Source organism: Spea bombifrons, chromosome 4 (assembly GCF_027358695.1).
Source record: "Spea bombifrons isolate aSpeBom1 chromosome 4, aSpeBom1.2.pri, whole genome shotgun sequence".
NCBI lineage: Eukaryota > Metazoa > Chordata > Amphibia > Anura > Pelobatidae > Spea > Spea bombifrons.
Genome location: NC_071090.1, coordinates 28,557,019 through 28,845,376, shown reverse-complemented (window position 1 = coordinate 28,845,376; position 288,358 = coordinate 28,557,019). Strand labels below are relative to the sequence as shown.

General features: G+C 38.4%; 2 protein-coding genes across 4 annotated transcripts; one reads left to right on the top strand and one right to left on the bottom strand.

Annotated features, from left to right (window-relative positions):
• Window positions 1-118,715: 118,715 nt before the first annotated feature.
• Window positions 118,716-249,016, bottom strand: KCTD16 (potassium channel tetramerization domain containing 16). 2 transcript variants are annotated; one of them, XM_053462557.1, is made up of 4 exons: window positions 248,524-249,016; window positions 247,124-248,233; window positions 190,894-190,959; window positions 118,716-120,019 (listed from the first exon to the last, which is right to left on the bottom strand). In XM_053462557.1, the coding sequence occupies exons 2-4, from the start codon at window positions 247,953-247,955 to the stop codon at window positions 119,568-119,570; spliced, it is 1,350 nt and encodes a 449-aa protein (XP_053318532.1). In that variant the 5' UTR covers window positions 247,956-248,233; window positions 248,524-249,016; the 3' UTR covers window positions 118,716-119,567. The 2 variants fall into 2 exon arrangements, with proteins under 2 accessions (XP_053318532.1, XP_053318533.1); XM_053462558.1 differs by lacking the exon at window positions 190,894-190,959 and having other exon boundaries at window positions 248,524-249,013.
• Window positions 249,017-276,395: 27,379 nt separating this feature from the next.
• On the top strand, window positions 276,396-280,597 carry YIPF5 (Yip1 domain family member 5). Of its 2 annotated transcripts, none has more exons than XM_053462560.1 (6): window positions 276,396-276,506; window positions 277,257-277,361; window positions 277,934-278,100; window positions 278,858-279,003; window positions 279,599-279,780; window positions 280,214-280,597. In XM_053462560.1, the coding sequence occupies exons 2-6, from the start codon at window positions 277,267-277,269 to the stop codon at window positions 280,374-280,376; spliced, it is 753 nt and encodes a 250-aa protein (XP_053318535.1). In that variant the 5' UTR covers window positions 276,396-276,506; window positions 277,257-277,266; the 3' UTR covers window positions 280,377-280,597. The 2 variants fall into 2 exon arrangements, with proteins under 2 accessions (XP_053318535.1, XP_053318534.1); XM_053462559.1 differs by having other exon boundaries at window positions 277,931-278,100.
• Window positions 280,598-288,358: the final 7,761 nt, after the last annotated feature.

Genomic DNA, 288,358 nt, shown 5'->3' with positions numbered 1-288,358 from the left:
GTAATTGGTGGCCAAAACAGTGCCTAAAAACCCTTATACGATAGTCTGGGTTGTCTGCTTTACAGAATATATATATACTTTTGTGGGTATTTTTGGTTTATTTGTTTAAAATTAGAGTTGCAATCCCATCATACCTAATGTAAAAATTCTATGAATAATGTACACCTTATAGTATGTTCACTATAAGTGCTGGAAAAGTATGGAAATCCTATATAAATTAGGTATTTATGAAATCAGGACACCTGAATTGATAAACTTGGAGGGGATTTTCCATCACTTTACCTAATTTTGTGAGGATTCAGAGGAAAATATATAAAAAATAGTTTTTTTTTCCAATTTTCGCTAGTTTTTACTAAATTTCTCATCCTAAACTTTCAGCTAATCATCTAACTATGGGATCAAAATACAGCTTTATCTCTTCTTGAAAAAACTATTTATAGTTTACATGGGTACACTATTCGCAGGAAAGGAGAATACTCGCTGAACCGACATACGGCAAAAATGGCAAAATTGCTCCGGGCTTTGAGGTACCAAAAACCCCTGGGACTGAAGGGGTGAAACTATTTTTGGAATAAATATTATATTTTATTTAAAGGACTTTTTGTATGCACCTCCTTACTTTTTTTGTTTTCTATAAATGCTTTCCTTTTGGAGTTAGCTAGAGCTATATGAATGCCTCTCTCTCTATAGTTTTTCCTAGTCTGTAGGATATATACGGAGCTGAACTTCTTGCAGGTAGGATATGTTAGTAGTAAGAGAGTAGAACAGCCAAATACCACAGCAGGAGGGACCAGGTAGTCAAGATAACCTGAGGTCAATAGCAAGAATGTCTCAGTAGTCGGAGTCACTAGCCAGAGGAACTCAAAAGATAGGAGCACGGTCTAAACAAGCTGATGTCAGTTGCCTAACCAAGGATAAGAATAGGGCAGAGAAGAACAAGAACTGGTAACAAGAACATATGTATTCGTTTTCAGGGGACAATCCCAAGTAAGCTGTTTGTACCTGTTTGTTATTGATTCCTAGAACTATTCCCTGACTAATAGAATCTAATAGTAGTTTCCAAAAGTAACTTTTGATTCTACTGGCATGGAAGGTTTACATCATTGTTAATATGATTATAAAATATCCCCATTAGCCAAATGATTTTAATAAAACCCAAGGGGTGAGCCTGGAATTAGAGGCGCCTGGGTGTAGTATTTCTTTGACATCGCCTCAGAACTAAGAAACATGGACATGCTAACACGTAAACTAACTCTATACATTTACCCATACTACCTTCCTCCCTCCTCTCCTTTTCACTACTAATCCTAGACTCACCAATAAGACACAATCACACTAATACCAACACACACTAACACCAAATACTAACACCCATTCTCATGCTAACATCATACACTGATAAATACATATACACACTTTAACAGAATTTGCAGACATACACTCTAACACTACTAAGTAACACGCACACTCACATTATACACTCACAAATCCTAACACCATATGCTCATGCACAAATACTAAAGCCATACACTAACATACATACATATACACTGATGCATACATATCACCATACCTGGGAACTTCTGAGCTCCGGCTACCCGGAGCCTTCCCTTGGCAGGGAGAGCGGAGTTCCCAGGCATGCATATCACTGCAGCTCAGACAGCCCCCCTTACCTTGTGGGGAGCCCTGTCTTTACTTCAACCCATACTCAGTTCGAGCTGCTGTGCCCACTACATACAATATGTGACCCTGCTGGGTGCCTTGATTACTGGGACTCTGGGTGCCATGCACCTGAGGCACCCACATTAGGCCACAAATATAACTTTTATACAATAAAGCAATGATATTGAATGTAAGAAAAAATACATATGTATGTTCATAAATGTTTAGTTACAGTTTGTTATCGATGCATTTTTACTATTACTAATATATTCAAAGTTGCATTTAAAAAAAATGCATTGCATATTGGCAATGCATTGGGACTAAAATATTAATTGGGATTAAGATATTTGAATCTATGATTTACAGCACAGAGTTGCTAATAAGCGCAGGAAAAGTAAAACAAGTTAATTGTCATTTCTAATTTATAATAAAAATCCCATTTAAAATATCCCGTAATTTTTCAATGTACTGATTTAATACATTTCTCGTCTGCCCTTCAGTAAAAGAATGACAGCAACAGATGGAAAAAACATCCCTTTTGATTTTCGTTTATTTTTATCATTAAAAACAAAATTATGCTTGGAGTGATATTTCCTTACCAGGCACTAGAAAGTAGTATGTTATTTCGAGCAACAATTAGTACAAATTATTATCATGCATAATTTCAGTGATTGACAGAATCTTGCCAGATGGATTTGCTGAGAAGGAGAGGTGCAGCAAGACTTTATTTAAGCCTTTTGGCGTACTTCCACAATAGGGTGGAGAAACGGTGGGTACTACAGTGACAGCCTCTCCCCATTTCTCAAATTGAGGAGAGGTTGTGGCTTTTTGACCACTTGTCTGTTGGGGAATGACCTCTCTTGAAGTTTCTCTTGGTTGTGCTGAGCCTGGGCCCTGAGACGCTTTACACTTGCTGAGCTGAAACATATGGGTGGGAGTCTGTTTCCAGTGGACTGTCATGAGGCATGGGGCTCTCCTGGCTAGGGTCTGTACTTGGTGGGGTCTTGAAGACAATTCTGTGGGTGAGGGACCCTGCTGGATTCTAGGTTCCTGGGGAGTACTGCTCTTCTAAATGGAGTGGGCTTTCTTGGCAGAGGTCTGCCCTAGGATTTCAGGAAACTGAGCCAATGTCTTAAGAAAGGGGCCTGTCCTGAGCATGTGTGTCAGGAGCTGTCCAGGAATCCAAGAATGCTGTGACTTTTCTTGGCAGGTGTGGATTGAGGGTAATCCTTACAACCACAATGATATAATTATATACCCCTTTCAGGCACACACTGCTTCATTATACAAATACATTAAAGGCACACCAATTAGCAATGAATAACTAAGTATATAAGTATGCAGGAATATGGTGCAACACTCAAAACAGTGCCCACCAGGTATAAGTATATCCAAATAGATAAATATTGAGGTGCACTGAAAAAATAAAATAAATATGCCACAATAAGCAGAACATTGTTCCCATAATATGAAGCATACCACAATTATATCTGTATAGGTAAATGACCAGGTTTCAAACAATGTTTTACAAAATGAAAGACGGAAACATTCTGAAAAATGTTTTATGAAGTACTTAGGTTAATGGTCATTGTCAGTAACACAAAAGGATTGGGACTCATTGTGTATTACATACATTTTAGATTATGATTCATCGTAGCATTGAATATTTTGTAACTGTTATTTTTGTCTGCCTTCCACTCTATTGTTTGAACATCAGTTTGTAAGTAAATAGTAAACTGCTTGAAATATACAGCTTACATCAAAAACTAACAATACTTCTGAACCTCAATAGCAAAACCTGCAAATCAAGAGCATTTTTCAAACCATGGCTAGCTAATGATAATATTTTCCAGCTGCTTTAACCTAATGGGCAGTCTCCTTCCTTATACCAGCTATTACTCTAGATAGTGATTAATACTCAGACTCTTTAATAGAGCTGCCATCACTGTGTAGTTGGATGATAAAATCACATCAGTAGGTCTTATTGCTGTCTGACAGCACACAATGGATTAACAGTTTTTCAGTAAATAGGAAAAAACATGGTAGAATCTTGCTGTCCGTGCACAACTAAATCCATTCAGATAATGTAATCACTATATGAACAGAAATGACTTTTTATGACTTTTATTTAAAACATCTTTTACTAATCTGCAAAAAAATGGATTTTAGAAAATTTCCATTGCTAAATTGATTTTAGAAAATTCCCATTGCTTTTATTTTTATTTATTTGTTATGTATTTTTTCAGGTTATAGGGCAATATGTACAAGTAGCATATTGCTATTTCAAAAGATTTTTTCTCAGAACAGGTCATTCTGCCATCATGTCTTATTTGGGACATCTTTAAAGCCAGACAGTTCAATTTACCCCATCAAACCATATATATCTGAAAACTAGACACCTCAGGGTATTTCAAATGCTAGCATTTTAACTCTTTCCATTCACTGCTACCAGCCTTTGTCAAACCTTTTGTGTTTTTTTTTCACACACATTTTACTTCGGGTATGAATTTACAGTTCCTGGTATATGTCACTGTCAAATACACCCCAATATGTGTTACGCAACATCTCCTGAGTACAGTGATAGCATCCATGCACCCATGTGGTCATCCAGCCCCCATGTCCTATTTGTGACATCTTTGAATCTGGTCAATTCAATTCACCCCATCAAATCATATTTGTTTGAAAACTAGACACCCCGAGGTATTCTATAGGCTGGTATTTTAACTCTTTCCAGGCACACAATTTTCTAGGCGTTTTGTGTTGTTTTTCCCAACATAATTAGTTTTCTACTTTATATCATTCAAATCTATAACAAGCATCTGCTCTATAAGAAAAGTTACAACAGTGGCTTTTTATTTTGTAATTATAAATTCACATGTCAGAATCTCATATGGCAAAAATAATCTGGGTCTTGGAAATCTCCTTAATGTAGCTAGTGGAAAATGGTAATTGGTTGAAAGGCTATAATTATTGTTAGATAGAACAGAAAATAAGAATTGACCTATGGGGTTAATGTAGTAAAATTAATGACAATAAAACCAGGAACTCAGTGACAGGTTTTAGATTTACTGTATGTTTGAAAAAAGTAAACAGATTTATTTAAATTCTTTGTATTCTGCAGGATATTGTGTACCAGACATATAGAAGTCAAAACTTTTTTTGACCCTGATCTACAGAGCCCTTAACAACTCTGTGTCTGCCTACATCTCTTCTCTACCCTCTTATCCAAATACACTCCTAACTGCCCTCTTTGTTCCTGTCATGACCTGTATCTCTCTTCTACCGTCGTTACCTTTTCCACTCCCATATTCAGGATTTCACATGTGCTGTAGCCCTTCTCTATTATCCCCTACGCTACTCCCTCATACACAAATTTCAAAAGCTCTCTGAAACATAGCCATAGCTAGCCCATCATTATATTTTACAGAGGTTATCTTACTGCCCTTACACATAATTCCCTGTACACACTGCCTGCACACACATCTCCCATTACACTGCCCATTTACACACGTGCGCTGTCATATACACACATATGTACGGCCCTTACACGCCTGCCCATACACATACTGGCTCACAGCTTACAACTTTCCTCTCCATCATCTACCCCTTTCTCCTTATTTTTTACCCTCCCTTTGCCCAACTAGATACCTTGTTCCTCCCTATCAACAACCGTCCTTTCTCCCTATCTTTTTATTTTCTCCTCCTTCTCTTCCTCTCCTTCTTATTTCTTGTCGTGGGAGCAGGAGCTCTGTCGATTCAGACCTTTAAATTAAATTAAATTAAATTATTTTATTGACACTGTTGTATCAGTGCTACATAATCTGCTGGCTCTTTATAAATAAATGTAATGTAATAATACTTTGAATGTGCATTGAGTTAAATTTATATTTTTAATTTATCTTTTAATCCTGTGACCGACACTAATGCATTTCTGCATACTTATGAGGGGACCGTGCTATGTGCCTCTCCTACGCCCACTTTCTTGTGTCTCTATCTATGCCCCTTCCACTATGTGAAAACCCATTATCCCTATCCATATGAACACACATGATGACAATACTTAAGGTGAGACTTTGTCTGGGACAGTTGGTAATTAGTATTGTTCATATTTTCTGACACAATGTGTGGTATCGCAGAATAAACATGGATATATTGCCCTGTTGAAGGCATGGACTTAAGCTCTGCCTCTTATTTACAACCTTTTTTCCTGCTCCCAATTGGGCATTCTTAGGGTAAGGGGGTTAAAGAATATTTGCCACTCTGAAGGAACATAGATCCCATCCTGCATTCTCCTTCCCTGCCATTTGTGATGTGGGGTCCAAAAAAAAATCACTAACTACACCCCCATTCCAAAATTGGGGAAATGAGATCTATCCAAACTCAGTTTGGGTGAGACAAGTCTGGACAGTACAAATCACAGCCCACCTCTTGGTACTGAAAGTGTGCAACCTGCAGAGGAGAGAAAATACTGTGTGCTAATGAGATTTGGCTGTAGTGAATTTGTGAGTTGGACTTTTGCCCAATTCATGCAAGTTTGTTGCTGCAAACTCACATTTTTAGCCAATTAGCAAGCACTCAAAGTTTAATGAACAGAGGCAAGGGTTCTCTTCAAGAGGTTTTAAGAACATATGAACAGGTGAACACAGGTGGAAATAACAGAAAAAGTATTTGAAAAATCACTCCTCTGTAATATATGATACTGAAATATGAAACCAATGCAAGTTAGCATAGAAAATACACAATATTCATGTAGGGATATGAATTAAGGGCATGTGTGTACCAAAGCAGGTAAAAAGCTAAATGTTCAATTATGCTTTCAAGAAGCTTTGACTAATTATACACCCACTACCAGTCAACGTAAATCATGTATTTAGTCTCCTGCTACTTTGGGTCTTACAGTGTGTTACAAAAGGCTAAAGACTTTCCAGCAATTGTGGAAATGACAAATAGACACCTGGACAATAAGTAACAATTACATAAAGACTGACCAAAAAAAGGAGATATAAGCTATTAAAATAAGCTAAATGTGCTAACTTTTAAAAAATAATATTTGAACGGCATTTTGCAGAAACAAAATTAAAAAAAAAAAAGGAATTCCATGGAAATCTGCTTATTGTGATGAGATAGGTGAGTGGTACAAAATGCATTACATTTCCCAAAAGAGCTAAATGTTTTAATTGCATATCTTTTGTGACAGCAGGGAGAAAAGGCCTAAAAAAGAAATAAAACGAAAAGAAAGACACACTTTTACCTGGATTGTTTAAAACACGTTAAGTTTAGTTCAGGGTTATTCTACAAGTGGCAGTTCATTTATATTGTGATGTTTTGTATAAAATAATAAAACAGACTTTTAAGTATATCTTATTATCTAATGCACATCTACAGTATAACCTACTTTTTTCAGAGAGAATGTTCTGTATGGATGACAGATTATATAATTCTTATGCTTGTTAAGAAAGTACAATTTACTACCACGATTTTACAGTACATGCCTTGGCAGCACTGCCAGTATGACCAATGCTACATTAAATGGCATAATTATAGATGGTATAGAAAAGCAAAATGCGTGTCCAAACTAAATTTCTTAAAGGAGAAAGGCTGGCAAGAAGACATCAGCTCCTCTTGGACTCCTTTGATGTTTTTCAATGAGGATATGCCATAGGCCCTGCCCTTTTGTCACCAGGAGGCCAGAATAATGAAGACAGATACGTTGAGAACTCTTGTGCAAACTCTCACTTTAATGAATTATCTTCCAAGAACGTGCCCACAGCTTTTATCTTACTTCCCTTTTTGCTAACTGTGAAATGTCATTGTTCTGTGCAGGCTACACAGAGACCTCCATACTTTAAATGAACCAGTTACAAGGAAGATCAGACTTATTTTCAAGGGGAGCTTCCATTGTAAAGCGGGATAGGTGCTGATCCCCTCAGATCTGATGCCACTAGATAGATAGATAAACAGATAGATTTGTTTTATCTCAGCATTGTACTGCTGTTTGTGTAGAGTCTTTTATGTAAATATGTTATAATATCACTATTGTGAATAAACTTTGCTGTTCTAGTGTGGAATTACATATTTTGTAATTTCTGGCATTCCCTATAAAAGAAAGAAATGTGCATCCTAGGTGTTTCTGGTTTTCTGCACAACAGTTGTATTGATGTTTGGGGTAATTTCTATAAGACTTATACACATTGTAATGAGATCTGTCAAATGCAAGACTTTTCATTACAAATGAAATATGAATAGACAGTCACATTACCAGATAGATATTGCTATTATAGAGAAAGAGAAAAGGTGACAGTTATGTCCCTATTTTGGTGAGCAGCATTCACATTTCATTTTAATTTAATTAGAGGCTATTTGGCACTGTAATCAACATGGCTTTCCACATGTCTAGAGTGTTTACATGCAGCACACAAGTTTGTAGATAACATTTGTTCCTCTGTGAATAAAGCGAAGGAATGAATACTATAGGAATAGGAATTGGAAGCCCGGAAAGTAGATGCTTCTGTAATCTAAACACAACGAGGACATGCTAACTAGTTGCACAAACAACTTTGAAATATGGCACAGGATCATTTTTCTCAATTTTAAAAATTAATGATTTGCAATTAAAGCAGATTAAAGTGTGAGTAATGTTGGTCATTAACACTAACATGCATAATAAACACTTTATAGCTGACAATATCATGTTGGAGGGTACAGTAAGTATGATATAAATATGTTAATGTATTTATTGGAATCTATTCAAATTGGCATGGTGGTTATAATGCGTACCTTGCTTGTGTGTATGTTAACTTGCTAATCTTTATTTTTTTAATAGAAGACTGAATTAGTAATCGATCAATTCCAAGAAATCACGGACTCAAAAAGAATAAAGTTTGTGTTGGCTACAATACTTTTTAATGTGTACAACTATATACAAACATATCATGTTACAATACAAATGAGAACTGATAGAAAATGCTAAACAATATGAATATATATATATATATATATATATATATATATATATATATATATATATATATATTGACAGTTAGGTGAGAATGCATTTCTCATTATTAGCTTCATAATGTGAAACAGTAAACTAGCCAGTTAGATCCAATCTGAAATATATTTTGACATTGCATATTTTTTGAAAATAAGATCAGGAATATTTTTGTAATTTAGTAATTTCTCTATATTTTTCTCATACAGGATACTTTAGAAATATCTAGAATTAATTCATCGTTCTTAGAGTAGAGGCAATTTATTTCACTAGATTGTATTTTTGAAATGGGAGGCTTTAATGCCATTTATCAATATTGTGTTAAAAATACATATAGCTATCCATCTGTATACCAAACTTCATTCATTTCAATCACTCCTGTATTTATAAACCTTATACAGTGTTTGACACCTTTACCATGACTAGAATTATTATAAGAAAGAACTTTCAAATAAATATTTCAAATATCTAAACTTCAAAATTATTGTACTCAAACCTTACAGAATACCTCTAACTAGGGTGACCACATTTTATTTCCGATGTGTGTATATATATATATATATATATATATATATATATATATATGAGTTAGACATGCATTTTTAACTACGTAATATGTACCTATCTCTTTGAAGTAAAGAGATTGAAATATGATTTCAAAATAACAGCTGAACTGGCAGTTAGTTTTAATTCTTTAATATTAGCCCCTGCTGACAATATATATTAATATTAGCCCCTGCTGACAATATACATAAATATTAGACCCTGCTGCCAACACATTTTATATTGAAAATATTGGACTCTACGCAAGCATTTAATTGGGCCCTGCTCCACGCTCCTTAGTATGTAATCACTCCTGCACCTAAAATAATATTTGCCACACTGACTGCAGATTGTGAGAGTCAGTTCAGTCTTCCCTCCTTCTGACCCTACCATGACATTGAGAGGTCCTCTCCCCCGTAATCATCCCAGTGTACCCCCATTGACTAAGCAATACCTCTCTTTTACTTACTCCCTGTAGTTCAGGTATAGATCAAATAAACAACACATGAAACAGCACTTGCATGTATAGATCAACTTAATAAGACATACAAACCCTGTATTTGCAGGTAAACATCAATAATGTATGACATAACATGTATAGATCAACAGATTAACACAAAAACCCAGCTTTGCATGTATAGATCAATTGGAATTCACATTGAACTCAGCACTGAAGGTATAGATCAATTAAACAGACCCAGACATACAAACCATGTATTTGCAGATATACAATAATAATGTATGGAAACATATCATTGCAGGTATAGATCAACAGAATAGCACACAAACCCAGCATTGTAGGTATAGATCATCTGGAAATCACATGTAACATCATCACTGTGGTTATAGATCAAATAAACACATGGAAACAGCACTACAGGTATTGATCAACTTAAAAAGACATACAAACCCTGTATTTGCAGGTTTACATAAATAATCTATGGACACATAGCAGATATAGATCAACAGAATAACACACAAACCCAGCTTTGCAGGTATAAATCAATTGGGATTCACATACAAACTCAGCATTAAAGGTATAGATAAAAACCCCTAAATTGCAAGCATAAATCACAGGTTGCCCAGCCCAAAGCCAGCCCTGGCATCCACACTGCCCACGTAGAACCTGACTAGCACCCAAATTACACACATAGGACTTGCCATCTTTGTCCCTAAGCAGCCCAGCATTAGTCCCCAAACAGCCCATCCTATGCCATCTTTGTCCCATAAACACCCTGTCTGTGCCATCTTGGTCCCCAAGGCTCAAACACCCTGCTTGTGCCATCGTTGCCTTTCTACAAATCAATTCAAATCTATTACACATCTATGATGCATACAAATACTTTTACAGTCACTCACTAATTCACACTTTCATTCACATAATTAATTTACACAACCATGTTTTCTCTCACTCATTAACGCAAATAATTTACACATTCTCACAAATTCATCCACACATTAATCCACACTCTCACTCATTCAGACAATTCACCCACACATTCATTCATACTCTCACTCATTCTTACTATTTCAATACTCTTACTACCCCATTCCTCACTATCTACCCCTTCTCTCTCCCTTCTTACTATCTACCCCCCCTCTCTCTCCCTTCATCACTATCTATCCCCCTCTCTCTCCCTTCTCACTATCTACCCCCTGCCGTGGTGCATGCTGCTTCACTGCATGAAATGCCGGCACCGCGACCGAGCTAGAGGCCTCCCGGAGGAGAGTGAGGGGCGCTGAGTGCTTGCTGAAAACTCATTCATGAGTTCATGAGCGACCCCTTAGCGCCCCTCTCTCTCCTCCACATAAAAAAAAAACAAAAAAAAAACAGCGTTCTAATTCCGGTACAATGCATTGTCCCAGATTGAGGCTGCCTGGGCAATCTGGGACATGTGGTCACCCTACTTCTAACAAATAACCTTATCAAATGTTTAAATAAAAATTCAGTATTCAGTGCATGTCCCTACTTTCTTACTTGTAATAACAACATGCCTTCAGCTATTTACTATAGAAACTGACATTACAATACAATCAAATAGAGATGAGCAAACACTAAGACATATGTCAGATGTGGCTTTAGACCAAAATAAATAGCATTAAACTATTAAAAAGAAATTGCGGTTAGCAATTTATACAGACTAGGAAACAGGTGCAGACCTAAATATTGCATACAAAAAGGATTTGAGAACAGCTCAAAGTAAACATTCCACTCTCCAGGTGGACATAGAATCAGAAAGATTCTTTGTTATAGTCCAAACACCCTTTTAGCAATTGCATTCTATATGGATTTCATTATTTGAGAAATATATAGAATTCAAACAAGTAAACTCATCATAAATTTGGTTGTGCCAAATATTTTTCTAAAGGTTGCCAAGTTCCTGGCTCACTATTTAAAATTGTAAAACATGCGCTCTAGGGTGTAATAAGTATAAATACTTCACGTTTCTGCATTAGAAATGTAATCTCTGCTTTTTTCATGCATTTAAACAATAATCCATGTCTCTGTTTGCAAAACCCACATATTTGTAAGAATAATAACCTTAACTTATCAAATGAACAAGTAATCACAGATTCCATTATAATTTATGATGAAGCGATATTGTCATGTTACGTTGTCTGATCATTACGCCAGTTGGATAGGGTTTTTCACCGGTTTCCAGCTCTACCTTTTGATCATCACAACAAAGCAAATATTTGTATCCCAGCTGTTACATTTTGTAATTTGGCACAGATTTGTTAGCATGGCTTAGGCAATCTCCATCCTCTAGAGGGGTATATCTACAAAATGGTACTCATTTATGCATGTTCATTATCTTCCCAAATACGAGTTTAGATGTTACTAGCTATAAATCCCATCAAAAGGTTTCTCTTGGCAAGCCACCTGAGAAAGTTTGTGGAGTCCGGAGATTAATGGTAATTGTTTGTTTCCAAGTGCATATCCTTGTAGTGTGCGTGATAAGGACATTATAGCATTCCTGCAGCATTCTATAGCTGTAAAAGTACAATGATCAATGAAAAAGGTTTGCTAACAGACGCTTTGGAAAGATTAACCTATATCCAGTTACCAAAAAGTTCTAACATTAAAGGATATTTATAATTTAAGTGTTCTGGTCCACGTACTCAAAACATTTGCAATCTCCAGTATGCTTAGCAAAAAAAACATAGCAAATTTGCTACACCCCCCCCCGTGAATGATTAATTGCATGTTAAGTGTTCCTTGTTAATATGGAAAAAAATACAATTTACATTTTTAATTAATTATTTGGAAAAAACCTTGGTTATTCCATAGTACTAGGAATTATGTTTTTATTGCTGCATTTAGTTACATGTTGGTATATTGAGCTGAGCAGACTCGATAGCACCTTTAACAATATTTTGCCCAATATAAAATTGAAAAACAATGAGGTAAGGTCAAGCAAAAAAGATAACTTTGAATATGTTTGTTTAGATTTTTATTCAGTTATTTTAACTGCCATTAGGTTTAACGTTCGCCCCTATAAACCAAGGATGTTTTTGTAAATCTGGGTTGCTCCAATTGGTCGAACATTTCAGCTATTTTAGTTTTAGAAAAAAAGCATATTGTTGTGAGAAAATGTATACTATTGATTTTTGTTCATAGCATAATAATAATAATACGAAGAAGAAGAAGAAGAATATGAAAAATATGCATAAAAACAATGTTAATTGCAAAGAACTTGAAAAATGAAATTGATAAGGTAATATCTGGTTCCGAGATTCAAGTAATTTAAATTTGAAACAGTAATGAAGTATTAGATATTTGTTTGGGAGAAATCATGGTAGTTCTTATTCTGCACTATGTTAATGGATGTTTATTTTCTTATTTCTTATATTATTAAAACTAATGTAAGGCTGGTCTGATTTTAATCTATATTCCCATCAACATAACTGCTAAATATTTCATTATGAAATCATAATGTAGCACTCCTTTATGATTACAAAATTCCCATGGCCATCTATACTGTCAAAAAGCCTGATATGCAAATCTAAATGTATGAGATTTAAGGAATAAATGAACCATGAGAAATACACAAGAGCCCCATAAACTAATCAGTGACACATCTGTGAATTTTCTCCAGAGCGGCTTGTGGGAATAAGAAACTGAAATCACCCATATTGCTAATCTATAGCATCAGTTTTAAAATAAAGGAGTTTACTTTATAAGCCACATCATATTTTAGCCTAGGGTAATTGGGTTCATGACTAAAGTGAGAGGTGGAGGAGGCTATTTCCCTGTACTGCATTACCAGTTGCACATTATTATACGGAGCAATGGGTCTTCCGGGAGCACTGCTGCTCAGTGGGGTTATTGAAGAGATCTCCTAACAGACCTATTTATACTATAGAGGTCTATGCCCAGCCAGGCATGCCTGCATACTATTGTTTTCACTGCGAAGTGGATCCTTTTGTGGAGGAGTGCCAGTATTTGATTTTATGTTCTAAAACAAAGTTCAAAACAAAGTACGTGATGGGAGAATATGAGACCCTGCACAAAGTGGTTATTAAAAGGCACTAACCTGGGCCAGGCCTACTGCAGAGACTTCAACCACTGTATATTAACAATGTTTTTTTTTAGGTTCATTTATCCTTACATATACAACGGCGTGGGTTGTGTATATTGGGCAGTCTGTCTTCACTGTCACCTGGGTGCATCAGTTTTGATGCCATCCCACCGCGGGTAAACATGAGAGGGCACCTCCAAAATGGGTCAGTGATCTTGTAGGAAAAAGGAGGAATATCCATGAATATGTATTACCTGCTGGGTTAAGAAATTGGTAGTTGACTAGACAGATAAAACACTGTATTAATAAACACAAAAAAAATAACCAATCTCCGGTGCTGGCTGGCCTTGGAAACACAGAGATAATTGCTCCCCTAGGCCAGCCTTAACACTTTACTGACCTGCTCTAGGAAGGACATATAATGCATCCATACATGACTCAAACTTGTAGTGGGGTAGCTGATATTAAACGCAACTAGGTGTCAGATAGGTAAACTGTTTTTGTAAGTGAGTGAGTGTGTATTTTGTTGTTTTGTCGCATCTCCGAAGTAATTAACATACAAAGACAAATTCTCTCGCTGGAACAGATGGATTATGGGGGACAGACACCAAGAATTCATCATAATACAAATTCTACTTATATAAATAGATACATATATATAAAACAGTGAAGGAGCCATATTATATCTGCATTGCTGGAGGCAATACCATACTATCCAAAAATGGATATTTTAATGGTTAGGGTGAATCTAGTGCAAAAGAACAGGAACAAGCTACAGAGGATCTGCTTTTTCTCTTGCCTCTACTTGTTCTTCTGTGTTATTTCTACTATCTCCTTTCTTCCTCCACTTCACTCCGGTATCAGCTTTGTTATCCATGCCTCCAGGAGCATTTCCGCGAAAGGGCGGTGCCTCTGTGTACACTCTAGTTTCAGAATTGAAAAAGCCCGAACTGAAAAGCCACTAAATTTGTTGTCTGAAAATGAATATGGACCAAAAACTAAAACTTTGTCTGAATTTTTGGACAAGTCTACAATAAGACTTTGTTTGAATGGTTATCTATGATAATGTTCTTGTATTATGTACGTGTGACTTCGGATTCATACAAGCTTGTTTTTTAACAAAAATGTGCATTCCTACGAATCACCGTAAACGAGGGCAAAAACTGTCTTCTCTCTTTCATCTTCCATCTTTTATCTCCGTCCGTGTCAAGGTTACCCAGCTGATTTTTAGCTGATTTATCAGGCTACTCAGCTTATGTCTAATGAACTGCCTTTACATTTTGTTACCACGGTAATTCACCTGGTTGGTTTCAGCCAACCCCTTCCAGGCTTTTTAAGCAGCTTAGCCTATTCCCTCCCTTCCCTTGTGTTTGTTTGATTTCCAAGTGCAATCCGGGGTTTCTGTGTATTACCTGGCTGCATCCTAGTTCCCTGATTACTGATTACTTTGTCTGATTACCTCCTTTGGCTTGTTTCTTGTTTTTTGTCTTTGGATCACGATTTTGACTATTTTGTTTTTAATTTAATAAAGTATATTTATATTTTATTTTTACGTGTCAGTCTGTTTCCTGGTCGCTAACAGTCTGTTGAAAACTTCAGTCAAAATGATGGCGCTTCTGGTGCTGTCCTCTTGCCCCATCCACCAATCAGGTGGGCATCAAAAGTGGCACAATTTCTGCGAAAGTCCACCTTAGGGCAAAGTTGCAGCACATTTAGTGATGTCTTCTCACCCAATTGGAGGATCAAACATATTGGGGTGCTTTCAGTAATATTTGAGAAATTCAGTCCTGCTCCAGGGGGCTGCTACTGTCTCAGTGTATATAAAATGTAAAATAAATGGGAGATTCACCTCCCAAAAGAATTAGGTGGTTACTGAAAAAACATAATGTGCGAAAATTCAGAAGTGTTCATTAATATTTCAGCTCCCAGAAGCAATTTGTTTCAGTAAATGTTGTCTTTTTCCTCTGAATAAGAATGTCATTAATACATCTCCCTGTGCATACATATGTTCAAAGTTAGTCCATAAAACCTTACACTACATTTTTTAGTTAATCATTTCACATAGGTACATATACATACAGTATATCGTGAAATGAGTCAAGTTATATCTACTATGATTGTAAATGGATATGAAATAATGAAATACAATCTTTATACTCAGGCCATTCCATGATGACACAGTGAAATTCTAAAATATCTGACATGACATTTAGAGAATAATCCAAATCACTTAATACTGTGTATCTGAATCTCAAACTAAAAAGAGTAGATAAAGTGAATAGAAATTCACTTTTAGAGCCAAAGTTTATTTTATGCATTACAAAATAATAACTGGAATAGAAATGTTGTACACACATTTGAATGCATCGTGCAATAAGCAGTATCTGTGGGTGTATAGAACCCTACGTTTCTTTCAACCACAATTTTGCTATAGAGATAATAATGTCAGCCCCTCGATTTTCTAGCATATTATTAAATTCCATATTTCAGAGGGATATGGGCTCATTTTGGGGTATAGGTAAGGTCTGAGCTTACTTTTCTAATCAGGAATGCAGTTAGCATAGTTTGGAACACTTATTTGGCATTTTTATTGACAATTTTATTCATTTTTTGTGTCTTCTGTAGAGTTATAGTCATGAAAGAATGAGGACACAACCTCTGTATTTACTTACAGATTTATTTCATATATATCCCTGCCGTAATGCATTTCAATTATTTGGATTGCTCTGGTGATGTTCAGAAAATGCAAAATCTTTCAAGATTTTTTTTTTTAACTCAGACTAGAGATGTATGCCATTAAATGCAGTCCCAAGATATTAAAACGGTGTATTGAGGCTGGTAAAAACCTGAAAAATGCAAAGTGAAGTTTTTTTTTAAAAAAAAAAAAGCTAAATCTTTTTAGCTGAATTGCTCTTGAAAACCATTATCCCTACACGTATTCCTTTTCATACATTGTAATTGCACAGCAACTGATATATCAGCTAATCATATCTGGCTATCTTAACCCCTTAAGGACAATGGGCGGTCCCAAAACCCATTGAAAACAATGCATTTTGAGCCCGTACATGTACGGGCTTTGTCATTAAGGGGTTAAGCTATGATCAGGGCCGGCGCAAGACAAAATGCCGCCTGGGGCGAAGTTTAAAATGCCACCCCCCCCATTATCTACCCTTCCTCTCCCTGCTGCCCCCCCCATCCCCCATACTTACCTTTCAGCAGTCCTGCGGTGAGTCTCCCTGCTCGGTCTCGGTGCCGGCTTGTAATGCTGAGCGCCGGAAATGACGCCATCTTCCGCCACTCAACATTACAAGCCTGGAGCGGTTGCCCCACTCGGCTCCATTGTCGGGCCGGCCCTGGCTATGATGATTCACTAATACATTGTGAAAGTGATTTAAGGGCATTAAAGCCCTAATGCTCATGATGACAGATAATAAAATAAAAGAGTTAAAAAAAAATATTACTGTTTGGACAAGTGTTTAAATTGCTGGGGTAAGAATGATAGATCTGCCCAATTGTTTTTGCTTATTGTGATACTGCATATAATCAATGGTTTATCTAAGCGACTAACACATTTTATGTGTACGCAAAATATACTTAAATAAGCAATCTTAGAAATATTCATGGTGATGTAATGCTTAGCAAACTATTTCTTGAAGAAGAAAGCGATAAAGATCAAAGGAGAAATTCTAAGGGACAAAAACTGTCTGCGTCACATATAGCTCTATAATTTTGAAGCAAGCCGCTTTTCAAAGTAATTCTTGGCAATTGGCTTTTATTCACAACACAGTTTCTATTCTTCAAAGAAAGCTCAAATCAATACACTTTTGCAACATTTTCTAACCTAAACAATTATATGTACCCTATAGAGCAGAACAATTCAGTCTATTTTTTAAACCAAGCCTAGTAAATGTCTTTAAAAGAGAATCCTCTTTTACTATCGATCATATTTTTTATTTATAATCACCACCAGCTCATCCCTTTACTTTTATTTAAAGTCACCTAAAAGTAAACAATTCATTCATTTTCTCAAACAGACTCCATATATCTGGAGGTTTTTTTTAATGTATTGCTTTTTACATTTATATAGTAAGAGAGATACAAGAATGTAACACGGTCAATTACACACGTATTTATATAGTATTCATGCATAGAAAATTGAACCCTATTTGTTTAGAAACCTAAATTACAAGATTTTCTGAGAGATGAAAATGGGAATCCAAATCACAACACTGACAATGAAATATATTAAATGTTAGGAAGATTTTTTTCTATTCAATTCACATTAAATCCTATTTCCACGTTACCAAGGGACAGTAATAGATAAATAGATAGATACATAGATAGATAGATAGATAGATAGATTTAACCATAGAATAATAATAATAATAATAATAATAATAAATGTAATATAATATTTTAGATTGATGTTGTGGTCACTTATTCAGTTTGATATGAATTACTGTATTTGCTCGATTATAAGACAACTCTGATTATAAGACGACCCCCCAAAATCTGAATATTAATTTATGAAAAAAAGAAAAAGCCTGAATATAAGACGACCCTATAGGAAAAAAGTTTTACCAGTAAATGTTAATTCATGTAAACTATGTGAACTATTGTTTGTTAATAAAAGCTATGATTGAGAAAAATAGTTTGTTTTTATTTCCTTTTTTTTCAACCTGCCCCCCCAGTTATGCACATCTGCCCCCTGGCTTGCCACTCTGCCCCAGAAATGCCTTATACCCCCTATATGCCACTGTGCCCCATGATATGCCTTTTAACCCTCTAAATGCTACTGTGCCCCATGATGAGCCTTTTAACCCCCTATATGCCAACTGTGCCCCATGATATGCCTTTTGACCCCCTATGTGCCACTCTGCCTCCAGAATTGCCTTATACCCCTATATGCCACTCTGGCATTTAGGGGGTTAAAAGGCATATTATGGGGCAGAGTGGCATATAGGGAGGTATAAGGCATTTCAGGAGGCAGAGTGGCATATAGAGGGTTAAAAGGCATTTCTGGAGGCAGAGTGGCATCACAGAGCATTCTGCACTCCAGAAATGCCTTATGCACCCCCATTTAACACTCCCTCCCCCTCCCTCCTCCAAACATCCGGGCAGCATGTAGAACTCTTGAGCAGAAGTTGAGCTGTCCACTGCAGCGGAAGTTGTCTACGCGAATCGCGTAGAGCGCTACACGCTGCCCGGACGAGGGGTATTTTTCAGAACATTTGCTCTGGAAAAAACCTTGTCTTATAATCGAGCAAATACGGTACAAGTCCAACAACTTATGTTTATAACTTATATAAATTGATATAGGATGAGAAAGTGAATAAAAGTGAAAGGAAATGTTCATCTTATTGGAACAATATTTATACCAGTATTCTGCTTTAGAAAAGCTGTTCAATGTATTTATAGTAAAGTAATGAAATATATATTTTGTGGTATAACACAACATACAAACATGATTCACAGATGCCACAATGATCTCATTTACAGCATGTTGGTCACGTAAAGAGGAATCCATATATAATATACGAGCAACATCCCTGTAAATCTATTTTTATTAAGAGCTTGTGTTTGAAAAGGTACTCATACAATGCATGATGACGTGACATACAAAAAATTGTAAACTTGTAATAAGGAATGTCTATTTTTCTGTTTATCAATCTATCTATTAAAGCTAAGCCTTGTGTGTACACCACAGGGAAATACATCATAATTAAATTTCATTTCCAAAATTATTCCTGCACATTATGTTAACTTACTGTTAAATTACTGATTGCTATTGAGGCAGGGTGGGCAATGAAAGGGGAATTATAACACAGTTTGCAACACAAAAAAACAATTAGCTAACACAAGTCTGCTTAACCCCTTAAGGACAATGGGCGGTCCCTAAACCCATTGAAAACAATGCATTTTGAACCTGTACATGTACGGGCTTTGTCATTAAGGGGTTAAATCATTTTTTTAAAAATGGCAAGGTAACTTTCAGTTTTTGGGTGTCCCAGATGTCCTTACCTAGATTAGCTGATCATTAGCACTGGCCACTGCAATTTGCCAGAGGGAAGCCATAGGGCAACTGTCTTTCTTTTATACATCTTAATTTAACCCAATCCTGAGCTGGAATGAGGTTTAACTACTTGATTCGGTAGTTTAAAGTAATTCTGTCACTTGTCCGAAATTGTAAATTTTGACGCTCATCTCACTAAATACGCCCATTTAATTGTGATTACAAATTAATATGTGACATTAAACATTAATCAGAAGCTAAAATCAGTTTGTATAACTAAATTTAGCCATGAAGGTGAAAATTTTCTTTAAGATATAGACTCAGTGAACACAAACCTTGCAAAATGTATTGGAAATATGTTTTGGGGGCATGATTATTCTTTGATTATACACAATATGGACACACCTCTTAATTTTTGAGTTCAGGTGTTTCAATCTGACCCATTGCCACAAGTATATAAAATTAAGCACCTGGCCCTGCATTATGGATTTACAAACGTTTGGGGAAAAATGGGTCGTTCAGAAGACCTCAGTGAATTCTATATTCAGTACTGTGATAGGCTGCCACTTTTGCAATAAGTTAGTTTGTGAAATTACATTCCTGCTAGATATTCCATGTTCAACTGTAAGTGGTATTATTGGAAAGTGGAAGCGCTTAGGAACAGCAGCAACTCATGAAGTGGAAGACCACATAAAGTCACAGAGCGGGCTCATCGAGTGCTGGGGCGCATGCTGTGTAAAAGTCACCAACGCTGTACTGATTCCATAGCTGAAGAGTTTCAAACTTCCACTGGCATTAATATCAGCACAAAAACTGTGCGGTGGGAGATTCATGGAATTGATTTCCATGGCTGTGCAGATGCATCACCAAGTACAATGCCAAGCGTCGGATCGAGTGGTGTAGAGCACACTGCTACTGGACTCTAGAACAATGGAAACATGTTCTGTGGAGTGACGAATCACGCTTGTCTGTTTTGGCAGTCTGACGGGCGAGTCTGGGTTTGGCAGATGCCAAGAGAACTTTACCTGCCTGCATTGTGCCAACTGTAAAGTTTGGTGGATGAGGAATAATGGCATGGGGCTGTTTTTCAATGTGTGGGCCCCTGTTTTCCAGTGAAGGGAAATCTTAATGCTTCAGCATACTAAGATTTTTTGGAGAATGCTATGCTTCCAACTTTGTGGGAACAGTTTAGGGAAGGACCTTTTCTTTTCCAGCATAACTGTGCCCCAGTGCACAAAGCAAGGTCCATAAAGACATGAGTTTGGTGTGGAAGAACTTGCCTGACCCTGACCTTAACCTCATCAAACACCCTTGGGATGACCTGGAACAGAAAACATCAGCGCCTGACTTCAAATTTGCTCTCACAAAAGCCTTCCCAGAAGAGTGGAAGCTGTTATGGCTGCAAACCGGCGTCCAACTACATAATAATGTCTATGTATTTAGAATGTGATGTCAAAAAAGTCCCTGTTGGTCAATGGTCAAGTGTCCCAATACTTTTGTTCATATAGTGTATACTGTATGTGTACATATTTGTTCATACTAGTAAACTGATTTTCTGTTAGTAAGCATGTCTGTAGATATATTTCCCATTAATTTACACTGTAAAATAACTATGATAGAGACATTTTTAAAAAGTGCCAGCTACTGAATTGATTTCATGTTCTTCTAGAGGAATATAGTGTTTCCAATTAACCTGCTTTTAATAAATAAATATGTATTTTGTATATTGTGCATGTATATTGTTGTTATTGTTATCAAGAAACAGGTTGAAAAAATTTGGTATACTTTATTATTAAAAGAAAAATGAATTAAGTAAAGAATTTTCATTTAGCGTTTTATATTTGACATTGTTTATATTAATTTCATGCAAATTGTTTCAGGTAACAAAAAGAAGATTTAGATGTACAAACTGTTTCTTTTTCTGTATCACGTTACTCCCTGGTGTCTAGTGGGGGCAGCCAGTGGATGTCTGCGCAATGCCCGTAGACAAACTCTGCTGCCTGTTAGCTCCGCTGGGGGCTTCTATGACAGAGCATCGGCGTGACGTGACCTTCCGGTGCTCAGTCATAGGAGCCCCACCGGAAGTGCCGGCAGCAGTGGAGGTTATCTGTGCGTATCGAGCAGACAACCTCCTCTGCTGCCGTCACTTCCGCCTGGGCTTCTATGTTGGAGCACTGGAAGGTCACCCCGGCGCTCCGTCATAGAAGGCCCCAGAGGAAGTGCCGGCAGCAGCAGAGGTTACCAGAAAGGAGGATCCAGGTCCCCTGCAGCGCTGTGGAGGATCTGGATCTTGGTCTTATAATAGATCTCGAAGGGAGAAGATAAAATATAGAAGATGAAAAATATGAAGAAGATGCAGAGGTAGTAGGCAGAAGCAGATATGATAAGCAGAGAAGGTAGAGAAACATTTAGAGGGCACGAGAGAAAGAGTGAACAAGAATAAGAGTGTGAGTGAGAGCAGGGGCCGGGGTGCAGGATAAATATGCAATGTGGGGCTATCTGGGGGATATACACAAGGGTGTGGGCGCATTAGGGTGATTGCATTGGCCATGTTTTCCAGGACACATATAGCTTTACATCCTGCTGACCAGCCCAGATAAAATGCTGCCCTGCAGTATGGGGGAAGGAACAAACTAGTCAGATATACATCCCCCATGCTGCAGGGCAGCATTTTATCTATGCTGGCGGCATCAATACACAAGGGTAGCAATTGGGGCCATTACGCAAAAGGGGACAAAACACTAAAAGGGGGTCAACGACAAAGCAGTATGGAAAATACTTTTTTTAAATTATTGTTGTAGCTTAGCCCGTCTGGTGGGTGTCAGAGCCTGTCCTGGTGTGTGTGTGTTTGGGTGTCGGTGTGGCAGAGCCTGTCCTGGTGTGTGTGTGTCGGTGTGGCAGAGCCTGTCCTGGTGTGTGTATTTGGGTGTCGGTGTGGCAAAGCCTATACTAGTGAGTGTTTGGCTGTTGGTGTGGCAGAGCCTGTCCTGGTGTGTGTGTTTGGGTGTCGGTGTGGTAGAGCCTGTCCTGGTGTGTGTGTTTGGTTGTCGGTGTGGCAGAGCCTATCCTGGTGTGTGTATGATGACTTTTTTTTATGTACTGACGTACTCCCAATCCCATCACATTACATCAACATGTGTTAGGAAATCAGGAAAAGATGGGCATGGATGGTGGGTTGATTCGGTGGAGCAATGGGCCACTTGACTAGACTTGGCCCCCAGACCGTAGGCAGCCAGCCCTCCCCTGAGTGAAAGTGTGAGTGAATGTGAATTAATGTAGGCCCATGTATTTCAGATGAAAATTCAGATCTTTTTGGTTAGTTTTGTCTGATTCATGGGAGGTCTGGCCTCATTTTTGTGACTTCATACGATATGCAGAATTAACCAAATTTCTGTAAATTTGCAATTCGGACAATGTACATCTGAATACACAGGTCTAGTTTCAACAATAAAGGTACATGGCTTGACATGATACCATTTTTGTTTAATTTAAAATATATAAATATAATAGTGTAATATAGTTGAAGCTGTGCCTTCCACAATCACGTAGACTTAATGATATTAAACAGTACAAGTAGACTTAAAATAAATACGGCCACTTATTACATATACACAGTGTAAATCAACATGGTTTGAACTTTGATCAGAATGTAAAGGTCACAATTTTTCTCTGTTTTAATTTAAATTAGAAGCATTATAGATCCATTAACCTTTCGTTTATTTGTGTTCACTCAAAAGGATAAAACTCATCAGTTTAAAGGCTATCTTTAAAGTTTTACAATTAAAGATCATTTAGAATACATTTAACATTTTTGCATTTTATCAAAGATCTTTTCATTCAAAGCTGCACTAATAAATCACAAAGAACTGTGCATTTATCAGAAGATCAATTTTGAAATGTAAAATGTTTCTACTATTATTATAATGATAATTGTAATAATCTTTAAGCAATCATATATGCACATATAATTGGGCATGGTGGCAGGTGGGCTAACCAAACCCATTTTCACCAGTGATGTATACAGAAGTGCTAGCATTATATGATGTGTATCTATTGTATGTCACTTAGCATGGACATTTTAATGTGAAGGAATGATCCTGCACATCATGAAAAAGGGAAATCATTCTCATTTAATGAATTTAATGTGGGTATATATATATATATATATAATTTTTATAAATATTGTGACAGAAAGCAAGGCATTGTTCTTGATGATGTATCTATTTATACCAAAAATGCTGTAGTGCCACGTTACCTGAGTTTAGCCCTGCCCTTTTATACCTGCTCTGCCCTTCAGTCTGGGCCTTTGCATTGTTTGGCTTGGATTCCTGTTAGTCTGCTTGCAGCTAAAGCTCCGTGTACTTCGTTCTGATCTCCCATGTATGACCTTAGCTACGTTCATGATACAGATTTGTGTACCAGACCTCGGGGTGTCCCAGACTTACCTACCTGTCCAGCCGTTTCCAAGCCATGTGCCCTGACTGAGGGCTTCCAAGCCGTGTGTCCTGCCTGAGGGCTTCCAAGCTGTGTGCCCTGCCTGAGGGCTTTGAAGCCGCGTGCCCTGCCTGAGGGCTTCCAAGCCGTATTCCCTGCCTGAGGGCTTTGAAGCCGTGTGCCCTGCCTGAGGGCTTCCAAGCCGTGTGCCCTGCCTGAGGACTCCCAAGCCGTGTGCCCTGCCAGTGGCTTCCAAGCCGGGGGCCCTGCCAGTGGGCTTCCAAGCCTTGTGCCCTGTCATTCTGAGTTCCCCTGTCCTCGCTACAGTTCCCCTGTCCTCGCTACAGTTCCCTTGTGCATGCTACTGTTCCCTTTTATTCTTTAATTCCAGCCCTGCATTTCTGTCATGTGCCTACCTACCAGTCATGATGTATCAAGGGGTACAGACAGGGCCACTGGTATCCCTTGCAACTGGGCTCCTACCCAACCTGCTTGCCCGGGTCCTGACACCTTGTCAAAGTCGCCCTGATCAGTATGCTTGCTCATTTTACCTGCTTCTAACACATCAACTTTGAGGATGAAATGTTCACTGGGTGCCTAATGTGCTGTGCAAACGACTCTATTGGTCGCCTGCAGGGGCCTCCTCTGGCATCAACCAATTAAACCCTGCGATGCTGCGTAGATAACGGCAACGGAAATCCGTAGGTTGGCCATCAGGAGTTAAAGACCTTTAACTCTTGGAGCGGGGAGACAAGCCAAGTTCCCCATCAAGAGTTAAAGGGCCGTACAAGCAACTCTTTTGGTCATTTGTACAGACCTTTAACTCTTGGAGCTGTGAAACCAGTGGTCTCTCCCGGCCAAGTTGCGGCACCAGGATTATAAAAGTCTGTACGAGCGACTCTATTGGTCGCCAGCAGGGGGCTCATCTGCCATCAACCAATGAAGTACAGGTGCACTTCATTGGTTGATGGCAGAGGAGGCCCCTGCCGGCGACCAATAGAGTTGCTTGTACAGACATTCTGTCGCCAAAGCTGCTGCGTAGTGCGTACCGCATTAACCCTGTATTAACCCTTTCTACAAAAAACGAAGAAAAAAACGAACACGAATAATTTACACAAATATTTGCCCGAACCGAACACAGGAATGGACGAAAATGTGTGGAATACAAAGGTTTTCCCCCCCCTCGAAGATGAACACAAAGACGAACACGAAGATTTGGCCGGCGCCCAAGTCCAATACTTTGTATTTAAAACAATTGTCTGCTAAGCTTACTATGCTTCTATGTTTACTTTCTTTTCGCAGAGATTCTGACTTCAGAGCTCTGGAAGCTGATGCCATTTCTTTCTCTCTGGAAGGTGTAGAGTTCAAAGTGCGAAGAAGTACAAAAACGTATTTTTCTTCCATTTCTTATCCGTATTTAATGGACGATCCCAAGATTTGTATAGCTAGATGTATTCGTACCTATTTAAATCCACAGCTTCTCTCCGCTTCACAGCTTTTGCTGTCTTATGCTAAGCCTTTTAGCCCTGTCTCTTCTCCTACTTTGGCTGGATGGGTTCGGTGGTAGCTTTCTTTAGCAGGTATAGATCAACAGTTTGGTGCACATTCAGTTATAGGTGCAGCAGCTTCTAGTGCTTTTTTGTCTGGTGGCTCGTTGGCTGATATTCTGAGAGTGGCTGATTGGTCTCGAGTATCTACATTCCGCAAATTTTATTTTAAACTTTAACTTCTGCAGTTTTACCTCTGGTTTATCTATGTTAAAATTGCAAACATGAGCCTCCCGTCTAGAGTCTTGATGACCGAATAATTTTAATAAAGACACGAGCCAAATATTTCCCTCCCTTTATGTCTAGTCTGGTTTATATTTATTTACCATTAGATACGTAGACAAGGTTTAATACTGTTTATTATTTCTTTTGTCAGTGTTTACGCTGTTATCATACACTGGTACTGTTATATTTCCCTTTTGTTTTTCCGTATGACTTCCTGATCATGTGGATACTCACGTTTGGTTTCCAGTTTTTCATTGGATGATTTTGTCCCATGACATTCCAGTTTGTGTTCAAGAGTTCCGGTCCTTGGTTCACGGCCTTCAGAAATAGGAGGACGGAGGGCCTGTATTCTGCTATATTCCTTCACCTTTTGTTTTGATTGGTTCAATGTATTTTCTATTTTTAACCTTTGCTGCTATGGTGAGAGTAAAGGATGATAATGCAAATATTCGCCTCCTGTCTTTATTAAAATTCTAATTATTTGGTCATCAAGACTAGAATAATTGTATAATTATCAGATATCAACCCTTCTTGTTCGGCTTCAGGGGGCCGTAGTTGAGCAGTTAGATAAGTTTATCCAATGACGTATGATTTGCAAGTCAGCTGAGGTAACATCATACACTTGTTCTCACCAGAACATACTGACTGTGCATGGCGTTATTTTAAAAGATTAAGTCATTCACAATGTGGACTGGCAATATTTTTATGAATCTGTTGGCTGCTGGACCTTTCCTTCTCAAGATTCTTGGTGAATATGTGGCTTATAAAAAAAAGAATCAGCAAGGGTATTGACTAATAATATAAATTATTAAAGTCATCTGACAGGCCACCACATAAAATATTTTTACCTTTTATTATGTTAGGCTATTCCCCCACACAAACACCTGTAACTGTGGTGAGCAAACTGATATAAAATAAATAAAAATAATTCCCTTAAGTAATTTTAAAGTTATTGCAATTTCATATATTTTCTTACTTTACTGTCTGACTGCCTTTAAAATACACAATGAGTAGAAATGCTGACAAATGTAATACAGTAGCTTCACTACACAGTACAGGTATCAAATCCCAGAGGGGCTGACAACTCTATCTAGAGCTCATAAAGCATAGAGAAGTATGTAATTTAACATTGCTTCCAGTGCAAGGGGTCAAAAGAAGCCACAGAAGCATCAGAGATCTACAGATGCAGTCTGATTTACTGGATACTTTCTAGTTTGAAAGACCACAAAGTAATATCCACAATGCCTTATCCATGAAAAGAGATAATGCCCTTAGCACTTGTTAGTTTCATAGTGGACAATGGGATTTAAATTGACAATTAAATGACAATAATGTAAGGCTTACAAATATTCATAGCGTGATATGGATGTGGTTTGGAGGACCAGCATGCGCACATCAGGTTTTATAGGGTTAACTATTTGCTTATGCCTTATGTGCAGTGACTTCCAGTGGTAGTGTGATCTATGAAAACATCTAAATGCCTTGAAAAACATATTGACTGGCGCCATTGTTATGTAGAATGGCTTGCCAGTATCATAGACATTTAAATTCTAAATTCACATTGGTTCTAGGTCGACACCAGGGTTGTGGTTATATTTCTTGTTTAGGTTTTTGGATGGCATATGTCCATAAGTGCCAAGTCATCTCATTGACTGACCATCCAGTGAGAATGAGAGACAAAAGGAGCATAATCCAAAACTTTCCATGTCTCTGGCATTATGCATGGAGCAGGAGAAAAGCGATATGTGCTAGTGGAAGCACACAACACACTGCTCTACACTGGACTGCCGCCATTGTGACTTGGTGGATCGACTGGATCTATATCCCCAAGGATATTATATTATTACTCTCTCATCCCACCACATGCAAGAGTGGGAGAAATGGCGGCACCCTTTCCCATTTTGATTAACAAGGGTTTTTTGTTTTGGAAGTTGCCTAATTCGCTAAAGTCGGTTGAGGAGCAGAGACACCATGTAGGGAGCAGGAGTAAAGAGATCCATGCTGGTGGAAACACACATCACCCTGCTCCACACTGGAACACCTGAAATATTCAGCGCATCTGGCCCTCAGCTGTGTCACAACTGCCTCCTAGTAGCTATTGACTGTTTATGGTTTACTGCTTGTATAAAGAAAGCTATCACATGTAAAGCAAATGAAATACCTCTTCCTGTTACTTCAGATCTGGACTATGGTTTCCTTGACCTCTATGCCAAATAAAATTAAATGAAGACCCTCCAAGGCATTGTACAATTGCACATATACCCGTATCTCTCCTTTTTCAGTTCAAAGCGTTCAGTTTCTAATAAGATCAAGCACATGCCCTTTACAGTTTTGAGGTATTTCAGTTTGAAATGCAAGTTGCAGTAGGAATCAAACAATATAATTGGCACAGTGTTTATGAACTTGTAAAGTGATTTGAACTAAGTGATCTAGTTTATAACTTAGCAGCGTTTGGAGAATTCAATTAACTTTATTTATGTCCTTAGATCTAGGCTGGAGTCTGCAGATTGGCATATTGAAAGTGAAAATGAAAACAATATTAAACAAACTTTAGTTGGAAGAAAAAAAATCTATATAGTCTTGAAAGGATGAGTAAAAGCAAAACCTGGATGGAGTTTTCATTTGTTTCTTAAGTGCTAGCACGCATCAGTACATCACAAATATCGATTTATATTGGCTTGCTAATTGTGACAACCAAATGCCCAAACAATGGTCCTCAAGAAAACCACTTATCCCGATTTGTATCACAACAGGTACTGGACTTTTACACCACTATAAGGCACCTTCCATTGTGCCCTGCATAGACAGTGATCATTGCCCAGTCATAAATATAAAACATAGAGTACAAATCACTAGCATATGGTTCTCTTAAGCGACCCACAGAGTGTATTATACATGAGCCTGTTTTTAGCTTTTCTTCTACTTGTGTAACTCTATAACTAAATGCATGTAGAACTAGTAATGTTGTACGGATCGAAAACCGATCAAGGCACAGAAATGGAGGAGAGATACTCTTGAGAAACACTGCTGGTAACTGAAAAGCCAGAATCCCCCTATCTGTTGTGTGCCCAAACATGTCCGAGCAAGCTGATTTGCTCAAACCTATGTTAGTGTGATATTATCCGGTGGGGGGGCATTTGGTACACACTTGTTTAAAGACGGAAAGCACTATGATTTTTGTCTGTTTTTTATTTTCTACATGCTAATACGTTCCTGCTACAAAACGGATGGACTTCTTGTTTACACAATCAATGCAAATATATGTATTTTATAATTTTTTTTTATTGTGGGATATACACTGTGTTTGTATTTGGTGGAATTTATTTACACAATTGCCACTTCATAAGTTCAATATTTTGTGCGCAGCACTTTATCTTTCACTAATGTATATATTTAGCTAAGAGAATGATGGCCAATATGTCAAATGGTCAGGAGAACTGCTCTTCCAAAAAAAGAGACTATAGTTGAAGTTGGTCCAACTTTGATCGAGTCAGCTAAAAAAGGTATAAAATCTCATAAGCTCTCATTATTAAAGAAATACATTAACATTATTATTAGAATTATTGGGCTAACCACTAATTTCCGCATCAGTAAGGTGGTGGAAAACTGCCCCAATACACAAAAAGCAAGATACTGATGCACATGTGGGCTACACAATGAAATGATTACTTGTAGGACTTTAGAGTCCTGTTATGCATATTTATGTAAAGGTCACTTTTTACAAGGACCTAACTGTACCAGATGGAATTTTATATTTGCAATGTTGGAAAAAAAAGGCATCAGAGGGAGATGACTGCAGACTATGCTGTTTCTGTTTAGTCTTAACAAAAATAGATAATTTTCATGAAAGTACCCTATCTTTGTGTGCCAGGAGTGAATAAAGAGCTTATAAGCATTAACCCCCTGCCCTTTTTGCACAGTAATCATAATGTTTACAGATTTGCATGGATAATTTTGAAACCTCTAATACTAATTCCCCACTTTGTCCTGAAAAGATGGGTTTCTATTATATGAGTATAAGTACCACGCTCAGGTAGGGATAATGCACTTGTTATCCTACTGTTAAAGTAGGTACTTTGCATATAAATTTAAAGGCAAAGTACGGAATCAATAAATGAGGTAAACAAGCAAAAATCTGTGTTTGCATCTTTGTTATATGGCAAATTATCTATATTTAGGGGTAAATTTGTCTTTAGAAATTTATATCTGGCAACAATTACATGTTTGTGCATTTATTTTTCTCTTTTCCCCCCATTGCATCTTTGTAATATACCTATGATACCACATAAAAACATCTAAATAAACTATACAGCTGTAATCATAAACCCACTGGTCTTTGCTAATAACAATAATAAATAAATGATAGTCTGTTGATTGCATTAGTGTTTATAACAAGTGTTGCGTACCTAAAAACACACACATATATATATAAAGCTGTACAATGTATATATATATATATATATATATATATATATATATATATATATATATATTGTACAGCTTTACACATATGTGCAAAGTAACGAAAAAACGAGGAAAAGGGAAATACTTTCAGCGTCACAAAAGAGATTCGATATGCGAAATAAAGGGAGGGAGATCTAGGTAAGCTTCTTTGACCTCTATTGACATGTAGTATATACATTATTGCAATGGAATAAGGTAAAAACATGAGTTGTAATGACATGAATAATAAATATGGACAGAAGATGTAACTGAATCTAGAGGTGAAAACCAAGACATAGATAAACATAGTTTTAGGTTTAAGAAAGCAGAAAAAGCTCAATGAAGGGAGAATACCAAGGAAGAAGAACTATTTCTCAGAACAGGAAACATACAGCACATTATATTTTGCAGGATAGTGTAGGTTGAAAATAGTATAATTAATGAAGAGAGTATATAAATCTTCACTAAAGGACTTTGGCACATAAAACACAGGGGATGTTCCTCTAACAACTCCGAATAGACAGGTGCAAATTGAAGCGCTGTGGTTAAAACACAAGGCAGTGTCCTGATTGATTGTCTTTTTATGAAACATTAAGCGTTACTGATATCTTGCTTGTACAAACAGTTATAATAACAAGCATCTTAAGGCTACATTAAATTAAGATCAATTTCCTCAACCACTCATGGTTTAGCTGTCATTCAATAATATGAGGAACCGGTTATTAAAGCACTCATGTGACATATGCAGAACTGGAGGTAGGTAAAAAAAAATAATAATAATAATAATTATGCTTCTATTCAAACATTAAATAATCAAAAATAGCTAAACTTATAGGAGGATATATGTGATATCTATGCACATTTTATTTAAAAAAAAAACAGAAAACAAAAACATTTTTGTATGCATTAAAAGATGTTAGTGGTCTTAGGTAAGTAGGCTTTGGAAGTGTAAAACTGGGACAGATCCTGCTTTAATATTATTTTTTATATTTTTTGTGTTGGCAGCACACTTTTATAATAATATCATCCTTTCCTTTCTTGCCTCAGCCTTTTCAAATAGCACTTCTGTAAGAAACACCGAGAGAAGAGAAAAGGAGAGAAGAGAAGCAGGTAATGAAGAAAGCACTATGATCTAACAATGCTTCAGGAGAAAATGTTTTTTGGGGAGCACTAACCAATGAGAGGTACAAACATCTTTTTTTCTCGCTGCTATTGGAAAGTATATTTATGATTTTCTGCTCAACATAAAACTAAGCACTTAATTACCCATTAACTAAACAGCCCATTTTGCTACTATAATCTATGTCAATGGTTCTGTGAATTTATCCCACTGCTTTGTTAATGGTTGTACCTTCAAAGCCTGTTTTCTTGCTGGTTTGATTTTATTATCACCACTTGCTTATGAGAATCAATATATTACCAGGAAGCAAGAAAATTGGTTTTGCATGCAGTATTCAATAGGCTGTGATTAGTGTAATAGCTTCCATCAAGTTTAAAACCTAAAAGGAAAATTAGAAAAGATGATCCAAAATACAGTTAATCACTCAATAAACTTGTAAAATATAGCGTTATGTGGCATTTGATAACCACATCTAAGTACAACACAGACCATATAGTAATTTGAAATTATGTTCTTGAAATATTAAAACACACAATTTAAACAATCTAGTCCTTAGTTTTATTTTTAGTTTGCGTTGGTTTTGCAAGAAGTATACATACAAATTCCATGTTTAGTTTAGTTTGGGTGACCTTTGAGAACCGCACAAGAGTGGACTAGCATGCTGAAAATATAATATTTTAAAGTATAGATGAATATCTGTCTCAGGGACAGTTTCTCAGGGACAGTTTTCCTCAGATCAGTCTGGAATGTTTTGCTATTTTTAACATAGTTTTATTAATCCATGATTCCCACTTTTCATACCTGATTTCCCTGCACAGACTAGGCATTGACAAGTAGGGCCTTATTAGAAATCATCTAAACACATAAAACATACCTTTTAGTGCTAGTATGTAAAACAAAACCTAAACAAAAATAAACAATATTTTTATATGTATTTTTTTCTACAGTAGGTACCACTGCTGAACCATAACTCAAATTATGTCCAGCAACTTCCATTGATTAAGCTAATTCCTCAAATACATCTTTTATGTTCTAGAGGACCTCATCCGTCGACCTCATCCATCTCTATCTAAAATGCAATATACTATCTTATAATGTCTTTTAATACTTATGGCTTCAGAGGTTTGAGTTGGTAAAGGTTTATTTCTTTTTTTAATGGGGATCTCTCTCATATCTTGTGGATGCAAATGATAGAGGTATTTTTGGGAAGCGGGGTATCCTTTATACTCTAATACCTATGATCAGCCAGCAGAGGAAGCAATCAGAGATCCCTGCAGCTTCTCAACAGTCCTGGGTCTCTATTCTTTCCCTGAGCCACAACATGTGATTAGGCATTCAAACAGCAACGGTGTACTTGCGCTAATGGCAAGCACCATTATATCAGCTTTGTTGGCATGAATCCATCAATGCTGGCTCCTGTCGTCACGGGAGGATTAAAGAATGTCTTTAGAGTTTGACGCTCTTAAAAACACTCCATGTACCTAAGGGCAATCCTGACACATTATTGTGAATGCATAATTACGTTTAGAAGGACACCGATGGGCTAAAGTATACTCTTTGTTTTGTTCCTCTCACAGAGTACATTAATCTTTACTTAAAATGTATGTGGCTGCGTAGTCATTTTTATATGTTCCATATTACAAAATAGCAAACATAATTTGTGCAAGTGGTGAGGATTGCATCATTTCCAATTTTATACTGCTGTTGCCTACCCTGAAATGCATGTCAATTCTCTTCAGTTTCTAAAATAGGTCACCGGCTTTTTCTGCTTTTTCTGTTAGGAAACTCAAATATTGCTAAGGTTTTATTAAAGACGAATGCAAAATATGAAAACATAATATTTGTACAGTAAATAGTTTTACTTAATTATATTAATCCAGCAATCAGTGCTGCCACCAAACTGTCTGCAGTAATAAGCTGTTACCTGCTGACCTCAATTATCTCTGGGTTACTGAACATAATCCTGCCATTTGAAACATAATCAATTTTCCAGCCGAAAAAAAAAAGTGAAACAATGAAAAGAATGAAGAAACAAACATAAATGGCAAAGTAACCTTATGTGAAGGCTTGATTGACTCAAAGAACATGATCCGCACAAGTGAAATATCTCATTGTCTCATACTTAAAAGGGCAGTGAGTTCTTTTTTGTAATAAATACAAAATCATTTCAAATCATTATTGACACCATGACTTAAGTTTACAAGAGGGAAGGCAAAGGGGAATTGACGAACACATTTCAATACTTAAAGGGATTTAACAAAGTACAGGAATTTAGTTTATTTCAAAGGACGATAAAGGTTACAAACAAGAGGTCATAATCAAAAACTAGAGGGTAACGTAAGGAAGTTTTACTTTATTGAGTGGGTAGTAGAAAAGTGGAAGAGCCTCTCAGCAGAAGTGGTAGTCTAACACAGTAATATAATGCATGGGATAGGCATTTGGTTGTCTTAAATCCAAGAAAGGACCATGGATTGATTAAAGTTTAGAGCAGTAAAAATGGACAGACTAGATCAGCTATATGGTTCTTATCTTCTGTCAAATTCTATGTTTCTATGAGCTGTCTGGCCAAAAAATATAACATTTATTCATAGCTCACCACAAATTGCATGAATGTCAGTAAAACTTGGATATCACGAAATAAATATTGGAGCTATGCCTAAACAATGTCTACAAAGGTTGAAAAAAAGACCATCAAGTGTACATCTCACTAAAGTTGCTGGTGAACGCACCTCTGACTCATTCGATTCATTCATTATGAAGGTCCAGTGAGTTTATTCTGCAACAAGGGTTGAGGGGTCTCTGCATACTTCATGATTCAATGGGTGATATAACTTTCAAGAAATCTCACTGATTTACCAATACATTATACAGTTGTTATTGTAGGGTAACACCATTGATATTAACTCTTCACAATGCATAGTGAAGTCAGAGATGCATAAATGCAACCTTTTCACAAGCTCGTTCTTTTGTGAATAAACCCCAGTTTGGAAAAATATTGGCCCAAATGGATAAAACAACTCCCTGTTGCCTAAAAATACATTTTGATCTCCCTTTTCTCATCCAAGCCAAGAATAAGCTGTTATAACCTCAAATGACCTTTTTTTGCTAGCAGTGCATTCAACCTTGGAATCTGCAAAAACTACTTAATTTGCTTGGTTACATTAAACAAAGTGTAAAATTGCATACTATGTGTAAATACTCAGATTAATTACTAGCCAAGAAAAATTCATCAACATGCAGCTTGATAAGGTGGCAGAATGAACCTAGATTTATGGCAACAGAACCAAAAAATATTTGTGTAAAAATGTACTTTTCTAGATACCACCAGAATAAAATTGAATACTTTTGCAGACGTTAGTTTCATGATACGAACTGACTTTGTTCTACCATGTTATTCCAGCAGAGTGCACTGTCTGAGCACTTGTACAAGCCCCAATAAATTTTCAAACATACAAATGAAGAAATTTAGAGCCTTTTTATTACTGTTTCATATGAACTACATATGTTATCCATAATAAATAACCAAAGGTCATTATTGTATTGTATACAAACTACTTCTCTTAGATGAAGTCCTTTTTTTGCACTATACCTTAGCTAACATTTTTAGGATGCACAGTTAACTATACAGTCATTCATACGCTTAATAATGCCATCATCCACCTTATTGGACGTCTTCAAAGAGTCACATAAGCAAAGACCTCAAAGATAAAAAGTCATAGCATATGCAAGCTTTCAAACTCAGAGATTCAATTTCTCAGATGTCTCTATAGCCTCTTAGCCCTTGAGAGCCTTTGTGATTATTTTAAGACATCTGCCGTTAGCTCGGCCATGGCCATATTACTCCTCCCTTCAGGAACGGTGCCAAGCCTGGAGCTGGGTTTGAGTCTGTCTTCAGCCATTGCCAATACCATAGTCACTTGAGCACACATATTATCTAGTTTATTCCATTGAATTTTTATGATGTTGTATTATTACCTGAGCATTCAATATTCAAGGATGATTAACTTCCATTAAACTCCCTCAAGCTATTTCATATTGCGGGCATAATCAAATACTGATCATAAATGTATCATTAACTCGTTTGTAGGATTCCATCAAAATTTTAATCTCTTGAGAAAAATAAATCACTGAGAAAAACAAAATCATCTCAAGTATTTTAAAATTCTTTAAATGGAATTGGCCACAAAAGTCAATCTCAGATCATAGACACATTCCACATTCCATTTTAAGACCTTCTGTAGAGCTGTTTTCACCACTTAATTGGATGTTTAAATGTTCTACCTTTAATCATACAACAGGCTATACCATTCATACAAGGGAAATTGCCCCGTCTTTGTGTGCTTCCAAAGTACTTGCTCATTAGTTTCTCCTTCTGCCATAACTGGCAAATTCTTGAATAGTGGGATAGGCACATTGAAAAGTATACCAATACTTTTTGACTATGCTAGTCAATTCATTGCTATGAGTACCATATTCCGAGACATATACTAATCTTTTTTTTATGAGAAGGATACAATTATCACTATGTATGTTACAATAAATAACATAGTAAATTCCTGTAAGCAATAGGGAATGCTAAAAAGGACACTATTTTCTTATTTGAATGATTTGAATTTACATACAGAATGTAATGATAAAGAGATGTATTACATATTGGTGGCCATCACTTTAAAAATAGATTAATTTAATTTTTAATTGGGAGATACACCCAGGTGCTGAGCTTCATCATTTTTTTCTGTTTTATTGAATTTGGATTGTATGGAGTCCAGTTTTGACATCTGAATTTTGAGTGCCGCCTGACACAAGTGTTAACTCCAGGAGGTCACAAAAGAACCAATACTAACATGTAAAGAACTAACATGTAAAGAACATGTAAAGAACTAAAGAACTGTTGAGGTCAATGTTCACAATTCCACAATAGAAAAAGAAACTGTGCAAACATAGCTTCCAAGGGGAAAACTACTGCTGACCAAAAAGAACACAAAGGTTCTTCTCACATTTGCCAAAAAACATCTTGGTGACCCTAAAGACTTTTGAGTTAATATTTTGTGGACTGATGAGTGAAAACTGGAACTTTTTGGAAGATATGAGCCCCGTTATATCTGATGTAAAGCCAACACTGCATTCCATGATAAGAATATCATACCCACAGTCAAACACGTGGTACAAGTATGATTGTCTGGGGCTGCTTTGCTGCTTCAGAACCTGGGCAACTTGTCATAAGTGGTGAAACCATGAATTCTGCTCTCTACCAGAAAAAATCCTGAAGGAGAATGTCAAACCATCATTTCTAAAGATCAAGCACAGCTAGGCTATGCAGCAGGGCAATGCACGTATACCTCTGAATGACTCAAGAAAATTAAAATCTGATTGAGATGCTATGGCATCACCTTAAAAAGGTAGCTCATGCTAAAAAAACCTCCAATCAGTGTTCCCTCTAAGCTGTGCGCTTGTGCGCGCGCACATAGCTTTCAGAGGGAGCGCACGCGAACAAAAATTGTGCGCACAACCAGTAGCGTACCGAAGGGGGGGGGTCTGCTACCGGTTGTGTGCACAGCAGATCAAGGATCTCCCTCCAACCGGCTTAAAATCAATCAAGGGAGCGGGAGGTCTCTTAATACAGACCTCCGATCCTGCTCCCTTGTGATGCGTGCGGCAACTGATGCCGTGCGTCGGGATTTGATGTCAGATCCCGGCGCACAGCACTGAAGCCACGCCCACCGTCTTTACTGCACCGGAAGGAGAGGACACAGAAGAGGAAGAACGAAGAGGAGGAAAAGTGACAGAGAAAAGGTAAGAAAACATTCTGTGAGAGTGAATTAGTAAGTGTGTGAGAGTGATGGGTGTTATGCTGTAGTTTAAACTGAATGTAAATGAGTGTGTGTGTGTGATAGCATGGATGTCTAAGTGTGTGTGGGGGGGATAGCATGGCATAGGGAGGCTGTAATCATATTCCTATCATGCTCAGGTTTCAGCATGTACTGACTGCCTGGGCATGATAGGAGTGAGATTGCTGGTAGCAATTATATATTTTTTTGTTCAATTTTGGTGTGTTAACCACACCTTTATTAAAAGTAAGTTACACACCAAAATTGGACAGAAAAATTCGATAACATTAATATATATATATATATATATATATATATATATATATAATTGCTAACAGCAATCCCACTCCTATCATGCCCAAGCAACCAGTACATGCTAGAACCTAGGCATGATAGGAGTGTGATTGCTGTTAATCATATATATATATATATATATATATATATATATATATATCGTTATTGATTTTTTTGTCTAATTTTGGTTTTACTTTTAATAAAAGTGTTTTTTTTTTGTTTTTGTTTTTAAATGTGTGGGGGGGGGGGTCATTTTCGGTTTCATTCAAGTGAATGCTAAATTTTCAGGTCCAGAATTTTCATTTCAGTGCATCCCTATATATATATATATATATATATATATATATATATATATATATATATATATATACCGTATTTGCTCCATTATAAGACGACCCTGATTATAAGACGACCCCCCAAAATCTGAATATTAACTTATGAAAAAAAGAAAAAGCCTGAATATAAGATGACCCTATAGGAAAAAAGTTTTACCAGTAAATGTTAGTTCATGTAAACTATGTGAACAATTGTTTGTTAATAAAAGCTATGATTGAGAAAAATATTTTGTTTTTATTTCCTTTTTTTTTCAACCTGCCCCCTCAGTAATGCACATCTGCCCCCAGGCTTGCCACTCATGCCCCATGATATGCCTTTTAACCCTCTAAATGTCACTGTGCCCCATGATACGCCTTTTAACCCTCTATATGCCACTGTGCCCAATTATATGCCTTTTGACCCCCTATGTGCCACTTTGCCTCCAGAAATGCCTTATACCCCTATATGCCACTCTGGCATTTAGGGGGTTAAAAGGCATATTATGGGGCAGATTGGCATATAGGGAGGTAAAAGGCATTTCAGGAGGCAGAGTGGCATTAAAGGGGTTAAAAGGCATTTCACAGAGCACTCTGCCTCCAGAAATGCCTTACACTCCCCATTTAACACTCCCTCCTCCTCCAAACTTACCGGTGCTTCTGAGTTGGGGGGGGCGAATCGCGTGGAGCTCTACACACTGCCCGGACTAAGCACCGGGGACTCAAAAGCACTGGTAAGTTGGAGGGGGGGGGCATAACACAGGAGGATCCAGGTCCCCTGCATCTGAGTCCCCAGTGCATAGTCCGGGAAGCGTGTACAGCTCTACGCGATTGTATCGTGTAGAGCTCTACGCGATTATATCGCGTAGAGCTCTACACGCAGCCCGGACTAAGCACCGGGGACTCAGAAGCACCGGTAAGTTGGGGGGGCATAACACAGGAGGATCCAGGTCCCCTGCATCGCTGCGGGGGATCTGGATCTTAGTCTCATAATCAGACCTATTTGAGGTCTGATTATAAGACGACCCTGATTATAAGACGAGGGGTAATTTTCAGAGCATTTGCTCTGGAAAAAGCCTCGTCTTATAATCGAGCAAATACGGTATATATATATATATATATAGATGTGCCTCAGTATATAGTGATAGATGTTCTGCTGTACCACTGTCAGTGTTTGCCTCAGTAAATATTGATATCAGTTATGCTGTAACACCGTCAATGTCTGCCTCAGTATATAGTGATAGGTGTTATGTTGTACCACCGTCAATGTCTGCCTTAGTAAATAATGATAACAGTTATGCTGTACCCCTGTCAATGTTTGCCTAACGATAGAAGCTATGCAGTTTTAAAGTGTGTGTGTGGGTCCCACGTACAGGATCCGCCCCAGGTGCCAAATACTCTAGGTACGCCCCTGCGCACAACAGTTTTCCCCAATTTTTTTATTTTATCCTTTATGCGGCCTGGAGCATCCGCTCGTGATTCGCTCATAATTTACTTATGCAGTGAGAATTTCACCTTTAAAAAAACATTACAGTAAGTAATACTGTTGTGTAACTAATACTACATTATCACACTATAATGTAGTGTTATTAACCATGAGCGAGCTGTACCAAAAATATAGAATAACAATTTAAATTTAACGTTTGCAGAAGCATATTGTGCGCACAAAATGTTGGCTCTGGGAACATTTTTGCACAAGAAAAAATTTCTGCGCACACCACCTAAGAAAAATTAGAGGGAACATTGCCTCCAATGTGGCTGAATTAAAACAATTCTGCCAAGGGTGGCACAACTAGTAATTAGGGTTAGGGGGACAATTACATTTTAACGTTTTAACCTCAGTAAATTAAATGAAAGCTGCATTTGTGTTTACTCCCGTTGTCTTATATTAAAATTACAGATTCTGTTGTATCTTAAGGATACTATTAGTGTTCTTAATATCATCGACAATATCAAATGGGATAATATTTTTCTAATATCTCTCTACATACACTATCATACAACATGAGATGGGGTGTTGAGCAATTAGGAATACTCTAGAAAGAGGGAAAATTATACCACAAGAATAAATATTTTTTTTTTTTATCAATGGTATTGAATTGATTCTTAACAATATGTTATTTGTTTTTTTGACAGTTTTTATAGTCAAAAACAAGGAACAGCTATGGGGACAAGGTTTGTGCCAAGCTATGCTAATATCTTCATGGCCAAAATTTCATTTGGTCATGGCTGGAGGGCAAACCTTGTCACCTGCCATAGATATATTGACCATTTTTTTTTTATAGAAGGGAGATACATTAAAAGAATATCTATCTTTTTTAAATAATAATCACTGGGGAATTGCATTAAACACTGATTATAGCAAGAAAAAAGTTAATTAAGTATATACTATAATATATTATATATAAGATAAGATTGCATTAACACTATTGGATGTCAATAGTTTAATTGACGAAGAAAGCAGACACTTCCCCCACTTGCTGAATGGGGTTCCCAAAAGCCAGGCCATTAGAAGGCAATGAGGAATGTATTCATGATGATCAACTTTAAATTTTGAAGGGTAGATTATTTGAAAAGAACTATTCTGAACAAGATGTGACTAAAGCAATTGATGACACCCTATTGTTAGACAGAAAGACTCTCTTAACATATAAAGATAAAATACCAAATTAAGAATTCTCCCTTCCAATAGTTTTAGATTTTAATAATAAGAATAGGCTTTTAAAGAAAATAATTAACAAGCGCTGGCACATTTTACAACAAGGTGACCTAAAAAACCTAAAATTGTTTTTAGGGGAGCTCCCAATTTAAAAAGGCATTTGGCAATAGCAATAAAACAAACCTTACTGTAATAATTGTATAGCTTGTAGGTCTACAAAAAAGAAAAACAAAAGGATAGAGACATTTGTATGTAATAGTATAGGTAGTCAATATAAAATTAAAGATGTAATACTGCAAATGTAATTTATTTACTGCAATGCACTTGCGGCCTGCAGTACGTTGGTAGAACAACCTGCAAATTAAAAACAAGAATACAAGAACATTGCTCTAATAGCTAATAATCTTTCCAGCATGCCAATAACCCTTAACGCCTCACCTTTTGCGCTATTGCAAAGGGAAAGCTATTTTGGAGAGGAGGTGATAGAGTTAAATAACTTGGCAAACTGGAGATGGAGTGGATTTTTAAATTGCAGACCTTGTCTCCAAAAAGATTAAATGCTGAATTTGAAAAATGTTTTCCTTTTTAATAATTTATTGCACAAATGATTGTGGCACTTTAAGGATTTGTTTTATAGCAGTGTTGTAATGTAGTCTAACAATGCACTTTCATGGTTTCAAATACTTTTTATATCTTTATATTTTCATACTTTGATATATTGTCTCTAAATATACATTTTATGTAAAGTATATTTCTAATATTTACATTTTGTGTGTATATATATATATATATATATATATCTATACATTTTTATATATATAGTATAAGTGATATTTATACTTTATACTATTTATACTATTTATACTAAGAGGTACATTAGTCACACTAATTGTATATTTTATAATATTAATGATTGTATATGCATTTTATAAACCCATGATTCCCTGAGTGATATCATGAAGGGTTAATTGGGCAGTACCTTAGGTACAGATTCATGTTCGTTGGTGATTCCTGGGAGGACTCCTACAGGCTGTGATGCAATTAGAATATATGAAACAAGAAGTGTTGGCTGTATATATTTGGGACTTTCACTGTGAGTCTGTTTGCCTGGGTTAGTGGAACCTGGGTTGCACACAAAAGACAAACACACATACTAGCAAGCAAACTTCCATTCAATCTATCACAATACATTTACATACGTACACCATCTTCCTCCCTCCTGTCCTTCAGACCACTACACTGACACACATACTCTTAAGATGCTAAGACCATACACTAATTGCACACACATGCTGACACCAAATAACACACACACTCATTCTAAAACCTTACACTAACATATGCATGTTCTGACACCATGTGGTAACACACACTCATGTTAACACCACACCCTAACGCCCATACACATGCTAACACCAAATACCAACACAGACACTCCAATAAAGTAAGACACAAACACACCCATGCTAACATTATACTGTACAGTAACACATACACACACACATACTAACACTATATGCTAACATTATACACTAACATGTGCACACTCTAATGTCACACAGTAGCACACATACACACGTACACCATACATGCACACACTCTTACACCATACACTTACAGTACAGCAAAAACTCTCTGACCCTAACACCATAAACCTAAACATAGATACATACATTCTGTCCTTCTCCTATCATCCATGCAGCTCATACAGTTCTCACTCCTCATCATTCCCTCCGTCTTAACTCACAGGCAGCCCTGCAGCTCTCTGTGTATTACGTGACCCCGCTGGTTGCCTAAATGTTTTGCACCTGTGACATCTGCCTAATGCACTTCTGTGTGCTGCCAATAGCTACATAAACATTAAAAGGGAGCCTGAGCAGGTTAAAATACATCTGTGACTTTCCTAGCATCTTACATCATGCAATTCAGCACACCATGTAAGTCTATATACATTTTGCAAAATACCAATAAGATGAATGGAAGGATAAGTTCTGGATTCAAATGTTTAACTAGAAGCATCAAACATATATAAGCATATAATTCTTTCTCAAGGATTAGTTTATAGAAGTTGTAGTAGAAGACAAAGAAAACATACTTAATCCATGTCAGTTATAAAACTCATGGGACCCATCATCATTATTATAATGTTTTCAACACAGAACTCAAATTTGGTCTGGAATATTTTCCTTTTAACGCTGCTCTTTCCTCTCTTTAACACAATTCATGTCCACTCTCTTGTAAATTCTTAATTCTCTATCCTGTCGTTAACAGTGTCCTCTATTTAAATTAAACCTCATTCGCATGAGTCAGTGGGCGGTCCCATGATGTCGGTGGGAGTTCCCGCCGACGTCGGGGGAGCGGGGGCATGGAGGATTCGGGTCTTGACCCAGAGAACCGGAGAAGCGGTGCTTCATCCGGCAATCTCCGGGTCAAACCCGGAGAGTTCCCAGTTATGCTAATTTGTGGAATTTAGCAAATAGACTTACATTTTGTAATATGATTTTGCTTTGACAATTCGTTAGAGACTTTGCCACAGATGTACAGTATATCGGCTTAAGGGAAGATCAAATAATTTCAGAAATATGCTCCAGAACGTCACATAATCTATACAAATTAAGAGCAAACAAACAAAAATCCTTTATGTGTAGGAGAATGGGTTTTAACCAAAAGGTTGGAAACAGATTTTCAAATCTAAATCTGTGGATAGTAATTTAAGTTCTCCACACTACCTTGTAAGTGGATTATCTCTAAGAAAAAAATTAGATCAAATTTCTTGGAAAACTACAATCATACAGCTTTTGTCCTTGAGGGCCTCTTCAGTTCAGTGAGAGGGTTCTTCCCATTGCTATGGGCAGAATACATTAAACCAAGAAAATCATATTTTTTCCTGCAACTAGAACAGTTAAAAAGCAACACTGTGCTGTTCCCCATGTATCTCCATTTCTAATACTAACTTGTGAGGCTACGTAAACTCTGGGGATTGTTATATGCACTCTGTTCACCGAAGATTACACATGTAGGTAAAAAAAACATCCTTCAGTGTAAGATTTTTGCCCCAGGTTTTTGAGGCATAATATTATATACGCTAGTAGGATATTTATAGGGAGTATTGTATATGTTCAAAATTCCCACTATTTCTTTTGAGACAGCCATACTCGAATATTTACAAATGCCAGCTCACTTACCAAAAAATCACTCTCAACTCTCAAAAATAAAAAATAAATATTTAAAAACATGTGTACCGGTGTGCAGTGGGGTGATGGTAATACATCATTCTGGGCCCGTCCCTTAACATATGCTGACCCAGACTTCCCATCCCCTGGTCAGTGGAATGAGGAGTTCAAATATATAAATCCCTTATGGGAGACATGTAACCATCTCTTATACCCCTTTCCCATCCACAGTGGGATGAGGGTTAACAGGATTTTTAAGGAGCTTTGGGGGGCATAGATTTCTAAACTAGGCTCAATCAAACAAAAATAAGGATGGATGGTAACTCCACTGTGCTGCAACAAGAAGCATTGACATATGACATAACCTGGTATCTGCATCATCCATCAGCACACAGGAAGATGAGAGGTGGTGGTGATAAAGGCTTGTGCTGGAGAAGATACTTCATGTTCTCTTTTGACAAGGCTATGAAACCGGAAAAAAAGGCTTTATGACATTTTTGTTTAATAAAACCCTTTTATGCAGTGAAATGGGACATAGGCAGCTGTAAAATATAGGAACCTGATTCATTTTCATAAAAAATCCTAAGCCACTATCCTTGATCTGTGACCCATCGAGAAGAATTCTCATGAGGGCTACACAGTTTCATTTATCACTGGAGACAGCCACACTGCAAACCTTGTTTCTGGTGGTCCATCATTGATAACTGAGACATCTGGCTATACTTGTACACATCTCTCTTGCACATGGTCAAGAACCCAAGCAGTATTTAGTTATTATGTCAAACACAGAGATCCCCATTTGCCCTCTGAGGTTGCATGGTAGCAGGAGATAGTTCCGTGCTGACACCAATCTCAATGCTCCACCATGAACCATCAGGGACTGACTGCCCGATAACATCCTTCTTTCTTCATGTTAGATGGTTAATGTGGAAGTGCAGAAAATATAATGTAGAGTAAGTGGTAAACCAGTAATTAATTAGGAATATATAAGCCAACTACCTTGTTTATAAAATTGGTGTAAATCTCCCTACCTGTGCCCAATATGAAACAATCAAATACAGAAAAGGAGACTGCACACCAAAAATGATTATATGCTCTAAAATATATGCAACATCACACCACAATGCAGCACTATACTCTACATAGCGCGCATATGCATCATGTTATATAGATCACTTGGGTATGTGATCAATCTAAAAGTGCAGGTTACAAACTGCGGACCTACCTAGCACAAGTTATCCTCAGCTCCTAAGGCAATGACACAGTAGCATGTCTCATGAGTTTCCTGTCAAAGTGCTTGTGTTCTGTTTATCCACAATTAAATACGTCACTCCCGTGATCAACATATACACGTATCTACATATAGATACACACTTTTATACTGTACATTTGCATTTTTATTGTATATATTGTTATCTTGTGTGGAAGAGGCAATTTCTTAGTTGGTGAGTTCCTCTGTTCAACCCAGTCCAAATCCATGAAGGTAAGCACTGTTCAAAGAAGATGAAGACCTTCCATCCACATTAGAGTCTTAGGTTTCCTGTCATCAGCATAAAAAAGGGTTACACTAATATTATAGAAAGTAGACTGAAACCACCAGAGATACTAAATCTAAATGCTGCTAACTTGTCCTAAACTTGGAGAAGCAGAAAAGAGAAATTTACACTGTGTGTGGATATTGTACTTGCAGACAAAGGTGAGAATCAAAAAGTAAAGTTTTTTATTACCTGATTGGTGAGAGATTAAGCGTTGTAGCTAAAGTATTGAATGCAGGAAGTACTACCGATTCTATAAACTGAAAGATATTCTCCAAGGATTTGAAAATGAGAAATCCTTGAGAATAAGCATACCCTGGAAAATGTCTCCAAATATGCAGAGATGCTGAACTACATAGAGTGTATGTAATTCTTGGGAAAAGAAGTAAACAAAAAAAAAAACATTACACCCACATGAGATTTAAGGCTGGCTTTGGCCAAAAAGTTGGCTCAAATGTGTTCACTGAATGCAGCACAGTTTAGGCAGAATCATTTAAAGGTTTTCATGAATAATCGGAATTCCAGCATCAGGCATTCTCTCCTATGTACTTACAAAGTAAATAGGAAGTAGAGTAGGAAGTGAGAACAGATCAGGGCCTGTAGCCGACTTATGAACTCTCTCCTGGCAATCCTTACAAACAAACCATACTTGTTTAGTTTTTCAAATTGTACTGAGCCCATTGGAGTATGAGATGTAACTGACAGTGGAGTTCATTTGCTGGGACATGCACTCCTGGGAAAATATCAGTTGTCTTGAATGTTTTCTACTTTTGAATAATCTTTCACATTGTAGAATGATAGACTTGTTGTTCATAAATAGTCTTATAACCCTTGCCTCATTGATTGGCAGCAACAATTGCTTCTCTAAGATCATTGCTGATGTCTTTCCTCCTTGGCATTATTTTAATACACACCTCATAGAGGTGGTCGCACTTGCTGATGATCAATGAATCAAGAGCATTTGATTAACAGCACATGTCTGCTGCTTAGCAGTAAAGGTATACTAAGTTTTTCACACAAGGCTTCTCCATTTTGGCTTCATTTTTGTTGAATAAATGATGACACAGTATAATATGTCATGTGTTTATCTGAGGTTGGATATACCTAATTTTTAGACCTGCTACGACTATGTACAGTATCTCACAAAAGTGAGTACACCCCTCACATTTTTGTAAATATGTTATTATATATTTTCATGTGACAACACTGAAGAAATACTCTGCTACAATATAAAGTAGTGAGGGTACAACCTGTATAACAGTGTAAATTTGCTGTCCCCTCAAAATAACTCAACATGCAGCCATTAATGTCTAAACCTTGGCAACAAAAGTGAGTCCAAATTTGGCCCAAAGTGTCAATATTTTGCGTGGTCACCGTTATTTTTCAGCATTGCCTTAACCCTCTTGAGCATGGAGTTCACCAAAGCTTCACAGGTTGCCACTGGAGTCCTCTTTCACTCCTCCATGACGACATCACGGAGCTGGTGGGTGTCAGAGACCTTGCCCTCCCCCACCTGTCTTTTAAGGCAACATGATACAGATTGCATATTAATTGTTTAGGGTATTTTGGGTCAAGAATAACAGTTAGGTGTATGCTTTTAAAAAGCTTAATAATTAATCTAATACATGCACTGTGCAGCCTTTGCTACATGGAGAATCACACTTCTGTAGTTATATATTATCATAAAGGACAATATAGCAATCACTATATATTTTGTTATATTTTAAACCCTGAACAGATTTGTGTGTACTATTTAGACAATACTCAGTTTTCATTTCCATGTGCTTGATGACTCTATCCCTAAATGCATTGTTTTAATCTCAAAATAGCCACTTGTGTTTGATGGGGCTGGTTGGTGAGATGTTCAATGTAATTGCATTTCAACATTAATTTTCTCCTGCTCTGCTGCTGTCTGACACCTACATGCAAATAAAGAAACAATACGACACGGTTTATGGAAGAAAGCATGAGATAATATCCCTAAGTTTGATATGTGCTCATGATAAAATACATTTAATTACAAGGGGATTTATAAATATATATATGCACACAACTTCCTCAAGAAAACTCCCCTGGATGCATTCTCCAGTCAGAATAAACAGATCAAATAAAAAGCACACGAGGGTTTTTTTAAATAAAGAATTTCTATATTTAACTTAACGTTCTTCTTTGATATATACGTGTGTGTGTAACCCCATCAGTAGAACTCCTCCAGTTGCCATGGTGGCATTTACTATTCACCATAGAGTGCTGAGTATAGCAAAAGAGTCTGCTCTCCATCAGCTTGTGTTATGGATGTCTCTGGGAGCCAATCAGGTAGGTGTTTGAAAAAAGACCTGTGAAGATATCCGTCTTAGGAAGAGATTGTTCCAAAACTCCTGGAGAGTCTAAGCCAGGCCCACTGTATTTCTGTTCCTAAAGTTTAGAAAGAAGTGGGGTTGTGGGAGCTGGTCCATTTTCAACACCTGAACAAACATCAGCAAAAACTGCTAGCCTTCAGGGGATAGCTCCTGGAATGTTGTGTGTACTATTACAGTTCCGGCCGTAGGATCTGTTATCTTCAGCTTTTAAACCTTTTAAACCTTTTAAACCTATTACATTCAAGGGCCCCACCTGATTCCACCACCATTGTTCTGGTTAATCTGGAACTGGATTTCTGCAATTGGGAACGGACTCCATTTTTGGGAGGGTGTACTGTGGGAGTGGGCATTATTGTATAAAGGTGTACAACCTTGCATTAAGAATTGTTGATTTCTAGCATACTTTATAGGTTACAACTATTATAATATTATGTGAAGAATAAAAAATATGGGTATCATTCCCATGAATTGCCTTTGCACTCACTTTGAACCCACATTGCAAAATAATGGACATGCCACTGCACCCACTTTGCACCTTCATACGTTGCACCTGCACCCATGTTGCACCTAAAGGACTAGTTTTAAGTGAATATTAAAAATGTGTGCAGGGATGGCTGCCGCAACTCATTGTAATGATATTGCCAGTTACCAAAATGGCTGCCACGCATGTGCAAAATGCCACATACAAACAGGGACACACATCTTCAGACAGATCCAACAGAACTATTACTCAATATTAATGCGCACAGCAGGCTAAATGGATAGTGTTGATGTTGGGAAAAGGGTATTTATTATATCCTTGCATTAAGGTTTAACAACAGCACTGATGCTATTATAGTTTAAAGGATTTAAAGAAACATTTTCCCCCACTACGGTTGCCCTTTCATTTCCCTCAGTTTATAAGCAGCATCCATTATTTATTTAGCTACATTCTTAACTTATACATTATTTGCAATGAGATATGTCCAAGAAACTGTGGGTGCAAGTCTTGATGATGGCACCATCCTGATTTATATTAGATTTAATCTTGTCATCATTCACTTTTTGTTTTCCCTAAAGTTTTTACTCACTAATATGCAAATATTTCAAATGTGTCCGTAGTTCAGGATATAAACTTCTCCCCTTATCTCTTTTTAATATTTCACCATAAGCTGATTAAGACAGTGTATGGATAGCTATACAGTATAATTAACTGCAATTTATTCTGGCTTGTAATACACACACACATCCAGTTGTGCTTTTATAGCACTATTCCACATGGCTTATAAAACATGACCTACATTTTCTGCTTAAATGAACAATATACACTGTTGGTATTTTGGTATATCACCTGCATCGCATACATAAAAATATTTTCTTTATATCAAGAATGGCAAAATTCCCTATTATCATAAAGCCTGTAAGCTTCATGCAGATGTGTCTGCATACGCCACATCTTACATCTTCTCCCATTCTGACACATAAATTACCTGCCTACATAATGATGTAAAAGTATTTTTTCAAATTACTATGTCAAGGTCAAATATGTCAGCGGGGCCTTCGTATTGAAATACTTATATTTTGGTGGAATTTAAATGATGATGGGGAGAGAGTCTGTGTGTATGTCATAAGCAGATCCAGGGAGCAACAGGGCAATTGCCTTCCCTAAAAACCAGAACATTCCTGAAATATAGTACAGAGTCGGTAGGGTTTAGCGGGTCACATAATTCAAAGTTCCACAGTAGCAACATGACAGCTCACACTGTATGGGAGCTGTATTAAAGATAAAGTGAGGCTTCATACTGGGTGAGTTACATGAGGGTGTGGTTGGGTATGTTTGTATGTTGGATTGTGTATGTTAGTGTCTGGGTGGGCATGTGTGAGTGGTCTTGGTAGTGTGAGTGCCTCTCCCGAAATCAGGTTCTGGATCTGCCACTGGTGTATGTACAGTATGTATGTGTAAGTGTATGGTGTTAAAGTTAGTGTGTCTTACTGTAGAGTGTATGTTAGTGATGTTAGCATGTGTGTGTTACTCATGGTGTTAGCAAGAGTATATGTTACTGTATGGTGTAAAAGTGTTCATGTGTTAGTGTACAGTGTTAGTGTGTAATCGTGTGTAATTGTTTATGATGTTGGTGTGAGTGTGTGCATTAGTGCATGGTGTAAGCATGAGTGTTTGTGTTAGGCATTAGCATGAGCATGTGTGGGTGGGTGTTATCTTGATTGGGTGTCGGCATATGTGTCAGAGTGTGTGTGTGTGTATGTGTGTATAATATTAGCATGGGTGTTGCTGTTAGTGTGTCTGTCAGGGTATTATATTTTTGTAGTGTATGGCTTTGTGCATGTGTGTGTTTTAGTGGGGGTAACAGCTGCCTTTCTATGAAATTAAAGTAAGAAATCAAACGGATTGTCAGTTAGCAATAACTTAGACTTTGATAAATAGTCTCATTAGGGTGACCAGGTAAGAGATTTTCTGAAGTTTCTAATTGAGACAACATCACCTTTAACAAAGTTTTGGTTAAAGCAACGTGGTCTTATAGTCAATTTCAATGTTATTGTCTACTGTCCCAGAGCTGTGGAATATGTTGACGCTCTATTAATAAATGTGATATAATTTAAAATTGCTGCAAGCTAAAAACATAAAGAAACATTGAGCAGTCCAGTTGGAGCACATTTTTAACTTGATCAGCTTGAACAATTTGCCTAGTTAAATCAACTGCTCATGCATGTTTTAGATGCTATGCTTTGCATTGAACTAAGCTCAGGTTAGGAGTTTGGAATCTACACTTCGATCTTTAGTGAATAGATAGAATTAGTAAGCCATTTTGGATGTACTCTAGAAAAGAGGCACCGAATGACCTAAATGCAGAAAAACAAGACAACAATTCTGTTAACAAGATAACAAGAGACATTTTGCTATCAGATAAGCCATGGCTGCAATCTATGTCATGCAACACATAGAATGCCTAACATCTTCCTAGTTGAGAAACAACTGATTTTAACACGTTGGAAGTAATTTGTCAATTACTGTAGGTATATAATCACAAATTTTGAATTCATCCTGTCTCTCTTTGTATATTGTGTTTTCTCCTTACAGGGAGGTTGTATGGTTAGATATACCCTAGACGTGTGATCAACTTCTGCTTGTCGGGCATCATATACAGTAAGCTGCCCTGCTGAGAGTATATAATTGTTAGTAAAATTTGAACACCACTTGTATCTCTAGAGCTGGGATAACTTGACTGTTAGCAAATATATCCATCTGTTTCTGTAAGATGTAAAGAGTGATTGATGAATGATCATTTTTTCTTGTTAGTGGTTGCTCGGGTAATGTAAATATGCATTGGCACCAAACCTGAGAAAAGTAATTCCTTTAAGACTAGAAATGCTGTTTTGATCAAATTCATTTTCATTTTATTGTTCCCCTTAATTGGCACGGATATGGTATTGCATTAGTAAGTCAACAAGGAAAAAAATTGTAATATAAAAAAATATTTGCCCACTCCAAATCAACATTTATGTATAGTGCAGAAATGCAGTATCTCACATTTTTGGAAATATTTTATTATATCTTTTCATGTGACAACACTGAAGAAATTACACTCTGCTACAATGTAAAGTAGTGAGCGTACAGCCTGTATAACAGTGTAAATTTGCTGTCCCCCAAACATTACCAACAAAAGTGAGTAAACCCCTAAGTGGAAATGTCCAAATTGTGCCCAATTAGCCATTTCCCCTCCTCGGTGTCATGTCATAAAAAAGTGCTATACAATATCTACTGGAATAGCATTTAAAATGGATTTGTTTTTAATAAAAGATTGTTGTGCAATATGGGCATTGTTTACTATGTGACAAACGCTAAAATCCTGTTAAAGAAGGGTTTTTAATGGCATTGAACTAAATCAGCCAATTTTTCCTCTACACTCCGAATCAGCAGTTCCTCACAGTATGGGAATGTTGAGACTTTGTGTTTTGTTGGCAACTGTAATGTTTCTCTGTAAATGCAAAAAAAGAGAATGGCATGAAATTTGCATGTTATGTTAATGGAACATCTGTGGACAAGGCAGCTGTGCATATTCCAATCTGCCACCAGAATAACTAAAGACTTGCAATATAAAGAGTTCATGTTTTGAAGATCAATTTACCATGAATCAGTTCAATGAATTCGGATGATTATGAAACTGTGGTTAGTTGCTCAGAAAAAAAATATTTCATAAGTTCACATTAACAAAACATAGAGTTGACACATAAAAGAGAAGTTTATGAGGGTTTCTATGCAGTTTGTTCATTGTAAGCAAAAAAAACAGGTATTAATTGTCATATGGAGGATGATTTTTAACTTAACTGTCTCAGTTGATAACGCAACTAAAATTTCAGGTTACAATGGAGAAGGAGGTCTCTCGGATTCTGTATACTTCATTTAAGAAAACTCAAACATGGGAAAAGTGCCTCCAAACAATAAATAAGATAAAGTCAGACAGTTAAATCCTCTTTACATAGACTTACCTCTTTTTCTTTTCTTCATGACCGAATACCTCATTGTCCTTTTTTTTTTGAGTATTAACGTATTTTTAGGTCCTGTTGTATAGTTTACTCGATAAGAAAAAAGGCAAACAATAGGACAATTGTTTCATTACTCTAACGTACATATCGAGCTATTGCCTTATTATATTTTTGTATGTATGTTGTATGTAAAATTGTATTTTTGTATTTATGGTCTGTAAATTTTTGTCTTTAATATCTTTTTTATATAAGAAAATAAAGATTATTTACAAAAAAAACTTAACTGTTTTATGGCTATACAAAAACACTAAAATTTAGAGAGACATGAAGAATATGACTATAAATATAAACCTACAGTCTACTGGATAGCAGAGAGCTGTGCAACATAGGAGCACTGTGTTGCTCCTACCTAAGTCAAGAGTCCATCTTTTTCAATATCTAGTGATTAAGTAAAATTACTACAATATTAACTTTTCCTTACTATATCTCAATGTTTTTTTCCATATGATGAGTACTAAATTAATTGAAGATTTGCTAATACATCATACTAAGGAAGTCCCTTAAAGGGAAAGTACCCTCCTTTCATTGTATGTGGAACACCTGGGTGATTTGCAATCTGTGTAATTAATTGATCTAAGCACAACATGAGATGTGTTAGCAGCACCTGGAAAACATTATTTAAGTAGATTTGGTACATCACTAAGGGGTGTTAATCACAACCAGAAAGTTAAAATATATGTTTGAATAAGAAGCTATCCCTATGGAACTGACTGAGAATAAGTACCATATTTGCTCGATTATAAGACGACCCCCCAAAATCTGAATATTAATTTATGAAAAAAAGCCTGAATATAAGACGACCCTATAGGAAAAAAGTTTTACCAGTAAATGTTAATTCATGTACATTTTTTTTTTAATAAAAGCTATGATTGAGAAAAATAATTTGGTTTTATTTCCTTTTTTTTTCAACCTGCCCCCCCCCAGTTATGCACATCTGCCCCCTGGCTTGCCACTCTGCCCTAGAAATGCCTTATACCCCCTATATGCCACTGTGCCCCATGATATGCCTTTTAACCCTCTAAATGCCACTGTGCCCCATGATATGCCTTTTGACCCCCTATGTGCCACTCTGCCTCTGCCCCATAAAGGCATATTATGGGGCAGAGTGGCGTATAGAGGGTTAAAAGGCATTTCTGGAGGCAGAGTGGCATTAAGGGGGTTAAAAGGCATTTCACAGAGCACTCTGCCTCCAGAAATGCCTTATGCCCCCCATTTAACACTCCTTCCCCCTCCCTCCTCCAAACTTAACGGAGCTTCTGAGTTCTGGTGCGTAGTCCGGACAGCGTGTAGAGCTCTACGCAATTTGCATAGACAACTTACGCTGCAGCCGGGAGGAGGTGCGGTTAGCAGCGGGGGTTGTCTGCGTCCATCGCGCAGACCTTCCTAGGCTGTCAGAGATCACAGGGAACGCGAATCGCGTAGAGCTCTACACGCTGCCCGCTGCTTAGTCCGGGCAGTGTGTAGAGCTCTACTCAAATCGCGTAGAGCTCTACACGCTGCCCGGACTAAGCACCGGGGACTCAGAAGTACTGGTAAGTGGGGGGGGCAGGAGGATCCAGGACCCCTGCATCGCTGCGTGGGATCTGGATCTTAGTCTCATAGTCAGACCTAGTTGAGGTCTGATTATAAGATGACCCCGATTATAAGACGAAAAAACCTTATCTTATAATCGAGCAAATACGGTATATGTAAGTTGTATGGTTTATTTCTTATGCTGCAGTCTATGTGTTGAAAATGGTTTGTCATGTGAAGGGTGTTTACTTTAGTTCTCTACAATGTATTTTTTGAAGTTTAAAGACGTGCCGGTCCTGGCACGTCAATTGTCGTAAACGTCATGATTTTCGGTGACGTGCCCGGACCGGCAATTGTCATCAAGGGGTTAAGTTTATTCAATGAAGATGACAAATGATAAATGCCAAATATTGGAAAGGAGTCATAACTCCAGTCATCTAGGTATATATGAATTGCTATGAATATAGATGTTTACGATCCACACAAGTACACTAATGTTTGTGTAATTAGAATCCCTTTTCAGAAATACTATATGTGTTAAAATACAAAAAGTTATTAGTGTTAAAGCAAGTGGTGGGATTTGCTGATACAATATTTTCAATGGTACAACATTTGGCAGAACAGTATATGAAGATTAATGTTAATTTTTAAATCTATTAATGTTGTAATAATAATAACTGCCAGTTTGCACAAAATCCTGTTTCAAAACATTTTTACATTTCACTGACCCCCTCAATCTTTACCAGTGGTGATTTTCAGAAGGTGATATTCATAACCTGAGTTCTTTAAGCGGTGAGTGCTGGGGTTAAAACACATTTTTCTCTATGGTAGGGAGGCCCAATTTTCGTCAATTTGCTAAAGTTATAGTTAGACAACAATCTTCTAAACTGCTTTCACTTTACCTAGGGGAGCCTGTACATATGTTTTAGGGCAGGTTGCCCTGTTTATAGGTACCTAGTTTAGGACTAATATGCCTCACATAACATGAATATGTCAGTGGTAAAAATACAAAAACATTTTATCTACCCATAATTCCCAAAGCAAATACTAGAACTAAGGGAAATTATTGTGGACGCTGCACAGTGAGAGAGCTACAACAGGAATAATGAAGACGGATCTGAGGAGAAAGAGAAGCATTTCTGCACTTCTCCTTCTCCATGGATCCATCTGCATTATTCTGGCCTGTTGGAGGAACAGGGAGGATCATCTGCGCACTCTACGGGGATAACCACTTCTCATTATTTTAATCAGGGGAGATAGTATGCCAGAAGGCTCTGCCTAGGGTGACCACACATCCCGGATTGCCCGGGACAGTCCCGCAATGGGACTTTAAGTCCCGGGTCCCAGGCAGCCTCAGTCCAGGACAATGCATTGTCCCGGAATTGAAGCTCTGTCTTTTTTTTTACACGGAGGAGAAAGTGGGGTGCCAAGTGGTTTTCGCTCACAAAGTTTTCAGCAACCGCTCGGTGCCCATCAGTCTCCTCCGTGAGGCCTCTAGCTCGGTTGCGGAGCCAGCGTGTCATGCTGAGCACATATTGACATCATATTCCGGTGCTTAGCAGTGAAGCAGCGCGCACCACAGCAGAGCAGGGAGACAGAGGCCTCGTGCTCTCATCACAGAACTTCTGGAAGGTAATAAGGGGGGTAGATTATGAAAAGGGAGGGAGAGGGGGTAGATAGTGAGAAAGAGGGGGATAGATAGTGAGAAGGGGGAGATAGTGAGAAAGGGGTAGTAAGAATATTGAAATAAATAAAGAGTGAGATTGAGTGAGATTTCATTAAAATGATAGTTCATATAAATCCAAATGCACAAGTCAAACTGCTTCTGAAGGCAAGATCAAGATCAAACACTGTGGATTGTGAGCTTCATAAAATGGGTTTCCAAATATCACAATGCACAATATCAAGCGTCAGCTAGAGTATTGTAAAGCACACCACCAGTGGACTCTGGAGCAATGGAAACATTTCTCTGAAGTGATGAATCATGCTTCACTGTCTGGAAGTCCGATGGTTGAACCTGCATTTGGTGGATGCCACTACCAAAATGCATACTGCCTAGTATAACGTTTGGTACAGGAGGGATAATGGTTTTTCAGGCTTTGGGCTGGTGGAACTCAAGCAGTCTCCAGAGAACACTGACCTTAACCCCACTGATCAACTTTGGAATAAATTGCAAGCCAGGCCTGATCTTGTGGGAAGCCTTCCCAGAAAAATGGAGGCAGTTATAGCCACAAGGTGGGGGCAGCTGCACATTAACCCCTTTGTACCCTTTGTGACAATGGTTGTTTTAATATTTCTGCGGTGCTCGTATTTAGCTGTAATTTTCTTCGTTCCTGTTTACTGAACCCACACTAGTTATATATTGTTTTGTTCAGGACAAAAAGGGCTTTATTATTTATTATGTCATTATTTTGATTGTATCATATCATTTATTAAAAAAAATCTGAAGAGACCCTTTTGTAAACTTTGCCAACTCTTTTATTTTTTAAAGAACACGCCGCCATCTTGCGAGTGGCAAAATCACTGAATGCCTCGCTATAGAGACATTTCAGCGACATCATTGACGTTTAGGAGGTGAACGTTGATCGCCTCCTAAACTCTTTTAAAACAGGTGTCCGGGGAGGGGCCAGACATGGCCCCTTATGCTGATCTCAGCGTTCCTGAATGCCTTGACATTGAGGCATTACAGCAACCCTGTGTGGGTGCAGAAACCAAACATAGATTGCTTTCTGCACACGTTTAAAGCCATGACGGTCCTGGCATGTCAATTGTCACTAACTGTATGTTAGTGCATGACTTACCAGGACCGTCAATTGTCATCAAGGGGTTAATGGAACGCGCTACCTAACAATAAATAGGGTTGATGGTCAAGTATCTGCATACTTTTGGGGAGTATCCAACAATACTAGAATGTTGAAATTTCAAAAAGGGGAGGGGTATGTCTGTAGGAGGCCAGAGGGGCAGGGGATCAGGACAAAATAATGTGCAAATAGGTAAATACCAAACTTTGGTCAAAAGAGAAACCCATTTCGACAAAAAATGTCCCCAAAATACATATGTGGTACATATACAGGAAAACATGCATACTTATAAAAAATATAAAATAACAAACTTGCCTTCGGCTCTGGCATAGTGGTCTGAATGAGTTTGAATACCTTTTCTATCATACAAGAGCTTAGTTTAAAATGGTTGAAAGCAGGCTGTTTGCTATGGTTCATGAAAGCTTTTCTAACTTGTAAGAGTGTGGTTTGAAATTTAGGGGCAGAATTCATTGCCCTGTGTGTTTACATTCACTCTCATTTGCTTTCACTAACTATCTCACACTCTCACTCTCTCACACTCTCGTTCTCGTAACTCTCTCTCATGCTCGGCCCTGGCCCAGCTAACATCTTTCTTGACCACTTCTCCTCATGGCTGTCTCTCTTTCGCTCTTCTGATATTCCTTCTGTTATCCTTGGGGACTTCAACATCCGAGTTGACACCCCATTAAGTCCCATGGCTTCAAAATGTCTTTCTATTACCTCCTCTTTTGATCTCACACAACATATTAACTCCCCTACTTATGATGATGGTCACACCCTGGACCTTATTTTTTCTAGCATGTGCTCTCGCACTAACTTCTCTAATTCCCCTTTCCCCCTCTCTGACCACCACTTCCTTTCCTGCTCTTTAATCTTGCCCCCTACTCACTCCCCTGCCCCTACCCACTCCCCTATCCTCACCAAACCAGAGACCTCAGCTCTATTAGCCGTCAGATGTTCTGAACCAATTTACTCTCTCTCCTATTTCTAACATGTTGTGCCCTAACAAAGCTATACTTTCTCTATAACTCCACTCTCACATTTTCTCTAGAGGATGTAGCCCCAGTTACTACTCGCTCTTCACGAGGCTCACGTTCCCAACCCCGGCACACGACTGTAACCTGACACCTATGATGTTGTTCAGGCACTGCTGAGCCTAGTTGGCGAAAGTCTCATTCCATGGCTGACTTTCTGCACTACAAATTTATGCTACGTTCCTACTACTCCACTCTTAACCTTGCTAAAGAAACCTACTTCACCTCCCTCATCCCCTCCCTGTCTCATAACCCTAAATGACTCTTTAGCACTTTCAATTCCCTTCTTTGACCTATCCCTACTACCCCTTCCACTAACCTTAATGCCTCTGACTTTGCCACATATTTTAATAATAAAATTGTAACTATCAGATATGACATATCTGTACAGTCACCACACCTTCCCTCTGACTATGCGTCCTCCTACTCACTGACCTCTCCTCCCTTCACTACATTACATCAATTCTCTGCTGTCACTGAAGAGGAGGTACGTTCTCTTCTCCTTTCCTCTTGTCCAACCACATGCCCCCTTGGCCCGATCCCTTCCCATCGTACCCAGTCTCTTTTATCTACTCTTGTCCCTACTCTAGCTCACATCTTCACATCTGAGAATGTCACAGAAAGCATTGTCAGTCTTGCCTATTTAATAACGCTGATCTCAGACCTTTGTGTGCTCTTCTTTATGTATCTGATGTTTGCATTGGCTGTTGAGTATTCAGGTGCTCAACTTCTAAAGTAAAAGGGCTATCACAGGTGAAGAGTAAAGTGTAGTATGTGTAGTTTACCTGTAGAAGGGTCCACTCTGCATACACCAGTTCGTTATACCTGAGAGGGCACACTAATTGCTAAAGGTAGCCATAAAAAGGGCCATCAAGACCAACAGGAATTTTACCTATCCACTATTAAATGAAAAATTTGAAGAAACACATTTTGGCATCAAAGTTATTCATACTGTATACATTTTAATAACTGTACTGGCTAATAGCTCTAAGGTGTTTATCCATAGTTATTTTCATAGCCTCTTATTTAGTAATAAGCTGGAAGCATAAATGCATAAACCAATGGCACAATACTTTTTCAAGAATCACACATGTTGACCATACAAAATAAACAATATTTTCATATTAATTTTTAATTTTCAGAACTGTATTTTAATATTACTACTTCTTTGTCACATGTGCCTGTGTGGTATTTAACATTCCTCTTTATTTTAATGCACTCCCTAAACAGTTTCTGACAAAAACAAGCAAAACTAGGGGATTTTGGTAGCCTGTGAACGCTTCGTGCTAATCTAGGCAGAGATTTTCCATATGTAGCCAAGCAGCCTGACTTTATGATGTGGAATTTAGAAATACAGAAATGTATACTCCGATCAACCATACCATTATGGTCACAATGCACAATATCAAGCGTCAGCTAGAGTATTGTAAAGCACACCACCAGTGGACTCTGGAGCAATGGAAACATTTCTCTGAAGTGATGAATCATGCTTCACTGTCTGGAAGTCCGATGGTTGAACCTGCATTTGGTGGATGCCACTACCAAAATGCATACTGCCTAGTATAACGTTTGGTACAGGAGGGATAATGGTTTTTCAGGCTTTGGGCTGGTGGAACTCAAGCAGTCTCCAGAGAACACTGACCTTAACCCCACTGATCAACTTTGGAATAAATTGCAAGCCAGGCCTGATCTTGTGGGAAGCCTTCCCAGAAAAATGGAGGCAGTTATAGCCACAAGGTGGGGGCAGCTGCACATTAACCCCTTTGTACCCTTTGTGACAATGGTTGTTTTAATATTTCTGCGGTGCTCGTATTTAGCTGTAATTTTCTTCGTTCCTGTTTACTGAACCCACACTAGTTATATATTGTTTTGTTCAGGACAAAAAGGGCTTTATTATTTATTATGTCATTATTTTGATTGTATCATATCATTTATTAAAAAAAATCTGAAGAGACCCTTTTGTAAACTTTGCCAACTCTTTTATTTTTTAAAGAACACGCCGCCATCTTGCGAGTGGCAAAATCACTGAATGCCTCGCTATAGAGACATTTCAGCGACATCATTGACGTTTAGGAGGTGAACGTTGATCGCCTCCTAAACTCTTTTAAAACAGGTGTCCGGGGAGGGGCCAGACATGGCCCCTTATGCTGATCTCAGCGTTCCTGAATGCCTTGACATTGAGGCATTACAGCAACCCTGTGTGGGTGCAGAAACCAAACATAGATTGCTTTCTGCACACGTTTAAAGCCATGACGGTCCTGGCATGTCAATTGTCACTAACTGTATGTTAGTGCATGACTTACCAGGACCGTCAATTGTCATCAAGGGGTTAATGGAACGCGCTACCTAACAATAAATAGGGTTGATGGTCAAGTATCTGCATACTTTTGGGGAGTATCCAACAATACTAGAATGTTGAAATTTCAAAAAGGGGAGGGGTATGTCTGTAGGAGGCCAGAGGGGCAGGGGATCAGGACAAAATAATGTGCAAATAGGTAAATACCAAACTTTGGTCAAAAGAGAAACCCATTTCGACAAAAAATGTCCCCAAAATACATATGTGGTACATATACAGGAAAACATGCATACTTATAAAAAATATAAAATAACAAACTTGCCTTCGGCTCTGGCATAGTGGTCTGAATGAGTTTGAATACCTTTTCTATCATACAAGAGCTTAGTTTAAAATGGTTGAAAGCAGGCTGTTTGCTATGGTTCATGAAAGCTTTTCTAACTTGTAAGAGTGTGGTTTGAAATTTAGGGGCAGAATTCATTGCCCTGTGTGTTTACATTCACTCTCATTTGCTTTCACTAACTATCTCACACTCTCACTCTCTCACACTCTCGTTCTCGTAACTCTCTCTCATGCTCGGCCCTGGCCCAGCTAACATCTTTCTTGACCACTTCTCCTCATGGCTGTCTCTCTTTCGCTCTTCTGATATTCCTTCTGTTATCCTTGGGGACTTCAACATCCGAGTTGACACCCCATTAAGTCCCATGGCTTCAAAATGTCTTTCTATTACCTCCTCTTTTGATCTCACACAACATATTAACTCCCCTACTTATGATGATGGTCACACCCTGGACCTTATTTTTTCTAGCATGTGCTCTCGCACTAACTTCTCTAATTCCCCTTTCCCCCTCTCTGACCACCACTTCCTTTCCTGCTCTTTAATCTTGCCCCCTACTCACTCCCCTGCCCCTACCCACTCCCCTATCCTCACCAAACCAGAGACCTCAGCTCTATTAGCCGTCAGATGTTCTGAACCAATTTACTCTCTCTCCTATTTCTAACATGTTGTGCCCTAACAAAGCTATACTTTCTCTATAACTCCACTCTCACATTTTCTCTAGAGGATGTAGCCCCAGTTACTACTCGCTCTTCACGAGGCTCACGTTCCCAACCCCGGCACACGACTGTAACCTGACACCTATGATGTTGTTCAGGCACTGCTGAGCCTAGTTGGCGAAAGTCTCATTCCATGGCTGACTTTCTGCACTACAAATTTATGCTACGTTCCTACTACTCCACTCTTAACCTTGCTAAAGAAACCTACTTCACCTCCCTCATCCCCTCCCTGTCTCATAACCCTAAATGACTCTTTAGCACTTTCAATTCCCTTCTTTGACCTATCCCTACTACCCCTTCCACTAACCTTAATGCCTCTGACTTTGCCACATATTTTAATAATAAAATTGTAACTATCAGATATGACATATCTGTACAGTCACCACACCTTCCCTCTGACTATGCGTCCTCCTACTCACTGACCTCTCCTCCCTTCACTACATTACATCAATTCTCTGCTGTCACTGAAGAGGAGGTACGTTCTCTTCTCCTTTCCTCTTGTCCAACCACATGCCCCCTTGGCCCGATCCCTTCCCATCGTACCCAGTCTCTTTTATCTACTCTTGTCCCTACTCTAGCTCACATCTTCACATCTGAGAATGTCACAGAAAGCATTGTCAGTCTTGCCTATTTAATAACGCTGATCTCAGACCTTTGTGTGCTCTTCTTTATGTATCTGATGTTTGCATTGGCTGTTGAGTATTCAGGTGCTCAACTTCTAAAGTAAAAGGGCTATCACAGGTGAAGAGTAAAGTGTAGTATGTGTAGTTTACCTGTAGAAGGGTCCACTCTGCATACACCAGTTCGTTATACCTGAGAGGGCACACTAATTGCTAAAGGTAGCCATAAAAAGGGCCATCAAGACCAACAGGAATTTTACCTATCCACTATTAAATGAAAAATTTGAAGAAACACATTTTGGCATCAAAGTTATTCATACTGTATACATTTTAATAACTGTACTGGCTAATAGCTCTAAGGTGTTTATCCATAGTTATTTTCATAGCCTCTTATTTAGTAATAAGCTGGAAGCATAAATGCATAAACCAATGGCACAATACTTTTTCAAGAATCACACATGTTGACCATACAAAATAAACAATATTTTCATATTAATTTTTAATTTTCAGAACTGTATTTTAATATTACTACTTCTTTGTCACATGTGCCTGTGTGGTATTTAACATTCCTCTTTATTTTAATGCACTCCCTAAACAGTTTCTGACAAAAACAAGCAAAACTAGGGGATTTTGGTAGCCTGTGAACGCTTCGTGCTAATCTAGGCAGAGATTTTCCATATGTAGCCAAGCAGCCTGACTTTATGATGTGGAATTTAGAAATACAGAAATGTATACTCCGATCAACCATACCATTATGGTCACCGACAGGTAACACTAGTAATCTTATTATCATGGCACCTGTCAGTGGGTAGGATATATAAGGCAGCAAGTGAACATTTCGTCCTCAAAGTTGATGTGTTAGAAGCAGGAAAAATGGGCAAGCATAAGGATCTGAACGACTTTGACATGGGCAAAATTGTGATTTCTAGATGAATGGGTCAGAGTTTCAACAAAACTGCAGCTCTTGTGGGGTGTTCTTGGTCTGCAGTGGTCAGTACCTTTCAGAAGTGGTCCAAGGAAGGAAAATCAGTGAACTGGCGACAGGGTTAAGGCTTATTGATGCACATGGTGGGGCCGTGAATAGCAGAATAGCTACTGTAGCTCAAATTGCTGAAAAAGTTAATGCTGGTTCTGACAGAAAGGTGTCAGAACACACAGCGCATAGCAGTTTGTTGCGTATGGAGCTGCATAGTCGCTGACCAGTCAGGGCCACCAATGCTGACGCCAGTCCACTGCCAAAAGTGACTACAATGGGCGCATAACGCACAGAGATATGAAAGAAAGTGGCCTGGTCGGATGAATCATGTTTTCTTTTACATCATGTGGATGGCCGGGTGCCTGTGCTTTGCTTACCTGGAGAACACATGGCACCAGAATGCATCACAACTTACAGGACTTAAGTGATCTGCTGCTAACATCTTGATGTCAGACATCACAGCATAACTTCAGAGGTCTAGTGGAGTCCATGGCTCGACGTGTCAGGGCTGTTTTAGCAGCAAACGTGGGACCCACACAATATTAGGCAGGTGGTCATAATATTATAGCTGATCTGTGTATATCATAAACATAAGTAGCTTTTTACCATTTATGGTAGCCTCACATGTTCTAATATTATGACTAAGCAGGTAGGGTTTAGTTAAAGTATTTATTCTTTGCCCAGATGTTCAAAAACATGCGTTTGCAGCTATTTTTAGTTTGGAAAATAATTAGCAAACCACTTAAAAATACTGTAGTCTACTCAGTAGCTTCAGATATTTTATCCAGTAGCAGCATGATGCAAAACACAATATGGAAAAATGATTTTGCTAGTATCACTAAAAATCAATTTGGAAACAGAGCACCTTGTCTCCAAACACTGTCAGAGATTAAAGAATGATGAGTTAAGAGCTTGTGAAAGCAAAACCCAATGGGCACACATTCAAATAATAATCAATTGCCTGTCTGTTCTTGCTTGCGTGAATGGCCCTGGTTTTGGTCTGACTCAAGGTCTTTATTGCACAGTAGATAATAGCAGTAAAAGGCTATAATTATACCATCCGTGGATCCTTCTTTCAGAACAGTATTTTAATATTTAAAAGTACATGGGCTTCAGTAATGTAATTGCTACCGTCCTGTGGTAATAAAATTCATATATAACATTAGCAAATAAAAGGCTAATAAATCTAAAACATTTATGAAACGCTATAGAATGTTTCTTCAAATAAAAATTGTCATTTTTTTGTACCTATATTCAAAGTCTGATCATTTCAGATTTTTCTTAAAAGGTTTAACAACACAGTAAACAATTAGTTTGATTTTCAGTGGCCATTTGCGTCACATGATTTATGACATTTACATAATACTATACCTTGTGACCTGCCAGTTTATGCCATTCTGTAGGTGTCTGTGCCCATCGGAGTTCATTAGGGAAGGGTGAAATTACCAGGTTTCCATTATTTTAGTGCAGGGAAATGGATACCTGATATTTAATCTACGATAGGGGCATTATTACTTTTTTAACATATCTTAACTGTATGCAGATAATAATTTTTGTACCAAGTACATGCAATAGGAGCAACCAATAGTGCCTGTGACAAGGTTGATTTTACATTTCCATAAAGCAACATTGTATGATCCTTGCTTACGAAACAAACAACAATAGGTCCCAGCCATACCAGACTGTAAATGGGAATGGACCTGGCTCCTACGCTGACTGTTTGGCTTCTTCTCTACTCCTCCCTCTAAATCCCTTCGGTCTTCAGTGTACATTGCTTCTGCCCTTATGCATTTCAAATTTCTCTCACTGTACAATATATTCCCATATATTAAATACTATGTGCTTGGTGCAGAACTCTTAGTAAACTCTGGAATTTTACTTTGGGTGAGAAATGATTCATTAGGTATATTTGCGCAATCATACACTGTCATATTAGAGAGACATTTTCACTTGCTTGTCCTCCTAAACAAAATTCCTCCAATACTGTGATACTGGCTGGCCAATTCAAGTAAGGAACTTAGCTGGTACCAGAAATATTCTCCCTTCTTAATATTCAAAATCCAGAATTTAGAGATTCTTAAGCAGTTTTGCTCCCAAAACAAGTAACAACACTGAATTTAAAAAAAGAAGGTTATTTTCTGTTTTATGAACATAATCAGTCAGTATTTCTTGAATAAGTTAGCTGAACAATTTTTGGGATCCTCAACATTGTTTTACATTTTTCTGTTATGTCAATTTCCATTTAGCAATTCCCTTATTTGGATGTATGTGATTGTTTAGGTCATACACAGAGAACATTCCAAACCTTTATCTCTTTAACCATATACATTTTTGGTTTTGTTTTTCATCTATTTGTTTTCATGTCTAGCCTTTTGGTTCGGACAAAACTCTGTCACTCTCACTCACTCTGTCACTCTCACTTATTTTCACTCATGTTCTCCTTTAATGTTTCTCTACCTTCTCCGCCACAGCTTCTGTGTCCTCTTCTCCTTTTCCGCTTTTATTCTTGCCTTTTCTTGAAATATTTAATATCTTCCTCTGAAGTGATCAAGCCCTATTTTTATCTTTTTTGCAACACCCTTACTCTTATAGTGTCCACAATATATCCTGTCTGTTGGTGTTAGACAGGCTTAAACTTAGCATTCTGCCAATGTTCCCAGAAAAGATGGTTAAGATTCAAAGTAAATAAGCCCAAGGAGAAAAAAACACAGATAAAAGTAGCCCAACCCTTGGAAAATAAACCCAACTACAGGTGAGCTGAGAGTCATTTGGAGAGCAGAGCCTAAATTCTTCAATGCTAAAAGATAGCTTTTATTGACCACTTAAGGACAGAGCAGTTTTTTATTTTTGTACCCTTCGTGATAATGGCTGTTTTAAAATTTTCTGTGGTGCTCATGTTTAGCTGCAATTTTCTTCTCATTTACTGTACCCATACAAGTTATATATTGGGGGGTTTTCAGGACAGAAGGGCTTTCTTTAAATTCCATTATTTTGATCTTATCAGTGGCATAACTACAGGGGTACCTGTGACCCTTCTTCCTGTCTCCTCATTCTAGTTCAAAATTGTTTAGAAAGGGCTCTTCCGATGTAGACCACACTGATCCAGGCCAGAAGGGCCCTTTATAAACTACTTGTAACTTGCACGGGGAGACAGGAGCTTATTGTGGGTCACATGAGATCACATGACTATGCGCTGAAACCGGATAGCAAGCTGCAGAAGCAGTAAGAGGTAAGCCAGGCGGGAGGTGGGTTGTATGTACATGTGTTTATATATATCCCTCTGAAGTCCCTCGACGCCAGCAGCTGCCGCCTGACTGCATGGTCTCTGGCTCTGGCAGGCTCGCGCGCGCCCCCGGGCGGCCAATTTCAGCTGTACGGAATCGCGTTTCCTCCAGGATCTGTACAGCCTCTTAAAGGGACATGTCTCCAATGTGTTCCAAGACTCCTTTTCACCCTGGGCAGGATATTCAAATCTAATTGACTATTTAAACCTGGCAGGGTTGCTTTATCAGTGCCTGTGATAGTGCCTTGTGCATTTTGGCTGTGCTTTATTAAACGCTTGAGATTTTGGCTTGACCTTTGGCTTGTATTGACGTTCCTGTCTGTCTCCTGCGTCTGACTCGGCTTGCTATTTCGACTATCCTGTTATCTTATATCCCTGACCTCGGCTCCGTGTATCGACTATGTCTTCAGTTCAGTATTGCTACCAAGTTCCTGCTTCGCTGGTCCCCTAGCCGTGACAATCTGGTCAGTCTGTGCCCGTGTCCTAGATGGGACATCTTTGAACCTGGCCAATTCGATATACCGCATCAAATCATAGATTTTTTTAAAAATATTAGTATGTACCGTATTTGCTCGATTATAAGACGACCCTGATTATAAGACGACCCCCCCAAAATCTGAATATTAACTTGGGAAAAAAAGAAAAAGCCTGAATATAAGACGACCCTAAAGGAAAAAAGTTTTACCAGTAAATGTTAATTCATGTAAACTATTTTTTTTAATAAAAGCTATGATTGAGAAAAATATTTTTTTTTTGTTTTTATTTCCTTGTATTTTCCAACCTGTCCCCCAGTTACGCACATCTGCCCCCAGGCTTGCCACACCAATATGGCACTGTGGCCCATGATATGCCTTTTAACCCTCTATATGGCACTGTGCCCCATGGTATGCCTTTTGACCCCCTATGTGCCACTCTGCCTCCAGAAATGCCTTATACCCCTATATCCCATTCTGGCATTTAGGGGGTTAAAATGCATATTATGGGGCAGAGTGGCATATAGGGAGGTATAAGGCATTTCAGGAGGCAGAGTGCTCTATTAAATGCCCCCTTAACGCCACTCTGCCTCTTGAAATGCCTTATACCTCCCTATATGCCACTCTGACCCATAATATGCCTTTTAACCCCCTAAGTGCCAGAGTGGCATATAGGGGTATAAGGCATTCCAGAAATGCCCTATGCCCCCATTTAACACACACATACACACACACACTTACTGGTGCTTCCAATTTCCTGCTGTATTGCCGGGGCAGCAGGTTGACGTCTCCTTCCGCTGCAGCCGGAAGGAGGTGGAGTTGGCAGCGGGGGTTTGTCTGCGTCCGTCGCGCATACCTTCCCCGGCTGTCAGAGATCAGAGTTCCCCGCACCGGTGCCGCAGGATCTCTGATCTGACAGTCGGGGAAAGTATGCGCGACGGATGCAGACAACCCCCGGTGCTAGCCACACCTCCTTCCGGCTGCAGCGGACGTTGTCTACGCGGATCGCGTAGACGTCAACCCGCTGCCCCGGCAATACAGCAGGAAGCACCGGTAAGTGTGTGGGGGGGTGTTAAATGGGGGGGGAGACAGGAGGATCCAGGTCCCCTGCAGCGGTGCGGGGGATCTGGATCTTAGTTTCATAATCAGACCTCTATTTGACAACCCCGATTAGAAGACGAGGGGTATTTTTCAGAGCATTTGCTCTGAAAAAAACCTTGTCTTATAATCGAGCAAATACGGTACTACTGCTGTAGGAACAGCATAAGATTCTCCAAAAATAAAAAAGCAGTGCCTTGCATAGAAAAAAACTAATAGTTGCTACCCTAAAATATGATATAATCTAACTTAACCACTTGAAACACTGACACACTCCCCTTTCCATCTCTCCTGTCAGTATCTTTCTGCAGCTTTACAGAGAGGTCAGAGGAGACCAGACAGAGGCTTGAGAAGGTGAGTGAGCAGGTGGGGGTAGATACAAGGCAAGTGCACAGACAAGGTAAGGAGGGCAGAGATGGCTGTGGGGAACGAGTATGGGATGCCATGATTATAAACTCAGATTGGAAAATTTAATTGCACCTTCCCCAACACATTAATAAGGCTTTGGTAGCCGTATAGACTGCTTTGTGTGCCCACTATGTAGGAGGTGAGAGTAGGTTCTCACCCTATTGAGAGTGTGCCTTGACGTGGCGGGTGAGCTTAATTATGCTTTGGCCAATTCATATAACCAAAACCTCTCATTTATATTATGTTTATATATTTGTTGCCAACTTTATTAGGGTAAGAAGCGCAGACAGTTTTTGTTTTTTGTGATCAGATTGGAAAATATTTATATTAATTATTAATAAAATAGTAGTGTCTAAAACCATGCAACATACATCAGTAGGTACATTTAATCTTAAAAGGTAACTGTGACTACAATATTCTTTTTAACACAAATCACAAAATAACTTGACGTTCAATCTAACCACAGACTAAAATACTCCTGAACCTAATTCTAAGGCTAAAGTATTATTGTTCGAAAACAAAATGCATCCGCTCTTGCAATGTTTAAATTAGATTAATTAGGTAATTAGATTAGGCACTGTGTTTCTTGCCCTATTTTAGTGTTTTTACAGTTAAATGATCTTACCATCATATTTAAACCTATGTATCATTAAAGATCATCTTGAGAAACTCCTATCGTATTCTCTATTTGAACATATTCTAATCTAAAGCAAACATGCCCCTTTCATGTAGAAAAAGGCCAGACTTCAATAAATGCTCCATCTAATATCATTGCTCTGTATGTTTTTAGTTTACAAAGATACTTCTGCGCCATCTAGTTGTTCTCACTGCTGACTTGCTCCATTATATGACATATATGGCCTTTTCTGGGAACCCTGCTGACATTCATCATGTTGCTGCACACAACAATTACCTTTTCCATGTACATGTGCAGTATTTCAGCTTCCCATCATGAACATTAAGAACAATCTTATCGCATGCTACCAGGCTTTCTACTGCTTTAACATTTTAAAATACAAATTGTAAGGTTCCTGTCCGATTTTAAGGACATACATAATTTAGAGATAATGAAATAATTATCTACCTTTCATATATGTAAAGTATAAATATATATATATATTATTTTCATATTCATATTCAAGAAAATCATATTTTTTTCCATTACAATAACATTAAGTGGATCTTAACTGCATTGTTTATGATGTAAATGACTATTGTAGCTGGGAACAGCTGATTTTTAATGAAATTCATTATTACATATACGATTCTGTATGTTATCATGTTTTCTTATCTACTTTGCTCATCCATACAAATTATCATACATGGTCATATTCATTTACGTAAGTAAATGTGTAAAATTATACTAAAAAAATGTAAAATAAATAATTTATTAAAGTGCATTTTTTTTAAAAAAAAATGTTTTAATTATTATTGCATGTTTTCTATTAGAGAGTCCTATTAGTCTTGGTCATTCACTGGCAAAGCCAAGATGTTTTTTCAGATAACTTTATTCTGTCTTTTAAAAACCATAAAGTTTTATACAGCCTTTGAGACTATAATGAAAAAGTAATTGGTAATATGACCTTTAGTCAACGGAGTTAGAATAAAATGCGTTAATAGATGTAAATTCTTTTTAAAACCAATTTAATGAGTAGATTTCAATACATTTATTTCCCTTTCAACCAGAAATGCTAGTGACTGTATCTGCAGATTCTTAATTAACTGGACCTGCTGCTCTTATGTCTCGTGGGATAAACAATGTTATATTATGTACAACAAACCATCTGTGACAATGGAATTTAGAATGAAGGGACACACGATAGGCTCTTCCAAATTACATTAAGTGTGGTAACATATAAAATAATCCTTTAAACTTTGAAGTCCAAATATACTGTAAATCTAAAAGACAAAAGCACTATAAGCCCAGAAAATAAATAGAGATGGACAATTTATTTGGCTGAGAATAATATTTGAGGACATACTTTTTCAATAATCAACAACACAGTAAATAATGTCTGTAGCATAATCTGTATTGTTCATTATGTGGAAAAGATGGAAAATACATCTGGTAAATAAGATAAGGACTAGATTATATAGCCTGTGATCTTTGAGTTGAATGAGGCTTTATGATATCTTCCAGACATTTGTCATCTGTTTGGTTGCTTGAAAATGAATGCAAGCATTCCGAAATTTGACTGAAAATATGACCAACTTTAATTGTGAATTTAAACACCTCACAGAATTTCATTAACAAAAAATGATTTAATCAAATCTAAACTAAATGTTGTAGGAGCTGCAGCATTCCATTAACAGCCAATGGCAGCCATTACAGTGAATTACGTTCACTTCGCCTTTCGGTTCAGCTGAAAATTTGGGGGCAGGGTAGTTTTATTTTTATGGAGCCTCCAGTGGCGTCCTTAATTGAGTGCATGTAGGCCTGCTAATAAGTTGTCGCATATACAGCTTATAAAACACAAAGAACAGGTAATAAGCAAAAGCAGGACTGCACACCACATAACTGATTTCAAAATAATAATTTTATTTCATATTAAAATGATTTTTTTAGGTCAGTGGCGAACAACTCCAATAAATGTATGTTAAATATAAATCAGCAAAAATATATTTTTTAGAAAAAATAGAAAAATCATATACAAAATAAAGGATTAGGATCACGTAAAAAGAATAAATACAAAAAATTTAAATCATTTTGCAATTTATGTGCATGTATAGTTGGTCCTCCAACTATTAGTATAAAGCTACGACTTCTCCTTTAAAAAATAGGAAATGTGTGTCCTTTGAAACATTACAAAATCATAAAAAAAGCATTAATAGCAATAGTCCAAAGAATCAGAATCCTAATTAAAAAAATCATAAATCCATAATATCATTAGACTAGAAAATCACAGAGTTATAGTTTCCAAAGTTCATCAACAAATGTCTTAATGGCAATAGTCAAGAATGAAAAAAATCATTAATATTACAAAATTAATATATGATCATTTATATATACTGACTTCTGTTCTGTAAAAAATTAAATATTAATAGTACGTGCAAATAACCCATAAACCATAAAGACAATAACCAGCAAATATTTAATACACATAGACGATTGCTTTAAATGGAAATATCTCACACATTGAAGTTTGTTTTGATGTATTGTGAAGGAAAAACATGAATGCCTTGTGGTGGGCGTCTTTATACATAAAAGGATTGATCATTATACCCCCCTGATAGACGGTGCCAACTGGTTTCTTTGAATTATACTGAATATCCGGAAGTGATTGCTTAAAGTAGAACAATCATTGCATTGCCTAGGTAACAGTAAATCAGACACTTAAAGGGCTTGTTGAAAATGAAAAAAGATTAGTCTTAGAGTCATCTACATTTCAATGGCTAAAATGAAATAACAATAAGATCCCATGTTTAAAATCTATTGCTACTGAACAAACCTGAAGAGCCATCTATGCTCCAAACTTGGACAAACTTAGAAAAAATATAAAATAATAAATAAATAAATGGTAATAGATAAGTAGTATCTCCAGATTAATATAATATAACCTAAGATGCAGGCAGGCCCAAGACACCAAGATACTGACTACTGCATATATACTAATCAGCCATAACATTATGATGACCACCTGCCTAATATTGTATAGGCCCCCCTGACCCATCATGGCATGGACTTCACTAGACCTCTGAAGGTGTGCTGTGGTATCTGACACCAAGACATTTGAAGCAGATCCATTAAGTCCTGTTGCTTATGGATCGGACTAGTTTCTCCAGCACATCCCACAGATGATCGATTGGATAGAGATCTGGAGAATTTGGAGGCCAAGTCAACACGTTGAACTTGTTGTTGTGTTCCTTGAACCATTTCTGAACAATTTTTGCTTTGTGGCAGGGTGCATTATCCTGCTGAAAGAGGCCAATGCCATCAGGGAATACCATGTCCATGAAAGGGTATACGTGGTCTGCAACAATGTGGTACATGTCAAAGTAACATCCACATGAATGGCAGGACCCAAGGGTTACTGGCAGAACCTTACCCAAAGCATCACACTGCCTCCGCCAGCTTGCCTTCTTCTCATAGTGCATCCTGGTGTCATGTGCTCTACAGGTAATCGACGCACATGCACCATGCCATCCACGTGATGTAAAAGAAAACATGATTCATCAGGTCAGGCCATGCTCTTCCATTGCTCCTTGTTCCAGTTCTTATGCTCACGTGCCCATTGTAGGCACTTTCTGCAGTGGACAGGGGTCAGCATGGGTACCTTGACTAGTCTGCGGCTATGCATCCCCATACAAAACAAACTGCGATGTACTGTGTGTTCTGATCTCTTTCTATCAGAACCAGCATTTACTTTTTAAGGAATTTGAGCTACAGTAGTTTGTCTGTTTGATTTGACCATACGGGCCAGCCTTCTCCCCCTACGTACATCAATGAGCCTTGGCCGCCCATAACCCTGTCACCAGTTCACCCCTTTTTCTTCCTTGGGCCACTTTTGATAGGAATTAACCTTTGCAGACTGTGATCACCCCACAAGAGCTGCAGTTTTTCGGAGATGCTCTAAACCTAGCCATCACAATTTCGGCCTTATCAAAGTCGCCTAGATCCTTATGCTTGCCCATTTTCCCTGCTTCTAACACATCGATTTTGGGGACAAAATGTTCACTTGCTGCCTAAAATATTAACGAATGAAAAAACCTGCTAAATAGATTCTACTATTTGTTTAGAAATACCCAATGTTTTTTTTAGGCAATAATTACAAGTACCTGCATTCAACCTGCAGGGGGAGCGCAAAAGTTCTCAGGCGGGTCTGGATAGACCCTCTGTGAACGCATTGATCTGACAGTTGGCGCCGCCATCTTGTGAGTGGCAGCAACGCCATCCACTGATGGTGCTTGTGGTTGCTCTTCTGAGCAGTCACAAGGCGATCGGGGCAGAGGGTAGTGTTACTGACATGCCTCGATATCCACTGATGGCGCTTGTGGTTGCTCTAATGATATCGAGATCAAGGCGCTGTCAGCCACACCGATTATGCAATTGCTGATTTAACCGGGTGAGAGCTTTCCTCCCATGATCCACAGCCTCCCTGTGGCAATGCAGGTATTAAACAGCAGCCCGTACAGGTACAGGCTTTTTCACCAATGCATTGCATTGTGACCCCGTACATGTACGGGCTTTGTCCTGAAGGGGTTAAGTGAGAGGTGAAAAGCCAAAAATAACAAATATGAAGGGCCCAGGGCTCATTTGGTGCTCTTATCAGCCTAATTGCTCATTTTTTATATTTAAAATTGTTTTATTAATACAAAAAAAACAATTAACAATACCCTGACTGTCTATTTAGTTTGGTACATTTAAGTAAGCAGATTTTAAAATGATGTTTAGGCCCAGATTTTTTCTTTAATATCATACTATTCCCATATTGACTTTGTCACCTCACATGTAGTGCATTGTTTACTTTATCTTATATTTCACATCAGAGTGAATGTATAAACAACTCTGTTGTTGCTTAAGTATTTTCAATAAATTGAAGTCACTACCTGAAGTAGACAGAGACATATGCGGCATGAGTGGGACAGATTGGATGTCAATGTCAATTGCATATTAGTTTGCTCTGTTTGGTGGTATTTCAAGTTGGTCTTGTACTGTGGTGCTACAAAACAGCCAGACCTCAAAACGTAATCCAACAACAACATAACAATGTTGTGTGTTCCAGTCGCAATGGACATCTGTTGTATGTAGTATAAGGTTTTTGATATCACAACCATCTATGTTTTTATTTTATTGACTAATATGTACAGTATGTATCTGTGTATGTATGTAAGAGTGATCGTGTATGTACAAGTGTGTGTACGTGTTAGCATGAATGTGTATATGTAAGTGTGTGAGTGAGCATGAATATGTGCGTGTGTGAGCATGAATATGTATGTAAGTGTGTATGTTAGCATTATTGTGCAGGAGTAAGTGTATATGAGAGGCAGTGTGTGTTAACAGGAGTGTGTAAATGTGTCTGTTACCATGAGTGTGTATTAGCCTAACTATGTGTGTAAGTGTGAATGTTTAAGTGTGTTAGCTTGAGTATTAAACTTGGCTTTATGTGCTCCCGGGTCATAACGTTCCAGCTGTACATTGTTAAAAACTACAAAAATAAAATGTACTTAGCTTATTGAGAAGCTGCAGCTTCCTACCTGCTTCATGGTCTGACGCATCACGTCACTGATCAGTGGCAGGAAAGTGATGATTACATTGAAATCAATGGGAGAGCTTTCCGTGCAACTGGATGTGGGTCTTGTTTGTTCCTCTAAATAATGGATAGCAGCACAGAAGTGCTATCATCCGGAACACCTGGCAAATGCTGGTTGAGCGAGTGTCCGTAACACCCCATAATTACCCATACTGCTGCTCCAGCAGCAGATCAGGTCCTGCAGTATGTATGTAGTAAAAACGTGTCCAGCAGCCGTATTTACACCCTTTGGTGATTGCTAGCTTTAAAGTGCCACGGCCACTTAGTCATCCCCAGTCAGGCCCTGATGCATATTAAAATTCATGATAGTTCCTGGAAATTATCTCCCTGATTGAACTATGCATTATGTAGGGAGAGCTCATCCCTTTTGACCAAGGAACTTGCCAAGCCTTGACATTTTAGCCATCCTATTAAGTCAGTGTCTATTTATGCTCCATTGTCACTCTTTTCATGTTCTGAGATAGAAATTGTTATTGGAGATGTGGTCTTCTTCATTAATCCTATCAATGTAAGAAGTATGCAGTGAGCATTATAGAAAACTGTTTTCAGTTCCAAAGAAGAATCTATCAAAAGTAATTGCATAGCAATATTTGCATGAAGTACAACAGAACAAAATAGATTAAAACAGGCACATTAGCCTAGATTATTAAACTAACAGCAAATGTATCACTGTTTTGATCTTTAGTTTTCCATTACAATATATGCATTTATCCAAGACATCTAGCCCAGTATGTCCAAACAATCCAGTATATTTCAAGTATTTTTCAAGTACTTTACAATAATCAGACATTTCCTTTCGTGAAAGAAAAATAAAATGTATTGGAATTGCTATTTAAAAAAATTAGAAGTAGGAAAACAGTAAATCCTGCTTCTGTCCAAACGTAGAGCATTAAATACCTTGTCAGACTATATTAAATACAACTGCACAGCGCACATAATGATTGTCTTTTCATGTTTTCTTTTTTTTATTTCAATGTAGAGTTCTTTATTATTCATATCAATCTGCCTTTCAGATGATCTTCCGTACATACTCCAGATTAAATTCCCTGCATTATCGTCACAGAACTAGATGAATAAGTGGCACATCTGTTCATGAAGTGGTTGATTATCTGTTCTGATGAGGTTCTGGATGAATAGAGAAAGGACTTAAATACAGAGCAGACAAATGCACACAGGTTTATGCATAATCCTATATTCATAAATAGTTAAGCTAACTAACAAATCTGATTTTTAACTGAAGAGCCAATTAGAAGATATCTCTTTGAGCCAACAAAGGGCTTTGCTCATACATTGTGAAATCTGGGACCTGTTTCAGTTCTGAAGATGAAGATGTTTTATGTTCAATGTCACTCTGCATCTCAGAACTTCAAAATAACATCTGTAATGAATTTTATAATCATTTTTCCCTTACGTCTAGTTCTGAAATAATAAAAAAAAGATATTTAATGTTGATTTAAAGGGATTTGGACAGGTCTATATTTTCACATTTCCATTTCTCAAAGTACTATGAATGGAACAGGCTTTAAATTCCAATTAACTATGTATTCTACATTTTAATCCATCATCATTCGGGCATTAAGTATATGGTTGTACACAGCACTAGATGTGCTGACAGTCCAAAGCCCTATAATTTATCATGGCAGTTTAAAAAATACAACTAATTTAATTGCTTTCCATGCTTGTCCCATTTTTTAATTAAAAAAGTATTGCAATCTTCTTATTGTCAAAATCAGCTGCTCAAAACTATTCAGCAATATGTTGAATAAATGTTTGTTCCTTAATATTTTTATTTTAGAAATGGAAACTGATATATATACAAGCTATAGGAATAAAAGGTATCAGGGGATTAGTATTACTATATGATGAAGCGGCATGCCCGCTGACTTCCAAAACCTTGCCATGGACAACATATTTCAAGCATAATTATTACTAGCATATCTCACCCTACAATCTGCAGGGACAGGTATGGAAAGAATATGGCAGAACATCACACTTATACACATTGGTTGTGCACTATACTTTGAACCATGCACGTTGTCATGAACGCACCCAACTCCAAGCGTGCGCATGACTTAAAATTCACTACCTAGACTGGAAATAGTGATAAAACAAATAATCACCCTTAATACCACCCACAGTTAACTATAATGATATAAGCAATATGATAACCCTGCCTTGGTCCCCCAAGCGAATTAGACTAAAAACCCACACAATATGCTTTAACACGATACCTATGTGATTTTAAATTACCAATAAATTGGTCTAATCAGGTAATATTTATTATAAACAAAAAAAATAGTCACAGTACATATAAAAACAGATGAAAACAGATTATTTACACCAACCAGATAAAATAAAAAGGAGAAATTAACAGAAAACATTACTACTCAATTGAAGGGTAAAGTAATGTTTTTTCTGCTGGTCACATGTCTTATGCTGTGGAGATTCTAATTTCTTAGCCACCTTCATTGCTTTGTCAGTCCTGACATTGCATCTTTTGTTATCCCTAAGTCCAGGAAGATGTTGCTGCTCACATAAAGCAGCCTGGCAGCACTGACATACTAACGCGGGAACTGGCAGGAGAAATTGTGACTTCAACTTCCAACTTCAGTCAACATCTACAGCATAAATAGCTTGGTTGGTTCTGTATAATGCATAGCTAAGGTTTCTTCAATATTCCATCATCCATTGAATTATGAATTATACATGGGCAGTGATGCCTTTATTTTTGGAAAAAACTTACCAGTGTCAGCTATTCATGATGCAGGAAACTGAAGTCACAACTTTTCCCTTGATGCATAAACCCCAGAAAGGGACTGACAGAAATAAAGCACTCCAGTGGTATGACTGACATTAAAGGATTATTGTCCAGCCAGCCCTGGGCAGTTTCCATGATGTACCGTATTTCCCCAAGCATAATACGCTCCCTTGTATAAGACGCACCTTAATTTTGGGGGCCGAAATTTAAAAAAATATATATTACATAAAGTTATTGTACTGGCTGCCTGGGCATGATATGAGTGTGATTGATGTAAGCTGCTAGCACTTGTTAGCAATCACACTCCTATCATGCTCAGGGAGCCAGTACATGCACATCACTTTCAGCCTCCCTGTGCCCCCTCCCTGTGCCCCTACACACGGATCCATGCTAACACACACACATTCATTCATTTACTCCCCCACCTTACCTGAACTGCAGATCTTCTGGTGCCGCTAACAGACTTCCGTGGGGGCCCCTATTTCCCTCTGCATTGCTCGAACAGGAACTGAGCGGAGTCATGTGATGGGATGTGCATTCACGTGACTCCACTGGGTTCCAAGAGACACTGCTGAGCAAAACAGGTAAGCAGCAGGTCCCTTTTCTGGTCCCCTTTCCAGTAAAAAAAGGTGCGTCTTATACATGGGGAAATACGGTAAATGTGGCCATAGAGAACTTAATCAGCTAACCAATTAGTAGAGATCATCTGATCCTACCCAACTAGTTCCATGCCCCTGCGTCTGCTGCAAAGCTGTTTTCTTTACTGGCAAAGGCTGTCAGCATTAGTGTTCGGCCTAATTCTATGGTGATTAAAATCAGAGAAAACTCCAGTAACAACTTATATTTATTAAATATGATATTCTCAGAATGGCATAGCTCCACTCTTCTTTAATCATACATTTGATTACGAAACTGGATTGCAATAGGTGATGTTTTAAATACAAAATCCATTTAATACAGATTATCTAACAAACATTATTTATGTGTTCTGTCATAACAGCAGATATTGCATTGAACATTCTCTGCTTATTTTAAAAGGGAATATCAATCACTTCGATTCATGACAAGCTGTTACGAAGATATAATTACAGTGCAAAGTAAAAGGAAACATAAAATTATGGGGCTTTTGGTCCCCTTACATAAAGAAATACATATGAGAATGCAGCACTAGAGGTAGTTTAACAAAATATGCAAGGTATGGACACCAAAATATAGTTGTTTTTATGTTTTAGTGTTGTGCTTTGGCCAGTGGTGCTACAGTATTACTGTAACTACCAGCCCAGTACAGGAAACAAGAGGATATGTGTAAACTTCATAGAATTCACACAAACCCCATATTCGAGGAAAGGTTTTCACTGCTGCTGCCATAGCAGAAGCATGAGTTGTATGTGATGATGATAATCAGAGCCTGCCTTAGGTGTTCAGTTGCCCTGTGCCGACTACTTCTCTGCCCCCCCCTTGACTAAAAAGAAAGGGAAAACATCTTGTAACAAACAACTAGTTTTAACCCCTTAAGGACAATGGGCGGTCCCTAAACCCATTGAAAACAATGCATTTTGAGCCTGTACATGTACGGGCTTTGTCACTAAGGGGTTAATTAGAGATTATTATGTGCAAGTGCAAACAAGTACAATAATATATAACTGGAAACACTGGCAACAATAATGTACCTTAAATACATTAAATAGAGGAGGGGAAACAATCTTTGTAACAAAAACATTTTAAAAAAATTGGACCCTAGGCAATTATTTTCTTTGCACTCCCACAACGCACCCTAGCATGCAATCATTCCCCCTGCTCCCACTGGGAGTCCTTCTGACTCTACCGTGACTTTGAAAGGTCCTCTCCCCCGTAATCATCCCCAAAGTCCCTTTGTCCCCTCATTCACTATGCCACACCTCTCTTTTCCTTCCTCCCTGTAGCTCAGGTATAGATCAAATAAACAACACTTGCGTGTATAGCATTGCAGGTATAGTCCAACAGAATAACACACAAACCCAGCTTTGCAGGTATAGATCAAACAGGAATCACATGTAAACTCAGTACAAACAGTATAGATCAATTAAACAACACATGGAAACAACACTGCAGGTATAGTTCAACTAAATAAAATATACAAACCCAAGTAAGCATAAAAAATGTATGGAAATATAGCGATATAGATCAACAGAATAACACACAAATCTGGCTTTGCAGGTATAGATCAACTGGAAATCACATGTAAACTCAGCATTAAAGGTATAGATAAAAAAAAACTAAATTACAGGCATAGATCACTGGTTACACACCCCAAAGCTAGCCCTGGTGTCCACATAGAACTTGACCAGCACCCAGATTACACACACAAATGACAGCCCACGGTGAGCCCCCAAACAGCCCAGGGTAAGACATATTTGTCCCCAAACAGCCCTGCATAAGACATCTTTGTCCTCAAATAGCCCACCCTGTGCCATAATTTTGCTGCCCCCTGGCTCAACCCCCACAAGCCCTTCCCCTTACCTTATAGTGTGGCTTCAGCAGGACCGTGGGTAGAGGAGCTTCTATTCCTTTACCCAGTCTGACAGGAAACTGCCCACTGATCTTGGCGAGCACCTTTCCTGTCAGACCGGGGTATAGGAACAGAAGTACCTCTACCCTGTCTGCTTCTAATGAATGACTGCAGCCGGCGGTTTGTGGCTGCACGGCTGCCGGCGTCACCTATAGACAAAGTAGGCGCCCGTGCCATCTTTGCCTTTCCCCAAATCACTTATACATCTATGATACACACAAAACACTTATACAGTCACTCACTCACTTACATACTTCCTTCAAACAATTATTCATTCTCTCACCCATTCAAACAAATAATTTACACATAATCATTAATGGATTCCCACAATTCATTCTCACCATTCATCTACACATTACTTAATTCATTCACTAATTCATTCACACATTTCATCCACACATTAATTCATTAAATCTCTCTCATTCACACAATTTATCCACACAATTTATACTCTCACTCATTCATTCAATTCACCACCTGGCCTTGGTGATGGGACGGCCGCATGATGCCCCTGCTGACATGGCGCCCTGAGCGGCCGCACAGCTCACACACCCCTAAGGCCGGCCCTGAAGATTTTGCCACTCGCAAGATGGCGCATCCTTTCAAAATATAAAGGAGTTGAAAAAGTTTCCAAGAGGGTCAGTGGAGCCCAGCTTTCTAATCACAATGTGATTAGTAAAATAAATGAAAACAAACAAAAAAGATCATAAAAATTTAATAAAATGGTAACATGTAAAAATAATTTTCCACTGAGCAAGTCCTAAAATGAATGCTTTATCTTAAAACTATTCTCGCATGAAGAGTTAAAATACTGGCATGTTAAATGCCCATGGGTTGTCTACTTTCAAAAATATATGGCTTGATGGCGTAAATTGTATTGGCCAGCTTTAAAGATAACCAAAAGAGCACATGGGGGAAGAATTACCAGATTTGGTAGAAATGGTTTTGAAATAGCAAAATGCTACTTGTACTTATTGCCTTATAACATGCAGAAAAAATAATGACATCTAAAGAATGCTGTTCTTGTCCTGGAAAAAACAATATATAACTTGTGTGGGTTCAGTAAATGAGAGAGAAGAAAATTACAGCTAAACATGAGCACCGCAGAAATGTTAAAACAGCCATACGAGGTACAAAAAATTAAATTGAATTTAACAACATTTCCTGAACAGAATCACGTCACATAAATATGCCATGTTTTTGCTATAGGGTCTTAATTAAAATAAACACATTTACATTTCCAAATTAAAACATTTTAACAATCACTTTAATGGGCCCATGCCTCATTTGAGGCAATATGGTGGTCCCATATGTCAATTTAACACAGGGTATTTATCTAGAAGCATTATGGCATGTTTTACACAGATGTTTTAACATTGGAAGATAAAGTGGAAGTAGAAGTTTTTCCCCCAAAATTTCAATTTCTAAATGTTTCTGGATATGCATGTGTAAACCCTCACAATTTGCATTAGGCAACATCCGCCTAGTCCAGTAATGTCCCACATGCATAGGTTTGTCATGCTTATTGACATTATGGGGTCTAAATTGTGCAAATAAAATTATAAAAAAATTAAAATTATGCAAGTCAGAGTTGAAAATAATCAACAAATGGTGAAGTCTGTCATACCGATGGTTTTCTTTGGTCAGCACTTGCCACCCACAAAATCATTCACCCACCAAATTATCTTATTAAATAAAATTAATACAATTACCAACTTCCTCAAAATGTGCACAGAACTTATTTTTACAAAACGTACTAAACAAAAATACTTCCAAATTAAACCAAGTTTTACACCAAATTACACCAAATTTTTAAACCAAGACTAACCCTAACTAACTAAATGATGACCCACCACATATTCTTAATAATTAAAATTTGATTGTTAAAATAAAAATCACTATGAGTAAGTAAAACAAACAAATGTACTGGTTGTTTATAATCAAATTTTAAATAAAAATAATAAAAGATAAGATTCCCCACTAACTAAATTTAGACCTAAAGATTCCCAACTCCCCAATGTAACTTACTAGCTAAAGTAACCCTAACCCTAAAATTACCAACTCTGTAAACCAAACCACAAACCTACAATTACCTACTAGGTATTCCTAACACCAAAATTAAATACTAAGTAACCCTAACCCCAACTTAATGTAAAAATAAAGTCCCTAGGGACCCCCAATTAATTTGGTTAATGTCATATTTATTATTTTAAAAATGCAATTAAATAAAAACATAAAGGGAAAATTATCACTGAATGTAAAAATATTTAGTATAAATACTACTGATATGATCACTGTGACCATCAAAAAAATAAAAATAAAATGTTTTATGAAAAATGTGTTGTAGATGTTTTTGTGTTACGCTATACTGTTCTCCAGTCCCTGTCCCCATAAAATGTTTCTTAATTAAAGAGTAATAGGTCAACATATGTGCAGAAATACCCCACTGATGATTCCCGACCCAGGGTGACACCTCCTCATCCATTGTGGCAAAGACTGCCATTTTTATTACAAGATTTCCAAATGGTTAAAATGATTTTGTGAAAACCTTTAAATTAGTAGTATAAATATATTTAATTTACTTTTTATTATACTTATATGCATATATAGATGTGAAAATGTGTGTTGTTGTGAAGATTTAAAATCAAAGGTTAAATGAATAGTCTATTGCACCTGAAAACTGTAAAGACATTTTATATAATCCACTAACTATTACGGTATATATGTAATACAGCAATGATTTAATTGGGAACTTGATAGATTTAAAAAAATGTATGTTGTCTCAAAACCTTGGCTTAAATCAATGAAGGATTTGATGTTTTCTTTTTAGATAAAGAGAATTTAAAAGTGGAAAAAAACATGTGCAGTTTATTATAATAAAAGTTTTTTTTATTGATTCTGCAATCTAAACATGTGGGAGATGAAACATTCTTTTGTGCTGTGAAAGTGCAAAGTCATTTATTTCTGTTCTTTCAAATCAATGTGTACCCCCAGGTCCAACACAGTGTTCTTATCTATTATTGTTTATCTAGTGCTTCAGCATCTTTATTTTAATCACAAAGCATAAAAAGAAATATGAACAGAAGTGTTCAATGCTTTCAATTATTTCTCTTCTATTTCTTAAGTGACGGATCCTGGTTATTAGAGAGGAGACAGTTTAGCACACCGTTATGTTGGAAAATCCATAAAACATCTTGATGCACAAAGAATCAAAAACACAAAAAGAGTCAGAAGTACAAACATTAAGTGATGAGCTGGGACCAAATACATGTGGGTTTATAATATCCAAACATGGTAAGAAGCAAGAAACAAATGTTGTTCCTTGGGACTTCAACAGGGCAACAGAGTTATGTTTTGTCATATAGTCTTATAAATATGATGTCAAGTAACTGGTGTTGGATTTGTTTCTCTGTCCTTTTCATTTGCCCCTTAGCCACCCACCCACCTTACCCGCCCACCTTACCCGCCCACCCACCTTACCCGCTGCCTTCCTCTTAATCTATATCAGTTTCCCTAAGCCAAACTTAAGTTCCTTTTCTCCTAACCCCAAACTTGTACATTTGTACTGATACATTTTACTGTTGGCTGTTCTCCATTACCTATTTGAGTTAACCACATTTACTGCTAGACTACTACTAGACTATTAAGCTTACCATTTTTTTTACCTCAATATATTTAAAGATATAACAGTAGAAGACATTAAGAAAACAAAATTACTTTTTACAAATTAAAACACTTTTCAGAGGCACACCAGTTCTCTGTGGCCATATGTATTTTGCATTATTACATAATAAAAAGTGCATAAGTGAATAATATATTTGGTACTATTCCTAGAATGTAAGTTCCTGCGGGAACAGGGCCCTCCATTCCTCGTATGTGTATGTCAATTGCTTGTCATTTTGTACTTGTTGTTATCTGTAAACATTTCTACCTTGTACAGCGCTGCGGAATCTGTAAAGTAATAATAAAAGTATAATAATCTGTAAAGTATAATAATAATAATATTAAGGCATGTGAATTTAATTTAAGAGCTTGCTATTTTAATATTTTAATGTACAGTATTTTTTATTTCAGGCGTAATAGTGTACACCAAATTATATCACCATATAGTGGTACTGAAACTAGTATATAATAAATTACCCATATTTGTTTACATATATACACCAATCAGCCACAACATTATGACCACTGACAAGTGAAGTGTTTAACACTGATACCTTTGTTATCATGGCACCTGTCAGTGGGTGGGATATATTAGGCAGCAAGTGAACATTTCATTCTCAAAGTTGATATGTTAGAAGCAGGAAAAATGGGCAAGACTAAGGGTCTGAGCGACTTTGACAAGGGGTAAATTTTGATGGCAAGACGATTGGGTCAGAGAATCTCCAAAACTGCAGCTCTTGTGGGGTCTTCCCAGTATGCAGTGGTCAGTACCTATCAAAAGTGGTCCAAGGAAAGAAAAGTGGTGATCCAGCAACAGGGTGATAGGTGGCCAAGGCTCATTGAGGCACATGGGGGGCGAAGCCTGGCCTGTGTCCTATTGTATCTAAAAAAATGAATGCTGGTTCTTTACAGAAAGGTGTCAAAACATACAGTGCATCGCCGGGTGCCTTTACGTCGCTTAAATGGAGAACACATGGCACCGTGATGCACTATGGAAAGAAGGCAGTGATGCACACTGGAGGCAGCCTGATGCTTTGTGCAGTGTTCTGCTGGGAAACCTTGGGTCCTGTCATTCATGTAGATGTTACTTTGACATGTACCACCTACCTAAGCATTGTTGCAGACCATGTACACCGTTTCATGGACACAGAATTCTCTGATGGCATTGGCCTCTTTCAGCAGGATAACGCGTCCTGCAACAAAGCAAAAATGGTTCAAGAATGGCTTAAACAACACAACAATGAGTTCAAGGTGTTGACTTGGCCCTAATGATGATGTTATTAATGAAGATATCATTATGAAGACTTAAAGGTCAAAGAGCTGCTTAAATAGAAAAAATGTAACATAATGAACATTAATATAAGTTTTTTGTAAGAGCTAATACTCCTAAAGTCTACAAAAAAATAATAAAAATAAAGATAAAAATATAATTTGTCAACGGGAAAGGAGAGAAGATGACAAACAATTAATAAAAACAGTATTTTTGGTTTTATATAGAAAAATAAATATATTATGAACGTCAGAGCCGGCCATAGGCGTTGTGGCGCCCTGTGCGGACTACTCCTCTGGTGCCCCCCTTCCCCTTCAAACTACCCCCTTCAAACTACCCCCTCACTACCCCTCCCCTCTGCCCCTTCAAACTACCCCTCTGCCCCTTCAAACTACACCCCCCCTGCCCCTTCAAACTACACCCCCCTCTGCCCCTTCAAACTATCCCCCTCCTCTGCCTCTTCAAACTACCCCCCTCAAACTACCCCTCCCCTCTGCCCCTTCAAACTACCCCCTCACTACCTCTCCCCTCTTCCCCTTCAAACTACCCCCCTCTGCCCCTTCAAACTACACCCCCCCTCTGCCCCTTCAAACTACACCCCCCTCTGCCCCTTCAAACTACCCCCCTCCTCTGTCCCTTCAAACTACCCCCCTCAAACTACCCCTCCCCTCTGCCCCTTCAAACTACACCCCCCTCTGCTCCTTCAAACTACACCCCCCCTGCCCCTTCAAACTACATCCCCCCCTCTGTCCCTTCAAACTACACCCCCCTCTGCCCCTTCAAACTACATCCCCCCCTCTGTCCCTTCAAACTACACCCCCCTCTGCCCCTTCAAACTACACCCCCCTCTGCCCCTTCAAACTACACCCCCCCTCTGCCCCTTCAAACTACACCCCCCTCTGCCCCTTCAAACTACACCCCCCCTCTGCCCCTTCAAACTACACCCCCCCTCTGCCCCTTCAAACTACACCCCCCCCTCTGCCCCTTCAAACTACACCCCCCTTACTTACCTTGTTGCCGGAGTCCTGCGGTGAGAGCGGGAGGCATCCGTCTCTCGCTCTGCCGCGGTGCCGGCATTTCATGTTGAGCGCCGGAATAGTCCGACGCTCAACATGAGATGCCGGCACCGCGACGGAGTCACGGAGAGTGAGGGGCGTCGAGCGGTTGCTGAGAACTTCACGAGCAACCTCTCGGCGCCCCTGCCCGGGACTTAGATTAAAGCATCGTTTTGTTTTTTTTAAACTCAGGCCGGCCCTGATGAACGTTAATGAACCTAAGGACAGAGCCGGCCTTAAGTGTTCTGGCGCCCTGTGCGGATTACTCCTCTGGCGCCCCCCATCCCAAAAAAAGAGAGGAAAAAAATCTTGTAACAAACAAATAGCTTTCATTAAAGATAGTTTATGTGCAAGTGCAAACAAGTACAGTAATATATAACTGGAAACAATAATATGCATTGAATACAAGGAAAAAACAGCTAATCTGCTGTAACAAAAACATTTTGCCACACTGACTGCAGATTAGGGGAAGACCATGAGAGTCAGTGCAGTCTTCCCCCCTTATCACCCTGACCATGACTTTGAGAGGTCCTCTCCCCTGAAATCATTCCCAGTCCATTTGTCCCTCATTCACTAAGCCATACCTCTCCTTTCCTTCCTCCCTGTGAACTATAGATCAAACACATATAAACAGAACTTGCATGTATAGATCACATACAAACCATATATTTGCACGTATGCATAAATGATGTATGGAAACATAGCATAGCAGGTATAGATCAACAGAATCAACACAAAAACCAAGCTTTGCAGGTATAGATCAACTGAAAATGTTAACTCATACATACAAACCCTTTATTTGTAAGTATACAATAATAATGTATGGAAACAGAGCGTACCAGATACAGAACAACAGAATAACACACACCCAGTTTAACAGGTATAAATCAATTGGAATTCACATATAAACTCAGCATTAAAGGTATAGATAACCCCCTAAATTACAGGCATAGATCACAGGTTGCACAACTCAAAGCCAGAACCTGATCAGCACCCAGATTACACACATATTACAGCCCAGCCTGAGCCAACTTTGTCCCCTAACAGCCCAGTGTAAGACATCTTTGTCGGCAAACAGCCCACCCAGGGCCGGACTGGCCCACTGGGATACCGGGAAATTTCCCGGTGGGCCAGCCAGTCTGTGGGCGCGGCCGGCCGGCAGACCAACACTCACATAGCTGCTAAGTGGCTGCAAGCGTGATTGAAAACAGCAGCCGGGCTGCCTTATTCGGCCGCCGGCACCTAATGAAGTAAAAAGTTGTTGGCGTGCACGCCCAGTGGCTGCGCCTCAACACTTCCTCCCACGTCTTAAAAGTGGTGGGACAAAGAGCTGAGGCACGGCCATTGGGCGGCGCAGTCGTGCACGCCAGCCCCTTTAATTTCATGAATGCCGGCCTCCACCCGCTGCCCTCACCGGACACCAGGGAGTTTGAAGCAGTGGTAAGTCGGGGGGGGTGTTATATGGGGGTTTAAAGGCTTTTCTGGAGGCAGAGTGCCCATGATATGGCTTTTAACCCCATTTATGCCACTCTGCCTCTAGAAATGCCTTTTAACCCCCTATATGCCAGCACACACATTTATACTTCACATACAGAATGTAAATAATAAGGATAGATAGTAGTATTTATATGATAGATAGACAGATAGATAGATAGATGACATTGCTGTCTAAAATGAAAACTAGAACATACATGCATTACAAAGCATTTAAATGACAGTATTTTGAATATTGTTTTTTCTACTATTGCCTTATACAATGCAATATAAAATGACTGTGGTGGTATCACTTGGTAGCACTGCAGGGAATAAAACTTTCACAGCAGTGCTACTAAGTGATACCACTTGAATAATTGCAAATAGGAAATGCCATGCATAAACCACCACTTCTAGTTTGAGGAATAGCCAAAACAATCAACCACGCTATGCAGACTAAGACAGCTTTATGTCTCCACAATAAAATACTTTTATCGTGTCATTTTTTATAACAGAGGTGGACAGTTTGATTCTTACAATCCTCTAGACTTCTATACAAACAGCATCTGATTAGTAAAAGCCAGCATGAATCTGCTCGGACATTGAACTGTATTTATTTATGTAAATTTAGCAAAGCAAATGTATGCCTAATCAAAATAGCGTATATACACATATACACTATATGAACAAACCTTTTGGGACACCTGACTGTTACACCAGCAGGGAGTTTTATGACATTGTATTCCAAATACATAGACATTAATATATAGTTGGTCCCCCACTTTTCAGCTATAATAGTTTCACGCACTCTCATATGTGCTCCTTAATTAGTAACTCAAAAAAGTATGTGCAGCCCCAAATTGATTTTTGTTTTTCATTCTGAATTCAAGGACTTCTTTTACTGTTTCTTGCAGGTGCTGAATTTTTTTTCCATTATTTGGATCAATCCAATTAAGGACCTCACACAAAGCTGAACTTGATAGAGTTCTGGAATAAGGCCAACCCTATTTAAATGTATAAATGAGGGGCTGCCATGTAGTGTGCAGGAAGTAGAGGGACTGTCGGATTGTGTTTTGTGCAGGAGTGGGATGAGGTAGATTAGTTGCTGTTGCATTCTGGGTAGCAGCCATGCAGTAGACTAAACAAAACTTCTACTGCACAGACATCCCTGAATTTGGTAAACAAACCCAATATAAAGTCCCCTCAAAGTACTTGAAGTGGAGATGTATTGAATATACACTGCATAGCCAGAAATTACATAAAAAGTATCTTTTTTGTATATGAATTTTCTAGAGCCCTACAAAATACAATAATGTGTATAGAAACAGCAAATGTCTTTATAAATTAAATTGTGTAAGTCACAATAGATCATTCTTCTTCTAAAGGCCTTTCTCAGTAACATAAAAAAATAACTAAGCGGTCATAAAAAATATTGGGAACGCATTGCCCCCTAGCCACATCCCTAACCATACCCACTAAAACAAAGGTCAAAGGTGCCCCTCTTTGGCTATTTCAAAAGTTGGGAAGTATGTAGTTGTACCTGCTGCAAAGTATAATTCATGGTTTGTGGTGCAGTGTAATGGTGGTCTGTATAGCCAGCATCACAGTGTTCTACAATATCAATTACTTGTACTTGCTGGGTTCTGGGATATGATGTCATATGCCATTATTTGACAATATCAGGTTATGCATAGACCATGAAGCAGGAATGCATGGTGGAGAGATCCATGCTTGTGACTGAACAGGCCTCTATTGGTGAATCTTCCACTCCAGATCCAGGTAGCTAATGAGGAAGCTGAAATGACTATTGTCCAGGGTAACTAGATTATGCTAATGTAAGAACAGTCACTCCTTGTTTCTTTGGTTAGATATGGTCTTCAAATGAGCCACAGCAAAATAAGCTTTTTTTAATAAAATGTACTTATCAACATCTAGCTCCTTCTTATTATGGCAATTGAATGATAGATCAGTGTGTGGTACATATGGCACTTAGCAACCCCTGCTGGGTTTCCACCCTGCTTTGCCTTTTGTGCATATAGTCTCTTGTGTATTTCATCAAACCTTTTTATGCTTTGGACGAGTGCTGCTTAGCAATATTTAGAATTCATACACTGGGCTATGCTATATTTTCCTGTAGGTGTATTTTGCATATGACCTGGCTGTCCTGGCTGAGTCTAGTTTTAAACAGAAAATCAGGCAACCATTAAACAAGACTCCTTGTGAAAAAAAAAAAAAAGTCTGGCATTTACAATATGTAACATGTAACATGGCGGCATAGGTCAGTAGGCTAAAATTTCTAGTTTTTAGTGAATTTAATAATGACTTGAAGTACATAAGTGTTCGTATAGCCTGCTGAGTATCATAGCATATCACTGGCAGACGATGAATAGTACAGATATTAGGAATATGTTTTATGTGTTTTTGTAGCGTCAAAGAACGTACAAAGTTTACAGTGTGATCCAAAAAAACACATAGAACATTACAATATATTCACAGTCAATCTGAAACAATATAGTTACAATTCCTAGGATGTTTTAATGCTTTGCAGTGTCTGCTTTCAGTCATTTCCCACAGAGCACAGTGTGAGCTGAGTCTCATTCTGAGATTAATGATATATTTCTTGGATCAACGAAGAATGAACAAAGATATTTGTGGAAACGATCTGGTTCATTCAATGGAAGTTGAATTTAATGGGACATTCAGTGGCCCTAGCTTGCCAACTAGATCTGACATAACCAGCATAAACAGCATTTGTGTTTCCTTTGGTAAATAGGCACAATTACATCAATTGGCTGTACATTTTAGGAAATTCTTAAACAAAATTGCATGGCCAGGACCAGTGATGTATTTACCTTTGGGGCTGCCCTAGGTTGACCCTACTCTGCATTAAAAGGCAATCCAGCCTTTAATACATGGAGCACTGGAATATGAAGTCTTATCTCATTATGCCATTTTCTAAAGGTTTTAATATAGTCTATGGAGGCTGTGCTGAGATCAAAGATCTTCCTTGTAACTGGCCCATTGCAGGACACCAGGGGGCATGATGGCCCCCAGTTTTGTAAAAAGAGAACTGATGCCACCCTGGACCTGCCAATCTAGACCTACTCAGCTTAGGCCAGGATACGTCACTAGTCAGGAGTACTTTATAAACAGTTTAATGCTAGGCACAAACATTTCATTTAATGAAATTCTTGAAACCCTGGTTAAAATATAAATATCATAGACTGACCAAGAGCCATACCCAAAGAGAGATAAATTATTTCTGAGCTTTTTAGTTTGTAGTGATATGCTAACCAGCTACAGTATCTCAAAAAAGTGAGTACACCTTTCACATTTTTGTAAATATTTTATTATATCTTTTCATGTGACAACACTGCAGAAATGACACTTGGCTACAATGTAAAGTAGTGAGTGTACAGTCTGTATAAAAGTGTACATTTGCTGTTCCCTTAACAATAACTCAACACACAGCCATTAATGTCTAAACCTTGGCAACAAAAGTGAGTACATCCCAAATTGGGCCCAAAGTGTCAATATTTTGTACGGCCACCATTATTTTCCAGCACTGCCTTAACCCTTTTGGGAATGGAGTTCACCAGAGCTCCACAGGTTGCCAATGGAGTCCTCTTCCACTCCTCCATGACGATATCACGGAGCTGGTGGATGTTAGAGACCTTGCGCTCCATTTGAGGATGCCCCACAGATGCCCTCTCCAGACCTAAACAGATAGGGTTTAGGTCTGGAGAGATGCTTGGCCGGTCCATCACCTTTACCCTCAGCTTCATTAGCAAGCCAGTGGTCGTCTTGGAGCTGTGTTTGGGGTCATTATCATGTTGGAATACTGTGGTCCAGTCTCCAAAGGGAGGGGATCATGTTCTGCTTCAGTATGTCACAGTACATGTGGCATTCATGGTTCCCTCAATGAACTGTAGCTCCCCAGTCCTGGCAGCACTCATGCAGGCCCAGACTGTGACACTCACACCACCATGCTTGACTGTAGTCAAGACACACTTGTCTTTGCACTCTTCACCTGGTTGCTGCCACACACACTAGACACCATCTGACCTCTTCGGACCAAAGGACATGGTTCCAGTAATCCATGTCCTTAGTCTGCTTGTCTTCAGCAAACTGTCTGCGGGCTTTCTTGTGCAACATCTTTAGAAGAGGCTTCATTCTGGGACAACAGCCATGCAGACCAATTTCATGCAGTGTGTGGTGGATGGTCTGAGCACTGACAGGCTGACCCCCCACCCCTTCAACCTCTGCAGCAATGCTGGCAGCACTCATACGTCTATTTCCCAAAGACAACCTCTGGATATGACGCTGGACACGTGTACTCAACTTCTTTGGTCGACCATGGCAAGGCGTGTTCTGAGTGAAACCTGTCCTGTGAAACCGCTGCATGGTCTTGCCCACTGGTTTGCAGCATAGTTTCAGTGTCTTGGCAATCTTCTTATAGCCTAGGCCATGTAGAGCAACATTTCTTTTTTTCAGATCTTCAGAGAGTTCTTTGCCATGTTGAACTTCCAGTGCCATGTTGAACTTCCAGTGACCAGTATGAGAGAGTGTGAGAGCGATAACACCAAATTTAACACACCTGCTCCCCATTCACACCTGAGACCTTGTAACACTAATGAGGCACATGACACTGGGGAGGGAAAATGGTTAATTGGGACAAACTCGGACATTTTCACTTAGGGGGTGTACTCACCTTTGTTGCCAAGGTTTAGACATTAATGGCTGTGTGTTGAGTTATTTTGAGGGGACAGCAAATTTATACTGTTATACAGCCTGTACACCCACTACTTTACATTGTAACAGACTGTTATTTCTTCAGTGTTGTCAGATGAAAAGATATAATAAAATATTTACAAAAATGTGAGGTACTGTATGTTAGTGTTCTCTAACAGGTAGCTCACAAGCTACCGGTAGGTTTCTAGCTACAGCTGAGAAGCTCTTTAGTGGTGGGGTCAATGTCCAGAATAGGTTATATATATATATATATATATATATATATATATATATATATTCTAGCACAAGTAACACTCGCAAAATAATACTATTAAGCAAGTCATCAGTCTGTGCTCAAAAAAGGTGAGAGTTATATTCTAGATTCATACTTTATCTAACTATCTTTATGAGAAATAAAAATACACTACTGAATTACTGGACTGATAGAAAGAAAGTTGTGCAGTGGCGTCGGCAGGGGGGGCCAGAGGGGGCCATGGCCCCCCTACATCATGCTGTGCCCCCCCATGCCCCCCCCAATTGAAACGCCGCCCGGAGGAAGCGCTAGATTACGGAGGAGAGAGAGGGGCGCCAAGAGGTCGCTCAAGTTTTCAGCAACCGCTTGGCGCCCCGCACACTCCAACGCGAAGCTTCTGTCTTCAGTGTCTTCTGCGCGGTGCCGACGTTTCATGCTGAGCGCCGGAATATGACATCATATTCCAGAGCTCAGCAGTGAAGCAGCACGCACCGTGACGAAGACACTGAAGACAGAAGCCTCGCGCTCCCGCCACAGGACGTCTGAAGGTAAGTGAACTACAAAGGGGGAGAGGGGGGTACATAGTAAGAAGGAGGGGGAGAGGGGGGTTAGATAGTAAGATGGAGGGGGAGGGGGGTAGATAGTAAGAAGGAGGGGGAGAGTGGGGTATATAGTAAGAAGGAGGGAGAGATGGGGTGGGATATGTGAGAAAAGGGGGGAAAGGGGTAGATAGTGAGAAGCGGGGAGAGGGGTAGATAGTGAGAAGGGGAGAGGGGCTGGATAGTGAAAAAAGAGGGTAATAAGAATATTGAAATAAAGTCAGAATGAGTGAGAGAATTAACACATTAATTTGTGTATGAATTGTGTAAATGAGTTAGACAATAAATTAATTAATGTGTGGAAGAATTGTGTGAATGAGTGAAAGAATTAATGAATTTGTGAAGGGTTCACAAAAGGGGGTTAAAAGACATATCATAGGACAGAGTGGCATATAGGAGGGCTATAAGGCATTTCTGGAGGCAGAGTGGCATATAGGAGGTTAAAGGGCATTTCTGGAGGCAGAGTGGCATTCAGGGGGTTAAAATATCATGGGGCACTCTGCCTCCAGAAAAGCCTTATGCCACCCATACAACACTCTACCCCCCCCCCGACTTACCAGTGCTTCTGACTCCCTGGTGTCTGGTGGGGGCAGCGGGTGTTCCGCCGGAACTTCTATCACTTCATGTGATGCTGGTGCTGCGTCATAGAAGCTACAGCGGAAGTACAAGCAGTAGCGGGGGTAGTCTGCATTCATCGAGCGGACGATCACCGGCTGGCAGAGAAGAGATCTCCCCACAACACCCATATGTGTTTCAGGTGTGTTGCTAATTAAGTAACCTTCTCTGTGAGTTCTGCTTGGCTTTTTGCAGTTGCATTTAGCTTGGACACACAAGCGAATCCTGAGCTGGGGCGAATCTCCTAAGTGACATCTCTAAGTGAGGAGTTACAAGCAAAGAAGGAGTTAAAAAGCAAAAAGGAGGGGAAAGTATACATCCTTGTTATTCCATATATATTTATATATATTTTGCACCTTACTGTCTGTTTTTGCTAGTTATTTGAGCTATCCCCATTGCCAAGATGTCCTCCATGTTTGACAATGCGGTCAGGTGTACATCTTGCTCAATGTATGCAATCCTTGATCAGCGCTTCGAGGGTGCATATTGCTGTGCGAGATGTGTGCAGGTTGCTCATTTGGAAGCACAAATCCTGAGTCTAGAGGAGCAACTGGCAACACTGAGATCTATTGACAACTTGGAGAGGAGTCTGCTGCTCACTGAGCAAGCTCTCTCGCGGGTAGAGGTGGGGGAGGATAGCGGGATGGAGGTACAGGACAGTCAGGCAGCTAGCTGGGTTACAGTTAGAAGGCGGGGTAGGGGGAAAAGCGCCAGGGAGGCTAGTCCTGATCTAGCACACCCCAACAAGTTTGCCCGGTTGGCAGATGAGGGGGATGTTAGTTCAGAGTTAGCAATACTGCAGCAAGTCACTGCCTCTGACCTCCAGAGCGGTGTCTGCTCCAGTAAGGAGGGAAGGACGAGCACAGGGCAGGCCAGACAGGTGCTGGTAGTAGGGGACTCTATTATTAGGGGGACAGACAGGGCAATCTGTCACAAAGACCGGGATCGCCGAACAGTGTGTTGTCTGCCTGGCGCTCGAGTTCGGCACATCGCGGATCGGGTTGACAGATTACTGGGAGGGGCTGGAGAAGACCCAGCTGTCATGGTGCACATTGGCACCAATGACAAAGTAAGAGGTAGGCGGAGTGTCCTTAAAAATGATTTCAGGGACTTAGGTAGCAAGCTCAAGGCAAGGACCTCCAAGGTAGTATTTTCTGAAATATTACCTGTACCACGTGCCACACCAGAGAGGCAGCGGGAGATTAGGGAGCTAAACAAGTGGCTCAGAAGCTGGTGTAGGAAGGAGGGGTTTGGGTTCATGGAGAACTGGGCCGACTTCTCTGTCGGATACAGGCTCTACGGTAGGGACGGGCTGCACCTCAATGGGGAGGGTGCAGCTGTACTCGGGGAGAAGATGGCCAGAAGGGTGGAGGAGTGTTTAAACTAGGGAAAGGGGGGGAGGGAAACTACAATATAGAAGGGGAAGATAGTATAGATAGAGAGCTGGGGCATATAAATGTACCTGGGGGTGGAGCGGAGGGAGGGGTTAGAATAGTTAATAGGGATAGGCTTGATAGGAGAAAAAACCATACACCTCTAAATTGTATGCTTACTAATGCCAGAAGTCTGACCAATAAAACTGGCGAACTGGAGTTAATAATGTCTGCAGAAAATTATGACATAGTGGGTATAACAGAGACATGGTTGGATGATAGCTATGACTGGGCGGTTAACATACAGGGTTATAGTCTATTCAGGAAGGATCGAAAAAAACGAAAAGGGGGAGGAGTTTGCCTTTATGTAAAGTCCAGCCTAAAGGCCACACTGCGGGAGAATATATGTGAGGGAAATGATGATGTGGAGTCATTATGGGTAGAAATATATGGAAAGAAAAATAATAAAATACTGATCGGGGTTTGCTATAAGCCACCAAATATAATTGAAGCAGCAGAAGATCAATTATTAAAGCAAATAAACAAGGCAGCAAATCACAATGAGGTGGTTATTATGGGGGACTTTAACTATCCCGACATAAACTGGGAAACCGAGACCTGGGAATCTCATAAAGGAAACCGCTTTCTGACTATAAGTAAAGATAATTATCTGTCCCAAATGGTACAGGACCCAACCAGAGGGGGCGCTCTACTGGACTTAATATTAACCAACAGACCTGACAGAGTAACTAATGTGCAGGTCAGAGGGCACCTAGGAAATAGTGATCACAATATAATACATTATAACTTGTCGTTCAATAAGGGAACTCTTAGAGGAGCCACAAGAACTATGAACTTTAGGAAGGCAAAGTTTGATCAACTAAGAGAAGCCCTTAACACTGTAAATTGGGAAAATGTCCTCAAAAACAAAAGCACAGATACTAAATGGGAGATTTTTCAAAATATCTTAAATTCTCACTGTGAAAAGTACATACCGTATGGGAATAAAAGTGTCAGGAGCAAGAGAAAACCAATGTGGATAAATAAAAATGTAAAGGTGGCAATAAATGGCAAAAAAAGGCATTTAAGCTACTAAAACAGGAAGGCAGTGAGGAAGCACTAAGAAGCTATCGGGAAAAAAATAAAATATGTAAAAATCAGATAAAAGCAGCAAAAGTGGCGACAGAAAGACTCATTGCCAAAGAGAGTAAAACAAACCCCAAAATGTTCTTTAACTATATAAATAGTAAAAAGGTTAAAAATGAAAGCGTCGGCCCCTTAAAAAGTAATGAGGGAGACGTTATAGACGGGGATCAGGAAAAAGCGAATCTATTAAATATATTCTTCTCTGCTGTATTCACAGAGGAAAATGAAATGCCAGGTAATATACAGCAGGATGAGATAAATGCCCCAGTACATGTCGCCTGTCTAACCCAGGAAGAAGTGCAGTGCCGCCTAAAAAAAATCAAAATAGACAAATCACCAGGTCCAGATGGCATTCACCCCCGCGTTCTAAGGGAGTTAAGTAATGTAATAGACAGACCCCTATTTCTAATATTCAAGGACTCTATAGTGACCGGGTCTGTTCCCCAGGACTGGCGCATTGCAAATGTTGTGCCAATATTCAAAAAGGGGACAAAAAGTGACCTGGGGAATTATAGGCCTGTTAGTTTAACTTCTGTTGTATGTAAACTGTTTGAGGGTTTCCTAAGAGATGCTATTTTGGAGTATCTCAATGAAAATAAATGTATGACTCCATATCAGCATGGGTTTACAAGGGATCGGTCCTGTCAAACTAACCTGATCAGCTTTTATGAGGAGGTGAGCTCAAGACTGGATCGGGGAGAATCGCTGGATGTCGTATATCTTGATTTTTCCAAAGCATTTGATACGGTGCCACATAAAAGGCTGGTACATAAAATGAGAATGCTTGGGCTGGGGGAGAATGTGTGTATGTGGGTAAGTAAATGGCTCAGTGATAGGAAACAGAGGGTGGTTATTAATGGTACATACTCTGAGTGGGTGACTGTTACTAGTGGGGTACCACAGGGGTCAGTTTTGGGTCCTATTCTTTTTAATATATTTATTAATGACCTTGTAGAGGGATTGTATAGTAAAGTATCAATCTTTGCAGACGATACTAAGCTCTGTAGCGTGGTTAACACAATAGAGGACAGTGCACGATTACAAATGGATCTGCATAGGTTGGAGGCTTGGGCTGGGATGTGGCAGATGAGGTTCAACACGGATAAATGTAAGGTTATGCACATGGGGAAGAAAAATCCAGGCTGGGAATATGTATTAAATGGGAAAACACTGGGGACGACTGACATGGAAAAGGACTTAGGAGTCTTGGTTAACAGTAAATTTACCTGTAGCGACCAGTGTCGGGCAGCTGCTGCTAAGGCAAATAAAATCATGGGGTGCATCAAAAGGGGCATGGATGCCCATGACAAGGAAATAATTCTACCATTGTACAAGTCACTAGTCAGACCACACATGGAATACTGTGTACAGTACTGGGCACCAGTGTACAAGAAAGATATAGTGGAACTGGAGAGGGTTCAAAGACGGGCAACCAGAGTAATAAGGGGAATGGAAGGACTGCAGTACCCAGAAAGATTATCAGAATTAGGGTTATTTAGTTTGGAGAAAAGACGGCTTAGGGGGGACTTAATAACTATGTATAAATATATAAGGGGGCAGTACAGAAATCACTCCCAGGACCTATTTATACCCAGGACTGTATCTATAACAAGGGGACATCCTCTACGGCTGGAGGAAAGAAGGTTTCTACACCAGCACAGACGGGGGTTCTTTACAGTAAGAGCGGTGAGACTATGGAACTCTCTGCCAGAGGAAGTGGTAATGGTAAACTCAATAAAAGAGTTTAAAAGGAGCCTGGACGTGTTTCTTGAAAGCAATAATATCACAAGTTATGGATAGTAGATTAATAGGGACAGAACGTTGATCCAGGGATTTATTCTGATTGCCATATTTGGAGTTGGGAAGGAATTTTCCCCCTGGTATGGGGCAATTGGCATCTGCTTCATAAGGGTTTTTTGCCTTCCTCTGGATCAACACGGTAGGGACACAATATGTATATAGGTTGAACTTGATGGACTTTGGTCTTTTTTCAACCTTATGAACTATGTTACTATGTTACTATGTTAACACTGCAGGGAATTCTCCTCTCTGGGAGCTGGGGAAGGTATGCGCGTAGACAACCTCTCCTGCTGCCGGCACTTTTGCCGGCGCTCGGTGATAGATGCCCGGTGTAAGTGCCAGCAGCAGCTGAGGTTACCAGATAGGAGGATCCAGGTCCCCTGCAGTGCTGTGGGGGATCTGGATCTTAGCCTCATAGTCAGACCTCATTTGAGGGAGAAGGGACGGAGAAGGGGTTAGATAAGGAGAAGGGGTAGATAGTGTATATATACAAACACACACACATATATATATGTGTGTATATGTAGCGTTTTATAATTGCCCCCCCACTTTGGTCCCTGTGCCCCCCTAAATATGAAAGCTGGAGATGCCACTGGTGTGCACGATTATGTCTGCATTGCTTTGAAGATGCTTATAAGCACAGTTCCATCCATACAACAAAAGGGGAAGATAATATATTGGTCACTGGTTAGTGCAACTTCATGGCTAAACTAGCCCTCTATTTATAAAAATTACATAACAGAAAGGTTTTCTATTGTTACAGACTCCAAATCTCCTAGTGTCAGCTCCTACCCTTTTATGGACAGGGTCACTTTAATAAATAACAGCCATTGTATAAAGAACATTTCTATAACACAAAGTCTAATCTACTCTATTAAGAGTACATAAAAGGACTGTGGTGAAGAGTTCCAGCAAAAAGAACATACAGAGTGCACTTTTTAGAGCAATTCCATTTTAATTTAAAATATGAGTTATGATTTAGTAGAATATTTTGAAAGTCTAAATAATTTGCTTTCAACAATCCATTTTTCATGCATAAATAAACCCTGTGTCATTACCACTCGGAAAGGTTATTTCTGACAGGAAAATAATGCCATCTATTCCAATATAACTTCATGACTGGGACTTTGAGACTCAAGTTTATGTGCTTCTGGCCCAATTATTTTCTTAAAAACTAGAGAGACTAGAAAGTAATTTGAGTGAACATTTGTGTGCAAGACACATAAATAATGCAGAGAAGGTAAATAAGGGACTCTCTGCTAGATTTACAGTATTTAACATTTCTAGTCACTGTTGGAGCATTGTTTATAGGAAAATAACATTGATAGATCAGAAAACTATATGTTATTGGTTGGTTGATGGCAGATGAGCTGCCTACAGGCGACCAATAGAGTCGCTCGTACAGACTTTTAAAATCCTGGCGCCGCAACTTGGCCAGGGGGACCACTGTCCTATTGGTCGCCTGCAGGGACCATTGTCTATTGGTCGCCTGCAGGGGCCTCCTCTGGCATCAACCAATTGGTTGATGCCAGAGGAGGCCCCTGTAGGCGACCAATAGAGTTGCTTGCACGGCCCTTTAACTCTTGGAGTGGAGAGACAGGCCAAGTTCCCTGTCAAGAGTTAAAGGTCTTTAACTCCTGAAAGAGAACCTACAGAGTTAAAGGGTCACCTGCAGGGGCCTCCTCTGACATCAACCAATGAAATGCGCCAATTGGTTGATGCCAGAGGAGGCCCCTGCAGGCGATCAATAGAGTCGCTCGCACGGCCCTTTAACTCCTGACGGCGAACCTATGTATTTCCGCTCCCGTTAACCCCTGCGATGCTGCGTAGATAAGGTAGGCTAGATGGGGAAGGGATCAGGGAGACTAGTAAACGAAGATGAACACGAAGATTCTTCGTTTTGTTTCTTCGTCTTCGTATACGTTTTGGCGCAAATGCTGGTCATAGAGGTCTCTGTCCTGTAAGTCCTGACCTGATGGAGAGTAACACACCACGCATAAAAACCCCTCCCAAAAAGCTGGTACGCCAAATCTGTGTCCAATTGGGGAAATGTGTCATGTGTCTGTACCAGGGGAAAGAAGCAGTCCGCACACACCCCTTGTATCCACCTCCCCAAAAACAGAACTTCTTCCAAGGCCATAGTCTGTAGGGAGGAGGCAGAACATCACGCCCCTCCAGGAGCCCAGGGCACAGAGGCTTCCGTGACATTGTCCTTTTAAGGTCTGTGTGTGGCGTGTGGTCTGGAAACGCATGCAGCAACCTAAATAACCATGTGATTAACAGGGATTGCTTAGGATTGTTGAGGAAAGGCTTGTTTCCTGCATGACTGAGCCCCTGTGCACAAAGCATCAGTGCCCGACTTCCAAATGATGGTTTGGTTGAATGGGCACAAATTTTGACACATGCCAAAATTTTGTGAAAAAGAAGAGTGGAGGCTGTTATAGCCTCAAAAGGGGGGCAACTCCATATTAATGCCCATTGTTTTGGAATGGTTTTGCTTATATAGTGTATGACACCACAAAGTCGCATAAAGACCTATAGACTTGGGCATTTGGATTAGTATGCACCTTAGTTTTGACAAACTCATTTGTAAATTCGTGAGATCCCCCAACGAAACAAACATAGAAATAGAAATTCTCAGAATTGTCATTTTATTTACTTTGCTTCATTTTTCTGCTGTAGCTGAGTACTACCTTCCCTTAAGCTCACATTTTTTGGGAGCCTTTCCAGCAGTTAATTAGTATCTGTTACATTTCAAAGCTTTTTGGTAAAGTTCCCAGAATATCTAGGTAAGCTTTCAAGTGGTTCTACCTGATATGCTTTTATGATCTAGTGTTGGCATCCTTCCCAGAAAATAATTAGGGCCACTGCCCAGGGGTTACACACAGGGTACAAAAAATACGGTAGTTAACCACTGCAATACCGGAGACACTTATCCATAAAAAATCTAGAAGTTCACTCTAGTACTAAATTTATAATAAAATGTTTAAAAATTATCAACCAAAAGTTTCTCAAACTCTATTATACAGAAATGCAAAATTAGGAAGAAAATAAAAGTACAAATCGCAGAGTTTTTGAACACTTGAAGCTGCTAGTTGGAAATTTTAGTCTGTACTACCGCTGTGGGAGCAGCACAAGATTCCCCAAAATAACCATAGATTCAATAGAAAAATAATGTTTCCTCACACAGCTGCCCTAAAAATATAATCCTTGCTGATCTGCAGAGGTTATAGGAAAAGATAAAGCTACAATGTTAGTCACAGGGAAACACGTGATGGGCTTAATGGTTAACATTTATACTTGGGAGCCCTGTTAGTTGTCTGATCTCTGCAAACAAGCAATGATTTTATTGTATTTTAGGGCAGCTGAATGAGGCAGCATTGGTTTTCTATTCAAACCACTAGTACAGAACATCAGTCTTCCTCATGTCCACTCCATTGTCTCACATATTGCTCCAGCCATCACTTGGCCTTCAGATCCGGGGTTAATGCCACCTGAGTCGAAGCTAACCTCATAAACCAATACACACACTTTAGTACTACATGTGGATATACACACAGGGGCTGACTGACCCATCGGGCACTTGGGCATGGACCGAGGCCCTGGGAGAGTATGGGGCCCGCGAGGGTCGGAAGGACCACGAAGGTCAGAAGGACCGGGAGTCGGGAGGACCGCGAAGGATAGAAGGACCCCAAGGGTCTAGGGGAGGGGCTGCAGGAGAAGGGCAGGTTAGAGAGGGAACAGGGCTCAGCGGACAGCAGGAGGTCTGCTTACACCCCCTTTGTATAACATGAAGAGCACAGGGTGCTTACGCTGTGCGCTGGGATTTGATGTCAGATCCTGGCGCTCAGCACTGAAGCGAAGCCACGCCCACCTCCGGACCAGAAGGCCACATGTTCCTTAAGGAGGAAAATAAGGCAAGACAGAAGAAGAAAAGGTGGAGAAAGAGGGCTACAGGAGAGGAGGCAGACATAGCAAAGGTAAGAAAACATTGTGAGAGGGGCATCACCACGGGGGGCCCATGGCTTTTTGTTCCCTGGGGCACTGGATGGTCTCAGTCCGTCCCTGTATACACACTAATGCCAATGCCATACAGTAACACACACCACCATAGAAAGACATGCTAACACCATACTCTTATATACAACTAACACATACACTAATGCAAATCAACTGAATCTAACACTATAAAAATATATTCTAAGTGTTCTTGTGTGTGTGTGTGTATATATATACATATATATATATATACTTTGCATACATATTCACTCTAAAAGTAAAACACACATATATGCATGTTTACACATATACACACATACTACTCACCCTCTTATCTCGCTTAGTCCTGTATCAATGCAGCTCACAGTCCTTGTAGAAGCTGCCACACACCACACAGCTGCCTCTACAGTAACATACACACACTAACATACTTACACACACTAACAAACCTACACATGTAGTAACAAAGTAACATACTTACACATACTAACACACACATGAACTAACATATACACTTGCTAACATATGCACACACACACAGTAACATACTGACATACTTACACACACATACTTACATACACAAACACTAACATACTTACACATACAGTAACAAACTGTGACAGGACGCCATGTACCCCGACTGGGTACTCCTGCCAAATGTTGCTTCCTCCTGCCGGGACACCAGCAATTAATCCCTTCAACCCAGGCAGGGCCAACGTTGTAGAGAGAATTGGATGCTGCTCCGCTGGAGCTGCATTGGTGCTGTGGTGCTGTGGCTTAGGTACACAGCTGACTATTGTCATAAAAAGGAAAATAAAGGATCATAGCAGCCCATCCCAAGCATCAGAAAGCACTCATGTTCAGGTGGATATCAGATCCTGGTGCAAATACAGGCCATGGAGGTCTCTGTCCTGTAAGTCCTGACCCGATGGACTGTAAAACACCACACATAAACCCCCTCCCAAAATGCAAGTGCCCCAAATCTGTGTCCATCTCTGGTACTTGGGGAAACTTGGCACTCTGTACCAGGGGTTAGAAGTAGTCCCAATGGACCCCCTGTACCCACCTCCCCCAAAACAGAACTCCTTCCAAGGAAAGGGCTTTAGATTATAGGAAGGAGGCTGGCCTCAGACCCCTCCACTAGCCCATGGCACGGAGGCTTCCATTACATACACCTACACACAGAGTATTATACGTGCACACCCACAGTAGCATGCTTACATATATGTACTAAGATACACAAACAGAGTAACATAACATACTTACACACACAGACTAACATTCTTACTTACTTACACACATACAGTAACATAATTACACGCACAAATATACTTATCTATACTTACACACACATACAAAATGACTTAACTTAGCAGTTAGTAGCTCTGTGCCAGGGTTTCTAAATGAATAGGGATACTAGGCCACTCTGCCCTCATCTCGGCCAGGCCCAGTACACCAATATCAGACATACCCCCCGTTGGTGGCCCTGGGTATAAGGCAGGAGTAGAGGGCAAGGGTACAGACAGGCCAAAGAGAGCAGAGACGGTTGTGGGGAATGGGTACAAAGAAAACTAGGAGGCATAAGGGCAGGGGGCGTAGAGAGATCTAGAGAGAAACCCAGAGGGAACAGGCAGGACTGGGGCAGGGGACACAGGAAGAGAGAGAGACTTGTTTTTGGGCAACACATTCTGTTTTCTTAAGAAAATAATCTCTTCAAATTCCACCTTAACTGAAAGAACAAGAAAACAAAATTTTGTCTGAAAATGAATGAGCCCAAAATAAAACATAAACAATTTATCTGAAATGATTTTGGGCTTCATCTACAAGTCTAATGATCTATTTGTGACATAAGCAAGCCGGAGATGACTGGACTACTAGGTTTCCTGTTGCTCTGACCAAAAGAAAAGCAGAGGCCAGTTCCTAAAAATTCTCCTTGTGACCAAATCCTTTACATTTAATTAAATAATATAAAACACATTGCTAAACAGAATGAAATATCTATTCTACCTTATTTCCCTGTCATTGATCTTTTCTTAGACTGAGGATAGGCATGTGCCTATACCATGCACGATTAACCCCTTTACATCTCTATGAAGAGTGCATCCACAAAAAAGGTAATAGGATGCCCATTTTTTTTTTTTTTTCGCTTACTGACGACAGCTTGGGTGTAAAGGTGCTTGGAGCTCACATTGGTACAATTAAATGTTAAGGTATTTTCTTCCAGTAGGTATCAGTGTTCACTCCCACCAGTTCTTGAGAGGAGAGAAGAGACCCAAGAAGGTCGTTTCAGACCCTGCTGAATCTCTGATTACTCCTCCAGCTGGTTGAACACACATTGCAATTAAGCCCTGCTTGATGATCACAGAGTGATCAGTACGGGAGCGATCAAAGGAAGAGGTGACTATATACGTATAAATGTATGTGGAACATACATAGCTTTGTGCTCTGATTAGCTCTTGTGCACAGAGACCTCCACAACTGAACGCTTTAACAGCATACCCTATTTTCCTCATACTGTTTATATATATAAATATATTGTAAATATTTTTGAAAAATGAAAAAAAGCTCAAGAGCCCAATGATGTCCTTAAAATATGAGAGAAATCACCTAAAGGGTCTAGCCATATTGCAATGGGTAGAATGCAAAAGAAAGGGGGGGGGGAGTAAAATTTAAAAAATAAAAAATACAGGTGAAATATTTTTTAAAAATCCCCAAAAAACAAATATTTCACTACCCCTAAACTCCTTAAGCCAGTAGTATTAAAAAAATAATATATAAGGTAATATGGGTAATATGTAAGGGATAGGTATGACCCTCTAAAACTAAAATATGTATACGGGGTAATACTGTAATGAAGGAATGTTGCCTAATATATATTGGGTCATTGTCCAGCAGTGACACCTACTGTGTAGAAGAATTCATAAGCGACAATTTGTGTTTTTTGCTATTCAACCTGGGCAGACCCAAAACAGATGTGGAGGAAACCAACTCTTGTAAATGGGAGATTTAAATGGAAGAGAAGAATTTTAGGGTAAATCAAATTTTTTATTCTTGATAATTCAAGGAAAAGGGAACAGAAGAAAAAAGGGGAGGGGGAGGATACAAGGAAATAACACACAGTATCCAGGAGGTATCTCCATTCAGAACATAAAACAAAATGTAACAGTAGTAATACTGGGCACCTGTTAACACGAGTGAGCAATATAGTGTGCCTTTGTAGTCGACGATAGAAACATTGTGCATTGAGGAAGCACGCACCGCGCCGCCCATTGGCCGTGCCTCCGCTCTTCGTTTGGAATGTTGGTCTGCCGGCCGACAGACCAACCGGCCCACCGGGAAATTTCCAGCCCTGGCTGCAGGCTGTGCGGCTGCCGGAGCCCCCTCCAAGTTTGCCTATAGGGGCTTTTCTCAGTATCAGGTATCACTTTCCACAAAAGACTCCAAGCCCATTAAAAGTGAGAGAAGCAGATATTGAGAGTGTTCTGTTATTCTATTAATGAAAAAAGGCTTGTTAAAACGATGCTAATTATTGTACATCATTGTACTTTAGTTTATGACCATATTAAACATTGTCCTGCTCAAACGTAATTTCCAGATTGCCAGATTAACTCTATAGATTCTTTGTTCTTTGGCTGTTACATTGTTGCTTGCCAGGTATTCGAGCTGTTAACTCGTTTGTTTATAAATAAGTACATAATCAGTATGCTAAATTGTGAATTTTTTAGCTCTGTAATAACTTCATTCAAGCAAAACTCTATGAACCAGATATGTTAGACATTGTGCAACACAGCTCTACAATAATAGTAGAATATTGTCAGTTTAAGATAATTGCTCCTCTTTTTCGACATAATTGTAATAGCTTTGGGCACTTTTAGATCACGGCTGTTGGTTCTGCTATAATTAGTTCATGGTCTTTTTGGACAAAACTGTAAATTCTCTTATATTTCCCAGGAGTAGATAGAATCAGATTTGTTTATAGTAATCAATGTCAAGAGAAAAATGTATTGATTTGATAAATTGTTGTGATATGTGATATATACTGAAACATGTATATGAACTCATTAATGTTCATATAGCATATACGCAATGTTACATGAACCAGCGGTAAAATTGAGCCTGGAGCCAGAAAGATAGCTGCAAGCAAGGTAAGGGGTGAGGGGGTGAGAGAGCATGTCCAGTCTTGTAAAAATGAAAGTGAACCCTCTTTAAATTATGTGGTTTTACATATCTGGACATAATAACAATCATCTGGTCTAAACATTAGATAAATAGAACCTCAGATAAACAACAACACATGACATATAACACATTATCATGATTTATTCAACAACAAAAAAAAGCCAAAATGGAGAAGCCATGTGTGAAAAACATAGTACACTCTTACTGCTACCATAAGAATTAAGATGCTAAGTAGCAGACAGGTGCTGCTAATCAAATACCCTCCATTAATTGATCATCAGCAAGTGTGATCACCTCTATAAAAGCCAATGTTTTAGCTGTTTGGTGGTCTGGAGCATTCAGGTGTGTAGTAACACAATAGAGATAATGAGGAGATGAAAAGAAGGTGGCAGTTCCTCTGAGTGCAACTTGGGTGTTGGGGCAAGTCCTCTGAGGGCAACCTGGATGCTGAGGCAAGTCCTCTGAGGGCAACCTGGGTGTTGGGGCAAGTCCTCTGAGTGCAATCGCAGTACTAGGGCAAGTCCTCTGAGTGCAACCTGGATGCTGGGACAAGTCCTTTCAGTACAATCTGGGTGCTGGGGCAAGACTTTTGAGTGCAATCTGTTTGCTGCCCAAGTCCTATGAGGGTAACTTGGGTGCTGCATCAAGTTCTGGTTATGTAACCTGGATGCTGTGTCAAGTCCTGTGTATGCAACTTAGGTTCTGGGCAAGTCCTATGAGTGCAATCTGGGTGCTGGGTAAGTCCTATGAGTGCAATCTGGGTGCAGGGCAAGTCCTATGAGTTCAATCTGTGTACTGCAGCAAGTCCTTTGTGTGCAACCTGGGTGCTGGGCAAGTCCTTTGTGTGCAACCTGGGTGCAGCGTCAAGTTCTGTTTATGTAACCTTGGTGCTGTGTCAAGTCCTGTGTATGCAACCTGGGTGCTGGGAAAGTCTTATGTGTGCAACCTGGGTGCTGGCAAGCCATATGTTTGCAACCTTGGTGCTGGGCAAGTCCTATGAGTGCAGTCTGAGTGCCATGTAAGTCCTGTGAGAATAATCTTGGTGGCGGAGCATGTTCTGTGGATGCAATCTGGGTACCAGGTCTGGCCTTTTGGGTGTGCGGCCTGTGAGCTATGCCTGCTATGTGGGTCAATGAATACTAATGTGCATTTTTCAAATTTTTTTCATAGATTTCTGTTTGGTTTTTTTATTCTAACTTTGTTAAAAATGTACTTTGTACTGTGATGAATCTTTGTTTATATTTTTAAATATGCATTCTGATGGGCGAACCTTTCATAGTTTCTTCTAGCTGATATCTTTAAACTAGTCCTTAATAATGTATCATTATTGGACACGTCTCACCTACAGCTACTTGGTGGAAAACTAGGAAAGCTTCTACCAATGGCTCAGCACATATAATTAAAAAGTGATATTAATATACTGATGTGATATTGGGAGTTATATTGTACCATCGTCAGTGTCTGGCTCAATATACAGTTATGGGAGTTATGGTGTATAACTGTCAACGTCTTGCACAGTATATAGTGATGGGAGATCCTGTACCACAGTCTATGTCTGTCTTGCTATAATGATAAGAGATACACTGTACCACCCTCAGTGTCTGGATCACTATATAATGATAGGAGTTACACTGTTGTGGTTGAAGTTCATGACAGTACAATTAGAAAATTACTGAACAAGTATGGTTTGTTTGGAAGGGTTGCCAGACGAAAGCCTCTTCTCTTTATAAAGAACATGGCAGCATGGCTTAGGTGTCAAGCACGTTGGTGGAGGGGTGATGATTTGGGCTTGTTTTGCAGCCACAGGACCTGGAAACCTTGCAGTCATTGAGTCGACCATGAACTCCACTGTATACCAATGTATTCTAGAGTCAAATGTGAGGTTATTTGGCTGAAATTGTGTCATGCAACAGGACAATGATCCCAACATACACACCAGCAAATCTACAACAGAATGGCTGAAAAATAAAAGAATCAAGGTGTTGCAATAGCCCACTCAAAGTTCAGACCTCAACCTAATAGAAATGATGTGGTGGGACATTAAGAGAGCTGTGCATAAACAAATGCCCATAAACCAAAATGAACTGAAGCAACATTGTCAAAAAGAGTGCGCCAAAATTCCTCCAGTGCGTGAGAGGCTGATAAAGTCATACAGAAAACGATTACTTCAAGTTATTGCTGCTAAAGATAGTTCTACAAGCTATTGAATCATAGGGTGTATTTAGCTTTTCACACATGGCTTTTCCATTTTGTCCATCAATTTTCAATTGTTCCTAAAAAGGGGGGAGGGATTATTTTTACTTCAAGTGCCAGTATAATTTCCACTGGATCAGCAAGCTGTAACTAATCATGTCATTACAACCAATTATATTCATGTATGTTCTTACTTTGTACAAAAAATCATCTAGTCCATAATTAAATGCATGTATCGAATTCGATAACACAACATCTATGGGTAGTGAATTCCACATAACAAAACAGTATATTTGGTTAAAACAATAACTATGAAGCTGAATTATAAAGCAGAGATATTAAATATTTTAAAGTAAATGGCCAGTTCATTGACTATTTTGATTTATCCTTAATCATTCATCAATTTTATGCAACTCTAGTCCATAATTAAATGCATGTATCGAATTCGATAACACAACATCTATGGGTAGTGAATTCCACATAACAAAACAGTATATTTGGTTAAAACAATAACTATGAAGCTGAATTATAAAGCAGAGATATTAAATATTTTAAAGTAAATGGCCAGTTCATTGACTATTTTGATTTATCCTTAATCATTCATCAATTTTATGCAACTCAGTACTTAAGAACATACATACAATACATGATTATGCAAAATAAATGTGATAAGCATAATTGTTTGAAAATTATTTCTATTATCAAATAGTATTCCATAGAAAGAGACAGCCAAAATAAATCTCAGCAGACTGACCTTTATATTTCAGAAAATAATTTTTAAATTTAGTCAGAATTACAAAAGGGTTTTTTTTATCTGCACAACTGCCACAAGACATCAGAGTCATCACAATACTCCTGATGGAAGTGACTTCATTTTAAATGAAAACACTTGGATGCAGATCTGTAAATAGTCAAGCCCCCAAAAACACATAATGGTATTTGTTTACTCAAAAACTGGCACACAGTAAACTGACACTTTGTTAATCCCTATAAAAATTAGAAGGAACATCATTAAAGCATGCTGCAGTGTGTATAAAAATACTGCATTATCAATGGACAGAAATTATTATTCCCCAACTTCAAAATCTAAAAAACCCTGTTTGTATCTTCTCTTTGAACCATCATTTCAAAACATAAAATAAGGTAAACAATTATAAGATTTAATTCAAGTGGCTCTGGTGTCTCCAGTTTCAAAATATACTCTTCTTTCAGATTTCAATATGCACAAGATTACCTCTATACTGCTAGGTTATGGTAATTATAACTGTGCAAACATCCATGTGCTTTCTCCATTACTACAGCCATCCTGTTCTGTACTGATGTGGATGTGTGTTGGAAACTGAAGATAGAGAAAATGGCAGAGGTAATTTACAGTCTATATAGTAATGTTGTACAAATTTAGCCTATGAATGAAAAAATACAAAAATTATTAAAATGAAAAAGAAATAATGGATTTTTACTATACCAGGATATATTCTAAAGTTAAAATATTTTCATATAGCAGTAGTATAAGAATGAACACGTTATTACATAATTTCATTATTACGTGAATAATTGTTGATTAAGAATTCCTATTTTAGGAATATGGGTTGTATGTTGCATCTAAGCAAACGGTGATTACTGCCTTGGAAACCCCTTTGTAGATGCCATCCTTATTACTGAGCGATGACCTTACATCCTGGTTCTTCTTCCTCATCTTCTACCTTTTATCTTCTCTCTTCTATCTTCGATCTGCATCAGCATCTCCGCAGACATAAGCTGGCGTGAACTTTCACCAAAATGGCGGCGCTTCCGGTGACATCCTTTCCCGATCCTCCAATCGGGGGAGAGGACATCCCAGAGAGTGCTGTCATGTTGCCCTAATGTTGCCTATACTCTCCTGGCCCAGACAGACTAGCCTAAGGGTCCTCTCTTTTAGCCTCTCTTCCAGTCAGGCTCTAGAAAAGCTCCCCCAAACTGAGCATATGGGTCGAGGCAGGTAATGCCACCCTTTAGTCAGGGATTTTTCTTCAGAGCCTCTCCTTGCCCTAGGAGCACCAGAAAACTTTATCCCCCTTCAGAGTGGTGATTTGGTTGCTTGAGGGAATTTAAATGTCCATGAGAATGTTTGAGAATTTCCGGACTGAATCATGCAAAGTTACAGTTGGAGCATTGGTGTGCCCCTACTCTCCAAATGCTCCATCCATACACAAGATTTGCACATCATGTGTGCCCAAAATATGCACAACACATCTCCATGGGGCTGTACAGTGTCACAATATAGATTTATATTATGTTTCTGACAGCACATTCTAAATACATAGATATTAATATACTGTTTGTCCCCCATTTGCAGCTATAACGGCTTCCACTCTTCTGAAAAGGCTTTCCACAAAATTTTTGACTGTTTCTGTGGGACTTTTTGCCCATTCATCCAGTAAAGCATTTATGAGGTCAGGCACTGATTTTGGAAAAGAAGGCCTGGCTCGCAATCTCCGTTCCAGTACTTCTCAGAGGTGTTTGATGGGGTTGAGGTCAGGGCTCTCTGTGGGCCGGTCAAGTTCTTCAACACCAAACACATCCAAACATGTCTTTATAAACCTTGCTTTGTGCACTGGGCCAGTCACGCAGGAATAGAAAAGGGACTTTGCTAAAAAGTTGGAAGCATAGCATTGTATGTCATCTTTGGACACATTTTTTATGATTCATTTTTTGCACTTCATTTTTAGGCAACAAATTATGTTCCCTGCCAATTTGCTTTAGACAAAAAAATGGGGGAAGGGGGATTGGAGGATCGGCTGTCACTGGAAGCGCCACCATTTTGCCCTAAGGCGAACTTACAGCAAAATCGTGGCACTTACGGGAGCGTCCTGTACCCCGATGAGCTGTTTTAACCTAAGATAAACTTCTGTCAAAAAAGTGACGAATTTGGTTACATCCTCCCCCCAGATTGGAGGATCAGGGCAGGAAACATGACTGGAAGCACTGCCATTTTGGTGGAAGTTTGCCCCAGATTATATCTGCAGAGATGTTGATGAGGATAGAAAAGAGAAGATAAAAGAGAAAAGATGAAAGGGAGAAGATGAAGAAGATGCAAAAGCAGGATTGGTCAGCAGAGAAGGTAGGGAAACATTTAAAGAGCTTGAACAAGAAAGAGCGTGTGAGAGAGTGAGAGTGTGAGAGATTATGAGTGGAAGGGCCCTCAAATTTCAGAGCTTTTTGCTTCAGTAAATTTGCAATTCGTACGAATCCAAACAAGTCTAATATATATACATTTTGTATTTGTATACATATACAAAACATTGCTATTTCTAAGACTTTCATATTAAAATAAATATAAAAACAGTGTTCATAACTATTAGTATTGTTTTTTGATGGGAGATTATTGACATTTAATGTATTGATTATATTTAAGACAATGCATTTACCACTTTAGAATAAAGGGATTATTTTACCATACTGAAGGACATATGTGAGAGGATGAAAATCTCCAAATCAAAAGCCAATACCATAATTATTTATTAGCACTTATATTACATTTATTTATTTTTTTGATTCATTAATAACAGTTGAGGTAAAATTAAGGGAGGGTCAACAACTGAATTATCATGATCAGATTATATAATTTACTCAGTATTCCCTAAACTAAAATGTGTATTGACCTGAAAAATCACGTCATCAGAGTGAATATTAAATTAATATAGCTTTATGATAGCATTATTAATACATGATGTGGTACTCAGCCAACACTTCAGAAATCATACAACAAGGCTGACTGAATGTGACAGTTTTAGCTCTGGTGCACAGCAATATACGAACACAATATCCAGGCAGAGTTTCTAAATGTTCATTTACTATGGCCCACCTACATTGTATATTTGTGTTTCAAATGTATTCATGCATCATATTTCTTAGATATGTTTATGTCTAAATGTTTCGGACAACTCCATGGTTTGACTCAGAGGTGCTCAGCCTAAGTACCAGGCAGGCCTGGACTGGGACAAAAAATAGGCCCGGGCATTTAAGAACCAAATTCTGACAAAGTAAATATATAATTTCTTGTTGTGTATTAGTTATATTTCAGTGTAATCAATTAGCATTACATAAATATATAATCAATGAATCATAACGTCATGCAATTTATAAAGTGCTATATCTTTAATGAAAGATTTAAAGCAGTAACTAGTCTGTGACCATTTAGTTAGTACTTAGAAAAAAAGACTAGTGGCAGTGTGGCACTCCTTGGGCCTTGGCTGGTCAGATCACCCTTACGATGAGCGAGTCTGTCAGTCACAGACTCACAGTCTCAGACCTCAGACCACCCCAACTGAATTGCGGCGCTCAGTCAATCCTTTAGGCGGAGCAATGTGACGTCAGGTAAGTATAACCCATGACCAGCCTCCCAGGACTGCAATATGGGAACAGCGAGATGGCCAAAACTAGTTATAGATTTATTTACTTGCCAGTTACAGTTTGGCTGGCCCAACTGAGCGCCGCAATCGTGGATGTGAGCTGAAGTCTGAGTTGACTCCCTACAGTGCTGTGAGTTACAGCATTGCAGGGAGAAAACTCAGACCAGCCCAACTGAGCCTGCCACATATGCGATCGCGCTGCACGATTGCGGCGCTCATTTGGGCAAGCCGAGCTCTAATTGGCAAACAAAAATTTAGAACGAGTTTTGGCGCAGCAATGCAGGGAGGAAACTCAGACCTCAGATCAGCCCAACTGAGCCTGTCACATCACGCTCAGCCAATCCTCTAAGTGGAGCAATATGACATCAGGTAAGTATGCAGCCCCATGACCAGCCTCCCAGAACTGCAATATGCAGACGACCAAAACTCATTATGGATTTTTTTTCCTCAATTACAGCTCAACTGGCCCGGCCAGGGACGGATTAAGAGCATCATGGGCCTGGTGTTGAGGATTTTGGTGGGCCTTTTTTTGGAAATAAATAAAATAGACAGAATGGACAGAATCTTAACTCCTGGACATCCATGTGTACTGGATAAAGAGAACATCAGTGCTCGGCAGATAGTATAAGATATAATCTTATGTGATGGGAGTGGGAGTACATCAGTACACTAAAAAAAAGTAATCATACATGGGACCCTTGAAGCCACAATTTAGTGGCACTAATCCTTTTTAATAAGATACACAGGTTGAAATGGAGTAAATAACACAATACCTTTACTTTGCTCTCGCTGATTTCTGGGCCTAGAAAGTTTTGTCCTCTGAAGTGACTACAAATTCAGAAGGGCGTTTTATCTCTGTATAAGTAAAAATTAAATAGTTTAATTTATTCCTACAGAAAGTAAAGGGCCAGAAAACAGATGACTAAATACACACCAGGACAGGCTCTGCCACACCGACACCCAAATACACACACCGGGACAGGCCCTGCCACACCGACCCAAACACACACACAACAGGACAGGTTCTGCCACACCGACACCCGCATCTGGAGGGTTTCCACGGACTGGTTCCCTTTGGTATTGATTTATGTGATGGCTGCAACTGGCCCTCTTGTGTATTGATGCCACCAGCCCCGTGTATTTGTGCACTCCAGAGAGCCCCCATTGTGTATTTATGCCCCCAGCCAGCTCGTTATGGATCATTGTATATTTATCCCACCAGACAGCCCCACTTTAGTATTGATTTATGTGATGCCCCAGCCAGCACCCGCTTGTGAATTAATGCTCCACACCCTTGCGTATTGCCCCCAGCCAGCCCCATATTTTGTATTTATGCCAGCCATCCCCCCTTTAGTATCAAATCAGATCTGGCACCCAGACCTGCCTAGGACGCAGACTGGAAGAATAGGACTTGCCTGTGGCATCTTTGCCACCAAAGCAGCCTGCCTGTGGCATCTTTGCCCCCCCTTACACATCCATGTTATCACACACACATATTCATTCACTCGTTCACAAATATTTATTCACTAATTCACAGATAATTATTCACTCATTCAGATATTCATTCATACATTGATACCCATTAATTCCCTCATTCAGATACTCATTTACATATATTCATTCACAAACATTCTTTCACTCACTTCTTCACAGATACTCATTAATTCTCTCACTCAATCTCACATACTCCTTCATACAGCCTCCCCCACCCACTTACCTGAACTGAAGATGTATGTGCCGCTCACAGACTTCCACAGGGCCCCGCTGCTTCATTCTGGGTTGCTCGCACTCTGTGCGAACAACATGTCTTACTGCACAAGGGAAGCAGACGCACAGCAGGGTCATGTGACGTACGTGGCGTATGTTGGATTCCTGCACCCCCCTGGCGGTAGAAGAGACGGTAGATGCGCGTGAGCAACAAGTAAGTAGCGAGCCCCTGTGGAATTGATCGTGGGGGTTGCCTGGGCCCCCTAGAGTGGCAGGCCCGGTAGCAGTTGCGGCGGGCTTAAAGGGCAGGTGCCCCTTTTGCCCTGTGTTAAGGACAGCCATAGAGGCCGTACGGGCCCAGTTAGTCCGGTCCCGCACATCCTTGGGTCCCGCTACTAGCAGGCAGGGAGCTGCCAGCCGGCACGAGGTCCCCAAGAGACCTGTACTTACCCACCCTCGGCACTCTGTAAGATCCCGCAGGATGATCACTGGGGGCGCGGCTATGTCACGTGCTGGAGGCGTGGTTCTGATGGGGACTGGAGGTGCCTGTAGATGGGGCTTTGGTTGGCGCCGGGTGTAAAGGTCTGGAAATGCTCTCTGCTGGTACCTTGTTGTTTGACCCTTTGCTTGCCTGACCATCCCTTTGCCTAGCGAATTTATGCTTCTACCTGTCCTCCACGTGTACCAGTTAGGCTTTTCTGACTACCTGACCTTTGTGCTAACCCTTGGCTTGTACCTCTGTCTCCTACGTATACTGACCCAGCTATTCTGACCTTCCAGAAAGCTTTAACCCTTGGTTTCCCGTATCCTAGTTTTTTCCGCCTATCCTACATTTTGTGCCCAAAACTTATATTCACGACTCAGTACCTATACTTACCTGCTTTCACCAGGCCTCTGTTGTTGGGCTCCTCCAAGGCCTGGTTTTGTCCAACAGGGGGCTCAACCCCTTGTTGAACGCATTCCAGGCAGAGGAACTTCCACGGTAAGTGGATCTGGTGTGCGCAGATTTGCCAGATAGAGGCAATGACTAACTGGCCAGTACCCCACACAGGTCCTTGATTTCCAGGGTACTGGGGGGTCCTACAGGAAGTTTATACCCAACTATAGCACTCTGGCTAAACCCCTGACTGACTTCACTAAGAAACGTTCCCGGCAGGTCCTGTGGTCCTTGAGGGTGATTCTGCCTTTAACAATTTAAAAACTGTATTAACCAACGCCCCTGCACTGGCTGCTCCCGACCCTACAAAATGTTTCCTTGTGTACATAGATGCATCCATCTTCTGGTTGGAAGCAGTCTTAAGCCAAGTAGGAGACAATGGTATTGAGCAGACAGTGTAGCTTGGCCCTGCAACCCTTTAATTTTACCATCCAATGTAGGCCCGGCCAACAGAATGTGAATGCAGATGGACTAAACTGGAGTGAATTAATTTTGTGTTTCTTTCCAGACAGCCCAAAGCAGACCCGTGAAGATCTTGTTGGGCCTGCCAGACTAAGGACTGTGGGGAGCCCTGTCATGGACCCAAGGTTTCAGGGCATGGTTCTTATTGTACAATATATATTCAGCTATTTAGACAAAATGTGCATAACCACAAGGTCCAATCAAAAAATTTCTTAAAATCAGCAGGTTAAAGCATTGCTTTATAAATATCTTTCCAGATTCTTTGCTAAAACTTAATTCACTGAAGAATCCCATGCCTTTCTGTGAAATATACATGTTTAATCATTGTAATAAATACAATTACAATTTTCAATAAATGAAAAGTTTAAAGATTTCTTCAATTCCCATAGGGCATCATACAATAAACAAACCAGCAACTTGATACCATGAATTAATCAACTTCATTTTTAATCATGTTTGACATTTAAGGCTCACTTGTCATTGTCTCTGTGGCCAACTGACCCATCATAATTGATCTTTGGCTGTTTTATTAAAAAATTAATTAAAAATAATCCGCTTCCAACTATTATTCCTAAATAAAAAGCCATCCGTTTCATTGTATTTTCAATTCTAAAAGACAGTACATATTATGTACTTTTAATGTAATTAATCATGAATATGTGGGAAGCCTGATCTGCAGAAGGATTAAATGTAGCATCACATATATTATTGACTTTCTTGACATACGTGATATGATTAAAATAGTCTATATTTTATGTATGGATATGATTAAAATAGTCTATATTTTATGTATGGATATAGCTCATTCTTTCATGATAGTATCTTCACACTAATGACTTGATAACTTGAGTGCAAAAAACTCAAGCATAGATCAAAAACAATTCCAATTTTTAGTTGGTCTAATTGTTTTCAGAGAAATAATTTAGATAATTTGAAGGGCTTATTTGATTTGCAAACAAAATGAATTGTCACTTGCACTCTTTCATTCTCTGGGGCCCCCAACCAGGGGAAAACTCCTTTGTGTCTCCCTACCTTATCCAACAACTGCTGCCATGTCTCCATCTCCGCAGCTCCTCTTTTTCTGCAGAGTCCTTTCAAAAGCATTTTCCTCCTTCTGGCTCACTTATTAATGCCTTGCAGGATCTACATTCAGCTGATTGCTTCCACCTGCATGTGATGTACTCACCTCCAGTCATCTCTAGCACTGGCTCTGCTGAACGATATGTGCAGTGGATTTAGACCAAAATGCACATGTGCAAAGTCTTCTCATTGATTTCAATGGAAATACTTTACTGCCACTGATTGACAGCTTAGGATCATGGAGAATTAAAGGAGCATGGCTGGAGATTCTGTCAGGTAAATTTTTATTTCTTGTTGTTTTGGAAGAATGCATAATAACCCCTTGACAACGATTGGCCTGCAAGGTACGACAAGGAAATGCATTCCCCTAACAACTGACGTGCCTGGCAAGTCATGCGGTTAAACAAGCTTAGAAAGCGATCAATCAGCTGTTTTTTTCTGCAATGCCTCAACATCAAGGCATTCAGCAACACCAAAAAAGATTTGGGGACCCTGTTTGATCTCTCTCAAGAGCAGTCACATTAGCCATTTTCAATATGGCGGTGCCCGTCTGCAGTAATTAGTTTAAGAAACAATTGCCCTCCTAAGCTCAGCCAGTGTTGCTGAAATGCTTTCACATCGAGGCATTCAGCAACACACACAAAAGCAACCAGGGCTCCTTAGAGTGATCAGAATCATCTGTAACAAATGGATGAGGAGGACCCCCGGATGGCGGATGAGCCAGGCAAACAGGAACCAGGAGTAGCCAGGAGAGCTGGAACCGAGAATCAGGTCTGGTAACCAGTAAAGCGGGAAGCCGAATCAAATCCAGAAGAGTCAATACTAAACGATCAGTAAACAGGAGTGAAGACAGCAAAATAGCAGAATACACCAACCAAGGGTGACCCAGAAGAGGAAGTCCAGGTTTAAATAGGGAAAGGTGGAGGTGTGTCCTGCATTAAGAGATCACCCAAAGTTATAAGAACACGTTACAGTTGTAACGGGTAATATTATGTTTTGGCGCTGTGCTACCTGTTTGCTGCGTGGCCGGCAATGCGGTGAAGATGCCGACCGGGTAGCGGTGGTACTCCCTGCCCGGGAAGCCGTCCTTACATCATCATAGTGCTGCCTCTCACAAGATGTCAGCACCCAGTAAAAAGAAAAGAGTTCCCAAAAGGTCTGTCTACTATGTGATTAATAAAATATAAAAAATATACAAAACTATAAAAAAAAATGTAAAAATAATTAAAAGTTTGGTTATATCATGAGGGGAACTTGCCACCTCCAAGAAAATGTATAAAAATATGTCACAAAAATAATAATAAAAAAATTTAAGCAAGTACTAAAATTTGCGCTGCATCTTTTCAAAAATACTGGCACAGAAAACAATTTAAGTGCTAGTATTTTAAACACCCTGGGTTGTCAAGTTCTGGTTTAATGGCATAATGCTCCAGATAGGCCACGATGCAGGATGACAGATGTTAAAATTCCACATTGAAATATTGAATTGCGCATATCACAAAAGTGGCCTTTTGGAGATATTGCTAAACACATTCCTGAAGAACAATGTGTGTGAAAAAAACCACCAAAACATTATTACCCCGAACTTTGACATCATATCCCAGTGCTCAGCATCAATAGCCAGCGTGCTTCACGAGGGACCAGTGAAATAGAGGTCTGTATGAACAGATCTTGTGTTCCCTTCATTTAAGGCTGGTTAGAGGGCCCGGCTCTGTTTGGGTCCCCCAGGAATGACGGCTGACCCTTTTGCCCTGCATTAAAGATGGCCCTGTTAGCTTAGTTTCTGCTTGAAAAAAAATATATCATAAAAGCCCTTTCTCATATTAACTACATGTTTGTTTCTTAGTGCCCCTTCAATTTAATTCATGGTTTTGTAAATATTTCATAATATTTAATTTCAACAACTTTTTTCTTATTATAAAAACATTAGTCCAAAAACACAGGCGAGCTTTGTATTCTGATTGCATAAGAGACAAGAGGCAACTTCTAATACACACCTCAGTAGTTCAGAACAGGGGATTTACTATACCATCAAGAAATGTGGCAATTGTTTAAAATACCAGAAATGCTTGCACTAGAGCTCTACATTTTGGTTTGTTTGTTTTAAGAACAATCAAGTTGTGCTTATTACACACAAGCTTCTAAATTACCATGATGGTATTTTTATCATTAAAATCCAAAGAAAATAGTATTGCTCACAATTGCTCACAATAACTGTGAAAAAATTCAGTCATCTTAGTGTAAATCCAGGCATCTTTACCATTATTTCATGCATAGACCCCCTTCATTATATTAATTTAGATTTTCAGACTATAATAAAATTTTGAGCAAGGCTTTCTTTATTTAATGTATCCGTTGGTCTAAGTCTCTCAATTTTATTTTTTGTATACAACTTGAATGTATCTACTGTAAGAAGTTATGTGTGAATTGTTGTCACTATATAAATACACAGGTTTATAAAAAACAAAAACAATGTTTACTGTGTGAATGAGCACGTAAGACTTTATTATGCACTTGTACATCTATGACATTTTACACATCATTTGTCTCCACAAAAGCCCTGTAAATCACAAACTTTGGTCACAGTCTATATGCTTTCCAAGGCTGAGTGTCCATAAGAATGAAAATGTTTCCCTACTTGGAGTCCATAGAGATGACTTTGCTAGAGACCAAAATAAGGGGGCAGAGAGGCTTTTAAGTTGGAACACCATTCACACATCTCATAATTCTAAAAAAATAGATAATCAAGCAGCCACAGATAATATGACCCACAAAGCAGCTGTCCTTGAAAGAAAGTGCAGAGTTATAAGCATACTATAAGACCAATCATTTATGTCATAATATATTCATGTAAACCATCATAGCATAATTATGCTATTTTGTCTCATGTGCTTACCATCCTCCAGTAAGGAAACATGCATTTTTGAAATCACACAACCTTTCAAATGCTTTCTGAACACATTGACACCTGGATAAATGGGAAAAAAAAGCAAAAAACCCCAAAACGTAACAGTAGCTACTTTTTAACCATGTCTCTATTATGTTTGTGCTATTGGTATCTGTAGAAACCAACTTAGTTAAATTACAAAGGAACATAATACATTGTGCTTGCACAAAGAGAAAAATGGAATACCCTGTACCTAAAGAGGCTAACTTCTTTGCAGCTGGTCTGATGCATAAAACTGTTCTATGCCCAGCAGCAATGAAGTTAAGATGGATATGGTATGTTAGGCAGTACATTAGTGGGCATGGTCATCTACCAAATGAACAATAAGTTTCATGTACCATACAACTGTTATTCATATAATAATGTGTTTTGTTTTATTTTTATAGATGATATTTTCTCAACAGGTCTGATTGCCATGAATATTTTCTCTCTGGGAACCTGTCTGGTATTTTTATCTTCATGAAATCTTGGATACATTTTTCAAGCTCTTCTTCAATAGAAAGCTTCTCTTTCACCACTTTTTTTTTGCTTGTGTTGGACTCCCGTGAACCAGAGGTCAGAGTTCTTAAAAGGTCACTTTTCCGTCGAATTTCAGACTGTTGGACAATCTGCACTGGTCCCTTCTTGGCTGGTCGGTCCAGAGTCTGTATATTGGGTTGGCGTGTTACTGGACCACAGATGACCGTTTCTTGTGGAGAACTGGCTTCAGATTGGCTGTCGCAGCTAGAAGTGGAGAGTTCATTGCAAGAAGTACCACTTTCCCCTTCTTTATCCCCTTTTGTATTTTTACAGCAGCAGTCACAATGTGTAGATGGCCATCTCGATGGTCCCCCTGAAATAAACAAAAGTACACTGTAAATATATGTATATGAACCATATTTATATTACCAAGTTATTACTTAGCATGTATACTGTTATTAAAGTAGTATTCATGTTCCCAGCTGCAGAACAGAAGAGAATAATTGCATAACACTGATTAAGATGTAATATTCAGTAGGAACACATTTTTAATATATTGAATTTAACATGTTTGCATTTTACTTTATTTTATTTTTAATCTACAGGTATAAACTACAGGATATAGATATAGAATATCTTTGCCATTAAAGGCCAAGGCCAATGTGACCTAACTATGAAAAGAAAAAAAATCCTCATTGAGCATAAAATACAGTACTGAATATAGTGATGTAAGTTAGCATTTACAAAACGAATTATTTCTTTGTCTTGTGTAGCATTTACAAAACCCTGGTTTTATCTCATTTTGTTCCATTAAATGTTTTTCATCTGCAGACCTTAGTCTGCCATTGTTATGAGCATACCTAGGAACTCTCTGGCTATAAAGACTCTGGGTGAAGCAACACCCTACCTCCCCTCCTACCACTTTTCAATTTTTCTGCACGGGCATTCCAAAAAGGAAGCGCTCCGGGTAGATAAATGGATATTCCCAGGTATGGTTATCAGTCAAGATATTTTGGGTGACTGGAAATCCATTCCTCCATAGACTTTTACTGGTTAGTATCTCCTGTAAGATTGAGACACTGTATTGTTTCCCATAGGCAGTATAACAAGGACAACAGAGCTAAAAAAACATACAAATGCTAATATGCAGCGGTCTGAAAACACTTTATTATATTATTAAAGAATATAACAGCACAAGATTTTAGAAAATATATTTTTTTTATCTGATACCAGTAATAAAAGTATACTTGAAATGTATTTTTCTGATTATATAATATAAAGAGGATAAACACCTAAAGGGGTATTTCCAACTGAAACACTTAAGTTAAAGGAGCCAAAAAGACTATTCTGCTGCATGCAACTCATTAACCACAGCAATGCAAGGTTATGGCATGATTTCTTCCTAACATCTTTAATGGTGCAAACTTGGAATCACATTTCCTATTCACATAGTCAGCTGATAAATAATGAATCAAGCTGTTTGAGCAAGAGTGGGCCACCATAGTGTTATCACTATAATAATAAATAATGCTAGTTACTATATACACTGTAGCATGCACATGTAGCACTATAAAATACACTATTGCAACCTTTGACATGTCACAAAGACAGAAAATATGTAAATATGTCACTTTTTCATTCCTTACCCATGTTTACATGGGCTCACTGCTGTTTAAGCACAACATAGGGTTAGAGATGCATGAGCCAACATACAGCTCTTTGTATGTAGGATCTTTTTAGATCTCTTCAGTACAGGATAAGAACACCCAACTGAATCTGTATGCTTATGATAAGCCAAGTGTGACAAAATCCCACCACTAAGACTAAGCATCCTTTAGAAAGACCCAAGATATGTCACTATGGGTAAGGAATCAAAAAGTGCCCATGTGGACAAGAGTTTATTTTACTGTCCTTACTTTGTTATTCATATAGTTGGCACCCAGGCTGTATTATTTAGAGTAAAAGTGTAAGTTTTTTTTTAAGGATCTTTATGGCAGCCAAATATAGATGAGAATCCAGTTGCTTATACAAAATCCATGTAATTATTTGATTGTTAAATATAACCTCTATCTATTTTATAACAAAGAATAAAGTGAAACCATTGGTGTTTACAGATGACACAATATAATGAAATATAATTTTATATTCTGTGGTTCATTTGTTTTTGTCAGGCGGAGACTGAACAAGATCTGGAGCAAAGTCCTAACTATTTGGACAGAAACATTCCATCAGTTTCCATGGTGAGGTGCCCAGTATGTGTCAAGTGTTACCATAATGGATAGTAATGGAAACATATATTGCATCTCACAATATGGTGCTAAGTGTCACTCTGTGTCAGCCAAAACAAAAACAAAATGCTGAACAATGAACCGTTATGTACAGTTTGACAGCTTACAACTGCATTCTATACTAAAAATGTTAATTCCAGTAGACTTAATTGTGCTGGGTTTTATTTCCTCATTACTATCATATGACCTTGGTGAGAAAAGCAACAATAAACGTAGAATAGCCAGACCTATCTTTTCAGTTAAAGGGTTATGGGAAATGCATTGTTTTGTGTTGCTGGACTTGGAGGAGTTATTCTGTAAGCATCCCAAGCTAGGATCTTAATGGCTTCACAACCATAGGATGTACTATTACACATGGACAGCTAGATGACCAAGGACATAATAGTTTGCCCTATAGGATGTTTCCTGCTGGCACACAGGAGATCAGGCTATCATTAGAAAGCTTGAGGTCTCCCGTATCAGCAGGAGCTGGCTTCCTGCTGAGTGTTCTGCTGTAATGGTGCTCAGCGTGAGCGTCTGTTACGTTGGAATAACAGAGAATGCTAAACTTCAGTGCTGACACTACTGAAAACAATGTTAAAAGTAAAAGGGTTCCAAGATGGTCTATCCAGACTCCCTGAGACCTCTGATGAGCTCCCCTGCAGATGATTACAGGAACTGTGATCAACAATGTAGGTAATGATCACTCGGTGGTAAACAGCAGTGAGGATTGGAGTGAAATGAGGGAGAGTATTTCTCTCTTCAAAAAATATTGAGGAAAAAAAAACATTGAAAAAAGAGAATCATGCTTGGACATAGATCTAGTCACGAAGAGGTTAATGTTTTTGCTTATTTGCTTGCTTTTATACTACACACTGCTAATGAGAGGTTATACTGCTGTAATGAGCAATTTGGTGAACTTGTTCCATTTTTGGCCAAAGGTCCATATTAGAGGCTTAAAAAGAAATCTTATTCAACAAAACAAACTAACCAGGGAAAACAATCGGGGTACAAAAATGTAAAAAATATAATTAAGGCAGAAGACTAACAAATGTATCCCTCAAAACTAGGCCTGGTCTTCTGGTAAATATCCTGTGGATTGATGACCAATCGATGCAATAGAAACATTTAAGTACTTAAACTCGTCTCCTGTACTTTTAAATCCATTTATTTGAAAGAAGGAGCAATGTAAGAAGAAAGTCCTACTTTACTGAGAGGGTAATAGAGAAACGGAACAGTCTCCCAGCAGAAGTGGTGGAGGCTAATACAGTGAGGGAATTTAGACAGGCACGGGATAGACATAAAGCTATCTTCACACAAAGGACCCAACCAAGCACTTATAGGGGTTTAAACCCCTTACATCAGGAAAAAGTGGTTTGGGACAAATGGTTCTTATCCGCAGTCAAATTGTCTTTCTAATAGTCCCCATACTACTGCTCCAGCAACAGGTTGGGTCCTGCCATGTGCATGGGACTATTCAATGTATTATTTTTTTTCACTAAAATAACAATGTTAAACAAAACAAAAACAAAAAAAAAACCAGAACATCCACAAAACTAAGTTCTTTGCCAATTGCAATCATTCCAAACTTATTGAGTTCTTTGTTTTAATAACATGTTTTTTAGAAAAAAAACACCCATTTGAAAAAAGGTAGTATTTCTATTTGTTAAATACTATATCACATTAGGATACATTTGGGAGCCTAGAAGTCTGCAAGTATTCAAGCCAGGGACAGGAAACGATCCAGTGTTAACCATGTTCTAAATAAAGTAAGAAAGAAATCAATATTAGCTAAATTGAAAGTTATTTAATTATTGCCTAAGGAAAGTTCAGTAAGTGAAACCTGGTAAAACTGGATGTGTGAATTTTAAGCACACATATGTCATTTATTGATTAGCTTCTTTATTTTATTTAGTTTACATTTCACTTGAAAAAAGCCAACACCATCGCCATTGTCATAGCCACATCAATTACATCAGCATCAATAACAAAAATAAGTAAATTGTTACTATAAGAAATACCACAAAAAACTCAATGCTTTTTAAATACTTGAATACTATGGCATGTTACATTTATATATGTATTACTGTAATGCAGATATTTTACTTTATATATTGAGCACTTGAAGTGCAGGGTGGGCCAGTGCTCCATTCTATATTTTGGAGGTTGCTGGTAGACTGCAAGTGAGGATTCTGATTCCAGAGTTCCAGCACCGTGTTTTATCTCACCTGCAATAGCTAATTACCGTATTTGCTAAATTAAAAGATGACCCTGATTATAAGACGACCCCCCCAAAATGTGAATATTAATTTAGGGGAAAAAGAAGAAGCCTGAATATAAGACTATCCTATAAGAAAAACGTTTTACTAGTAAATATTAATTCATATGTAAGCTATTTTCTCATATTTACTTAAAATTATGAGTGAGAAAAATCATTTTTTTTATTTTATTTCCTTTTATTTGCCAACCTGCCCCCAGTTATGCACATCTGCCCCTCAGATATCCCTTATACGCCACTCTGCCTCCCTGATATGCCTCTTGATCCCCTATATGCCACTCTGCCTCCCTGATATTCCTTTTAACCCCCTATATGCCACTCTGCCTCCAGAAAGCCCTTATACCCCCCATATGCCACTCTTACCCTCCCCCAACTTACCAGTGCTTCCCTAGACTTGTCTCCTGTGCTTCAGATTCCTTGGTCTAGTGGGGCAGGCGGTGGAGGTCTGCACGATGCGCGCAGACAACCTCCACTGCCGCGACTTCCGCCAGGGCTTCTATTAATGAGCACCAGAAGGTCATGTGATGCCGGCACTCCGTCATAGAAGCCTCAGAGGATGTGCTGGCAGTAGCGGAGGATGTCTGCACGCATCGCTCCAGAGAGGAGGATCCAGGTCCCCTGCAGCGCTACGCTACAGGGGATCTAGACCTTAGTCTTGTAGTCAGACCAGAAAAAGCTGATAATTTGGTTGGGACATGGAGAAGTCATCCAACTCGGTCAATTCTTGCTCTATTGAGCATTAACTAAGCAATATGAAATGTATTGCTTAGTTAATGCTCAATAGAGCAAGGATTTTGTTTTTTTCATACACTGCAATTTTCTTAATTCTGCAGCAACAATGGTGACAGGGTTATGGGCGACCAAGGCTCATTGAGGCACATGGGAGGAGAAGGCTGGCCTATATGGTCAAATCAAACAGACCAGCTAATGTAGCTTAAATTCATTAAACAGTTAATGCTGGTTCTGATGGAAAGGGGTCAGAACACACAGTGCATTGCAGATTGTTGCGTATGGGGCTACAGGCTGTACACTCACTACTTGACACTCTGCTACAATGTAATTTCTTCAGTGTAGTGACATGAAAAGATATAATAAAATATTTACAAAAATGTGAGGGGTGTACGCACTTTTGTGAGATACTGTATATATAGTGACACTGTAAGCCCCAGGGAGATGTTGTATGCATATTTTGTGCACAGATGATATACAAATTTTGTATATAGGTCTCTGGGGTGAAGCATTTGGAGAGCAGGGTAGGCCAAGGCTCCAACTCCAATATTGTAGCAGAATGGATGCTGAAGCCGGGTTTCAGGATCCAATCCACTGATGAATTCTATATCAGGCACAAACCCCCTTGAGCCTGACAATCAGTGACAGGCCATGAAGAAGATCTTCGAGCCAAATGTAGCACTACCTGTCTGGGCCCATTTTTACTGCTTGAGGGAGGTTTCCAGAGCCTGGCTTAGCTGGATCTGCAGGGAAGTTATGTGATTAGTTAGACGAGTCAGTCTTGGCCAGCAAAGCAAGAGCTAGGCTTTTCTTTTATGCTTTTGTTTTGGGGTGTTTGATTTGTTCACTAGTTTGAGCCTTGGTGCCCTTGTTTAAGGATTGTGCTTAAGATCCTTCCCTCAGCTAACAAGGTTTTCACAATATTGATATATATATATCCTAAAATTGGCATCCTTGGTAAATATGAGCAAATAATGTTGTGAAAAACTGTATTCATTGTTTAAACCTTTGATGTTTTCTTAAAAAAATACACTGAATATCAACCAATTACAAACACAACACAAGTTTATTCTAGAAAATTGAGACATATATGTGTGGCACAATTATTGGCACTCTTTTTCTCAATGATTTGTGCTACCTCCCTTTGCCAAGATAACAGCTCTGAATCTTCTCCTATGATGCTTGATGAGGTTAAAGAATACATGCCAAAGGATAAGAGACCATTCCTCCATACAGAATCTCTCCAGCTCATTCAAATTTTGAGGATTCTCTTCTTCAATTTACTCCACAGATTTTCTAAAGCGTTCAAATCAGGGGACTGGGATGGTCTTAATTTTGTGGTCAGTAAACCGTTTTTGTGTTGATTTTGATTTATGTTTTGGATCATTGTCCTGCTGGGAAATCCAACCATGACCTATTCAAATAGCTTCCTCTCTGTGTGTACCAAAAAGCTTTATTTTGATTTCATCTGACTCTATTTTATTTGAAGTTCTAGTAGTGTCTCACAAACTAAAGAAGGTTGAGCTTGTTTTTGGACAAGAGTAGAGGCTTTTTTCTTAAACCCTTTCAAACAACTTGTGATGATGTATGTGATGTCAGATTGTAGTTTTGGAGACTTTCTAACCCAAGACCCAACTAACTTTTGCAATTCCACCCTTTTTTCGAGTGCGTTGAGACAATATAGACACACATCCTTTTCCAGGCTGATTCATAACATTTCCAGTTTACTGGAACTTCTTAATTATTGCCTGTTGGTGGAAATGGGCATTTTCGATGCTTTTGCTATATTCTTACACCTACTTTCCATTTTGTGAAGTTCAACAACCGTTTGCCACACAAGGGCATCTAGATTCATATATGAATTTATAGTTCCTGGTATGTGTCACTATCAAACAACACCTCAATATGTGTTCAGCTACATCTCCTGAGTACACTGATACCACCCATAGGTTTGCATAGGTTTTTTTGGCTGGTAAAAGGTCACATTTAGGAGGTGCACAATTTTTTTTTTACAAAAATTTTATATCTGGTTGGTTTGCGCCTATGCCTTATTTGGGACATCTTTGAAACCTGTCAATTCAATTTACCCCAGCAACCATTTATTTTTGAAAACTAGACAACCCATGGTATTTAATATGCTGTTATTATAACGCTTTCCATGACAGGAGTTTTAGGAAGATACAGTGCCAATTTTAGGACTTGCTGATAAAATTGCTGATAAAATTATATATATATATAATTGATATATAATTGAATATATATATTCTTTTTTTTAAAGAAAATTGGACATTCTGCTGATCGTCTCCTAAGTACCTTTTTTACCACCAGGCACCATGATAATTGAAAGGCATATAGCCATCTATTATGGTGAATATGAGTTTTTTTGGTGTTGCTGGATTCTTTATGTTGCAGCAATCGTTGATTGCTTTCTATGCTTGTTTAACCCCATGGTATCCCAGGCACGTCAATTGCCGTTAAGGGGATGTTTTTCGTGATGTCGTCAAAGGATGGGCCTTGGAGTACCACCTCTTTGTGTGTGAAACATGTGTCATAAAATTTTAATTTGAACAAATCTCTATAAGATATATTATTTCAATAGTCAAACCAAAATTAAACAAGGTTGATTTTATAAACTAACTAAAACCACTCGGGTCAAGATCTACATATTTTGAAATGTTCATTTCATATATGCAATTTTTTTTAAAGAAATGTGTTATTAAACTGGATTTTAGCAACACTTTCAGAGTTATAATTACTTCCACAACAAAAAGTTTTATTTTTCTATATCATTTTCATTAATCATAGGTGATTTAAGATATTCAGAAATTTCAGAAATCAAGTATGCCATATACTTCCCTCTGAGAAGGGCCACCAGCATCAGATCAGTAAAAAATATGTTACATAGAACATTAGACATATTAACTGTCAACACACAACTCAAACTGCAAATGGCATTAGAAAGAAAAAAAAGTGTAAACATTTTTGTTACTTTTGACACATCGTAAAGGTGTGACAGCCTACCAAGAAAAAGCTTTATGATTAAGTCTCCAGGTGGAAGGAAATTTCTCTTAAGTAACTTCAACCATTTTAAGAGCCCAAGCAGCGTGAAATACTGAACTCCCTCTGCATCATCATCATTATAAAGGAAACATCATGCCTGCATGATGAATCCATTAGGGAGAATTCTATAGTCTAGAAGCACAGAAAAACAATAAAAAAAGAAAGTGTAAATTGCCTTTAACTTTTACATTTGTTGAACACAAAAAAGATTGCAAGTTTTTATCAAGCCATCATACAGAAAAAAAAGAAAAGTTTAAGTTTTGCAAGACACCTTGTGTAGCAAGCGCTTTAAAAAAATACTGATTGAAACATTAAATAACAAATATAATGAATGCATTAGGGTGTCCTGCAAGAGGAAACCATTTTTCTTGTTGAGCTCTTAAAAAGTGATATAAATTTAAATCTCCAGCAGTGAAATGCATGCTGGGCTTTACCCTATATGAGGCAAAAAATGTGATCTGACAGTTTTGGATTATTACATCCCATTACTGTTATCAGGTGTTAGAGGTTAAAATTGTTGCTAGGAAAATCTGAAGATGAATGATGGACTACTCAAGAGTTGCTACAAAAGTAATCTTTTTTTATGGAAAATGTGGTAGTATAACAAGGATAGTGTAACAATAACCAAAAAAGGTTATTACATCCCTACCATTGTTTTTTGGGGGTTTTTTTTGCACCAATCATAATCACAAGTTGAGTGGCCACGGGTCTTTTTATCTCACTAATAAAATAACAATAATAATAATCTGCTTAAATGTAAAAATATCCATATAAAAACTCATTTTGGTTATAAAGTAACCAAATGAGCTAAATCTCTACTACAGTATACTCTCCTCTAGAACAAACACACGTCTCTTTCAAGTAGACTTATATAACACCAAATCTTTATTATACCTAAATTTAACTACCTTCCTGATTTCCATATGAATCTGTGATTACATTGGACTTATTGTGAGTGTGTAGCATCATAGGAGGAAGCTGCACCACTCTGGATTTAATACTCACAGCTTAAACTATTAAACTATTATTTAATTGGCCTATAGCATTTGCTTACCTATTTCCTTACCTACATTAGCATTTTTTCGTACATATGGTATTCCCATAGGTAATAAATACTGAGAAACAATCAGAACTTTCCTATATCAAGATAAATTGTCAGTATTTATTTACTAGCACGTAACGTTTGGTTATCATGTTAAAACTAAAGCTCTGGTTTATTGCACTACTCAGTATCTGTTGTCTTGCTAATAGTAACGCGGGGATATTTCACTTGAATTCACCACAACTAAAATCGGGAGTATGTTTCTCTTAAGCTTAATGGAGGAAAATGTTCACAATTTATAGAGAAGTCAAACCTGAAACATATTTCATTGGAATCATTTTATGTTAAAGTCATCATTGATAACTTAACTGATAACCAGCTCAATGTATTACTGAATAAATATGTGTGCCCTTGGACATGGACAATTACATCATATTATAGATCATACTTAAAAAAATTACAATGTACACAAGTTGTCATAAGAATATTTCTGTGATTTCCAAATGGCATTTCTCATTCTAATAGAGGCAGAATATGCGAACCATCACACTTGAAATGAGACCCTAAGCGTTTGCTTTCCATTTGTATTCATCTCCTTCCTCCCATCACCCATGGATATTATCATTAGAATAACCGTATTACTGTGTCTGAAAGCTGTGCTCCACTGACTTCATTAGCCACTGCTCGTAGAGCCGGCACCAGGAGTATTAGTTAACAAAACTTCAATTATTTAAAAGGGGTTTTTTCTGATTATTATGCTAAATGTGCATTTTTTTTTGTAATTGTGAGATTCTTTACCATTTTTTCATCATTTAATATCTACTTCCCCTTTCCTTTTGGCAACAATACAAAAGTCATTTAATAACAAAGATCGACTCAATTCATAGCAAATTGCTCTTTTGTGGTTTAAATGAAAGTAGCTGTCACAAGAGTAAAAATAATAGGATAACACCTTTTGATATTACAGATAATTCACTGGTTGCATCTTTAAGGTAAACTTGGTCTTTATAATCTTATTTGTTGTTTCTCAGAGGGAAAACTGGCTTTATATTTTGCAAGCTAAAAAACATAAACCAGGTTATTTATTATAATCTAGTAACAGGGGCAGATATAAGGATATGAGGAAAGCATCCACGCGTTCAGGATGAGCTTTTACTTTTCATATGCAGTAAACTCACTAATGGCTTTTGCAAAGCCTTAAGTGTGTGATATAATAAGTAACCATATATTCTACTATCACTGAGGACAGAGCAAAATCATCAAACTGGATTTAATGAGACCAAATCTGCCTTAACAAAAAGTAAAGGGTCAAAGTGTACTGTTCAGGTAAAGCTAATCTTATTCAAAACTATATTTTTACAACAGTTACACGTCATAGGTATATTTTTACCAACAAAAAACAAATACATAATGTCAACCTGAAATAGTTTCAGGATCATTTTGGCACAGACTCTCTCTCATGGCTAATAAAACTATATTGCCATATTTAATATAATAGACATATAAATAAAATCTTACTTACTTATGTAGTTAAAATGTTATTATATACTTTAAAGCTTGAACTACTTTGTTCAGTTGGTTGTTCCATTAAATAAAATAAGGAAGATTATCCAAATATCCATCAACTTGTGCATATATTTATGTGCTAGGCATTAGAGTGGGTGTGTGTATGTATTTGTAAGTGTATGGTGTTAGAGCGGCTGTGTGTGTATGTATGCATGCATGTGTAATTATATGTTATAAGACTGTGTGAATGTATCTGTAAGGTGTAAGGTATGTAAGTATATGTAAGTATATATGGTTATGTGTATAGTGTGAGAATGGGTGTGTGTATATTTATGTACGTGTAAGGTGTTAGAGTGAGCTCCTGATCATCAACATCCCCCCCTCCCATAATAATTCCTGTCCCTCACCACAATCATTCCCCAACCACCAAAATTTCCATCCCCTACCATCATCACCCCATATTGCATCACAACCACCCCTCTTTATCTTCATGCCCCCAACCATAACTTCTCACCATCTCCATACCATCATCTACGGTGCAGCACTGACTGGCAGACGGCAGAGGAAAACCACATTTCAAACTGCCACACTCGAAGGCGAGGAAGTGAGAGCAGAAATATGTTTGTAACCTTTTGTGCGCACATAAAGTTTCTTTATGTGCTGGTTGCAAAACGTGTGTGCACACACATGCACAGCTTAGAGGGAATAATGAAGACAGGCCTTTGTGCATCTCTTTCTTTAAAGGGTCATCCTCTGCTACCAGGCAGTACCAGTTACATTTATGAGCAGATATTATCCCGCATATTTATTAATTCACATGCTTCTTGCTTTGCAACAAAAAATACAGAACCAATTTAATGTTTCTATATTGCCACTTAGATCCTTACATTTCATTAGGTCTCTTACAGAATCTGAATGCTATATAGTTTAGCTTACTTGATACCTACCTGATACCTACAGCAGGTCGGTTAAATTAATATGACGTTGATTTAAAAAGCATATCTGATGAATTTGCTCAGTAAATGCAGAATACTGATAACTCATGCATGAGCACAAAAGATATCTAATAGATATTATCACATTAACATTTTAAATTTGTGTAGTTTATTAGGCATTAAATACTACTACAATTAAATTAAAATGACCGATAACATTATTCAAGTGTAACAGAATCAGATAGTTAAACTAAGTGGTAGCTAAACTGAAATACAGACTTTTGTACTTATATACGCTGTATCAGCTTCTATCTGCTTAAGCTCTAGGACAATTAGCAAAGATATTTGTAATCGTTAGATCTAAAAAAAAATAAAAAAATAACAGTTATCATGTATTCATTGTATATAGGAGAGAATTCTATTATCATTAATTCACAATGAACAAGATGTTAGCCTTGCAGCATCTACTTACAGTGCATAGAACATGCCCTGAACGGAACTGTTAATATTAGCCTGTAATCCTATATTATAACATATTTCTAAAATAACATATCTATAAAGAAACCCAACTCTTTTATTGCAAAATTTCTAAATTATAAAACATCTACGAAACATTATAATAAATCTGCATCCCATTGTAAAGGCATCTACCCTGAGATTCTTAAGGATCATCTGTATATCAACAAGCCCAAAACATCTGTTTATACTGAATTTCCACCTATACATATGGTCACAATACTAGGTGGATATAAGGTGTGGGTAAGAGATTTCCTCTGAAGCCACAGAGTTGAGCAACAGGACAACAGGGGGCCTGATCATCCTAGAGATCTGCTGAAGGTTTTGCTGCCACTTCCCTGGGCCTGCAACCATATGCTTACATGTTATATGAGTGAAAGCAGGTAGTGGCTATGCATTGTAGGCTGCTGGTATCTACAAGTTTAGTTAAGTGAATAAACCTCTATGTTTGGACATGGGCGTAGAAACCCCTAAGAATCTGGGGGGACAGCATTTTCCCCCATCAGATCCCCACTTTCTCCTCATCTCTCACATTATCTACCCCCTCTCCCCCTTCTCACACTATCTACCCCCTCCCCCCCACACTTTCTTACCATCTACCCTCTCCCTACCCCCCTTCTCACTAGCTACCCTCTCCCTATCGCCCCCTTCTCACTAGCTACCCTCTCCCTACCCCCCTTCTCACTAGCTACCCTCTCCCTACCACCCTTCTCACTAGCTACCCTCTCCCTACCCCCCCTTCTCACTAGCTACCCTCTCCCTACCCCCCTTCTCACTAGCTACCCTCTCCCTACCCCCCCTTCTCACTAGCTACCCTCTCCCTACCCCCCCTTCTCACTGTCTACCCCAGGGGTGTCCAGTGTTTCACTGTGAGAAAATATGGCCTTTAATAAAATATGCAGATTAAAATAAAGTAAATGACACAAAACCTTTACTTTTCCTCTCACTGATTTCTGGGCCTAGAAAGTTTTGTGACTACAAATTCAGGACTCAGGATAATTAAAAATGAAATAGTTCTATTTATTCTAGGGATGCACCAAAATGAAATTTCTGGACCAAAACATTCACGGTTTACTAAGCCAAAACCGAAAATGACCCCCCACCTTTAAAAATAATAACACCACAATTGGACAAAAAAATAGCAATATGACTTGGCATGATAGGAGTGTGATTGCTAACAGCAATCACACTCCTATCATACCCAGGCACCCAGTACATGCTGTTACAGGGTGGCTGTAAGTGATGTGCAGACCCCATATTGCTGGCAGCAGCAATACACAAGGGGGGCGGCTAGCTAGGTTTCAGCATGTACTGGCTGACTTGGCATGATAGGAGTGTGATTGCAAACAGCAATCACAGTCCCATCATGCCTAGGTTCCAGCACTTACACATCCAACCAGTAAATGCTGGAACCTAGGCATGATGGGACTGTGATTGCTGTTACCATGCATGATGGGACTGTGATTGCTGTACCATGCTGGTACAGGGTGGCTGTAAGTGATGTGCAGACCCCATACTGCTGGCAGCATCAATAGACAAGGGGGGCAGCTAGCTAGGTTTCAGCATGTACTGGCTGACTTGGCATAATAGGAGTGTGATTGCTAACAGCAATCACAGTCCCATCATGCCTAGGTTCCAGCACTTACACATCCATGCTATCACACACACACTCATTCATTCATATACTCATTCATTCAGATTAATTCCCTCAATCACGCATACTCATTCAAACACCCTCCCCACCCCCTTACCTGCTCTGCAGCTCCTCGATGCCGCTCACAGACTTCAGCAGGGGGCGCGGCCTCCCTCTGCGTTCTCTGGTACTGCACAGAGGAAGCAGGATGTGATCTCACGTGAACTCTGCTGGGTTCCGCTTCCTCTCTGCAGTACAGAAGACCCTCCCACAGGTAAGTAGCAGGGCTCTTGTTGTAGCAGGGCTCGAGGTGCAGACAGCGTAAGATCGGTTGCCCTGGCTGCCGATCTTACGCGGGCCACACCTCGAGGTCTCGCCGGCCGCATTTGTGACGTTTCTATTGGGGGGGTTTCCTACAGCCCTGGGGGGGATTTCTTCATTATCGGTTCCCCCCGCATGAGTTACTGGGGGGGATCTGTCCCCCCCGTCCCCCCCCTGGTTCCTACGCCCATGTGTTTGGATGCTGGAGACCCCAGCAACTGTGTTTTCTGACAGGGGCTCAGCAAGGATTTCTTATGGAACAATTAGTCCAATGAAACGGCATTCTTTCTTGTAAATCAGCTCAAAGCAAAATGTTTCCCACTTTATGGTTTTGAGCTTTAATAAAATATTAAGAAACCAAGAAAAAATCATTAGAAAATAGAAAATCATGTTTACACAAATTTCACCATCTGTCCTGTCTTATTTTCAAATGTAAAACATGGATTATTTGCAGATACAGCACACAAGGAAGCTAGAGCTGCATCTGTAAAACTTATTTTCATACAAGACACATCTGCTTTCTCTAGAATTCAGATGGCTTTTATTAAACTCAAGGAGAAAGCTGCATCACTTCTAAACCAGGTATTTGTTAACAAGACAGATAACGCAATAAAAGGAGTTCTGCGAGTGGGAGGGACATGTAATTGTTATAATATTTCTTTGAAGAATGCTGTGTTTTTTTCTTGCTGTAAATCCACCTTTAAATAAATCCACCTGCTAGCAAGACCAAAAGTAGTTGTATAATATAACTATGGTAGTAGTTATATTATATCTGGATTACTGCACAATTTTCATAGCATGGATAACATTGTTGATAAATGCCCAGTAAAAAGATCATCTGATTGGGAATCAGGTCTCCAAATTACTAGGAAAATGGTTTCTGTAACGTTTTATTTCCAGACAGGTCTTCACCTCAGCCCCTTTGAGCCTAAGCTTTATGGGACCATTGGGTCTTGGAAGTCCATAATGGAAAACAAACTCAAAAGAGCTCAGGAGAAATCTAAGTTAGCACACTGAGAAATAGGAAGCCCGGGACACCAGGTCAGGGAATTACAAATGAACCTTAAACCAGGAACAACACAACAGCAACAACATTTTATTCTGTAATGGGACATTTGTGTGACAAAAAGTAGTTCTAAGGAAAAACTACACAATTACACTATATACAATGGCACATTCTGATTATAGATATAATTAAACAGCTATTGGAATTTGGGGCACCAGTTGGCATGTATATTTGTGCATGCATCTAACAAATGAAACTGAACAAAACATTTTCTTCATAAGAAAATTGATTATTTCTTTTGTTGGAAACTGCTTAAGCCGATCACATATTTTCAAATTATGCGTAAATAATGTAACCAGCTTATGGAACCATACATTTTTCAGAAGTTAAAAAATGAACTGTTTGGCCAGCAGGTGAGTAATTTCACTGCACGCAGGCTTGGATCATTTGATAGCCTGTCACATTGTATAGAAGCAATTAGCTTCCAGTGTACCGGAAAGCACTTTCACAGATTAACAGAGTTTAATGCTGCACTATAGTGATTTTTAAAGTCTTTTCTTCTGCAGTCAAACAATAAAATGAAATGATTCATCATTCACAGTTAATTCATTATGTTAAAAAAATCCAATTTTCTTCTACAGCAAATATCAACATTTTCTTATTATACCACATGGTGGAAACTTACACACCATACAAAAGGGCTATTAGGGCAAAATAAATAAATTATCCTACACAGTCAAAAACAATGTCAGTGGGTCATGAAGACAGCAGCAGTTTCTTTTATTCTTACCTTTATTAGATTTAAAAACAAATTACCGTATTTGCTCGATTATAAGACGAGGTTTTTTCAGAGCAAATGCTCTGAAAAATACCCCTCGTCTTATAATCGGGGTCGTCTTCTAATCAGACCTCAAATAGAGGTCTGATTAGGAGACTAAGATCCAGATCCCCCGCACCGCTGCAGGGGACCTGGATCCTCCTGTCGTCGCCCACCCCCTCCCCACCCCTCCCCACACACTTACCGGTGCTTCCGGAGGTGAAGTTGGCAGCGGGGGTTTGTATGCGTCCGTCGCAAATACCTTCCCCGACTGTCAGAGATCAGAGTTCCAGAGTTCCTGATCTCTGACAGCCGGGGAAGGTATTTGCGACGGACGCATACAAACCCCCGCTGCCAACTCCACCTCCTTCCGGCTGCCGCGGAATGAGACGTCAACCCGCTGCCCCGGCAATACAGCAGGAAATTGGAAGCACCGGTAAGTAAGTAAGTGTGTGTGTGTGTGTGTGTGTGTGTGGCATTTCTGGAATGCCTTACACCCCTATATGCCACTCTGGCACTTAGGGGGTTAAAAGGCATATTATGGGGCAGAGTGGCATATAGGGAGGTATAAGGCATTTCAGGAGGCAGAGTGGCGTTAAGGGGGCATTTAATAGTGCACTCTGCCTCCTGAAATGCCTTATACCTCCCTATATGCCACTCTGCCCCATAATATGCCTTTTAACCCCCTAAATGCCAGAGTGGCATATAGGGGTATAAGGCATTTCTGGAGGCAGAGTGCTCTATATAATGCCTTTTAACTCCCTTAATGCCACTCTGCCTCCTGGAATGCCTTATACCTCCCTATATGCCACTCTGCCCCATAATATGCATTTTAACCCCCTAAATGCCAGAATGGGATATAGGGGTATAAGGCATTTCTGGAGGCAGAGTGGCACATAGGGGGTCAAAAGGCATACCATGGGGCACAGTGGCATATAGAGGGTTAAAAGGCATATCATGGGCCACAGTGCCATATTGGTGTGGCAAGCCTGGGGGCAGATGTGCGTAACTGGGGGACAGGTTGGAAAATACAAGAAATAAAAACAAAAAAAAAAATATTTTTCTCAATCATAGCTTTTATTAAAAAAAATAGTTTACATGAATTAACATTTACTGGTAAAACTTTTTTCCTTTAGGGTCGTCTTATATTCAGGCTTTTTCTTTTTTTCCTAAGTTAATATTCAGATTTTGGGGGGTCGTCTTATAATCAGGGTCGTCTTATAATCGAGCAAATACGGTATTTCGCTTTCTTTTAAATGTTTTTTTTTAAAATTGAGAATTCTAAGCCCATTTAACCTTATTGCCATAAGAGTAAAGTTAATTATTGTTGGTATTGTTTCTTTAAACTTTGTAAACAGAAAATACCTGGTCAATGTGAAATAAAATGTCAAAGCAATAGAAAAAGGATATGATATAATGTGGGATGAAAACAGGGCAAGATTGGCAATGATGGGGTAGCCCTGGCACTTTACGTCTGATGAAGTAAGTGGGGCTGCCGCACACTACGCTTTTATGCTTACACAGCGTGAGGCTGGGCATATCCAGCCACTGGTCGCACACTCCAGGAACAACACATATGTTGAGTTTCCCATAGATGTCCAATGCTGAACAGAACCACTAGCAATATCCGATGCTGAACAGAACCACTATCTCTGCTCTACACCACTGTGTCTGTTTTGAAGTAGATGCCCTCACTAACAGTTCACATCTGCAAAGCATTCATCTGTATTACAGGCTTGCTATCCGTACATTTAATAATCTTTGTGCATGTAATCTGTACAATACAATAACACTCACATATACAATTTGGATCACAATCACATAGAAGGGGCTAGGCAGTTTCTTCTGAAGTTGTTTCAGACATTGTAACTGCCATATAATAACCCTAATCTCCTTTAGGAGCCCAGGCATCTATATTGTTGCCCCTTTGTCTTGTGCTACTATCTGGTTCTTTACTATTGGCTTGATCTTTGGATTTCATTGCCCTTAATGCTTGTGGCTTCTGCTTACCACTCGCTTTGCGTCCTTGGGTAGAGAAGTTACAGGCGTTATCTTTGCCAGGGATGGATGCTGAGGGTGATAAGGTAGTGGGACTACTTCCCTATGTACTGTTTTACTTGAAGATTTTGGGCCATTGCCTTAAGCCCTTTTTATGAGTTTTACTTGCAATTTCACATATGGCCACTGGGTTTCTAGCACAGTAACAACAATAGGCAGAAATAACACCCTGACCTCTATGGTATTAGGCCACTAAGCTAGACTTGCCCCTGGGCTGAACATTGCCAGTTTCTGCTTGCTTTTATCTTCTGTTTTTTGTTTCTAACAGAATAGGATTCTAAATTTGTAACCAACAAATTACAGCCCACTAGAAAAATTATTTCCTGGAATGCACGTGTACATAATGGAAGTATAGATCAGGTGCCAAGAGGCTCACATCCGCATCCCATTATCAAAAAAACATTATGTATATTCCAAATCAATGCTAAAATTCAATTGTGATAGTCTAGTCTGTTTATAGCTTGAAATGGGAATCTCAATGGCTTTTACCATCTGCTTGAAAACAAATGATCTTAAACTTTGGTGTCTATATTTTCATTTCATGTGGGATTCACGATTAGTTTTATTCAGTTTCCTGATGCTATTTATTATTCATGTACAAGGTTCATGTTCATTACAAAATATTCTACAGGCTATTTGAAATGGAAGGTCTGGAACGGACCTTTGACACTATACATATCTGGTCTATTTTATGCTTAACTTTTAGATCTAATATAAATATAAAATAATAGCTAAATGCAGAACGTTTTTTATAAATATATATACCATATGGACAAAGGTATTGGGACACTTGACCATAACACCCACAGGAACTTTTTTGACATTTCATTCAAAATACATAGACATTAATATGTAGTTGGTCCCCCCTTTGCAGTCATAACAGCTTCTACTCTTCTGGGAAGGCTTTCCATAATATCTTGGAGTGTTTCTATGGGAATATTTGCTCAATCATCCAGTAGAGCATTTATGAGGTCAGCCGCTGATGTTGGACGAGAAGACCTGGCTCGCAATTTCCATTCCAGCTCATCCCATAGGTGTTTAATGGAGTGGAGGTCAGGGCTCTGTGAGGGCCAGTCAACATCCCAGAATACCAGTATTATACACTATTCCTAAGGTATACAAAAATGCTTAAACTCCACCTGGACGACCAATAGTTTCTGAAAATGGGTGCTTGTTGGTACCTCTAGGCTTGTGGCTTGACCCTTTTTCTTCAACCATCTGTGCAAATGTTAGAGTAGACTCCTCATTACATAACACTGAAGAATGAAGATAAATGCATTGGAGCTGCCATCAAAAGAGCTGCAGTGAGGCAGTGAGATCAGTATATGAGGGTGCCCTGATGGAATATGTATTATAACTTCTTAGCACTTGAGTACAAGATAGAAATAAGATATTATGTGCAATGACCGGGCACCTCTGTGGTGGCAAGTATGGCCCCAGCATACATAAATTGTTTCATGTATGACTAAGACACTTACCTCCTTTTGATGGTGATAATATTATTCTATAATTATTTAAATACACAAGTTTTCATCCTGCGAGTACAACGCAGTTATTGAGAGTTATGCTTAATAACTCTGAGAGTTAACAGGAGAGAACTTGCAGTTAAAATAGATTACAGAACATTTTTTCCCATGTGGATACCCAGAAGCTTTGGTACTACAAGTATATGAAAAAGCTAATTGGAATGTATTGTCAGCCAACAAATCTCTCCCACAATGCTGTAAAAGATCACCATTATTCTGTTATAGAAGAACTAAAAACTTACTTACTGAGCCCATCAGTGTTGAAAACTGGGTGTTACCACTGTACAAATTATGTGGCATGTCGCCATTTGCAGCCTGCAAAATCCTTCACAAACCCACATATGGGTAAAATATTTTTTATCACATAAGCTGTGTGATGTATAAAATAATGTGCCCATGTAGTCTATCCTACATGGGTAAGACTAAGCTCGCATTGCATTCTGGGAATATGGTCTGCCATTCATATGGCTATCCGGGATTCCCGATCAGATAAACTGGTAGCTAAGCATTTCTTAAAAGTGGGTCAGCAGATGTCAACACTTAAATTTGTGGCCATCGATTATATATCCGCACTTAGGACAAGAGAGGAATGCAGTAGTTTATTGCTACAGCGAGAGATAAACTGGACTAAAACGATAGACATCAGGCTGAGAGGCCTGAATTAACACATTTCCTTTAAATGTTTTTTTTCCCCCTCTTTCTTTTTATAAAATAATAAAGATTTGCTTACAGTATATTACTCAGTGGTAGGATAAGTTCATGCAAATGCTTATTATTTAATGTTGTATGTTTTTTTGTTCCTTTTTTTTTAGTTATGGTCAGTGTAAAGCTATTATCTGAAATGTATAAATCCATTTCTTTGACTATATGATATTTTGTTTTACATATCGCGAGCCACTTTGTCGATTTAATATTTATTAATACCTGTAGTATTCATGATTTAGTTTAGTCTATTGTGGATGGATTCCACTTGCTTTAGGGTTAATGGATGGTGGAGGTGTTGAAACGTGAGTGTGTATTTACATGGATATGCGTCACTCCTGTCATCCCTCATTAAGTAGCGCTATGAATGTAGTGTACAGTTAAAGGCCATGTTGTTGGCCTTGTTATTCACATCGACCATAGCGGGAGTTGTCAGACGTACACACTAATGGTTTTACTTCACCCAACTTGATTATGTACCCCTACGGCAATGGTGGATTATAATAATTCAGAAGTTAGTAGTGCTTGTCACTCAGTTTTAAGTATATAGATTATATGTTGTTGGTAAAAAATCATACCCACACGATCATGCAGAGGAAGTGGCTTTACTATTCACATGTTAGTGAAGGTAATGGGAAATTTTTAATATGCTAGTGGTATTTTTTGTTTGTTTCTTTATAAAATTAGATGTTTATTGTCCATGTGGTATGGAATGCAAACATCGTTTGTATTATGATTTGATTAAAAGAGTTAAAGTAAGTGTTGCTAGTGTCCGGTGAACTGTTACATATATATAAGATATGTACAGTTCACCGGACACTAGCAACACTTAGTATTGGCATTTCAAATATATATAAAGAGCAAAATATAAAAACTGTATAATGAACACTGCGCTGCCAGCATTGAAGACAAACATTGTTGATTCTACTACAGTTATAGAGAGGTGTTGCATTGAGAAACTTGAAATCATATGATGGAATGGAATAGCAAAACACAACTGAAGTGAATTAATCTTGAAGGCTACAATGTTGTCTGGAGTCAGACAGGCATTAATTATTTAACGCTAAGCTTCTTTTAAGTGGTGGATGTTTAGATGGCGTTACAGAAAAAAAATGAGCTCCTAATTTATAAGGGGGGAAATAATCAATACAAATGGAGAGCTAGATTAAACAGGTTCATAACATGAGCAAAGCAAGAGGAAAACATTAAAGATCTGGAACAGAATAGTTTACACTATTACACAGAATAGCATAACTGTGTAGCATTATTCAGTTTGATTACTAGATGTTGTGTACACTTGTGTATAGATTATTTACCCAAGATAAACACATTATAATTTATTTTCCAACGAATAGGAGAGAGACTGACTACCAGGCATTCGCACACCTGAGAAGTCACGTTCAGTTGGTGAATCAATGTCAGGTGAAATGTCTCCCAGTCATTGCTGTCTATGTGGTTTATATTTTATTGGGTATTCAGTGCACTCAGGTCAAGCATAGAAATTAAATGAGAATAAGGACAAAAATAGATTTGTTGTAGCTTATTTCTCCCTTTTATTACTGTACCTTGTCGCTGCTCCCTTGTCTCTCACTAGGTGGACACCATAGCCAACATTTGACTGGTTTTATTCCTTGAATTGCAGCCCATAGATAATGTTACATTATGTCCACTTGCAGTATGTAACTCTATTCTTATTCATTACAATTGACGGTAGACACATTTGTACTGACTTGGCTGTTAGCCTAGACTAAAAGCTACTTTAATTTTTCATAGGAAATAAAATAAGTTTTTCCCAATATCAATTTCACTTTACTAATTATAAGTTCATCTATAACCAGCTTTGGCACTGGATCAATGGAATTATGGCATTATTATACATTCCAGCTTTCAGGAAGTTCCCAGCAAGATCTTGTTAGTTGGTGGTGTGAGAACACTATACTAGTTATCCTTGAATACTAGGAGAGACACTTATACATCCACATCCTAAAAATGTTCTCCCAATTCTGAAAGTGAGGAATTAATTAGTTCAGTATATTTACTATAATATATACCGTATTTGCTTGATTATAAGGCGACCCCCCAAAATCTAAATATTAATTTAGGAAAAAAACAAAAAGCCTGAATATAAGACTACCCTATAGGAAAAAAAAAGTTTTACTAGTAAATATTAATTCATGTAAACAATTTTTTCATATTTAATAAAAGCTATGATTGAGAAAAATATATATTTTTTTATTTCCTTTTATTTGCCAACCTGCCCCCCCCAGTTTTGCACATCTGCCCCCAAGGTTGCCACTCTGCCCCCAGAAATGCCTTAATCACCCTTTATTTGCCACTCTGCCCCATGATGTGCCTTTTAACCCTCTATATGCCACTCTGCCTCCAGAAATGTCTTATGCCCTCCTATATGCCACTCTGCCCCATGATATGCCTTTTAACCCCCTATATGCCAGAGTGGCATATAGGGGGTTAAAAGGCATTTCTGGAGGTATATAGATAGATAGATAGATAGATAGATAGATAGATAGATAGATAGATAGATATATATAACTGCTAATAGCAATCAAACTCCTATCAAGCCAAGGCAGCCAGTATATGCTGGAACATGGGGATGATAGGAGTTTGAGTACAGCCTCCCTATGCCATGCTACCCCCCCTTACACATCCATGCTATCACACACACACTCATTCGCAAACATTTAAATACTCATTCATTCCATTAATCACACATACACACACACACACTCCAACCCCCCACCCCCTTACCTGAACTGCAGATCTCCCACTCGCAGACTTCTGCAGGGGCCCGGCTGTGCGAGCAACTTCTCTGGCCCCGCCCCCATAGGAAGGAGGGGGAGGCAGAATTACGTGACACTCTGCTAGCTTCCTGCTGCTAATAGAAGAGACGCTGCTCGGGACCAAAGCACCGGTAAGCAGCCTGGCCCCAGCAGACATTTTTTTGAGGTCTAATTAGAAGACGACCTCGATTATAAGACGAGGGGTATTTTTCAGAGCATTTGCTCTGAAAAAAACCTCGTCTTATAATCGAGCAAATACGGTATATATATATATATATATAGTAAATACTACATTTACAATATTTTACTATATGTGAGTACACCATCACTAACATGTTTTGTTAATTAATTTATTTAAAAGCCTTCAAATATTGTATTCACCTAATCCTTATAATTCAGGAATACCTTATTTAAACACACACAAATCCATTTTTACATCTTTGTTAAATCAATGAAATACCTTTTGCAATACTTTCAAAGAAGCATAGTTAAACTATTTAAAGGACATTGTGCTAAATACTTTCCAAAATCCAAATTGTAGCTGAGTGTTTTGACCAAATGGAAGTACTCTGGAGTGGCAACATCTTGCTACAAGGCATTTCAAATTAATGTACACAATTCTCAATCCTGTGTATGTTTTAACCTACGGGAAATTGGTAAATATGTATTATTTAGAAAAGTGCAAGGGTACACATAGTGTGCACCACTCCCAAGCATCATTTTGATGCAGGCAATAAGGCTGGCCAAATGGCAGCTTGGTAGAAGGCTAATCTGGGAAGAAAGGTAAGTGTGTGGGAGAGATCCTGAAAAAATATTTTGCCTACTCTCAGAAGGATGGTAAAGCTTTACATGTGAAGTTTTGGTGGAAGAAGGGGAATGCTCTGGTATAAGAAGGTTAAACTGAGAAAGAAAAAGTCAGCAGAGACAACTAGGAAAGATTGAAGAATAACATACTTTATGTGGATTCCAGGATTAGGGTTAGAATAGACTATAGGACAAGGCCAGGGAAATCATTTACATGTACAGGAGGCTCCAAAATGCACCAGTGATGGTAGGCTTACCCCAATAATATAGAAGCATTTTAGTCATATGTCCTATTTACATGTTTTACATACAAAAAACGTACTTCAATCAGATAGTCGTAAGGGTCCTGACCTCTTTGTTGTGATAAGCTGATAACTATTAGTATAAACTATACAAAAGGGAATTTGTGTCATAACATGAGCCAGATGACATGGAAAAAAGGTAATCTGCTGTTTCTTGTGACTAAAATGATTTATTGTTTTTCTTGAACAAAACGTCTTCAAAAACCCCAGGGTATTACGCACTAGTAGTAGAGATGAATGAACCATAACTGATTTATGGATTAATAGAAAATATAAATGGATGCTTTATCAAGCAAAAGCAAGTTAAAATCTTGTTTACCAAACAGTAGTAGTTAATGTTTTAAATATGGAAATGTCTCTCTATATATAAGAACATGTTCTTCCTGTCTTCTTTCCAACCAATTATGAAACGCATGACCCTTTGCTTCCAGGGTTTTCTTTTAACCTATTCAGAGATTCTACTTATCTTTCTAGCAATACTTCTGAATGGATCCAAGTATGCTATGTTTTCAATATAAAAGAGGTTTTAAATATACACTACATAACCAATGATCACCATACCTAGATGAGCTTGTTGGACCCATCATTGCAAAACCATGGGCATTAATATATTGTTAGACCCCCCCCCCCAAACAGCAATAACAGCATCCACATTTTGGGAATTTGTGCCCATTTAGCCAAAAGAGCATTTGTGAAGTCAGGTAACTGATGTTAAATGAGAAAGCCTGACTTGCAATTATTATTAATATTACCTTTTATTTATTAAGTGCCAACAAATGACTCAGTGTACTATTTACCTTGTTTGGATTTGTTTTTCCCCTGTTTCCCACAGGAGTTTAATCACACCATTCTATTACCGACCCATTGGTATTATCCTTGCACCCTGAACTCTTCATTAGTACCCGAAGATTGATCCCGCTCCCTCAGGATCACCCAGAAATAGTCACTCTTTGTCAATGAGCATTGCTGGCTATAGAACTGTGAAAAGAAAAAAATGTTGGTGCGCTAAGCTAGTCTCACGGTCAAATAATACAAATGTATAATATGAGGCCTATCAAACAGGTGTAAGCATGCTTCAAATACAGTGTATTGGCTGTACAATGTATACAAAAAAACAAAATCTGTCTGCTATTCTTACCCTAATAAAGTTGGCAACAAATATATAAACATAATATAAATCAGAGGTTTTGGTTACATGACTTGGCCAAAGCATAATTAAGCTCACACGCCAGGTCAAGGCATACTCTCAATAGGGTGAGAACCTACTCTCACCTCCTACATAGTGGGCACACAAAGCAGTTTATACTGCTACTGCTACCAAAACCGTATTAATGTGTTGGGGGAGGTGCGATTAAACCTCAAATATGTGCAAACAGGGAAAAGAAAAAATGTTAGTGCGCTAAGCTAGTCTCAGGCTCAAATAATACAAATGTGCCCGGCATGTCATGGCATTAAGTAAGCTTAGAAAGCGACCTACGGCATCAAGGCATTCAGCAAAACCAAGATCGGCATCAGGGGCTCTGAGTGTCTCCTTCCCCAGGCGTCAAAGTCTGCCATACACTGAAATGCCCCAATAGCGAGGCATTTGGCGACAGTGAAAACCCATGGACGCACTGTGACCACTCCGGAGAGCGATCACAAGTGCCACTGTGAGATTTTGCCTCTCGCAAGATGATGATTTCCAGATTTCTAATCACAATGTGTTAAAATTAGAGCTTTATCTTCCCATAAATCCTGACATTGAACAAGTTAAAAGACTATCACTTCAAATACCCAAGGGGTGTCTACTTTGACGGTTATTGGTTTGATTAGGTAAATTGGAGTGGCTGTAAATTCAAAGTACAATGCGTGTGTGAAAATGAACACACAAAAATTACTTTCACAAACTTTGAGAAAGTTAGTGGTAGAATTACTTCATGTAAAGTGATAAAATACCACCATTTGAAATACACTTGAGTATCCAGATTTTAAAAATATATATGTTTGATTGGGTAAATTGAATAAGCCAGCTCAAAGATGTCCCAAATAGGACATGGTGGCAGAAAGACCAGATGTCATAGTTCCAAGTCAACAAAATGAATGCATACCAAATGTGGTGTTTTACCTTCCAAACAACCCGACAAACCTATGCACAGGAGTATCACTATACTCGAGAAATGTTGCTGAACACATATTGGAGTTTAGCTTGGCAGTGACATATACCAGAAGCTATGCATTCATATCTGAAGTACAGTTTGTGTTGAGAAAAAACACAAAATAAATTACTACCATTAAGTTTGACAAAGGAGGGTAGTAGAATTAGTGCCTGGACAGGGTTATAATACCAGTATTTGAAATACCCTAGGGTGTTTAGTTTTCCAAAAAATATGGTTTCAAAGATGTCCTAAATAGCACAGGGGTGCAGAATGACCAGATTTTGGAAAAAATGGTCCTGAAAAAAACACTATATAACTTGTGTTGGTACACTAAATGGGAGAGGAGAAATGTCCCTTTTAGAAATGAGTTCTCAACAGTGAAAATTACAAATTTAAATAATTAAATGATCAGTCTATTTTGGGTAAAACTAATATGGTCCATTTTTGTATTTATTAAAGCTGAAGGCGTAACCTATTTACTGCACTTCTTCATCTTATGATACTCTAACAAGTGATAATTATTTTTGTTGTCAGCTATGGCTGATTACTACTACATATGAACAGGACCAGATGTTTGAAAGCAACATTCTCCCAAAATAAATTGTTAAAGCCCTCCGGTGATGATGAAGGTAAACTTAATGATAACCCTGCAACTTCCTTTAAGAAGAAGACAATTTTACTACATAGAAACCAATCATTAAGGCAACCTGAAACTTAAATTCCTCATGTGCTGAATACCTGACCTTAAGAATTCCTCATGTTATGAATTACTTTATTCAGTTAATTCTAGAATTGGCTTTTCTTCATATGCTTCAAAGCCACTGTCCACAAGCAGTTAATTTATAATGGATGAGAAGTTCCTTGAACAATGATATATTGCTTCTTGGATTTCCTCTCTGGAGGATTTCGATATACTGTTATCACTCTGCTTGCCTTGAGGCTGGATAATGACAGCGATGCTAAATATTCCCAGGTTGTCAAACCACATTGTTTGTGCGGAAATTGGGCACACCAGGTAAGCCTTGTATCCTACTATAAGCCATGGATAAGTTGCTTATATGTAACATGCAACATATACTTCCTACCTCTGTCGGAATCAGGATTTAATATTACTTAGTCATTCTAATGCATATTAACCATGTTGATGGAAAATAGAAACATACAAATCCATAAGTAACTCTATTTGTCTAAAATAACACAGCTAGAAACATTTTCATTCCTGATAATGCACTTGTAAAATAAATATTCAATAATATGAATAACAATGATATGTAATATTATATTAAATAATAATAAAACTAATAATAATACTCATAATGATAAATGCATAATATAGGAACTGTGACTAAGAGGGAGGGAAGGAAAAGCAGATGGATCATCTATGCAGTTGGAGGCATGGACAACCTTGTTCCTTTACATATTCTTTTCCTGTTGTCTGTCCTAGTTTTCAAGGACCAGGGGTACATTTACTAAACACCTAAGTTTTCCCAAGTGGGTATATTGTTGTGATAAAATGTTAGGAATTATCACATCAGGCATGGAAAAATATACACATATAGCCTGGCCTAGAGGCATAGCAATAGTTGTCGCAGATTGTACAGCTGCTGGGAGATACAAAGAGATAACCTGCTCTGCATTTCTTCTGCCTACTGTTGACTCTGTGTTCAGAAGCAGGGAATGCATTGGAGGTAAACACACTGAAGTGAAGTATAGCCTGGCTTAACAATTCTTAATGACAGTTTATATGATATCATGTCATATATCACATCTTATATTGCATTCCCCAAACTCAAACTTTCAGAACACATTCTCTCATGTCCAATGTCATGTCAATGTGTGTGCTTGAACAGGGCACACTGTCCCACAATCACAACCCTTTAATGTTTCAATCAGCCCCGTGCCCCCACCAGTAACTAACACTTGCACACATATATTATCACACTTACACAAACATCACATTACGTGAGCCAGGCTGGTTTCTGCTTCTGACTTGAACTGGCCCTTTAAGAATTTTGGACTGGCCCTGGGGAAAAACACCGACCACCGTACGACATTAATTCATGAAAAAAATGTCACAATGAAATCTCTGTTTTTGGGAAGGCTATGCAAACTTAGTAATACTAAGTCTATTCTACAGATACTTTAATAACTTAAGTTAGCGACACCAAAAATCCTTTTGTAAGGTTCATTATTGTCCTTATGAAAAATATTTTACTTAATTTATTCAAATAATTTTGACAAAAGCTTTTTTAAAACTCCTGTCAATTATTTCACTGTTTGATGACTTTACATATAAATAGTTTACATAAAAGAATTATAATTTGGTAAATTATTAATTTCTTAATGGCCCAAAAACCTGCTGATGTTCAGGATATCCCTGTGTATTTATGCTTGGAAATTAGAAAGTCATCAAACAAATGTGTATATTATATGCACTTTGAAATTTCTGTGATTTGTTTATTAGCAGAGTTTCATTCAGATGTAGTTAATATATTGCATAATCCCACTGGCACAGAAATAGTTAAGGCATTAATATAATCAGAATCTGACATCAAGGTTCCCCAGTGACATTATCAAATAGGTCTAAACCAAAATGCATAATATAGTCAATAACTACTTTGTTTTTATGCCTTTCAGATAATCAAAGAGTATCACTTTCTGTCTGCTCTTTTTCTTATTACATTCACCATTTAAATTGTCTTTTTGATCTCCCCTTACATATGTGGTACAGCAGGTGAACTGCAGCTTTCTGTGTATCCACTGATGAACAAGAAGAGACATTTGCAATATCAAATGCAACCAAGCTGTGCCCTCTCTCTAGAAGATGGCGACCATCTCCAAGGTAACACAACTAGCACATGATGACCTGATCTATGGGAAAAAGACATGGTCCCCAGGCTCACATAGTCTAACCGATGAAGCTCATTGCTTTCACTGCTGGACTCCAGCATTTAATTTTAACATTCATTTTATTGGATATTATTTTCAGAAATCCTGTACTGATCAAAGGGTGGCAGCTGGTGCTAACAAGATTTAAAATACCGTACTCTTTTTCATTTAGCCCTGCTGATGGCAAGCAGCAGGGTTAGGAACCAGATTCCCTGCAGCGCTGCAGGGGATCTGGATCCTCCTCTCTGGCAGCTGGGGGACGTCTGCGCGATGCACATAGACAACCTCCGCTGCTGGCACTTCCGCCAAGGCTTCTATGCTGGAGCACCGGCGTGACATAACCATCCCGTGCTCCACCATAGAAGCCCCGGCGCAAGTGCCGGCAGTGGAGGTTGTCAAAGCGCATCGCGCAGACGTTCACCGGCTGTGGTAGACAATCTCCGCTTACAGCACTTCCGCTGGTGTTTCTCCTTCATAGAAGCCCCGGCGGAAGTGCCGGCAGCGGAGGTTGTGTGCGCGACATCAGGGAGTCTGTGGGTGCATCCTGTGTATTAGGTGAAATACTGTTTTATCATTCCACTAATATGTATTTTTTCTTTCAAAATATTTTTTTCTTTAAAATAGCACCAAACTTTTAGGGTGCAGCCAATAATCGGGTGCGGCCTATATTCAAGCCAATACGGTACATACACCCAAATCTGCCACTGGCAAAGAAATGACCTAATACAGTATGTGTGTACACATTTCATGTCTAACGGTATCTATTTATTTAGTTTGTTGATAAAATTAACATATATTCAACCAAATGGTAAAGTTATTTAGTTTTGCAATTCAAACATTACTGATTCTTGTAGTATATGTAAATTCATATGCCCTGAACGCTGTTAATAGGGTTTATGCACCCTTGGTCATCTACCAAAGTCTTGATTTCACACACATAATGTCACATTTGACTCTCGTTCAGGCCGAAATGCACATCATACTTGCATGATTTCAGCTTCGCACATAAATCTGGCCAGTTGCCCAGCAGAAATAAGAGAAACATTAACTTTGTTTAAAAAGTTAAAATTATGTATTTCCATAAAGAAAGGCTCAGATGTTTAATGGGCCAGAATGTGGCACAAATTACTATACAAGTGATACGATCTATTGTAAATTCTATAAGTAAATAAGCATTAATAGAGGGGTGCAGACCTGATCAAGGGACTAAAATAGTATCCCAATCTACATTACATTATATTTATTTATAAAGCGCCGGCAGATTCTGCAGCGCTGTTACAGTCAGTAGAACAATTTCACATACAAAAACACACACAATAACAAACTGGTACAAAAGGAGAATAGGGCCCTGCTCTTACGAGCTTACAATCTAGTCGGTGGTTGAGGGGGAAGTGAGACAATAGGAGAGGACTGCTTGGATGGGGATGAGTTGATCTGGTTCCGATGGTGTTGTAGCCACTTTCTGCAGCGGTACTTGGTATGTTTTTTCCCTTCCGTTTAATTCCAGTGTAACTCTTACATAGCCACTTATAAGAAGGTCACTGGGGGAGAAGCCACAGCAGCTACATTTCCAAGCAAGCTTGTTTCCAAGTGAGGTCTAGGAATATATAGGGCTTCCTCGTCAGATAAGGTGATTGCAAACAGGAGGCAGATTTTTCCCACCTTGGCTAACAAATGCAATTAAGCTAGACTACTTGTACCTCATGACATCTATTTGTCCTGATACAAAAAATAATTTTAATCAAAACTGTTTTTAAATAAGGTCTATGTATTACATAAATTAATTAAATAAGGTATTTGATTAAACAGCTAAATAATGTTATATTAATGTTTTATTAATAACACCATTTCAGCAGATGTCAACCAGCATAACAGAACTCCTCATACAGAGCCCATCATCCGGGGGACTTCACCCCATGAGTTTCTCCTCACATCCACTAAAATGCAGAAGATCTGCTCCCTGGACTACTTCCTCCTCCAAGCTCTGGTGCCCGCAGCCAGAAACAAACAGGGCTGCGTGAGGGCTTGGACATTGCGCCAGATATGAAATTGCATCATACTGGGTGCAGCCACAACACAGTGTGGGGGAAGAGGCTTCAGTGGTGACCTGCCACTAATTGGAGGATATCCATAGGGCTGCAACTAACGATTATTATCATAATCGATTAGTTTGCCGATTATTTTTTCATTTAGTCGGATAAAAAACAATATGCACATTTTTCAATTAAAATAATTTAAAGAACAAATTGGGTATTAAAAACAAACAGCAGAATAAAAAACTTAAATTTACATAAGGGGTTGTGACACGAGTTTTAGGGACATTTTGTAGTCACCTTACCTTGTGTTGATTTTCCCGCCTTCCCTCCCTGTTTATTGGGACTACACTGAGCTGAATCTGAAAAATCAATCAACTCTAGCTAGTAAAGCCAGCTCTGTACAGTCTCTGCTGTGTGTCAAGATGAAATATAGACCTCCTTCTCTAAACAGGCGGGGTTGCTGGACAGCTGCTCTGCCAACTGAAAGCCTGGGGGCTGGAGGAGAGGGTATAAAATAATTATTTCTAGGGAAAAAAATAATGAGCTTGACTTTGTAAAGCGGGCCCAAACAAGCATACCTTAAGTCTGATATTATGGTAGCACCAACTCTGACCTAAATGACTATACAGCAGGTACATAGAAATGTGTCTGGGAATGTCAGGGCAGAAGCAGCTCCTGGATCAATCACTCATGTACACATGACAGTTCTCAGAACCTTGTCAGCAACACATGCCGTACAGGTTTTGTGACTGCTGAGAGGTTTCTTTTGTAGGGCGTTACATACAGATCTAGCTCATTTGATTTCTAGAGATTGTTCTGTATGTTAATCCACTTCATACAAGTTGTTTCTACTGTATACTCTCTGTTAAGTGCTCAGTTCAATACGAGCAACATGTCATCTGAAAACCGCTGCTTTGTTGCTATTTGCCTTTTTTTAATAGTGTGTACATAATATGTCCTTTGGTAGGAAAATAAGCGCTACTTGTAAACATAAAGGCCACTGCTGAACTGACAACTACAGCTGATATTACATAAATTAGTTTTCCCAAAGTAGTTTTACATCATGTAGATAACATTTATTTTTTAATGCAAATTATAAAAAATGTAGTTAATAGCTTAAAATAAGTTCTCTGAGTTTGATTACAGAGACTTTACACTGCAGACTTCATCTATAATAACTACTATTCTTTTATTAATACACAGTCATTATTCTTTTGGAGGAGACTTCAAAAGAGTATTTATCATTCTGTTTATAGATGCCCCCAATTACAGCAAAGGAGTGGAGAGGTTTTTTTTTTAATTTTGCTTACACTCCAACTCATCCCTAGCGTTCTTGACATATGCCTTTGTAAAATGCTGCTATTTTGATCAAGGCATTACAGTTGCCTTGGAAATTAAGTTGGCTGATGGACCAAAAGACCTTAATTTATCACTGCACAGATATTCTTCCCAACATGTTTTGTTGTTTATAGGAGTTTTAGTAAAATGTTACTTTTAAGAAGACTGAAAAGTACACAAAAGGAACTATTTTCAAAAAGTTATAGTCTTATGAAATTTTATCTCTATATTGATCTTCAAACGTTCAGGTTATGCTTTAGGTGTATGCCGACTCTTAATAGTCTGCAGAATTTATTGGTTTTACTTCTCCTGCAGCACACAGAGGCAATAAGTGAGAATCTAATGGTTTTCTTTTGGTCCGTTGCTTGTACAAAAGTTAAAACTGCGGAGAGAAAAATATGTAGATCACTACTTGAAAAGGTAATATATTTTGTTTTACACTTAATATTGGGAGTTAGAGTTTAAGGATTAAAATGCTAATACTGTAATATAGTAGTAGTTGGTTTACCTGATATAATAGGTGTTTCACAGATGTTTTTAAAAATGAAGAACACTTATTTTTTGTTAATGTGCATACCTGGTAACTTCCGAGAATAGACTACCCAGAGCTCTCCCTCTTCTTAATGAATGGCTTTGTGAAGGGGCACAGCCAGCTGTGCATGGAGCCGTGCTTGCCCCTTGAATAGGAATTAGCAGAAAGTAGGAGTCAAACCTACGGAGTTAACAGTTGCGCCCATATGATAGTGCCACCTAGTTAAACTACACATTTGACCAGAAAATGTTTGAATGTCCTAATTTATGTTGCTTTGTTACTGCCTACTTAACTATTATTGATAATTATTAAAAATAATTATCTTCAAATTTCATATATAGTGCTACCAAATTTCTAATATAAGGGATCCTTGGGGAACTAGATAATAATGATAATAAGGTAAAACCTTAAGTTATATGAAGTAGTTTCAGGTGGAAAAGCATTAACAAAAGTATAAATGTACAGTATATACCCTGGATACAGAATCGCACCATGCAGGCATAGCCACAACGCAGAAATATACTAACTAATAATTAGATATACTTAGCTTTAGTGTTTTCTCTGCAGAGAATCTGTAATAGCAAATGTGCTAACGTACTCCAAACAATGTGAGATTGTTTGGAGTACGTTCCCTTACCTAATGATTACCTAACAAAAGTTCTGATACAGTACTGCATAGTTACATTCCCTTTAAACTCTCAAATTTCTCCTTGGTTAGCAGGGAACATAGCTTTCTTTATTAACCCCAGACTAGCATAATATCATAAATAAGAATATATATATATTTAAAAAGCAGTAATTGAAGGTACTGTTCACAATTATACAACTTATAAAGTATCAGTACATGTCTCCAATTAAACCTTCCATGAATATATTTGATGATGAAATACTGAAGATAAGTAACAAACCAGATAAAGATAAGACACTAACCACAAAGTTGTATTTTGCTAAATTATTTCCTCATTTAATGTATTTTCTCCAAATGTGTTGTCCCTAAATTTAAGGGAGGGCTGGCACCCTATGGCCCAGGGAACTGGTAAAGCCAAGTGGGCCCATCTGCCTCTTGTCCGGCCTCTGTAACATACATACTGGTGCACATTTGCACATACCTACACACTAACACACATTCACGCTTACACACACTTACACCGTCATGTTAACATATATACATTTATGCTCACATACAAACACTTGTACATACACTCACTCTAACGTACATACAGTTATACATACTGTACATATATATATACATAATCAATTTCTTATCTTTCCTCACTCTTACCTGCAGCTTTCTCTGGCTACTTGAACATTGTTCTAGCAGCCTTGCTTTTTTCACACGGTCAAGTAACATTACTTTACATGACCCCTCTGCATTCCTGCGTCCCAGGCTGGTCCAAAATTTTTCAGAAAGGGCTAGTTCGACCTGGAATCCAACCCACTGGCCCCCTGTGCCAGCCTGCTGCTGCCTAAATTGATACAAGTATAAAAGGTTCCAATAATTCAAAATAGAGGTATTAAGTATTTTTCGAAGAATAGCGTAATTTAAATTAGTATTTACGGTAGAATTACGTAAACTAGTTTGATCATGGATTGTAAAATATAAATGTTTAAGAAAAAGATGGATTAAAGACCAAGATGTGTGGTTTGTGTCATATCCACATGTAATTGTAAACATATATATAATGTTTTATATATTATCTTTTATTTATATCGAACTAACTATTTATGCAACGCTTCTTACAGTACATACATTCGAAGGCTATGACAAAACTAGAACTAACAGACTAAGACTAAGGTAAAGAGGGCCCTGCTCGCAAGCTTTCAATAGCCAAGTAAAAAAAAAAAAAAAACTAGACACTTAGCTAACTTGGTGGGTATTATTTATTATAGTCATATCTATCTTAAAGTTAAAGGTTTTTCAAAGTGAATTGTAATTTAACTGCTGACAACTACACCATTTGGCAATGCACTCCATTACACTATGTAATGCTACAATTACAAAATGTTTATTACATAGATCATCCTGGTTATATGTTTAATAACACTTTTAATAATGGAATTTTTTTATATGAGGCATTCTAAGGAGCAGCTTAGGTGTATGCTCTGCTCCATTTAAGACCATTTCTGTCTCAACCACATGTTGCACGTTCCCAGCTTTCATCTATATATCTATATCTTTATTAAACAAAGTGAATATTTGTGTCTAATTTAGTGCTTATTTGTCTTAACTGAAGCATTAATCTTCAGTGTCAGAGGCTTTTGTTTCTAAACTTTTGTCCTAAAAATTATGACTGAAAATTATGAGTGAACAGAGCCTACTGTTTTTGAATTTTCTACTACAGTCTTTTCTACTACTACATTTCAATACCAAATAATATTAAAATGAATGTATAATTCAGAAAAGTCTCTTGATCCTACTTGTCTTCAATAATTGTTTTTAAACACCATTTAAAAGGAAATCCTTCCTTGTATAATACAAAGAATGCCTCGTGGAACATATTTTCTACGCAATTCAACTACTTCCCCTTTACTTGTCAACTGTAGTGTTATAAATCACATATACATTCTGGCATTTGATTTATCAGTGCTGTGTGAAATCCCTTATGACAGTAGGGTGAACTCACGGAACACTAATGTTCAGATTTAATTGGTAACATTAATGTGATAGTAACAACTCAGCTTTAAAGATTTGTAGGGAAGCAGATATCTGTTATTACTCATTAACAAATCCTAGCTTTGTCTGTTAACTTCACTACCATAGCAGCAAGTTATGGCCCTATCACAAGATGGACTTTATTCACCTTGCCTGGTGGACTATTTATTTAGCCATTTTTAATGACACTACACCTATATCCCACAAGGCAGTTATCGAGGGACGCAAAGAAGAATGATATATGGTCTGTGTGCCTCCAAAGGTTTTTTAGACCCGCCCCCTCACCCGGTGGCAAACATTCCCGCAAGGCCCCATCCCAGCCATAGTGTATATTTCTGTACTTTAATCCCTATTCACTTAGCCATGGGAGGAAGGCTTCTTTTATTGCTCCATGAGGAATCTTAGCTTTTCCTCTTAACTTTACTGCCATACAAGCAAATGATAAGGGTGCTTAGTGCCACATGCCATTTATGGTGGTTTCTAGCACAAGGTGGAGCAAGATCTAAAGAAATGTGAGTCACACTTTCACACTGCTACAATTATTCCCTTTAAGATATTTACCAGTATCTATAAATGAGGATAAAGATCTAGCTGAATGCCAAAGAAATACTTTTTTTTTTTACACAGATAAAGGTGAAGGGAAGGGACTTCAGCTAAAAAGAGGAATATGAAGAAACATGAAAAAGATGTGTGCTTACATATGAAGTTCTAATTGATCTCTTGAAAGCAAAAACAGACAAATCCATGAGGCCAAATGGGATGCATTAAAAGTTATTAAAAGAACTTTGGAATGTCCTGACAAAACCATTAGAAGGCTATCATGTCACTATTGACAAGAGCAGTTCTAGAAGATTGTAAGTTGGCTGTTGTAGAACCACAACACAAGTAGTTGGGAAATGAATGAAATTCAAAGTAAGGGGTTCTTAATACATGGTTGTAAATAGGTCGTCAGAAACAGAGGTTTGTAGTTAATGGTGTATTTCAGGAGGTCATGTTTTGTAAATTTTGCAATTTTCAGACATACAGGTTTTCCATTCAACTTGCATTCCTTCACATGCAACTTACAAGGCACTTGTAAACAACTTACATATTAGTGAATAAACAAGCTGTTTTGCCAGTGTTAGACCACAGTGCCATGCCACCTCAGTAAAGTCTGGTGGCCTGAGTGACATTATACTCTGCTGAGAAGCCAGCAAGTGGAAAAGGGGTTACTTTCCTTTACAAGTTACGCTATGACAGAGAAAATCTTGATTGAACTCTGGGGATTTTGTAATACAGATAAAATGATTCAGATCAACCATTAAACAGATGTTTGATATTTGTACTAACAAACTGATAATTGAGTTAATCCATTTATAGGTTGCTATGTAATCACAGTGATGATTTTGTATGTGTAAATTATACTCCAGTTCAAGGTACATTAACTTTTTTCAACACTCTTTCATTTTGGATTCCTTGTGGTATCCTTAATGGCAAAATAACAGTTAACAAAATAAGGATCTGGTTCATTATTCAAGAAATAGTATGTTTCAAAGCTATAGCTGTAATTAGTAAAGACAAATATGTGCCAAGTTACCGTTTCTTTTAGACATTAAAGCTCATCTGAAAGAAACAGGATATATTTTCCACAGGGAAATGAACGTACCAGCTGTATCTGCTAACTATGACAAGGTGAATGGACCATGGTGTGCCAAAGACCTGTGGGTTGTAAAGTAGTAAATAAACTAAAATACAAGTTTAACATACTATATATAATGCGAAACAACTAAACAATGAGTTGCATAATTAGTGTTTCTTATCTGCCACATTGCTACAATTTTACACATACACACACAGAATTCTTTTCATTTTAAAAATTGTAACTTAACAAAAATATTTTTCTTAGGCAAAACTGACCTAAACTTTGAATTCATCCATTTGTTAAGTTCTTTTTATATATAAATTAATTATTTTACAATTTTAACTACAGAAACCCAGACATAATATTGGTCCAAGAGCCAAACATTAGTTAAACCGAAATCTAGAAAAGTGCAGTTATGTCAGCAGTATGCAACAAGGCTATTAACGACATTAAAAGAAAATACTGCAGTTTTCCCAAGCTTTGTCAATTTCCAACATGGACTGTTTAGCCTATGTGGTATTATCAGTCTTATAACAATAAACATGGTATTGCAATCATTAAAGTTAAAAAAAAAAGAAATATCCCACATTGTTAGAGGCAATGTTCTATAAGCAGAGAAATCCCAACAGACTACTAAACAATCATTTGCCATCTGCACTGATCCCTAAGTAAATCGTTCAAGCATAGGCCAAGCATTAGTATCCTTCACTAGGTGACTTTCACATTAGCAGCTAAGGAAAAATACAGATTTAGTTAAAAAGCTACATGAAATGATGGGTACTTCATCTAAAATGGTGGTTTAACTATTTTTGTCCCTGACACATAGGCAATTTAAGCTTTCTTTTTTCAAGAGGCATACATAACTTGGCTTGTTGAAAGAGAGAATACTCTGAATGATCTATACAATAGGGCTATAGAAAAACATGTACTCATTAACCCAATGAGGTAATTTGGTCATGACAGCTGGTATTGAACAGTATACAGTACAAGGTTTATCAAGTGTTCAAATCTGTGCTTACTTAAGGGGATCTGCTGACCATTACCAAATTGTAGGCAATTACTTACTATATATCCTGATATTTCTTATAAATCAGACATCTGCAACAGACTGTCCTGTCTAAAACACATTCAAAGAAAAAGAATGCATAGAAAGCACATAAACGGACCAAAGAAAGGTTCTTATTGGTCTGCCAATACTGTCTTTATTACTGTCGACACACTGATGACTGATGGCCAAAAACTGAAATGTGAGCAGCCTAGAGCAAAATCACACCCCTTCCCTCATGTCAGCACTCACCTGACCAATATAGAATTGTTTCCTCAAAACTTAATGGATATCATTAAAAATCAGATGATGGATGAAAGAGACCTATAATGTGACACATATATAATATAAATGAAAATTCAAATGAATGTTTTTAAAAATGTAAAATTGTAAAAAAATGAAAATGTTTCTGGTTTTATATATAATTAAAATGCTTGTTTTATGGAACATTCACTCAGGTTCTAGAGGGCTGCAGACTAAAAGCAATTATGATTATGCTTATTATATACAGGCCCACCAGCGAGAACTTTTGGACGTGGGATCATTTCAGAATTCACAATGGCACTAGGCAGGGGTGTCCTGCTTTATGTCTTAGCAATACAATAAAACCTCTGAGATTAGGGAGAATAGAATATCTGGTCTCCAAGTAGGAAATAAATAATTTAAAATGCAACAACTTGACAATCCTCTTGAATATTTAACATCCTAAAACCTCACTGCCAGAACTAATGGAGGTAATACAACAATTTGGTAAACTCACTGTCACGCACAGCAAGGTTGGAGACACTGATGCAGGTAGGACACAAGGAGCAGACGGGTTCAAGATCAAAGCCAAGCCGAGGTCAGGGTGCTAGAGGTCAGTCAACAACGATAAACAAGCCCAGTTCAGAGTAAACAGGGTCAAGCCAATGTCAAACACTGAAGACCAGAACACACACTGAGGCGTAGCACTGAAACATAAGCACAACCTTCAGAGGGCAAAGTCTAATGTCAAGATGTCAAGTGAGGGTTTATAGAGGGTGGGAAGTGACTAGGCACCAATTAGAGGTTTTGGTGCCCAAATATGAAATAGTCTGACGTCCCCTCGTTTGGTGGATTACGGCGGCCATCTTGTGTGGCATGACAGTAACCTTTAACTATAGGCTCCGGTAGTTTCCGGATGTACCACCAGGCGCATGGAGGTGAATGAAAGTCTTCCTCTCCAGAGTGGTAACTGGCTGACCACTACGGCTGCTGGCTGACAGAGAGGGGTCTCTCCTCCGTGGCGGCAGCAGATCGGTCAGGTAGGTGACACTCCCCAAGTATAAAATAAATATCTCTGAAAAACTGCCCTCCGGGTGAATATTAAACAGAGAGAATTGTACATGTAATGTTTTCTTCCAAGTGTTTGTTTTTTTGAAAATTCTGCCTCCACTTTTGCATTAGAATAATTAAATCATTATAGCAAGTTATGTTTATTATTCTAAAGCTATAATCCACACAATCTCCAGTGTCCTTAGTGAGAGAATTATCAGCTCTGTATTAAACAGGTGTTTTCTTCATTATACCACAGTGATGTATGTTGTTATTATGAAATTACATGAACCATGGACTCTGCATCTGGAGTCATCTGTAATGATACGAGAAAGCAAGAATTCTAGACTGAAGGAAATCCGTTAACATTCTAGTACAATATGCCAAGAGCTTTGATAATGTCTCACATGAATAACTACTGAAGGTAACCTTATAAATGAAGATAATAACCCAGAATCGTGAGTCCAGGTGTCAATCTGCTGCAGAAAGGATGATTGGGTTGTTCTGAAATAAAGAATGCTAACTGAGCAGTGACTCAGTGACTTAACTACAAGGCTGTCAAGGGATGCAGCTGTGATAAAAGCATGCCAGTCACCCAAGCCAAACATCACAAACAGCAGTATGTATATATATATATATATATATATATATATATATATATATATATATATATATATATATATATATATACACACACACACACATTATTTTCTGTGCAGTCTATGAGACCTATGATTGTAATAAAACATGTAACCTGAAATATATTTTGCATAATATAGTTTTGGAGTGAACCTGGCATTACATCTGTGCCTCTATTTTTAACCCCAATAAATGCTAGAAAACTGTGCTCCTCACTCCTCCAGCAATTATCTGTGCATCTATTTTTACCAATTTTGAGTTCCAGAAAATATGCTGTGATCCCTCTGGCAATTCAAACTTATACTGAAGTTATTCAACCTTGTGGTTTGCTATTGGTTTAAAAAGAAAGTATTGGGTAATTGTTCCTTACGTTAATATACAACCATTTATGGGTTTTTTTATCTTATTTGATTGATCTGCTATATTTTAGCAGGTAACACCTATTGTGTTTCTCGTAGGTCGGTAGAGCTACTCCTAAACAGCTGTAGAAAGCATTATATTCAGACTTGCAGGATGCAGGAGGCATAAACATGAAACCAAATGTAAAACTGCCCATAGTCACACATTTCTGGCAACCAGGCTTAAGTCTATGCTGCTGGCCATCCCGGATAGCCAGTGTCCTTACCTGCACCACAATAATTCTATGCATATGTTAAAAGTTGGAGACAGGAGTTCCATAATGTCACACCACTGAGCTACCACAAGGGTTCACAATTAACTCATGTGCAGCATTAATACAGTCTACAAATGTTTTTTTAATCCAGTATATGATAATAACTAAAAAAACACAATGATAATACTGAATTGTAACAATGAACATGGCTGTGTAACTAATGTATCTATGCCTGTCTGCAAGCTCTGTATTTTCATATATTTCCTTACCGCTTAAGCCTAACAGAGGGGCAGATAAAGGCAGAATAATTTGCTTGACTTATATATTGTTTGGTGTTATCTAGCACCTTGTCACTCAAGGGTTAATAGAGTAATATATTTTATTTATTTGATGCTGTTCCCGTTTTTGGCTTTTTGTTCAGTCTGGAGAGAACAGACAAGACATTCTTCATTGTTTTGCATTTATCTATAAAAGAGGTCAGATCTTAAATTCAAAAGATTCTACAGGACCTATTATGGTTTTCAGGAACCAAGATAGGTAAACATTTTCTTTTCTTTTCTAACAAGGCCATTCTTAGCCATCTAACAAAAGACACACCTCACTCTTTAATCATTTCACCACCTACAGAGCATCAATATAGACACACTCTATGAGGCGACAGATCCAAATTATAATCAGAATTATTATTAAGAGCAATTTCATGTTAATTCCCGCCTCGATGTCCTGTTTTAAGTAAGTTAAGAGAAAATGTCTGTTATTTTGCAGTTTTTAGTTTTCCCTCCTCCTGACACTAGCGTGACTTCACATGAGACGTCTTCATGCCACACATGCATGGCAGGGCATGAGAATAATTCTTTGCGATAACATAGTAAATCAGGGGCGTCCAACATGCGGCCCGCGAGACCTCGAGGTGCGGCCCGCCTAAGATCGGCAGCCAGGGCAACCGATCTTACGCGGGCAGCACCTCGAGCCCTGCTACAACAAGAGCCCTGCGACTTACCAGTGGGAGGGTCTTTTGTACTGCAAAGAGGAAGCGGAACCCAGCAGAGTTCATGTGACATCACATGACTCTGCTCCAGTCCTGCTTCCTCTGTGCAGTACCAGAGAACGCAGAGGGAGGCCGCGCCCACTGCTGAAGTCTGTGAGCGGCATCGAGGAGCTGCAGTGCAGGTAAGGGGGTGGGGGAGGGTGATTGAGGGAATTAATCTGTGAATGAGTGAGTATATGAATGAATGAATGTGTGTGTGATAGCATGGATGTGTAAGTGCTGGAACCTAGGCATGATGGGACTGTGATTGCTGTTAGCAATCACACTCCTATCATGCCAAGTCAGCCAGTACATGCTGAAACCTAGCTAGCTGCCCCCCTTGTGTATTGATGCTACCAGCAGTATGGGGTCTGCACATCACTTACAGCCACCCTGTACCAGCATGTACTGGCTGACTTGGCATGATAGGAGTGTGATTGCTAACAGCAATCACAGCAAGCACAGTCCCATCATGCCTAGGTACCAGCATTTACTGATTGCCTGGGTATGATATGAGTGTAAATGCTGTTAGCAATCACACTCCTATCATGTCAAGTCATTTTGCTATTTTTTTTTGTCCATTTGTGGTGTGTTACCTACTTTTATAAAAAATTTGAGTTTTTATTATTATTTTTAAAGGTGGGGGGTTAGAATTTTCATTTTGGTGCATCCCTAGAATACATTTTTCTCACAGTGAAAAATGAGTGCGGCCCGCACACATATACAATTCAGATGAAGTAGCCCACTGCACAAAAAACTTGGACACCCCTGTAGTAAATGAACGATGCGGATGCGGCTAATTACGTGGTGGATTCCCAAAAATATAAACAAAATTACAGACATTTCTTAAATGAAGTCTGTATAATGTATATGTTTAACTTCACTTAACTAACTTGAAACAGGACAGCTAGGTGGGAATTAACTTAACATTATACAAATTATTTTACTCATCCTTTATTATCAAATCATGCTGGATAACAATAATAAAAGGTTCACAACAAGAAAATCAGCAGGCTTTTTGATAGACGTTATGACATGAATTTAAGATGGAGAATTAATATAAACACCATTCAATGTGCTCTACCTACGGCAGACAACCTTGGCCCTTCATCTGTTTTTGGACATTAGCTGTAATAATGTTCAAACTTCCCTCTAATGAAATACAATACTGAAGTAGTCTGAGTACAGCAGGAGAACCCAGTCTTCCTGTTTATATAAAATAATATTTTATATAAGGTAGACTGTAAGCTCGTTTGAGCAGGGCCCTCCTCACCTGTTGTCTCTGTTGGTCAATTTGTTATGTTACATACTACTTGTTATGTCTTGTCTACCCAATGTACAGCACTACGGAATTTGATGGTGCTATATAAAACAATAAATACTAATAATAATCATCTGCATGGAAAATACAAAGTATTATATAGGTGTCATATTCTGTTATTTAAACATAATGTATTTTGCTTAGCAATTTTTTAAACTAAATTGCATGACTAGCAGCAACCAACTAAAGAAATGTGTGAATTTAGAGCTCCCTAAGAACGTATAAGTATATAACACATATGCATCATTCACAGTCATTAAAATTCCAGCTTATTCTAATAAAAAAGTGTTGTAATCTGTCAGCTACAATTTAACAGTTTTGTGTTATGCTGCTAATAGTTTGGTAATGGCAAGGAGATGAAGATACTTCAAATTGCGTGAGCAATTAGGTTATAACGACTCCTTGCATAAGAACAAGATTTCGAAAGCACCACCACTATTTTAATGAATATTGAAATTGTTATATCCCCTAGTGCTAAAGAATGTTTATCTAATGATAGCACTCTCTTACACATTTCAATGTACTTGGTAACCTCTAGGCAAGGAGGTTATACAGCAGCAGATAGATGGTGTGACGGGAGGTCCTGTACTCCGACTGGGTACACCAGATCATTGCTTCCTTCTCATGATTTCGACGACTAACCCTCTCAGCGCTAGACAGAACTAGCGCTAGAGAGATGAAGCGGGACTTTGTTGGAATGGAACTGAGCTGGTGCTGTAGCTGACCGAAAGGGCCGTATTAACGTTGTGGCGAAAGGAGCTGCAGCTCCAGGCCCCTACCTGAAAATAGGCCCAGCCAGGGCAGGGCTGGCCGCACGACCACCAGGGCTTTTTCATTCTTTAATAATGAAGTATAATTGAATAAATGAGTGAATCTGTGGATGAGTGAATGGATATCTGCAAATGTGTATATGAATGATTGAATGAAAGTTTGTGAATGAGTAAATTAATAAATAAGTGTGTGATAGCATGGCACAGGGAGTGTGGAAAATACTTTTTCTTTATTGTTGTAGCTTAGCCTGTCCGGATGTGGGTGTCAGTATGGCAAAGCCTGTCCTGGTGTATGTGTCTGGGTGTTGGTGTGGCAGAGCCTGTCCTGGTGTGTGTGTTTGGAAGTGGTTGTGGCAGAGCATGTCCTGATGTGTGTGTGTTTGGGCGTCGGTGTGACAGAGCATGTCCTGGCGTGTGTGTCTGGGTGTCGGTGTGGCAGAGCCTGTCTTGGTATGTGTGTTTGGGTGTCAGTGTGACAGAGCCTGTCCTGGTGTGTGTCTGGGTGTCAGTATGGTACAGCCTGTCCTGGTGTGTGTGTTTGGGTGTCAGTGTGTGGCAGAGCCTGTCCTGGTGTGTGTTTGGGTGTCAGTGTAGAATAGTCTGTCCTGGTGTGTGTGTTTGGGTGTCGGTGTGGCAGAGCCTGTCCTGGTGTGTGTGTTTGGGTGTCGGTGTGGCAGAGCCTGACCTGGTGTGTGTGTGTGTCTAGTCGTTGGTGTGGCAGAGCCTGTCCTGGTGTAGCTTAGCCCGTACATTACACGTACCACGTAAATGTAATGTACATTTGTATGTATGGTAATTCATATTTGTATACTGTTTTTTATTGTCCTTATACAAAATATCCTCAATTACCTAATAAATGCTTTGTTCATGTGATTCTTGTAATAAAACAAGCTGTATTTAAATCATCTTTAACCTTTCCCTATAATTACTTGAGTAGATTCAATGTTCCCGTAACCTTTAAGGTAACCAATATTAATTACCCAGGTAACAAAACCTGAAAAGGGTCAAATCCAGTTGTGAAAAATATTACTATAAAATAATGTTTGTTCAACTTCCAAATATACTTCCAAATATTAGATAACCATGGAGCGCATATATATGGAGAGAAACAAAAACAACACTAATAGTGTAGCAAGTAAACACAAGAAATAAAAAAGAGGGGGGTGTAAGTTGCACTCACAAACTGGTTGAATAGAAAAGGCTCATCAGGTTCAGTAGGATTTGCAGGGTTTAATATCTTGTAAAATCTATAAGAACAAACAGACCACAAATGGTGCAGTATCTTCACAATTCAGGGGAGAGGGAGATCTGGATACACTTACAGTTCAGCCAGGCACAACTATATATGAATAGTGTGCAAAAACGCAGTGCAAACCCAAGTCCACTGTTGAAGATATATCGTCTCTACGCGTTTCGCCAGTGGTACGCTGGCTTCTTCAGGAGAAAAAAGAACAAGTAGCTCTGTCTATGCAGTCGAAAAAGATTGATCTTTTTCGACTGCATAGACAGAGCTACTTGTTCTTATATATAGTTGTGCCTGGCTGAACTGTAAGTGTATCCAGATCTCCCTCTCCCCTGAATTGTGAAGATACTGCACCATTTGTGGTCTGTTTGTTCTTATAGATTTTACAAGATATTAAACCCTGCAAATCCTACTGAGCCTGATGAGCCTTTTCTATTCAACCAGTTTGTGAGTGCAACTTACACCCCCCTCTTTTTTATTTCTTGTGTTTACTTGCTACACTATTAGTGTTGTTTTTGTTTCTCTCCATATATATGCGCTCCATGGTTATCGTATCGTGTCTTTGAGCACCTGAGGAAGAGTGTTTTCTGGAAGCTGCTATTTTGGAGAGTATTCTTTATTAGTATTATTTTGTTCACACGTGGATTTTGGATTTATCCTTGTTTTACCTATACAAATATTAGATAATCAATGAGTGTAAGCATACTGTATTGTATGTATTGAGTAGGGACAGATTATACACATATTTTTTTAATAAATTGGCTTCATTGAGTGTTACTAACATTTTAATTTTACTACATTTTTACTTTTTAGATGGTCAGCTTTGATGTGATTTTTTCCCCTTAAAACTCTATAGACCTTGGAGGTCAGCTCCATTCTACATCTCCAGGAGCATGAAATGACTTTGAGCTGCCTCGAGGTACTGCTTGAAAGTAAAGTGAATATATTATAGAAAAACAATAGTCTTTACTAAGGTTTGGGTTCATAATGATTGTAAATCTTTTGCTAGACATGCTTTGTAAGCACTTTGCGTTAGCTGCTGTTTATTGTTTTCTTGTTTCTTTTTTTTCAAACTCTCAGTGGGGTTTATTTGCTTAAACGTTGAGTTAAGGTGACTTAAGATACATGCACTTGCATGCCACAAATAAAAAAGCAATTTATCCTCCAAACATTTATTTTTGTAATTATTTTTGATGGCCCATCATTTGAAATAACCAAAGATGTCACTTGAGGCCATTGACATTGATGGAATGCATTTAAACTTTCTAGCTGATCTTTGGTTGGTGAAACAACTGGGATAGAGCCAGAGAAATGTTGGCAACTTTCAACCTAAGGTTTATGTCCAGGAAAGGGTTCAATAATATAGCAGCCTAAACCACATTTTTTAAAAAACACCATGGTCCAGGCCTGTACAACACACATTCACCAAAACCTCATTTAGACCACTCACATCATAATATAGGTGACATTTTTACATAGTTTACATAGAGGCCGCAATTAAGGAATTCCTTCTCTGTGCACCAAATAATCTAGCAAACCAATGATAACAAAATACAGTATCCCACAAAAGTGAGTTTGCCCCTCACATTTTTGTAAATATTTTATTATATCTTTTCATGTGACAACACTGAAGAAATGACACTTTGCTACAATGTAAAGTAGTGAGTGTACAGCACTCATGCAGGCCCAGACCATGACACTACCACCACCATGCTTGACTGTAGGCAAGATAAACTTGTCACTTGTCTTTGTACTCCTCAACCGGTTGCTGACACACATGCTTGACACCATCTGAACCAAATAAGTTTATCTTGGGCTCATCGGACCACAGGATATGGTTCCAGTAATCCATGTCATTAGTCTGCTTGTCTTCAGCAAACAGTCTGGGGGATTTCTTGTGCATCATCTTTGGAAAAGGCTTCCTTCTAATTTGATGCAGTGTGCAGCGTATGGTCTGAGCACTGACAGGCTGACCCCTCACCCCTTCAACCTCTGCAGCAATTCAGGTAGCCCTCATATGTCTATTTCCCAAAGACAACCTCTGGATATGACGCTGAGTATGTGCACTCAACTTCTTTGGTCGACCATGGCAAAGCCTGTTCTGAGTGAAACCTGTCCTGTGAAACCACTGTATGGTCTTTCCCACCATGCTGCAGCTCAGTTTCAGGGTCTTGGCAATCTTCTTATAGCCTAGGTCATCTATATGTAGAGCAACAATTCATTTTCAGATCCTCACAGAGTTCTTTGCCATGAGGTGCCATGTTGAACTTCCAGTGACCATTATTATGAGAGGGTGTGAGAGAGATAACACCAAAGTTAACACACCTTCTTCCCATTCACACCTGAGACCTCATGGCACTAACGAGTCACATGACACCAGGGGACAGCAAATTTACACTGTTATACAGGCTGTACACTCACTACCTTGAAAAGATATAATAAAATATTTACAAAAATGTGAGGGGTGTACTCACTTTTGTGAGATACTGTATGTATTGGAGTAAAATTCTGTCATATTTCTACAGCTTTTCAACTGGTCTACTTTTAAAATGATACACTTTCAAAGCATTATTGATAGAGCATCTTTTTTTGATTATCAATTTATTCTGTCAACACATGACATAAGATAAAAATGATGGTTGTCTGTTATTGCAATATTAACAACACTTTAGCAAACAATTTATATTCATTTGTGTTCCATTTTATTACTTAAAGGCTTTTAGGCTGCACTAATGGGTCATTAGCTATTCCTGTCCACTTTGCCGAGATCAGCTTTGATTGTGGGATGGTTCATTAGAGTTTCATTTCTGTATACATGCTAATTAGCCAAAACATGAACAACAACAACAAAGGCAGTGCTTCCTTTTGAAATGTGAACATCACAGTTCTTTCAGATGAAAGTTGTATCTTCAAATATAATCTCACAAAAATCCCATACATCATTTATTTCTGCAGGAAATGAGCAGACCATGGGACAGGAATGAGTTAAACTGTTTTTTTTGGTACAGGAAGGTTAACAAAATAATGTTCTTGTCCATCTAGATATCTAAAATATTACAAGTAGCAGATCCTGACATAATTGTGCAAGAAGGGCATCCAAATAAAAGTGACAGATATCTTGTTTGGTACACCATAAAACTACACAATGGGAACAGGCACTGGGGTCACATAGGGACACAGGCGGGAACCCTCTGGGCTTGGCCTGGAGTCTCTTGCTTCCCTTGGTCTCCACGTCTGTTTATTCTTTCCCTGGACAGGGGAGTAGCATTTGACCATGAACACCCCTTTTAATACTGCCCACTAAAAGCCTGTCTAGGGTTAGCTAAAGGTGCAAGTGTGCTCTTCCTAAGCATAGTAAACATGAAAAGGGTGTATTAAAAAATGTCTGAGATGGATGTTTGGTACCGGTACAGTGATGATAACTTACTCTCTTCCCATGTGCTCATAAATGTGAAAACTATGAAACTTTAAAGAAGGTTTTAACCCCTTGACGACGTGCCAGGCATGTCATGACTTTAAATTGGTGTAGAAAGTGATCTATGATAGCTTTCTTCACCCAAACAGTGTTGCTGTAATACCTTGATGTTGAGGCATTCAGCAACACAATATCGGCAACAGGGGCCCTGTGTGGCCCCTCCCCCAGACGTGAATATCCGCCATATATTGTATGGCCAAGGATGCCTGATTTAAAAGATTTAAAAATCAACATCTCCTCCTAAGCTAAACAGTGTCGCTGAAATGCCTCAATTTATTCATGAGCTTGGGAGTGTCATGGTCTGGGCCTGCATGAGTGCTGCCGGCACTGAAGAGCTACAGTTCTTTGAAGGAACTATGAATGCCAACACGTACTGTGACATACTGAAGCAGAGCATGATGCCCTCCCATCGGAGACTGGGCCGTAGGGAAGTATTCCAACATGATAACGACCCCAAACAGCTAAAGAAGCTGAGGGTAGGGCAGAGGGTGATGGACTGGCCAAACATGTTTGAGCATCTGTGGGGCATCTTCAAATGGAAGGTGGAGGAGTGCAAGGTCTCTAACATCCACCAGCTCTGTGATATCGACATGGAGGAGTGGAAGAGGACTCCAGTGGCAACCTGTAAAGCTCTGGTGAACTCCATGCCCAGGAAGGTTAAGGCAGTGCTGGAAAATAATGGTGGCCACACGAAATAATGACACTTTGGACCCAGTTTGGACATTTCCACTTAGGGGTGTACTGACTTTTGTTGCCAAGGTATAGACATTAATGGCTGTGTGTTATTTTGAGGAGACAGCAAAGTTACACTGTAATACAGGCTGTACACTCACTACTTTACATTGTAGCAGAGTGTCATTTCTTCAATGTTGTCACATGAAAAGATATAATAAAATATTTACAAAAATGTGAGGGATGTACTCACTTTTGAGAGAAACTGTATATATATATATACATACATATATATATATCTCCCTCTCTCTCTCTATACACACACAGTATAGAGAGAGAGAGGGAGATTGTAAGCTTGCTAGCAGAGCCTTCTCTCCCTAATGTATTGGTTTATCTTAGTCTGTCAATTCTAGTCTTGTCATAAACCGTTGATATATGTAAATATAACTTGTTGGCGATATATAAATAAAATAATAATAATAATAATAAGAAGAAGAATAACGATAATATCCTTACAATGGAATAATAATAATACACTTACAGGCACTGGGAATATAAAAATATGACTTTGAGGCTTAAATCTTTTACCCTTCACTCTTAAAGCCTTTGTGTGATGCATCATGGTATCTGAATTTGATTTACACTTGCAGGCCACAGTGTGAAGGCTTCTTTCTTTCTAAAGTAAAAAAGCAAATTATATAACGGAGTTTACTGACATTGCTGTGGATTGTCCTGATCCATGACTGACAGAAAATAGATCTCTTGTAAGTAGGCCCATTTCCAACTGGCAAGGTGATGGCCTAATGGTTGGCAGTGTGAAATGACAGATATAAATAGGAGTTAGAAGGCAGATTGGAAAATAAGCCTTCCCTCTCTCACATCTGCACCATGGGGAAAACTGGCAATCATCATTTTTTACAGAGAAAAAAAAAGGTTATATAGACCACGTGCAAGCCATATTTCTCCTAGCTAAAAACCAGCAGAAAAAAAAGCATCAGTCTGTGAAGAACATTAAACAAATGTAGGTCTCAGGAACAAGCTGTCACCGATTGGCAAGGAAAAGACATAAAAATAAATGTAAAATGAATGATGCATTTTATCAATGACCCTTCGTCAGGCTGTTAACACTCGGCTAGTATTCAGAGCTGTCATTATGTGCCCAGTTTTCAAGATTGTAAGTAATAGTCATAGATATGCAAAATAATCTTAGTCTTCGAAACTGCAAATCAAGCCAAAACAGACTCAAGGAACAGATGTCAAAAAGCAACCTTGTTTAGTTTGAAACAAGCTTTACTAGTGTCTTGTTATTCTTCAATTCACACAAGCATCCCCATGAGGCTATATTAACAACACTACCAGCAACCGGACTTGGTTTAGAGGGGAAGAAAATCCCACTTTATTACTCGGCTGCTGGGGTAACCTTGATCGCCAGATCAGATAGACTTTATATCCTCTGCCCCTTTTCTTGACAACTGGTAAATACAGTCTCCTCTAAGGTGCATAAAGTTAGATCTGGCAAAGGAGCCTTGGAAACGTATCAGGATATGGTCAACAGAACGGCTGGTGGAGACCTTGCTGTGTGTTCCTTATCACACAGGACAGACAAAAGGACCCCTGTTAGTAACTGGTGAGTTGGCAGAGATCGGTTTGACTTGTGAGCCAGTCTGTCCATTTCTGGACATTAGAAGGGATATCAGGGCATTCAGTTTTTTCCCCTGTGTCTGCCACAGAATTTGATTTATATAACAAAGTTAAATATTGTTTACACTATGAAAAAGCACAAGTTGTGGGTATCTTAGTATATTAAATGTTGTTATAACATACATAGTACATACTTCTGTACGTATATTTCATTATTTGCATTGACAGGAGCATAACACAAGTTCAGGAAATGCATTCCCTTTTTCTGACAAACACATTGTCTGCAAATGTCAGCTCTAGAAAGTTGTTTCCTCATTCTCCCATCAAGCTGTCCTTGTTACGATGAATTGGTTTAAAACTAGGTTTGCTTATATGAGCTCTCTGTTCTTCACAAATCAATGGAGGGGGGGTAACATTCAAACTTAGGGGCAAATCAAACCAAGTGTCACAGTAATAAAGTAGACCAAAATACAGATGGCAGAGAACATGCTGTTTGTGTACTACCCATTCCTCTTTAAAACACAATTATGGAAAATCCATAAAAAGATGCAGTCATCAAGAAAATACCATCTCAAAAGGCACTGCATGTCTTTAAGACTCTGAGCACTGGGATATAATGTCATATCTCACTGCTCCCCAGTGAGATGCCGGCCACGGAGGCAGTGCCCAAGGTAAATTAATTAATGGCAATTTAATTTTTGAACCCATTAGCAATAGTACTGAGCGCAGATAAAAATTTACATCTGTTTAGAATGTTGTAAACGTATAGCAACTACCAGATTATTATTTAAGATCCCAAAATGTTAGCAAGAAGGTTATAAGTACCTCCGTTTTAGTTCTAAGATACATATTGAAGGGGTAATTTGGGTCTGTTATATAAAGTCTCATAAATATGTATTTTATCTGTAGGTTTTCTAATGAATGCAAGTGTTTTGCAGCAATTTGTATGTTTGTATACATACATCTGAAATGTATTATAATGAAAAAAGTGTCATTGTGGCTGCAGAGAAAAATCTCGAATTTATTCTTCTTTCTATTATATATATCTTTTGAAATGCAGAGGCAAAAATGGTTAAAGCTTGGTGTAAGACTTCCTGTCATTAGTTATACATCCCCCACTGTATCATATTATTTTTACATTAGAGAACTCACGCTAGTATTCAACACTTTGTGAAGAGTAATGAATAGGAAGTGTCAAGAGTTGCAAGGCCTTAAAGCAAAAAGCATGCTATTTAAATTTGTTCATGCGTTTGTCCCTGCTGTGTTGTCATTATATGTCTTCTGTTGTCAAAACCTTAAAATATCATTTTCAATGAGAAGTATTTTCTTCTGAAAAATACCTACCGTATGTGATTTCATATCAATTTTTCCTTTTTCCTCCATCATCTCTGTATCACTTGCAACTACCGTTACCTTTACAATATAGTATCAGGTCTTAAAGCAAAAATCCTGGTATTCAAATTTGTTCATGTCCCTGCTGTGCTGTCGTTATACGTCTTCTCTTGTCAAAACCTTAAAAAACTATTTTCTATGAGAACTATTTTTTCCTCCATGTATGCATCATTTGCAACTACTGTAACCTTAACAATATAGTATCAGGTTCAAGGTGACATCTCTGACCAAATGAGGAGACAGCCTTTCATGGTTTTGTCAGCACAAGTAGCATGTCAGTGCTACAAAAAAGCCTCTTGAGAAATGACTATACTTCAAAATATCAAGTTACGTGTTACATGCCTGTTGTTTATGTGTCATTACCTACAGTTCCTGCCAACTATTTCATTACCACTTGACAGGTGACAATTGGTTGATGCAGGTTTGCAGCCCTGAAGAAATATTTAAAGTACTCATTGATTGCTAGTGTCTGCCATAGATCCATGTGATAGGTGCAGTTAGTGTTACAACAGAATAATCAATCCTGCTACGGTGCCTGATACGTACTTGTTTAGTCATCACAGTGCTTAAAATGAGTAAAACATGTTTTAAATGGATCCCAGTTCATTTTAAAGCAATTCATTTTAGACATTCCAGTGCCCCATACATAATCCATATTAATGTGCAATTCTTCTCTTTATCAGAAAGAAAACAACTTACTATTAGAAAAAATACTACAGCTGAGGGTCTCTTTAGACCTTGTGGAACTCTCGCACAAGCCAGTCCTGCAACCCTGAATGGGGGACTCTGAGGCTGAAATATACTTATGCCCTGAGTCTCTGGGACTGCCTACTGCTTCCTTTAGTGTACCCCAGCCTACTTTTGGGTCTCCCATCATCCCATGTGCAACCAGGCGCCCCAGTAACTGAAGCACCCAGCGGGGCCGCATAGCACATGCTACATGACCACACAGTAGAGCAGCAGGAACTATCATAGAGAGCTACATTTTATTTGATGTCACCCATCTTGGTCTTATTTTCTGCAGAATGTTTATTCACAGTATCCAGGATGTCTACGATTTTCCTTTTTAGATGTAAGAACTAAAACCCCAAGTGTTTGTTTTTCAGAATAAAAGTGAGGCTATATAAATTATGCAACACAATGCAATTGTTGTTTTAACGCTAATCTAAATTTAAAGCAAATCTACTCCACTAAAATGACTTACAAGACATAGTTTCCAGTACAGTCACTATGATTTGATCACAGGGCTTGCCTTCTATGTAATCCTATGATTATGCTGGTAATAAAGCACAGAACTGCACAGGGTAGCTTGATGCACAATGGGAGCAATATACTTGGCAACCTGAACACTGCATCCATAAAATTATTTACTTTATATTGTTCTGCTTGGCATGGTGGCGAGATAACTGGGTGTCCTCGATGCACTATATGACTAAAAGTATGTGGATACCCCTCCTAATTATTGAGAAAATGTGTTTCAGCCACACCTATTGCCAACAGGTGTATAAAAACACGTAGGCATGCCATCTCCATAAACAAACACTGGCAGTAAAGAGCTTGTTAACTTCAAAAGTGGCAATGTCATAGGATACCACCTTTGTCAATAGTCAGTTTGTAAAAAGGAAGACGTGCTAGATAATAAACAGAATATTGAATATGAGGATAACCTGTTCAACTAGATACCAAAGATTAAAAAAAGGATTTCTGAGCAAAACCCAGATATAAATGAGATAATAAAATATAACTTTTCATTCATAAAGCTAGATTTCATCTAGGAGTAACAACAGCTCCGCCACAAAATGGTAGACCATATGCACACAGAGAGCAGGGCTGCTGAGTGGAGTGCGTAACACATAAAAATTGCCTGTCTTCTGTAGCATCACTCATTAGAGAGTTCCAAACTATATCTGGAAGCAACATCAGCACAACACTGTCTGTCAGGCGCTTCATGAAATGGGGTTCCATGCCTGAGCAGCTGCACACAAGCCTAAGACAACTATGCACAATGCCAAGCATTAGATGTTAGACACACCACTACTGGACTATGGAGCAGTGGAAACCTGTTCTCGGGAGTGATGACTCACACTTCATCTTGAAGTCTGATGGACGAATCTGGGTTTGGTAGACAACAGGAGAATGCTATCTAGCAGATAGTTTTCCAGGGTTTGGGGTATGCCCCTTCATTCAACTTCATTCAACTGAAGGGTAATGTTAATCCTACAGCATACAAAGTGTAATGGTATGGTGAGGTAGGACCCCAGATGGCGGAGTTAGCCAGGCCAAACAGGAACTAGAAAGTCAGAGAACCAACCGGGTCAGACAGGTAATCAGGATAAGCCAAATCAGAATCCAGAGACGAGGTCAACAAGCCGAATCAATACCAGACGAGCGGGAATCAGGAGCCGAATCAGGAGACAGGAACGAGGTCAACAAGCCAAGTCAAACCAGAGCAGTAGTCACAATCAATGCGCAAGCAAATGGCAAAATACACCAACCAAGGGTGATCCAGAAGAGGAAGTCCGGGTTTAAATAGGGAGAGGAGGAGGCGTGTCCTGCATGAAGAGGTCACCCGAGGTTATAAAAGCATGTTACAAATGTAACGTGCAATATTAACTTTTGACCACACGGTGTACCCGTTTACCGCGTGGTCGGCCATGCGGTGAAGACGCCGACCGGGTAGCGGTGGTACTCGCTGCCCGGGAAGCCGTCTGAGGAAGCGTCGTGGGAGCAGCCATGGAGCGGGGCCGGAGAGGCAGGTAAGTCCTTACACAAAGACTTTGTAGCACCAGTTTGGGAAAGGCCCTTTCGTGTTCCTGTATGACTATGCCCCTGTGCACAAAGCAAGATCCATAAAGACATGGTTAATGAGTTTGGTGTGGAGGCCTGACTTTAACCCGATTGAACACATTTGGGACGAATTGTAAATGTACTTGTGAGCAAGGCCATCTTGTTTGATATCACTTCACAAACCTCACAACTACACAAATGCTCTTTTGGCTGAATGGGCACAAATTCCAGAGACATACTGCAAAATCTTGTGGGAAGCCTTCCCAGAAGAGTGGAGGCCGTTTTAGCTGCGGGGGGGGGGGCTCCATATTAATCTCCATGGGTCTGGAATGGGATGATTCATGACCATAAGCGCTGCATAAATTCTTTACCTGCTATATAAATAAAAGATAATAATCATAATAATAATAATATAGTGTGTATCCCTATGATGCTTTACTAACAACAAGTTCATGATGTGCAACTTATCTCCTGCCCCTTTGTCTTGTTTTAAATTTCACATTAGCCTAATGCCTATCCCATGCGTAATTAAACTCACTGATTTTATCAAAATCTTCCATTTCTGCTGTGAGGCTTATCTACCACCCTCTCTGTTATGTAAAATGTTGTTATATTATATCTAAGTCTCTGACCCACTATGAGCTATTGTCTTAACAACCGCTCTAGTTAGCTTGCAATCATAGTCTGCTCTAGTTAGCTTGCAATCATAGTAGGTATTAGAGTCCCAATATAATATTCTATTTTATTCTTAACTCAATCTCTTGCTCTAAAACAGGCTAAGATGCTAAAATGTGAAAGGACAATTTGATAAGTACAGTGGCCAGCCATTGAAGCATGACTTTAGTTAAAGCAAATAAAATAAATCTTATTGCCTTGCAAGGTTGTAACTAACATGAAAAAATACTTTTTTTTCGGATTTCTGCCTTAAATATAGATTTGGGTGACAGCTTTGCTAATTAAGTAATTTGTTCTCCATTTATGTTTCTCTCATCAGTTAAAGCTTCCAGGAGGCCTGTTTTCTGCCCTACAATATATTCAACATAATGTGCAATGCTTGAGAAAAGTCCATCACCAAGATGAATATTAGTCAATGAAATTGTTACAGCGCTCAGAGTGAAACTGCATGCATCATCCTGGGTTGTTTTATTACTCTCTCGCTATACAAGAAATGAGCAATTGTTATCTGTTTAAATATTGATTACCTTCCTGCAACTGGAGCATAAAATGAAACTTTCTGTCCTAACACAAAGACGTCAGAGTTCTGAAGAGTTGTATAAGGATTTAGTGTCAAACTGTGTAAAAACTTGGGACTCTCGTCCTCCAGACAAATGCTTGGAAATCAATCTCAATTTCTTCATTTCTTAAGGAATTGCAGTTCACTGTACTTGCACAGTCATTGTACATCAGTCTTCCAAATGGGTGTTTTTGACATTTTGACACACTAAATTAAACCAATTAAAATAATTACGAGAAACAAAAAAATCCTTTGTTTTGTGGATTATTTCTTTGTGGTCCTTTGCACATGTTTTATGCAAAACAAAAAGTTTAGGTAAAAGAAAAACTCATTCCTGTGATATCTCTTTCGCCCAGGAAATGTATGGATGTATGAGATAAGCTGTTTGTCTATTTGATGTGTAAACTCAAGGAATAGGCCAGCTAATGCATACTTGGACACTCTACTGTTGTGTCCTGCAGGCACCAAGTATTTCTGAAGACCAGCATCCTGTAACGGATAGTAGGATAAGATGCCAGGAGCAGTGATTGGACCATAGAGGAAATTGGAAGGGGTCAATAGCCAGAAACCAAAACTGTGGAGCAGAAATCAGAATCAAGCTAGGTCAAGAAGCCAAAAATCAGGAGTGTAGAACCAAATCAATGTCAACAGTAAAGACGGGTCAAAACCACGAAAACATCAAATGACATAGAGGGGAAATAATCCTTCATACGAAACAAAGGGCAGAGATTGTGGCAAAAACCCAGCATTTGGTAGGATTCTATCAGGTTCATCTGAGGTCAATCTGGAGGAAAAGGCGCATATATGGCTTCACAGATACTCAACCTGGTGTCCTCTCGCAGGTGAGTGCAGGATACCCAGATCACATGGGCATGACTTGCAAGCAAGTCCCTGCTACCTATACCTCTTCAACCTAGTTCACGTGTCTGAGATGTTCCCAATCATCCACATTAGGAACACAGACTGTTAACACGTGTTAATGTTTGCATTGGCTAAGAGGGACCACAGTTGCTGTCTGTTCTTGGTTTAGTTGATTTCAAACATTGTTTGTATGTTAAGCACAACATAAGCCTTGATTGGTTCCTTGCAAATAAGTATTAATATTAAAACTGTGACAGCACTACAAAGAGGATAATCCATAAGTCTGAACAGCCTTTTAACAGTAATAGAAAAATGAATTGTTCCATGTTCATAGGGAGTGCATGAAACTAATTATATTAAATTATAAAGTAAAGTTTATAAATACATACACTTACAGTGATTTCAGGAGAAGTACCGTATTTGCTCGAATATAAGACGACCCTGATTATAAGACAACCCCCCAAAATCAAAATATTAATTTAGGAAAAAAACAAAAAGCCTGAATATAAGACTACCCTGTAGGAAAAAAGTTTTACTAGTAAATATTAATTCATGTAAACTAATTTTCATATTTAATAAAAGCTATGATTGAGAAAAATATATTTTTTATTTCCTTTTATTTGCCAACCTGCCCCCCCCAGTTATGCACATCTGCCCCCAGGCTTGCCACTCTGCCCCCAGAAATGCCTTATACCCCCTATTTGCCACTCTGCCCCATGATGTGCCTTTTAACCCTCTATATGCCACTCTGCCTCCAGAAATGTCTTATACCCTCCTATATGCTACTGTGCCCCATGATATGCCTTTTAACCCCCTATATGCCCCTCTGCCCCATGATATGCCTTATACCCCTATATGCCACTCTGGCATATAGGGGGTTAAAAGGCATATCATGGGGCTGAGTGGCATATACGGGGTTAAAATGCATTTCTGGAGGTATATATATACTGCTAACAGCAATCACACTCCTATCAAGCCAAGGCAGCCAGTACATGCTGGAACCTGTGGATGATAGTAGTGTGATTACAGCCTCCCTATGCCATGCTACCACCCCCACCCCCCTTACACATCCATGCTATCACACACACACACACTCATTCACAAACATTTAAATACTCATTCATTCCATACTTGTGCAAAAACCCTCCCCCACCCCCTTACCTGAACTGCAGATCTCCGACTCGCAGACTTCTGCAGGGGTCCGGCTGTGCGAGCAACTTCTCTGGCCCCGCCCCCAGAGGAAGGAGGGGGGAGGCAGAGTTATGTGAGGACTGTGCTAGCTTCCTGTTCTCCTGGACGCTGCTCGCGACCAAAGCCCGGTAAGCAGCCTGGCCCCAGCAGAATGAGGTCTGATAAGAAGACGGCCTCGATTATAAGACGAGGGGGATTTTTCAGAGCATTTGCTCTGGAAAAAACCTTGTCTTATAATCGAGCAAATACTGTATATAGCAATCTTACTACACGGTTGAAAATAGCAGTACTGGGCACCGAAGAAAAAAATATTTTTTATTTCATCGATTTAATATTTCTTTAAAAATGCATAGTCATGAATGTAATGCTTTCACAATCCTGTATTTGATTAGGAATTTATCTATTGTGTCATTACCCTTACTGTCTTCTAATTAGGAATGTGATACCAGGGCTTAATTAGTATCAGTGCAGCTACCCACTTTTGAAAATACTAATTACAATGCCAATAAAGCTGTGGATGCAAGAAAAGAAAAACTTTGGAGAGTTTGAATTAATAATTTAAGAATAATTCCTGTAAGTGAAAAAGCATCCATCTGGTAAAGGGCTAATTTAACATCCAAGAACAAAAGTAAACCCCATGTGTTCTGACTGAACAGGAAAATATTTGACACAGAACACTGCCGTAAATGCTTATAGCCCTGTTCTCCAATTATCCTAATGCAATAGATCACCATTGGGCAATCATCCCAGCATATTAAGATTGACACGCATAAATTTCTAAGATTTATATAATCATTTGCCTTTGACAACTGTACTCAAGAATAGATTTGTGTAGTAATTGATGAAGCTCGCTTTTGTAGTATTTGGCACACAACAATCCAGGAGATATGCATGAGTAACTCATTCACTCCAAATGTTCTTTAGTACAGACAGCGTGTCATAGTTGTGTCTAAGTGGACAGGATTGCTTTTTAAAGAGTTAACAGGCTCCTACTGGTAGGTGGAGAGCACAGTACTTCCTACTGTGACAGAGATTCATCATAAAGTTGAATCACAATAATACAAACAGTAGTGTATGTGCTTGCTTGCATGCTGTTTTACTAAGAGGTATAACTATAATTAAAATGACCCAATGGGGGGCATGGACTCCAAGCGTGGGGGAGCCATTGACCCCATCCTCTGCTCAGGGTTTATTTACTTGCAACCCCCCAGCCCACAGAGTAGGGGATGCAGAGGACAATCTTCAACCCTGCCCCTTTGGGACCCTTGTTTGTTTGTCATTTAATTAATTAATTGCATGGGGATGGGGCATCATTTTGTGAGTTTCAGGAGAGGTCATGTGATTTGTCATTGAACTTGCCTGAAATAGCCAGGATTTTAAGTCACATACAGTCGCAAACAACTTCCACTTTATTGAATATGCAAGTTGTTTTGCGAATGTTAGCATGTAAACAAAGCCCATTGTATTGTATTACTTATTGTTTCAAATGATTTTGTATGGAAGCATAGAGTTTGCTAGCAGCTTAAGAGCTACTCAGCAGTTCATGAGCAACTTGTTCAACCCAACTCTAAAGCCACCCCTGGAAATACAGAAAGTGGAAAATGATACTGTAAATAATATGAATACAAAATCCATTGGAAAATAATGTATTTCAACATTTTAGTTTGCATTGAGGATAATCATATGAGGCCCTAGAGTAATACCTTTGCCAATTGTATTTGTGCACATCAAAAGAATAGGAGAAATGGAGACTCCTGCAATGAAGCTTAATATTTTAAGAGTTTATTTTTGTATTTAAATAAAACAAACAAAGATGAAAAAACCTGTATCTGTATTTATTATGCTCCACTGTGTCTATTAAAACTCCCGGTAAGTGAATGAAACTGAATGGTGCCTTTGATCATTACTTTTTGATCTTAAACTAGCTCAGTTGGTTATTTAAAAAAGGCATACCATTTTAACACCAATTTAGTAGAATATCTTGTAATCCTGCAAGAGCAGCAGCATCCTCTTCCTCTGAACCAGGATCTCTTAACGTGTGTTAATCTTATCGTCAAGTTGTACATTATGAATTTTAATGTTTTTGTTAATTTTCGCTGTTCCCCTATTGTAATAGCACAACTGCATCTGCTGTTGCTCTATAAATATAAAGATAATTAATATAAGTGCTATTATATATATATATAAAAATGTCAACATTTTTAATTGACCGTGGAATAAAAAATGGATTTTCCATCTTTATAAAAAAAAAAGCCCGGTGAGTGCACCATCTTTTGTGGGCTTTTATATTTTGGTTATGGCTGTTAACACCCAAACCTTATTGTGACGGAAGCCTCCATCACTGGGACCACTGGAGAAGCCTGACTGCCAGCCTCCTCCCTATTGACTAAGGGGCCTGAGTTTGTAAAAGCTTCTGTGGCTACCCCAGCAGTATCATCCCATCACTGGCTGAGGGGGTTATCTCCAGCAGACAGCCAGGATCTGCCACCAGGGAGTGACCACCATTCTTTCAGTTTAATGTTGTATAAATCAGTCTCCCCCTATTGTATTGTTAATCTCGTTACTGCCCCTGTGGTCTCTGGGAGGCAGATTAAGGGGGCGGTTTGTGTCCCAATATCTTATTTTATGTAAATGTGTGTTTTGCTGGATATATCCAGCCCTGTGTGTGAGAAATAAATCAGTCTTCGTTTGGTTTTACCCTACACTGAGTCTCGGCTAGTGACTGGGGAACCGGGGAAAGTGTGGTGTCCCAGGCTAAGGGAGCACAATACAGCGGAAGTAGTCGATCGGACTAGCCAGCTCCGTGACACTTATCAATTAGGTGTAATTACTAAATAAAAAATAAGATAAAAGCACCAGTGTAGTCTAAGCTATTGTTAAGTATAATTTACCCTCCTCCAATACAAATTCATATAACAGTAACAGTGCTTTAAAAATTATGAGAATTTGTAGACATCTAGACAAGGAGATCCACATCTGGGCTTACTTTTACACCTAGGGAGAACCTTGTTATTCCCAAGGTAAAACATGCAAGAGTAGCTCAGATGGGAGCTTTAGTGGCCAGGTGGATTCCTGTTTTAGTGAGTCTCAAATATTAGCTCACTTGAGATATTGCAAAGGAAAGATCACCATCCACAAGAGCAGTCTAGAAATGAAACGTTTGTCAAATTACCTCCGTATCAGGTAACTGACAACCACAAATGTACATTTAAGCACTTTTCAATGCCTTACCAGTGAGGTGCAACTGATTTATTCTCACCCTTTTGTTAATGAATCTGTCCCTTTTCTCTATGAATCTGTTGAGGTTCTCCCCAAGTGCAAAGGCCAGTGGTAATGTAGACTGCATGATCCATGTGCTTAGAGAGATACCAATCACACCTCACTGACAAGGCTCAGAAGAGGCTACTTAGTGTAATGACACTGGTGAAATAAAATGTGTGACTCTTCTGTCAGGTTTTCTGGAAAGTAGGCCACTTAAAGGCTACTTGCTCTTGGCTGGGCTTGTCCCAGCATTTTGTGTCTGCAGCTTTGTGGAGGGGGGGGTCTACAATTAAAAGTTAGGATGAGGGTGTCACAACTGGGAAAGTATATATAATATATATATATTTTGGGGCATTTTTCTTTGGGTTATTATGGCAGTGTAGAGGGAAAAGACCCCTTTGTTGTTGTCAAGCCCCTAACAGGTAACTTTCTAGTTGTTATGAGCTATAACATCTCTGATATATACCATTCCAGAGAAATAAACATTTTGTTTGGGATTCTTACATCAATTACAAATTAATAAATGTGCAGCTACGAAAACTCACAGAGTAATTTAATATGCATTCTCCTTTGACAGGGTTCAGGGATATTAAACTGTCCCTTTCAGTTGTAGTGAGAAAAAGGTTAATAAAATATCTATCAAGCGCAAATACATTACAGATTAATGAGCCAATTATATATGTGTGCATTGGTACTTCAAGATGTTTCAGTTTCTTCATTTCCAGTGCCAGAAACTCTTGGCAGACATAAGCAAATGGTGAATATGTGGATGTTGTCATTTTCATATCAAGGTTTGAAATCTTAAACAACAAAAAGCAAAGTGTGCATATATTTGTTCGTGATAGTCTGGTACTGGCTGTATCAAGGCTGCTGTCAGGAGAGCTATTCCTGTTTTATACTGCGTTCTATGTAAAAATTTGTTGCCCTTCAGAGAATTTCATTTTGGTCATATTTTTGTTTCTTATCTTGAATGCAATTTTATCTCTTGAGTAAGATGTGGGTCTTTAGGCAGTTATTATAATTTCATGGAATTCTATGTTCTCTCTCTGGGAATTTTATACTGAAAGTTTGTTGAATGCTGGTATACTTTGTGGTGGTCAAGCCAGCATAAGTGGACAAGCTTACTACGGCACAGTTTACAAGCATATTAGAACTTTGGATCCTTCTTAATACATGAAGAACCATTCGATGGAGCTGGTGTTTTGGGTGGTATCCTCCTAATAAGCTGTCCTAAGACAGGCCCTCTAGATTGGGCCCTGTTCCAAGTCCATAACTACTGGCATAGTGTCGCAAACTTCATAGATTCAGCTTCTTAGAGAATTTCTCAGTCCATAGTTTTTTTAGCCACTGTGGTAATGGTTATTTTTGAATCTTGATCTGCTAACCCAGTAGCAATTTTGTTATTTAATAGAGAAACCCTTTAGCTTTGCTTTGTCAAAAAAGGTGATCATATTTAACTCAAACAAAAGATCTCATATGAGGATCTATCCATTTAGATGTACTCAAAATTACACTGCTTTCCCAGCAGGTAATTGCTCTCTTTCAGATTTCCACTTGTAATATACACACAGGAGGTAATCCATCATGCATTTTTTCTTTTATCAAGGAACAGTGGACACATAATAATGTGATGGGTCTGAAACTTATGTAACAAATAGTAGTGATTAGACCGACCTATGGAATAGTGCCATTAACAAGAGGTCTGCATTAAATTTTTTACTTAATTGCTAAAAATATTAAGGATATTGAAAGGATGTTTAACCCTTTCAATGCTGACACATGTTCTGTACCATATACGATATCAACTACACTGCTACTCCTGCACTACTTCCACATTACTAAGTGTGCTCAAACCTCACTTACGAGTTCCATCACAAGATGGAAGCATTGCTCAAGGTGCCTTGGTATGTCACCTGCAGCACACCAGATGTCCCAATACGTTTGTCCATATAGTAAAATATAGTATGTGCAAAAATGTATTATATGTAATTTACAGTGTTCTATTATCCTCTTATACTTACTGTCAAACACATCCGGCGTGAACTCGCTCTGTCTCTTTCTCTTTCTCTCTATAGATATCCTCCACTTAGACATGTGTCGTAGCTCAACAAACTTCTATAGACAGGCCATTGTCTAAAGGTTTTGCAGTTTACATTGCTTATATGATAAGGTTTTTGCATCTAATTCGTGGTTTGGCTGTTCTCACAGGTGCACATTGTGTTTTGATTAGGTGTTACAGTTGCTTACTGCTCATGTGCGGTTCTTCATTTGCTCTTTGTCAGGGGCACAGAATTGCTACAATCATAGTGCATACAGAATGACCATTCTACAGTTTATTTTTTACTATGACTAGATTTAGTCAAGTCCATTGAATCAAGGCCACTATGATTTCTTTAGAGTCTTCTATTCATCATATTTTGGTTTGGGTTAGCTGCCGAAAGCAGGGCCTTCCCCTCTGTACCAGTATGCCTTAATGTGTCTTAATCTTATTGTAAAAATGTATATAGTTAATTTTAATTTTAACCGCTTTTACAACCGTATTCAATTCATTGCAAATCCACTGATTCTCTAAAATCTTTCAACATCCTCTCCCCCATAACATAACACCTTCTATTTCTTGTTTAACTTTTTTCCTATTTCAGGAGTCAGGATACTTTTGTAACAAATGACAAGAATGAAGTAAAAATGATAGCTTTATTGTCTACGTTTATAGCACATAGTCTTTCAGGACCTTTAGGTCCCCTCTTCAGGCATAGTTTAGCAAATGAAGTGAGAACAACATGACAAATATATGCACACAGTGTATGAAAAAATAAAAATAGGCTACAGTGAGTGCAATGCACAGGGGGATTAACTAATGCAACATAAGGCCTGGATATTTGATGTAATCTAAGTGGTGTTTCGGGTGAGAACAAAGAAAGTCTGAGAATTGTTAGTTATGCAAAAAAAAGACATGAAGCCAATCCCAGATACCTGTCTATAACTGTTTTTTTCTGTTGAAAACATAACACCTAATGGCTAACTGAAAGCTATCATTTTTTAATGCACGTCTGTCATTATTTTATTACTCTGACTCCTGTCAATTATATTGTTTAACACTGTATCAGTCTTTCTCTTCTTAGCATGTTCTGTACAATTTGCCCTTCAGCATATCTCCCTATCATTTTCATAATGATAGGGAGATATGCTGGAGGGAAAATATCCTCTTTCTTCTGCATCAGCTATCGCTAAAACTTGTTTTACACTTTCTTTTTTGTTCACCTTTTTCACCTCATACACTCACCTCACATCTGTTTCCCTTCCCATAGTCCTATTTTACTTTCCTCCAGGACTTTCCATTTCATATGCTCCTTATTTATTTTCTTTGTCGCTTATTTCTCCATCATCTCTTTTAACCCTTTTTTATTAACCAATTGGCCTTCACCCTCCTTATCTTGAACCTTAGTTCTAAAAACCTGCTGCAGCCCAAACCCTTTTTCATGTTTGAGATATAAGACACTATTACCTTCATGATGTCCAGAGGGATCCTTCCCTGTGTCTGTAGAGTAGGTAAGCCATATAATACTGCAAAGAACTACATTACAGTGGCAAACTCTATCATTATGCAGATAAGAGCACCCACACAGAGTTAATCAGGGACCAATCATTTCCACAAATTCTCAGGCATCAAACACGTTTTAAAACTTGGCAAATAAGGCTAGTACCTAGACTTCCCAGTCACCAACCTCAGCGCTTCTCTGCCTAATCACGCAAATCCACATTTAGTAGGCACATTGCGGATTCCAAGTCAAGACCAAATGCGAGTCTAATATGATCAAAACATGTCACTGTGTCTCCAATGAGATAAAAGGACATTTCAATAAAAAGCGAATTGAACTGAATCTTTGCCTTCCTCTTTCAATGTCTCAAAATATCGATACCTAAAGCCAAACTACAGAAAATACTACATAATATATTCACTGTGTGGCAAATACAGTGGAAACTAAAACTGATAAATTACATTTCATTCTTATCAGATAGTTTAAACCTCAAGATGATGTAAAAAATATTGTAATCCACAAATAGTGGATTAAGATGATATGTGATCACAGCGGAGCTACGTTTAGCTTATTTATCTTTTTTATATTTTGTGCTTCAAATTCATAATGAAACTATATTTATCTGGACACAGCAGACACACACTGAGACAATATGCACATTTATTTTATCTATTGAAGATTTCCTAGAGAAATGCTATTTGTGTTATCTGTAGACAGGCTTGAACAGTTGTAAAAATGGACAAAGATGTTAGGATAAGGAATTTACATGAGATCTTTATAGCAACTCAAGTGGGAAAAGAAATGTGCTGTGCTGTGGTTTTATTATGATTATTGTGATGACATAGTCTTGTTTGTACTAAAAAAAAAATATTGTAAAAAGCTTGGAAAACAGACATTTACCTTATTGCCACGCAAGACAACTTGTATGCAATTTAGAAACAGGACCAGGGAAGAAGACTTGGGCCAACTCACTGACCTCTAATGCAACTTTGATATTACAACTTTTGATCAGTTGGTATTGATATGAGTAAACAGTGCTCATCAGCTAATGTATGGCCATCGGGGTCAACATCATTCAGAATCTATTCTTTGGGGGAGCATAGCAGATCAGTTCCATTTTAGATTTAAATTTCCTCACAGGAAATTATTTGCATGTCTTTTAAAACAACAGTAAGCCCATTTACCATGCAAACTTGAGAGGAATACAATTATTTGAAGTAAGTGGAATTTAATTTAATATAGAAAATACTTTTCAAGCAAACTTTTCATAGAGTTCACGCTAATTAGTCACAAAGTACAAAAAGATGAGATTTTACAGAATATCTTTTAAAGGCATGAGCACTGTTGTGCTGCCGGCCCGTTTACTGGATATAAAACTCTAGCATGTCCAGACAGCTTTCAGGATTTCCCTAATTAGTTTACAACTGTCAGTTTTCCAATACTGTGGACACAAAACCTATTGATCTAATTTGCTTGTTTAGAAAAAATTGACTTCCTGATGCTTAAGGCATATCACAGTGAGAAGAAAGACAACAAGATTTTTCTCTTAACATTACATTAGTAAACCAAGCAAACATACTTAAGACCTTAGGCAAAGATGACTTTTACAGTATGAGTTGAAAGATCCAATATTGAAAAGTAATTGTCAACTGTAGAGCGCTTTACCACACTATAGGACCAATGTATATAGGAGGCCACCAAAAGAGCCAACTGAGGGCAATATGGCGGTGTTTGTAATGTCTCTGCACTCTGGAGGAGAGGACATCACCACAAGCGCCACTATATTGCCCTCAGTTGGCAATTTTGTGACGTCCTCTTCCCCGAGTGGAGGACGTCACTGCAAGCGCCTCCATTTTGGCAGAGGTCCTCGTCAGGTTATGTCTGCGGAGATGCGGGCAAAGAAAGAAGATAGCAGCTTGAAGATAGAATGGAGAAAAGAGAAGGTGATGTGAAGAAGATGCAGAAGTAGTTGGCAGAAGCGGAAGTGGTCCGCAGAGAAGGTAAGGGAACAATTAGGGAGAGTGAGAGAGTAAATGGGTGAATGTCGACCCGTGAATGTCCTCATGAGGTGATCTGGCCTTGTTTTGGGGGCTTCATAGAAATCACAGAATTTATCCAAATTCTGTAAATTTGCTATTTGTATGAATCTGAAAGCACAAGTCTAGCAACTACATTAGGATTCTACATTAGGATTGAAGGTCGCAAGAAGGTTACTTTTTAGACAGTTTGTACAATGCAACAGTCTTTTACAGAAACCTCACATCTGTATACTAACCGGGGCATCACATTTCTATATTGACTCCAAAGAAGACAAAAGTGACAGGATTTGAGGCATAACACCCATTATTCCACCACAAACACAATCTAAAAAATCTGATAACAATTTGTAAAAGGATGAAATGGCTGCATTTTTGGATAACGTGATCATTTACTCACTTAATAAGTATATATGCATTTTATATATAAAATTTTATATATATAAAAAAATCTGATGAACAAAAATCAGAGACTTGGGGGATTGTTTATGTATAAAAAATGCTACTTTCTGTAGTTTGTGTGCTAAAGAAATATGGGTCTAAAACATGTGATGATATTTAAAAAACAAGTTTATTCAAAATGTAGAGCGAATTAATGAGCAGTTTGTTGGATCGAAGTTTAACCGTAACTGCCAAATAAATGTTTCTACAGAAGGAACCAAGACTAGTTGGAATATGCTTGGTTCTCGTAAAGTCATACTTACCATCCTTAACAGTGTGTAGTAATTATGACTACAATGAGAACTATATATATACAAATATATATATATATATATATATATATATATATATATATATTATATTATATTATATTCAAAAGTGTAATATATATTATATTATATTCAAAAGTGTAATGTCAATTTAAGTAGAAGTGTAATCAAATATAAAAATAAATATATTTAATAAGAGATGGAGTCAAAGAATTCGTTTTAACTTTTCCCTTTTATACAAAACATGACACCTTAAATGCAAACATAAAACATTCAACAAAAATTGATGAACAACTTTTTTTTAGCTCAAATTTTGATATGAAATGGAAATCCAATTTTCATTGCCCACATTCACAGTGTATATGCTAAACATTCTTCTAACATTGAAGACATTTTGTCCCTGGCTCATGTGTTTCAGCTCCACATACATTTCAGATTTAATTTCCTATTGCTTGTCCATGATAACTTAATGCAACATTTAACCATTAAATTAGATTTAATATGGTTGATTTACTAGAGCTGATTTATTGGCAGGTTATTTTTGAGCAGAACACTTGTGAAAATGATATGCAGCCAATGGGATTTAAATCCTTATAGGAATATCAGTTTCTAGTGTATGTTTGCATCTATCTTAAGAAAAGGTTTCAAATCCCATAAAATAAAGATGAGTTTAATAACCCATCTTGCTTGAAAAACAGACTCATAAATATATAAAGTATTTTTTAATATAATTAAGACTTGACACGTGAATAGAGCACTTTTTCATTAAGGGAGTATTAGGAGGCAAAAGGAGAATATTTTATTATTTTGTAATCACTGACCGTTGACAACTTAATTATCTTCTCTTTTCATATGACCGCTACTCCCAAACACTTTCTATCTCATTTTCCCTAAAGTTTAGAATAGGGGTGACTGGTATGTGGACAGGGACACTCCAGTTCTCCAGGCTTTTCGTACTTTTGGTTTGGTGAATTTCATTGACGTAATGGAAGTGAATCGCCATAGGAACTGAAATATTATAAGTATTTGTATCTGAATACATAGAATGTCTTAGCCAACAATGACTTTGTAAATCACTGCCTGGGGTAAATATTAATCTTTCAGAATCTTCTTAGATTATGAAAGATTAATATTTACTTATTTCAGTTATGCTTTTTTTTTTAAAGAATGTGCACAGCAATGCCTGGCTCTAGTTGGAATGGTTCTATGTTATGTATGATGTAACTCATGTCTTATGTGCTGTGAGGTTAGTCATACTTAAAGGAAATGCAAAAGGTCTGTAGTTTTCAGCTGGCTCAGTTGAAAACCTTAAAAATATCGACCGATTGAATAATGTCTTCATATTTTTATTGTCAATTTTTTAGGGTGCACATTTTCTTCATTTTGTGAGTTAAAGGAACACTATCACTGTCCTGGTATGAATTTTGAAAATCAACACTGAGGACTAATGCTTTTAAGCACTAGATTAATGTGCTTTACACATACTAGTACAGTATATAGCTATACATCACTCTCTGGAATCAAACTGTTTCTATCCCTCTTTTTCCCCCCTGGTGTCTCTTTTCTAGTAGGTCACAATATCGAGTGTATCACTGTTCCACAGTTTTGTTATCACAACAATTGAAGTAGAAAATGTAATTACGGCCTTTAGGTACATTGTTTAAAAAGTACTCCATTTGGGTATGAGATGTTAGTAGATTGTGGAACATATTTACTAGATAATATCATTAAACTGTCCTTCTAACATAGTAGAAACTTGTGTATTGAAATCTGCATATCCAGAATCCCATCTATCTGATCTCTGTTATTATGAAATGCATGAGGCATAATTATACACTTGTTAAAATTGTTATAGTTAATGTTGTGTTTGCTTTTTCAGAAATTAATACGTAAATGGATTACTTAACTACCCTTGCAACGCAGCACATCAGCCATTTCACATAAAGAATGCTGTGCTGCGTGTAATTTCATCACATGTCATGAACTGAATTTAAAATAAAAATAAAACAGATTTCAGAATCTGTTTCTAGATTTCACAAAGGTGTGAGCAAAGGCATGGGGCAAACTAAAAGCCATAACCCCAAAAGATAATAAATGAAATTTTTTTTTCATGAATACATTTTTTAAACAAAATCCTGATTGCTTACAAACTACATTTGAGGGCTTTGTTTATCAGCAGTTTACAAGTTGGATAATAATTATCATGAACAAACATATTCATAAACAACATTTGTAGGTCAAAGTTCTAAATGTAAAAAAAAAAAAAAGCTACGCAAACCCACACAATATTGCTTTTCAACGATCCACTATTAGTCCTGGAGTGTTTTTTATAAATATGACCCTAGGTTGTAATGTAATTGCTTGTACCCTGAATTTTAAACGCTCAAATTACACAATGGAAATGATTTCTATATTTTTCTTCTTTGCTTATTTTGATAAACAAAACAATTAAATGATCACTTAAGCCATATATCACCTTCCTGGATCATTACAATGTTTCACTTAATCCCAATAAACATTACACAAAAGCTTTCAAAGGGCTTCCTTGGGAGTACATTCCATCTTCTCTATCAGATACTTTAAAATGTCCACAAGGTATGTCCTCCTCTGTGCTTTATTATTGTTTGCTGCATCAAGGAACATTATAAAGCTGCAGGTTTACCTTAAATAACCCTCAACATCCCCTCAGTCCCTCACCCTCCTTTTCATATCTATTTCCGCTTTCCTTTTGCTGTCTCTTCCTCCTTGTAAACAACCTCCAAAACTGCATTAAGGCTATGACCCCGCTTCTTCCTCAGAATCATCACCTACCACCCATCGGTCCACTACATCTCTCTGCTATCACCATCTACATATCCCTCTTTATAGCTATCACCACTGGCAATTAGTGCTTAGACTTGTTGGGGTTTATCGCAAAGGGGACTCCCTTGTGTAAGTAATTAACATGATTTCTCCTGTCTACTGATAACAGAGCAATGATGTATAATACCCACCATTTTTCCCCATGGCTGTTGTTGTAAAGGTCCCTTTTCCTGCCGTGGAAGTAGAGCTCATCTTATCTATTAATGAAAGAAGGTGAGGTAAGAAGTAAAGAAAATCAGTAGCTGCTGAAAATGTAAAAAATTGGATCGGAAATTAACATTTGAACATGTTTGACAGAGGTCTCAGAGTGGGATCAAATAATAATGGAGAGCGTAGGCAGTCCTGTTTCCTCTCATTTTACATGGTAAGTGAAGTAGAAATGGTCCCTTTAACCTAAATTAGTGTTGTTGGGTTTACATATGGGGCCCTATTAAAAGTATATCTATTAGGTTGTAGCCCAATTTAATGCAGGGTTTCAAACAAAAAACTCCAATTCACCCTGTTGAAACTTTTGAGCATCTAGAACAGGGAGCAGAGGAGCTGGGAAGCCATTCAGATGCTGCAGGCAAAGTATATCGTATTGAGAATTCTGGGGGTGGTGTCACTGTCCTCTCATTCAGAAATAAATCCAGCCTGGTCCTATCCTATCAAATACAGAAAACACATGTTTTGGAAAACAGTTTTATATTATTGTTAAAAAGTGAGATTGGCCTATAGTTGCCACACTGAATTGGTCTTTTTTCCGGTCAGGGCAGTTATCACAGCTTCTAAAGTCTGCTGCGGTAATTGCAACCCATACAATAAGGGATTTAATATGAATCAGTGTCTGGGATTTTACTTGTCACCAAAATTTCCCCCCTGAAATAGATTTATTTTTATTAAATATATTTATTAACTGGGTGTCTCAGGCTGGGTGATATTCTGTTTTCTGTATATAACACACATACACATGCCATACTGTGAGTGGGCTGTATGTACGTGCATAGGTATCTACAATGCAATGTTCCCATTTTAGAATAGGTTACAGTATAGTATGTTTGTATTGTAGTAAGCAAAATGTTTTACTTATTTCTGGTTTACAGTTCATTTCACAACATCTGAGCTCCAACTGGGAGACATGGCAAAACCTTAATGCAAATTCTATACAATGTTTTATTAACAAAAAGTGGTGGTAGGTCCAAACTCTCTTGTCAGCTCTCATTTTAGTGAATAAACTCACTAGAGGGTTAGCAGTTTTGTTTTCAACTTCTTATGTCACTTTTCATTATAAAGGGCAAGTGCTTCTCCAGCAATAAGGGCTAAGCTGACCCAGCATAATGCATAATTTAATGGAAAACTCGTCAAAAGCTCACTGATTTAACTATTTATTATATAGTTCTTCCAAGGAGTTGAAAGCACAATTTTCCTGCAAAACGCTCTTACAACTCTTCATTTAGTGAATAAACCCCAAAGTACTATGAAACACAGATCTTCCTTGAGGGCCTCAACTGAAAGTCTGAAATTAAAAAAACTATGCAAATTAAAATGGGGCAAAGAAATCCAATACCAATTATTCCTGAAGAAAACCATTAAGATAATAAACGTATACATTAAAAAGAATTGAAAGGAGAAGGGTGTTCAAATTCTTCACTCCACTCAGAAAAACAAATCTGTCAATCATATCCATTGCACATGAGTATTTGCCATTTTCTAGAATGATGACAAATGTTCGTGTAAATGGAAAAATGTGCTCTTTTAGAAGTCTTTTGACACACAAAAATTGCATCATTTATGCAATGTATTAGCTGTCGGCATTGAAAATTCACCAAGGAATAAGAATGTGCATTCACTACCCGGAGTAATTTGTTATCTTGACAAACTCCTGCCAGAGAACTCCCTAACAATGACTACTGTATAAGCTACGGTGCCAAGACTATGACAAGTTTACGAGATGAAAATTACTCCTTTAATGAAAAGGACTCTTCTTTCTTCAATGTAGCAACCTAAAGTAAAAATTATAAAAAAAAAAAAAAAAACTTTATATTTTTTTCTTTATTTTTTATATTTTTTATTGACAGTGTTTTTTGTTGTTTTTTTTTTTTTTTTTTACTATTACTCTGTCATTATTGTTATTATTTAGCATATCACATACACTGTAAAAACATGCCATAAAAAAACACAAACTCCTTCTGTCGCCATGGAAACAATTGCACATTCAATAATTTCCTCCCACATGCTTCCTCCCAACTGACAAACTGACACATGTGTTTCTTAGCCGAGCTGGGCAAGGAGCCTCTGCATTACCTTGGCAACTTGACATATGTTAAAAAAGCCAAATCTTACCCAAGATGGAGGAAAATTAACCCATGTTTCCTACATATTTCAGCATAACCTCTGAGATTATAGGCGACAGTGGCAAACTTTAAAATCTATAATAAATGTTTTCAAAATCATGCAACAAAAAATCAATATGTGCTAAATTATAACAGTTCATATTTTTGGGGGTGTTATACTGAAGACTAGTTAATAAAACATTTGTACACACAATTGTATAAGACTAGCCTAACCAAGAACAGACAGGAGGGTCTTAAATTTTAGCTCAGTTTTGCCATTCTAAATGAAAAATCTTCACTGGCATATAAATCTAATTCAGCCCACAGCTGCAGTCCATAACAGAAATGCAAGGTAAATTTCCTCTGCAAAAATTAACTCACAGATGCATGTTTCGGCCTTCGTGGGTCTCATCATTGCGACGCAGTTAGTTTTCCTCAAGGAACAAGTGAGCAAAAAGGTCCACATCTGGACCTGCTATAACACTTGGGAAGAACCTCAAAAGTTGCAGTTGTAGTGCAGTTGTAGTGCTGCTGTTACATAATTGGTATCCATAAGATGGTGGCTAGGCAGTGGAGGGCAGTGGCCCAACATTCATAAAGTAAGATGCATATATTTTATGTAGGAGCTTTCTGTCTCACAGAGCTCTACTTCTCCTACTCCTTATGAGATGTGTGATTGAGTAGTACTGTGTTAGGGAGTGGGCCCCCCCGCTCATATAGGCAGGGCTAGTCCCAAAATAAATATGGAGTCAAACACCTCTCTCCCTTGCTAGCGATCAAATGCTAATCAGCAGATTCCCATAGTCTCCGGACCAAACCGCAGGAGTTCTCTGCCACTGGATCCGTTAGTCCAGAGGATCTTAAAGTTTTTGGTGTCACAGTTCCCTTGTGAATAATTTTATGACCCACGCCTTGCATGTTTTAACGGCTCAAATTTTAGGCTTAGGCAGGATAACTCTGAATAAAACAATTTATAGTTTAGAAGCTACTCACATCTCCCCTGCTGTCTGTCCAAACCTTCCCAGGGGAGGCTTACCCCGCAAGAACTCCTGGCCTTAGCCTTATTAAGATTATTAATGGTGGATACGTGTTCAGATTGCAACTAAATGTCTTTCACTATCTTCCATCTTCCTTAGTAATCCATCAATGCAAAAGGCATATCAACATGAGTAATGTTTCAGTATAGTCAGGAAGCTTCTTGACATGGATAGACATGCACAGATGTGTTACCCCATCCCAGCAGGGATCACCAATGAGACCACCATTAAGCTTTGCGTGTTGTTGGCAAGACTAAGCCAACTTTAGGAAATGGGTTTAGGCCCTTTGCATACAGTTTCTCATAAAAACAACTGTCTAGAGGCACAGGAGATATTATACATTGAGGCTTTTTTATACAATCCTTTAGTATTCGTAATATACTAAATAATCAAATAAAAACCTTGTTCTTGCAATTTTACATAGGTTTTCAAAAGGTAAGTGCTACTGCAAAAAATATACTATCAAAAACAGTAATAACCCTCATACATGGGCCTTTATATTTTGAAGGGACATAATGTTCCTCATGATGTCATGGCAATATCATTTCTTTTTTATTTATTTTTAAAATTTCACTGTAATTGTTTTATCCATCCTCTCATTTTTGACTTTACTTCAGTCTACAGCTCACCACAAAGTCATTAGGAAACTAGGCTCTTTAGCTCTTAATTCCTGATTTTATGGCAGACAGGAGGCTCCTATTATGCTTATATCTTTCTTTACTTTCAACAGCAGCAAAGGTAATATACAAGTTAGTTAGAGAAAAACATGAACAGGTAGGTGTAACCAAACATGCTATATGTATAGGTAGTCCATTAGCCAATCAGGTCTGGTAGACAGGTATAGTGGCAGTTGAACCTTATAGCTCCTCCTCTTTCTTTGCTGCTGTTCGGACAGTTAAGTACAATTACTTTACTCTCCTTCATTGTTGTATATTTATGAGATATTATATTGATTATTCCTACATTTATTCACTACATTTAAATATCATTTATTATTGTATTATATTCTCCAATTTTTATATATTAAGTTTTATTTTCTTATAATTTATTTCTACCCTCGGGCGCCTCGGCGCCTCGGGCATCGGCGGGATGCACCTCTCATTTCTATATTAGCATCTAGGAGTTATATTCTCTTTGTCTCCCTTACTTGTCTGTGGTCGCAGTGCGGTAGAAGCGTCCATTTGGATATTTCTGCTGCTCGCAAACACCATATTGCTCTCACCATCCCCCCTTTTCGTTTTCCCGCCCTTAATTTACACTCAGCTGGTGATCAGCTGCTTTGCGTCCCCGCCCATCTTCCTCACAGTACCTCAGCAAGACAAACAGGCTCACTTGTAGCAATTTGCTTCAAATACTAGCAATTTGTTTCTATCTACCTAGCTTTCTCTACAACCTACCTATACTTTGCAATTATTATTATTATATACTATTTCTTTTTGGCTCCTTATCAGCATTATGGCCAATAAGGAAATCAGCAAAAAGACCTCTAGTGACACTGTTCATTCTGCACATACTATTGACAGTGACAAACTATCTGAGTCACTTAATAAATCTGTTTCCTCTGCTGTTATTACGGCCATATCCTCCATGCAGGAAACACTATCAAAATCTATGGCAGATGCCATATCCGTGTCCCTTCTTAGGGAAAGGTCATTTCACACTCCTGCTACCCCAGAATGTTTCTGGTCTGCAGAGGAGTCATCCAAAGACCTGGCTAAAGGTTTTAAGAAACCTGGCAAAGCCTCAGAAAAGAGGAAACACTGCTCTGACGATCCTATCCATCACACAAAGCGCACTAAATGCCAAAACAAGGATAGAGATCAAGATACAAATTATGAATCGCTGTCACACCACAGCAATACAAAAAGTGTGTCTAAATCACACAAAAAACCCTCCATCCGTGAGGAAGAAAAACGGAATAAAAAAGGATCACGCACCAAACCAGACTCATACAGAACCTCTTCTGATGAAAGTTCGGATTCCAACTCAGAGTCGGATGCCTCTATAGAGGAAATATCCTCAAACTCTGATGAGGCTGACCTTAGACCAATTGGTGAGTCTAACGATGACATAGCCTTAGACGCTAAAGGCAAACCCTATTTTGATCCTATTAATATTAAACACCCTCGTTCATCAGAATGGGTGCCGTCATCTCATCTGGCTAAATACCTAGAGATATGGCTTAGAAAACCTCTTGATAAGGCTGCTCGCAACAAATTACGGGCGGAATGCCCAAGACCTAACTTACCTAAAAAGTTGCTTTGACCCCTGACATAGATCCCACTATAGTCCAATATCTATGCAAAACAGGGAAGAACCCTAAAAAAGGCCTGGACAGATCCATGAGATCATGCCAGGATAAACTTCTTGACCTCTTGGGTCCTTTGTCAAAAATTTGCGAGCTAGCGGAAGAATCCGCAAATTCTGGCACCCCAGTCAATACAGAGATATTGAGAGGCTGGTCACAAAGGGCTGTATGTCTATTTGGAAATGTTAACACGGCGCTGGCCAGTGAAAGACGCAGGTCCTTATTAATGAAAATGGACCCTCAACTAACTAACATAGCTCATAAAGAACCAGGGCCATCAGCCGATGGTTATCTCTTCGGAGAAGCCTTTCTTAAAGAAATCAATAAACACGTAAAGGTTTTCTCTGAGTTAGACAAGGCCCGATCTAACCTTAAGAAGGTGTTCAACCCTAAGGTTTTTGGAAGGGCTGGGAAAGGCAGGGGCCGCTTTCCCAGCCGATCATCCAACTCGAAATACTTCTCAAAAGGCCCTTCTCAAGAAGGATTCCGCCCACACTCTGAATCCTACCATACCTCCCCTTTCTTCCCCTCAAGGGGAAGATCATGGAAGCCAAGAGGACAACGCGGATCAGGCAGATCCAGACCATATTCAGGTAAGCCATCTTCCTCTCCATTCTTCCCCAATCACCTTAGGGGGCAGGTTAACACTTTTTTCCCATATTTGGACCTATATAACCTCAGACCCATGGGTCCTAGACACTGTCACCGGCTACAAAATAGACTTTTTCAAAACACCAATACAGATGTCTCTACCCTTTTCTCTAAAATTCTCCCTAGCGGACGAAAATCTCATTCGTTTGGAGATTCTCAACCTAATTCAGAAACAGGCCATCACTCAGGTTCCCCTTTCTTCCCCGGGTTTTCTGAGCAACCTTTTTCTTGTGAAAAAGAAAGATGGCGGCTATCGTCCCGTCATCAATCTCAAACAACTGAACAATTTTGTTCGGTACCACCATTTCAAAATGGAGGGAATTCATTTCTTACGAGATCTATTAATCCAAAACGATTGGATGATAAAAATAGACCTGAAGGATGCCTATTTGACTGTTCCAATTCATCCTTCACATCAACATTTTCTTCAATTCATATGGGAAGGTCAAAAATGGCAACTCAATTGCCTTCCCTTCGGCCTTTCTTCAGCACCATGGTGCTTTACAAAAATCTTGAAACCTGTCATAGCCCTCCTAAGAAGTCGAGGAGTGAGACTTATCATCTATCTAGACGATATCCTTCTCATGTCTCAAGACCTTCATACCATTCACCTCCATATGAATTGGACAATCTCATTACTGACAAACTTGGGTTTCCTCATAAACGAGAAGAAATCCATTTTGACCCCTTCAAGGGAAGTAGAATTCTTAGGGTTTATCATCAATTCTCAGGAAGCAAATCTGAGTCTACCCTCAAAGAAATTAAAAACCATTCGGAAAGAAATCAGATCTATTCTCAACAAGGAGATAATCTCCCTAAGATCTGTGGCAAGGATTGTGGGTCTACTCTCTGCATCAATCCAAGCCATATTTCCAGCTCCCCTCCATTATCGCGCCCTTCAACGTCTCAAGGCGAGACATCTGAGAGAGGGCTTGGGATACTCAGACGAGATCTCATTAGATATGGAGGCCAAAGAGGAACTTCTTTGGTGGCTGAATCATGTTCAATCATGGAATGGGAAAACTATTTTCAGTTCCTTCCCGGATATAACAATAGAGTCAGACGCCAGCCGTATAGGCTGGGGAGCTCGCTGTGGTGCAAATTCCACAGGAGGGAAATGGTCACATTCAGAATCCCACATGCATATCAATTATCTAGAACTTCTAGCGGGATCCTTTGCCCTCAAGAGTTTCATCAAAAACAAAACAAATTGTTGTGTCCTACTCAAGATGGACAACATTACCGCAGTCCAATACATCAACAAACTAGGGGGTACGAGATCAAAACCTCTAGCCGATCTAGCAAAACAATTCTGGCACTTCTGCCTAGAGAGGAATATCTCCCTCAAAGCAGAATATCTTCCAGGTTTATCCAACACGATAGCAGACTGGAACTCCCGCTTCCTAGTAGACTACAGCGATTGGCGACTCGATCCTCAAATCTTTTATCAACTCAATTGCCTTTGGGGACCATGTCAAACAGACCTGTTTGCATCTCGCCTCAATCGACATCTCCCGGATTTCTTCAGTTGGCGTCCAGATCCGGAAGCTCTGGGGACGGATGCCTTCCTTCAGGATTGGCCATCGGGAACCAACTATGCATTTCCCCCATTCATTCTAATATCCAGAGTTCTTGTTCAAGTATCCATGCAAAAATCTCACCTAATCCTTATGACCCCATGGTGGCCAGCTCAACCATGGTTTCCCCAGATACTGAACATGGCCATAGACTTCCCACGGATCCTCCCGACCTTCCAATCGATATTATTAGACCCATCAGGGAACCCACACCCTCTTGTTCTAGACAAACAGTTGACATTGATAGCATGGCTGATCTCAGGCCATTCGAACCGAATCCAGAATTTTCAGCTTCTACTCAAAGACTACTGTCAGAAGCATGGGCCCCAGGTACCAGATCTAATTACAGATCAGCCTGGAAACTTTGGGTTCGTTGGTGCATGCAACGGGATCTGGATCCCATTCAAACATCTATCTCTCAAATCCTAAATTTCCTTTCTTTAGAATTTGACTCCGGTAAAGCTTACCGGACCCTGAATCTATACCGTTCTGCCATTTCTGCCTACCATTCCCATATTAACTCTTTTCCTGTAGGCAAACACCCTTTGGTTTGTAAACTTTTAATAGGTATCAGATTTCAGAGGCCTCCACGTCCAAAATACACAGACACTTGGAATGTTAATCTTATTCTAGATTTATTTAATTCATGGAATGATAATGATTCACTCTCTCTTAAATTGTTATCTTGTAAATTAACTGTTTTACTATGTTTAATTTCTTTTAAAAGAGTGTCTGATGTTAAAGCTCTAGATATATCTAACAGAACTTTTTCCCCTGACGGTGTTTACTTTATTATAAATAGACGTACCAAAACTAACCTTAAAAAGGTATTTTATCCCTGTTTTCCTGACCATCCTAAATTATGTGTCGTTCGATGTTTACAAACATATGAACTTCGCTTTCATACTCTTAGAAGTTCGTCTTCCCAACAGTTACTAATCTCCTATTGTAAACCCTACGCACCAGTTACTTCTGCCACCCTAGCAAGGTGGGTCAGACTTATTATGTCCATGGCTGGTATTGACATCTCTAAATTCGGAGCACACTCCACTAGAGGTGCTATGTTTACCAAAACCTTACAAGCAGGAGGCTCCTTAAATGACATCCCTAAAGCAGCCGATTGGTCATCGGCTTCTACATTTAAATCGTTTTATTACCGACCTCAACCTCATGTCTCTAGTGTTGTTTTATAGTTATACTTATGCTTTAAACCAGCATAATAGGAGCCTCCTGTCTGCCATAAAATTCCAGATTTTCCTAGTCTGGACGTCAGAAAATATAGATTTTATTAAAGACAGGAGGCGACTATTATCCCACCCTTTAACCCTCCCTGTTTGTTTTTTCTCCTCAGCTTGAGACGAACAAATACTACTTCATCGTTACAAGTTCCCCAGTTTTCTCTTCAGGAATTGTTTCTTCTCGTTGTTTATTCTACTAAGACATGTCCTCTCGCATCAAGAAAGAGGAGGAGCTATAAGGTTCAACTGCCACTATACCTGTCTACCAGACCTGATTGGCTAATGGACTACCTATACATATAGCATGTTTGGTTACACCTACCTGTTCATGTTTTTCTCTAACTAACTTGTATATTACCTTTGCTGCTGTTGAAAGTAAAGAAAGATATAAGCATAATAGTCGCCTCCTGTCTTTAATAAAATCTATATTTTCTGACGTCCAGACTAGGAAAATCTGGAATTACAATGCCTGTGTAGCAGCTGACATGGTCATAACAGTAGAGTGACCACATGTCCCAGATTGCCTGGGACAGATCATTAAGGATGCAACTTATTTTGTCATAAGATCTAATGAATTATATAACTGTTTGTTAAGTGAATAAACCATAAAGTGTTGTGAATGGAGACTTGTCCAGGAAGAAGCAGTATATCAGTGTTGTGAATGGAGACTTGTCCAGGAAGAAGCAGTATATCAGTTAGTATAGATCCATTGTTATATCTGGAGGGTTGAAGTGCCCATATACCGTATGTCAAAAAATAGTTGCCACTAAAATATGTATGTGGTACTTGGTTGATACTCTTTATTTTAAATATTGATTTATATATAACCATGTTAAATATTTCCCTTGTTCCATCATAGACTATCTTTTCGCTGAAGGGCATTTCTACATATGTCATACATAGGGTCAGGGCATCTGAAAAATATTTGTGATTTACATAGGGACAGGCGTTATGTTATGCACCAAGCTGGTACTGAAAGAGTTAACACACTTTTAATCAGACTATATGAGAAGATGTTATAAGTTACCTCAGCTCTGGCTACAAACTTGTTCCAAAGCTAGATTTATTTTCTGCTGTTTGTACAGTTCCGATCATCTTAAAAGGCAAGAAATACAATGACCTCCCTGGCGATTCTGCAATCTGATTTTTAAGTCAAAGCAAGACAAATTGACTCGGTACGGGCAGTGTTGGAGCCAAGCTGTGAGAAGCTTTCATTTCCACCAGAAGCACTCAGATGACAGCACTTGGCCACATGCCAAAATTAATTGCCTAAGTTTGTTTATAATTTTTTTGTGTGTGTGTGTGGATTGTTGCCTAGAAATTAAATTACTCAACAAAGATTCCTGTAGGAGTCATACAAGATTTAAGCAAACAAGTGCATTAGCACAGCAAGCCTTAACGTAAGTGCCCTTAATTCAAGCACAAGTTGCGCCAAAAATATTTTTTCCCTCTACTACTTAAGCTTAACCTTTGCTAAATAACTACGGTAAATAATAGCCCTATCAAAGGCAAACCTGATATAATTGTATTGCAGAGCGCGTGTAGGAGCATAAATAACATTGACATGACCTTTTCAGATACATTATATAGTTCCTTGGGTCAGTACTTACTTAAATGTTATATTGAAGCCAAATACTAATTTAAAAAAATGTATTAACCTACCCAGTGACAGTTCATATTACTTTGGACTAATAGAGTATATTTGAGCTTAATTAAGATATCCTTCTTTTGTAATGGTTCAGTTGAACTCTATGTTTAATCTGCAGAATCACTATATAATGGACATTACTTCACGATGTTTATTTTTGCTTTGAATGCATAAGGCATTAAAGATTCTTCATCCGTGTTTATAGTACCATTTGTTGGCTAATTGCATGAGTCTGTTTCATTGATAATCCAGTCTGGTCTTTTAAATGCTTGCAATTATCTCCTTTATTCATTAATAGTTTAATCATGTTGGGTATCATTCACTTTAGAATTTGCATAATATACTTCAACAAGAGGAGTCAGTAGAAACATCCAGTAGAAAGTTAAGCAGCCAGGAGCTATTAAGGATGAGATACAGGTAATTTATAAATATTTTGGATGTGTAGTTCTGTTAATGTTTACTTTATTGCTAGAACAAAACAGATATTTCCTGTAGTTAAGTGTAGAAGCGGCTAGATTACATATACAAATATATATATATTCATCAGGAGATTCTGTTAAAATAGGGGACACTGAATATATTTAATTAATTATTTAAAATGATCATAATATAACCACACGTTAAAAACAAACTGGTAAAGAAGGGAAATTCTTGCCAATTTACAATCTATTTCTATTAAGTAGTAGAGGGCATGGACGGACTTGGAATTAAAACCAGCCCTGGCAATAGTTGAATACAAGCCCCATATTTCATGGTGCCAGTTTTGGGCATACCGTACTTGTCAGGCTCTGGACTGAATAGGGACAAACCCTGCATTTTAAATTATATATTTAAAAAAAAAAAACATTATACATAAAAATGATACATGTGAAAATTTAACATAGTTAAAAAACAAAACAACATCCATACAAGTATGAAATTAACAGTTTTCAAATTTAATTGGTGGGTATGTGTATATGAATGTATGTATGTTTATGGTGTTGGAGTGGCTATATAAATGTATGTGTTAGTGTAGAGATGCCCCTGATCATCACTATACCCCCAACATCTCTACTTTTCACAGCCCCTTAGAGGGGCAAGTATCATTTTTTTTCAATATTTTTTGGCTGACCTGACACACTTTGAATTTACCTTGACAGTACAAATAAATAATGTAAAAGCTTATTTTAATGCACCAGTTGTTGAAGCTGGTACAACACTATTTGGCAACATAAACAGTTTTTTAGTATTAAAATAAAGCTTTTATAGTTCTTTGTTATACTTTTGAATGGCATATGCGGCTACACTTGTAAATGATATCGAAATACACTTGTTTAAAAAAAAAACTGTTTATCAAAAATTTTATAAACTTATTATCAATGGCAAAGTTGTTTAGCTCCTCAGATGCTATTACACTAACTCATGGCACATACAAAGCTTCTTTGTTTGGATTATTATTATGACAATGATCTACTAACACGGATGTTAGATACTCAGTCCTTCTTTATTTATGGACAGTGTTTGCATGGCTCCTTCTTACAGAATTTTTTCAAAATTATTACTTCCTATACACATTGGCCTGACCTGACATGCTACTCTGCTTGCTATTTTGTGCCTGCACAGTATACTGACACGTTCTAAATAAATAATAACAATTCTGGATTTCACTTTTTAAATTATTGATGAACCTTTCTGTGTTTGACCAATGCAACAGAAAGCCAGGGGATTCTTACAGTCCATTCAGTGCTATAACGCACATAAACAGAACAACATATATAAATATATATATATATATATATATATATATATTGATATAGGTAAAAAAGTAAATCACTAATGAATTTGCATACCTCAAGATGACTATGACTGTTTACAGAACACATGTTTGGCTATTGCCATAATGGTAAAAAAAATACCAATGTAATTATAATGAGTAAAAAAGCTAATAGTTAAAGAAATGTAGCGCCAGGATTTGACATCATATCCTGGCACGCTGTGTCTTAAAGATGCACAGTGCTTTTTAATAAAGTCTGTGGAGGCTGTGCTACGCCAGCATAGTTCCCTTTGAACCCGCCCATTGCGCAGATAGACACCAGGGGGTTTGATCGCCCAAGAGAGCAATCTGCCCCCTCACCCTGGTTTCATACCAGGGGGACTGCTGCCCCCCAGGATCTGCCACCCTAGGCCTAATCAGTCAAGGCCAGGATACGTCACTGGAGATCCCATCTGTTATATTTTTTATTTCTAATTTAGAGGAAAGATTAAAGAGGTATACAATGGGATAAAACAAAAAAAATCAAATATATAAAGTGGTTAAACAAGATACAAAATAGAATTATAAAAATAGAGAGAAAGGCCAAAAAGACACTAGGTTATGATATCATTAAGACTTTTTCTTACTGGCGGATAAATAAAATAGTCACCCAGCAGAAGTCGTAGAGGTTTTTATAGCTAAGTGATTTAAGTATGCACTAAATAGGCATATCCTATGAACACAAGATAAGGCGAAGGACCATGAAAGGTTTCAGGTCTTAAAGCAGGGCAGGCAGAGAAAAACAAGAGGATTACATTATCCAAATGGGTGTCACTGTCAATATTTATTCTATGTTTTTTTTATTGAGCTATAGCAGTTAAAGGTATAATATACCTCTGGTCTACTGCAAGGGGATTGCGGTTCAGTGCCAGCATCTGTGATCTTAGGCCTGTGCATAAAAACTGTTAACAAGTGACCTGTGTATCATAGAACACTGCTATTATTTTAAGTAAGGCTGGGGAAGCCAATGTGAACAAAAAACAACTGCTTTCAATCCCTCTGGTAACGGGTCCTCATGATCTCCTTCCGCTTAGCAACCTCTAATGTGTATACACTATATATGGGACACCATTATATGGGTTTAGCTAATATGCTTAACTGTTACATGTAGCATCTTGTAGAGTGACGACAAATTCACAAAAAAAACAACTACATTTGTACAGCAGATTTGTTATGTAAAAAGTATTTTAAAAAATCGACATTTCAGTGCATTCACCATTCATTTGTCTAGGAATGCGATGCTGTGTAAACAGAGGGGGATTTGTATTACAAGATGCTCCCACACCTCTCTTAGCAAATTCAGATTTCAGATAATGATCATTTCAGTTTTTCTTCTCACTGTGAATGCTTATTGTCATCTGTTGACAAAAAGCTTAGAATCCACCACCGCAGATGGAGCTGTCACTTGGCAAGAATATTCACATAAATCTGTAATTAACTTGCATCATAAATATAAATGTTGAAACTTTGAAATGTTCTATTCAGCCTCCCCAATTAAAAGAGTGCTTTGGGAGATGGCAGAATCCAGAAATATCGACTGCCTTCATGACATGGCATAGAAATCGTATATATTATGGTGGCATTATGAAAAAACAAATCTATCCATATGCACACAATCCCTTTATTGATGGGAATGAATGGCTTATTGGAATAGAACATTTTTAAGCAGAAGATTTGTTGACGATATACAACGGAAACAAAAAACAATATATTTTGCAGTTCTAGAAAAATGATTATTTTTCTAATCAAAAGGCTATTCTAATACACAGAATGTATTTCACAAGCATTTCCAGGCAGCAAAAGAGATTGTGGTCCAAGATTTAAATGAAACTCGTAAAGATTTCCCATTGTACTTGTATGTGGAATAGTGCCGCTTCTAAGCAGATAATAGTTTATTGTAGTGCTCATTCTCTGACCGGGAAGTCAGTACAGGCATATGGTGGGCCCTAGAGACATCTCACTACTCTTCAGAGAGAGATTTCATCAATGAAGCATTTCAAAACAATCTCCGTTGTTAGGAGGATACTTATTCAGGGTTGCCCCATACACTGTATTGTGCATAATTGCAGGTATTTCTCTAGGGATTTGTTGTGTCTTAATAGCCATATGCAGCAGCAACAACCTTATCCCTTTTTAACTGATGACAATTGAGTGTCTCCTTGCTGTGCTATGCATCCTTCCATGTATGACACCAGCTTGCATGTGGACTGTGGTGCTTATCCTTATCTTTAAGATTTACCTGCCAGAGACTCATTTGCCAGAGACTCATCTACCAGCTTCTTCCAATGGACTAGGTAGTGTTAGAATTAACCCTAGTGATTACAGCCGTCCTTCACAATCCTTCTCTCCTTCTACCTTTCTAAGCCTACCACTATGAGAAGCCAGATATAGGGTTTTCCTCGAAGAACCACAATAGCTTTTATTCCTTTGCCAGCCCACGCATAACATTGCATGCTTGTGTGTATGTCATCACGCTGCAAATATCAGAACCATGCAGCTTTTGACTCCCCCATGTCTCCATTAATCACTCAGCTAGCTTATTTTAACACTTGTCTTAATTTCATGCTAACGGTGGTATGCATCGGTGCATTGTTCCAGACATAGTCTCACGTATATGATTTTTGGTATCCTGACCCAGCTTCTTCCTGTTTATGTTGAATTCTGGTATTCTGACCCAGTTTGTTTTAAGAGAACTGAACTGCTCAATCTTTGCATAAAGGGTACGATTGTGGTATGTGATCATAACAGGTATCAAATGCCTCCCGCAGATGGTGCCAAAGAGAAGGCCTATGGCTTCTAAAAGAGAGCCACCAAGAGTAAGAGAGCCACCGAGAGTTGGAGACTCAGGTGTCAGGTTGCCCTGTCCTCAGAGTCTCACCATTCCTGCACCACAAATCCAGTATGGCCCAGCATCCCTGGTCCTGAGAGACCAGTGTCCTGTATTTTAAACTCTTTCCATTTGTACTGTGATTTTGAACCCTCTAGAGTCTAGAAGCATAGGTGCATTTCTTTTTATCTAGGCCTCATTTAACAGTGAACTCCGGGGAGAGGAAGCAGGATGACAAGTTACTATAGCTTATATATTTTTAGAATAGCTTATGCACAACAGATGCTTTTCCCAACATTTCATTTGTTACTCATAAATTAGGTAAACAGATTTGCTCAATGTTATTCTTAATGTGTACTTTTGTTTTCATTTATCCTTAAAACAATTTTAAAACATAAAATTTAAAAGCCACCTACCATGTTGCTTCCTCTAAGAAGCAGAACACATTATTAGTTTCCTGAAAGTGGATGCATGCGGTTGGATAATATGTTCTTAATGTTTAATTTTAGTGCAATGTTCTCAACTAATGTCAGCTGAAAAGCATTCAATTGCATGCATCTACTGGAAATATTGCAGCTGATACACCTGAGATGACTTCTGTTAAATGTTTCTGTTTTCTAGTTTGCCAATTTCTACACTGGAAATTAAATCCATTAATACTTAATGCCAATCAAGATCACATCTGCCCATCTAATAACTTATGTTTCATATGAGTATGCAGTTCTGACATCCAGTGTCATTAACAGGGTTAGATAATGCAATCTTCACTTATCCTGAGTGACCTCTGTCAGATATTTTCTATTTAATTCTTCAAAAATCAATTCATCTGGCAATATAAGCAATACCATTAATGAAATTACCTGGAAAGGAAATTATAAGACGGCATTGACAGGAAAAGCTCCGACAAAAGTATTAAGAACAGCTGATGTAAGGTATTTGGGATCAACACAGGAACACATATTAACTTCTTGTCATCAGGATGTCTTCAGGTAAGATCAATACAAAACTGCCTAAATCCAATGTGATATCAGCAAAGATATAAATGACTCTAATTTTAAAGCAATTTGTGTGTAGTATAGAACGCTGCACGGTACTTGTAAAGTATAGTGCACACTGGTTTTAGTGTGCTATACAGAACTTTGTAAACAAATGCTTTTAGCTGTGTAGTATAAAGCTCTTATTGGCACAAATGCTTTTAAAGTGTAGTATGAAGCTTTAACTGTACACGATGCTTTTAGTGAGACTGTAACACAGAAAAGTACACAGTGCTTTTAGTGTATATGTAACTGGTATTTGTAGCATGCTGCTTAACTATTTTTTATGACAGCAAATATCTAGGCACGACACAAATCCATACCTTAAAAATAAACATATCTTTTATAATTTCAGTGGTTCCTTTATTGCTGATCCCCTATTCCTAAAGTAGGTGAATTAAAGAATCACTGTATATACGTATATGCAACAAAGGGAAAAAAAACAACAACTTCATTTTAGTGCTTTTATACAGGAATGAGTTATTCACTTGTATTTTCTGCTATTATTTTTGATTTTCCATAAACATCCACATTTAAGATTTCATCAACCTAATGGATGTAGAACATACTTTTTTTTTAAGGAGCTGCATATGTATTATTTCTCTATAAGACTACATGGCTTTGTCCACCATGTCACGAAAAAGGAATAGTTTTTTGTTTTGTTTTGTTTTTTTAAGCAATTTCAACTGATCGTCTCGCCTTATACAAATTAAACTAAAAGACTGCAGCTGGGGAAATGAGCTTAATTCATAGTTATTTAAGGAAAGAACTTTTGAACCTTAAAATTTTGTATTTTCTAGGCAGGTGATTAGCAGTAAAAGACAGAATGATGTGAAGCACATAATAGTCAATCCCAGGAGGTTCACGCCGACTCAGTCGATTCGAAAGCTTTCACAGCATACTTGTTGGAAGAGGCTGCACAAGAGAACTATGTTCAGCTAAAAGCAGCACTTTATCAAATCACTTAAAACAGGTTAGTGGCTATCACAGCACTTCGAAGAAAAATTGCTTTCATTAACAACAAAATGTGAAAAAGAGGATTTGTCATGTTCTTTTCAATGGCAGATTATATACACACATACGCATAGGTATATACATAAGAACCCCAGTGCGTTAGGGGGGGATTGGTGTGGTCAGCCAGGTAATTGCTTATGGCTAAGTGAGTAAAGGCCAGCCTTAAATTACCAGGGCCATCATGTCATTGCCAGTCCGGTCCTGGTGGGGTTAATGCTATTACTTTACTTTAGTAAAATAATGCAAATGTTATTCAAAACAGGATAAAGCTTTCAGAGGCTACATATTACCCATGGGTCACCGGCTGGACCTCAAAATAATGTAGGGTATTACAGTCAGAATGGTTGGAATTCAGAAACAAAATTGTGTATGCTAATTTTTAGAAGATATAATGCCCTCTACAAGTATTGGCACCTTTTGATTTTTTTCTTTAACAATATTCTCTGATTTCATGGATATCAAACAATTGCAAACACAACACAGGTTGATCTAAAAGAAACAAAATAAATAAATATATGTGTGGCACAATTATTGCCACCCATTTGCCAAGATTACAACTCTGAATCTTCTCCTATGACGCCTGATGAGGTTGGAATATACATGGCCCAGTTCACCCCACAGGTTTTCTGTGGGTTTCAAGCCAGGGGACTGGGATGGTCATGGTAGACCATTTTTGTGTTGATTTCAATTTATATTTTGGCTGATTCCTGGCAGAGGCAGTCAATGTATAATAACAATAGGTTTGGAGACTTTCTGACCCCAAGACGCAACTAAGTTATACAATTCTCCAGCTGTGATCCTTGGAGATTTTTTGGCCACTCGAACCATCCTTTTCACAGTGTGTTGAAACAATATAGGCACACGTCCTCTTCCAGGCTGATTCAGAACTTTTCTAGTTGACTGGAACTTCTTACTTATTGCACTGGTGGTGGAAATATGCATTTTAATGCCTTTGCTATTTTTTATAGCCTCTTCCCATTATGTGAAGCTCAACAACCTTTTCCCGCACATCACATCTATAGTCCTTGGTCTTGCCCACTGTGATGAATGACTAAGGGAATTTGGCCTATGTGTTGGCTAATATTTATAACCCTGTTAAACAGGAAATCATGGTTGAACAATGTCATGTCAAGGTGTATTAAAAAATGTAAAATATCAATATACTTCAACTATATTTTTCTCATATGAATTCATAGGAGTGCCAATAATTGTGCCATATATATATTTTTATATTTTTTTTGTGGATAAACCTGTGTTGTGTTTGCAATCCATCATCATTGTTTGTAATCCATCAGAGTACAGGACTGCACTGGGAGGCGGGTCCCGCCAAAAAACTTGCGGGCGCGAGCGGTCTTGCTGGGGCTGCGGGCGGGAGCGGGCGGTCAGGCACTGTACCTGCGGGTCCCGGTAATCCCACGCAGTCCCGCAAGGCTGTCTTCTCGCTGCTCCATAACAGTGTCTCTCTTGCTCCGCCCAGGAACAAGGCGGAGTCACGTGATGTGACGTCACTTCCTGTGACTCCGTCTTGTTCCTGGGCGGAGCAAGAGAAGAGACGCTGTGAGGGAACAACTTGCGGGACTGCGCGGGAAATCAGGTAAGGAGGCGGGCGGGATTGGCCACAAATGTGGCGGGAGCGGGCGGGATTGGCCACAAATGTGGCGGGAGCGGAACACCCACATTGCGGGAATGGGATTAAAAACAGCGGGAGCGGGATTAAAAAAGCAGTCCCGCGCAGGGCTCTACATCAGAGCAGAGTATGTTGTGTACTGTTTGAAGAAAATATCAAAAGGATAAACAATGAAGACAATTTTTCATTGCCTTCTTTGCTCATATTTACCAAGGGTGACAATATTTGTGGAGGTCACTATGTATATAATATAATTCCTGCACGTATGTGATACTATAAATTGTAACAATTTCTAATGAATTATAAACAATAATAATGCTATAAAAGGCATCCATTTTGCCTACTTCTTTCTCCTTGGAGGTCCCAGGTATCTGAGGTGATCATTGGGCCTAAAGGTCAGCCCTTTTCTAGGTAGTTGGGGACTGTTGTGTTCTTCAACTAGCCCCATCTGGATCAATTTGCACCCAGGCTTACCTTGCAATCCTTTATCAGGGAAGAGGTAGGGAATGCTTATACTAGACCAATTTTATATTCTATATAAAAGTTTGCATTTTTAGACATCTTGGCCATGTGCCCCTGGTACAGTCGATGATTGGAATGTGTTGCAAACATGTCAAGAAGAGAACATTCCACATTGTTCCTTTCTCATGAATGTTTAGATGGTTTAAAATGGAACCTTTTTAATAATGCCACTGGCATGAGGTAACAGTGTGTATCGCATGTGCCTGCATTGAGTGATAAGAGTTTTAAGGCTGTAAAAGATGATTCTGCTTTATTTAAAGCAGAGCCATTTACGAAAAGCGTGCAGTCATTTCAACATAATTGATGTGTTACTGCACACACTGTACTCACAGCATCGCAAATGACTCTTCTCGCTAAGTGCATGATAGATGACAAAATGTTTGAGCTCTCTAATACTGTTTTCAATACAGCATAAAAAGTTGTTAAAAATAACAGGCCTTCTAGTAGCACTGACTATTCTTATTTTTGACAGATAAATTAGGAGCTGAAGTTAGAATTGTTTGTAATATGCAAACATGTTGTAACAAATTATTTGGCTGTGGTTAACTGCAGTTCCCATGATCCTCGTCCTTGAAGCGTGAAAGTAACAGTGACCATTCAAACTGTTTTTAATACTAAAGACTGAGTACATGGGCTCTTTCATTTTTATACTCAATAAAAAAGACTAAATAAAACATTTTTTAATAAAATGGGAAAGAGCAGTTGTAGTGCAAATTGAGGAAAGTTGGGAATTTAATGGAAAATGCTAAAGGAAATGATTGTTAAATATCTTAATGTTTCTGGTTTTGTAGGGTTCAAAATAGCATGGGTGTACTGCAAGGAGATCTTGTAGACTACAAGATATAGCATATTTAGATTTCATTAAGATATTTGCGATTGTCCCTCATAGAAGACTGATAGATAAATTGCAGTGTTTGGGTTTTGATGTAAAAATAGGTGAATGGATAAGGCAATAAGCCAATAAGAAATTAGAAGAAATTAGAAGAATGGTAAAGAGTGTGGCAGCTGCAGTTTAATGTTGATAAATGTAAAAATAATCCATTAAAATCCTATGGCAAATATATATAGCACAGGGGGCACTTTTTACATCAGTGACAACAGGAGAGAGATTTGGGAGTCATTATTTAAGGACTTAAAGGTAAGCAAACAATGCAATAAACGACTGGAAAAGGCAAGCAGGGAGTGGTATAATAGGAGCTGCTTTTAATCCATGGATGTAATCCATTCATGAGTATGGGGAAAAAGACATCAAAATTCCCAGATTGCAAATGTAATTTAAAAAAAAGTATATTCTGTTCTTTAGCTCTGTTAAACTACAGGGAAATTGATGTAAGGAAACTTGATTAGCAATTGAGATTTTTTTTCACGCATAAGCACATACTACAATCCTTGGGGTGAAAATATTCTTGATACATACGTTGTTCTGTGCAAACACTGTTTGCTGGGTATGATGCTTCTGGGAGTAGAACTAATAGTTATCCTTAGGGGTGTTTGTTGCTGCTCTCCTTAAGTATTTATGGACAATTAGGAATCTACTTACAAAATACTCTTGCTGTGCATTCATAACATTATTTTGGAAAACCGTTGCTAAATATTTAATTTCAATGCAAATTAAAGGGACACTGCTACCATAATATGTCCTTGAATTCATGATAGCTGAGTGGTCCTTTTAAATTTTTGTGTGGCGCCTGTTGCAAATGCATTTTGCAGACTTTCTCCATATGCATTTGATACTTTCCCTTGCCCCCAGCTACCTTGAATGCAAGACATATGTTTGGCCAAACACATCTTCTGCTGCCTGCACCCACATATTACCAGCCAGCTCCAGTGTTAACTCAACAAGGATTCCGGGAGTCCAACAAGGATCCCTGCATGCATGCATGCACAAAAACTGATCTTTGTTGGTGAGACTACATGGGACACATCCTAAAATAAAGAAGCAGAGGCTCAGCACTCAAATGGTAAGGTAAGTTTATTTCAAAATAAAATAAACTCACCTTACCATTTGAGTGCTGAGCCTCTGCTTCTTTAGTTTTGGATTTATTGAAGGACTTGGTGGTACCCTGGCTCGTGCACCATCTCGCAACTGAGTGCTATATTCCAACCTTTGTTTCTGTGTATACATGGAACACATAGCCCTTTAACATGTTGCAGATGATACAATTTTGAGATATTTGTTATTTTGCAGAACTATGTAGAAATACATATGCAATTACATTTGTTTGTGAACTGTGAAGGTGTACAGGCAGCACATGCACTCAGATTAGCCCTTACATCAAGCAGTGCTAAGCACAATCAACAACTCGCAAACTGTGATAACACTGTTGCACCAATGCGGAATGGAATACATATGCAATCAGAGGTGTCCTACCAGTCACAATAGGCATATGCCTAGCCTTTAGAGCACCATGTATTTAGCAGCGATCAGTCTGAAAAAGACTTGATTTTAGCTTTGCCCATGCATAGCTAAGCTCTACCCAATATGACAGATACTGCAAGGATGCTATGGGTCACTAGATTCTATATTGTGTACTGTCTTCAGTCTCATTAGAATATACATAATTTCAGTTATCTTTTATTATGTGGCGATCCTTGCCCATCAGAACTCAGATATGATTGTGTAGCGTTTGAAATTTGCTTCTTTAACCATGATTCTACTTTTTAATTTTACATGCGCCCATACCAATTATATATATATATATATATATTTTTTTTTTTCATTAATTAATTTTTTAATGACAGATTGACCTTTCTTTTGTAGATGTATAGTCTTAACATTTAGTATGAATAATACAATATTTAACAAAAAAATGTACTCTTTTCCTTTGGTAATTGTCCCCAAACTAGTTCAGTTGACCGAAATACCACAAAATACAGAGCCGTAGCTAGCTCCTTTTTTCCCCCGAGGCAAGAACGTAATTTTTTTAAATTACCTGCCCTTACACACTGCCTTTAAACACACACGCCCATAAACACACATAGACACATACACTGCCCTTACACACCCCTGCCGATACATGCTGCCTTTACACATACCTGCCCATAAACACACATATACACTGCCTTTACACACAACTGCCAATACATGCTGCCTTTACACATACCTGCCCATAAACACACAAATACTGCCCTTACACAAGCCTGTGCATACACACTGCATTTACACAAACCTGCCTATAAACACACATATACACATACACTGCCCTTACACATGACTGCCCTAAAACACACACATACACTGCCCATACACACACACCTATGCATACACGCTGCCTTTACACATACCTGCCCATAAACACACATATACACATACACTACCCTTACACACACCTGCCCATAAACACACATAGACACATACACTGCCTTTTTACACGACTGCCAATACACACTGTCTTTACACAACCCTGCTGATTAACACACATCTACACATACACTGCCCTTACACACACACCTGTCCATTAACACGCATATACACATAAACTGCCCTTACACACCCCTGCCTTTACACACATCTGCACATACACACACACACATATATAGAAACACTGCCCTTACACCAGTGCTCCCCATCTCTTACTTTTATAATCTTCCCTCCTGCTTCCTGTCGTGGGAGCACGTGCTCTGTCATTTCAGACCTCTTCTTTAGTGTGCCCTAATCACTTTGCTGGCTACTGATGCATATCCTGGTGCTTGGCATCATTTACCAGTGCGTAGTGATCAGGGAGCACAGAAGCCATGGTCTAAAGTGACAGGGCACTGACTCCCCAATGTTGGGCCGGTTAGAGAGGGATTGTAATCTCCTCAACCAGTCCTGCAGGCTGCAGCTGCTGATCAGGAGGCTGCGCGCCCCCTCGCAGCTGCGCCCCAGGCGAGTGCTTCTTTCGCCTTATCTTTCCTATGGCCCTGACAAAATATATTAATGTAAGTGTCCTGATTTTGATTTTTTTTTTATTTCTTTATGGTTTTACAGGGCAAAAATTGGAACATGCCCATTCTCTTCTTTTGTTTTTTTTCGCCAACCTTTCTATGTTTCTTAGGATAGTTTGGGCAAATTAGGTGCAACTGCAGAGAAACGTATCAAAATGTATTTAGCTGCATCTCCAGATTACAGGAATACCCCACATGCATAGGGTATTTCTTTAGGAGTTTTGGAAGTTACCCTTTTCCAATCTTGAAAATTTCAAGTTGTATTTTACAAAGCATATGTCTCATTTGGGATTGTTTAGCAGCCCACCAGTTCAAGATACTCCCACAAAAGTATATGCTTTTGGAGAGAAAACAATCCGGAGTATTTCACTACAGCATTTGGATACTTACCATGCTAATATCTGGACACCAATCTCTGGTGTCCAGATATTAGCATATCTGGAGCTGTAATATTTATTTTCTGCTGCATTTTTCAATTTTTCAGATTACATGAAAGTGCAAAGAAACCCACCAAAATGTATTCAGCTGCATCTTTGCATTACTGAAATACCCCATGTGCGTTTGTTCTTCATGGGTTTTGGAAGGTGTGGGGCACAACATGCCCTTTTCCAAATTTGAAATTTTGAAATTGTATTTTGAGGGCTATGTCTTATTTGGGACTGTTTAGCAGCCAGACAGTTCAAAATAACCAACAAAAGTATATATGTTTTGGAGAAAAGACAATCCAGGGTATTTCACTAGGTGCATTTGGACACTTATCATGCAACCATTTGGTCACTAATCTCTGAAAAAGGGAACCATAGCATTAATTTTGAAAAGACATGCCCTAAATGTTGTCAGTTCTGATGTGAAGTCTTAAAAAAATTGAGTCACTTCATATATCAAAAATAGGTCAATGTAAAGTAAGGTACATTTCACCCTGATCAACCTCAGATCATACTTTCTTGTTCTAGTCTTCCTTTGAGCGTAACATTTTTCTTTACAGATTCATTTTTTATCAATATTATTTCAAGTCAAATATACATATATATATATATGTTGAGGGATGCATTTAACCCCATAATGGCAATTTGTTATATGAATGCCCAGTAAGTGCCCCTTGAAATATTTTTGTTTTTAAATGCTGGCAACTAAGTACAATTTAAGCACACATTTGGCAATTTACTTAATGTAATCTTATGTAGGCACAAGGAGGACCGAACATCTGCTGTTGTGAGCATATATATATATAGTCTAGACTATTATGCTAGAAAAATGGCATTACAAATAACATATTGAGGAATGTGAAAAATACAGTTCTGTAACAATTAGACGCATAATTAAAGGGACAGTAATGTACTTTTCAGACGTGTGTGGAGATGTCCTTTTTTAAGCATTAATTCCCACATTTTCTATATTTTATGTATGTTTCTGTATCCTCTTTAAAAACCCCAGAGAGATCTAAGAATGAAAAATATACAATGAGTCACTAGTTCTGGAAGTAAACTGTGTACTGCAGTTTAAAGCTCGGAGGTGAATATTTCATACATGTTTAATCTACTCATTTAGAAAGGGCAACCTAAATCTTCAGATATTTATACAAGACGTGTGTTTTGGGCACTGTGCCCACTAATCACAATATACAGTAGATCAGGCGGCTAGGAAATAACGCAATACTTGAGGCTTATGTAATGGTATTTCTTGGTTACCCCAAGCCCCAAGTATTAAGCAAGTATTACAACCTCATGCTGACGAGTCCCATTAAGGATGAAACAGCTGTCCATGAGTGGTGATCTCACTCTTGCACCTCTGCCTGAGTTTTGTCTAAAGGCTGTCCTGTAAAGCGGGATCCATGTATAAAGTAGATATAGAGGCAAAGGGTGATAATTGAAATGATAAAGAAGTCTGTGCCTTGCCAGCACAGCCACTGTAGCACTGTAGTCACCAAACCATGTTGTAGCACCCACAAAACAAGATGTTTAGCTTGATGTAGAAAGGAGTGGGTACATGGAGAAGTTGCACTGGGCTAGGGAAAAGTCAGACACCCCCTTAAATATACCACTGCCTTACAGTAGATCATACAGTAGATCATATACATAAAACTAGAATTTAGATACAGTATAAAAGACAGAAGCACTTTGTATATCCCTGGTGTTGTCTCCACCAGTCCTTTTATGAGTTTAATTCTGAAGGGACTTTTGAGATCTTGCCAGCCCGGGCCTACATCTTATTCTATGGAAGTGATGGGCAACATACAAGGTTTCACTAATATCTATAACCTTTGCCTACAAAGTACCAACAGCATGTTAATATATACATTCTGCAAATAGTCCATTTGCATGAAAATGGAACAGACAGGTAAAAAAGTAAGGAGACTTCAGCCACTTTGTACATTTTACATTTGGCTTATAGCTGTTAGCTGTTAACTGAACAAACAACAAACCTTGTCCTGAAAAGGCCTAACAAGTCTTGGAGCTCCTGGAACATACATTTTGACCTGTATCTAGCTTCCCGCTTTAAATCTGTACAAACACCAATACCATGCAATGATTAGCATGAGTTTGTTACAATTAGACACTCCAGGTGAACATTTTTAATTGATTAAAGAAAGCTAAAATAATTTGTTTTCGTTAAACTAGTCTGTCAGTTTGTTTATTTTCCTAATAGTTTTACTCGCATGGGATAATGGTTGTATTTATGGCACTTCCTAGAACATTATGCTTATTTTAATCCTGCTCCAGCGACTATAAAATGATAATGTTGCAAAGAATGACTTGCCGATCCATTTCAAGACTTCATTCTCAGCACTTTGCTTTTCAAAATCCCTTACTGGGAGTAAGTATCCAGGATAAGGTTACTAAACAGCTCAATCTCTCTAGGAGAGTTTCCTTCTAGGTGACATTAACGATGCTGTTCTTGTTTAGTCAATCTACATTTAGAATAGAGCTGTTAGTAACAGTCTTTGATATTTGTGATAATGCGGTATCATAGTATGCATGACTTTGCAATTCAGTTCCATCTATATTGACTTATGAACTACATTAGCATTTTGGATGATCCTAGAGGTATTTTGTCATATCTGGGAACCTTCTCAGGATGTTGCCTATGAGTTCTACCCATTAGGCAGTTAGGAAGAATGAACGGATGAAAGCAAGCAGGCACTGGAAGGACTTTAATACAGCTCCCAAAGCTAAAGATAAAACAATGTTGCCCCAATGCCTGGTAACAAGCTGTTATATGGACAGCATATAGGAGCACATAGGGTAAGTGTTAATTGCTCCTTTAGAAAACATCAGGACCATATAAGTCAATTAGTATTTCTTTTGTTGATGTGTGACCTAGGCACAGAACAGACATCAGGATATTGCACATTGTTAAGGGAGGTTCAAGCCACAGACAACTGTCATTACAATTAACATGTTTACAACAACCTTTTCAGAAGTTCTGTAATAGATAAACTGGGGTTTTTGTCTAGGCAAAAATTACAACCAAAGATTGTTAAATAAGGCATAGTCAACATCCTGCCCATTGATTTTATATATGCAAATGCTTACGTTCCCAATGTTTTATAAAATCCCAATTCATGGCATTGAATATTACAGTATAATTCCTATGCTAAGATGCACAAAACACATTATTTATACCCCACAGGATACCTGCAGTAGATTTACATAAATTACTTTAGCTACAATAAATACCACATCATGACGGTGAGCCGGCAATTGTTATATCTTTGGGACGTTTCCCTAAATAACCACATGGACTGCAAGCTCCCGTATTTGCCCAGTTTGATAGTAAGTCTGATTAATAGCACATTGAAACTCCATAATATTTTACTTCTTTATATAGCAGTATTACCCCAATAGAAAATGGATGCATTCTTTTTTGGGCCAAGGTAGAAAGAGATGCAAAGTTACATAAGCTTTTGAGGACCTCGGAGCTCTGTTCCTCAGATGAAATGTAGAAGAGACATCTGAGCTCCTGAAAGCTTATGTAACATTAACTCTTGCTATGTTGGACGAATAAGAAAGTGTATCAACTCCAAGACTCTATCCATATGAGTAACTAATTAATGTGTATACAACTAGGAGCAGCACTCTACACCTGCTCCAGGGGCGTAACTAGAAACCACAGGGACCTAATGCAAAAGTTGCCCCACCACCACAGTTTCACCAAGCAACGTCTCCCACAGTGCCACCTTTGCCCTAAACAGCTTGTGAATGCAACCTTTGCCCCAAACAGCTTGTGAGTGCCACCTTTGCCCCAAACAACTTGTGAGTGCCTTTGCAAACGCTGTGCGAGCAGTCTTGGTTTACTCGTAGGGTCACGTGACAGGCCCCCTAGAGTTGCAACCTCTGCCACCCCTGTAGTCACGCCACTAACCTGTTCTGTGGATTTGCATGACATCCGTCCCTTGTAGGATAGTTGATTCTAGCTTTTCAACCAGCCTTTAGGATCTATTCACTAAAGGAGGCGTTAAAAGGAGAGTTGTGGTTTAGGTTTAATCTCCTTGACTTTATATCATAAAAGTCTAACCCCTGTGAGGTTTTTTTTGCAGATAGACCTTAGTTGGCCCTGTATAATTATACACTAATCAGTGTTTCTTGCTGGGAAACTTACTAGTGTTGGCCTTTAATAATGAGTAGTAAAGTAAGGGAGCAAAACGTCTGATGCACACACTCTTGTCTAATTTCACTGTTTCGTAAGTAAATCTATTTTTTATGGGTAGGGTAAGAAAGGAGATAAATCCAGTAAACAAAAACAAATCAAAAATTAAATAAATATGTTTTTATTTGACATAATTCAACTTCAATTAGATTTTAATAATGAATAGTAAAGTAAGGGAGCAAAACGTCTCATGCAAAACGCTAATGCACACACTCCTGTCTAAATTCACTGTTTAGTAAGTAAACCCATTTTTTATGGGTAGGGTAAGAAAGGAGATAAATCCAGTAAACAAAAATAAACCAAAAATCAAATAAATATGTTTTTTATTTGACAGAATTCAACTTCAATTAGGAGCCCTCTTAGTTTTAATAAAATATATCTAAAACAATTACAAGCTAGAGGCAATTTAGTCAAAATCTGCTCTTCTTTATATTAAGTGAAAGTTATAGTAGTGAATTACATTTCCAGAGGTTTTCCTATAACATACACATTTAATATATTTACTAGATAAATTATTAAATATCTACACGTATATATATAAAAGTATATTTACCTATGCTTGCACAGTTTATAAATATAACTTGGTGCTTGATAATATACTGAATATTCTAGATTTATAAAATAATTTTCCTGATGATTTATCCATGTGTACACGTCCAATCATACTTCAGTTACTTCAGTTACTAAGACGGCTATTGATGGAGGAAGGAGAGATGGCCTTGCAGGAGATCCAAAGGGAACCAAGGTGGCAGAGATTCCAACTGAGGTAGACAGGAGAGATGACTGTTGTGGCAGGCGTGAGAGGAGAGATGGTCATTCTGGAAAGTGGAAAGGGATGGGGATAGCCGGCCACTGCGGTTGGCCAGAGGGAAGGGGGTGGAGAATGAGAGATGACCAGCATAAAAGATAATTATATAAAATGAATCTCTAAATTTTAACTTGGCAACATGTCCAAATGTTTTGCGCCTTTTAAAATAAACCCCTCCAACATTTTGTTTGTCCCTCTAATTTTTTTAGAAAACTGTCTCTAAGAGTCAAGGAACCTTTTCTGGTGGATCTGTCCCAGTCCTAACCCATGCTTACTTTGCTGAAGTATTTATCGAGTCTTGAAAATAAAAAATAAAAAATTAGCATGTTCATTATTTCTCAAACATTCTACACAAATAAATAATATTTAAAATGAATAGGCTATTGAAGCCATTATAAAAATCCCACCTAATCTGCCATTTCCTCCCACATGAACAATTTTTAGTTTAGAAATTAATCTAAAAATCAAACTGAAAGGTTTTTTTTTTTTTTTGCTTTTGTGCTTTTAAAAGGCTATTGGTGCAGCATACCCAGGGTTTTAATGTTTGAGTTGTGAAAAGGTATGCATATTTTATGTATTATTCACATTGCTACTGAATAACCATCTTATATGAATCATTTAGTGAGCTTTTACATAAACATTATTCATGCCGAATTATTTTTACAGATAAGATATCTTTGCTGTTACAAGATTATTTTGATGTGTTCACAGTTGATATGTTTTAATAAAATCAATCTTTAACTTGCTGCGGGGCAGCAATGTTGTACAGTATATATATATATATATATATATATATATATATATATATATATATATATACACATATACAATATATCATAAATTCAATAATTCATGAGGTTTTCTGCTTGATTTTCCACTGTATCACTTTCATGATTTTCACTTTTACAATGTATTACAAGATATCTTTACTGATTAGATTTGAACTTTACTTTTTTGCATCTGTGACATTTAATACTTGTACCAACGAGAAAGAAATATTATAATTAATGATTTATATAGCACAATAACTAGTCATGCAATTTTTTTTATTTTTAAAGTAGTATTGTGCCTATATAAATATATCTCTGGGAACCTGAAAAAGGTGTTATGCTTGAAGTGGAGAGATTTCCACCTCTGATGCATTAGCACATCAGTTGCAGATGCTCTCCAATGTCTTGGTGGAATAAACAGTTGATCATCTCTCTCCTTCTTTCACTCTAAAAGCCTCTGGGTAAGGCTCACTAATAAGCACCGAACACCACCCTGTATTAGGTAACTAGTGTATAAGCCTGCTATTTTCTTTCTTCTTTTCTCTTTCTTTATTTCTTCCTCTCACCCTCTTTCGGCACTAAGATTGAGCTCAAGCTATTAAGGGAAGGGGGAGATTTGGCCTTGTAGGAGATCAGCGCAGACAGGCAGACAAGAGAGGAGATATGGCTGTTTATCCGTGTGCAGGCCCGTGCTGGACATCAAGCGCACCAGGCAGCCCCTTCAACACACCTTTAGAGGGAAACCATATACTATAAAAGTGTAGTGTGCGGTTGCATGTCTATAATTTCATCAGGAGCTGGCCTTAAAATATCAGGCCTGATTTTATCCCTTCAGTCTGGAACTGTTTGTGTGGATAACTTTTAATTAGTGTTCTAATTTACCATTATATGAAACTATAAGTGATCCGGTTGGATTATATTAAAGGGGACACAGGGAGCACCATTTTATGATAGAAAAATATTTTCATTTGCATATTTAGTGTCGACTCTTTTTAGAATAGGTTACTGGGAAAATTATTTTTGCAAAGATACCTGTGTGCCATGCACTACGTGGTTGCCACTTGCTGTTGGAAGCATAATACAGGTTTCATGCCCTTAGGCATATTGGCTTCCATATAACTTACTTACCAGGCTGAAAAGGTCAACTGGCTTCTCCAAAAAAATTAGAAGTATTATATTTACATAAATCCTGTACTATTTAAAAAAACGGATAATACAATGGTTTCAAATAGCTAGCTTTGGTGAATGGCCGTATGTATTTTGATAAATTATCGGTATTGATTATGAAAAAAAAAAAACTAATTTAACTGCATGGTACAAATTTCAAGACAAACTTGTGTATTAAAACAGATGACGCTGCTGCTGACCTAATGAGAGACACATAGAAACAGAGATCAACTAAACCACGTGAAAACAGATAAACTGAATATCATATACAAACCCTGCATTGCAGGTATGGATCAACTGAGAAACATACAGATATAGAAAAATATACATTAAATAAAAGTGGAATTTGTCTTATTCCATTGGCAGATCTTTTCACTTATTTTAAGTAAATACATATCTAAAGTGTTTTTTTCTATTTAAATTGTGTCATGCTAGTAAAACATTTTTGGGGCTGTAAATTAAAAATATCGATTTTATTTTGTGTGGCCCTAGTAATCTGTACATTTTACTTTAATATGTAGTATATTTATAGGGCATTATAGAGAAAGAGAAACTTTTTGATCTTCTATATCTTCTATAGATGTACACTATAATATTATATTTTAGATTATTTTAATGACTAATACTGCATTGTACTCAAAATTTAGGTTGTATTTTGCACATTTAGCATAAGTATCCTCTGTCCACGCCATATAATGAGCAGTGTGATCTCCACATACATTTTACAGGTGTTGGTGAGAAAAAGACCTGGTCATTTAGGCTACTTTTGAAATTAACGATTCATACGAAAATATAAAAAATATGTATGGTACAATAAGTATAAATATTAAAGATGAATTACTGCCTCAAAATGCATAACTCAGCTAAGAAACTGTTTTTCCACACACTCTAGCAGCAATTTGGCTTTACATTCAAAGCCAACAGAATCATTACCAAGTGCTTCCTTCTTCCCAGGAGCAATTGACTGTAATGCATACATATCTAGAAATTCTACACCTCTGGCAAAGTGCTAAGCAAGCATCCTATCTTTAAGTGAAATACAAGGAAAAGAAGGAAAAAAACACTTTTATTTGCTTGGAAAACTGGGTCATTATTTTACAAAATAGTCTTTCATGTGACAATGTCACAGAATCTCATCTGTGGTATGAAAAGGCAAAGATGGCGTCATCAAGTTTCACTGTTCTGTCAAACCACTGGGTGCCACAACTTTCTGGTTATCTAAAATGTTAAGATTATATTTGTGACATAAAGTAGAAGTTAACTAAAATAGAAATTATAATGAAATAGTTACAAAAAAAGCCTTATTTCTGATGTGCCAGAGAATATCATGCATTTAAAATTACAACATATGGAATATAATGTTTGGCTTGCAGCCAACATTGCTTTCAGTAGACTGGAGTCACTGTTACAGGGGGCAGGAATTTACCACCAACACTTTTAAGAGATTCAATAACCTCTTGGTGTGGTTGGAAAAGTCGGTTAAAACAAGGATAATATGTTTTTTTCTCAAACAAATTCAATTTGAATCACACATTCATTGTATAGTTGTGTACAAGAGTGAGCTGTCCCGGGTCGCTCCAAATTTCCTTACAAAAAGGTGGGTCTAATTTGGACCGGCCCACTCACAGAGGCAAGAACCCAGTGGGGTCTTGTAATGTGTTGAAGGTTCCGTTGAGGTTAAAGGGTTGAGGGGAGGGAGGAGGATGGAAGGTCTGAGAAAGAGGATACAGGAGTGAGAAAAAGAGTGAGAGAGAGAGGAGAGTGAGAGGAGTCTATAATGTGTATGAGTGTATGTTAGTATATATGTGTAGCATGTGTAGGCAGGGTTGAAAATATGTACTCATGGGAGCAGGGCAAGGTGTCTGTACATGGACATCAGTGTATCTGACAAGCCTCCTATAATGTCATAAATCCTGCTGCTTAGGAATTATGCTGCTCATTTTTATTCTGTTTATATTGTTGCTAAAACTAAACATGTCCTTTTCAGTTCCCGGAACATTCTCTAAGACTATGTCAATACCCACCCTGGTAACAAGTGAGTTTATGCAGAAGATTATATATTTCCAAAACTGTAGCTTATTAATAAGAACTGCAAATTTAATTATCAACTTTCTTTGTGGGGAAAAAATGTCTGAAGCAATAAAATAAGAGATATTGACTTAATTTAAGAATGATAATGCGTAGTTAATTAAGGGAAGAATATAAAAAATTAGCACAGGAATTTGTTCCGACATAAAAAATCAGTCTGCACTAAAAAGTTCACTGTATGATCACCTTAACACTTTCTATTACTGCTGTCTACCTTATTTTTTTATGTTAAGATGAATAATGAGGAAAGAAAAACACAAAAGCATATTCATTCTAGATACTAAGCTGAATATAGATAATCCAAACGCCCAAATGTATGTTTGGATGACTAAATTTGCCATCTTTCATGTGATGGCCAAAATTATATGAAATTAAATGCTTATACTATTTAGAATTACAGGTTGTTTTAATAATTTTCTTTCTGAGCACTTTTGAAAATTATATACTGTATATATTTAGAAAAAAAATACATGAATGGGGGGGGTCTAATTTCTTGAGACATTTCCATTTGTAGCACTTGATAAAACCAAAAAAGAAGATAGGCTTTTTACTAAGTAAAACCTTAAAACAAGAATGAAGATATATACAGTATTAACAGTGCAGTGAAAACAGGTTTGCCTTCTTCTCAATTTCTTTTTTTGCTTATTTGTCGCATTTAACTGTTTCAGATCATCCAACTAATTTGCCTCCTTAAACCTAGCAACTGGTTGTGCCACCCTTGGCGGCAACAACTGCAATCAATTGGTAATGAGTCTTTTACATCTCTGCGGGGAAAATTTGACCCACTCTTATTGGCATAATCATTTTATTTCTGCCATGTTGGAGGGTTTTTGGGCATAAACTGGCCTTCTAGGGCTATGCCACTTTGATTAGGCTTCTCCAAAACATTAATTTTGTTTCTTTTAAGTCATTCAGAGGCGACTTGCTTGTGTGCTTAAGATCATTGTCCTGCTGTATAACCCAACTGCGCTTGAGCTGTAGGTCACTCATGGCCGGACATTCTCCTTCAGGATTGTCTGTCAGAAAGCAGAATTTATGGTTCCATCAATTACAGCAAATCACCCACGTCCTGAAGCAGCAAAGCAGCCTCCATAACATCGCACTACCACCATGTTTGACCATTGGTATTTTGTTTCTAATGTTTAATGCTGTGTTAGCTGATGTCATCTGACCATGTCTTCCAAAACATTCCACTTTTGACTCATTAGTCCACAGAACATTATCCTAAAAGTTTTGCTTTTTGGCAAATGGGACACAAGCCTTTGCATTCTTTTTGGTCAGCAGTGGTTTTCGCTTTGCACATCAATGCCATTTTTGCACAATCTTTCTTATAGTAAAATCGTGAACACTGACCTTAACTAAGGAAAGTGAGGCCTGCAGTTATTTGCATGTTAGTCTGGGTTAATGTGTGACCTCCTGGATAAGTTGGAGGCCACTCCTGAAACAATTCATTATTGCTCCAGGTTTTCTCTAAAGCCTTAGAAATGGCTTTGTAAACCTTTCCAGACTGATAGATGTCATTGACTTTCTAACCTGTCCTTGAATTTCTTTAGATGTAGCATCATGTGCTGCTTTATGGGACCTTTTTAGCCTGCCTCACAAGACAGGTTCTATTTAATTGATGTTTAGATTCAACAGTAATCATGCCTGGGTGCATCTAGTGAAATTGAACCCAATTATCAATAAAATGGTTAATTGGTTGATTTGGTTACTAAGAGGGTAATTACTTTTTTCACATAGGGCCAAGTAGGGTTGGATAGTGTTTTTCCTTCTATAGATGAATCCTCATTTATGAACTACATTTTGTATTTACTCGGGTTACCTTTCTCTTATATTAAAATTAGTTTGATAATTGGAAAGGGAGCAATCCCATTGCTCTTCCGGTCAGTTGTTCAGGCTGCCCCACAGCACAGATGGGAAGTCTAAACAATGGACCAGAAGTGCCATGGGACAGCAAGAAAAACCTTAACTATGGTGAGGACAGCAGGGAGAAGCCGAAAGCAAGGGGAAAATAATCTTCTGACTACAGGACAGGTAATACACATCTTTCCTGCCCCTCTTTAGTCATAAGTATCTGATCTTCCCTTCCTCTCTGGGGAAAAAAGACGGATTCTGATAAGGGATATCCAATTTTTATAAAGTATTTGTCATCAAGTAAAGTTCATGTGATAATGACATATCTATTCACCATTTATCCTCTACAAGATGAGAGTCTCATTATTTGAACCCTGTGGGTTTGATCTCACAACCTACCGTATTTGCTCGATTATAAGACGAGGTTTTTTCCAGAGCAAATGCTCTGAAAAATACCCCTCGTCTTATAATCGGGGTCGTCTTCTCAGACCCCCCAAAAAATGTCTGCTGGGGCCATGCTGCTTACCGGTCGCGAGCAGCGTCTCTTCTGTTAGAAGCAGGAGGACAGGAAGCTTGCAGCGTCCTCACAGAGCTCTATCTCCCCCTCCCTCCTCTGGGGGCGGGGCCAGAGAAGTTGCTCTACAGCCGGTCCCCTGCAGAAGTCTTCGAGTGAGAGATCTGCAGTTCAGGTAAGGGGGTGGGGGAGGGTTTTTGGGTAAGTATGTGTGATTAATGTGTGTTTAATGTGTGAAGTATGTGTGATTAATGGAATGAATGAGTATTTAAATGTGTTTGTGTGTGATAGCATGGATGTGTAAGGGGGGTGGGGGTTGTAGCATGGCATAGGGAGGCTGTAATCCCACTACTATCATCCCCAGGTTCCAGCATGTACTGGCTGCCTTGGCTTGATAGGAGTGTGATTGCTGTTAGCAGTTTGATATATATATATATATATATATATATATATATATATATATATATCAAACTGCTAACAGCAATCACACTCCTATCAAGCCAAGGCAGCCAGTACATGCTGGGTTAAAAGGCATATCATGGGGCTGAGTGGCATATAGGGGGTTAAAATGCATTTCTGGACCTCAGCCCCATGATATGCCTATATACCTCCAGAAATGCATTTTAACCCCCTATATGCCACTCAGCCCCATGATATGCCTTTTAACCCCCTATATGCCAGAGTGGCATATAGGGGTATAAGGCATATCATGGGGCAGAGTGGCAAATAGGGGGGTATAAAGCATTTCTGGGGGCAGAGTGGCATAACTGGGGGGGGCAGGTTGGCAAATAAAAGGAAATTTAAAAAATATATTTTTCTCAATCATAGCTTTTATTAAACATGAAAAAATAATTTACATGAATTAATATTTACTGGTAAAACTTTTTTCCTATAGGGTCGTCTTATATTCAGGCTTTTTGTTTTTTTCCTAAATTAATATTTTGATTTTGGGGGGTCGTCTTATAATCGGGGTCGTCTTATAATCGAGCAAATACGGTATATACAAAAAACTATATGTGTTGTACAAATTAACGTCTTGTTTTGGAGTGAACATGTTGTGCATTTACTACCTTAAGGTAATACTGGAGATTTATCCATTTGCTATTTATTTATGCATATGTTTTATATCTAGGAGTAGAATACGTAGAATTGACTTTGGGTAGCTTTTGTGTTAAAGGTGTTATCTCCTGGTATATAAAAATATATTTATTTATGTCTAATGATTTTTAATATTGATTTTTAGCAGGGTTTTCTTGTTTGATGTAGGTTCTCTTTCAGGTCTTATTAGAGCAAACAGAGACCTTGCTATGTTCACTATAGTTCAGCACCGACGTTCTCTGGAAAACGTATCCATAAAACCTGATGATGCGTATTCCTCATTTATTTTGATTAGTTTAATTGTACAAGTGGGGTATGTATATGTTTATTTCCAAGCAGTTTTTAAAACCAGTTACTTAGTTCTTACCAGAATCCTGGAAAAGATTTTAACATTTATTTTTTCAATATTATTGTACAACTTGCCATGTTGCATAATCCATGGCTGTTCAGTTTTTCTATCCTTATTCTTTTCAGGGAACCCCTATTTCTAGATTCAGACTTGAGAACGTGGCAGGTGGAGAATGGGCATGATTTGGGGCCAGAGCAGACATTTGACATAGATGGGATATGACGGATACTACAGTAGTTGAGTATTATGTATTTTATCATTGAGGGATACTATAGTTGAGTATTAAAAATGTGAGTGTAGAGTCATTTGTCTCATTCCAATGGGAGCGAGAGTGTATTATTCTAGTGATTAAAACACTTGTCATTTGTTTTGTCTGATACATTTTCATAAAACCTTTTCTCCTTCACTTATCTCCAACAGACTCCTGGGCTATAGACAGCTAAAACTGCAATAAATAATATTAAAATAAAGAAAGTTAAAATTGGTAAAACTAGAAATAAGTATGTAGAGATCATCTGAATGCCTTAGTAGGAAACTGCAAAACTTGCATACAGCTTAAAAATAAATCTCATGAAAATAAAAAGCAAATATGAGCTGCAGATTGTGCACTCAGATTGTCTACTAAAAAAAAGGTGTCTGGGAAAAATTATATTTAGATTTTCACAAAACAACAACTAGAGAATTACATCATATTAAGCAGGTGTTATTTATGCAACGGAAGGCACTAATTTATGGGGAAAAAAAATCAGATGATATATTCTGCTCTAGTCTATGATAGTTCATCTTGGGGAAAAAGAACATTTATTATTAAGAACACACATTTAATGTAAATAAGGGAGGTTCTAAACTTGCCGCTAAAGTAAGAACGGTTTAGAACATGGTAAATCCCTTCACATCCCTTTAAAATATTAATTGGGTACTTGATGTTTGGTGTATTTGCCAGATGACACAATAGCAAAAACAACAGCCATTTATACTGAGGGCTTATGTGTAACTCGTCTTTTTAGTATGTTCTCTGTCCAGGCCACTTTGCCTCACCTTTGTAAATGTAAATGGCCACCAAGGTGTTGCGGTTAAGTGAATGAAACATGGATTCTGTTTAGATATTAAAATGGAACCTGTTAAAAGTCCACATTGTGTTTTGTAAACTTTTTTTATTTAATTTCTGGCTTCAGAAAGTTAAGCGCTACTACATTTGTTTCTCTTTCTCCCTAATTGCCGATATTCACTTAAATATTAGCAGCGCAAGGTATTTACTGCCAAAGTGTAATACTTTGCTGTCTTTTATCCCGTACTACTTACTTCCTCTTAAAGAAAGTCAACATTAATGATTAGTAGAAATAACTGCGTTTTAGGTTTGGTGCCATTTATGAATGCCATTAGTTCTGTAACAGAAGTCTAGCAGGATCATTGTCCATTGGCTAAACTGTAGAAACCATTACACTTGAAAAGTATTTCCAGAATTTTACCCAAATGAAAAGTATTTAGTGTATCTTCTTCCAATTTTCTTTGTTTCCATATTCTTACACGGCATATGTTTGCAGCTATGCTCCAGCACTGTGTTTGTTGTACTAAGACTAAAACAATATGGAAATACTGTCTGAAATGACATCAATATTCTTGTGCTAAAGCTCTGTCATATCAAATGCAGAGAATGTACTTGCAAATATACTCTGCCTGTTTCATAATCAATCCTTTAATGGTTAACATCTATAAACTATACCCATAAAGCTATGAGCTAATATATGTGTAGCAGTTCTAGAGTTCTAGTATTACCCTCATGCGTTGTGTAAAATAAATTAATAGGTATTCCCACATTGAAAGTGTGTTTTTATTTTCTTTCTTTCTAAACATTTTATGTAGGTAGAATAATTCTATGTACTCTCTGAGCTGGATGCTGATCCCAGTTCTCTCCATGTAATGTGGTTTTGTCAATGTTGTGAGCTTTCTTAACCACCTCCACCCCTTGCCATCATTTGACAAATGACATGATTAATGTTCTAGCAATATTATAAGACTTCCATGGGACAAACACTATAATCGACAAACCTTGTAGATGTCTTGGGAAGTAAACAATCAGGATATTAAATTGTTCGAAGGTGCTGCAAGGGCAGAGGTGTTAGGTGTAATTTTCGAATGCGGTGTACCACAAAATGGCCTCTGGCTAAGGTAGAAGAAGGTTTAATGTTTCGTGTTGGTGTTACAGAACAAAAGAAAATGTTGCTATGAATTAAAGTATTGTTTATTGAGAAATAGCTTCAAATATGTACATTATATCACTCTTTAGTACAATGGGAAGCGTTATGGTTTATTTTTATTGTGGTGAATATTTCCCATAACACATACTTTTTTTGGTCACCACTCTCTGGTGGTATCACATGAGGATAACACTGGGGCAACAAAATTGTAGGATCTCCCCTTTTTTCGATCTGTGCCATCACAGTTCCTACATCCGACAAATTCATAATGATGCATCTCAATACCTACTAAAATAGCCTCTTTGACCTATCGTTTCACCTACTCCTTACATTATTTCTAAACAAATGTAGCATCAGAAGCATTACTGCTAAATGTCCAAACCCTTCAAAGAAATAATTTTGACTTGTAAACGTTTGCATCACATTTTTTCAGAGGATGCTTAATGTGACACTCCAACCATCATATGCATTTTAGTACACACGATAGCCGAATATCACCTTTACATTTCTCCTTTGCAAGTACATTGATATATTTAAACGGGAATATCTTCCTGATAGTGATTGGTTGTTTAAAGCAGACAGAAAACTGTCACGAATGTGAGAGAACAAAGGAAGGACCATACACCGTACCTCTGAAGTAACAGTGCCTTATTTAAGTAAGTGTCTTACAGGTAAAGAATGTATATTATTGGTGGAATTGTCCCTTTTATTATAGGGAGGTAGTGCTTGTATAGAAAATTAAAAAATCTCAAAATGTGTTGTTTTTATCTGATTTACAGTTCAGAGGAAATATAATATGAAAGATCTGCTGTGTTTATTTGCTTAACATGCTAGAGAGCTCAATTAAGTGGAACCGCACCTTCAATACACTTTCGACACCGTTTTTTTTTATCTTCAAAACACATTATTACTAATCATTTTTTTACGTTTCTTTTTTTTCACGTCACGGTGGCATCACTGCAGATTTTCAAATAACCATGTTACTACTTATTAGTGTTATTACGGCATGAATGGAGAATAATAGAAGCTTAGCAAATCTGTCCTATGAATAAACAATTGCACTGCACTGTTCTCAGTACTAATTTGTATGTGGAAACGGATATGCGCACCTTTCAATCATTTGATTTCCCACAGCTGGAGGTTTTTAGCACAAACTAAATATTTAGGAGAGTGATCCTTTGCAAGTCTGTAAAGACAAACCACGCTGTGCCTCATCTCAGTGAGACTAACATTCCCATTTATCAGTCTCTGTCTATAAAGTACAGCAGACCTCCCATATGTTCTACTTAGTGCGTGTATTTGCAGCATGCATCAGGTTGGAATAACCTGCAGCTAATTAATGTTATATCATTTTGGCTACTGGCAGCCTGACAATTAAAGTCATAATAACCTGTTAGCATCGCCATTCCACCATTTAAGGGTTGCTGCCCCCATCACATAAGATTAGCATAAGAAAATGTATTAGATAAAACAATCTATAATGTTTCAATTAGTCTAACTATTTTCGACATATTTAAAATTTAGCCACATGGAAGCAGAGATCGCTTGCAGCCAGTAGCACAGCCAGCATTATCAAATCAATTATCTGTCTTGAAATTCTTGTCCTTATCTTCACCTCTATACAAAGGCTGCCTGGGCAAATCAACAGCAATCAGGAACTACAGGTAAAAAGTAATACAACGGGCAGGAATAATCATACAAATTTTAAAAACAGGTAGTTAACAAATCTTTCCTAATGGTATACTCATTATGCGGGTTTTAATACATACATATATTGCTTAATTTATTCTATAACATGATTATATAAGTTTAGTTAGAACTGAAGTGACAGATTTTTTTGTAAACTTACCAGGCATTAAATGTTGGTATTATATATATATATATATATATATATATATATATATATATATATATATATTCATTTTTTGCTTTACATATATGTGTGTGTAATATAATTAGAAAACAGAGTTTTGCATTTTTTAACAAGACCTTTGATTGTGTCCTTGGTTTCATTACTGAAGAAAACTAGCCCCCAGAATCATCTCGTAGTGTGCTTTACGTATAGTTCAAATGATTGTCTAATCCTCTTCCTGCCCATTTAAAGGTAGAGTTGCTACTCCATTGTACGCATATTTTTGTTTAATTGAAGTTAATAAATAAAAAGAATGTGTTGGTGAGAGTACTTTCTATGCATATGTGTGTATAGATATATGTATGGATTTTTTATGGTGCATTACATTTATGCTGATCAATTCATTCCCAAGATATTTCAAAATCAATATCTTTAAATTAAAGAATGATTTAAAGGTGGCTGTGTGAAATTGGTCACACATAAAAATGATGCCTGTTAAATTACTTATTGTATTTCAGTAAATATAGCAATTTTCCATCGTAACAAATGTTATATCTGCAGCAAAGAGATTGAATTTCATTAAAAAGGAAAAAAAATATGCATGAGAACAGCTTATGTATGTGTATATATATATATATATATATATACTACTTCTAAATTTCTGAGTAGTCAAATTTGCCGTTTGGGTTATCATCTGTTTGTGTGCCTGCCAGTGGCATCTACTCGTTGGCATGCCTTCTCTTGGGCAGATGCTGCTGAATGTAGTCAACAACTCATAATTGCAATGCTATTTGCATTATTGTTTAGTTGTGGCGATGTAAGTGTGCACAGTTGTATCAACATATGTGGTAGCACATTTCCATGCCCTTTCATTTGCATGCCTGGTATAAACCAAGTATCCGAATTACCCACTCTATAAGACCTCTATAAGAACTCAACAAAGTCCTAGTAGCCTTACAGAATCTGGAGATCACACTTTCAAGGATTGGGTGGCTGCGGAAGAAGACCTTTGTCAGAATATTACCTCTGCACTGCCAGTCATACCTCGTATTCTAAACCATGTACAGCTGCTGGAGTGTCTTATTTTAAAATGTATTTAACATATAAATAATTTATAATCACAATTCAGCTTCAAATAATGCAATCCTAGTGACCTCTGAAGGATTACTTATGCCTCTTATTCCTTTCTCATTAAATTCATTTATTTCTTCCACATTTCTGTAGCTTACTTGATTATGAATTATATTTTTTCAAATGTATGAATTCCTTATTCAGTGTTTATATTAAATGAATGTATAAGCTTAAAGGGAATTTGGATCCCCATAAATCAAGTGTATGACTGAACAGTATGTGTGTGTCTGGAAAGCCTTGTAAGGGGATAGTTGGTAAGCTGTGCTGTAATAAACTCCCTAGTTACTGGATCTCTCCGTGTGTGCAAAAAATGTACTTACAAATTGGTGCATTATACAAAGTATTCAAACCACTAGAAACAGAATGTATAGGTATATAGGAACCAGTAGCGTACCTGGGGGGGGGCGGTCCACCCCGGGTGCTGCTCATCAGGGGGGTGCCACGGGCTCGGGTGACCACATGTCCCGGACTTTTTTTTACGCGGAGGAGAGGGGTGCCTAGCAACCGCTCGGCGCCCCTCAGTCTCCTTCGCGAGGCCTCTAACTCCATTGCGGCGCCGGCATGTCATGCTGAGTGAGGCATGACATGCCGTGAAGCAGCGGCAGAGCAGGAAGATGGAGGCGTCACACTCCCTCCCCAGGACTTCTTGATGGTAAGTCCAAAACCTTTAACTACAAAGGGGGAGAGGGTAGACAGTGAGAAATGAGGGAGAGGGGGTAGATAGTGAGAAGGGAAGGAGAGGGGGTAGATAGTGAGAAGGGAGGGAGAGGGGGTAGATAGTGAGAAGGGAGGGGGAGGGAGTAGATAGTTAGAAAGGAGGGAGGGGGTAGATATTGAGAAGGGAGGGAAAGGGGTAGATAGAGGGGGTAGATAGAGGTGGGTAGATAGTGTGAAGGGAGGGAATGGGGTAGATATTTAGAGGGGAGGGAGAGGGGGTAAATAGTTAGAGAGGGGGGAGAGAGGGTAGATAGTGAGAAGGGAGGGAGAGGCGTAGATAGTGAGATGGGGTAGATAGTGAGAAGGGGTAGATAGTGAGTAAATTTGTGTGAATTTGAGTGAGAGAATAAATGATTGTGTGAATTATGTGAATGAAAGTGTGAATTAGTGAGGGACTGTGAAAGTGTTTGTATGTATGATAGATGTATAATTGATTTGTGGAAAGGCAAAGATGGCACAAGCAGGATGTTTGAGCCTCGGGGACCAAGATGACACAGGCAGGGTGTTTATGGGACAGAGATGGCACGGGCCGGGTTGTTTGGGGACAAAGTTGACTCATGCTGGGCTGTTTGGGAACAAAGATGGTAAGTCCTATGTGTGTAATCTGGGTGCTGGTCAGGTTCTATGTGGGCAGTGTGGACGCCAGGGCTGGCTTTGGGTTGCGCAACCTATGATCTATGCCTGTAGTTTTATCTCTTGCTATGTTTCCATACATTATTATTGTATACCTGCAAATACGGGATTTGTATGTCTGATTCTACGCCTCCAGTGCTGAGTTCACATGTGAACAATAATAATAACAATTTTAATATATATATATGTGATTGCTAACAGCAATCACACTCCTATCATGCCCAGGCAACCAGTACATGCTAGAACCTGGACACGATAGGAGTGTGATTGCTGTTAGCAATCACACTCCTAACATGTCAAGTCAGGTAGTACATGCTGGAATCTGGGTATGCCTGGGCATGATAGGAGTGTGATTGCTGTTATCATATATATATATATATATATATATATATATATATATTATATATTAATATTGTTATTGCATTTTTATTTCCTATTTTGGTGCGTTACTTACTTTAAATAAAAGTGTGAGATTTTTTTTATGGTGGGGGTCATATACGGTTTCGGACAGCTAAATGCTGCATTTTCGGTTTCAGTCCAGAATTTTCGTTTCGGTGCATCCCTAAGCCAGACAATGAAGTGGTAGGCCCACACCACATCAATATTTGGCTTAGTAGATAGTGATAGGAGTTATGCTGCACTATTGTCAATGTCTGGCTCAATGTATAGTGATAGGGATTACGCTGTACCACCGTCAATGTCTGCCTCGGTATATAGTGTTAGGTGTTATGCTGTACCACAGTCATTGTCTGCCTCAGTATATAGTGATAGGTGTTATGCTGTACCACTGTCAATGTCTGCCTCAGTATATAGTGATAGGTGTAATGCTGTACCCCGTCAATGTCTGCCTCAGTATATAGTTTTAGGTGTTATGCTGTACCACCACCATTGTCTGCCTCAGTATATAGTGTTAGGTGTTATGCTGTACCCACTGGCAATGTCTGCCTTAGTATATGGTGATAGGTGTTATGCTGTACAACCATCAATGTCTGCCTCAGTATATAGTGATAGGTGTTATGATGTACCCCGTCAATGTCTGCCTTAGTATATAATGATAACAGTTATGCTGTACCACTGTCAATGTCTGCCTCAGTATATAGTGATAGGTGTTATGCTGTACCACCGTCAATGTCTGCCTTAGTATATAATGATAACAGTTATGCTGTACCACCATCAATGTCTGCCTCAGTATATAGTGATAGGTGTTATGCTGTACTACCGTCAATGTCTGCCTCAGTATATAGTGGTAGGTGTTATGCTGTAGCACCGTCAATGTCTGCCTCAGTATATAGTGGTAGGTGTTATGCTGTACCACCGTCAATGTCTGCCTCAGTATATAATGATAACAGTAATGCTGTACCACCTTCAATGTCTGCGCCAGTATATAACGATAGAAGCTATGCAGTTTTAAAGTGTTTGTGGGGGTGTGCCACATACAAGATCCGCCCCAGGTGCCAAATACTCTGGATACACCCCTGATAGGAACCATTCAGACTATCCAGTGAGCCCAATTTCTAAATACCTTCCATAGTCCCTGGCCTTATCTTATATCTAGGATAGACGTATGCCTATCCCATGCATACTTGAACTTGTTCACTGTATTAATCCCTACCACTGGAAAGATAGTCCATGTGTCCACTACCCATCATAAAATTTATATCCCTGATATTACTTTTAACGCTTTGACCGTTTAACTTAAGACCTTTTTAAGTCCTTTTGCTGTGGTAGTTTTTCTTCTTTTAAATATACTCATTTACCGTGTTGATTCCCTTTATGTAGTTAAAATCTATCACATCCCACTGTCTCATATTTCTTCCAAGCTATATATGTCAAGATCTTTTAACTTTTCCTGGTAAGGATTATCCTGCCATCCGTGAACCATTTTAGTAGCCCTTCTCTGAATTATCTCCAGCATATTTATATCCTCCTGGAGATACGGTTTCCAGTACTGTACACAATACTCCAAGTGAGGTCTCACCAGTTCTCTGTACAACGGCTTGAGTGCTTCCCTCTTTCTACTGCAAATACCTCTCCATATACAACCAAGCATTCTGCTAGCATTTCCCGCTGCTCTATTGCATTTTTGTGTCATCAGCAAAAAGACATACCTTACCTTCTGCAATATCACTAATAGAAATACTAAGAACAGAATGTACTGTCCAAGTACAGATCCCTGAGGTACCACACTGCTAACAAGACCTTGCTCTGAATATACTCCATTGACTACAATGTTGTCTGTCACTCAGCCACTGCCTAATCCATTCAACATTGGGATCTAAACTCAGAGATTGCAGTTTACTAGATCCTAAGAATCTGCTGAATGCTTTAAGAATCATTTTCTGCTTCTGTGATGTACAGAAAGTATTGTTGAATGTAACAATGATTTTAACTACTTTAAGAACAAATGCCTGACTGATTAAGTGGTAGAGCGAAACCCACTGACACCCATGGGAAATCATAAGAGCAGAATGCTAATATGGCCCATGATGTATTGACATGATGTGTTTTTGTTTCTTAATTTGTAACAAATAGCATAAGCTAGAAGCCTGTTTGGCATCAATACAATTGGATTTATTGCAACATACCTATTTAATCCTGCACCTTATCATATTATTCAGATTTGGAGACATTGTTTAACTCTAAGTAGCTTTCAAAATATCTCTATTACCGATACTTTGTGTAGTCCATAAAAAATATTCTTAATGCAAATATGTAAATTTATCAACATTCATCAAAGCTTGTGTATTATACCAAAATCATAATTTGCCAATAAAGCAACATGCATGAGTAATACACATCCAACACCCAAGAATTATACAGCTTTTGAGGTCTAAACAGGTACCGATGACCAATAAAGAGGGTGATTTTAATTAACATTTGTGGGGAGGGGGGTTTCAATGCCAATTCAGCTAAGGATGTACAATGATGAAGATAGTCGATTGGTTTTTAGAACCTCCATTGGTTATAATTCATTAACATACATGCAACAGCTTGATGAATTACTGCTTATATAAACACAGTTGGCAGTTACTAATTAAATAATTATAATAGCACATAAGATGTAATATCCCACTAGAAACCTAATAAAAACCAAGCTGTCAGTTGGACAGATTTAAAAATTCAGGCTACAGAAAAACTTAAAGAAGAACAAAAAAATATGTTGAAGAACATAAAAATATGTTTTTATTTTCCCTTAAAAAGTATTTAGTAACCCCATTTATTATCTTGGCACCGAGAATATTCAAACACTGGCTTAATACACTAATATACAACTTCTTTCTGAAGGAAAAAATGAAGGCTGCATGAAAAGATGTGAAGACTGCAAAGTATCCTTGTTGCTAATTAAAGTAAGATTGATTTGGCTTTGCGTATAATTAAAAACGTGGGTGTGCCAAGGTTCTATATGAACAACCTTCGGTTAAATGGTTCCATACTTCTAAAAATCATTAAATAAAACATGTTAAAGGAAGGTAATTAACAATGCCTTATCAGTGTATTCAGTATATTTTCTGCATTCTCAAGATCCAGCATTTTTCAAAATGTCAAACATTTATACTACATGATATCTATATCATGTGATTTAGAAACCCTATGGTTGGTATGGAAGCTAAAGACCAATCCCAATCAGTCTAAAAAGAATAACATGACAAGGAAATAGGTGGAATTATATACAGGCAGAATTAAGAAAATACATTATAAGCTAGGTAACATGCCTACTACACAATCTAAAGCGTTTTACACAGACTGGACTAACTGGTGACTGAGCACTCCTGGTTTAGCTAGTAAGGATTCCTTAACTGCCTGTATTTTTTTTTTAACTCAGGGCCCTTACTGACCTTGCTAATTGCCCAGAATTGAATCAGGATCAGGGGCTCAAAGGAATAAGCTCACAGGGTGAAGCATCAATTTTTGGCAGGTCATTTCAGGACACTGTACCTCTTAATCTGCATATCACACACCCTGGCTCTCTGCACAGCCTAATGATCCTGAGTACCAGGTTATGATGTCCATTTCCAATGCTCAGCAATTGAGGCACTATTAATTAACCCATACATATGCAGCAGGGAGGTCTGAGCAAAAGGAGAATATGACTACAGCACCCAACATAAGGCATGGGAGCATTTCTTGTGGTGACCGAGGTTGCACAGTAGTGGGGCAGTGAGCTTCCTAGCAGAGATATTTTGGACTCATGCCTCTTTCTTTTCAAAAATGTGATTTTTAACAACTTACCGTATTGGCTCGGATATAGGCCGCCCCCGTATATAGGCCGCACCCTAAAAGTTTGGTGCTTTTTTAAAGAAAAAGTTTTTTTTCTTTAAAAAAGCACCAAAAAAAACATGCTGCCACTGTCCTCCCCCCCCGAGATATGCTGCCACTGTCCTCCCTCCCCGAGATACGCTGCCGCTGTCCTCCCTCCCCGCGATACGCTGCCGCTGTCCTCCCTCCCCGCGATACGCTGCCCTCCCTCCCCGAGATCCGCTGCCCTCCCTCCCCGAGATCCGCTGCCCTCCCTCCCCGCGATCCGCTGCCCTCCCTCCCCGCGATCCGCTGCCCTCCCTCCCCGCGATCCGCTGCCGCCCCTCCCCGCGATCCGCTGCCGCCCCTCCCCGCGATCCGCTGCCGCCCCTCCCCGCGATCCGCTGCCGCTGTCCTCCTCTGCCCCCCCTCCTCGACTTACCGGAGCAGACTCCCGGGTGTCTTCAGGGCCGGCGAGGGACATCTACGCAATACGCGTATGCAACTTCCGGTACCGTTACCGGAAGTTGCATTTGCGTATTGCGTAAATGTCTCCCGCCGGCCCCGCAAGACACCCGGGAGTCTGCTCCGGTAAGTCGGGGGTGGGCAGAGGTAAAACGCTTAGATAACCTCCCGTGCCGGCACCCCCCCCGTGGGAAGTGCTGGCAGGGGAGGCTGTCTGAGCGTATCGGGGAGAAGGATGCAGGTCCCCTGCACCGCTGCGGGGGATCTGTATCTTAACCCCGCTGCCTTCCCGGCGCCCGGGACTGCATGTCCCGGGCGTCGGGCGCTAGACCCCGAATATAGGCCGCACCCCCACTTTAAAAACTTAAAGTGGGGGAAAAAAGTGCGGCCTATATTCGAGCCAATACGGTAATTACTCCGAGCACATCTGATCAAGTTCTTAAAAAATCAACTTTACTGACTATATTCTGCAGGAAAGTATATGTTAAAATGTCACAACAAAAGGATGGGGCTGGTGGGAAGGGGGACCAATAACGTAAGTCAAGACGTTGAAACACAACTCTCCTGCTATCTCTCCTTTTGGTTGATCGATTTCTTTGTGACTTATTTGTCACTCATGATGTAAGTTGAGCTTTGCTGTACCCCTTGCCAAACGGTACAGATTATTCCTTTTGTTGTTCCCCTGAACAGAAACATGTTCATATTTTCTTAATGCCCCACCATGGACAAAAACTGCATTTGTGTTTATAAAAAAATTTCCAATAATATAAATGTTTCTTGTTTATGGCTGTGTTAGTAAGCTGACTCTCTTAGCAATCAAATTAATAGTTAACTACATAATGATCTACATTTTGCTGCCATAGCAACTAAGAAATATAAAAGTTACATTAGGATCAGTCAGTCTATTACAATTTCATATGAAATAATTGAATTATAACTAGAGATTTCTATATGTAAAAAAAATCAAATAAAAACCTTGCTCGCAGTGCAGACGTTGCTCTATATAATACTAGTCTGATGCTACTCATGAATTGCATAATTACTTTGTTGTTTTTGTATTACAAAATCCTATTTTGGGGGGAATTTGTGTTAAGTTTCAAATGTGTCTCTCCTAAGGGAAGGGCCAGACTTCAATTATATGGTATCATATCATATTGTTTTATAGCCAGGCTAGCATTTGGCCCGTGTCTTGCTTTTGCTGGCTTGCCCACTATATAAGATAATGCAGAAGTCTGTTTCAACCAGAGTTAATATGCCTACAAACCTATAACAAAAACACTGCATTTAACAAACCAAGTTTTAAGACTTATTTGGGTTTTGTTTAAAATACACATTTTAAGGAACTGCCATCCATCTGTATTTAACAAAAAAAAGAATATTCATTAAAAATGTCTAATGATATGCCATGATCTCAATATGTCCACACTCATAGAAATTATGCCAGGATCTTATAATATTATATAGACAATAAAAAATAATGTATCTTGTGCGTAGGGAAAACAACAATATTCATGTAACTTTGAAATAGGAATCATAGTTAGGGAATTAAAGGAAGATATTGATATACAGTTAATGCCTATGATTAAATGTAGCAATGTAAACTTGTTTATGTTGACACAATAGTTCCCCCAGTCTGCCCATGATCTGTTGAGTATTTCTATGTAAAATACTCAGCAGACCGACTTGGCTCAAACTTTTTAAGTCCTTACCATCAGCATATGGGTTTAATTTGTTTTTTAAATGCATTTATTTGTATTATTTTAAATATAATACATAAAAACATAAAAAGACAATTTACAAGACAATTACGGGATCTTTTGTATATTGCTGTACGACTATAGTTCTATTTTGTATATAATAATCTTTAAGACTCGTCTTAATCTGAGTCTAGCTACAAAATATCTATATATACACTTTAACAAATACTAATAACAAAGGCAATGTTACAGACAACATATAAGGTATAAGATTATTCATAAATATATTCTTCCGAAGTGGGTTGATCCCTATCTCCTCTACTATAAATGATTACAGAGTGAATCTTCCCCATATTTCCCAATATTTTTACATGAGTCCATTGGGTCTATAATAGCCATATTCCATATTTTTTCTGACTGAGAATCTGATTTTTAACATGTTTCGAAGAGATTATCTTTTTTCTGCCTCCAATTCCTGGCAATAACTACTAACATTGCTAGAATCACATGATCTATTATAGTTTTTTGTTTTGTCGAGATCAGCTCCCAATCTTGGAGTAAGAATGCTCTGGTAGGTAACTTATCTATCTGTTTCCCTGCTAAATGAGATATAGTGTCAAAAATATTTTCCCAACATTCGACTATTTTGGTAAATGGGTTTAATTCTGAGTCCTGCTGCACTTGCACATGTGCATGTTCGGTGGACTGTGAAACAATGAAATAGGTAACCGCCTAAGGCACCCTGAAAAGTGCTCCTCCACAGGCCACAGCAGCCCACCTATACAACGGGGTTACAAAAAGGCAACTGCTCAGAGCTCATTCATTCTGCAGAGGTACACAGCAGTATACTCTTGTTCCTAAGTTAAGAAGAAAATGCAAATGGGACTCAGAGGGGAGGGAAAAAGAAGGTACTATGTGATTGGGAAAGTGGTACAAATACAGTAGGGAGAGAAAGAAAGCAACCAAAAATATGGTGGTACATGGGAAACATATGAATGTCCACACCCAGAGGCTTGCCCAGGGCTGCATTAACTTTAAAGAAAGCTGTAATGGAAAGCCTAAAATGTGGTTAGTAATGCAGCAGCCATCAATGGAATTGGAGCTTCTTTTTTTTTTTTTTTTTTAACCATATTTGGTTTAATACCTTCAGTTAATAAGCATTGATGTTTAAGCACATACAAGAATATGTATGCTATATAATGTTTTTGTTTTCGTTAAATAAAACAATTTAGGTAGTTCTCAAAAATAGGAGTGATTTACCTATTAAACTAAAATAATTTCTGATATAGCTGTTTTACTAATTTGACAGGACGTTATTCTAAATATGAGTTGTTCATCTGGTTGCAGATATGAAAGATTAAAACTTCCAGCAAGAATAAGTATTTACATGTAAAAACCATGATTTAAATTGATTTGATTGGGTTATGAAGTTGTATTTATCACCTCACCCAGATATACATATTGATGCTAGGATTTGGCAACTGACAGATCAAATCAATTTAAATCATTGTTTAAGTACAATGTACAAGGCAAGGCAAAGAAAGTAATGCAGGTCAACTGTTCATCACCCAGTGATGTCACATTCAGCCAAACTGCCAGGAAATCAGATATGTAACTTTTTTTAATTAACAGATTATACATGATTAAAAATGATTGAATGTTAAATAAGTAAAGGCTAAATATGGGATATTATGACAATAGTAATACTGAAGTAAAAATAAAGTAACAATAATTATAAAGAATAGCAAAACCCTATAGAATGAAATAATTCTTTTTACACATTTTTACGACTACAAAAGTAGAACCCCTGGGCTGCTGGAAATTAGTCTGGGTCATATATTGAACTTTGCAACAGATTTGTTCCATTCTTGTATAATTTTTATTATGGTCCTACATGTTACTTTATTTTCAAAAGATCCCACATATCTAAATGAATCCAAAAGACTTGCTACTAAACCCACAACAAGAAAGATAGCACTGATAGAGATTATCTTTATTCCTGCCAGTAATCGCTGAAAACATTGCTATGATAAGCAAGAGGTAATATGCACCAGTAACTAAGCATCACTGTTCTATCCATCTCATGAAATACTGCTCGGGTAGCAACAGTATATTGGAAATTCAATAAAATGGAAGCACTCAACCAGTTTCACTGTCACTGACACATTAATGTTTATTTCATGATGTAAGTCATATTTCAGTGTTAGACTTAAAAGGCAAGCTCCATGCAATTTATCATACAGCTCCACACTGAACACAGCTCACTAAGGGCAAAACACGACACAAACTATATATACATTGCTATGATGCAATTATGAGGCTGTTTTGTATTGTAAAGTAACCAATTAAAAAAGGCATCCATGCTAAACTGGCACCACATGAAATGTTTATCCCTCACAGATGACATGCAATCTAGAACATACTCTCAAGTTCACCAGGTTCACTCAAGTTTGTTAAATCAGATAATGTGATATGCACAACATATGGAGATTAGTATGTGTATATATCAGGGCATAATAACAGTCAACTGTTTCATAGCAGGTAAAAATTAGGTAAATACAACCTCAGATGAACAACAACACATGAAATAGTAAACCGTGTCAGGATTTATTCAACAAAAATAAAGCCAAAATGGAGAAGCCATGTGTGAAAAACAAAGTACATGCTTACTGCTTCCATCAGAACTAAGATGCTAAGTAGCAGACAGGTGCTGCTAATCATATGCCCTTGATTAATTGATCATCAGCAAGTGTGACCATGCAATGCTCAGGGAAATTGCATCCATCCATCCATCTCAGACTCTACAGGCCTCCGTTAGCATGTTAAATGTTAAAGTTCATGACAGTACAATTAGAAAAAGATTGAATAAGTATGTTGAAAGATTGAATAAGTATAAGTTGCATCAGAACAAACCACCAAACTTGAAAAATGTCCTTTCGATAGACGAGATGTTTGGCCATAATGCACAGCGCCGCATTTGGCGAAAACCAAATACAGCATATTAGCAGAAACACCTCATACCAAGTTTGAAGCACAGAGGTGGAGGGGTGATGATTTGGGCTTGTTTTGCAGCCACGGGACCTAGGAACATTGCAGTCATTGAGTAAACCATATACCAAAGTATCCGTCCAGCAGCTAAAGTTTGGCCGAAATTCGGTCTTGCAAGAGGACAATGATCCCGAGCACACCAGCAAATATGGTGATATGTAAAACCACAGAATTCAATGTGGGAGAGGGAGAAGGAGAGGGAGAGGGAGATTATAATACAGTGGCTCAAAACATGGGTGTTTCCAGCATGAAGGGCTGGGTTATGCATATATAATTTTAGATCTTATCAACCTATACATTATGGCCAGCTGAGTACTTCTTATAGGGGAACTCACGTTAACGATTCATAATGCACAGTGAGGTCAGTGGGCTTAAATGAACAACACTCCTGTAAACTTAATGAAAGCACTTCTTTTGAGATCTTTCTACTTAACTGCATGTAAGAGACAAAAGGCATCCGTAATTGATTACAAGTAACAGAATATGAGTTAAATCCTCTGAGACAACACAGTAAACCAAGGACTATTAGCAGCACATGCTATCAATAGCTTAGACTAATGCTGATTATAGAATTTTCATATAGATCACGTTGCATGATTAGCTGTTTTATTTTCTGAACAAATTCTGTTATGAGAGGTATTCCCAGTGAATTCTATGAGGGCTTAATAGGGAAATTATGTAACGTCATGTCAAAAACTAAAATTACAATGTTTTCATAAATAAAACATATACAGATACCTTGGTATGTAAACTGACTAGATGTGGATACCAGAGAATTCCCCAGAGATGTGGAAGACACCATAGCTGAGCAAGGTTATGGATGTGAGACTACCCACACACAGGGCTAGAGCTCACTCCTAAAAGTCAATAAAGGGGGACACACAGGGGAGATAACATCAATCACCCACATCTATAGACCAAAGCCTACCCCAGAATCAGAGTATATATGTAGGTGCTATGTTATATGATGCAGATATAAGCTGGAACATCTATTGATCTATCTCTCTGTCCATACGAAAAAGCAAAAATCCATTGTATTCACATTTTCAAATATAATGGGCTCATTAAAGATATTATTGAGAAATGACAAACCAGCACAAATGGATTGTATGGCTAAAAAGCTTTCATATCTTTAGGAATGTGTGACTGAGGTTTTACATTTAAAAGCTATTCCATTTGAAGTTAATGGCTCTTGGATAACTGATTGATCCACTTGTCCTCATGTAAGGACATCCTTAAATCCTACCCTGATTGGCAAGCACATTGAGGAGCCATTGATTCAAGCTTAAAAAAAAAACAAGAAATATCCAGAAATCCCTGAACTCCAATATCAGCTTATATTGAGCAACAACTGCAACATGTCTTGTAGTGCATTTGTCCAGTATCACTTTTAGTTGAAATAGTATTCCATCTAATACACTCATTTTAATGTTACTTTCTTTTATATGAATACAAAAATATTAATTCATCAACACTTTTCCTGTCGTATTAAATGTCAGCTTTTACATCCATAAACTATGAACCTGCATACAAGCTCCAACCAAGAGTTACTCTTAAAAAAAAAATTGTGCAATGGATGCTATATACCAAACACGTATGTAAAATTTTAAACGTATCTGTTATGTAGGTTCATATTCTTGGGGGATCACCCACCGACATTGGCGTCAGCGGGATCACCCACATGGGCATGACTACCTGCCACCGTCCACGGCACTGCTTACTTGCATCCCACAAGGAGAGGGCTCTAGGTAGCCGAAGCCTAAAAGTTCCCAGGTATGATGACTATCCACTATAAAATGCACAGATGAAAAAAAGCCCTCTTACATAATGAACTAATCAATTAAAAAAAGACAAGTGGTGAATATACTTCCCCTTCTCACCATCCTCCCATATGAGGCTGTGCTTGATATGGTACCAATGATGCTTTGTGCTGTAGACACCCTTCAGGTACAGCCCCATTAGAAAACTTCCCCTGGTTGTGGTTATTTGGAGAGCAAGTGAGAGCTGGTGATAATCAGCCCAGTGTCCCAGTAATAAAGCAGCCCAAACATATTTGTCAGAGAGCATGCTCCATGTGCACTATCCAGTTATGTCCAAAACACAATTAAGAAAAGAGAATATATAGAAAACTTATAGAATGTGCAGAAAAAGGGATCCAACCATCATGTAAATTCAACTTAAAGTCCTCCTTCCTGTAGATATCTTAGTGGCTTTATGTTGAACCGCTATAAAACACTTTCAAGTAGTGGCCCAAAAGCTTTAAATCAGCAAGCCCAGGGGAAAATTGCATCTCTCTCCCCTAAACATATGTACAAAACTATAATGCTGACATGGCCAACCTTCAGACCACAAACTGTATATATTTTCTATAAACGTTCAATTGAATGGCTGTGTATGAACACCTCCCTTCATCCCATGCTAGCCATACAGAATCTTGTAGAAGTCTCAGCTCCTATATCTATATCCCACACGGGTAAAGCGTTCCCTCTCCTACCATTCAAAAGAAATACAACTTTATTAAATTTTTCTACTTCTGACCTTGGGAATGTGACTTAATCTTGTAGTAACAAACGTACATTGTGAAAAAAGAGACTCACAGGAGATCTTAAATTTTAAATCCAGCTCTTCACACATAGGTGCATCTTAAAAAAGGAAGGAAGAAGAAAGCTCACTAGCGTAAGCTCATAGGAATGAATTACCTATTAATATGCTATGTGCTTCACTATTAGAATAAGGTCCAGAGGGAGTTTGTACGGTCAAGGCAACATGTGCAGTTTCCTATATTAGGTCTTTCCAGCTACAAGCCTGTATCTGAATGCAGATGATTTTATAAATAGCTGCCATGAATCATCGAATTTGCCTAGAACAGAGATTTTAGCCATTCAAATTAAATCACATTTGGGAGGTGATTAAAACCAATTATTGCCTGTTTATAAAATTATATTTTAAGATTAACACCATCAACCACCCTGTACGATACAAAAAAAAGCAAAATCACAGTGCTGGCAGAGTATTTATTTGACAGATGCATGTTAGCAGCCATTTGGAATAGTTGAAAAGCAACAACTATGGGTTCAATTCTAGGGGGCCATACATGGAAAACGAGAGCAAATCAAAAGAGTCACAGCTGCTTTAATCCCATCCCAGCATTCCCTTTCTTTTAGCTTTAAATGCTTAGCTACTGTGTCAGAATTACATCCTGTGGATATCTATTGCCAGACTCACAATTTCACTCAATTCCAGATGGTAGTATACTGGTCTCTAGTGCCACCTAGCCAAAGCAGTTTTGACATCATTATCAAGATAGTAAGCAGACATCGTAAACTACGCCTTTTAAAAGCAGTGATTGCGTATTTTAGTTTGTAGCTCTATGTAGATCATAGTTTTTTTTTCATAGACATAACCTGAAGGTGCAGTTTATATTATCTATATCCCTTTTCGCATCACTTTTAAATTGCCCATGCACTTTTTTCTTACTATGTCACTTACAACATCATCTTTTTTGGGGGGGGGGGTAATACAATACATTCTCTGTACCCTCTGCCAAAGCTACCTTGAGATTTGTTGGTACTTACTGTAGAAAACATATTCAGTGTAGCTGGACCATATCTTGTCATCAGTGTATTGATTAACAAATGAGGCGGTCACTGAAGAATTGCAGGCTACCATGTGGAATCCACACTCTGATAGCATGTCAAATGCTCTTTCTAGATGTTTGAACTTAAGATAAAAACGAGAAGTGTACTTTTCTGGAGCTCTGTCTGGGTCCCTGCTTTCATTTAGTGTTTCCCCAAAGACCTCTTTGGCTAGGGATATTCTCCCACAAACTAGAATTCTTGGAACTCTTCGGAACTTGGCATCCGCTTGACTTTCTCTACCCATTGTGCAAGATCCTCGATAGCCAATAGTGATGAAACCCCATTTTCTATCTAAAGGCATCAAAGATGAAGAAGGGCATATTCTGGTTTCACTGCCTTGGGAGACATCCTCAAAGTCACTGTGGCAGTAATCATCTGGGCTCTGCTTAACTTCATCAGGTGCTAGGAGTTTCACCAAGTCTGGGAGCATAAAGTATTCAGCTTCACGTTTCAACCTTCCTTTTTCTGGAAAGTGATCTGGTAAGACCACTTGCCTGTCCCTGAGATAATCGAGAACATAACGGAAAAGAAAACCATCTCTATCGATAAAGAATCTTCCCTTGGCATCTTTAGCCAGGTCATTCACAGAGTCCCTTTTTGCAGTAAACATTTTCCATAGCAGGGAATGTGGTATACTGGTCAAAGTTGCATGGCGCGTGAAGTAAACTTGCCCGCCAACATTCAATTCAACCACCTCGGGAAAGGATTGCAAAATGGTCCCTTGATCCCTGGGTGGGGCGTAAGTTCTGCAGTTACCACTCAGAGCCATTGTACCTTTAGACAAATAAAAGCAACTGCACACCGCTCATGAAATATTTTCCTTAAAAAAATCCAAATTTGCAATATAAAAGCAAAAAGTTCAAAGATTGTCTTCTTACTAGAGGCTCTGTAATCATTAACTAGGCTTATGCACAAGCAAATTAGTCTTTCTAGTTTCCAGGTCAATGCCGACTGAAAAATGACTTGCTACAAATGTCAATTTAAAAAGATGTGTATACAGAAGCCCCTAAATACAAGGTCACACTCAGTTCACATATATTCTGTGATCTGTTGGGAATACAAAAGTTAAGAGATAAATAATACAGTTAACATAAAAAACACATAAAAGCCAATATACATTTACATTAAAATACTATCCTTTGTATAAATTGTACAGTTTATATGGAAGCTCAACATGTAAAGTAAAACAGGCTACTTGTAAAAAGTAGATAAATATGCCAAGCATTCATGGTGACTACAAAAATTTTAAATAAATGCTACAATATTAATTTGTTGGCACTTAATAAATAAAAGGCAATGATAATAATAAATTAGTACTAAAAATAAACTTACTGTACCTGAGTTGCGTAATCCATTTTTGTGTGCTACAGAAGTCCAGTTTTGTAGAAAAGGAAACAAAAAATTGAAAATAGTTTCTTGAAATAATATTGTTATGAAGTCTGGAGAAACTTAGCAGCTTTTGCAAAACAGCTGTTGAGATGAATTTCCAGGTGGAATGGTCAGCAAAAAGCCCTCTAGAAGAAGACAGGCTGGTTATGAGTAAGATGGGAAAAAATGCTACAGATGGGATGCTGGCTTTTTAAATGCCTTAAAAATAACTCTCAATCACAGCAACCAGGCTACATGGAACAGCATGAACATTTGGTACTCCAATTACTAAGAGAAACAGAAAGGCTATCATAGTAAGAGGAAGGCAGATAAAAAAAAGGACATGAGAGCAGGGCAAGAGCAGCAGCAGCTGATGAGCAGCTCTTGGTGCCTTACTGCTTGGTTGCTAAACCTACACTGGCTTTTGAGCTGGGTGGATCCACAGATCCCAGAGCTGTTCAGAGATGCTGTTGTTTCAGCAGTGCAGGGAAGAAACCAACCAGGGAAATAACTATTACATCATCTTAAAGGAATATAGCTGTGAAAAAAAATCTCACACAGACAAGTGGCAGAAATTGCATTTGCAAGTCGCTGCATATGTAATTGTAGGTTTGCTTTAAGCAGTTTATCAATTGCTAGAACATTTGATGTGCAAGACGGCTTTAGTTTTGCTTTTCCCCTGGGTAGTTTAACCTATTAACCTCAATTTAAATGATCACATCAAACATTGATTCTAATTGCTTGTGTTTGTTGCAGATTATAGCAATTTGGATTGTCGCTTCCTCTTATTCTTCTTGATTTATCAATGCAAACTAACATTGGTGGCCCACTTTTGTATGCACCCATCCCATCCACGGAAACCTAAACATACTTGTCCCTGTTGTAACCTAGCTTTAATTTAAAGGTTTATTATAGGAAGGAGGCGCCTTATCAAGATACAATATTTCTCAGCATCTATTGTGTTGCTTTGCAGCATATATCCGGTAATTATTTTCTGCAGCTGAAAGTCTCCATACATTTAACCCATTTAGTGCCAGATGACTCTAAGATCTAATTTTAATGTGGAAAATCACAAAAGCATATTGTAATACTATAAAAATCATAGCAACCTGCTTTAGTGGAACTAGCAGTAGTGCTGAACGGCTAAATGCTGTGAAAGTAGTAGTGTTGGATACGTGGAATTACAACATATTATTCTCTATTGCAACCCATATAAAATGCATGGAGAGCAAATTATATATATATATATATATATATATATATATATATATATATATATATATATATATATAGCTCAAATTTACAATAAACAATAAGGGGAGGTGAAACCAATAACACATCAGCCTGCAAAACCTCTCATAAACATTGGCATGTAAAAAGTAAAGTATACTGAGAACATTCCTAGTAGTAAACAAAATCAATTGTTTACTAATGTCACATAGTACTTAAATGTGGCATCATAAGCTAAATGTATTTTATTTGTATACTTCTGGTGCCACCCCACATAAGAGTTTCATCAAAGCTGGCAGAACGTGAATTGTGTACTTGAATACAGGTATATTATGTAACTCATTTGAATACGGTCCAGCGCATTCACATCTATTGTACAAAGCAATGGACAAGCCCAAAAAACTTGGATAGCAAAGCAATTACATTGATGTTTCTAAAGCTAATTTGCCTGGCTTAACAAGCCCTCATTCTTTTTTTAAACATGGCCTTAACCATGTCTGCAACTATGCCCAGGAACACAGATGGGCCAGAGGTCAGCAACACTGGCAATGAATCACCCTAAGGAAACACGGAAAGTGTTTTATTGGTAGCACATTATGGGACAATAATGGTCAGGGATTGGCATCGCAGGTCCCTGGAGGAAAGCCATTTAGCAATGGCTGCAAAAAACTAATATCCACTGTAGCATTTAATTCTATTCCTTGTAAGTCTTCCTGTTTTCATATAACAGTTTTTTTCAAAGTGTAGTCGTTATCTAATCAATGAAACATCAAAAAAAGTCTAGTTTAGGATAGTGATTATTTTAAGTGATAGATCCCAAGGGATGTACATTTCATTTTATTAGCAAAATAACATTTTAAAAAAAATGACATACAGCCTTAATATAATTTTAGTACATGTTAACATAATCCATAATAGGATAATGACTTGCATTAAAAGATTAACACAGTACTTTCACGCTGTTATTTTTATTGTTACTTGGTCTTCATTTTTTTAACCTATTATGTCTATGTTCTAATTAAGCAAAGCTGCAGATACAATTTTAACACTTACTAAATATTTTTTTAATATAGATTTTCATTACCATTATAAATATATGCTAGTATAAAACACTTATTTATGATAATTTAATTATTATTTCACAGTTCTTTAAATATTTGTATCTGCCTTCTACGGTACTGGTGCAAAAATCAGGTTATAAGGGGGTCAAAATGTGCGCCTTTTTAATTCATTTTCTTAACGTCCCAGGAGTAACTTTAACAGCTGGACTGAATTAAAGCTATTTTTTAACACCCTAATTATTAATGTTCTCACTGGTAACTGTTACTTATTACAATGTCACATTATAGAGCACACATTAAAAGCAAAAATTTTATATTCAGAAGATAATAATTTAGGAGCTTAGTTGGTTCCATGCACAAGATTGTCTGTTTTTTGTATTGTCTGTATCTTTATCAGTTGTAATATCTACAATGAAGAGAAGAGTAAGAGCCAGCACAACATAAACAAAGAACGAAGTTTGAGTGTTTCAAAGAAGGAACAGTGATAGACCGTGAAGAAAACAAACATTAACTGTGCTATTCAAGAGCCAACAAGTAATTTATTATTATAGTGAATAAGATTAAAACATGAAATGTCTACTAATCAACATATGAAATGTCTACTAAACCCATTGATCTGCCATAACATTGATGTTTTGCAAGGCTGAAGAGTGAATTGTTCATAGTACGTTATGAACTAGACCTTGTCCATCACATGGTGCTTCAGCCAAGCCTAATGTTCAAATTGGTAATGGTAACAATAGGAGCTTCTTACTGGTTGACCCTGTCATGTGACAAAAGGAGAAGCTTCTGCTGTCACTGATCATAGAAAAGCATACACAAAAAGAGAGGTTGGAATGCAGCACTCAGCAGTGAAATGGTGCACGAGCCAGGGTACCACCAAGTCCCTCAATAAATCCAAAATAAAGAAGCAGAGGCTCAGCACTTCAAATGATAAGGTGAGTTTATTTCACACAGGCAACGTTTCGACGCAAGGCTTGAGAAAGACCTGTGCGTCGAAACGTTGCCTGTGTGAAATAAACTCACCTTATCATTTGAAGTGCTGAGCCTCTGCTTCTTTATTTTGATCATAGAAAAGGACCCCACTCACCAAGTAGCCCCCAGCTGGACCTCACTATGTTCTTGCTTTACAGTGCATTCAAATAACACAGGACTACACTTGTTCACATCTGTGTGTATAAAGTTCCCATTGTTCCATTTAGCAAGATATTGTAAGGGTGTGTTCACTCATGAGATAGTTTGTGGTGTCATCTCCCTGACTTCACTTTATGTTAAGAAGAGCCTTCCCCAGGGAGTTTAAGCGTGAATAATAACTTGACTGGCACTGTACAAAGCATATTGACATCTGATATTCCTTAGAATTCATGTGACCAATTGAACTATTGATTACATTATACAAGGCCAGCTCACTTTTTCTTACAGAGAACTTAGCTAGGGGTAGCCCTTTATAACACATAGTGAATTCAAGTTGAACCCACAACTTTCTTGCAAACTCTTCTGTTGACTCCAGCCTTAGTGAAAAAGTCCCATAGTGTTTCTATGCGTTGCACCTAAATCCCACCATTAGGCTGATGTTGGCATCAATTTCACATGCTATCATATTAAATGACCAGGCACCACCTGCAGAAGATTTACTGGAAGCAGGCAGTCCTTCCCATATAGGCAAAAGTGGGCCAGTTGGCCCAACTCAATGCCAAGACAGGCCATGGACTCACAGTGATTAAAACTAAGTATCAGTCTTACAGTTCCCACTAAAAGTTCAACTAAGGTTGAGTGTCTACATCCCCTTAATGAGGGTGCTGATGGTGAGTATATGCTTTGGCAAATATATACAGTATATTACAAAAGTGAGTACACCCTCACATTTTTGTAAATATTTTATAATATCTTTTCATGTGACAACACTGAAGAAATGACACTCTGCTAGTAGTGTACAGCCTGTATAACAGTGTACATTTTCTGTCCCCTCAAAATAACTCAACACACAGCCATTAATGTCTGAACCTTGGCAACAAAAGTGAGTACAAATTGGGCCCAAAGTGTCAATATTTTGTGTGGCCAGCATTATTTTCCAGCAATACCTTAACCCTCTTGGGCATGGAGGGCACCAGAGCTTCACAGGTTCACTGGAGTCCTCTTCCATCTACAAGGTATCTACAAGGAGGGGAAGGGCTCTAGTGGGACCTGACAAGTTCCCAGTTATTGTAATCAGTGATTCTAAACAACATATAAATCCAACCATCTCCAGTACATTAACCATCGGTGACAACAGATGTCACCGATTGGTCAGTTGATTTTCCAAATCCCTATTAAGGTTCCTGAAGTGTCAGATGTCGGTTAAGTTTTATTGACCAGCTTCTAGAAATAATTTTAATAATTTATTTAAGAATTTTATCTTCAGATTTGATGAGTATGTAGGATATTTGATAAATTAAGGTTTAGCGATACCATAAATGCTTTACGGCAGTGCTGGGCTCTGGCTAGAGCTTTTAATATTGGGCACTCTTACCTTCCCTTGGTTAATTAAACATTAAAGGGACACTCCAGCTATCATATACACTTTTATGCATAGGATAGCTGAGAGGTACCTTTACATTTCCTTTATGTCCCCCTTACAAATGCCCAAGAGGGGTTCTGAAGAATCCCCAATTCACATTTATCCCTTCCCCACCCCCAGGTAGTTTCCATGTGGGAAATGTGTTCAGCCACATTCTTACTTGCATCAAACGCTGCAGGAAATTGCAATAGTATTTCCCCATCACTGATTGGCTGCTTCAAGACACCATTGAGTAGCAATCATTCTTGGACCACAGAAGAAGAGGACAGCTACAGGGCTGCAGATTCCAACTCAGTTAAGTACCTCATTATTTCCCCCCCAATTTTAAACAAAGAGTACTTTAATATGCATTGTTTTTAAAAGGAATGTCGGGGATAGTTAACTGTCTCTTTTCGACATTTTTCGAGTGTCACAAATGAATTATTACTAAAAAGTGTAGCCTCCTAAATAAAGCACTGTGCATTCCTCAAGTGGGAAATTGAGGCTGTTGTCTCACCAACAAACCTAAAATTATTGCTGAAAATGGGCTCCCTTTGAAAACATGCTTTAGAGAAGCATTGTATTGCCATTTGATAAAGCATCCCCTTGGATTTCACTGCTTTGCCAGTTTTTGACAGTGTATCCCTCGCTCTAAGGGTTAAATGATGTATGAAACCAAAAGGCATCTAAAAACAGCATGCAGGAGCCTTAAGCAGTGGAAACCACGCTAACATGAAAGAGCACACAGTATAATGTATTTTACCAAGCAAACACAGAAATGGATTGCTGACAGCTTGCAAAACCACTGACATGCTCCAGTGCCTTCATATGACATGGCCTATGCAAGCATCCTGTTCTGTGGCTTGCGGTTTAGTGGGTTACCAGTAATTGTCTCAGTGGCCAAAGCATAATGTATATAAGTATTGAAATCATACACATGGAAGAAAGAAAGTGATTCTTTGTTCTGAGTTCATAAACTGTCCATTATGCTATGTTAAATATTTATTTCTATTGACAAGTAAGCGCCGGTCATGCTGTTCAAGTCAATGCCTGCATAAATAATGTGTTTATTTGTTACAAACATGCAGTAACCTGGAAACTAAAGTTAACAAATAACATTGTATGTGTGTTTTATGTGTATTAAAATAGGTATGCAAAAAAGACTTCACTTTTTGCCTGGTATTCTGCAAAAAAAGCCTTTATTGCAAATGTTTCCTTTAGAGGACATAAGAAGTTGACTGTTCCATAAATCAGAAATTGTGTTTGGATGAAATTACAGCTTTGGCTTGAAATGATTTGGCCTTCTAGCCCATGACACATAAGGTATGTGGCCACCAGGTTTAAAAACCTGGATAGTATGAACAAGAAAAAACACGGGGACATCATAATCCCTTTGTATTGAATTTGATGTAATCTAGCTTTGTAGTATCTAAAGGTGTGTGGGGGGGGTGATTGTTATGCATTCTTTGTGGCAGATGGTAAGCTGATATCGACAGTCAGAAATAAAAACAAACGGTTATATTGACTAAGGGTAAGCGAGCCATCAGTGCCTTTTACTGCTCTGTGGAAATGCTTTATGTTTGTACCTATCATTTAGAAGAGACCATTATTGTAAATTATGTATCGTGTGATAATGCAAGGAACTCTGAAAATCAAAAGCACGACCAAGCTGCAGGTCTATGATAATGTATTTCACCCTCTAAGTGCCAACGCGATCAACCTCTAACTGGGCAGGCTACTGAAGGCTTGGTATTTTGGAAACATACATAACATAAATGGGACTTAGATATCTATGTAGGGTGAAACTAACAATTAATGAGCCACTGTCAGGATAGCCCTCAAGCCGACGTGCCTTTGAACATCAATGTAGCATCCTTGACGTATTCACTATGTATGCGTTGTTTGGTAAATCTGTTTGAGATGCCTGATATGCACTGTTATTTCACAGATCTATCATATGTGCAAAATCTGTATTGAAACTGCATTAAAATTACTCAGCTTGAGCCTTGAGTGTTATTGATCAGCACAGTCAGAAGTTAAATAAATCAAAGAGAATGTCATTTAATTCATAACACTTTATTTGAAAGATGAAAAAGTGTGTTTTGACAGTGTGTTATAAATAAGTACTGTTTGATCCCTGTGTGCATGCAAAGTGTGCAGTCACATTTCACCCCTATTTAGGTCATTTCACATTTAACCTGTTAAGTCATTAGGGGGTCACGTGTGTTATAGTTGAAAATTGTATTACATTGGCATTTCCACAAAACATCTGCTTTTAAAAAGTTAATAAATTAATTAGTCTTCTCTTATTACTGAGCTTCGAATATATATGTGTGTGGGAGCAAGATAACCATGTGTTATTCTGAACTTTGATCAAAGCAGGTAATTGGATTTTCCTTACAATTATGAAATGCCAAATTTCCAGCTAACTTCTAATAGATTTTAAGCATTATAGCATGATGTGAAGAAAGGAACAGATATGTTAATGTTATGTGAAGGTTATTGCGCTAATCTCAAACTGTTACAACATTATAATGTATTTCTTATTGGGTTTAAAAAACACGTAGGAGCCTATTTGTAACTGAATAGCTAAACTGCATAAAATACTAAAAGCTGATATCTTAAAAATGTAATTTTTACCATTTCCGTTATACATGATAGAAACAAGTGTTTAAATGTGTTTCTACAATTAGAAGTTCTAATCCAGGAGTTTCCTCCAGTGGCGCAAACAGTTAGGATCTCAACATTGTGCATCAAGTCATTGTGTTATGTATTGTATGAAGGCCTTTTGTGTGTGTGTGTGTGTGTGTACCTCTTAAGCATAGGACCCTGACTCTGCTAAAGGCAAGGCCAAATCCTAAAAGCTATAACTAGGGCTCCTAGATTCTGGGACAGGTCAGAAGACCCAACTTGCACTTACATCACATCTGTTTATATGAGTAGAAGGTGCCGCAGGTGTATTGCTGTTGGGTGGCTAAATCAAACCTTCACCTTGGGGCATTTGCACATCTTATCTTATGGAAGTTAGTGCCCTGGAGCATTTGAGAAGTGACACCAACTTACTAGTTCTACATGAGTACCCCACACTGCTGGGTTACTTAGAAAAGATATGTTGTGGAGAAGCAGTCAGTGATACAAAAAATAAATCACTACATAGTTGTCATGTTCTTGTGAAACTACATCCTCCATGGACAACAATCTGGCCAAGCATCATGTAAGTTGTAGTTACAGTTAACAAGCCATATTGGTTACCAGATAATATTCACAAACCTGGCCATTTGCATGAGAATTATTATGTGTTATGAAGGGCCGACCTTAGTGAGCTCCTCCTTCCAAGTTGATATGGCAAGATTTCTTGAAAGTCATTTCACATATTTAACTATGTATTATTGCATCCCTTTTTGTACATAGTTTTGAAAATTGAGCCTGAGTTAGTTATCAGGGAACTACTAAACATTTAAACATTAGTGGTATTATTTCCTGATTTTTGTGACTGCTAGTTTCCAGGTACATGAGCCTATTGATCATATTACTGTGTGTTCCAACACATTACTATATGAAAACCATGAGGAACACGCATCACATAACAAAAAAACATTTGAAATTGCTTGTGTTTTGGAAAATTTTCTATTACTGGGAGGGTTTCATAGTGACAATATTAAGGGTTTATCAAAAAAATGTAGAAACGTTCATCCATCTATCCAAAAATCCTAGCTACAAGAGACATTTAAAATATCTGTGGAATCGGCTTATATGCTCCCCAGAACAGCAGACACGGACCCTGCTTTGTGTCACACAAGAAATATGCAACAACTCCAGAAGCAGTCTTCTTTCTGATCGCCATTGTTCTGTTTTCAGAAACTTTTTTTCAAATCTGTTGTTTTCCAATTCTTGCATGCAAAGCAGCAATGAGAAAAAAAGAGAAGCATTCTTTGTAGAAGCTTTTCTCCTCAAAATATATTAAGCCATTAATTTTACAAATACTTGTGAATTATTAATTCTTACAGGATTCATTTAGCCTAATGAAATTAGGAAATTAACAGAGAAACATAAAGTGACGTAACATTATGCTTGTAAGACTTAGGTGCCCAAATGTAAATCTGTGACTTAAGCTGCCTTCTGGTGATAGTTCTCTGCTATCGTCTGATCTTTTCATTCAAGCATCACGGTAACTGAGAAAGGTTTTCTGTGTTCTCTTTTCCTCCACATGGTATAATTCCATGTTTACCTGCACCTGCAGAGGGGGGAGGGGCCTCAGTATGTAAATAGGCTGGTTATGGGGTGAGCACCAGTGAAGCAAAAGTTACTGTCCCGGTATTTTGAAGTTCCACATGGGGCTTCCAACTTTCTGCAACTGACATGTAATCCTGGCATTGAGTATAGCATAGAAACCCAATATATAGTAAATTAATTGAAGCTTCAGTATATAATGCATATTATGCACATATATATATATATATATATATATATATATATATATATATATATATATATATATATATATATATATGTCTCACTTCTGGTACATAATGTTTTTTTTTTTTTTTGTTTACATATAAAAATAATGCATATGGGTTCCAGCGCCCTATTTTATATTTTTATGTTTATTGGTTATGAATGTGCGAAATGAAACAACACAAACACATTATATGCAGTAGAAAAATAATCTTCATCTATATTGTCTGCGTGTATATTTCAATAACAATAATCTCAACACCCTCAAATTACATCCAGACTCCTATACACGCTGTACAGAGCTGCAGAATATGTTCATTATAGAAAATTATAGAAAAAAATTAGTAACAGAAGAAACATGGTTAAACATTAAGTGTATGAGAATACATCAAGACACATTTAAAATAAAATTGTTTTAATGCAACTTTACTGTCATCTACTGGTAATCAAACAACTTGCAGCCTCAGTTCGATGTAGTTGCTTGCATGTTGTGACCAGTAAAATGCAAGTCAGATAGGTAATTAAACCACTCTCTCGATCTCAGCGTGTTATATACCCAGCTGAGAAATGCCTCCAGGACACTAATATTGAAATGAACCAGAAGCAGCAGATTTAAAACAATAACATCTGAAAGTTACTGGCACAGAATGTAAAGATTTACTCGCTGGTTGGTTAAAAAAAAAAAAGACCATGTTTATGAATGCTATAGAAGATCACACAGCTATGTTTACTATGTTTTTAAACAGTAAACTCATACAATACATAATAATATGGATGAAAATGTGGTTTTTCATGCAATGTATTACAAAGTACAAAGTATAAAGTACTACATTTTTGGAATTCTATAAACAAAAAAGACAGAAGCCGCAATAATCTAACTTGGGGGGGGTTATTATGCGTTTCACCAGTCCCAGCCAATTACACAAGGAAAGGTATAACATATTCCATTTAATACATTACATAAAGATCTTTAGTTCCTTGTTTGCATCAGGGTTCCTGGTGGTGGCTTGTGATATATTACAGTGGGATTAGCTATTAATATACCGGTACTTTCCATGTTATAGTCTCCTTTAGAATTCTAAATCAATTTTCCCTTCTTTTTCTACCCCAAGAATCTTCGTAAAGCATTGCATACATCTAATTATGCTCCTATCAAAAGTGTTGGCCCATCTCAATGTTAGAAGTAAGCCTAAGAAACACTATTTCTAGTTCATATTTCTAACAAGTTCTATCAATATATCCCAGTAAAAGGTGAAATTGGTCACAGTATATCTATCATTACTATTATTATATAATTACTTATTATACCAAAGACAGGGTATCAGTGACAATGAACTGTCTCCTCTAATGCTGGTATATCTAATAAAAATGCTTTGTAAGCATAAAAAAATCTTGTTACCATTGTCTAAAATAAACCCGAGAGAGTGACATAAAAATGAATGATATCCACATTCCAAGTGAACACATTAGCTTTCCTGTACTCTTGTGCTGAACTAAATTTGTTACTTTTGAAACCATGTTGATTTACATATTTGTTTTATGAATTGTAATCATCAAACAGCATAGATGTGTCCTCTGGGATTTTCTCCTAGCCAAATATGTAAATAAGGGTAACTTTTTCCAATTTATCAGTATTTCTGCATTGATGCTGGAGGTAAGTTATAAAGTTCCAAAAAAAGCTATTATAGTGCAGAGAGAGATGTTAAGATTATGTGCATGCTCAGCATGTTATATTTCATTTTCAATATTAATCTTTAATAGTTCGCTGCTCCGTTTCAAAGACATGGCCCTTTCTTCCAAAACATCTTTTGATGCCAAATAGCCATATGTTGTCTACTCTTTTGCTACACTGTACATAAAAGTTTCACTTACATCAAGATTAGAGTCAAGCAGTGACACCTGCAGGTTTAACCTTGGAACGTAATTATTTATTGTTGTAAAACATGATGGCAGCACTGGTTTAATGCAGCCCAAAATCTGCGAGGCACTCAGGATGATGAAAGAGCTTCTCAATGAAAACTGACAATCACACCACTGTAAATAAGAGGTGCTTGACTTTCAAACCCTTTTGTAATCATTTTACAGATTTTGATTCCAAGGTAAAAATTGATATTGTTCACCGAACTTTCTCCAAATCATTATGCTGCATTCGGACCCTAATGAGGAATTTCTAAAACAATTATTAGCCAGCTGTGGAATAAATTTTGACTATAGTCTTACATAACAACTTAGTACGCGTCACCACTGATAATAGACATATTTAAAAGTGCATAAGAGCAAGCATCTTACTTAAGTCTAATAGAAAGTGGAAACTCCCAAAAGTTTAAATTAAGTATAATTACTTGTATCAGATTAAAATACATTTTCAAAAAAAATCCTGTTTCTTTTCTTAAAACAATTTTAGTTTTTGCATAATATAATGTTTTGATCAACTAAATATTTACAACGTGTGTGTTTTAGCACTGTTGTTTAGTTAAATCAGTGAAATGTCTTTGTTCATTGAATTATGCATTATACGGGGTCAGCTTGGCCTTCTTGCTGGAAGAACCTGCCAGTAATACTTAATATTCAGTACTGATGTCAAGGGGATGAAACACAATTTTCCCACAAAGTATTTATCATACTGCTCGTGGTAAACAATATAATAGCTTGGTCTTAATCATTCATCTAGAGACTGACTCCATCTATCAGACTACACTACATGAGAACTGCCATGGAGAATCAGTTCAGTGTGATAGTTGAGCAAGGAAAGTAACATCACAACAATGGCAGCCACCAGGTCTGCAGATAATGGAAGACTTTTGGATAAAAATAAGTTTTTGTCAATGCTAACTTACGCTACATATATGCTCAAATATAAAAGACTTCCATAGGTCTCCCCATTCATGGTTGTGTTGTTTTTATGTGACAAAACTTCAGTGAAAAGAATAAAAAGGTGCATTTTCTAATGTTTATTTGCTTACCACCGTGAAGCATGCAAGTACCGTATTTGCTCGATTATAAGACGACCCTGATTATAAGACGACCCCTCAAAATCTAAATATTAATTTAGGAAAAAAACAAAAAGCCTGAATATAAGACTATCATATAGGAAAAAAAGTTTTACTAGTAAATATTAATGCATGTAAACTATTTTTTCTTATTTAATAAAAGCTATGATTGAGAAAAATGTATATTTTTTTATTTCCTTTTATTTGCCAACCTGCCCCCCCAGTTATGCACATCTGCCCCCAGGGTTGCCACTTTGCCCCCAGAAATGCCTTATACCCCCTATTTGCCACTCTGCCCCATGATGTGCCTTTTAACCCTCTATATGCCAGAGTGGCATATAGGGGGTTAAAAGGCATATCATGGGACAGAGTGGCATATAGGGGGTTAAAAGGCATTTCTGGAGGTGTATATATATATATATATATATATATATATATATATATATATATATATATATAACTGCTAACAACAATCACACTCCTATCGAGTCAAGGCAGCCAGTACATGCTGGAACCTGGGGATGATAGGAGTGTGAGTACAGCCTCCCTATGCCATGCTACCACCACCACCCACCTTACACATGCATGCTATCACACACACACTCATTCACAAACATTTAAATACTCATTCATTCCATTCAAAAACCCTCCCCCACCCCCTTACCTGAACTGCAGATCTCTCTCTCGAAGACTTCTGCAGGGGCCCGGCTGTGCGAGCAACTTCTCTGGCCCCACCCCCAGAGGAAGGAGGGGGGAGGCAGTTATGTGACACTCTACTAGCTTCCTGTTCTCCTGCTGCTAGAAGAAGAGACGCTGCTCGCGACCAAAGCACCGGTAAGCAGCCTGGCAACCTAATCGAGGTCTGATTAGAAGACGACCTCGATTATAAGACGAGGGGTATTTTTCAGAGCATTTGCTCTGAACAAAACCTTGTCTTATAATCGAGCAAATACGGTAATCTGAAAATCACATTTAAAACATTTTACTCCATCAATAAGTGAAGCCCAGCCACTTCAAAACAACTTTGCTTTCATTGACTAAAAATTACTTTTTCTAGTAACATAATGCTAAACAATCAAAACAAATCACAACACTAAAGTGTTTTAGTTCATTTTACATATGATGACATTTACTTATAATGACATATAATTCACAAGGATAACCACTTCCCTGGAGGGTTCCAGGGAATTTCCCAGTCAGGTTATAAAACTGACATTTGATTGAAAAGAACTCAGAAAAGAACACTATAGAATTACAAGCAGAAAACGTAAGGAATTACATTTGACACAACAGCATACAAAGAAACCATCCTATGAGGCTTAGATTTTAATTGCATTTATCCAAGAAAAAGGTTACACGTGAAGGATAAAAATTAAACATTTAAGTAGAAATGGCAAAATTTGCATGAAATGATAAGCACAACAACCTTAATCCCTAGGCTTCTGACCTAAAAGAAGAATTCCAGATCACACTAGAAATTGCAAAGGGCTCCTTAAAGTCAACACAATCTCTTTACTGCTATTTTGGGTAAAAATAGCAGTATATTAAATACATCTACAATAAAGTTAAAAGAAACCTTTTGGGATGAAGCAACTCATGAACAAATAGAATAAAAGAAAATAAATAGTTGATGCTAACAGGTTTAGAAACTGAAGTTATAGCTAGTCACAAGAAATAATTCTTCCACAATACCTATGAACCATGTAGGAGCAACCAGAACCTTCTTATTTTTTTAAAAAAAGTAACCTGGGGTAGCCCTTCATCAGGTATAGTAATATAAGTAAGTTTAATGGAGGGGGACTGTCAGGCGCCCGGTCCCAGAGTCCATATAAACGTAGCCAAGTTCAAGGGTAGTAGATAAGCACGTAGTCCAATAAACAAGCCGAGGTCAAAAATAGCAAGGAAACGTACGTAGTCCAGTAAACAAGCCGAGGTCGAATTAGCCAGGAAATCCACAAACAAGATAAGGGTAAGGAATGGCAAGATTCTGGTAATCAGGATACAGGAATGGGGCACCGCTTAGTTATCAAGCCAGCACTGACTGAACAGTGCTGGGGGTTTATATAGCCCTGCCAGGTCCTGATTCCTTCCCTCCACTCCGCAACCGCGTGGTTCCCGTACGGCGGTTCGGGTGTCCGGACGCAGATGCAGCTCGTGGTGGGACCCTGCACGGCCGCCAAGGTAGGTCGGATGCCTGACACCTGGCCTGGTGCGGTCGACAGGGGGGAGGACGTGTCTGGGCATCCACTGGGCACTCTCCATTGGTGGGGGTTGTGGAGGTGGTTCCCTAGCTAAGCACTAACTCCGTTAGTGCTACGGCAAGGGGGTGGAGCTAGCCGACATTAGCGGCGGGTTTGGGTTTTGCAACCCATAAAACCCTTGCACTGACGGTGGTAGGTGCTTGTGTATTAAGCTCCTACGAGTATTCGCTCCCTATCCCTAGTGGTCATTTTTCAGTCCTTTCTGTTTTTTTTTTTTTACTTCGGCTGCTCTCTCCTGCTCTCACCTCTGCTTGTTTATCAACTCCGCTTTTTTTGCCTGACCTTTTTGCTGTGCCTGCCACCCTGCCATTGGTCTCCAGCGCATCTCCAAAAGGACCTGACAGGCACTCCAGCCATCATATGCACTTTATGATAGATGTGTGGTCCAGTCAAATTTTCATATGGTCCATTTTGCAAATGGATGTTGAAAATATACTGCAAAATCCACCCAAATACATTTGCAACCCCCTAGATAAATGCCCTCCATGCCGCACACTGCATGCAGGGGTTTGTTTAGACCTCAGTACACATGTGTAAAGTCTTTTTATTGATTTCAGTGGGAGCATTTTCCTGCCACTGATTGGCTGCTTAAGCTATCAATCAGTGACAGAAAATACTCCCACTGATTTCATTGAAAGTAATTTACTGCCATTGATTGACAGCTTGAGCAGCCAATCAATACATTTCAGATCATTATTTCATTTTGGGAGGGTTAGGGTAAGTAAGGGTGTCAGGAATATTAGACTGTCCTTTTAACTCCCTCTTTAGTGAATACACCACACTTTTTGAAATAATCTTAAAATATTGTAATTGTAAAGTTCATATATCTGAGCAACTGACAATTATACAAGGTCCTAATGCTTAGGTCACATTTCCTTTGAATCTATGCTCACACACACACACAATTACACATCCATACTGACATCCACACAATTCCACATTCATGCTGACACACACAATTCCACATTCATGCTGACACAAGTACACACCCATGCTCACAGACAATTGCACATCCATATATATATATATATATATATATATATATATATATATATATATACACATATATATACACTGTATATACATAAACACATTTACATACATCTCACCCGCCCCCACTTACCTCTCCAGCAGCTTTATCTCCGGCTACTCGCACACTGTGCATGCAGCCTCTGTTACACCACGGGGTCATGTGAGCCCAATATGTGCTCCTGTCTCCCCGTGCCGGTTCAAAATAGTTAAAGAAGGGGCCTTCCGACCTGGAACAGTGCGGTCCAGATCGGAAGGGCCCTTTCTAAACTATTTTGAACCGGTACGAAGAGACAGGAACAAGGGGTCCCAGGTCCCTGTAGTTAGGCCAGTGCTTTGAATGCTTATACAGACTGTGGTGGTAAGCATATACATTATTTGCTCCAGGTGTTTTATACAAAACCATTCACTTACATTAACCCAGCAGTAAAAATGAAAGATTTAAGTGTAGTGAAAACTGAAAATAGAGCTGGGTGCTTATTGTGGTTACCATGACAACATGTTACAAAAAATGCCACTTCTTTGATAAGCATTTTTGCCATATATCCCTCCAAGCCTTATAGTAAATCTCTAAGTGCAGGTTGTATCCAGCCTTTGATCTGCGATTTGATGCAATGAAAATAGTAAATAAGAGATTCCTTTGAAGCAATGGCAAACAGTGAAACGTGCACTGAAGTAATCCTTCCTTCGGGGTGATAAAACCAGTAAAAGCAGTAAATTAAATAACAATTCAACACTAGTCAAGGAAGGCATGGGGAAGTAGCATAATTAATCATATTGATTAATACAAGGCAGTAATGAAAAAGAAAAGCATGTTCAAGTTCAAGTGCTTTAGCAGAGGCTGATAATGTAATCAGGATAATTTAAACTGCCCCTACTTTACAATTATTTTGAGAGCTTTTGGAAAATTACCTCTTTTGTATCAGACTTTTTTTGTAACTATATCCAAAAAACACAGAGATGATTTGAAAGTGTTTGCAGCTCATGAAAGACTCGTAATCTATAAAGGGACACTCCAGCCATCATATGCACTTTATTGCATATTATAGCTATGTGATCCCTTGAAATGTATATGTGACCTCTTGCAAATGCATTAGGAACTTCTGCAGAATCCTCCCCATATGACGTACACCGCCCAGCCAAACCAGGGGCGTAACTAGAAACCCCCGGAGCTCTGGTGCAAAAAATTGCCCCGGGCTCCCTCAACTTCAACAGCTGGTCTGTGCCTTCTTTGCCCCACCTTCCAACATATGTAAATACACTTACTCACTCCACTTACACAAGTACACATCCATGCTCATACGCACAATTACACATCCATGCTCATACACACAATTAGACATCCATGCTCGTAACCATAGACAAGTACACATCCATGATCAAACACAAACAAGTACACATGTATGCTTACACACACACACGCAAGTACACATGCATGCTCACACACACACGCAAGTACACATGCATGCTCACACACATGTACACATGCATGCTCACATACATACTCACACACAGAAGTACATATATATATTATGTCCTGATGAAAGTCAGCAATGACTGACACGTCGACTTGACTTTGAATAAAGAGAAGTTGTTAACTTACAGACCTGGAGTGCTGACCATCCTTTGAGAGTGCTTTGTATGGAAACTGCTGGTTACTAGCACCAGGCTTGGAATATTTGGAATGGTGTGCAATGGACTTTGTGAGTAAATATATATATATATATACATATACACACACCGGTATATAAGGCAAGGGGTATTTTTAGAGCATTTGCTCCGAGAACAACCTCGTCTTATAATCGAGCAAATACTGTGTGTGTGTATATATATATATATATATATATATATATATATATATATATATATATATATATATTAGGGCTGCAACTAACGATTATTTTCATAATCGATTAGTTGGCCGATTATTTTTTCGATTAATCGATTAATCGGATAAAAAAAATTAAATTTTTCATTTATTTTAAATTATTTAATAAAGTAACATAGGATGTTAAAAACAAACGGCAGAATAAATTTTTTTTCTTGTTTTTATTTCCCCAACCTGCCCCCCAGTTATGCATATTTGAGCCCAGGCTTGCCACACTGCCCTCCCAGACATGCCACACTGCCCTCCCCACATATGCCTTATATACCCTATATGCCTTATACCCCAAGATATGTCACTCCGTCCTCCTCAGGTATGCCGTATACCCCCCTGATATGCCATAGTGCCCTCATAGGATTTGCAGACTCGTTCACAGACACAATACTTTTATAAATAAATACAGGATTAATCTTCACTGGCCCCAGGATTTAGATTCCCCTCAGTTTGCCCCCCTTTACCTCTAACTGCACCTTAAGTTAACCTTATTAAATTAATTAAATTAACCCTCAGTCCTCAGCATTAAATTAATCCTGAAGAGAAGACCCCATTAACCACAACTGCCCCTAAATTAACCCTGAAGACCCCATCAACCACAACTGCCCCTAAATTAACCCATTAACTATAACTGCCCCCAAATTAACCCTAAACACCCCATCAACCACAACTGCCCCTAAATTAACCCTAAACACCCCATCAATCACCACTGACCCTAAATTAACCCTAAACACCCCATTAACTATAACTGCCCCTAAATTAACCCTAAACACCCCATTAACAATAACTGCCCCTAAGTTAACCCTAAACACCCCATTAACAATAACTGCCCCTAAGTTAACCCTAAACACCCCATTAACTATAACTGCCCCTAAGTTAACCCTAAACACCCCATTAACTATAACTGCCCCTAAGCGATTGCAGGGAGGGACTGGAAAAAGGAAGTGAGCGGGCCAATCGGCAGTGACTGCAGGGAGGAACTGTAAGTAGCAACTGCTGCTGTGACTCCTGTGAGTCACACTAAACGGATTATAACACGAGGGGTATTTTTCAGAGCATTTGCTCTGAAAAAACCCTAATTTTATAATCGATAAAAATCGATTCAACTAATCGATAATGAAATTCGTTGCCAACGAACTTCATTATCGATTATCATCGTATTTATCGATTAGTTCTTGCAGCCCTAATATATATATATATATACACACACAGTATTTGCTCGATTATAAGACGCGGTTGTTCTCGGAGCAAATGCTCTAAAAATACCCCTCGCCTTATATTCAAGGTTGTCTTATAATAAGACCTCAAATAGAGGTCTGACTACAAGACTAAGATCCAGATCCCTCACTGTGCTGCATGTGATCTGGCAGTCCGTGGACATCTGCACGATGCTCGTAAACAAACTCCGGGGCTTCTATGGCAGAGCGCCGGCATGACATGACCTTCCAGTGCTCCACCAAAGAAGCCCCGGCTGAAGTACCGGCCTGCAGCAGTGGAGGTTGTCTACGCGCATCACGCAGACATTCACCGGCTCTCTCTGACAGCCGGTGAGCGTCTGCGCGCAGACAACCTCCGGTGCTACCCGAGGGTAGCAGCGAAGGTTGTTTGCGCGCATCGTACAGACGTCCACCGGCTGCCCCCACTTCACACCAGGGAGTCTGGAGCACAGGGATGCATCGGTAAATCGGAAGAGCATATAGGGGGTATAAGGCATATCAGAGGGGCAAATTGGCAAATAGGGGGAATAAGGCATATCTAGAGGGTAGAGTGGCAAATAATGGGGTGAAGGCATATCTGGGGGGGCAGAGTGGCATATTAGGGAGGCAGTGGCAAATAGTCACATGTAAACTCTGCATTGTATGTATAGATCAAATGGGAACCACATGAAAACAGAGATCAACTGCAACTGCAAACCCAGCATTGCGGGTATAGATCAAATGAGAATCACACAGAGACAGAGATCGACTGAATATTACATGGAATATCTGCATTGTGTGTATAGAATAAACGAGAACCACATAGAAAGCAGATTAACAGAGATTAACTGAATATCACATGCTAACCCTGCATTGTGTGTGTAGATCAAATGAGAACCATGTGGAAACAAAGATCAACTGAGAAACACAAGCAAACCCTGCATTGCGAGTATAGATCAATGCACTGCCCTTACACACGCCTGAAAATATACACTGATCTTACATATGCCTGCCCATATACACACACATTGTTAGGGATATTAATGAGATAAAATAGGCACAACCAATATTCTATCACATATGTAATGGTATGGTGAGGTAGGACCCCAGATGGCGGAGTGGGCCTGGCCAAACAGGAACCAGAAAGTCAGAGAACCAACCGGGTCAGACAGGTAATCAGGATAAGCCAAATCAGAATCCAGAGACGAGGTCAACAAGCCGAATCAATACCAGACGAGCAGGAATCAGGAGCCGAATCAGGAGACAGGAACGAGGTCAACAAGCCAAGTCAAACCGGAGCAGTCAGTCACAATCTAATGCGCAAGCAAATAGCAAAAATACACCAACCAAGGGTGATCCAGAAGAGGAATTCCGGGTTTAAATAGGGAGAGGAGGAGGCGTGTCCTGCATGAAGAGGTCACCCGAGGTTATAAAGGCATGTTACAAATGTAACGTGCAATATTAAGTTTTGACCACACGGTGGTACCTGTTTGCCGCGTGGTCGGCCATGCGGTGAAGATGCCGACCGGGTAGCGGTGGAAGCCGCCTGAGGGAGAAGCGTCGCAGGAGCGGCCATGGAGCGGGACCGGAGAGGCAGGTAAGTCCTTACAACATACATAACATTCTGGCACTTTTAATTATTGTAGGATCACACCCACAATATGAATTTAAAGATATACCCTAGATTTTTTATCTGATGCCAAGTTCTTTCAGATCACACCAAAATCTCTAATTCAAAATGAGATATTATATCACCGTGATAGTTAATCAAGATATTATTTGTTGTAAAAAAAAACAATACATACATAATATCTATATGATCTGTGCAATTCAAAAGATAAAACAGAAAAATTATTTTCAAATATGCAAAAATAAATCATGACATAAAATACAGTGTATTATTCGTTGTTTGTTTTATGGGTCTAACACATACAAGAATGCAACAGGTGAAACAGCATATTGCATTAACATCTCATATTTATCTGAATGATATCACCTGATATAAATATCTATAGATTATTAGTGAGATTTTAATAGATGCAAATAATGTAAAACTTCAGAAAAATATACTTATACACTGCCCTTACATGCACCTGCCATATACACACATATACACCCTTACACATGCCTGTCCATACACACACATATACACTGCCCACACCCATACACTGTCTGTATACGTCTGCCCACACATATATACGAACATACAAATTGATGCTCGCCTATACACGCAAACATATTAATTCACTCCTAAAAAAATAGAGCTAAAAATGTGCAAAAATGATTTGCTAAACAGTCTGCAAATTGCTGTATTTGCTCGATTATAAGACGACCTCCCAAAATTTGAATATTTATTAAAAAATAAAAGCCTGAACATAAGACTACCCTATAAGAAAAAAGTTTTATTAGAAAACATTAATTCACATGTAAACTATTTTGTCATATTTAATAAAAACTACGATTGAGAAATATGCATTTCTTGTTTTTATTTCCTTTTATTTCCCAGTTATGCACATCTGCCCCTTGGCTTGCTACTCTGCCCCCCCCCAATATGCCTCCAGGATATGCCACTTTGCCCCCCTATATCTCACTCTGCCTTCCTGATATGCCTTATTCCCCATATTTGTAAAACGTTCGTTAACTAACGTTATAACAGTCCTTATAACCATTTAATATGCAAACTCTTTTTCTAAGCTGTATTTAAATATTTATAGGTCAAATATCTTTGGCATGACGTAAAGTCACATGCAAACCCTGCATTGTATGCACAGATCAAATGGGAACCACATGGAAACAGAGATCAACTGAATATCACATGCAAACCCTGCATTTTGTGTTTAGATCAAATGAGAACCACCTGGAAGCAGAAATCAACTGAGCAACACATGCAGACCCTGCAATGTGAGTATAGATCAATGCACAGCACTTATACACGCATGCCAATATACACACGTATACACTGCTCTTATATATGCCTGCCCATATACACTACCTGTATACATGTCTACCTATACACACACATAAAAAGTGATGCTTGCCCATACACACACAAACACACTGGGTCACACTTGCCCTTACAGCACCTTTCACCTCATCATCTACCTCCCTTCTTCCCAATATCATCTACACCCCTTTTCCACATCTCTCTTACCTTTCTCATCTTCCCCTCTCATTCGTTCTTCTTTTATACTGTAGTGGGAGTTTGAGGTCTGTCACTCCCTGGCAGTGCAAGCGGGTATTCATGCTGACTGCCGGGATATTACATAAAAAAGGAGGATTAACCCCTCAACGTCCATTTACGGCTCAGGTACATCATAGGTCGTTAAGTGACCGTTTTTCCGTGACGTGCCTGACACGTAAATGGACTTTAAGGGGTTATCCTTTTTTTTTTTTTTTTTTTACAATGTCATGTCACTAAACAAGCCTTTCTATCACTTTCTTCGCTTAAACGGTGTTGCTGTAATGCCTCAATGTCGAGGCATTCAGCAACACCGAGATCGGCATCATAGGCCATGTCTGGCCCCTCCCCGTGGCCGTTAACATCCGCCATACACTATATGCCTTGATCACGAAGCATTCAGCAACACCGAACACTCACCCCAGGACGCCCTGTGACCGCTCCAGAGAACACTTTCTTGGCCCAGAAATCAGTGAGAGGAAAAGTAAAGGTTTTGTGTTATTTACTCTGTTTCAATCTGCATATTTTATTAAAAAAGATTAGCGGCACTAAATTACTCCCAATCCCATCACATAAGATTCTATCTTGTATTATCTGCAGAGCACTGATGTCCTCTTTATCGAGTATACATCGATGTCGAGGAGTTAAGATTCTTTTTTTATTTATTTCCATAAAATGGCCACCAAAATACTAAACACCAGGCTCATGATGCTCTTAATCCGGCCCTGCCTCCAGTGTGCGTCAGCCATCTTAAATCCAGTTTGTACCGACAGTGTGCTCCAGCCTTGTGCAGTTTTATTTGGCTAAACTTGTTTTAAATGGTTTGTGGACTGATTTTGTTTTACTGTTTAAGTAATTTAGTATTGATCTAATGACATATTAAGGTTGCTCAAAAAACTGTTCGCAGCAAACCTGTATTAATTTACATTATAAAGCTAAAAGGCCATATTTTCTCTCAGTGAAAAATTAGTGCGGCCCACGCGCACATACATTTTTGATGAAGTGGCCCACTGCAGAAAAAACTTGGACACCCCTGGCATAGACAGTTCGGTATAATGTCAGCTGTTCACTTGAGAAGAGTTCAATTAGGAACAGTGATCAAGATTTTGGATTCCTTTCTGGTAACCCCTTGCACAGCGATAAAAAATATGACGGTATTAAATAAATCAATTGATAAAATAATTATTCTGTATGTCAGGATTCCACCCTGTCAGGACTCTGTATTTATTTTACTTCGTGTCATATCAGCAGCACCCCCTTGAGGCCTCCTGTGGAGAGCAACTGCCTCTGCTTACCTGGGTGTAACCCTTCTCACTCTGGAGCACCCAGACCTAATCAGTGCAACCAGCTGAGTCACGTTGACTGGACTTAGCCTGCCTATTTCATCCTGCTCTGCCCTTCAGTCAGGGCCTTTGCATTGAAGTTATAGGACCGTTTTGCTCTGTACCTGATCCTGACTCGTTCCTGGCTTCCTGTGTACCTGATCCTGACTTTTTCCCTACCTTGTGCCCTGTCCAGTGGGCTTCCTGCCGTCAGCCCTGTCCAGTGGGCTTCCTGCCGTCAGCCCTGTCCAGTGGGCTTCCTGCCGTCAGCCCTGTCCAGTGGGCTTCCTGCCATATGTACGTTTTCTTGCTAAGAGATTGTTTAACCTGTATTTGCTTGTCCTGCCATAATATACAATACATAGCATTACCTGGAATTCTGCCTGTGCTGTATTCCTTTGTGCCTGTCTGTCTTATCCTTCGGTTACCATGCATCGCCGTGTGCAGACAGAACCCCAGGTATCCCCCGCAATGAGGCTTCTACCCAACCTGATTACCCGGGTCCTGACAGAATGCAAAGGCCATTACAAGGAGTCCACGGGGTTGCTTTCAGTTATCAAACTAATAGGAGAATGTCTACTTGAACCTTGCACATCATTGATGCAAATGTGGGACTCCAATCACTCTCATGAAGACAAATATCCTAAACCTGTTACATCAACTAAGTAATCCAACAAGCCTGTTACCAGTACTAAAAAGGAAGACCTGCAGATATTTGGAAATGCGTGCGTGCTGGACCCAGACAGAAGTAGCACTGCTGAGAGCGCCCGGAGGTCACCCCTGGGATTCCACCCTGTCAGCCAGGACTCTGTATTTATTTTACTTCGTGTCATATCAGCGGCAGCCCCTAGAGGCATTCTGTGTGTACATAGTACCCTGTAGGCTAACGAGCAGACCAGCTGCCTCTGCTTACCTAGGTGTAACCCTTCTCACTCTGGAGCAGCCAGACCTAATCAGTGCAACCAGCTGAGCCTCGTTGACTGGACTGAGCCTGCCTATTTCATCCTGCTCTGCCCTTCAGTCAGGGCCTTTGCATTGAAGTTATAGGACCGTTTTGCTCTGTACCTGATCCTGACTCGTTCCTGGCTTCCTGTGTACCTGATCCTGACTTTTTCCCTACCTTGTGCCCTGTCCAGTGGGCTTCCTGCCGTCAGCCCTGTCCAGTGGGCTTCCTGCCGTCAGCCCTGTCCAGTGGGCTTCCTGCCGTCAGCCCTGTCCAGTGGGCATCCTGCCATATGTACGTTTTCTTGCTAAGAGATTGTTTAACCTGTATTTGCTTGTCCTGCCATAATATACAATACATAGCATTACCTGGAATTCTGCCTGTGCTGTATTCCTTTGTGCCTGTCTGTCTTATCCTTCGGTTACCATGCATCGCCGTGTGCAGACAGAACCCCAGGTATCCCCCGCAATGAGGCTTCTACCCAACCTGATTACCCGGGTCCTGACAGAATGCAAAGGCCATTACAAGGAGTCCACGGGGTTGCTTTCAGTTATCAAACTAATAGGAGAATGTCTACTTGAACCTTGCACATCATTGATGCAAATGTGGGACTCCAATCACTCTCATGAAGACAAATATCCTAAACCTGTTACATCAACTAAGTAATCCAACAAGCCTGTTACCAGTACTAAAAAGGAAGACCTGCAGATATTTGGAAATGCGTGCGTGCTGGACCCAGACAGAAGTAGCACTGCTGAGAGCGCCCGGAGGTCACCCCTGGGATTCCACCCTGTCAGCCAGGACTCTGTATTTATTTTACTTCGTGTCATATCAGCGGCAGCCCCTAGAGGCATTCTGTGTGTACATAGTACCCTGTAGGCTAACGAGCAGACCAGCTGCCTCTGCTTACCTAGGTGTAACCCTTCTCACTCTGGAGCAGCCAGACCTAATCAGTGCAACCAGCTGAGCCTCGTTGACTGGACTGAGCCTGCCTATTTCATCCTGCTCTGCCCTTCAGGCAGGGCCTTTGCATTGAAATTATAGGACTGTTTTGCTCTGGCCCTGTACCCGATGCTGACTTGGTCCTGGCTTCCTGTATAACTGGTTCTGTATTGTTCCTGCCGTCAGCCCTGTCCAGTGGGCTACCTGCCGTCAGCCCTGTCCAGTGGGCTACCTGCCGTCAGCCCTGTCCAGTGGGCTACCTGCCGTCAGCCCTGTCCAGTGGGCTACCTGCCGTCAGCCCTGTCCAGTGGGCTACCTGCCATACATACGTTTTCTTGCTAAGAGACTGTTTAACCTGTATTTGCTTGTCCTGCCATAATATACAATACATAGCATTACCTGGAATTGTGCCTGTGGTGTATTCCTTTGTGCCTGTCTGTCTTATCCTTCGGTTACCATGCATCGCCGTGTGCAGACAGAACCTCAGGCATCCCCTGCAATGAGGCTCCTGCCCAACCTGATTACTCGGGTCCTGACACTGTAATTATTCATACCTTATTCAGGTTCCCTGTGAAGGAAATGTAATTAAATGCATACCGATGATGTCAAACTTCAGCATTTTATCAAAACATCACATCTAGTGTGATAATAATATATATGCTACAGAGAACAATGCACAGCTGTAAACACTTTTCAGTTAGATCCACACCCCCATAGTCAATGTGAACTGTGGTTTTCTAACCTGTGCATCATCTTCTCCTGTGACACATGCTAATACCACACTTTCATCATAGCTGGTGGAAAGAATATACACATCTATTACTTGTGAAGCCAAGAGTCTTGAAACTGTGGTATTCAAGGGACTAGAATGTTCGCAGGTACCCAACAATCCTCTACTACAGGATTTAGTGAATCTTTGGGATGGACGATGGGCATCAGTGTAATTAGAGGTGGCCCAATATCTGATGCTGTTGGGGTGGCATCATCAGACAGGACATATGAACCTGATGCCAGAATACTGTTAGCTTCATCTGGGCTGTATAAGCAAAAAATATTTTTGTTTTATTTTTTCTCCCTCCTTAACATTAAAACCCACTAGACCCCCACCGAATTAACTAAATACTGAACACAAAATCTAGATAAGGAAATAAAAGATTTGTTTTAATACCTTTTTCAAATATTTTTCATCCTCTTTAAAACTAAAATCTACTGCTCTATTACTTATCCCATGTAACCCCAGAACTACCATAAAACAAATACAAAAAACAAAGCGGAGGGAAAAATCTCTATTTTTTTAACTATAAGGATATAGAGGTGGGATGAATATGGATCACTTTTCCACAGGGTTAGATAAAGGTAAACTAACATTTTTACTAACTTGCTGTATCGAGCTCTATCGCTCTCCTCCAAATAACAATGATAAAGGTGAGAGTCATAGTTGGTAATGTTAAAATTCACATGATAAGGAATACACCTATAGGGACATTATTGGATTACTTATATATTTGTTGGGAACACTTAAATGCCACATGACGCGAAAAACACACAATAGGTTGTTGTGATAAGGTTCCCTTCTTATAATTGAGTATTTGCTCAATTATAAGACGACCATGATTATAAGACCCCCCAAAATCTGAATATTAATTTAGGAAAAAAAAGCCTGATTATAAGACATTTAAGTAAATGTTAATTCATGTAAACTATTTTTTTAAAATAAAAGCTATGATTGAGAAAAAGATATTTTTTTGTTTTTATTTCCTTTTATTTTCAAACCTGCCCCCCGACTGTGGCCCATGATATGCCTTTTAACCCTCTATATGCCACTGTGCCCCATGATATGCCTTTTAACCCTCTATATGCCACTGTGCCCCATGATATGCCTTTTAACTCTCTATATGCCACTGTGCCCCATGTTACGCATTTTCACCCCCTATGTGCTACTCTGCCTCCAGAAATGCCTTATACCCCCTATATGCCACTCTGGCATTTAGGGGGTTAAAGGTCATATTATGGGGCAGAGTGGCATATAGGGAGGAATAAGTTATTTCAGGAGGCAGAGTGGCATTAAGGGGGTTAAAAGGCATTTCAAAGAGCACTCTGCCTACAGAAATGCCTTCTGCCCCCCATTTAACACCCCCACACACACTTACCGGTGCTTCCGACTCCTTGCTCTATAGTAGCAGCAGCGGGTGGATGTCTATGCAATTCGCGTAGGCAACTTCCGCTGCAGCCGGAAGGAGGTGTGATTAGCAGCAGGGGTTGTCTGCTTCCATCCCCGACTGTCAGACAGAATTCCCCGCACCGGAACTCTCCTTTCTGTACAGGAACTTTTTTCCTGTTGGGTCGTCTTATAATCAGGCTTTTTCATTTTTTCCTAAATTAATATTTAGATTGGGAGGGTCGTCTTATAATTGAGCAAAAGACAATTCATGTAAAGCATGGACTTTAAAACATAAGGTAAAAAATAACGTCATTTTTTGGTGTGCCTCACTGCCAAGCACCCAGTACAGCCCGAGACATAATATTCACATCCACTGCCATAAAGCGCCTCCTCAAAACTGAAAACGAACATAGCATGTATGTTTATATTTTCACCGCATTAATAATGTTTCCTATTCATATATTATGTTCGACACAGGCACGTTCTTTAAGACAGTAACGTTTATCCCTCTTGAATGCCCATGAGACAGGGCGTTCTCAGGCCTCTAGTCCCAGCATCGTACATTCCAGAAAAACGCTCACTCTCATTTCGCGCGACAAGCAGATGTATCACTCCCGCAGATGCCAGCTAGGCAACGATACGGATCATTTGCGCATGCGCCACACACGCTCAACGTTGACCCGGAAGCGATCTTCGGTCTTCGTTCTGACACGTAGCTACGGAAGAACCCGGTGTGCAGAGTGAAGCCCGGCGGTGACTGGCCTGTGAGGTATGCGGTCCCGAATCGTAATTACCCACGCACGTGTAAAATCTTACATCGATTGATGTTTGATTACCTTCATTTAAATTTCGTTTGGTTTTCTGCTGCTGTTTCTTAACAGGTCGTAAATAGGTCCTGTCTGTTGGGAGTTTCCATTTTCAGTCTGATGGTTCCTTTGTGATAGATGTATAGGTGCTGTTATAACATAGGTTTGATAATTACCATATAAGCTATGTATGTTGTGTTATTATTAACCATTATTGTATTGAAACAGTATGTAGAAATATCTAAATAGACAGAGTCCTATTTAGAACCTGCCCCTAGTTTTATACGTGATGATGTGAATTCTTTTGATCTTTTTATTGGCAAAACTGTGTAACCAACTGAACCATCTCTATTTATATAGAGATTTCTAAACATTGTGTGTTTAACGTTACCTGCTGCAAAGCATTTTTTCCTCTGCTGGCCTTTACTTTTGTTTTAAGCACGTTGTTGTTCTTGCTTCAAACATATAATGTATGTATTTTATACCACTCCTTTAACGCACCGGAAGTGTCTTACTCTAAAATTAAACACATTATGCTAGAATGCGAACTGTTTTTGTCATGTTACATCATTCACAATTGTCATAACATTGTTTACTCATTTGCTATGGTCTTTCACCAGCCGAGGAGCCTATTGAATATCCTCCTAAAAAGTGTCGGTATTGAATGTGTTAATGCACTTGATAATGTGTTGATTTGATATCTTATTTTCCAGAGCTGCTGCCATGTCAAACTTTGATGGCTTCTACCAAACCAGCTACAGCATCGATGACCAAACTCAGGCTTACAATTACAATGCAGGCGGAGGGCAATACAACAAGTAATTGTCAAATTGTTTGATTTGTGTTTAAAATGTAATACAATCAGATTTGCCGTTTGCTGTGACTTTAATATCTAATGTGCTGCCGTTGATAGTGTAGTAAGGATACATTGCAGACTTCTCTCATTAACACATGGTACTGTTGTACAATTCCAGCAAATGGTACCATGTAGGATGATATTACTACTAGGGAAGTACACGCAAAAGTACTGTTAATGTGTGCAATAATTATAACATTAGTGTGATGTATTCTCTACTTTTCTCAACACTAATCCTTTGACAAGTGAATGCGTTATATTGAAACATACAATATTGCTTACATTCTTATTGGGTCATCCATAAAATAACTTTAAAATGATGCACACTTTTAAGTAAACACAGCAATTATTCAACATCATCTTGCCCATGATATGTGCCAACTCATCCTGCAGCATAAAACATATTAAGACATCTTATACGGAACACAAATACAAGGACTAAAGTGAAAAATACCTACATGTTTATAACTTGATATGTTTTTTCTGCAACGAAAAGGGTGTTAAAGACTTTTTTCTTCTACTTCTTTCAAGCAGACAGTATGCCTATGATTACAGCCAACAAGGTGGCTTTGTTCCACCTGACCCGATGAATCAGCAACCCTATACAGGGCAGATATACCAACCTGCTCAAACATATACTCCTACTTCAACGGAGTCTGTTTACGGAAGTACTTTTGACGATGAGCCGCCATTGCTGGAAGGTAAATATTCAGAGTTGATTTTTTTTTTTTTTTTATCCCTCGTGTGAATTTTCGGTCAATATATGTTTAAAACAGAAACCCTTCTATTTTATTTTCTTAGCAGCTGTTGCTTCTCTTCCTCCAGGCAGCATCACCTGACTTTTCCTATTAGGATTTTTGTTCCTTTAAAACAAAACTTGCATGTTGTTGCCCTGAATATTTTGCACAGAAAAGGGTCCTAAAATTAGATTGATTGCATATTATTAAAACATGATAAAATGCGAGGAAATTGATTTTGTAAGTTATGCAATCATTTTCCTGTTTGTGTGGATCACAGTGTGAACTATTTAACGTTTACCTTTCACAAGTAGGTGGATGATGTGTGTGTGTGTGTGTGTGCGTGCGTGCGTGCGTGCGTGTGTGGATGGCTTGTAGGTATAAACTTTTTATACAGAGTGCTTTCTATTCCATGACACACCACTGTGTGCAATTCTGTGACATGGTGCACGTGCATCCCACCCTGCTGTTGTGTTTGTAATTTATGCCTGACACCACAGAACTAATATGGGCAAACTTAATTTTTTAAACATTTCACCTATACACTTGCTAGCTAGCAAAATGTTTAGGTAAGAAATTAACCACCTACAAAGTGACACATTTTTATGTAATTTTTATGTATCTTGATAGAGATTGTGCATTGTATAATAATGAATTTTTCAAACACCCTCAAAATATGTATATTCATATTCATATTTGTATTCTTACTTAACTCTCCTAGAACTTGGTATCAACTTTGACCATATTTGGCAGAAGACATTAACTGTGCTACACCCTTTAAAGGTAGCAGATGGCAGCATCATGAATGAGACCGACTTGACTGGTCCAATGGTCTTTTGTCTTGCTTTTGGAGCTACGTTATTGTTGGTTTGTATCAAATTTTTACTTGTGGATTGTTTAGAACATTAGACTTTAAGAACCTAAAAATTGAGAATAACTCGCACAATATGTGTTTGTGCATAAAAGTACCTTTGTGATAAAATGAAACGAAAGGAATGTAATTGATTAGTGCCTGTCACAAAAGTGACTTTGCCTGCTGAAATAAAAATCGGCTTAATTAAATGTAAATGTAAAAGCTGCAGATGATGCTTCATTTATTGTGTTAAAAGTATCTGAAACATTGCCCATGGTGTGGACAAACAATTACTGGAGCCCCCTGCCCCCCTGTGTTTAAGTGCACAAATAAGACTAAAGAGGATCCCAATATATCTTGGACACTCATTATAGGAATATAATAATAAATCAACCTTAAAAGCACACAATTAGCTATATAAGCAGATGCTTCATACCAGTTAAAAAAAAAAACAGTCAAGAATGTTTCATTTGTGTGTGTGCAAACTTTTAAATTGTCTCTGTAAGTTGGTTCTGTAAAACGTGGGAAACAATGGGCAGTCATAGTGGGTATTTGTTTTTCCAGTTTCTGTTACTTTTTCAATGTCTTTTATTGTATGTTTCTTTACAGGCAGGAAAGATCCAGTTTGGCTATGTCTATGGGATCAGCGCAATTGGCTGTTTAGGGATGTTTTGCCTTCTCAATTTGATGAGCATGACAGGGGTTTCATTTGGCTGTGTGTCCAGCGTGCTAGGCTACTGTCTCCTTCCCATGATTATCCTGTCTAGCTTCGCTGTGGTTTTCTGTTTGAAGTAAGTGACACATGTTGGTTAATATCTACAGCTTTAAATTTTTCTGACTGCCAGTACAATAATATTGAATCTAAAAAGAATGCAAGTTAGTGTGTGTGTATACTTTACTCTTTAACATATTTCACAGTATTCACAGTATTCAATACATCAATATTCAAACAGAACTACACTCAAAATTAGAAAAAAAAGACAAATAATATCAATTTAATAATTTTGTTCCTGTCTAGTTGCATTTTTGGCCTAGGGGGCTGGACTCTGATATTATGATCCTGTTATCACAAATGAATGATGATATTGGCTCTGAATCATAAAGGTTGAACATGGCTAGTCTGCACTGGTCTTAACATATTCCATAATATATATAGAAAGTGGAAGTAGTGTTGATGTATTGCATTTGCCATTTTATTTCCCTAATATATGTATTTTTTTGCAGGGGAATTGTAGGTGTCCTGCTTACAGCTCTGATAATTGGCTGGTGTAGCTTTTCTGCTTCAAAGATATTCATTTCTGCTTTGGCTATGGAAGGACAGCAGCTCCTTGTTGCATACCCTTGTGCTTTGCTTTACGGAGTCTTTGCCCTAATCTCAGTATTTTGAACTCAATATCCCTGTTGGACATTTAAAGGGCCAAACTACAAATCTCTTGTACCAGAATGGACCAGCTTGGAGACATTGACACCATGCACAGTTTTGTGTGTTTGGGGAGAAAAGTGGACGTTTATGTACAGCTTATGTTCCTGTTTTATAGAACTTTTAAATACTGAAATGACTCAGAATGCCTTCAGCTTTAATAAAAGTTCCCATTTATAAGGTAAAAAGCTGATTTTTTTTTTTTTTTTTTTTTTTTTTTTTTTTAGTTTTTGGAGGCTAAAAGTAACATGCAGAGTATTAGGAAGCATCACTAAGGTTAACAAACTGTAGAAACAGTCTGTAATTAACATTTAACTCACATGTACATTGTTTAATTTGTACAAAATACATATAATCACAATTGTAACAAGACATGTTGGAGCCCCAGCTATGTCTCTGTCTGTGCTGTTGTGGCTATGAACGTCTGTATATCTTATGTCCTTCCACCTGTGAAATCAGAACTTAAATATGCAGTTGCATTTTGGCACTAATAAACTTAGGTGTCAATTTTGTATATAAATAAGCCAATTAAATGATAAAACACCTTGCCTGGTAAATAAGTACATATTCATTACCAGTGGGTGATTCATGCCAGCTTCAGTGGATCAATGTGTGCACCAAGAAGCTTTTGCAGCCCCTACTTCACAGGGCTTAAGGGGAACAGAAGTGGATTATGTCATTGAAAAACATACTGTATGTTTCTGTACGTTTTCCACGTGCAAAATGCTTGTCGCTTGTCTAATGAAACATTGGCACAGATATCTTGGCAAAATACTTCTCATGATCCTTGAGCATGGTTCAGCTACTGTTCAGTTTTAGTCAAAACACCTTTCTAGATTTGTATGGTTAGTTTACGGTTTAGCACAGCACACGTGAAAAGATTGTGTTTTGTAAAAGAAGCAAACGTTTTAACAAGCAACTGTCATACCTGTATTACCCCTTAAGAGTATTAAGTCTTGTTAAAGTTGAGACGTTCTTATTGGGTCATAGCAGAATAAAGATGTAAAGTCACATATGCTTTCAAGACCTTGGTGGCATCTTCCTTTCCGTTCCTCTAAGGAAGAAACCTCTAGGGTCCTGAAAGCTTATGCTATTTAAAATCTGTTTTTACTTTGCTCCATAAAAAGGTATCAACCTTGACTAAAAGCTTCAAACTCAAGATAGGGTTCATGAAATATAGACAATAACATCTTCCTACCTACGCACATGTTTTAATAAAGATTGTAATGGGTGTCTAAAGTGAAGGCATAAGGTGATGTGCTGCCAGAGCTTTATATTCCGGTCCAGGATGTGTTATATAACTAGATAATGGTAATGTTCAGCAATACAGTCCACACGCTCACACTCACAGTTTTAGTAGGCATCTGCTTCAACCACAAAACTTTAGTTTAAGTTGTATAATAAACAATCTGTGGGCTGTACTATTAGTCTGAATTGGCAAATAGTGATTTATGTGCTCTGCACCGGCAGAACATTGTAGTCTGTTAAAAAGGCATTGATTTGATGTTTTATTAGTGTCTTATTGTAATATCATGAAGGCAAACTTTACCAGTCTGTGGTATGAAACTATCAGACAAAAATGATTTGTTTGGTTTGAAGGGAAGTGGGTTTTTTTCCCAAATAAAGTAATAGGCTGATTATAATATAACTCTTCAGTAGTATGTTCATTCCACCTCCTTTGTTTTGTTATAGCCTCGTTATAACCCGTGGTGCAACCAATACACGCAAGAACACAAAATCTACAATAAATACACAGTGCTTCATGTTTCTTGTTTACCTTTTATGATCAGTGGGAGAAGAGGTGTTTTGGCAGGGCTCACAGGCTACCCATCTTAAAAAGGCCAAAGGAAACAAAAGTTATGGATAAAGAGAAACTGTCGAAAAGCAGCATGAATGCAACAATCATTATGGATACTACATTGCTTTTTGAGATGATTGCTCCACATTTACAACTTACTTTTACACTAAACCCATTAGGTTCCGTAGTGATTTTATAGGCTCTGTAATGCCCCAACCCCACTAGCATGCAACTGCGGGAGGAATCTATGATGGGATGTATTCTACAAAGGGTTAGAAAAAATACATCGTGTGTGAATCTGTGAGAGAAACTATACTTTCACGCCGTTTTTTTTAAGGCCGTTTTTCTTGTTGCTATTGGGTTGACATTTGCCAGCCTGCACTCGCTCAAGCATATTTCATATACAAACAAGGTGCAAGCTCCGTTGGAGGAGTTAGAAACAAAAAAATGCTATATAACAATCTTTTAAAAACAAGCATCGTCAACTTTGTTGTAATACAGTAGCATAAGCGTGACACCATAAATACACAAAAAAATTTAATCTTTCCACTGTATGGCCCATTATTTTGGTAGCAGCGAAGGTGACCAGTTTTCATACATTTTCTTCAAACACCATAGAAATATATATTCATAACATCTAATAAGTCAATTAATGCATATCCTAATGGGTTATGTACATTGTGCCTTTTGAGTAAAAGACAAGACTTATTTCATTGCCCCCCTAAAAAATTTTTTTTTTCTATAGACACAAATGTAGGTCTTATAGTATACATTTTAGAGCTTTTTTTATTTCATTATAACATATTTACATTATGCTAATGATTAGTGCAGTCCAGAATTATTAAACATAAATTATATTTTCAGATACAAATGCATAGAAGTTTCCCATAAAGGTAGCTACATATGTTAGAAAATTATAGGGCTGCAACTAACTATTATTTTCATAATCGATTAGTTGGCCAAATCTTTTTTCGATTAATCGTAAAAAAAAATTAATGTAAATTTTTCATTTATTTAAAATAATTCAATAAACAAACAGCAGAATAAAAAAACTTTGATAAAATGAATTTCTTGTTTTTATTTCCCAACCTGCCCCCACTGTTATGCACATTTGAGCCCAGGCTTGCCACGCTACCTCCCAGAAATGCTGCTCCTCCCTCCCACATATGCCTTATACCCCCCTGATATCCCACTCCACTCTACCCCCAGATTTGCCACTATGCCCCCTGATATGCCTTATACCCCCTGATACGCCACACTGCCCTCCCCACATATGCCTTATACTCCCAGATATGCCACTGTGCCCATTGATAAGCCTTATACCCCAGTATTCATTATACCCCCAGATATGCCTTATACCCCCCAAATATCCCATAGTCCCCTCATAGATTCATAGACCCGTTGATAGCTCACTGACACAATACTTCTATTAATAAATATAGGATTAATCTTCACTGCCCCCAGGATTTAGATTCCCCTTAGTTGCCCCCCCTTTACATCTAACTGCACCTTAAATTAACTTTATTAAATTAAATTAACCCTCTGCTAACTGCCCCTCAGTTAACCCTAAAGACTCCATCAACCACAACTGCCCCTAAATTAACCCTAAAGATCCCATCAACCACAACTGCCCCTAAATTAACCCTAAATACCCCATGAACCACAACTGCCCCTAAATTAACCCTAAACACCCCATTAACCACAACTGCCCCTAAATTAACCCTAAACACCCCATTAACCACAACTGCCCCTAAATTAACCCTAAACACCCCATTAACCATAACTGCCCTTAAATTAACCCCCACCTCACCTAACTTTCAGCACCCCAAATATTAATTTTCTACTCACAGTTAGATGGGTGTCTTAGCCATGTGGACGCTATAGGAAATGGGCGGGGCCAACATTCAGTGTGACTGCAGGGGGGGGCTGGGAGAAAAAGGGGCGGGCCATCCCAGAGTGACTGCAGGGAGGGACTGGTAAATAGGAACTGCTGTGAGTCACACTGAACTGGATTATAAAACGATTTAAAATCGATAAAAATCTTCATTATCGATTTTTATCGATTTTATCGATTAGTTGCTGCAGCCCTAGAAAATTACATGGGACCCTATTTTAGTGTTATTTTTTAAAATCATATTCACTCCCTGCCTTCTTTAAGTACCTGTTCTAGTGGATATTTTCTTTCAGGGCCTTGAAAGAGCTGTAATTAACAGATACAAATAACAATGTACTCTGTATTGTATGGACATGGTAACATATTCTCTTAATATCAGGTTCTTAAGTAGCCAAATCTATCCTCTAGATTGTAAGATCCCTTGAGCAGGGCCCTCCTCACCTATTGTTTCTGTAAGTCAAATTATGTTACATAATACTTATGTCCTGTCTACCCATTGTACAGCGCTACGGAATTTGATGGCGCTTTATAAAACATTAGATAATAATAATACCAGACCAACTATCCTTCATCAAGTCACTGAACTTCACTTTAAGCTTTGCAGTGACCTCAGTTGTGACTAAGGAGCAAATAGACATGCATGATCATTCTTAAGTTAATGGGGTATGGACAGTGGGTATCAGCCGCAACATATTGTATTATCCATTTTTTATAATTGATAAAGAACATATCTGCATAACTTTTTGGAAATGTTGCATAATTTAGTGTTCTCAACTTAGTACGATTTCAATGCGTCTTGCCAAGTCCGACTGCACAGTTGTAAGTTTTTGCAAGCTCCAAGCTGTGCACCTGCCCTTGGGCACAAAGTTCTCACACTATTTAATGAGGAACATTATCTGCTAAAGGAGCACGATGTCCTATGTTTATGCAAGTAAATTAAAATGATTACCTACTCAAATGAGAACTAATTAAAAACAAAACTGTCCCCCTAATACACAAGCTAAAATCCTCTCTTTTGCACATTTGGTTCAAGGAAAGAAAACGTGTTATTGCTTTTTTGAGATCAAGAATAATTAGGTCCACATTGTATATATGCTTTAAGATCATTCACTTTTAAAAACCTAACTTTTTAACTTGATGAATGATTAATTATGTATTAAGCTTCTATTTAAAAAACACCTTCCTCAGTATGACAAATGTATAGTTGCTCTGCTGAGTATTATCAATACTTAGAAAGATAACTACCCTTAAAGGTGATCTCTTATCACAGGTTTTAGCTGTACGTTATTTTATTGAAACTACATAAAGTCTGTGCTTTTTTGTCAGTAGTGTATTTAGAGATATATAAGGTTTTGCCTTGTCGAAGCAGAGATTGGTGGCAGACTGTGGCAGGGCCAGAATTATCTAATCAATTTTGTGTGATTTAAAAAGGCTGCTTGCAACAATCACCAACAATCAGCAACTTATAACAGAGTAGAGGTAACTTAATGAGTAGGGATAATCATGGTGATTCAGAGTACGGCAGTTTAAGATACCTTTCCCTGTGGTATACACTTAAGTTGAGTTTTCCATAGTGTAATATGCAACATATGTTAACATAATTACAGGCACTTATTTAGTGTATAGAACTGTTAAAAGTAGGATTTGGGGAAAGGAGCAGATTCACACAAGTGCAATACAATCAGGTCTCCGGCCAGACCCTTTCTACTATGAAATGAGAAAGGCAAGCTTTGGGGAGGGAGGTGTAACGGGTTCACCAAGAGAGCTGTAGTAACTCCCAGAGATCACCAAGACGTATCCTCCTGCTAATCCAGGTCAGCCCACAGTTTAGGCACGTATGGGATATCCTCCTCCCTTCGCTCCTGGATGTCTTCCTCCCGACACTCCGATGCACTACCGAAGTCGGGATCCTTTTCTATAATTTCCAATAATAATCCCGGGCCGCCGAAGCCATAGCCCTCTGTGGGACCTTTATCCTCCAGCCCCAGGCACATCTGTGCTGCGTACCACCGCAGAGCCCGATATCCATCGTCCAACCTCAGCTCTGTCTGGACCAGCACCTCCAGCTCAGCCACCCATTCCTCTTTGGGCTGCTTCCCCAAGAACGGCATCCGCAACTTCCGCTGGAGCCAAAACCTTTCCTCAAAGGTTGGGAGGCTTTTCCCCTTGTACTTAATTTCCAAGTGGAGAACCTCCCTCCAGAGCTTCAGGCGGGTACAATTCCTCTTTATCAGCTCTGCGTAGCTGACTTCCATTCTCTTTCCTGGAGATAGATCCCGGTGCAAAGGAAGTGTCCCTCAGACTAGGAGGCAATCCCGCCGCTTGCCACCAATGTAACGGGTTCACCAAGAGAGCTGTAGTAACTCCCAGAGATCACCAAGACGTATCCTCCTGTTGTCCCCGGAATCACTTCCAGCACCAGCCAGCATGCGCACCTTGGAACCCTGCTATGTGTACCCAATAAGTAGACACAACTACCTTGAATTGAGTACAGCAGGAATGAACAGTTTATTGTAGTAAAACATAGACTGATATAGCCACAGAACTTCATTAACATAAATTAACAGATACATGTAGACAACCCAACCTTTAATCCCCTTTAGCTACTGAATATCCCCCTGGTAGCCATCCTGTTAATGGGATTAGTTTACACAATGGAGTTCCTGCCTGTTTGGCAGCCAGGCTGGAGCCATCTCTGAGTACCTTGGGCCCTGTATGACAGGTCATTCTGTCACAGGAGGATTGCCAGAATGGCTCAGGCAATATTCGTTTGTTGGTCTGGTGGTACTCAGCTAAGCCTTTTGCATCAAGGCAAGTTGTTGTGTTGGTGAAATAACAGTTAATTTAAATCCACATTATGGAATTCAACTAAGATCAAAACATTCAAGGCAATTTTAGCTAACGCTCTATTTCATGAATAAAAACCATCAATTAAAAGTGCAATAGAAAAACTAAGACTTAAAATGTATTTTAAATGAATTGCTTGCAGTGGACTTCTGGCCTCCATTTCGTTGAAGCACAGCTGAAGTAAATAGGCAGATATTTCTGCATGGCAATTGTGAATAGTAGTAGAGAGTTATAGGATTATCATGATTAAAACAATATTTCTCTGATATACAGGTATAAAGTTTTTTGGTAGATATGCCCAGGATTATCAGTTCTTCAGGGTTATCAGTTTCTCAGTTCTTCGTATAGCATTGACATTGCAACATATATAATGAAACGTAGCTACACCCATATAATGAGCAGATCTAGTTTTGTAAATAGTTGTCTGGTAAAGGTAGCAAATACATCATATACGAGCAGCCCCAATACTCAAACTGTTTTATAATAACACATACAGAGGCTTCTCCTTTTTCTGCCTCATAATCAGTCCATGGAACCCCATGGAGCCCCTTTAACAGGGGTGTCAATTTCCCTCAGGAGAAAGTCGATATCATGCTTCACAAGTAATTCCCGAGTCCCGGACTTACCTCTTTATGCCCCTAGTTTTAAGAAGGAGGTAGGGCTGATCGAGGTCACGTAATGTCACGTTGGGTGATCCCCCAGGTGAGTAGAGCTGCCATGAACTGCATGTAAAGAAAAGATGAAGATGGGGTGAGTTGCATGTGTCTGTATAGATTGTGTGTGTGTATGTATTGGTATGTGTATGTCTTGGTATGGTGGCACGTGTATGTTAGCTTGTTTGGGTATGTGTGTAAGTGTGTCTGGGTTTGTGTGTATGTTTGGGTGTGGTTTTGGTAGGGGTGCTGCACAATGTCCTGGGCTGCCACTGCTCTTAATTATGCAAATCTGAATAATGAATGAATAATTTTGAACTTAAAATATATGCAGGATTGATAGACAATTACAAGAGTTAACAGGCCTGAAGACCAAAAAAAGGACATGAAAAGCATCAACTTTTGAAGCTTTTAAAAGCACACGTTTGACTTATTTTCTAGAGGGTTAAGATTGTGTTCTCTCTGGGAAAAACACATGCTCACCATCTGCAGATGATATATTTTTTATCCAGAATTTCCAGATTTGGAAGGTCCCAAAAATAAAGATAATCATGCAAGAAGTGGATTTTTATCTGCAAGAAAATTACCCAGAACTGGAAAAAAACACCCAAGAGTAAAGAAATACAAATGATCCTATATCTAAGTGACAGTAACAAAACTCTTGCTAACAAATAATGCTACAATATTCTTTCAGGTGTTTTAAATCTGCACGCTACTTTCTGTCAAAGTACGTTATAATAACCTTTCTAGTTTTTCA

What these genes read in the sequence shown, in the direction of transcription:
- YIPF5 (XM_053462559.1), top strand. Translation starts at nt 277,267, where the DNA reads ATGTCAAACTTTGATGGCTTCTACCAAACCAGCTACAGCATCGATGAC. An exon ending in GGCGGAGGGCAATACAACAA is followed by an intron (nt 277,362 to 277,930) that starts GTAATTGTCAAA and finishes ACTTCTTTCAAG; the next exon opens with CAGACAGTATGCCTATGATT. An exon ending in TTGGAGCTACGTTATTGTTG is followed by an intron (nt 279,004 to 279,598) that starts GTTTGTATCAAA and finishes GTTTCTTTACAG; the next exon opens with GCAGGAAAGATCCAGTTTGG.
- KCTD16 (XM_053462557.1), bottom strand. Translation starts at nt 247,955, where the DNA reads ATGGCTCTGAGTGGTAACTGCAGAACTTACGCCCCACCCAGGGATCAA. An exon ending in CACTGAATATGTTTTCTACA is followed by an intron (nt 190,960 to 247,123) that starts GTAAGTACCAAC and finishes TTTCATTAATAG; the next exon opens with ATAAGATGAGCTCTACTTCC. An exon ending in AACAGCCATGGGGAAAAATG is followed by an intron (nt 120,020 to 190,893) that starts GTGGGTATTATA and finishes TGTTTATTTCAG; the next exon opens with GGGGACCATCGAGATGGCCA.